We start from the raw sequence: 288,358 nt of genomic DNA, 5'->3' as shown, positions 1-288,358 counted from the left end.
TGGGAGTGAGAGGCACTTGCAGGGCCTCCAACATCTCGCTCTGCACTGCTGCCAGTGGCAGTAAGCTGCACTGGCACTTCTTCCAGTGTCTCCTGCACATCTGCAGTTCTACACTGCCTCCAGTGGCAGTGAGCCACACTGGCAAGTCCTCCAGCGTCTCTCACTGCACTGCCTCCAGTGGTGGCAACCTGCAAGGCACGTCTTCCAGTGTCTCCCACAGCATTGTCTCCATGTCATCACCAGGGAGTGGGGCTGTGGAGATTCTCACAGGTTGTTAGGTCCTCTGTTGTAATGACTTTTCTAATTGCCTTGGTGGCAACGTCTTCTGTGATGCATTTGTTGATAAAACGAGTATTGATTTCTGGTAGTGAGTGGGTCCAAGGTGCTGGCTTAGTACCTACCACCTCAGTCCTGGCACCTTGGTACTACTGTACTATTCTGCAGAGACAATGGCTGAGAATGAGCAAAGTTGATGGAAACTGGTCTGGAATGCAGAAGGTAAGGGTGTGTGTGTGGCTATGGGAAGTGGGGTAATAGCTCTGGCCAACTGTATCTCCAATTTACCTAGGTTCAAGAAGCTGCGAGGAATCCCTGGTGGTTCACCGTCAATAATTTTGCAGATGAAGAATATGCCTTTTGCATGGAGTATGGCAAGACTTGTTCCAAGTATTTTCTAGTTGGTACAGAAGTTGGGGAGAGCGGCACCCTCCATCTGCTGGGTTAGGCGTGAGAGGCTGAGTGCTCTCAAGAAGGTGTCTGGCTTTCGCAAGGCTCACTGTGAGTCTGCACACAGGACTGATGAGGGCAGTTAAAGGTTTTGTTCTAAGGATGGAGTATTGGAAGAATGCGGTGCGCCTCGTAACCCTGGGAAGAGGACAGACCTGGAGTCCACTGTGGAGCTGCTTGGTGAGAGTGCTGGTGATCTTCAGCGTCCAGCTAACGAGATGTCTGTCCTTTATTAAGTTGTGGGTGTAGTTTCTGTGACTTTGTCCTAACGGCTGGGCTTTCTGAGGAGTGGGATTTTTTACATCACTGTAATAGTTGGTCCCCAGGAGTGGGCAAGTGCCATTCTGCTGCTGAGAAGTGTGTCTCTAGCGGTTGAGGTATGTATTACAAGCCTATAGGTAAATGGTGGGGTGGTTACAGTGGTCAGCAGGCTGTTGTTCTTGATGATTTTTATGGGTGAATTCCATATGATGAGATGTTAGATCTTATTAGTAGGTATTCTCATTAAGTGCCCATAAAGAGTGCTTTTTCTGAGTTTAATAATAGATATATTTTAATTACTTCTAATAGCCCTTCTTGTACTTGGTATTCCAATGAGCAGTGTATTACTATGTTGCCTGCATTTTATCCGTGTATTGATGAGGATTTGGGGATGGAAAATGTTGGGAATGCTTCCACAAATGTACACTGGTACATCCAAATAATTATCAATAAAATTATATTTTTGACAACAAAATAGGAAGTATCCTCCTGTGATTCTTAGTTTAAACCAGGTGAGGGGGGCCTCTTTTGGTACTGGTAATGAGTACTATAATCCTTCCTAGGGAACATTATCAGATTCTACTGGGAACTTGGTCTTTGTTATCATGGAAGAATCAGGAGTGGACAGATTATTTGTCTCCTGTTTCATTTTCTATGAACATTTCCACAATATTTGGTTTCACGCCTCTACTATTGTGAAATCATCCCAAATTTGGCACCTGCTGGCCCTTCTATGCAAAGGGTATTTGAGCCAAGAAAAAAGCAGCTTCTGGATGACTGGGAGACTCTAGGATCAGAATGCTGTAGTAGGCAGTTACTGTGACCTTAGATTCTGAACCAGCTCCTGACACCCAGACTAAATAAATTTCAGATTTATAAACTTCAGATAGAAATTCTGTGTCCATGATGACAACCGAAGAATATGTGTAATCCCTAAACCTAACCCTAACCCCTAAATTTAACCCTAAAACTTAACGTGACCCTAAACCCCAAACTAGAACCCTAATAACCCACACCCGAACTCTGAACCCAAACCCTGAGTCCAAGCCCTGAACCATGAACCCAAACCCGAAACCAGGACGCAAACTTCAAATTTGACCCTGAACTTTAACCCCTATGCCGTAAGTCTTAAACCCTAAACCCTAAATCATAAGCCTAAGCCCTAAACTCTAACTCTAACCATTACCCTCACCCTGATCCTAAACCCAAACCCTGATCTAGAACTCTGACCCAAACCCCAGCCCAAACCCAAACCCTTAACCACACTTTGTTTATGCATTCACCATTGGTGGACATTTGCATGGTTTATACCTTTTGATTATTGTGAACATTGTTAGGGTTGGGGGTTAGGGTTAGGGTCTTCGATTGGGGTCAGGGCCAGGCTTGAAATCAAGTTCAGGTCAGAGTGTGGGTCTGCATCAGGATCAGGGCCAGGGTCATGTTCAGTGCCACTGTTTGGTCAGGGACTATTGTCATTCCATATTGTTTCCAATTAATTGTTCCTTAACTATTTTTGGAGAAGTTGGGGGATATTGGGCTCCATTCTGCTTGAACTTCCAAAATTAAATGGACTCAGCTGGACCCAGGGAGGGAGCAGGTGCTTCCACCTAGTCCTGCACTGCCTCCACGGCCTGTAGAGGGCGCAGGACCCCAGCTCCCGCCCAGAATCGGGCGTGCGCAGCCGCTGTGACAGGAGCCTGGCCACCTCAGGACCAGCTGTGGAGGCTTCGGGGGGAGGACGTGGGTCCGCGCCCACACCGACAGGACCCGCTGTGGAGGACATGGGGTCGTGTCCATGCTGACAGAAGTCCGGCCTCCTCAGGACCCGCTGTGGAGGACGTGGGGCCATGTCCACACCGACAGGAGCCCGGCCTCCTAGGGACCGTCCGTGGAGGGCGTGGGGAAGCGTCCTCGCGGACAGAAGCTCGGCCTCCCCAGGAACCGCTGTGGAGGAGGGGGGTGCGTGTCCATGCTGTCAGGACCCGCTGTGGAGGATGCGTTTCCGCGTCTACACCGACAGGACCCGCAATGGAGGACATGTTTCCCCTCCACACCGACGGGAGTCCTGCCTCCTCAGGACCCGCTGTGGAGGCTTCGAGGGGATGTTGGTCTGCGTCCACACAGACAGGACCCACAGTGGAGGACCTGTTTCCGCGTCCACACCGACAGGACCCGCCGTGGAGGACAGGTTTCCGCGTCCACGCCGACAGGACCCGCAGTGGAGGACATGGGTCCGGGTCCATACTGGCGGGACCCGCAGTGGAGGACGTGGCTGTACGTCCGCTCCGACAGGACCCAGGTCTCCTCAGGACCCGCCGCGGGGGGAGAAGGTGAGGAGAAGCCGCCTGAGCCGGGACTGCCGAGGGGTCCGTGCTCACAGGACCCCGCGGAGGAAGCGCGCGCTGTGTAGACGGTGGGGTTTCTGTGGCTTCGTGCGCGGTGACGCGGGGTCCCTGGCGGGGCTGTGCGCGGGGCTGTGGGGTCTCCCCTCTCTGGGCTCGGATCCGCTGGGCTGGTCCGCGGGTCTGTGTCTCCGCGCGCACGGGTCCGGTTCCCGGGGCTCCGCGGGCAGTCTCGTGCTCCGGCCTCGGCCCCGCAGGGTCCTCCCCGCGTCCGCACCCGGTCCGGGCTGTCGGTTCGGTGTCGGGAAGTTGGGTAGCACACGGCTGTGCGGAGAGCAGGTATTTTCACGGTTCTTCCCGTCTCCGAGTGTCTCCCGCGACGTCTGTCGTCGGTGTCTCAGGGGTGGCCGAGAACAGGGCTGGCCCCTGTTCAGTATTTCATGCAGGAGGAGGAAGTTGAGAGGGTTGTTTTAAAGGAAAGTCCCCTGGAGAGAAGCGGGGTTCGGGGTGATGGAGGGTTCTCACCCACTGAGCTGCAGGGGTGGTGATTTCTGGGAGGAGGTGAAACCCGCCCCCGCGTCCTCCCCTTTTTTTAGTTTCTTCTTAGTTAGGGAGTCAGGACCAGGGTCCCCAAGAAGAAAGTACGGAGTCAGGACAGTTAAAATAAAAGAGCGCTGACATCCTGTTCTGCGGCTTGGATGGGACCACACTGACATTCTGCTTTGCAGCCTTTTCAGGAATGACTTCTGCAAAATGTCCTAAAATAAGACAACCACAAAAGCATTTGTCAGTATCATGGGCAAGGGGCAGTTAAGACCTAAGCCCCCAGATGTCAGCAAAAAAAAATATATATATATATATATATTTGGGCAGTTGTGAGGACAAAATCGTAAGTGTTTTGTCAAACCTCCGGGTCATTCACAGATGAGACTAAGGTAGCTGGGGATTTGTGGGCAATTATTTGTCCACTGTCCAAAATAGGAAATGATAAAAGAGACAGATGAGGTCTCCTCTGGCATTGTCCTTGATCCTCATCCTCCCTGAGGATGATGGCCATCTCTGGACAGGTCAGTGGCAGGGACTCACTCACAGTGTGGGGCGTCTGTTCCGCAGAGGCGTCAGCCAGGGAAACACATTTGGTTCTCTGGACCAGCCCAGCCACAGCCGAGTGTCACAGCCCCCTCTCGTGGGCTCATAAGGGTCTCACTGTCACCAGGCAGGTCCTTGTATTTGGGAAGCCACTGTGAGAGTTTGCAATTGCCTTCATCTCCTACCTCCTAGAGGCAAAGCACAGGTCTCTGGTATCACATGAAGTCATGTGAAGTCATCGTAAGAAAGTGTCCTTCGGCTTCAGAAAAATATGGGTGGGGCTGCTGGGTGGCTCAGCCAGTTAAGCGTCTTCCTTTGGCTCACATCATGATCCCAGGGTTCTGGAATCGAGCTTTGCATTGGGCTCCTTGCTCAGCGTGGAAAGGAGGCAAGGAAATAGTTTAGAACCCACAGAGAAGGTAACTAAAGGGGAGTGAAATGGAACTCAGTCTGCCTGTTGCTTTAGGAACTAAATTGGAAGTTAGTTTCCTCTCGGTGGTGATTGTTCTTGAAACAGAAAAGCTGTATTGGTTTTTATAGATGGTCCATTGTCTAAAGGAACAGACAGTGGAAGTTCACCAAATACAAGAACGAAATTTAATTGTTCATGAGAGATGCCATCAAGTCATTCCCAGACATTTCATTCTACGGTGGTGCATTCATTATACCTGTGCAGGCCCACATTGGAAGTAATTTATGCATATATAGTGGTCATAAAATATGCTCCTCAGTAGTAGAATAATAGAGGATGCATATGTGTAAAATTATTAGACTACAACTTCCATGTTTTCCTTTTGGTTCCTTATTATCTATGAAATTGGACAATTTTTGTTCTCTAGGCTTAAAACTCAATGTCAGTATTTAGAGTTTTTCAATGCAGATTTTCTCCCGTATGAGTTACCAAAATAACTAAACTATGTATGAACTTTTAAAAATGCTATGTTGAAAATTACAACAGGAAAGTTCCATTTTGTGAATATTGTGTCAATGCGTCTCTGTTTTGACATTAGTGTTAATTAGAAACGATGACACTTCATGTGAGTACAAATATCAATTAGAAAAAGAAAAGGTAGGCAGAGTCCTGAATGTTTAAGTAATCGATGAATTAGACCAACGACAGGTTGTGTGTGTGTGTGTGTGTGTTTGATTGATTTTCGGGGAATGGTTCAGCTTTTTGTAGGGCCTCTGAGAGAACCCAGGTGAGCCTTTCAAGTAGTCGGTATCTGTTCTCAGAACTTGGGAATCTCTTAGTCCAACAGTCAATCCGGTAAACTTTGAGGTCTTGAAGAGTTTCAGTCCTCGGAGACCATGTCACAAACCCTTGTGAGTATAGGCATTCTAGGGTATGCTCAGAGCCCTCATTAGCTGGTACCTGCATGTGACGATTTCAGACAGCATTTCCCAAAGGAGTACCTCTTGGTTCTGTGTCCATGTCAGTTCCCTACACTTCCTTACACTAGTTATGTGACCAGTGGGTTTCAGGATAATCCCCACATGTGATTTCTGCTCTTTCCTACCATTCCTATCTGTTTCTGATCTTCTTCCTTTAAGGTAGGGGTTGGGAAGCAACCTGTGTGGTATAGGAAGGGGTGTGGTAGTTGTCTGCCTTCAGAGGACCGAATGATTCCTAGAAATTGTACTGTAGTTTGAGATCCTCAGCCCTAACTTAGGTCAATTATCCATCCAATGAGAGTCAGGAATTCCATCACTTGACTTGGATGCTCCTCTGTTCTCCAAGTTGTCCTCAGAAATAAGGATGTCATCCATATAGGGAATACTGGTTTATGTGTATGTTTTTGTCTTAGGAAAGGCCTGGATGTTCCTGAAAATAACACTGTGGAGCACCCTTTCCTGTGCTTGTTGGCCATCAGTAATCTTTTGTGAAATATTTGTTTTTAAATAGACAGTCTTTTTATGATTCATGAGTAGCAATTCTTTATTGACAAGTCTTTGTCAGTGTGCGTATTGCAAATCTTTACTTCCCAGTCTGCGGCTCACCTTTTCATTCTTAGTGGTCAAAAGATAGGGAGAGATGTCACATTTTTAAGGGGAGTGTGAGAGGGAGAAGCAGGCTTCCCACTGAGCAGGAAGCCCAATGTGGGGCTCCATCGCAGGACTCTGGGATCATGACCAGAGCCAAAGGCAGATGCTTCACAGCTGAGCCATGCAGGCGCCCCTCCCCCCCCACTGAATTCTTTTAAATGGTTAGCACACTCTATGGCCTACCCCAAGATCGACATGTTCTACATTTTCTTCCAGAAGCTGTCTAATGTGAAGCTACAATCCATCTCAAATTTCTCAATTCCATGTTTAATTCTAAGAGGGTATTTATGGACTCTTTTGGATTTTCTAGGTACACAATCCTATCTGTGAGTAGTCACAATTATCCTCTCAATTCTTACACTTTTGGTTTCTCTTGCCGTATAACACTGGGTAGATTCTCCAATGCAATGTTGAATAGAGTCTCATTGTTTGGAAATTTTAATATACCTTTCTCAGTATCTGATAGAAAAAGCAGACAAAAACATTGGTAACAAATGTGACCTATTTGACGTCTATGGGACATTCCATAATAAGTGCAGAATACATTATTTTCCAGTGGTCATAAACTATTTACCCAAAAAGATGATATGTTGCGCCATAAATCATGTCTATGTTTTAAAGTCCTGAAATTAGGGGCGCCTGGGTAGCTCAGTTGGTAAGCATCTTTCTTCAGCTCAGGGCATGATCTCGGCATTATGGGATCGAGCCCCACATCAGGCTCCTCTGCTGGGAGCCTGCTTCTTCCTCTCCCACTCCCCCTGCTTGTGTTCCGTCTCTCACTGGCTGTCTCTCTCTGTCAAATAAATAAATAAAATCTTTTAAAAAAATTAAAAAAATTAAATTCTGAAATTAACTAGATTATATTCTTAGGCCACCAAAGAATGGAGACCTAGTCCTAATGAAAAGAAAACCAGGAAGTCCCTCCATGTTTAAAAATTCAATGTAACTTTGCTGCATATCCTAAGGGTCAGAGAGGGAATCCAATGGCTATTTCCAACCTTTTCTACATCAGGGCTCACACACAATGGCCCTTTGTCTATGAAGAGCACTCCCTATCCTAAGGTAACTAGGAGTTAAGCCTCCTATCAGAGTTCTGCGTGTCCCAGCCACACCTGGCAGCCTTGGCCTGTGTTCCCCCCTCCCTCCAGCTGTCCTTTCTGGTGGCCCTGAGTTAAGGGGGTCAACATAGCCATATGGAGATGGGAAGCTCCCCCCCTCCTAGTGATGATGGTGCTATTGTCCCCACCAGTCTAACAACGTGATTTCTGAGAGAAATACGACACAATAGCAGCTTCTTGACCTTCCTTGAGGTTTGAAAATCATCTTATGAGTCATCTTTTAGAAAAATGGTTTCAGGGGCGCCTGGGTGGCACAGCAGTTAAGCGTCTGCCTTCGGCTCAGGGCGTGATCCTGGCATTCTGGGGTCGAGCCCCACATCAGGCTCCTCCGCTATGAGCCTGCTTCTTCCTCTCCCATTCCCCCTGCTTGTGTTCCCTCTCTCGCTGGCTGTCTCTGTCAAATAAATAAATAAAATCTTAAAAAAAAAAAAAAAAAAGAAAAGAAAAATGGTTTCAACATGTGTTCTTTTCTCTGGAAAAGAAATGGACCCAATGGTAATTATGGCTTCCTGAGCACCTGCTCTTGGGGGACACCATACTGGCTCTGTGTAGCGTTCTCCCTCTTAAACTTCTAAACTAGGATGTAGATAGAATGAGTCCCATTTTCCAGATGGTTAGACAAGGGCTCAGAGACTATATGAATTACAGAGGATTTTAGTGTCAGAAACCTAAGTGGGATCTCCAAACTGACTCCAAATCCCCGTTCTTTTCTTTCTTTTTTTTTTTTTTTAAGATCTTATTTATTTATTTGACAGAGATAGAGACAGCCAGCGAGAGAGGGAACACAAGCAGGGGGAGTGGGAGAGGAAGAAGCAGGCTCATAGCGGAGGAGCCTGCAAATCCCCGTTCTTCCATACAGGATACCATTTCCCTCTTACCTCTGGTCTTCTCGATCTGGAAACCTAGGAAGTATTAGGATTTTCTTGTTGTGTGGCCAACTGGAACGAAGTCGGCTGCCCTTTTCACCTCTGCCCATCATGATCATGAAGATAATTATCTCAGTGGAGGACCTTTGAGTAAGAGACTTAAAGATCCCTAGGAATAGAGATACTATAATATTTTTCTGATATTAAAGTGACTGAAGGAACTATCCTTTTTTAATTGATGGAGGCTCTGGTCTGTTCAGAGTGTGCTGTAAGGTCGGAAATAATATTTAAAAACACTCAGCCTCTTCTACAGAGTGAGACGATGCTTCTAAAGATGGCTAAAATATTCCCTTACCTCCAATTATTTACTTCCCAACCATCGTAGTGTTTCTGTGTTAGGATTATGATTTCCACGAGGCAAAAGCTGCAGAGGAAGAACTTAGTGTATCCAGGGGCACTTTTGTGTTGTGATAGCGAGCTATTCTGTTGTATTCTGTAGTCCAAGGAAATGGTGCCAGACATCTCTAAGATGTCTGAAATTCTGACTGTAAATGATCTCTATGCTTCAGAGATTTGGGCAGGACAAGGGGAGGAGTCCAGAGACTGTGAACGCCTCTGTTACCTGTGTTGACCATGGAGCAGGTAACCTTCTGTAGGGGTCCTTTGGATTTCTTTGTACTATGTGAAAGATGCTTTGTCTCAAGTTCCTCCATTTGGTAGTGATGATAAGGATAAGAGTAATTTTTATCTCATACCGTCTGTGGGCCCTGATCTTGGCCTCCCAGGGAAGCTATCCTTTAACATTACACAGCTCAAAATGACTGGGCAAAACCTCAAAGCATGGGCCCTATTTCTGCCCCCCAGCACATATTGTCCATCTGCTTCGAGAAGAAAAAGAGAACCAAAAAATGCCTTTGCCAACATCAAGGTAAGAACACAAAATAACCTCTCTGGCTCCCGTAAGATGAAAGTCATACTGACTTGTACATACTGAAAACATAAGAAAAAGTCTGTCACTTTCTGGAATCTTCTTCCTCATTGTGACTTGTAACTGTAGGTAACACAAAACAGAACAAATATATAACCCTGCCACAAATGTTCCTTCCCCGGAGCACTCCCTTCTTTGTGAAGATTGTGTCTCCCAGGCAGCTGTCCTGACTTGGGTTTGAATAAAACTCTCTTCCTTTCTCTCTAAAATGTTTTAAAAGGTTCATTCATTTAGTGTCGACAATAACACTATGTTTTCTTTTTTTTAAGTGAAAATAAATGTTCCTGGTTCACAACTGCAACAGCACAGAAGGCCAGCTGTCCTTCATCCTGGCCCCTTCCCTGCAGAACCAAGCATGTGTATATAGATTCCAACACAAATGGGTTCATCCTAGAAGGATGCTTTGAAGGTCTGAGAAGCACTATCCACTCCACAGGTGAGACAAGAAGGCGAAGCTATTCCTGCTTGGAGCATTCCTTTTTGGGCTTAAAATTGCCTTGGAAATGCATGAAAGCGTTGCGTTTCCTAAAGCCCAAGGCTGGAACAGTCTGAGAGCAGCTGACCTTGCCAGGAACCAGGCACACCCCTGCAGGGAGGGTTGGTGCAGAAGGGAAGGGGCAGGGCTCTGAGGGTGGTCTGCAGCTAGAGGGGTCCGCGGAAGGGGCCTGTGTGTGTGTGTGTGTGTGTGTGTCCCTGCCCACGATCCCACTCACGCCCGCGCAGGGCACTGCACCAAGGAGGCGCCCCCTGGACCTCCTGCGTTCCTAGTTTCCAGTCATGGGGGCAGGTTGCCCGGCATTCAAGGGGCTGGAAGCACCACATTCCCCAACCAATCACCGCGTGGGGGTGGAGCTATGTCTCTGTGGGCGGACCCAGAGCCGCCCAATGTCGCAGACCGGGAGTCAAAGAAGGGGAGCTCTGAGAGAGTCGACCTGTGGAGTTCCTGGCTGAGGGAGTGTGTGCTGTGTGCCGGGGCGGGGGTCCGGGAGTAGGGGGCACCCCGGGTGGGAGGCGGGGTTCTAGAAGGGCGTGTGGAGAGAGTTCATTGTGGAGACTCAGGTGAGGTTTCTTTTTCCCTTGCAAGTCTCTTCTGCCCAGTCTCCATCAACTGGCCTTATGCCCCAGACCCAGGAACTCCAGGGCGCCTGCTCAGCAGACCTTTTGCGGGATGGGTCGCAGACATTCCAGGGCTTCCCGTGTTCACCAGGAAGAGCGAGAGTAAGGACCGCACAGTCCCCAACTTCAGTGGGGTGCCCCCTGTCCCCCGACACAGTGCAGGTAATGGACCTTGAGCAGTACCCCGAGTTCAGCAGGGTGTTCCCTGTTCCCTCAGGCACAGGTGTGGCGGTAAGAAGCCCCAGAGCCATTTGGGGGCTTCAGCATTGTGCGCCCTGTCCCCGGGGGACGGTGGGAATGGGCTGTGAAGATAATTACTACTAAAAGACAAGTCTGTGTTTCCCCTTCTCCCAGAAACCGCAGCAGGTGTGCAGGCTTTAGGTCTGAGGAGCCGCCTTCTCCCCAGCTGACAGCACTTCTCTGCTCTGGCTCCGCGAGACCCGAGGTTTTGAACGTCTGCATCTGAGTCAGTGAGGCAGCTTGAAACGGGACGCCAGCATTCAGAGAAAGCAAGCGGCAGGTCCATTTGGCGAAATGTCATCTCCACGGCAGGACTGAAGGTAAAACCTCTCATTAACCCACCATCTCCTGGGCTTTTCTCTTTGCTCAAGTTGAGTCATGAAGTAAAACTTAAGTAGTACTTGTCAGCGTTCTGGATTTGGTGAAAGAGGTACTTAGTTTCTGAGCAGGGAGAGCTTTGCAGTGCATCCCATTTTCCCTGTTCCTTTATTGCTTATGAATGTATTTTGAACAGCTGTTTCCCAGAAACACTCTTTTATTAGAAACAGAAGGTAAGATTTACTCTTTGTGTATTTTTAAGATATACTTTGTTCCTCCATCTAACAGTGTTTATTCAGTTGGGCCTAAGATATGGTTGAGTGGCCACCATTTAGAGTTAGATGGCTTTTTGTTGTCAGATACAGACTTGGATGATGTCTTGTCATTTGTCAAAGGTGATGTTTCCTCACTGATTAGTCTTTTCATCCAAAGAGTTACAATTAGGGTCGAGGGAAAATTCAAAATTATTCAAAGCAGCCTTTTCCTGTTTAAAAGTTGAGCTTGACTATCTAGCTTTACTAGATGTATCATCTCGATATTTTGAGGTGCCATATTCTCTCTGTCGTTTCTTTGGTGGTGGAGTCAGAAGGAGAGTCTTTGGGAATTCCTTTGGATAGAGGCATGCTGGTGGCTTCAAGGGGCTTGGTGTCAGGAGCCCTGGGCTGAGTTCTGGAACTGCTTGCCTGATGCTGGGTGAGTTAGGTTATCCCACAGAGTTTCTGTTTCCTCCTTATGAGATTGCTGGAAGGTGAAATAAGTCAAGCAGAGAAAGGCAATTATCATACAGTTTCACTCATTTGTGGAACATAAGAAATAGCAGGGAGATCAGTAGGAGAAGGAAGGGAAGAATGAATGGGGGGGCTTAACAGAAGGGAGAATGAACCATGAAAGACCATGGATTCTGGGAAACAAACTGAGGGCTTCAGAGGGGAGAGGGGTGGTTGATTGGGATAGGCCGGTGAAGGGTATTAAGGAGGGCACGTATTGCATGGAGCCCTGGGTGTTATATGCAAACAATGAATCATGGAACACTACATCAAAAACTAATGATGTGGTGTATGGTGACTAACATAACATAATAAAAAATTAAAAAAAAAAAGAAATTGCTGGAAGGTCATCTCTATGGAAAGGCTTTTTACACAGAAACTGTTCTGCCTAATGAAGAGCAACTACAAACGAGGTGATTTGGGCTGTATTATTCTGTAAGTAATAATTTTAAAACTCCCTGTCCTAGGGATATGGTATGTTATTGCACAAGGAGGCCTGAGAAGGCTGCAATGAAAGTTTGAGATCTCAGAGAACGTTCATGTTCCATGGATACATCACTTAACAGTTTGCACATGTAGGAAGGTAAGTGGAAAGAAATATGACAGAAGGGAAAGAAGGTGTGAACCGTTCATTAGGTAGCCTTCTCCCCTTCTCAGGAAAGCCTTGAGCCAGTGTAATTTTGGAAGAAGAGGGGGAATCCTGGAGTTTTGCAGCAGACAGGGGAGTTCCAGGTCTGGGTAGAGGTGATGGGGGTCCCAGAGGAGAGCGGAGTGCATTCTGCAGCAGGGTGTGGGCAGGGCGGGCTCCAGGGGTGGCTGTGAGTCTCCCGTGTGACAGTTGTGACAGGTGAGGGCTGCGAGCAGGTTCCTGGCTGAGGACAGGTGAGGCACAGGTGGAGAGCTGGCTGATCCGCTTCTTCAGGGCCACCAGCCTCACCAAACACACACAGCCTTATTGTCTGTCCCTGTCACTCCAATTCAGACTGTCAGAGTTGCCAGGCCGAGATGTTTGGTGGTGCTTCTTTCCTTGCATGAGTGAGAAGTTTCAAACCTGAGGTGATGGACATGATGGGTCCTCAGAACATCTGTTACTCTTTTATTTCCTGCTCTACTTTCGATCAGTGAAGTGAATCGGACCTGCTAGTGGAAGGAGCTATCTGTGTGTTTTTATTTCCTGGTTTAATTAAACAATGGGAAAAGAGTCTTCTGAAATAGTAAAGGAATCCTTTCTGGGTGCTCATGTTTTTCTCTTCTGCAAGCCACATTCCAATATTAGAAATTATTTGTTAAAGTAAAACAGCCTCAGAGCTGTCACAGGGTTTGGTGGCCTTTGTGAGAGGGAGAAAGGGAGAAGGAGTGTAGGTTCTTTAGGAGCTTGGGGAGTGCCACATTGTGCTCCCAAAGGAAATGGAGCCTCCTGTCAGCCTTCCCAGGGCAGGGGCGGGGGCGGGGGGGGGGGGGTTTGCTGCTTACCTGGAGGCTCATCCTGGGCTCTGGAAGTTTGACTTGGTGAGTCACTTGCAACTTGAGCTGGGGAATAGATGAAGAAACAGAATGAATGCTGGGAGTTGCCTGTATCCTTTGGACTCAGACAACTCCATGTAGCAAAGGAACTCTTTACCCGTGAGGCGTGTCGGGATCCCTGAGGGTGTGGGGTTCGCTTCATGGGCTGAGGTTGTGTCTTCATCCTTATCTGGACCAGAGCCATGTTGTCTGGCTATGGAGATTCAGACCCTTAGGTGACCATGTCATCATCATCATTATCATTATTATTATTTATTATCACCATCATCATTATTATTATTTATAATTATTATTATTTTAACAAAGCAATAGAGACATTGACTTTGAGATAAAAATACTGAAAGGAACAACACAAGGTCAAATATATACGTGATAATTGAACTTGTGCTATCTCTCACTGGTGTGGGTCTTGTAGGGCTGCCCGAATGAGAAAGACCAAGGAATTCTATGTGGATAGAAGTGTGCTGTGCACAGGGAGTGTTTTATTCCATCAGTTGACGTCTCTCTCTGAAGGGAAAATAGAGTGGTGTCTGGAGCTTGGTTTCTGATTGGAAGGACTGGGAGGCCAGTGAATGGAAAGAGCAGTGTTCATGCTGACGTGGTGCTCAGTGCGTGAATGTTCGGAGCTTGGACTCGGAAGCGTTGGTGTTCAGGGAGGATGTTGTCCGAGTTTGCAGCACATTGAGTCACTTGGCTGGTCTGCCTAATCAGGCCAGTTTCTGCCTTTCTAAGGGCAGCTTGAAAGTGGCTTGCAACTCTAGGGCATTTGCGGAGTAGTCTGCATGGGACCCCTGTGTGGGCCAGTGTAGACACAACCCAGGGAATTCCAGAGCTAATGATGAGCACGTTTGTGAGGCTGAAGTTTGCTTCTCTGTGAGAAGAATTGAGCTGGAGTGGAAAGAAGTCTCTGGGTCTTAGGACTCACTGAGCGGGTCCGAGCCTGGCAGAGTGGTCGGATCAGATGTCTGTTTCCCAGAACCTTGGCCAGAGGGAGATTTGGACCCTGGGAAGCGTCTCTGCTCAGCTTTCTTAGATGAGCACCTCAGGCAAGGGGAGGAAGCGTGTGTGCTCACCTGTCATCGAGGAAGGTGTCTGGTTTCAGGTTTCGTGTGCAGGTGGATTCTTCGTATGGCTCCCTTTCCTGATGGTGTTCAGAGTGCAGGAGGTGGGTGGACCCCTTGTCCCAGGCATTCCGGCTGTGCAAGAGCCCTGGGGCACCTTTTCCCCTGGGGATTTGGAGCACGACATTGCAGGGGGGGGGGTTAGTGGTGAAGCCATCAGTTTATGCCTCAGTTTCTTCCCTGCTGAGATGGACTGGAGACTCTAAATGCTATGGAAATATAAAGCAGAAGACAGGGCTGGGGGTGCTGAAGGGGAGGTGGGGGTGGTGTTTGCTATTCACATAGGGGCCAGGTGGTACTTCACTAGGAGGGTGATACTTGAGTCAAGATCTAAAGAAGGTGAGTGATATCACATCAAGAGCATTGTAAACAGAAGGGAAAGCATGTGCAAAGGCCGCGGGCAGGAGCATACCAGATGTACGCAGGAGCAGCAAGAAGGCCCTGTGGCCACAGCAGACAGCATAGGACATGACCTCAGGGAGGTGACAGAGTGTGACAGCCATGGCAGGGCTGTGACCCCATGGGACCCTGTTTCACTGGGCCATCCTGGCTGCAGGGTTGAGAACAGATGACAGAGGGTTGAGGATGGGCAAGGGAGGTCAATGATGATGCTTTTCCAGGAACTCAGGCAAGAGATGGGCTCCAGTGTGGACCAGACAGGTGGCCTTGGAAGGAGTGGTTCTTCCTATTGTGGGTACGTATTGAAGATGGAGCTCACAGGATTTGCTGACAGCTTAGATATCGGGGATGGGAGAAAGGAGGAACTGGGGTAACTCCCAGCTGTTGTGGGTTGTCCTGAGCGAGGGGAAGGAGAAGGTTTCTGGGGGGTAGGAGGTAGTCTGTATTCCCCATGCTGTGGAAGGTGCCTTTCCCAGTGGATCTGCTGAGGTTTGTGTCTGGGAGAACCTTTCACATCTCCTCCCTCAGCAACGTTCAAGTACAAGTATCCCCCACTTTTTAAAAGTTCATGGGAAGACACTTGGCTTTTTGGAAAGATCTCCGTTATTACTGGTTTCACTAATGGGAAGAAACCGGAAGAGGATTTTCCTCTTATGAAAAAAGTTGAACAGTGAGCATCGTGTTCAGCATCTGTTTTGGGGAGAAGCACGACAGAGGCGGCTTGCACCCTAACCAGCTCCTCCCTGGGAACCGCTCTCCACATCCAGCCACCAGCGCTTTGAATTGTGTCTGTGAGCATCTGCTGTGTTTTATCTCCGTTTATTTTCGGCATCCATTAGGAGTTGTGTCCTGAGGCCTAAGAAAAGCCAAGGAGAAGTCATTTTTAGAGTCTGAGCATTCTCACTCATTTTTCCATATAAATTAATGGTCATTCCTTCTTTACACCATTTCTGCTGTGAAAGGTTTTCTAGGAGCACTGTACTTTCAAAGAGCGGGGGAACCTGTACCCCATCCTGCGGGGTTAGCTTTAGTCTCCATGCTGCACAGAACATTCCATGACTGTCGGATTTTCTCACTCAGACACTGCATCTTTGACCACTTTCACCTGTTCCCCCCACCCCGTTCCCCGAATCAGGCACCCACCCATCTGTTCTCCGTATCTATGCATTCAGTATTTGTTTATTCCACGTGGAATGTACATGAGAGCATCTGGTGTTTGTCTTTCTGTGTCTGAGTTACTTAGCATAAGGCTCCCAAGGTCTATGTTTCTTTGTCTGTTTATTGGTAATAATGCTGCAGTGAACATGGGAGTGCATCTGTCTTTCTGAGGTACTGTTTTTGTGCTCTACAAATCAATACTCAGTAGAGCCATTACTGGGTCGTGTGGTAGTTGTATTTATTTTTCAGGAACCTCCATACCGTTTGTCACAGTGGCTGCACCCATTTCCATTCCCACCAACAGTGCACAGGGTCCCGTCGTCTGCACACCCTTGACCACGCCTGGTGTCTGTCTCTGGGATGATTGCCGTTGCAACACATGTGAGGTGATAGCCGATTGTGGTTTTGACTTATGTCTCCCTGACGATGATTAGTGATGTTGAACAACTTTTTCTGTCTCTGTTGGCCACCTGTATACCATCTTTGGAAAGTATCTATGCACATATTCTCCCCATTTGTTATACAGTTTGTGTGTGTGTGTGTGTTGTTTTATTTTGTTTTGATTTGTATGAGTGTCTTGTGTATTTTGGATATTAGCCTCTTCTCACACATATGATTTACAGATATTTTTTCTCATTGGGTCCTCTGCCTTTTTAAGTTTTTGATGATTTCTTTGTGCGGAAGATTTCCGTTTGATGTCATTCCACTTGTTTATTTTTGCATCTGTTGCGTTTGCATTTGATGTCCAATCCAAAGACTCTTTACCAAGACCAAAGTTGAGAAATTTAGTACCTGTGTGTTCTTGGAGGTTTATGGATTCAGGTCCTATGTTCAAGTCGTTCATCCATTAACACATTTTGTGTGCGGTGAAGAAAGTGATCCAGTTCCATTCTTCTGCAGTTTTCCTGTTACCATTCACTGAAGAGACGGTCCTTTCCCCATGGCATATCTTCTGCTGCTCTTTCGTAAGTTAGGATCATCTAGGTGTGGGTTAGCTTCTGAGCTTTACTGTTCTGTTCCACTGATGTGTGTGTGTGTGTGTGTGTGTGTGTGTGTGTGTGTGTGTGTGTTTATGCCAGTACCATACTGCTTTGATGACTACGGCTTTGTAATCTAGCTTGAAATTTGGGAGTGTGGTGACCACAGCTTGCTTTCTCCAGATCGCTCTGGGTATTTGGGTCTTTTGTGATTCCATAGGAACTTTAGGCTGTCTTCTGTTTCTTTGAATAATGCCATTGGAATTCAGGTAGGGATTTCATCACATCTGTCCATTGATTGCTTTGGGTACGATGGACATGTTCACAGAATTAACTCTTCCAGTTAATGAGCATGGTGTATGTTCCATTGATTTGTGTCGCCTTCCAAATTTTTGACCCATACATCCCCCGCCCACACACGTTTTTCCTTTCTTTTCCGCCATGTGTTGAGTGTACCAGGTCTTTCTCATTCTTGGTTACTTTTATGCCTAGATTTTTTTTTTCTCGATGCAGTTGTAAATGGCATTGCTTTCTTAATTTCTCTTTGCGAAAGTGTGTCATCAGTATCTAGAAATGCAACAAGTTGGGGCACCTGGGTGGCTCCATCGGTGAAGCATCTGCCTTCAGCTCAGGTCATGGTCCCAGAGTGCTGGGATCGAGCCCCACACCAGGCTCCCTGCTTAGCGGGTAGTCTGCTTCTCCCTCTGCCTGCCACTCCTCCTGCTCCTGCTCTTTCTCTCGCTGTCAAATAAATCAATAAAATCTTAAATAAATAAATAAATAAATAAATAAATAAATAAATGCAACAGGTCTCTGTATGTTGACTTTCTATCCTGAAGCTATACTGAATTTGTTAATTCCAACAGTTTTTTGGTGGAATCTTGAGGGATTTCTATGTATAGCTTCATGTCATTTGCAAATAGTGACAGTTCTCCTGTATGGATTTCCTGTCTTTCTCTTTTTTTTTTTCAATGATGTTATGATAGTCACCCTACAGTACTTCATTAGTTTTTGTAGTGTTCCATGATTCATTGTTTGCATAGAACACCCAGTGCTCATCACAACACGTGCCCTCCTTAATACCCATCACCAGTATAACCCATCTCCCTACCCCCCTCCCTTTCTGCAACCATCAGTTTGTTTCCCGGAGTCCATAGTCTCTCATGGTTCATCTGCCCCTCTGATTCCCCCCCTTCCTTTTTCCCTTCTTTCTCCTCATGTCCTCCACGCTATTCCTTCCATTCCACATAGGAGTGAAACCATATGATAATTGTCTTTCTCTGCTTGACTTATGTCACTTAGCATAATCCCCTCCTGGTCCATCCACGTCCATGCAAATGGTGGGTATTCATCCTTTCTGATGGCTGAGTAATATTCCATTGTATATATGGACCACATCTTCTTTATCCACTCCTCTGTTGAAGGACATCTTGGCTCCTTCCAAGTTTGGCTGTTGTGGGCATTGCTGCTGTGAACATGGGGATACAGGTACCCCTTCTTTTCACTGTCTCTGGGTCAATGGGGTAGGTACCAAGTAGTGCAATTGCTGGGTCATAGAGTCACTCTGTGTTTAATGTTTTGAGGAACCTCCATATTGTTTTCCAGAGTTGCATTCTCACCAACAGTGCAAGGGGGTTCCCCTTTCTCTACATCCTCACCAACATTTGTGGTTCCCTGCCTTGTTTATTTTAGCCATTCTTTTTTTTTCTTTTATTTTTCCCCAATATATTCTGCTTTATTATAAAGCAATCTCTGGGATATATTATTTGTCTTTTTTATAATAATTTTCTATTATGTTATATTAGTCACCATACAGTACATCCGAAGTTTTTGATGTAAAGTTCCATGATTCATCACCATGCAATACGTGCCCTCCTTTTTAGCCATTCTGACTGGTGTCAGGTGGTGTCTCAATGTGGGTTTGATTTGTATTTCCTTGATGGCAAGTGATGTGGAGCATGTTTTCATGTGTCTGTTGTCCATTTGTATATCTTCTTGGGAGAAGCGTCTGTTCGTGTCTTCTGTGTATTTGTCGACTTGATTATTTGTGTTTTGGGTGTTGAGTTTGAGAAGTTCTTTATAGATCTTGGATACCAGCCATTTCTCTATAATGTCGTTTGCAAATATCTTCTTTGATTCTGTAGGTTTCCTTTTAGTATTGTCGATCGTTTCCTTTGCTGTGTGGAAACTTTATCTTGATGAAGTCCCAGGAGTTCATTTTTGCTTTTGTTTCCCTTGCCTTTAGAGACGTGTCTTGAAAGAAGTTGCTGTGTCCAGAGTGGAAGAGGTTCCTTCCTGTGTTCTTTTGATTTGGATGGGAGACAGGAATCCATTATCTTTCTTTCCTGATTGTATTTGAGCCCTTTCTCTTTCTCGGTGAGTCTAGCTATGTTTGTCCTTTTTGTTTATCTTTCCAAAAAAGGAAGCTCTTATTTTCATTGATTTTTTTTTGTGGACCTTTTAGTCTCCATTGGATTTATTTCCATATTCCTTTTTGTTATTTCCTTATGTCTACTTATTGGGGGCTTTGCTTTTTTCTCCCTACTTCTTTACCATTTAAAATTAGCTTGTCTATGGAGAGCTTTCTTGTGGATCGAGGAAGACATGAATTTCTGAGAACGTCCACCTTAGAGCCACTTTTGCTGCCTCCTGTAAGTTTTTGTAGGTTCTCTTTTTCATTTGTGTCAAGGTACTTGTAAAATTTCTTTTGATTTCTTCTCTGTTGGTTGTTCGGTAGCATGTTGTGAAATTGCCACCTATTTTTGACTGTCCCATTTTCTTCTTGAGATGGATTTCTAGTTTCATATCATTGTGGTTGGACGAGATTTGAAGCAGAAGGTGAAGGGAGCATTCAGATTAAAGGTTTGTTTTCCAGCCTTCTCAGGATGGACCTCTCAGAACCAAAACTAGGGTGAGGGGTTAGGCCTAGGAGAATGGGAGTTCCGATAGACTGGCTGTGTGGCTAATTACCTGAGGGGGGTGTTGATGGCATGGGTTGGGGTGAGTGTCAAGCATTGGGTTTGTGGCCTGGGGACCAGTGAATGTGGGGATCGTGGGGATTGACGCAGGTAGACATTCAGATTTCTCCTCCTCTGCATCTGTTCTGGAGTCCCAAATGATACGGTTTCCTTCTCTGTCAGCCTGAGTCCTTTGGTATTGCTAATGGATGCCCAGTCTCTGGATTTTATGGCCAGGCCTCTAGGAATGGAACCCTCACAACCCAACTTGGGGTAAGGTTAGGACCGAGGCCCAAGGGAGATCTGATCTGCCGGCTGGATACACACGAACCTGGATGCCTGAGTCGAGGTCACAGTTTGAGCGTCAGGCTCAGGGTTTTCGGCAAGTAGTGTGGCGAAAGCGGGGGTTCGCCGGGATTGGCTCAGGCGGGCATTCCGATTTCTCATGCTCCGGATTCTGTCTACAGCTCCCAAATGGCACAGTTTCCTTCTTGTGTCATGCTGATTCCCAGGTATGGCTCAGGTTTCCCCAAGCCCTCTGTCTTGGAGATAGGCCACTGGGAATGACCTCTGAGAACCCCACCTAGCATTTGGGTTAGGGCTAGGAGCATGGGAGGTCCGATCTATACCGGCTTTGTTCTGATCATCTCGGGGGCTGATTTGAGTCAGTGGGTTGTGGTGAATGTCAGCTCAGGATTTTTGTCCAAGGGTCCCCTGAATGTGGGAGTTGTCTGGGATCGACTCAGTGGGACATGCAGATTTCTCCTGCTCCAAATAGTTTCTGGAGTCCCAAACGGCATGGTTTCATTCTGTGTGGCATGCCGAGGGATCAGCTATGGCTCAGGGTTCCCTAATCCCTATGTCTTTGGATCCAGGCCTCTGGGGGTGGACCTCTGAAACCCAAACTATGGTTAGAGTCAGTGCCTAGGAGAATGGAAATTCTAACAGACCAGTCTGTGGGCAGTCTGGGGCTAAGTGGAGAGAATGAGTTGGGGTTAGTGTGGGTCTCAGGATTTTGGTCCAAGTGTCCCATGAATGTGGGAATTTGCTGGGATTGTTCAGTTGGACATACAGATTTCTCCAGCTCCTGATAGCTTCTGGAGTCACAGATGGTACACTTTCTTTTTTATTATTATTATGTTAGTCAACATACAGTACATCCTTAGTTTGTGATGTCGTGTTCCATGATTCATTGTTTGCATATAACACCCAGGGCTGCATGCAATACGTGCCCTCCTTAATACCCATCACCGGCCTATCCCAATCTCCCACCCCCCTCCCCTCTCAAACCCTCAGTTTGCTTCCCAGAGTCCATAGTCTCTCGTGGTTCATTCCCCTTTCTGTTTATCCCCGCTTCATTCTTCCCTTATTTCTCCTACCGATCTCCTTGCTATTCCTTACGTTCCATAAGTGAGTGAAACCACATGATCATTGTCTTTCTCTGCTTGACTTATTTCACTTAGCATAATCTCCTTCAGTCCCGTCCATGTTGCTACAAATGTTGGGTAATCATTCTCTCTGATGGCTAATATTCCATGGTATATATGGACCACATCTTCTTTATCCATTCGTCTGTTGAAGAGCATCTTAGCTCCTTCCAGAATTTAGCTGTTGTGGACAATGCTGCTATGAAGATCGGGGTGCCTATGGCCCTTCTCTTCATTACCTCTGTATCTTTGGGGGTAAATACCCAGCAGTGCAATTGCTGGGTCATAGGGTAGCTCTATTTTTAACTTTTGGAGGGACCTCAGACTGTTTGCTAAAGTGGCTATACCAACTTGCCCTCCCACCAACAGCATAAGGGGGTTCCCCTTGCTCCACATGCTCTCCAATATTCGTTGTTTCTTGCCTTGTCCATTTTCACCCCGGGCTTGGCACATGCCTGTCACGAGCGGGTCAGAATACTCCTATTGCTAACACCTATTGCTTGATTTCTCCAGAAACCAGTTCAAAAAAAAGAGTCTCTCCGAATCTATGATTTCATAATTGTATCTAATTCCAACACTCAGAAGTTTAATCCGCTGAGGAAAGAGCACTCCAGCATTTATAAAATTTAATTTCACCTCTATTGCTATGGTTAAAACTAGAGATGAATTAGATACAACATAAGTTCTCAAAATGGTGGTTTCCAATCAATAGTTAGACAGCAAGCCCGTCCTAGTGTTGACAGATGAAATAAGCCTAATTACTGCCACGTAGGCATCCTGAGCGGGTCACGTGCAAGGCAGGGGTGGTGCAGTTCCAGTCACATGCAGGTCACGTGGGTGGGGTCACACCGGAAGTGCCGTAAGGAGCACCCTCTAGGGCCGGGAGAGCTAATGAGGCTAATGAGCACCATCTGGGGTGGCTGGGGGTGGGTCTCGTAGGCGTCAGGGCAGGTCACCTGCTTCTCCTGGGCCGGTCACGTTCTCGCCCAACCGGAAGTGCCATAGGGAGCGCCCCCTAGTGCTGGTTGAGGTAATGAGCCTAATTAGCACCACCCACCTGGGTCGGCCTGGGGCCGGGTCACATGGGCAGTGGGGGGCGGGTCACGTGCTCGCCCAACTGGAATTGCCATAGCGAGCGCCCTGTCGTGCCAGGAGAGGTAATGAGTTGGCTGAGTGTCTGCGCTGGGCTCAGGTCATGATCCCGGGGTCCCGGGATGGAGCCCCACATCCGGCTCCCTGCCTAGCAGGGAGTCTGCTTTTCCCTTTCACTCTCCCTCTGTGTGTGTGTGAGTTCTCTCTCTCTCTCTCTCAAATAAATAAAATCTTAAGGAAAAAAAAGAATGTGAACTAGACAGAGAAGGGGATAGGACTACCCAGTCAGCTTTTAGCTTCCATGAGTGGGAGGTTAAGTGGATGGGGTAGCAAATAATGAAACAAATGTAGAGTCACTGGTTTTCAATTTTTTTAATTTAGATTTTATGAAGTAATTTCTACACCCAACATGGGGCTCATACTTACAATCCCAAGGTCAAGAGTCGCATACTCCACAGACTGAGCCAGCCAGGGACCCCTGATTTTTTATTTTATAACAAAATGTGCTACAAGTATCCTAAGCTATGAATTCAGAAGGAGAAAACTGTTGAAACAATAGTTACTTCTCAGAGATAACGTCACTGGGGATGAACAGTATACAAAATAAGGACATAAAACCAACAACATTTGCTAGCATTTACTGAAAAAGAGGCCCACAATGATGAATGCCCGAATCTCTTCCCAGAGGATCCCAGTGTGCAGCCAGGATTGAGAATGATTACCTTGCCTCCTTCCTCTCAATCCAGTCTTCCTACCGTGCACATCTCCACTTGCTATATGGTATATGGCATATAGGACCTGCCTGTGATTTATGTTATTTCTAGATAACCAAAAGGCACTTGGCCCTGTAGAAGGGATACTACACTCAAGGAAGCTTGACATGGTTTCTACAGAAGACAGCTGTTTGGAGATGGCGAAGCTGAGAATAGGGCATCTCATTCCCCCCATTTCATTCAGCCCATCACTGGTCACATATTTGCTACAGCGTTATTACCCATGACTGAACGTCAAAGTCATCACCTGGCCTTGGGACCAGCTGCATTTATAAAATGCTTAGCAAAGCTTTCAGAGAGACCTAGCTTTTTTTTGTTTATGAATAAGCTAGTCATTTCAGTCCCCACCAGAAGTGGCAAGCATTTGGAAGAGACTCCTTTCATTGTGATCAATGTACCACATGTGATTTTAAGATCTGGTTTTCGGCTACTTTGCCCTCCATTCTTTGACTCACATCTCAAGTCAATGAATAAAATACATTATGTTCCTGTTGGAGTCAGAGGTCTGTCTTTTAGAACAGTAGTTTAAAAGGTAGAGTGTTTTGAAGTCACCCCAGGGGATGTTTTGGAAATCCATGTGGGAGGGAAAATTACTTACCACAATATTTGGGTAGCATCGCTGGCATGGGACAGTTCTGTCAACTTTTGAATATCCCATCAGATATTTGTGTAAGAAAATCCAGCAACCCAACACCCTATTTTTATGATTATCTGAGCCCAGAACCCAACTCCATTTTACATATAAAGACAACATATCTTTTGTGTGGTTTTAATACACACTAGAATTCCATGAATGCGACTACAGTGTAAAAAGGGAAGATCATACTCATTTTGTTTGCTTTACTAAGAGTCACTTGCCATTTCAGAAAATCCTGTCACTGATTTGGGATCTTTTCCTTGCCAATATGAGACACCTGCATTAGCCTTATTTGTAGCTGCCATTTTCATGTGGGACTTTATGTCTACTTCATTATGTCTTCTCCTTTTGTGCCTTTGTATTATATTATTATTACTTTCCTTTTATTTCTCCTTTATATTTTAAAGTATTGTGTTCGTTTTTTTTTAAATTATGTGATAGGTAAATGATATTAACTATGAATGTGTTTTAGAATACTTAAGGAGATGTTACAAAATATTTCTTATAAAAAGTGAGTATGGGGTCTAATAGGGTTGAGAACTCTTCCTTTAGAAAGCAATGAAGCCTTGCTTTTTAGGGGCTGGATTCAGAGGAATCTTGAACCTCAACTCTGTATTTAATATAAGAACTTAACATAGGGGCGCCTGGGTGGCTCAGTCATTATGCGTCTGCCTTTGGCTCAGGGTGTGATTCTGGAGTTCTGGGATCGAGCCCCACATCAGGCTCCTCCGCTGGGAGCCTGCTTCTTCCTCTCCCACTCCTTCTGCCTGTGTTCCCTCTCTCGCTGGCTGTCTCTCTCTCTGTCAAATAAATAAATAAAATCTTTAAAAAAAAAAAACCATAAACTTCAAGGTATAAAATGTGCAAGTTGTTTTCCAAACAATATCTGCTATTAAGTACCAAGTTTCAGAAAGTTTCAAAATAAATATAATTACATCATATACTGCATGTTATGCAATATATAGTATGCATTGGATATGCATAATGTATATGTATGTTTATATATAAAATATCAAGACTAATGCATGCAATTTTATGAATATGAGCTAAGGTGTAACACTGTCCCTTTGAGTAACTGTTTGAAATAAGTATTGTACCTGCATTCCAATAGTTCTAACCCAAAAGGAAGGACATATATTTAAAATTTTTTCAGCTGAGTTAATACAGTGCAGGACTTCATCATGAAAATATCTTTGTCATACTGGCTTTTCTTCAGTGCCTGCTCACCAGGGCCTCCCTTCCCAGCCAGGCCCAAAAAGAGAGATCCACACCCATGACTGCAGCGCCTGGCTTTCTTGGGAGTTTTCCTTTCCCGACTTCGGTGGAAGCCTGATCTTGTTTGGTTGCAGTTGCTATAGGAGCAGCCCCTGTTGCAGGGGTGACTCCATCACTAAAACAAATACATGCAAAAATCTGAGAAGCAGATTTCAGCCTTCAAGACTTCAAACACGGAGGAATGAAAACAATATGTGCAATTTAAATAGAATAAATCCCAATGCCCCCAAGGGAAGTGGGTGTTTAGTTTTAGGCTGTAAGCACCACCAGCCAGGCTTTACTAATGACAGACTGACCATCCAGAGCTTCGTGTAAGTGCGCCTGTTGTACTGTGGGTTTATGGCCCCGAGCTGAGCCAGAGGAGGGGGAAAAACAAACCAGCACCGCGTAGGGCTTCCTTGCCAGCGGTCCAGCCCGCCTGCTCTGGAATCTTCCGAGTCACGACAGCCGTTCGCAGAGAGGGACTGACTGCAGAGCGGCTGGCTCAGCGTCCCAGCGGAGGCCGGGGCGTGGCTCCTGGCTGTAGGCAACGCGCAGGGCAGGTGCACCCAGCGTGTAGGTGGGGGATTGGGGGGGGAGGGGTGCGACCACGTGGCCACCGAGGGCAGCAACTGAGTAGAAGCTACCCATGGGGCCCCGCACCCTGGTGAAACCCAGACGGATTCCGGCGGTTAGGGCGCACAAGGCGAGCACTTGCCCAGGCTTCGCAGGCAGAGGAGGGCGCGCTATGCCCGCGCCAGCACAGCGCCAGGGAGAACCCGTCCCAAGACGGCTGGGCAAAGTAAATCAAGAAGAAAAGCATTCCCGAGCCTTCCCTTGTAAAACGTGCCTCAGAGGATCATAGTCCTGACTTGGTTTCAAAATGCTACTTTTTAATCGTGTTATTACTGGCCTTTATTATTACATATTGGAAGACAGAATTAAGTTATTAAAATTAAGTTCTTAAAAATTGTACCCATAGTTTTACAGAAAAAAAATGAGAAGAAAGTACAAAGAATTCTCATGTGCTCCCTCTTCCCTCCCAACGGTATCCCGATTATTAACATCTTGCATTAGGGTAGTACATTTGTTACAATTGACCAATCAATATAGATACATTATTATTAACTGGAGTTCATAGTTTACATTAGGGTTCACTCTTTGTTTTGTATTGTTCTATGGGTTTTGACAACTGCATATCATGTATTGATCATTATAGTATCATACAGAATAGTTCCACTGCCCTAAAAATCCCGTGTGCTTCCACGAAGTCATCCCTCCCTCCTTCTCCCCTCACCCCAACCCCTGGCAACCATTGATCTTTTTTACTGTGGCACTAGTTTTGCCTTTTCTGGAATGTCATAAAGTTGGAATTACATAGTATGTAGCCTTTTTAGATTGGCGTCTTTCATGTCTCCTCCATGCCTTTTCATGGCTTGATAGATTTTTTTAAAAATCACCAAATAATATTGGGGCACCTGGGTGGCTCACTTGGTTAAGCATCTGCTTTTGGCTCAGGTCATGATCCCAGGGTCCTGGGATAAAGCCCCGAGCTGGGCTCCCTGCTCAGGGGAGAGTCGGCTTCTCCCTCTCTCTCTGCCCCTCCTCACCGCCCCCACACGTATGTGCGCGCGCGCTCTCTCTCTCTCTCTCTGTCTCCCAAATAAATAAAATCTTAAAAAAAAAAAAAAGATTTGGGGCACCTGGGTGGCTCAGTCAGTTAAGCATCTACCTTCAGCTCATATCATGATCCCAAGGGTCCTGGGATCAGATCAAGCCCCGCATCAAGCTCCCTGCTCAGCAGGAAGTCTGCTTCTCCTGCTCCCTCTGGCCCTCCACCCTGCTTATGCTCTCTCTCTCTCTCAAATAAATAAATAAATAAAAAGATTTATCACTGAATAATATTCTATTGTATGGATGTCCTGCAAGTTTGTTTATCCATTCACCTATTGAAGGACATCTTGGTTGCTTCCAATTTTTGACAGTTACTGGCTTTTTTTATGTAACTGTAATTCAGAGATTACAAATCAAAAGTAATCTTGATACCAGTACTTATTAACCGAACATGATTATTAATGACTTTCTGCATGCAAACACACTTTGGCACTCTGTTGCTCGCCCATTGTTCTAATGCCTCTCCTGAACACTCTCCTTGTGCAGATCAGGTACACAGTGATATATTTGAAGTTTAATTATTATATAAATGATACCCACTTCAGATGAACATTTTCCAAACATGAAACCCACTTTCACACCAGTCCCCAGTCCCATTCCCACTGCTCAGAGGCAACCGCTCTTAACATTTTTATATGTATCCTACTAGCCATTTACTCTTCATATACAAGCATATGTGTATATTATCTTTCGGGGGGGGGGGGTAACAGAATATGCCTTTTGGAATATATGCCTGAAAATAATTTCTGAAGAAGGTGTCCTGCTTTTGCTTTAACAAAGTGCATTTGAAAATGAAGTCAAATGGAATACTTATTTTATTTTTTTATTTTTTATTTTTTTAAAGATTTTATTTATTTATTTGACAGAGAGAGAGACAGCCAGCGAGAGAGGGAACACAAGCAGGGGGAGAGGGAGAGGAAGAAGCAGGCTCCCAGGGGAGGAGCACTATGTGGGGCTCGATCCCAGAACGCCGGGATCACGCCCTAAGCCGAAAGCAGACGCGTAACGACTGAGCCACCCAGGCGCCCCTGGAACACTTATTTTAAATGCACTTTTTGGCATCTTCAAGAGAGAGACTTCTGGTTCCTTTTCTTCAAAATGTCACCCAGTTCCCTGGTTCCTAGAGCTACACCAAATGTGCAAGACATTATATCACTCCTGAGCAGTACAAGAGTTTGGAGGGTGACTTCATCCGTCTAACCTCCAGCTGAAAATTCTCAGATCAGCCATTATTCATATTCTCTTATTCTCCCTAGATTCTTGGTGATGACACTGCTACCCCAGGAAATGACTTGTCTCTTCCCTGGTCACCAAAGTTCCACTCAGCATTTCTCATATAGTTCTAGCAGAATAAACTCCTGGGGGGGGGTCCCCTTTAATTTTCCCAAGTATTCATACATAAAGGTGTTTTTTTAAAAAGCATAGCTCTTCCCTCAGATATCTGCCAAGCTCTTCCCTCAGTGTTCTGCCAAGCACATCTGAAATTCTTTGGAAAATGAGAGTAGGAAATAATACAAGTTCCTAAAACTCTGTTAGGGGAAATAATAACCATAGTAGAGGTTCAAAAGTTAACCAAATATTCATCATTTCCATCTAAAAGTCCCAGTCACAAAAACCACTCCCTCTTGCCTTTGCCTTTGTAGTGATCATTTACAATTGGAAAATCTTTTTATAGAAGAAAATATTAGTAATTTTACATTGGATCTTTGAACCTTTAGGAGGATATATTTTTTTCTTTTAGAGTGTCTTGAGGGGTACCTGGGTGGCTCAGTAGGTTAGTGTCTGCCTTCAGCTCAGGTCATGATCCCAGGATCCTGGGATTGAGCCCCATGTTGGGCTCCCTGCTCAGCGGGGAGTCTGATTTTCCGTCTCCTTCTGCTCCCTACCCCCCCCCCCGTGCTCACTCACTCTCATTCTCTCCTCAAATAAATAAATAAAAATCTTTAAAAAAAGAAAAGAAGTGTCTTGATTGCTCATTTTTGAATATCACTGTATTATTAGACTATGTTGGGAAAGGAAACTCGTCTCAATGTGTGCTGTAAGTGAATGAATGAGGACACTCATTGGCACTTGGGTTGATTCCATTGACAGACCCCTTTCACAGATGGGACTTTGCTCTTTCTAAGTTTGGTATATGAGCAAAACCATAGGTCACTAAGTACTGTAACTGAAATTTCTTTCAGTTCTTGTTAGTGTATTTCAGTAAGCTCTTGATATCAACCAAATAGAAAAGTAGAAATGAGTGGAAAGAAGCCAAACAATAGGCATCAAGAAATACAAATTATCCAGGGATTTAATAGGAAGAACCAAGTAACGGGTTTCATCCGATGCATCTGGAATATTAATATTTCATTTATCTAAGTTGTACAGATAAATGTGTGTAGACAGGAGAGATTAGGGGTAATTTATTTTTTGCTGTTATGTGGCACTGTTACTAGCAAATGGTTGCATTTGTTCTATTTCTGACCAGTAAATGTGTAATGTAAAGAAACTAGAGTGGGAGAAAATACTGAGATGGCTCATCTATCTGTAAAATCCCTAAACCTACATGTGCCACAAAGATTAGGGCATATGGAAGTGGTGGGGTGACAGAGGAGTAAAGCCAACCCAATACATAATCACATGATCTTCTTAGGGTCCTAAATTCCTAAAATCAGATAGGTTAGAGGGTACCATTTCCTGGCAAGAGGTCTTCCTTAGAGAAGTTGCTGAACACCAAGAATCACTTGGCTGAATGTTGTATCACTATTTAGATTATGCTTTGAAATAATAATTAAACAACTTGGTCGCTGAACAGCTTATTTATAAGTACATGCAGGCTATTCATTGGTATAGAAGACATTCTCTAGCCGTGAGAATCAATGATACTCTTGAGTTTTACCACGATTCCTCCTACTTGGTACAGGCTGTCTGAGAAGAACAATTAGCCAACTGGCTGACAGTGAGCTCAGAGTATCACAGTGATTCAGTCTAACAAGTATGAGTGACCTGAAGATTTGCTGCTACTTCTTACTTTGAAGTATCTTCAGGTTCAAGAACTCTGGCACTCCTGCATTCACACAAGGTCATAGAAACAAAATCAAACTCCTCCCCGTAGTTAAACAGGTCAATGGGCAGCTACAACCAAATGCACATTAAATGTTTTTGTGTCCATTGGAAGGACACAGACTAGTAGGTAGAGAAAATTTCTAATTTTGTTTAAATTGTTTTTAAATTTCATTTTTCCTAGCTTTTTTTTTTTTTTTTTTTTTTTTTTTTTTTTTTGTCAGGAGAGAAAATTGGTAAAAGGGATTTTGCTTTGGGGTTTTTCTTTTGCTATTTGTATCTGTCAAGCACACTTTGCCTACCTTGTTATGACAATAAGCTGTTATTCATAAAAAGTCATTTGTATTTTTTGTGTGGCTCTTTATTTATTTATTTTGGTATTTAACATTCCATTGGGCATCAGAGATGTGACACATACCATTCTAATTGAATTCAGATATCATTTCTGATGATCCTATTTCAACCACTTAATTGTTTTATCAAGCAATTTTAAAGACCCATTTGTTCACTTTAAGATTCTATACGCTAATCTGCTAATTTTCCTTTCAATTTGGCTAATAATACAGGAAGGGGTCAAGTAATTGGGAACAATTGGCGCTTTCACATTTGCACACTTTACATTTGCAGAGAGGGTAATAAAACCCTAAGTAATTACAGTCAAAGAGCCCTCCAGCTGTGCCATTCTGAGCATATAAATCACATCCTGTCAATATTCCATCAGTCAGATGGGCCAAATAGCAGTAATGTATTTATGAATTCTGTATAACTATTAATAGAATATGAACAAGCAAATCTGAAAGGGTTCTATCTAGAACAGGACCTATTTTCATAAAAGGAAGGGAGAATTCCTGCTTGAGATAAAATGAGTTTATTTCTTGCCGTCCACCCTGTAGATAGTAGAGAGGAGAGATTCATTTCTGTTTCCTTCTGAGTAGGAAGACACTCCCCCACTACCCCACCCCTGTGCTGCTGGTACCATATTTCCTTCTTTGGCTTAAGGAAGAGGGTTCATGGTTCATTCTTGGCAGAATCCGAGCCCGTGTCCAGTCGTCAGGGCACAGGCAAAGCAAGAGAACAGACCACCCACTACCAGGCTGGGAAGCTTTCATCAGGCCAGTTTTCATTGACTCAGCTATAAATTAAGCTGTATCATACCTGACGGTCCACAGGTATGATAAGGTCTATGGATGCAAGCAAGTTCCTGTTGGAATTAGTGTCCAACTCTGTTAACTTGTTAGTTCCAACCTACATGACTGTGAGCCTCCGTCTCCACAGCTAAAATTCTCCTAGTTGTCGACAGATGAAGGGATAAACAAAATGTGGCATATACATATAGGTGGAATGCTACTCAGCTTTAAAACAGAAGGAAATTCATGCTACCACATGGATGAACCTTCAAGATATTATGCTAAGTGAGCTAAGCCAAACATAGAAGGACAAATACTGTGTAATTGCATTTATGCGAGGTACCTAAAGTAGTCGAATCCATAGAGACAGAAAGTAGGGTTGAGGTTACCAGGGGCTAGGGGAGGGGAGGAATGGGGAGGTAGTGTTTAATAGTTTTAATGGGTACAGAGTTTCAATTTAGGATGATGAAAAAGTTCTGGAGATAGATGGTGGAGATGGTTGCTCCATAGCGTAAACATACTTAGTGCCACTGAACTGTCTACTTAAAAATGATAAAAATGTTAAGTTTTATATTACGTATGTTTTACATAGTAAAAAACAGTTGGCATTGAAAAAAATTTTAAAATAGGTAGTTCTGGGGGCGCCTGGGTAGCTCAGTCGGTTAAGCGTCTGCCTTTGGCTCAGGTCATGATCTCAGGGTCATGGGATCGAGCCCTGTTTTGGGCTCCCTGCTCATTGGAGAGCCTGCTTCTCCCTCTCCCTCTGCTGCTCCTCTCTCTCTCTGTCAAATTGTTCCTGAGACACCCCAGAATTGTCTCACTCAGAAGCAAAGTGGGTCTCATTCATCATTTTGGTTTTCTTATATAAGTCCTCTGCTTGGATGTTTTTGAGGAAGGGATCACTTATTCACTGCCACTGCTACCAGTGTCTCCTGAAAAAGAAAAAAAATATTTGCATATGCATCAGATGAAACCCTTCTTGCTACTTCCCTTCTTGCTAAATTGCCTCCACTACCCATCCTCTCACACCCTGCGTGGCACAGGTTTCCCTTTCAGTCCTCCCTGTTTCACAGATGAGCTGTGTTCCACAGAGAAATGGAGAAAGCACCCCTCTCCCTGGTGCTCTGAGCCACACCCTGGGCCCCAAGGCAAAATGTATGTGCCTTGAGGCTCCCCAATTCATTCTAGAACAGCTTCAGTCTCTAACCCATTTAACCACAGGGGCTCAAAACTGTCCCAAGAACTGGGAAAAGAACCATACCAGGCCAGCCCTTGGATCATCCTAACTTGTTCCCCTGGCTTCTGCACAAAAACACTGCCTAACTACTTACTTTAGCTAAAACTGAGAAGCAAACATGGCCACTTACTAGAATAGTAACCCCAAGTGAGGAAGGAGATGGCTAGGTCCTCACCCAAATCCTGCTTAGACTCAGAATGATCTGGTCACAATTCTAAAACCTGGTGTTCTTGTAGGGGGCTGTGGCTCTCACTAAGCATTCATAGTATTTTTTTTCTATCTGTTATACAAAGAACTGGTTGATCCAGTTACTGTTATTGATTAATACTCCTCTAAGTAGTCCAGAACAATTCATCAGAATGTGACAGACATCCCAGCAGTCAGGGAGTCAGCATGGGCTGGTGGGTTGGAGAGGAGTGGGACAGGGAGGGACTGGGTACTCATAGCAGAGCAGCTGCAGGAGGTACAAATGCTTCCTCTCCATCCCTCAGGGTTTTATAGATATAGATATCTCTCTCTCTCTATATATATATAGAGAGAGAGACAGACAGAGAGACAGTGTGAGAGACCTATACTGAGTTGAATTGTGTCCTCCAAAAGGATATGCACAAGATCTAACCCCTGATACATATGAACATGATCTTATTTGAAAATAGTATCTTTGCAGACGGAATCAAGTTAAGATGAGGTCATACTCGATCAGGGTGGGCCCTCAATCCAATAACTGGTATCTTTATAAAAGAAAAAAGAAGGAAATTTGGGTATAGAGACACAGACACACAGAGTAGGCCATGTGATGACAGGCAGAGAATTCTGAGTGATACAGCTACAAGGCAAGGATTGAGGGCAGCCACCAGAAGCTGGGAGAGAGGCATGCAGCTGATTCTCCTCAGAGTCCCCACAACGAACCATCTCTGCCAAGACCTTGATTTCATACTTCCATCCTCTTGAATTGTGGAAGAACACATTTTTATTGTTCTAAGTCCCCCAGTTTGTAGTAATCTTGTTACGGAAGCCCTAGGAAACTAATATAAGACCCATGGGAGAAGGTTTTCTTGGAGCAAGTTGTAGAGAAGGCTTTACTTTAGTTTGTCATTGTCTTACAAACAATGTGAGTTTACTAACTATTGAAGTTTTCCTTTCTGCTTGGGCTACCAGAAAGTTCTGCATAGACTTCATGACCCAACTATAGGATGTTATGGAATAAATTCGTGTGTGTTCATCTGTTTTCTCTTCCTCTGATTCTGAAATCTCAATGTATTTCTCTGTGTTATGTTATTGATTTATTTGGTACAAACTCTTTTTTTATTTTTTGGACTAAAAGTAGTAACTGGATAAACCTGTCTTTCTCCTCCTTCCCCAGGGAAAAGAGCTATTATTAGCCCAGATTATTATCTCCCAAAGAAGCTAGATTACTTTTGAACTGAAATGACCTCATTTTAGAGTTCAGAGTTCAACCTTCTCATTTCAGACCTGAGAAAATGGAAGCCTAAGGTTATATGAGTACATACTAGAATATGTTACCATCTGTGTCTTTGATTATTCAAAACACTTTACCAGTTGGGTATCAGGTGTCTGATAGGGAGACAGCAGTAACTGGACTTGCATACAGCGTTACAAACTAACGATGCCAACTGAAATTATTTATGTTGTTGAATATTAATAGTAAGCATTTTATCCTTTAGTAATATCAAGTGGCTACTCACCTACATTTTTACTGTTAGATTCTCAAAGCAAAAAAAAAAAAGGGATCTCTGAGTTATTCAACTTTTTGTTAATTACAAAATTAAAAACTTCTAGCAGAAGACATGTTTCTAGAAATGGAGGGCCGGATTATTTGGATCACCTTAAAACAATTGGGAAGTCGAAAAGCATTGACAAGTGGTGACTGGCTAGTTTTTTAAAAGGCTGTTTTCAGAATAATATATAAAATGGGGGAGGGGGATGGGAAAGGAGGGGCCATCAAAGCTGCATATGCCCTGAGGGTACTGAAGGCAACAACACCCAGTCGGCTAAATTGGTTTGCCCTGCGGGGTAAGGGGGACAGAAGTCCAAGTTCAACATAGTTCTAGAAGATTGTCGCTATAGCACTTAATTACAAAATGCAATACCCTCAGTGTAAGAGTTAAACAGAATTAGGGGCACCTGGCCGGCTCAATTAGAAGAGCATGAGACTCTTGATGTTGGGATTGTGAGTTCGAGCCCCACATTGGATGTAGAGATTACTTTTCAAAAATCTTTTTTTTAAAAAAAGAGTTAAACAGAATTAAACATTGCTCTTCTGCCTCACAACCACAAGAGACTAAAAAATGTTATCTTGGAGCTGAGCAGAACAGGAGAAAACAAAGAAAAGAAAAAATAGATCCCATGGAAAATTGGCCACAGATCAGTCCTCACATGCATTTTCATTCTGGGTACATATAGTCTGAGGGAGCCGCACATCTTAAATGCGATTTGAGGTTGTTCCCAAGTAGTAGTTGGTGAAGAGAACAAAGGCAAAAGAAATGTAGATAAAATTAAATTTCCTTACAACTTGCAGCCCAATGGCAAGTACTCGAAACTGGCACAATGACCTTCCTCAAGGAACTTGACTGCCTTAATGTTAATGCTTTGCTAGAGGCAAAAAGCAACCTTAGCTTAACATTAGCCTGACAACCAGGATCTGTAAATCTTTAACATATGAAAAATCCCTTTGGAAACTTCCTTTATCTCAACCCCCCTCCCCAAGATGTATGTTAGCGATCATCCTTCAAACATATGGCCCACTTATACACATCCAAAGGGTCTCATGACTAAGGTTTTACTAGACAGTAGTAAATAACCTTATCTTAACAGCAGCCAGCCCCTCAAGGTTCTGGAAGGCTTACTTCCGAATTCCTTAGAGATTTATGCTATCCCTAACCCCCACTAGCTAAAAAGTATATAATCAGCCACTCCTCACAATCCTAGTGCATCTCTTTGTGCCCAGGAGTCCTGCCCTGTGCTTTAATAAAACCACCCTTTTAGCACCAAAGACATCTCTCTCAAGAATTCTTTCTTGCTGTTTGCATCCGGACCTCACGTCACCCCAACATCACATCAGTAGTCTTTCTGCGACTCTGATGGCAGCAAATGCAAAGCCTCGCAGGAGGAGACATCCTCACCCTAGGTGTGAGGAGAACCTCACAAGCAGTTGTCAGGGGCAATGGCAAACACGCAGTTACAGGTAACCAGGTGCCCAAGAGAGCAAGACTACGTGAGAGAGAAGCAGCAGAAAAAGCAGCAGCAGAAAAGGGCTGCACAGACTTCAGGCATCAGAATTCTCAGACTCATTATAAAACTACTTCGCTTACGCAGTTTAAATAAATAAATGACAAAATTGAAAATATTTGCAAGAGACCAATAACATGGATTGGTTAAGGAAACAAACAATATACATATTATAAAATCTCTATGTATCTATTATAAATCATATACATAAATGTCTAGCTGAGCATCTTTGACAGTAGGTTGGATACAAGAGATTAGTGAACTGAAAGTAGCTCAGGATATATATCAATTTAGAATAGAAAGTCAAAAATATGAACAACAGGGGCGCCTGGGTGGCACAGTGGTTAAGCGTCTGCCTTCAGCTCAGGGCGTGATCCCAGCGTTCTGGGATCGAGTCCCACATCAGGCTCCTCCGCTGTGAGCCTGCTTCTTCCTCTCCCACTCCTCCTGCTTGTGTTCCCTCTCTTACTGGCTGTCTCTATCTCTGTCAAATAAATAAAAATAAAATCTTTAAAAAAAAAAAAATATGAACAACACAAAGCAGAGGAAAGAGACCTGGAAAAGACACAGAGAAGATCTAACACACATTTGAAAATTGCATGTCTTGGGGCGCCTGGTTGGCTCAATCGATTAAGACTCTGGCTCTTGATCTCGGCTCAGGTCTTGATCTCAGGGTCGTGAGTTCAAAACCCCTGCCCCCGCCCCCCCGTTGAACTCCATGCTAGGTGTGGAGACTACTTAGACCAAAAAAAAAAGTGTAAAAAAAAAAAATTGTATGTCTTCCCTTTCCTGAAGATGGCGCCGAAAGCAAAGAAAGCCCAGACCTTCCCAAAGCCTAAGCAAAAGCAGAAGCCTTGAAGACAAGAAAGTGATGCTGAATGGTGTCCACAGTCACAAAAATTAAAAAAAAGAAAAAGATCAGTACATCACCTCCCTTCCAAGAGCCCAAGATACTGTGTCTCCAAAGGCAGCCCAAATATCCTTGAAAAAGCGCCCCCAGGAGAAACAAGCTTGACCTCTATGCCATCACCAAGTTCCCCCGCCTACTGAGTCAGCCATGAAGAAAAAAGAAGACAACACACTTGTGTTCGTTGTCGACCTCAAGGCTAACAAGCACCAGATCAAACAGGCTGTGAAGAAGCTCAGTGACGTTGACGTAGCCAAGGTCAACACCTTGATCAGGCCCCATGGAGTGAAGTCATATGTTGGACTAGCTCCTGACTACGATGCTTTGGATGTTGCCAACAAAATTGGGCATCTAAACTGAGTTCAGCTGGCTATATCTAAGTATAAATTTTTTCACCAAAAAAATAATTGTATGTCTTTTAACCGTAAGGACTCTGAAAACAAAATAGCCACATCATTATTACACATAAAAACGTATAATAATTCCTTAATATTATCAAACATCTAGCGACCATACATTCGATCAAAATCCTAGGAAAGGAAAGAGAGAATAGGGAAGATGCCAATATTTAAAGAAACAGTGATTTAGACTTTTCCAGAGCTAATGAAAGACACTGTTTCCAGACTCACTAGTCCTGTTAATACCTAGAAGGATAATTTAAAAATCCCTAACTAGGGGCGCCTGAGTGGCTCGGCCGTTAAGCGTCAGCCTTCGGCTCAGGTCATGATCCCAGAGCCCTGGGATAGAGCCCCATGTCGGGCTCCCTGCTCGGTGGGAATCCTGCTTCTCCCTCTCATACTCCCCTTGCTTGTATTCCCTCTCTCGCTGTCTCTCTCTGTCAAATAAATAAATAAAATCGTTAAAAAATAAAATAAATGGGTATATATTAAAAAATAAAAATAAAATAAAAATCCCTACCTAAATATAGCAGAGCGAAATTGAAGAAAACTGAAGACAAAGTGGTGATTGGAGGAGAGGAGAATGGCCAGAGGAAATGTCAGATTACCTTTGTAGAAGTGCAGCTGGACTTTGAGTTGCTTTCTGAGCAGCCACAGTGGTAGCCAGAAACCAGTGATTTATTTTCAACACGCGAACAGAAAACGGCTGCCAACTGACGATCTTCCATCCATGACCTCCGAGATGCAGTCTGCCCATGCATTTTGTAATTCTGAAGTTTTATATTTTATAAAATCACCTACAAAATTATGCACAGATGCATGTAACTTGAATTGGTTTGATTTATATTAGGATCAACAGGACTAAGAATCAGGTTAAAAGAACCATTTGGCTAAAATGGTCCCATTTATACTTTCCCATCTATGTGCTTTGAAAAACAAAAAATGGTTAAATCTGTGTTTGCAAGTGTGTTGTGAAGGTATGATCTGAAAATTATTCATTGCTAGAGCCTTTTGGGAAAGCAATTTGGCAGCACGTATTGAGAACCTCAAGGTGCTCATTTCCTCTGGTCTGGTGATTCCACTTCCAGGGCATGTATCTGAGAGAGGATAGAATGCACGGTATACATACAGTGCACAGCAGCACCCTACGAAAGTATGCAAAAGATATGCATCAGAATATGTTTATAATAGTGAAAAGTTGGAAGTAATTTACAAGTCCAACCGTTTAGGGGACAGTTTAGGAGACAATTTCAAAGTTATGATTCAGGGGTGTCTGGGTGGCTCAGTCAGTTAAGCGTCTGCCTTCAGCTCAGATCATGATCCCAGAGACCTGGGATCGAGCCCCATGTTGGGCTCCCTCTTCAGTGGGGAGCCTACTTCTCCCTCTCCCTCTGTCCCCCTGCCCCATCCTGCTTCTACTTCTGCTCTCCTCTCTCTCTCAAATAAATAAATAAAATCTTTTTAAAAAAAAGCTAGAAAATTCATCAAAAAATAAAAGTAAGGGTTATGATTCATACAATGGAATAGTTTGCAGCTGTTAAAATAGATGTCTACAATAGTAGTAATAGAAAATACCTGTGATCTAATATTAAGAAGAAAAAGCAAGAAACAAAGTTGTTTCTATAATATGATTTTCTGCATAAAAATATTTGATGGAAGCACATAAAAATGCTATATTGGTTGCCCTTGGATAATATCATAGATGGGGGCGCCTGGGTGGCTCAGTCATTAAGCGTCTGCCTTTGGCTCAGGGCGTGATCCCAGGGTCCTGGGATCTAGCCCCGCATCGGGCTCCCTGCTCAACGGGAAGCCTGCTTCTCCCTCTCCCACTCCCCCTGCTTGTGTTCCCTCTCTCGCTGACTCTTCCTCTCTCTGTCAAATAAATAAACAAAATCTTTAAAAAAAGTAAAAATTAAAAAAATAATATCATAGATGATTTTTCTTCCTCTTCCTCATTCTTTCCTATACTTTCTGCAATATCTGCAACAAATATGTATTATTTTATATTCGGAAAATTAACTTTTGAATCTAATTGGCATTTCCTAAGTAAGATGAGGAGACTCCGATGTTCATTTTATCATTTATTTTTGTTCCTACATTTGTCTATTATATTGATGTGATGTAACAATGAACAAAAATATAAACAGATGACTAGTAAAGTTTTAACCATATATAATGTTACTTAGAAGTCAAGAATCAGGGGCGCCTGGGTGGCTCAGTCGTTAAGCATCTGCCTTCGGTTCAGGGCGTGATCCCGGTGTTCGGGGATCGAGCCCTATGTCAGGCTCCTTCGCTGGGAGCCTGCTTCTTCCTCTCCCACTCCCCCTGCTTGTGTTCCCTCTCTCACTGGCTGTCTCTATCTCTGTCAAATAAGTAAATAAATAAATCTTTAAAAAAAAAAACACTTTCATAGATTATAATTTCAATATTATTGCAATGATACACACACACAAACACACATATATACATGCATATACTTATCAAGAATTTCAGGGAGCCAAAAATATGAAAAATATAAAGCAGAGAGAACAGACCTGGAAGATACAGTGAGAAGATCTATATACATTTTTAAATAACATATATTATTTAAAATATATACATATGTATATACATATGTATTCTAACTTAGAATTTCATAAATTATATAATTTCAAAATTTTGCAAACGCGGCTTGAATGAATATGACAGTATGGATGTGACTTGAACGTTACCTGTCTAGGTGGTCCCAAAGAGGGTCAGGGGTGATTAATGAGATGGCTGTGGGAGAAAGATTTTATTAAAAGCCAATTCCTAGCCATGCGGGTGTCTTCTGTTTTATCCTCTCCACCCCACCTGCTTCTGCTCTGTGTTCTTTATCACTAAGAGCAACTCTAGTCTCTCTTTCATCTCCTCCTCCAATTACCATGTTCTGCTGATTTTACCTTATAAACATTTCTCCAAAATGTCCCCTCTGCCTTATCCTGCTCTCATTTGCCATTTTGAGGTCTCATACCCCACCTGGAATATTGCATGAGCCTCATGACTGGTTTCCCTCCCAGCTTCCACACCGCTGCCAAAAGTGATTTATATGACATACATATCTGATGGCATTATTGCCAAGCATTCATTCTGTTCCACAAATATTTATTTAGCGCTGCTTAGATACCAGGCACTATATTAGGTACTGAAGATATGTCAGTGAACAAGACAGATGAGGTTCCTATGCTCAAGGAACTTATATCCTAATAGTAATAAATAATTCAAAGACATGCTTGGATGCCCCTTCTAGGTCCTGATTGCCTATACCTTTCACTATCCTACCTGTATGTAGTTGACCCTTAAACACCACAGGTTTGAACTGTGCGTCTGCTTACATAGAGATTTTTTTCAATAAATACAGTATAGACTGTAAATGTATTTTCCCTTTCTTGTGATTTTCTTAATAACATTTCCTTTTCTGTAGCTCACTTTTTTTTCTGTAGCTTACTTTAAGAACACAGTATATCATACATCACACACTCCTAGTCCCTGTGAAAATTGTGGGAACAGGGAATGTGGATACTTTGATCTGATCATAGAGAAATTTAAGCCCTATGCAAGCAAGGATGAGGTGCTCCTGTCCAAATTTACATTTTTGTCTTACCTTGTGCTAATCTTTAAACTATCTGGCTGCTAGGTTCTTTAGTAAGTAATTAGGAAGCATTAAGTAATTAACCAGGAGCAGCAGAGTAACCAGTGGTAATTATCCCCAATCCTTAAATGGAGAGAAAATTGCAGTAAAAAAAAAATAAAAAGACTTATTTTAGTCACAAATGAATGAAGAAAATAGGCAGAGCACCTAACCATAATTGCTAGTTAGCTATTAGCCAAACAAGATCCACTCTCCTTAGGCTGGGTAACATTGAATTCCAGAAATAAACTGAATCAAATAAGCCACAACAGCACAACCAAAAAGCCACAGTGCCATCATACAATGGGGTGCAAGGTAGGATCTGTATCAGCTACCATGTTCTAAGCAGTCATAGAAAAACCCAACCTAAACATGTTTAATCAACAAAAAGGATTCATGGGATAATAAAACAGAAGATGTAGAGGTAAGGAAGTGAACCAATCAGGGAAGGTCTGCACTGTCTTTGATAACTTCAAAATTCTGGTGACTTAACTCAGTATAAATTTGTTTCTCCATGCAAGTGTTCAGTGTTCCTCAGCAAGCAATCATCGTGGGAAGCTATCTTCCAAGGGCTTACTCAGCCTCCTTCCATTGTTGTTCTCCGTTCAGTGAGAACGTTGGAAAAGAACATGGAAGATCACTCATGAGGAGTCAGGCTTGAAAGGTGAGATGTCAATCTGGCCACATTCCATTTGCTAGAACTCAGTCATATGGCCACACATGACCGCAAGGGAGCCGGGGAAATGTCACTGAGCTGTATGTCCAGCAAAATGGTAAATGTTTAACTAGTTTTTGCCTGCTGCAGTGGGAGTAAATGTTCTCTAGCGGTATCCAATGAGAAACAGAGCACCTCAGCCCCTGCCTTACAAGCAAGAGACTGAGATTCACCTTGATCAGATTGCTGAGTCACAGGCACATCCCTGGACAGATGAACTGACCAAAGGATTGCCATGGACCGGTGGTTTTCAGCCCATCTGTTGATCTGTGGGTGGGGTCCGCTTTCCTGGAATGTTAAGACTTCACAGGAAAGAGGAAATATCAGAAAGGCAATGTAAGTACTCTTAGAAAAAGAGAATAAGTTGGTGGTTCTACCAATGTCCACCAAGGGTCATCTTTCCAGAAAAACTGGGAATATCAAAAGGAGATGTCCAGATAGCTCAAGGATCTAGAGAAAGCTATGGGAGAGATGTGTGGTTATGAAATCTGTGCTTGACAGCCATGTGAGCACCGTAATTGAAGGAAGAGCCTTCTCCCGACAAAGCTGTGTAAAGCCGAGAAAGTAGAAAGGAGCAATAGGAACTGTCCTTTATGCTGAGTATATGTCCGTGGGTCCCTTAGATTCTCCTGAGCCTGGGGAAATGACTGAATCCATAGAAAAGAGTGATCCCAGTTTATATTAGAAGACCACATGGTGAAGCGCCTGGGTGGCTCAGTCGGTTAAGCGTCTGCCTTCAGCTCAGGTCATGATCCTGGGGTCCTGGGATGAGCCCTGAAGCGGACTCCCTGCTCAGTGGAGTGCCCCCCCCCCCCGGCTTGTGCTCTTTCTCTTGCACTCTCTTTCTGTCTGAAATAAATAGATAAATAAAAATCTTTAAAAAAAGAAGAAGAAGAAGACCACATGGCTGAAAGTAAGAGAAATTGATGGTGGAATGTATTCCACTCTCTTTCGTGAATCATGTAGGGACTTACGGAAATGGGCATACAAATTTCTTGCATTAAAAACACGAAAACTTTATGCATTATTTGGGGATGATAGATCTTAAACCTACTGTTTCTTCTGCTGATACCTTCAGTCTGCTTATTATTTCTAGAGAATGTCTCTAAAAACAAATGGACTGATTATGCCTTTTGACCCAGCTAAAGGCAACCTATTCATTATCCATTCTGTCACATAAAAATAGAAACCGAACCTTATTTTTAGAGCCCCATGCTCCTCAATCTTGTGAGATTTTTATTCACTTTTAATATTCTTTGTTTTTCAAATTCACCACAGCTTAATGTACTCAAGACCCTCAGATTGCCACTGTCTTTCAAGTTTTCGGTTTGGGACTTTGTTGTCCTTGTTTCAGAGAATGAATGTCCAGGAAACTTCCCCCTATAGAGTTAAAAGTGCTTGGAAACCTAGAGCATACTCCTGAAAAGACCAACAACTTGCGTTCTGGCCAAACCTGTTCAGTGAGGTTTGCCATCCTTCACTAAGAGCTAGGCTGGGTGTTGACAGCCAGGGGAAGTGGGAGGGAGGAAGGCTATACAGAAGAAGGACAGGGGAGGAACCGAAGAATGGGGCTTTGTTTTCTCTGTCACAACTCCAGCCAGGGTCAGCTTCAAAGTAGACATCACCATCTTTAACTCTGTCAAACCCGGAGACAACACAACTCAGAACAATGCACCATTTGACAAACATTTCTTTAGGGCTTATCATACTCTAGGCTCTGCTATATAAATCATCCCCCAGTGAGAGGAGCAAAGTGTGGAAATAATTTAAATATCATTCAGTAAGAATATAATGAAATATTGAGACAACCACAAAATTACTTTACAAGATGAACTAGAATCATATGTATTGACAGGGAAGGGTACCCAAGTTACATAGTTGAGTGGTGACAAGTTTACAGAAGAGTATGTATATTACGGTCCTTGTTTTTATTGTTTTTAAAAATATAAATAACGACCAGAGTTGGATTTACAGTGAAGCTAACAAAGTTTATGGCTCAGGAGCTCTTGCTTACATGAATCTCTTTCCAGACCCTGAAATTAATTTTGTATTTTTTGTAAAGAGGTTCTCCAAAACAGTGTAAGTGTGAGGTACAAAACCTGAATCATTCCTGATATTTATATATGACAAACATTATGGCCAACCATGGTTATTTTGGACTGTTGGGAGCGTGGAGACTTTATATTTTTCTATTATCCAAAAGACCCTACTAGTCCCTTGTAGCCATCCTTTCCCTCATCCATAACCAGGGCAACCCTCCCTGTGTATCTACACTTATTTTCTGACTGAGATCATTCATGGGCTTTGTAAACAGAAATCCACTATTCAAATGGTAGATTTTATGCGAGCCAGCCAATAGGACACACTCTATCATTATCTTCCTCCAAGTTCTACTTTTTTTCCCCCACTTTTCCTACTGACTGGTGTCATGATCTTCCACTTCTTTCCTTTTAGGTTGTATTCCCTTAGTCTCCATGCTCTGTTTCTTGCCTACTCTGCTCATTTTTCAACAACAAGCAAAGACAAGAAATGTGTGTTTCTAGGATGAGACTTTATTTCTTAGTAGTGATGAAAATTGTCTAGCACAATAAATGTGTCTAAAATCTGTTTAAAACTTAAATAAAAATAGCTCATAAAATCTGCAAAAGCAACAGTGATGCTTTCATCTTAAATAAATTCTGGTGCTTTTTTGCATATCTTTTCTTTAAAGAGTAATCTTTGGTGCCCAGAGAAGCTTAGGGCTATCAACTGCTATCTAAAATTGACTTTGGGTCAGCTACTCTTTCTTAAGCATCTTAACCTTTCTTAAATTTTTCTCTAGAAATCAAAATACAACATTCAGTCAGCAGTTCTGTACAATTAGTAGACAATAAATTATTTGATCATTACAGAATCAGGGCATTAATTACCTGTGATAAAATCTCATGTATATGAATTGAATATGAAAGAAGCGTAATCTGGGGTGCCTGGGTGGCGCAGCCTGTTAAGCATCCAACTCTTGGGTTTCAGTGTCCTGAGATCGAGCCTGCGTCAGGCTCCGTGCTCAGCGCAGAGTCTGCTTGAGATTCTCTCTCCTTCTCCCTCTGCCCCTCCCCCTCATGCTCTCTTTCTCTCTTTAAAATAAATAAATCTTTAAAAAAAGAGAGAAGCATAATTTAACTATATCTTGTATCAGTTCAAATTAGGTTCAGCTAGGGGCGCCTGGGTGGCATAGTTGGTTAAGTGTCTGACTCTTGATTTCAGCTCAGGTCATGATCTCAGGTTTGTGAGATCAAGCCCCATATCGGGCTCCATGCTGCCCCTCTCTCTCTCCCACCCCCTAAAAATGTTTTAAAAAATTAGGTTCAGCTAATATAACAGTTTATATTTAGCATATAACAGTTGGCCACTTTCTCTTGCAAAGGGATTTTACAGGTAGGCAGTTTGGGGTTGGTGAGATGAAGTACTCCAAATTCATGAAGGACTCAGTTTCCTTCTGGTTGTCGGGTCTACTATCTTTAAGGTGTGGCCCTGTACTAATGGTCTAAGAAAGTAACTGCTGCTCCAGCCATCTCATCCACATTCTAGGCTGGCAACAGATGAAGACAAATAAACACATAACATTTATTTATAAGGAGACTCTTACTTGCATCTCTACGGCAACCACCTAGTCATCTGACCCAGTCAACTGCAAATGAGACTAGAAAATATCATTTTTTAACTGGAACTCAATGCACCAACCTAAAACTTGGGATCTCTTACTGAAGGAAAAGGGGAGATTCAACGGGGGTAGGGAGAAGGAATTGATATTCTCTGCCATTTGTTAATATAAATAACATCATGATGATGTAAAGATGCTCTATCTCTTTTCATAATACTTTGACTTCTATTAAAAGTTAGAGCACATAAAAATGAAACAAAGAGTAAAACCTGTTTCAATCCATATAGTATACATAAGAGCTTAAATGGATTCAGTGTCAGCAGTGCACAGATGGGCTGTATTTGTGGAGAGGTTGCTTGGAAGGATGCAGAATCTTCAAGGGGCAACCACTGCTCCCTGTCTGAACCATTTTGTTTCCTGAGATCTGAAAAGTACATATCAGCTCTGTGTGTCTGACTGCAGAATTCGATGCCGGAGGACAGAAAGAACAGAAGGTTCTTGTCCCAAAAGTCATTTCCATTTGGCCTTAGAAATAAGTTAAACAGATCCTTCAACTTTTCATGTATTCACTATACAAAACTCTCTGTATAATGCTAGAAGACAATCCACAAGTCAGTGGGTGATTTTTTCCACAACCACTGGCATAGAACAGAAGAGCTGTAAGTGATTGCCTGTGGTTCTAGTTATAGGCAGCAAGAGCGCAACTAAAGGAAGAAAGGGTTTAAAAAAGAATAGGTGAGGAAATCCAGGTTGCAGATTGGGGAGTTAACATTTATCGAGTGCTGCTATGTGTCGGGCGCTTTACCGAGTGCTTCACATAAACTATAGGATAGATACTGCTATCCCATTTTCCGATGAGGAAGGTGGAGTTCAGATAAGTAATTTTCCATGGTTGAACAGGCAGCCATGGGAGGGAGCAGAAATTTGAATGCAGGTCTGTTCCAAAACCTATGTTCATTTCAGTACAGAATTCTCCAGGAAGGGTGGCATCAATGCGTTGTAATCCAAGCCTCGCCAGCTGGGAGGTTCTGGGTGAGGTCACATTGCTACATTCAGATCTCACTAGCTCTAAGTCCCTACTACTCATCTAAGAATTCTACCCAGTGAATCCGTCTGCACTGCTATCTTCGCTGGCCTCTTCCACCTGGGAAAACTCACCACCACTGACCTTGACAGCTCTCTGCAGACCCCCCTTTCCCCCACCACCATGATTCTCTCGATCCTCTTTCACTGTCCGAAGACTGCTCCCCTCTTTCTATATCATGCTCCGTTGGTCTGGGGCCATACATTTGGGAAGTGATTTGCTGGCGTCTCAGGATTGATTGGTATATGTGTTTCGTTAGCTCTAGTATCAATCGAGGGCCTCTGGAGAGGGAGAGGTGAGCACGAGCTATGAACCTGGCTCTTACAGAGACGGAGCTGTTGCTTTAGTGAGAGGAGGCAGACAATAAGCTTGATCATTGCTAATTGTGGCAAATGCTATTAAGAAAATAAACAGAGCACCGTGGTAGGAAATAATGACAAGTAATGGGAGAGGAGGTGGCAGGGATTTTTGCATCTGAAGTGTTAGAGCTTCTAATTAAGTAGCTATTTCTTTCCACAAACACAGCTTTTCTTTTCTTTTTTTTCTTTTCTTTTCTTTCCTTTTCTTTTCTTTTCTTTTCTTTTCTTTTTTCTTTTCTTTTCTCTTCTTTTCTTTTCTTTTCTTTTCTTTTCTTTTCTCTTCTATTGTTTTCTTTCTTTTTTTTAAGCTCCCCAGAGCAATCCCTCATATCAGGGTAGCTGGGCAGATATAAAATGGAGGAGCAGTCATGATGCCTTCCCTGACACCATTAGTCCCCTCTAATGGCCACACACTGCTGTGGAGTCCACTTTATCCTATTCACCTCTTTCATCCCTCCAGATCCGTGGCTCTGAAACCTACGTTATCAGAATCACTGGGAGATTTTAAGAATACTGATGCCTGGGCCCTGCCTCTAAGGACTAGTGTACGTTGACTTGGGATGGGTCTCAGTCATGGTTTTTAAGGTTCTCAGATGATTCTAGTATGGGGGCAGGGGTGCATATCACTGCTCTCAAGCAGTGGTTCTCAAACTTGAGCACGCACCAGAATCATCTAGAGGAATTTGTCATCTCTCTGCTGGCTGCTTCCCATTGCCTCACCCAAGTACGGGCATGGTTTGCTTCAGTCAACTCACTGTGGCTCCTGATTTTATTATCTGTGGTTCTCAAATGTAGGGCCATGCTGCTCGGACTTTCATGGGCATATGAATCACCTGGGGATCCTGTGAAAATGCAGATTCTGGTGGTTGCCAGAGGGAAATACGGAGATGTTGTTTTAATAGGTGTAGAGTTTTAGTTTTGCAAGAGGAAAAGAGGTCTGGAGATGGGTTGCATAACAATCTGAAGGCACTTAACACTACTGAAAGCCACAACTTAAAAATAGTGAAGGTGGTAAAAAAAAAATATATATATATATATATATATATATATATATATATATATATATAGTTAAGATGGTAAATTTTGTGCTTTGGGATTCAGTAGGTCTGGGGCAGGGCCTGAAGTTCTGCATTTCTTATAAGCTCCCGAGTAATGCTGATACTGTGGCCCAGGGACTGCACTGGAAGAAGCAAGGATTCAAGGTGCATCGGGATTACCTGGATGGATTCTTCATGCCCATTTCAGAGATGGTGATTCAACATGTCTGAGATGAGGCTCAGGGGTAGCTGCTCAGAATTCCCCACTTTAAGCAATAATTTGAGAGATAACCCTCCATGGGCTTCCCTTCTAAAAGGGAGAAGATTATTTACAGGTACAAAACTAATTCTGGTATTTTATTTCATATCCGAAATAAAAGTTTCTGTGTGTTTTACAGCTCTATAAAATGCAGCGGCCTTCCCTAGTTCAGAGAACTAGGCATGGAAAAGATTTTCCTCTTCAACTGGAAGAGGGAGTAGACCCCCCTAATCTAATCAGCCAGCACCCCTTTTGGCAGACTGGGTTGTCCTGGAGCTCTTGGAAAATGGCAGCCCTAGCAGATTACACGTCAGGATTCCATGTTGTGCCATACCTGACCGAGTAACCGCCCCTCCCCCCACCGGCCTCCTGTCCCATGCCCAAAACCACGCCCTAGCCTGCACCATCTCCAGCTCAGAGCCAGACCCAATAACCCACCAATCCACACCCACTCCCGGGAACTCTAAGGAGCTCTGGGAGCAGGCACACATATAATCGTTACTACTTCTATGCACCTGCTATATGACAACCTTCACCCCATCCTTTCATTTAATCCTCTTACCAATTTAGGAGGATTCTACTGCTGTTATCACCATTTTATGGGTGAGAAAATAGAAGCTCTAGAGTTAAACAACTTACCCAAAATCATAGAGCCAGTATGTGACAGAGCCAGGATTTAAACCGAGCTTTGTCTGGCAAGGACACCCAGGCTCTTTACTCTGTGGAGACCGGCTTTGCCTGGGCCAGGAATTTGGGCCAAGAGTGGTTTGCAGCTCAGGAGCACTAATTAGCATTGGAGCTGTGACTCGGATGCCAGGAAAAGAGCCTTCGCATTCAAAGTATGCTTCTCCGCTGTTCACCCTCCCCAGCACAGAGCTCTCTGCAGGAGGATTTTTATTTAGAGTAAATTGCACTTAGCCTTCTTAGCAAGTAATAAAGATTTTAAAGAGTCACTTGTTAACCTAATGGATCCATGGTTGATAGAAAGTACAAGAGAAATTCATGGATGGGGTGTTGGGTGGGGTGTTGAGGGACTTTCCTCTTAAATAAGGTTTTTGAAACTGAAAGGGATTCTGGGTCATCTGGTCCCATTTTACAAATATGGTTTAATATAAATTCCCCCCTGTCAGTTTGCAACATTTGGGGGGGGGGTCATTTAAACTCCTCCCCCCCACCTTGTTCTAAACAGGAATTGAAGATGAGGTTATTGAAACACAGGTCTAAATATGTATTCAGCATTTATTGAGCACCCCTTTACCTGATTCGGTGCTCAAAATATAAAAACCAAAACAAAATGCATGACCCCAAGAATCTCACAGTGCCCTGTGTGTATATTATTTTCTTGGGTTGCTGAGGCAGCTCTGAGGAGGAAGCAGTCCAATGCCTGAAGAGACGTTTTAGCTGCATCTTGAAGGATGGCAGGTGTACGCATTTATATGCCAACAAACAAGGCGAGAACCTTCTAGGCAGAGAGAGCCAGGGAAGGTCAACTGGCAGCCCATGGCAAATCATCTTCCAGGGGCTAAGGGCTGTGGGGAGAAACGGCAGGATATACACCGAGAGCAGCAGGCAGGGTCAGAGAGGTTTTAGGGATGGAGGGGCTTTAGCAGAGGTGTGCAGACCAGTCTATAGGGCCAGACACGGCCCAGGGCTGGCATGCGGCGGGGGGGCGGGCTGCTGCAGAGGAACAGGGGCTGGAAGGGAAGGCCTGCTCAGGAGGCCTGGCGCTTGCTTTCACTGGGCTCTCACAACAGCACTTTGTAGGAGATGACCCACCAGCCTGGGTCTCAGGTTCAGGCACAACTCCGCGACTCAGGAGAAATGGGAGGGAAGACCTAAATAAACAACCACCAGAATTTGAATCTGAAAGGAATCTTAATACCTTAACAACACATTGAAGTTTTGCACTTAATTTTTTTTAAGTTTTAATGAACCTGAAGCGAAGCTCGCATAAGTTAAAGGGATTTTTCCCCTCTCTTGGCAATGCTACTGGCTCATGAAGGGATTTCTGAAAGTGCTCATAACGACAATAAGGCAGGTGTTAATTGGGCGCTTAGTCCGCGGGCCACACCCTCGCCCCTGCACAGCATCACCTCTCTGCCCCACTCCTTCCAGCTTCCTCTTGGCTCTGCCAAACCTGCTGTCTCAGCAGCACTGGGCAGACTTTGCAGGCTTCCTGGCAGTCTCTGTGGGACCACGAGGTCAGGGTGGGCTGATTCCTGTTTGCCCAAACACAGAAGAGCGTAGTGTTTTTTTCAATCCGTTTTTCAACTGCTGATACGTAGAGAAGTGGGAAATCTCTTCTCACCCACCCCTCCACCCACATCTACACCTGCACAAATGCAATGCACTAGCAGTAACACGACGTTTAGAAGACTTTTCTTAGTTATTTGGCCCCCAAAAGATTGTGTCAGGGGAAAGCCCTTTGCTCCATAGGGAACCACGGAATGTTTGTTAGATTCAACTTTGCAGGTGAAGAAACTAAAGCTCAAACAGGTTAAGTTAACTTAGATCTGGTCATACAGCTAGTTAGTGGCAACGCTAAAACCATAAATCAATTCCAACTCTTAGCCAGTACTTATCTACTATACCGCTTCTTAACTACCTCTCAAGTCATTTAAAAAAAGAAGTATCCGGAGAAACAAAATGAGCCCCGGAGAGCTAATTATTTAATGATCAATCACATTGGCCCCTTAATTAACGATATAAGTATTCCCCTGCAACATCTCAGAGGGAAAGTTTTTACTGAACCATATTAGTTTCTCAGATATTTCTTCTTTGACTCTTGCAGCCATCCCTAAAGAAATGGACCAGAGGAAAGCAGAATTTCAGTTCAAAAAAGAATCTTGTAGTCAGAGAGAACTCTTGCCAATCTGAGAATTTCAGCTTCCAAAAATGGTATTAGATAATAGAGAGTAAAAGCATTTATATTCAGGAGTCTAGAAATCTGCATATACTTTATAAATATTAAGATAATATTTCCAGAAAATTGGGAGAGAACATGAAGAATGGATTTTCATATTTTATATATGTGCAACACAGAATTCATCTCCCCAACTTTAACCTAAAATCTGTGTAGCAAATCATCCTTTACCAAAATTACTTTGCTCTGAATCTAAATCAACTGAAAAAAAAAAAAAAAGGTGCCTGAAGCCTTGATGGGAAGAAATTTATCCTCTAAAAACGAGGTCTCTTGTAAACAGAGGCTGCTAAAACTGGACAAGAAGGTTACCAGGTCACGGTCTTGGCATTTTATGCTCTATCCTGCCACATTCCAAAAAGGATTTTTAGCCATTGAAAGAGTTGTTCCAGGATTGAAGGAAATTTAATTATTTGAAAATTATGCTGATGTGGTTTTATGTGTGCTGAGTTGGTATCATCGCCAGGATTAGATTTCGTTTTATAATTCATCTGAATCGCGGTGCATCATCAACTTGTTTTTGGGTTTTGAAGTGTTGTTTTTTTTTTCTGGACTAAGAAGACATACATCATTTAAAGAAGAATGTTCCAACTAGTTGGACCCAGTGATTCCACTTCCAGGAATTCATCCTAAGGAAATATTTCAGAAGGGAAAAATGCTAATCATGCAGAGATGTTTATAATCAACTTTATTTATGATGGCCAAGAAGCAAGAATGAGTAACAACTGGACAACGGTTAAATAAACTATGACAGTAATTCAGTTAGAATAATATGTGACCATTAAAACTAATATATAGAAAAGCGTATAAGAAGCAGTCACATGTGAGTATTATACCTTGTAATTGTATATTCAGAGTTTACAAATTGTGTTAATGTTACATTACCTCATTTATTCTTCACAATAACCTTGCGAAACAGAAGCACTTCTCTCCATTTGTTGATAAGAAAACAGATGAGTGAAACTGAAGTGGTTTGTCTGAGGTCACTTATGAAATATTCAACACACTGACAACAAAGGTTTAAAAACTATATGTACATAGATCAAGATTGGAAAGACCATAACAAGTTGCAAATAGTTGCTCTCTTCAAAGTGTTTTTCTCCGTGGATATGCGTGTGTGTGTGTGTGTGTGTGTGTGTAAAACTTCTTTAAACACTGAATACTTCTAGAATTATTTATCCTAATCATTGAAGCTATGATCTTCAGCTTCCTTATTAAATATCATAATCTTGAGATTACCTATGACATAGGGTCTCTTTACTTTTTGCAGATATACGCAAACCATATTAATGTCCCACATTCTCATACAGATAGGAAGATTATCTGGGGTGGCCAAACAAGTGGCTTTCACATCTACTTGCCTACTATTCTTCCTATTTCTTTCTTTTTAAGTAGGCTCCAGCATGGAGCCCCACACAGGGCTCGAACTCATAACCCCGATGTCAAGACCTGAGCTGAGATCAAGAGTCGGGCACTTAACCAACAGAGCCACGCAGGCACCTCATATTCCCCCTCTTTCAACACTGCTGTGGCCACATGGGAGCCTATCCCAACTCAGTCTAGCTTGAAGCATTACTTATATACCCTCTCTGCAAACTAAAGCCACAAGTCCTTCATGTCGGGAAGTTTTCAGAGCTGCTTTGAAGAGAGGTGTCTTCTAGCAGCCAGAGCGATTTGATAGATATATGTGCTAAGCTTTCAGTTTGTGCTGCTTCTTCAATAGGACAAATATCTCATCCCCAATATTTTGTTCCCTCTGTTTCTCTTTGTTCTCTTTGAGTCTCAGTGTCTTTTCTAGAACGTTCATTCCGATTCAAATATCTCCAAAGCTGGAACAAACAGCGTAAGACAGGATCCTGATCCTCCTTGTCAACGCAGAAATGGATGTGCGCTCTAATGGACATCAACCCTTCTCTCATCCGGCACGAACCATTTCTGTTCAAAATGTATCTTTAAAGGGTTCCTGCCTGGCTGCAATTTGATTATAAACACAAATATCACCAGAAGAACTGAAATCTGAAACGGTTTTCATTTATAAGTGGGCATCTAGCAGATACAGTGTGCATGTGTTAATACTCGCGGGTCTTATGCACCAAGAATACTTTCAGCGATCTCAGTTTGAAAAGCATTGCTCTAACCCCATAACCGTTTAGCTACAGCCCTCATTTTATCCTCCCCTTCGGAATCAAGCTTTTTGAAAGAATTGTCCACACATATTATCTCCCCTTCTTTCTCTGAAGCATTCTGGCTTCGACCCCTGCCACTCCACTGAGACCGACCGTCCTTCCAGCAACTTCTCTGGAGAAATCAGCGGGCAGGGTTCAGTACCTACAACCACACTGTGCAGCTTTTTGACTCTTTTGACCTTTCCTTGCTCTTCTCTGGTCTGGATGACCCAATAGATAGTGCTCCTCCTAAAACCCCACAGACCTTGCATCGTCACTTACACTATGCCTGGACCAGTCTTCTGTCAATGACAGATGGGAACTGGTGATAAAGACTTTAACTTCCCACCCCTCAAGTGGGACAGCTCTCAGGTGCATATGCTTCTTCACTGTTGCTAAGATTTCTCCCAACAGATTAAACCTCATTTGTCTGTAAGGGTGACTTCTTTTTTAAAAAAGATTTTATTTATTTATTTGACACAGAGAGAGAGACAGGCAGTGAGAGAGGGACACAAGCAGGGGGAGTGGGAGAGGAAGAAGCAGGCTTCCAGCAGAGGAGCCTGATGTGGGGCTGGATCCCAGAACGCTGGGATCACGCCCTGAGCTGAAGGCAGACGCTTAAGGACTGCGCCACCCAGGCGCCCTCTGTAAGGGTGACTTCTTGATGATACACCCTTTGGTTTGTTTTCTGCTCTTCCAAGTTTCTCCCTCTCCCTTCCATGCCCCTGTTTCTTGGGATCACCTCCCAGATAAACTACTTGCATTCAAGTCCTTGTTTCAAGATTTGCTTTTGGAAGAACCCCCAAAAAGACACCGTATTTCTTCTGGGAAGTAGTTATTTCTTTAGGACTCTGGAGATGTGGGGCTGCTAGTCCTTGCATTGGCTGAACACACCCGGTAGGCAGAAAATCTAGATGACACAGTACAGGGGGCCTCTAAGAGATTAGAGAAGCACAAAGAAGGTTGGGGGATGCATCTGTCAGAAATGGGGTGTAGCAAATGGAACAGAATCAGCACAGCGCTGTCAGAGGTGACATGCTAGTTGGCTATGCTTCTTTGATAGAATCCCATGTAGCCATTGGACTATATGGGGGCCTAGGGGCCCCCATATTATTAGGCCTACATGTATTTCCTGATTTTCTATAATAGATATGCTTTGCTTTTGCAACAAGGAAAAATTAAGAACATGTATAGCAAAAAATAAAATTATGCTTTTAAATGAAATAAGTCTTCTTTATAAAAAATACTCATTGTAAGTTTGTGACTCAGAAGAGCCTAAAAGTCTAATTTGGTCTTTATTTGGGGTCAATCATGATTAACCCATGACACTATAATTAAAATAGCAGTATCTCTATATAACAGTGACCGCTGGTCTCAGTTTAGGGCACAGATGAGAAAACAAGCAAAATCTAGTATTAGACTTACACCGCTGAACAGGGTTACTTATAAAAGCTATTTGTATGGTTTACAAAAGTTATGCTTAGGGGAAGGCATAACGAAATGTAATTTCAAGTCTTGCTGGCTTTTGAATGTATTTTATTTAGTTCTTCAGGATAGACAAATTTAAGAAAGGTCTGGCCATAGAAGGAAAAAGGCCAACAAGAAACAACACAATGGATCTTTGTTAAGATATATATTGCCAGCCCCTTCTTCCCTCAGAACAGTCATTCTTTCACTTAAAAAAAAAAAAAAAAAAAAAAGAATTTGGTTCAACTGCTGTTAGAATTTCTAGCAAGAATCAGGGCAGGATTTTGCTCTTTTGATAACATGGTTAATTCTTCTGTGGGTAGACGCACATTACATAGTACCCAGAGCCGATTTTTCTCCCCTATCATTATGTCCCATTAGGACACTGGTGCACAAGGAAAAATCAGAGCAGTGTTAATATTTGGCCTGAATGTATTTGATTTTTTTTATCCTGATAAAATATACATAACTGAAATGGACTCTTTAAAAGCTCTACAGTTGGGGCGCCTGGGTGGTGCAGTCGTTAAGCGTCTGCCTTCGGCTCAGGGCGTGATCCCTGCGTTCTGGGATCGAGCCCTGCATCAGGCTCCTCCGCTGGGAGCCTGCTTCTTCCTCTCCCACTCCCCCTGCTTGTGTTCCCTCTCTCGCTGGCTGTCTCTCTCTCTCTGTCAAATAAATAAATAAAATCTAAAAAAAAGTAAAAGCTCTACAGTTGATCAGCATTAACTACATTTACAGTGATGTGCGACCATCACCACAATCCATCTCCAGAAATTTTTCGTCTTCCAAAACCGAAACTGTGTACCCATTGAATAATAATTCCTCATTCCCCACTCCCCTGGCCCCTGAAAACCTCCATTCTACTTTCTGTTTCTACAGATTTGACTACACTAGGTATTTCATATAAGTGAAATCATACAATATCTGTCCTTTTGTGTTTGTGGCTTATTTCACTTAGTATAATGTCTTCAAGGTTTATCCATGTTGGAGTATGCATCAGAATTTCATTCCTTCTTAAGGCTGGGTACTATTCTATTTTTTATATATGCCACATTTGTTTACCCATCATCTGTTAATGGGTACCTGGGTTGTTCCACCTCTTGGTTATCGTGAATAATGCTACTATGAACATTGGTATACAAATATCTATTTGAGTCCCTGTGAATGATTTATTTTTTAAAAAATAATTAATCTATTTATTTGAGAGAGAGAGAGAGGAAGGGAGAGAGTACATGTGAGCAGGGGGAGGAGAAGAGGGAGAGGGAGAGGAAAGAATCTTAAACAGATTTCCATGCTGAGCATGGAGCCCTGTGTGGGGCTTGATCCCATGACCACCTAAGTACCCCAAATTTTATTTTTAATAGAAATTTCATTTCCAGCCCATATAGCAGGTGTGATATGTATTTAAACCCTATTGAGAGGCTTTCCTTTTGAGAAGTTAGAGCCCCAAAGACTTCACAAAGTAATCATACAGGTGAAACATTTTTACAATTTTAAAATATAGATAGAAAATAAGTATAAACAAGGAGAGAGGCTTAACACAAAGGAAATAAAGGTGCAGCTTAATGATAGAACATAAATATCAAACATCACAACCCCTATAATACACCCTGCGTTTCTCTTTTTATAGGTATTTGTCTTAGTTTCCTGGAACTGAACATAAACAGATGAAAACCTGTGAAGCTAGATTAGAGTGTTCTTAGAATGATACTTAACAAAATTTTTTTCATTTAATACTGATTTCAACTCTTCAGCCTTATTCTGTGAGTTTAAGGAAACTTAATTTTCTTACTTAAATGTGGACTTTTTTTTAAAAGATTTTATTTATTTATTTATTCGACAGAGATAGAGACAGCCAGCGAGAGAGGGAACACAAGCAGGGGGAGTGGGAGAGGAAGAAGCAGGCTCATAGCGGAGGAGCCTGATGTGGGGCTCGATCCCATAACGCCGGGATCACGCCCTGAGCCGAAGGCAGACGCTAAACCGCTGTGCCACCCAGGCGCCCCAAATGTGGACTTTTTTTTAGTTAAATCTGTGTCTTCACAGAGCTGCCATCCTTGGCATCTAGGAATTTTAAAAGAGATTTTGTTATGGCTTCAAATGCTGTCAGATGTTATTCATACTATTCATATACCATGAGTAGTTTTCTATAAGCACAGCGAGCACATTCACCTGTCCTGTCAGAAGGTGAGACAGGACAAATGAAACAGATGGTCAGTTGTGCATCAGCCCACATAACCCCAGAAGCTGAATCTTATTTTGAAAACCACGCAGACACGATGTTCAGTGGGGCAAGTTTGTAGCTCAGGTAAGCTTTTCCACTCGACACCACTGGCACTACCCTTGTAGCTATTGGCTCCAGCTGTTGCTAGGTAACCATTTTGAAATGGACACCTAGGGACTCTTCACTGCCATCTTCCTTTTCTGCTCCATCCTTCTTTGAACAGACTTATAATTCCCAAATCTGGTGGAACGTCAAAGTCCAGGAGGGAGGGGAGAGAGCGATCTTAGACTTTTACTACCTAACCTTTATATTTTTAAAGGTTACACTTCTTGGCATTTCTCCCCAAATTCAGTAGTATGTACTTTTGATATAAACGAAACAAAAGCTAAATGTATACTGTGTGGCCATTTAAATAACTCTTTTGTGAGGATGATGAGTTCATACAAATTATGCTCCTGACAACCATTATTATTCACAGTCTTTTTGTGAGCAAAAGTCACTTTATGCATCCCTTTCGTTGGCTGGAGTAGGTGCTCAAGGATACTGCAGAACGACTTACGAGGGAGTTATATCATGAAAAGTTATGCACCCTCAGTTTTTTTGAGGGATCCAGGAATTGAAGAGTTAAAAGGCAGGGAGGAAAAGGTACAAGTAAAATCTATATTCGTTGGGGTCAGATTCATCTGTGATGGGAAATTCAAATTAAGAGTGAATTAAACAAGGCGGAAGTTTCTTTTTCATTCTATGTAAATTCAGTTGGCTTCATGGCTCCATAATCATGAAAAAAGATAGGCTTCTTCTATCTTCTTGTCCCCATCCTCCTCAACCCTTGTCTTCCACCTCATGTCCAAGACGGGTGTTCCACCTGGGCAAGGAGGAAAGAAAAAAAGTGAGGAGAAAGGCACCCCTCCCTCATTTTTAGGATGCTTACGGGAAGTTTCACATTCCCCTTCCAACTAGAGCACAGTGGGAATGTACGCTTCCTTTTGCCTGCGGTCTGACACACTCCACACATTTCCAAAGTGACTGAGGTTGACACTTTTCCCCCTCACCTCCCACCCCAGGTGCGAGGTTGTTTCATACAAGTGTGAGACAGACAGTTTTGTCACATTCTGCATTCCGTCCTGGGATCCCTCGAGTTCCTGAAGGATTTGTAGATTTGCATGCATTAAGGTTCTCTCTTTGTGCTATAAAATTTCACAGGTTTCGTCACGTTTCTTTTTAACTATTAATCAAATATACCATTTTGATATTATTTTAAGGAATTATATTTAATATTTTATTATCAATTTAATATAAATGGCAGCAAATGATTTACCTAGGGTTGCACAGCTATTCAGTGGCAGAGCTAGGATTCAAACCCAGATGAGTGAATCTCCAAAGCCCCTTTCCTACCGTGCCATTTTCTTTTTTCAAGAATCTTAGTCTCTGAATCTTCTCATGTGGTAGGGAAAACTTTAGATTTCCCTGTGTAGAGTTGCTTGTTCTTTCCCATATATTGGCATAACAGTCCCTAGATATCAAGTCAGGTTTGGAGAATGGGTATGGGAGGGTTTGCTTTTAGAATTGTTGACTGCCACTGGATGAAAATAGCACGTTGACTAGATGTGATATGATAATAGATCAACAAAGGGTCATGGATTAGTCGAAGTTGTGGATGGGGCCTCACTGATGGTCATTTGGAAAAGCCATCCCATCATCTATGTTTCTTTCTCCCAGTCATATTAGTATCTTGGGTCAGTCTGCACCCATTTGCAATCTCTGCTACCTTGGCCACCGAACAGCCAGTGGATACTTCCATTTTTCCGTCCCTCACCACTTCATTGCCCTGCTGTGCCCTCTCAGGTCTCAGTTTATAATGTGCTTAATAGGGTTGCTCCCCTTACTGCTGTTAGTGATGGCTGAGGGCTGTGGAAGCTGAAAGAAGATGGACCTGGTGCTGTGGTCAAGGAAGGAAATGAGCATTGTGTCAAAAGTTTGCAGTCTGAGAAAGAAAACAACTGACTTCCTCATAGAAACTCAGCTAAAATTCAAAATAAGGCCACTGGATTTTTCTCTTTTGTGACCTGTCACTTCAGTGCCTTCTGTGGTGGAGACCATTAATTGTGTTCCCTTATTGACTCTCCCCTTCTTCCTTAGTAACAGAATTGTTGTATGATACCAGGCCCATGGCCATCCAGAAAAATGTCTTCCAGACTCTCTGGAAAACCAGTTGATAAAGTTGCCTCCCACAGGGGTAACAACAATTTGGGTACTGCTATATATGAATACTGAAATTGAACGATTAAATACATGGATGATGGGTGGTAGGAGCCCCGTATCTCACTGTTGGAGCAAAGGGAGGAGATTAGAATGATCCCTGTGGTAATGGGTTGAAGTTGGAGACATCTGTATGCACTCATGTTTGGCTTACTATGGATACAAATAGTTACATGTAGAAATGTTCATGCATATGTGCAAATATCTGGTTTAGTATATGCACATACAGTCCCTTTCCCTTTCAGCTGAGAAGCAAAGACAGTGGAGCAACAATAATCATATCTACCATCCAGATCTTGAGTTCTAATACCATTCTCCAATAAAAGGAACCAGCGTTCCTTAAAGAAATAGCTGGTTCTAGGACTGGGATATAAAATATATAAGATGAACCTGGATCATCTTGTAGACTCAGAAATTAAGGGAGTGCTTCAAAAGACACATACACACTACACCACACACACACACATTGAAGGAGCATGTTAAACGGGCAAGAAGCCAAATAAAAGAGCTCCCCATGGCCAAAGCTGAAAAAATTTGAGCAAGAAAATAAACAAGGATTTGGGGGATTATAACTCAAAGTATTATTTTAAAAATCCTTGAATCCATACTGATATAAATAAATGACTGAATTAATAGGAAGTTTAAACAATTTATGCAGATACTCTGCCCTCAAAGAGGTGAACTATTACTTTCTATTCTTCAAGTATAAGTTGTTTATAGTGACTTCTTTCAGAAGAATACAGAATGAAAAGGGCGAAAAAGAGGACAAATTTACTCTAAAGGCATGGTAGAGAAATCTGACAAATACTACCTCAGCCAGGTGATCAAAGTTAGCATCAACAGGGGTGCCTGGGTAGCTCAGTCGGTTAAGTGTCAGTCTTCAGCTCAGGTCACGATCCCAGGGTCCCAGGATCGAGCGCCATGTCTGGCTCCCTGCTCAGGAGGGAGCCTGCTTCTCCCTCTCCCCCCATTTCTCTCTCTCTCTTTCTCTCTCAAATACATAAATAATCTTAAAAAACAAAACCTTAAAAAACAAAAACAAAGTTAGCATCAACAATGGTAAGTCATGTTGATAGTTTACACCCTTGACATTATGTGTTGAAAATGGCATTCTACCTCTGTGGTCTTCCTCCTGAAAACATTTAACCCTGGTCTGATGAGAAAAAGATTAGACAAATCACAATTAAGGGATATTCTGCAAAATACCTGACCAGTAATCCTCAAAACTGTTAAGTTCAATTAAAAAAAAAAAAAAGAATCTGCCACAGTCAAGAAGAGCCTGAGAAGATGTAATAATTAAATATAATGTTGAATTTGGGATGGGACTTGGAACAGAAAAGGGGCATTGGTAAAAACTAAGGAAATATGAATAAAGCATAAATATTAGTTAATAATAATGTATCAGTTGATGAATCATTGATACATTATTATATTGTAACAAATATACTTACGTAAGATGCTAATAATAGGGAAGACTAGGTATGGGACATATGGAAATTCTACTTTTTGTAATTTTTCTGTAAACTGCAATTTTTCTAGAACTTCTCTAAAATAAACCTTATTTTAAAACGATATGTGAAAAGGGCTTTGCACATGGTAAATATTCATTAATGTGTGCCTTGACCTGAACTAGTTGTATTATCAGTACAATTTACCAAAATGAGGGAACAAATGGCTTCCCTCCCCTGGAAATTCTGTGTGGTGAGCTAGCGCTCTGGGAATTTCTCCAAATTCCTGTGGAGTTAGTTCCACTCCCAAGAGAGAGTATAGAACATGTTTTAAGAATGAAAACAAATAAGGTTTGTGTGTGTGTGTGTGTGTGTGTGTGTGTGTGTGTGTTTATAAACATCTTGAGTCTGGAACAAATATAGACTTGAACATTAGAGAGTAAGGGGTGACATAGGAGCGCAAAGCTGATGTTGAAACTGACTCACTTCACAGAAGATAGAGATGCAGTGAACTGACTCATTAGTCACACCATCCTGCTCTAATTGTGATTACAAAAGCCAAGCTTTTTATGGGCAACACCCAGTGAGCCAGACTAAACAGGAGGAATTAAGAAAGTGTTTAAATAGGAGTGCTGAATGATAACACCAGCCACATTGCTTCAGAGAACCTTCACCAAATGCAAGCCCAACAGCCTGGAGCAAAGTAGGGAAAAACAACTCTTTCAAAGAGCTTCAGTAACGATAGAAAACCAAGCCCCACAGCCTGTGAAGGGAGGGAGGGACTCAAGGGAACAGGGTTCTAGGAGCACCCAACAAGATGCCAACCATGAGCCACTGATCAAGGCAGGGTTTCTAGTTCTTGTTCTTACATAGCTGAGTTCATGAGCCTTTTCCTGCTGATGTTTTGCCTTTATTTTTTTTTTAAGTAGGCTCCACACCCAGCATGGAGCCCAGCGTGGGGCTTGAACTCACGACCCTAAGATCAAGACCTGAGCCGGGACCAAAGTCGGATGCTTAATCCACTGACCTGCCCAGGCACCCCTCTTGCTAATTTTTAAAAAAGCATTTCTTTTTCAGTAATTCTTTCCTCATTTGTTGCTATTTTTCTATGTTGCCTTTGTTACCATTCACAATTAAGCAAGCAAACCAAAGAAGTTCAAGTGTGAGAACTTGATAGAAAACAAATGAAAACCATGTATGGGTCTGACTCTTCCTAATGGTTTTGTTGTGGAGGCATCTGAATTGGTTACTGTAAACTAGTGGGTTACAGTAGAGTTCTATTTTCCTTTAAGCCATAGGTAGTAGAATTGGTAGAACTTTCAGGCGGGCATGAAAAACTAAATTCACTGTCTTGCAAGTGAGAGTAACTGATGATGAATGTACAAAGTCTCTCAAATAAATGTGGACATATTTTGAGTGAATTTTATTTATTACTGAGAAGTATTTTGAAGGCACTTTATAAAATACACATTTATAATATACAAATGGCCTTTGGTTCCGTAAGGCTCATGCAGTGTGTCAACATTTGGAAGAACATTAATTGTATCTCACATTTGTATAGCTTGCTACATTTTAAGGAGTGTTTTTGATACACTTTATCCCAGTTGTTGTCATCTTGACGTCCTTGTCATCTTAGCCCAAGTTGACTTAAATCCTAGTTGGGGTGCCAGGGTGGTGCAGTCAGTTAAGTGAGCGACTCTTGATCATGACCAGCTCAGGTCACGATCTCAGGGTTGTGTGACTGAGGCCCACGTGGGGCTCCGTGCTCAGTGTGGAGTTTGCTTGAAATTCTCTCTCCCTCTCCCCCAGCCCCTCCCACTCATTTGCTCTCTCATGTGCACTCTCTCTCTCTAAAATACATAAATCTTTTAAAAAAAATCTTAGATAGTAAAACCAGATCCTTCCAAGAAATAACCCCAAAGTGAAGAATGCAATAAGATACTGAAGATACTGAAACAGTTTAAAAGATCTGGAATTACATCGGGCGCCTGGGTGGCTCAGAGGGTTGGGCATCTGCCTTGGGCTTGGGTCCTCGTGATCTCCAGGTCTTCAAATCAAGTCCCGTCTGGGGCTCCCAGCTCAGCAGGGAGTCTGCTTCTCCCTCTCCCTTTGCCTGCCTCTCCCCTTGCTTGTGTGCTCTCTGACTCTCTCTCTCTCACTAATGAATAAGTAAAGTCTTAAAAAAATATATCTGGAATTACAGAGAAATCTAGAAACCATTATATCCACCGTCCTCTAATTTTGCTTCTTTCCTGGATTTCATTCTTGGGTCATGTCAGGAAATCCACAAAAAGTCTCCATCTTGGCTACACTTCAGAAGCTTTTAAGAATCATAATGCCCAGACCACACTCCAGATTGAACAAATCAGTATCTCGGGGGGGGGGGGGGGGGAATCCAGGTATCAGTATTTATTAATTTTTCAGCTGATTTCAAAATGCAATCAAATTTGGGAACCACTTTCCCTATTTAAAAAGGGACTTCTCAATAAAAAATAAAGTCGTGTGACCCTTCTGGCATATTGAATTTGGGGTCAAATCATCTATATTAATGTTTGAAGAGTCAAAAGTAAAATCAGACTTGAGAGAATCTTTTACAGATACCACAAAAAGGATTTCCCTCATGTTTGCAAGAGATTGGGGTGGTAGAATTCATTTAAAATTAAATGGGAGATAAGCATAATGAAACTAATTGGTAAATTACTTACAAACTACATATTTCTGTTAAGACAGCAACTTATTTTGTGAATTACTGGATATGGATTAAAGAACAAGTTCTTGAAAGAACATTTACAGTAACTGAGTCACCTGCTGTCAAAACAAATCAGCTTCTTACCTGAGAGACTTTCAAATTCAGGAATAGTAAATGCTTTTAAATGAATCATAACAAGCACAAGCTATAGTTAAATGACGTTGGGAGTCAGTTGTTCAAGACTAAATATCTAAAATTCTCTAAATCTAGCTCTAAGATTGACTTATGCATTGATCTTTAGGGATTTAGGTTTTCTGTGCTTTAGTCTTCCCATCTGTAAAATGGAGTATTCACATCTATTTCATGGAGGAATTAAAAGAATTAACTCTTTATAATCCATGTGGAAGATGAAAGATATGTGTGATTAAATTCCATGAGAGTTCCTATGGAGGTTGCTGAAGATATGACTGAAGTTCATTGTTCTAGCTAGAAGTTAGTTTCCTTAACCATATGTTCATTTCCAACTCTTTGTCCATTCATTTATTGAACAAAGAGTCAATTGTGACCTACTATGTGTCACTGCCTAGGTGGTAAAAAAATTCCCTGTCCTCATGAAATTATAGTCTTTTATGGGAAAGAGGCAACAAACACACAAACACACAAACATATACCAGGTAGTTATAAGTGCTTAGGGAATGGAGGAGGAGATAGGTAGAGGGATAGAGAGAGAAGCAGAGTGGTAGTGGGGATCCAATATAATGGGGGTGATTATACAGGGTCTCTAGGAAATATTACAAGGAAAAGGGGAGAAGTTGTTCATGCAAACATCTTAGGAGATTTCTTTTTCTTTTTTTTCCTTCCTTCCTTCCTTCCTTCCTTCCTTCCTTCCTTCCTTCCCTTCCCTTCCCTTCCCTTCCCTTCCCTTCCTCCCTCCCTCTCTCCTTTCCTCCCTCCTTCCCTCCTTCCCTCCTTCCTTTCCTTCTTTTTAGGAGAGAGATTTCTAAACAGAGGGAACTGTAAGTGGAATGTGCTCAGGATCTTCAAAAATAATACAAAGGCTATTGTATCTAGGTCAGAATGAGTGAGGAGGGTATTTTAAATTAATATATTAATATTAACCCATGCATCATAAAACCAAAGTACCTAGATAAGATCAAAGTACCTACTGTTCCAAGTAGATGGTGATGGTTTATAGGTCAGCACAGGAATTCCAAAAAGGGTGCCTTGGGCATTCTTAGTCAAATATTTATTAGTACCCATTATAATCTAGATTTTAAAAACCTGCGAATGTTGTTCTCTGGAAGTACATATTTTTGAGAATATATACATAAGTTCACCCTCAGTTTCGATGAGCAAACTCAACTACATTAATATTAAGTTCGTGTTAGGGTTTAGGCAGATTCTATGGTGATGCTACACCATTTATTTTTAACCTAGCAAAGTTGCAAAGAAAAAAATGACTCCTAAAAAGTAATAACACTGGAATGAGACTCCAAATGAATAATCTGTATTTTCTCTGTTCTCTCAAACACGTCACTAGATTTATTGATTAAGCTGAAAGATCATTCAAAGTAACACAGTGAATTCTTTCTAGAAGCTTATTTCTTACAGACTCTAGTACTGAAAAAGGAAAACATATTAAGATATTTACAATCAAAATAGGAAGGAAAGTTTTAAAAAATATTAAATGGAAGGCAAACCAAAAAGTACAGAAAATAATATAGTGGATAATGCGTTTTGCTAAAAAATAGAAGCTATATTTTTATTTCATTCAGCAGGTTAACAGCAATACCTGCTTAGAGCTTTGCTCTTTTCTCTCTCTTTAAATTTAATCAATGCATGGCCAAAATTGTTTCTTCTATGCCCAAATGATGTCATACTATTTTATCTGTAAATATTTTATTATGTATCTTTAAAAGGTGTCTTAAAAAAATACTTCCTTTATGCAGTCAAGGTTTAAATATATAAAACATAAAATTTGCCATATTAATTGTTTTCAAGTGGACAGCTCAGTGGCACATTCACATTGTAGTGCAACCATCTCCAGAACTTTCTCATCTTCCCAAACGGAAATTTCATACTTATTAAACAAAACCCCCAATTCCCGCCGCTGTTCTTCCCCAGGAGTATGACAACCCCCATTCTACTTCTGCCTCTGTGAATGTGACTACTCTAGACACCTCCTAGAAGTAGGATCGTGCAATAGCTGTCTTTCGTGACTGCTTTGTTTCACTTAGATGTCTTCCAGGTTCATCCATATTGTCGCATGTGTCAGAATTTCTTGCCTTTTGAAGGCTGAACAATATTTCATCATACGTATATACCATATTCTGTGTATTCAGTTGTCTCATATTTCGGTCTCTATTTGGAAATTCACTGAATTCTTTAGGGACAGAGCTGCACATAAAACATGTGGTAGTGGTATTTTTCAAAACCCAAAGAGACAAGGAATCTAAGAATCAAATGACAGAATTTAAACCTTTATAAGACCTTCATAAGTGGGGTGCCTGGGTGGCTCAGTCGGTTGGGCGATCTGCCTTTGGCTCAGGTCATGGTCCCAGAGTCCTGGGATTGAGCCCCGCAGCATTGGGCTCTCTGCTTGGTGTGGTGCCTGTTTTCTCCCTCTCTTTCTCCCTGCTGCCCCCCCTGCGGTGCTCTCTCTTTCTCTCTCTGTCAAATAAATAAATAAAATCTTAAAAAAAAAAAGCTTCATAGGAGTTCTGAAAATCCAAAGGTAACTACTTTCAAAATAAAAACAAACTGCTTTCCACAGTTTGTGCAGCCAGGCTGTTCTTTGTTTAGTGGCTATGGTTTCTGTCACATGATGAGAGCAGAGAGTCCACAACCAGCAAGGCTGGCTCTGTCTGCCCAGTTTGGCTGGTCGGGAAAGAGAACTGTGCTCTGGCATGTTGATTCAGCACCCCTGGCAAAGACAGAGCCTGTGTTCAATCCCAGACAGCATTTCCCAATACAGCTGCAAGGCAGCTTGCAGAGCAGCAAGAGGCCATGCACCTGCATCATCCTCAAGCCGCAAAGAATAGGGAAGATCACGTAGACTGATGGGAATAGATATTTTGCATTATTGATGTCAAGCAGGAAATGAAAATCTAAAGATCTGAATTCATTAAAGTTAACTATATATTGATGGGCTTAGGGTCTTAGAAATACAGTTCTATGACTTCTCCCAACTTTTTTTCCAACCTATCCTTTAAAACTATTACATGAAGGTTAACATCAGGATTATATAGAGATAATACAGTGTAAAATTGCTCTTAATATATATTAATTTTAAAATATTTTAATTAAACTAAATTAGCAAATTGTGTCCAATTTCACATAATTGCAAAGTTTCCATCATTGATGTGAAATAGAATTGGTTAACTGTTTTAATAAGATTGTAGCATTTTGTAGCTCTGTGTACATAAACCTCTCCTATAGCAAACCTCCATGTAAACAAGAGAGGAGATAATAGTATTTACTTCACATTTCAATATTATTGTTGGAAGACAGAATAATATTCACCAACTTGAAGTGCGAGTAAACTGAACATAGTGTAAAATAGAGCTCTCTAATCACTAGTTAGTTCTCTAATACCACTAAGTAAAAGTGCTATCCAAAATATGCGTAAATGGAGAATCATAGAATATTAATGTTGAATGGAATTTAAAGATTTTATAACTCAGGGGGCCATAATCTCTTTGGATTCATGAATTGAGAATCTGAAAAAATTCTGTATCTGCTCTCTCAAAAAAAATGCAGATAACTTTGCTTATAATTTCATATGTTCCTAGACCATCTGATGCCCTAATTAAGCCTCTGAGTAACTCAACTCCTTCTTTTTATGGTTAATGGAATTGAGAGTAATTGTGGCTATGTGGCCCACCCACAGCTACAGAGTGAGGTAAGGTACAGTTCACTCTAGTTACAAAGTGATTTTTGCTGTCACTTGGTTTTGAAATGTCTAAGCAAGAGTTCATCTAAATTTAAGCGATTGATAGGAGAGGCCCCATTGGCCTAAATGCCCTGACCTAGCTTCTGACAGTGCCTCAAATTCTCACACGTGGGGTCTTCAGGTAGCATATTTGCATTACTGTGGACAAGACATTAAGCACTGTCCTCTGTTCAAATGCTGGCTGAAGGCAAATCTGATATGAGTCACTAGCCCAGACTCTCTTCCTCTCAGGCTGAATTCATGCTTTGAGACTCCTGGCTTCCTTACCTGCTGTTGACCTTGCGTCTTTACACATTTGTCTACTTCTCTGCAGAACAAGGAGGAGGGGCTAGAGAATGTGGTGTCAGAAAAGGGGGTAGGACAGAAAACTTTCTTTACCAGGATTAAAGCAAAGGCAGCATTTTCAGAGCTTCACGTGCTTCAAATATTTTTTTGTAGCTGGAAGTGAGAGTTCTGGACGTGTTTTGTTTTATACTACTAGGCAACCATAGTCCCGATATTGTTGAAAGGCATTTAAAAAGGCCCAGTTTTAAGAGTCGCATGCAATCAACTTGGAGAAACTGCACATGTTGGGTAACGGTTGTGTTAAGGCCAAGAAGGAAGCTTGGGTTGATAATTTCAGGTCAGAGAGGGATTTCCTTGTGCACATACCTGCTCTCAAACAAATCATAAATCAAGAGATGGAAATATAATATAAACCCACAAGTGCTTTTTCTGATTGCTTGAACAAAATATATGTACTTTTTTTTGCGTGACTTTCTTTTCTTTTTCTTTTTTTTTAACGATTTTATTTATTTATATGAGAGAGAGAGAGAGAGAGAGCGCCCAGGGTAGGGGGTGGGGAGGAGCAGCGGTAGAGGGACAACCAGACTCCCTACTGAATGGAGAGTCTGCCAGGTTGACTCCAGGACCCCTGAGATTGTGACCTGAGCCAAAGTCAGATGCCTAATGGACTGGGCCACCCAGGCGCCCCTGCTTGACTTTCTTTTAAAGTATAACTTGATCTAATGCTACAGATAATAAATATAATAGAAAATTTGGAAAACAGAAAGAGGAAGAAAATAAAATTGTTTTGATTCCAGCAGGCAGAGATAACAGCTACTGACAATTTGAGGCGTGTATTTTCAGGCCTGTATCTGTTAATGTATATTTACACACACATGTGCATGTACATACAGGAATGTACATATCTGTTTACATCAAAGTCAGGTCATGCTTTATATGAAGAGCTGTATCTTGATATTTTCTTTTTTTTTTTTTTAAGGTTTTATTTATTTGAGAGAGTGTGTGTGTGTGCTCAAGAGAGGGAAAGCATGAGCAGGGGGAGGGACAGAGGAGAGAGGGAGCAGGCTCCCCGTTGAGCAGGCAGCCAGATTTGATTGATTTGATTGGGGACTCAATCCCAGGATCCTGGGATCATGACCTGAGCCGAAGGCAGACGCTTAACCCACTGAGTCACCCCAGCGCCCTGTATCTTGATATTTTCAACAAATGTAACAAAGTAGGTAATTTTTTTTTTAGATTTTATTTATTTATTTGACAGAGAGAGACAGTGAGAGAGGGAACACAAGCAAGGGGAGTGGGAGAGGGAGAAGCAGGCTTCCCAAAGAGCAGGGAGCCCGATGTGGGGCTCGGTCCCAGGACCCTGGGATCATGACCTGAGCCGAAGGCAGACGCTTAACGGCTGAGCCACCCAGGCGCCCCGAAAGTAGGTAATTTTTGAAGTTGTTACCTTTTCTTGGAAAACAATTTATTTCTTATTTATTTATTTAGAGAGTGCTGGAGGGAGGGGAAGAGGCAGAGAGCTAGGGAGAGAGAGAATCTTAAGCAGGCTCCATGCGCAGGGCAGAGCCCCACAGGAGGCTTGATCTCAAGACCCTGAGATCATGACCTGAGCCAAAACCAAGAGTTAGCTGCTAAACCAACTGAGCCACCCAGGTGCCCCTTGGAAAACAATTTCTTTCTTTTTTTTTTTTTTTTAAGATTTTTTAAATTTATTTATTCGACAGAGACAGCCAGCGAGAGAGGGAACACAAGCAGGGGGAGTGGGAGAGGAAGAAGCAGGCTCATAGCGGAGGAGCCTGATGTGGGGCTCGATCCCATACGCCGGAATCACGCCCTGAGCCGAAGGCAGACGCTTAACCGCTGTGCCACCCAGGCACCCCTGGAAAACAATTTCTAATGGCTACATAGATTCTATCATATAGATGTGCCAACATTTACTTAATCACTTATTCTATTAAGGGAAATCCAGGCTGTTTTCAATTTTCCTCACTGAATATTGTTATATGTGGGTCTTTGGAGGCATCTCCATTTCTTTAGAACAAGTCCTGGGAGTAGAATATTCTTTAGGATTTTGCCGCATACTATTAAACACCCTACACAAAGTTGTACCAATACACTCTGAGCTGTAATTCAACCCAAGGATGCTCTTTTTCCTTATTCTTCTATTTACATTGTTAAATATTTTTTCTTTTTTTTGCTTTTTCTTTTTATTGTATTTGTATGAGATGATGGATATTAACTAAACTTACAGTGGCAATCATTTTATAATTTACGTAAATCAAACCATTATGCTGTATACTTTAAGCTTATACAGTGATGTCTATAAATTATATCTCTAAAATATTGGGGAAAAAATAAAGTTCAGTATATACATAAAAAATCTATGGCAATTTGATAGGCTAAATATGATCTATTTTAATTTTATTACTTTGATTACAAGAGAAATTAAACCATTTTCCATATATTTGTTATCTATTTGTATTTCTTCTAATATAAGCTGTTTTCTTTGCACGTTTTATTACGATAGTCATCATTTGCAAACTGATTTGTAGATTTATAGGAATTCCCGATATATCTTGAATATAAACCTTATGTTATGTGTATTGAAAATATTTCCCGTTTCTCATTTTCTTTAGCTTATGATGGCACTTCCTTCCTCTAATGTATCATGAAATGGCACCCGTATCTCCAGATTTATTTGAGCTGAACTACTTTACAGTGGGGATAAATACAGTGTATTTATCTGAGAGGATGAATGGAGGGGACACACGGAGGGTTTGGGGAGTTAAAGCTGAAGTTTTGGAAGTCTTCAGCACCTCTGGTTTCTCATGGATGTTTCCATTCTAATTGCTGAGAAGATATATTTTCTTGATAAACCCACCAATTTTAATTTCAAAAGCAGTCATAACACAGAATCTGGTTGTATTGATCCATACGTTGTCTTCGTAAATGCTGTTCAGGCTGACTTTGAGCGGTCTGAGATGGCTGGCTAGTCAGAAGGCCTTCGGGTTCAGAATTGTATTCTTACTCTGCTTTCCTCCGGGCAGCCCTGGCCCAGAGCCTATCTCCTTCTTGCTCTCATTGCACTTCCTTGAAAGGCTGCAAGAACCGAACACACTTTAGCATATTTTCCTTTGTTTCCAGGACTATTCACTTCTCCCCGCTTCTGCTTTGACATGACGATTTTCTTCAATGGTCCAGATACGAATGTCTAGGCTTAGATTCTGCTGGTTTCAAAGAGAAACCAATTCAAGTTGCTCTAGCGAAAGCAGGGGATTTAGTGTAAGTCTTAAGGGCAGGGAATGTAGCTAAGACTCACGAATACCAGGGACGAAACCAAAATGTTGTTGGAAATTCAAGAAATTATGTTCTCGCTTTTATCTGCTATGATTTCATGTCTGCCTTTTTCTTTCTTGGTGGACTGGCTTTTTTCTCCTTCCAATTCCTTCCGATAGTCTAGGGATAGCTGCTCATGGTTTCCAGTTTAACATCTGGGCCCATAAAAAGACTGGCTTTCTTACTCTCAGTCCTGAAGGGTAGCAGAATATACTGCCCCAGAATATGCCACTTGAGCACAAGGATTATTTTGAGTTGAAGGCAACTGAGAAACAGACACAAGAAAAGCTTGTGTCTTCCCCCATTTGCCTAAAAAGCAGGACATACATTTACAAAGGTATCCCTCTCTACCAGGCTAGATAAAGGTGAATCCCTGGGGACAACTTTAGACTCTCAACAATAGAGAAGGTGCTGATTTAAACGTGCGTATCAATCCCGCTGCCCCTCGCTGGCCTGCCCCCACATCTTTCTTTGTCTTCAGCTGAAGATGTTGAATAAGCCATAGTTCTAAGCCACCCCTTTGCACGACTCATTTTCCGCTTGGGTATCTCCCATTTATACAGGAGGTATAGATTTTATTGACCTTCTGTTAGTTTTTCTCTTGTCAATCTATCTTTTTTTACAGAGACCTCAGCCAAGAACTCAGAAGGTTACAGGGAAAATTATTTTTCCTTCCTTACAAACTTAAACTCCTAGAATAAAGCTCCTAAAATTTTTCCAGTTAATCTTGAGGCATATTTTTATTTGATTTGTACATCATGTTAAACTTGTTCTTAAAAGGCTTATTTTAGAAAGCTAATGTAAAAAAGAAAAAAGAAAGAAAAAAGAATAATCCATTTAACATTCTGTGCTAGAACAAAAGCCAAACTCCTAATACATAAACTTCATACTCTTAGTTTTGAAAATGTAAATTAAATGTCAATATAATTGTAGTCAAGAATCACAAAGACCATGGAACAGTATTATCTTACAGAGGAAGGGAAAAGCTTCCTCAAATTGTTCTTTAACATCTGAAGAGTGACTGCAGTTTGGGAACAAAGGAACAAAACTTAACGGTCCCCTAGACTTCCCTCAAATCTGCTCTGAGTTTTGAAAAGGACACTAGCTTGTTAACTTATCAGAGGACTATACTTTGGAAGACTGTCTTGATCAACAGTAGACAATATTTTTCCACCTTGATGAAGACAAGAGGGACAGAAGCTTTCTTAAGTTATCTTGTATTCAGACACCTTGTAGAGAGCCTCATGGAAATATTTGTTGGATGAATAATGAAGCCACGACCAACTGCTTATATTTCGACACACCAAGGTTCCTTATATTTACATGGCATTATTCCAAGACATTTCACCATTTCATAGGATGAGGTAGGGCTGGTAGGGAATCAGGTTTTATTGTTCTGTTTTTTCGGAAGAGGAAACAGAAACTCCTTTTTGCTGCAGGAGTAATAAAATTTCAGGAAGAGCATAAATGGTAAATTTGGCTTCCCTGTTTTTTTAATAAATACATGGTTTTATTATAATAATAATAATAGTCAAAACTGTAGTTCTTTGGGAAGACTTCCCCTTTTTGATGGTATGCTGTCTTTATGATATGTCTTCTACTGAGCCATTGTAGATGTCACCGTAGACCGTATTTATTTTAGAAATAGAATGTTTCACAAGGAGGATGCAATATTCCCATGTCATTTATTGAAAAGCTAGCAGTTCAGTAAATTTGCTTTTAAAAAATGAAAAATATTTTTCAAAACAATGCAGACAGAGGCAAAGTCTCAAACCATTTGTCTCACGGTCGCCAAATCCCATGAAGAAACTTCCTGCATTTCAGACTAGTAACTGAAACTCCACTGCCAAGGCTGTGCGCACCACCCTTGGAGGGAGGGCCAGAAGCTGAAACCATCTGTCACTCACCATGCCAGGGAGCTGCTAGGTCTGCTGGAGCGGTGCCTTGTTCTACCATTCACAAAGGCACCCTTAGGCACCTTTCACAAAGCTGCACCGTGTAGTGGCTCCCTGTTCATGGCTTAACCTTCAGCACTAGGCACAAAAGGGGTGGGGGACATCCTTTCTTCTCCACATGCTCCCTATTCCCTCCTCCTGGACATGCTTCGTCTCCAAGTGCCAAGTGTGCTATAGTTAGTGCCATTTGTCAGGACTATTTCACAGATGTTTTTCATTTATCTTTTTCTGGAATGATTTTCCTTCTTTTTGTCTGAACGAGGATGTTTGCAACAGGATTGGGATTGAGAATGATGGGGGGGGTGAGGGGTTCAGGGGCACTGCTACCTATAGACCCCCCAGGGCAAGTTCTAGAATTGCAGGTGACATTGTGGCCAATCCTTTGGCCTTCAGTGAAATAGTCTGGATCCTGCAGAATATCTTCAGCTGAAAGTTCTTCCAACGGTTGCTAAAAATACATTGCAGTTTATTTTCCTCAGTAGGGAGCGTATGTGTTCCCGCTTGACCTGGAAACACAAGAGAGAGCCAATGCTAAATTGAATGCTGCCCATTCCAAGATAAATTTGTTTTCTGTAGTGCAGGGGAAAGAAAAAACAACAGACATATTGGTACAATTTTGCCTTTGCTCTCTGGGGGAGTCAGGGTCTTGAACACATTTTTTATGCTCTGTTAGTAGTTAAGTGACCACTCAGCCTTCTTAGCCAATGCTGATATAAACTGGCTTGCATTCAAATCAGATGGTGAGTCCAAAGATGGATAAGGAAAACTTCAGTTTTTTGGTTGGTTGATTGGCTGGTTTTTTTACCTGAACAAAAGACGAAAGATGACAGATTCTTTGTACCTAATCTTAGGTTGATAATTTAGTTTTTTACCATTTTCTTTTTTTTTTTTATGCTTAATGCTCTTCCCAAAAGACAGACTCTGAAATGCCGTCTATTTGAAGTGTAGGTTCTGTGGACGCTTATATTAAATCTTTTCTCTCCAAATAGACAGACAAATCAATAACAACTTATCTATAAACGGCAGAGAAATTCTGTTTCCTGCTGTAACATTTAACAACAGATGTTAAACCCATTTCTTGTAGTTTGGAGATACCGTTTGTTTCAAGTGTTCAGTTGTCCAATATGACATTCTTCAATATATTTTTTTTAAGATTTTATTTATTTATTTGACAGAGAGAGAGAGACAGCCAGCTAGAGAGGGAACACAAGCAGGGGGAGTGGGAGAGGAAGAAGCAGGCTCCCAGCGTAGGAGCCTAACGTGGGGCTCGATCCCAGAATGCCGGGATCATGCCCTGAGCCAAAGGCAGACGCTTAACGACTGAGCCACCCAGGCGCCCCGACATTCTTCAATATTTTAAGAGCAAAGTTCAATTTCTCCAGCTGGTACCACTTCTCTATAGCTTAAAATACACAGTCTGCTGACAGTGAACAAGACCCATTCCCCTCCCCAAGAAATAGCACAGTGATTAAAACATGAGCTTTGGAGTCTGGATTGCACCACTCAATAGCTCTGTCTTCATTTTTCTCCATCTGTAAAATGAGGAGAAAAATGGAACCCGCTGTTCAAGGCTATTGTGAAGATCAAATGAAAGCCTGCATGAAAAGCCGACAGCACAGTGCCCGAGCACACAGACAACCTTTAATACACATTAGCTCCTGATACGGGTGATTATTCTTCGATAGCTTGGTTTGTCATGCCCGGTAGCAAAGAGATGACATGACTTCCAAGATCCTCTGTGGCTAAACTGTTCTATGTCAATTCTCAAGGCTTTATTTCTAATCTTCTTCTTCAGGACCAGCCTAAAACCTTCTTTGCTTCTTTCTGTTTTTCCCTTGATTTCCTCCACTTCTATCTCCAACAAAACCAAGTGAAGAGGAATATGGCGTGATTAAAATCATGGAGGTGAGATTTTTTCTTACATACGTTTATCCAGGCACAAAGGTGCATTTTTGTTGTTATTGGTTTTTTTTTTTTAAGATTTTATTTATTTATTCGACAGAGATAGAGACAGCCAGCGAGAGAGGGAACACAAGCAGGGGGAGTGGGAGAGGAAGAAGCAGGCTCCCAGCAGAGGAGCCTGATGTGGGGCTCGATATCATAACGCCGGGATCACGCCCTGAGCCGAAGGCAGATGCTTAACCGCTGTGCCACCCAGGCGCCCCTGTTATTGGTTTTTTAAAGCAAAACATTAGCTGGATCTAAAATTATAAGAAGGGGGAATGTGGGAAGCCCTTCCCTCTTTTCAGGATAAAGGCAGTGTATACCGGCCTGTCCAGACTTCAAGGAGAGAATGAAGTAAACGCTGTAACCTACTTTTCTAGGTCTCATTTGTGCGGAAGCTTAAGGGAGCGCCAAATTTCAAGACTAGACAGGTAGCTTCCCGACTCCAAAGTTAGTTAGAACCTCAAGCTCATGACCATCTTCTCCGATAAGTTAGTAAGCATTTATTTACTAAGTAAATCAGAACTGTTTTGAAAGCTAAAGCCTCTGAAGCAAGTAAAATTCTGCATTTCTGGAAAGCTGTCATTTTTAAACTCCTGAAAGTTAAAGAGAAAGCAAGAAGGACTCTTTTGAAAGACCAAATAGTTAACTAATTGTGCTAGTTTCCTAGGATTGTCCTGGATTTAGGTGCAGAATGTCTCCTACCCTTGGAAACCCCTCAGTCTTGGACACACTGGGACATTTGTTTCCCCTTAAGACTTGATTAAGCTGTAGTCGATAAAACTAAAATTCAGTGGAAAAGAGTACTTACATATTTTTCCAAATTAAGCATTTTTATTATAATCATATAAATACAAACAGGAAGAACATCATGACTAAATGTTTTCATAAGAAGCTGTCCATGTCTCAGCAAGTCCTAACAGGTTTGTCCACGGAGTTGTCGCAGTGGTTCATTTCATAGCATTTATTCTAATTGCAAACTTGATTCCTACTAGGAAATAATTAGCCTTTATAAGGCTCTTTTTGAAAACCCCAAACTTAAGGTGACACCAAATATCCTATGGGCCAAGAAGGGAGAAAGTTTCCAAAGGGAGGTGCTCACCATTTTTCACAAGGTCAAGAAAGGAGAAACGGTGAATTCACCTTTAGGGGGCAATGCTGCTGGTGCCCTAGGGATGGAAGCCAGATTATGGGGCCCAAGGAGGGAACCAGTGGAGAGGAGCCTGACCACTGGCTCCAGACCACTTATGTAAGATATTTGACCGGGCAAAGAAGTAAAGCAATGAGACAATAGCTAGGGGGTTAGCAAGGGCAAGAGAAAAATCCATCAAGATGGAGGTAAGTTGAGTATGTTGAAGACAGAATGAAAGAAACCAGAATTTACTTGGAGCTTGTTGCTAGGCTTAGCAGGGGGGAAGAGCGGGGTATCACTGCCCCCAGGGCCATTTAGACCATTATTGATAGATATTTAAGTAGAAGACTCTTGCTTGAGTGCTCAGGATCCTCTCCTCTAGCCAGCCACCTCTTTAAGGCCTCACATAAGACCCAGACTCCTCAAGTGTGCTCGCCTGTTCCCCGAAATGACTGAAATGACTGGCGCCCAAGCAGAGTCTACACTCTGGGAGGAAGCCCATCTACATGGAATGTTATTACAATCACAGCAGCAGATCTCAGAGTAAGAAAAATGGGTCAATGAAAAGATTTGCAAAGTTTATAGACTAGGTCCATGACATTAAACATCGAAAGCAAGAAAATTTTGAATAATCAGAATCCCTCTTCTCCAAACTGAGATGATTGCCTTTTGCTTTTAGGAAAACCCTAAGGTGCAGGGCCATCCCTAACTTTTGCAGGGCCTGGGGCAAGCGGTCCATATAACATATGCCGAAATATCTAAATATGCTACATTAGGCTCACAAGTATGGCACACCCACGCCCCCTCTCATCCTAACCTGGGCCCCATCCAGCACAGGGAGGAAACTGTGGCATGCAGGGATGGCCATCCACACTCCAGAGGTTAGGGACATACAGGTCAGCAACTCCTGAATGACTGTGAAAGACAGCCCCCGCCTTCCCCAGCAGGCTTGAGGCTGTTTGCACCAGGAATTTAGGGTCCTTTGTAACAAGTATTCTAGAAGGTTGAGGGGGCATGTCCATCATTCTCCTTGACCCATAAGGAACTTGTCCACAAGGGGTGGGGTGTGGCAAGAGGAGGACCAGATGTAACAAGGTGGGATGCCCAGAGCAGGAGTTTTCTTGCCTGGATTTAAGAACCATACTGGACACAATTTATTTTCCTGGAGTTTTATTTTATCATTGCATTCTCCTGACTTGACTTTCTAGATTTTAGCATACTGACTTTCAAAGAACTCTTGGACCAGACTTTTTACAAGGCTTCCTACATTACTGACTGCAACAACACATAGCAGGCAGAGGGGCTCAGAAAGAAGTGTTCCTGTTCATACCAGGCTCTAGTGTTCCAGTGAGGGCTGAGAGGTCCTGAATGGGGCACTCTCTAGTTCTATCCAGCTCTTGTGTTTTGTTTTTGTTTGTTTGTTTGTTTGTTTTTAAAGATTTTATTATTTGACAGAGAGAGCACAAGCAGGGGTAGCAGCAGGTAGAGGGAGAAGCAGACTCCCTGCTGAGCAAGGAGCCTGACATGGGGCTTGATCCCAGGACTCTGGGATTATGACCTGAGTCAAAGGCAGATATTTAACCAACTGAGCCACTCAGTCACCACCCCCCATCCAGCTCCTGTTATCAGATAAAGAAAATCACAGATTATCTCCTGACAAAGGAAGAGCACAATTTTCAAAGACATTTAAAATGGAAGTATAATTTTCTTTCTCTCTTTCTCTCTTTCTTTCTTTTTCTTTTTCTCTTTCTTTCTTTCTCTTTCTCTTCCGTCCTTTTTTAAGAGAGAGAGCACGTGCTTGCCAGCTGGTGGGAAGGGTGGAGGAGGGCCAGAGGTCAAGGGAGAGAGAGACTCTCAAGCAGACCCCCTGCTGAGTGCAGAGCCCCATGTAGGGCTCTATCTGAGGATCCTGAGATCATAACCTGAGCTGAAATCAAGAATCAGTTGTCAGATGCTCAACTGACTGAGCCACCAAGGCACCCCTGGAAGTATAATTTTCTGATAGCTTCTAAAGGGGACCAGTTCAGCATAGGCCATTTAGATCTAATCCAAACCACTTTAGGACTTCAGTTTAGCCACTGAAAGTGGGGGAGGGAGCTGACACCTTCTCCAGTCTCTTTCCTCAGGCTGAGGTTCACATTTGGGTTGGAAGGAGCTAAAGGTGGAAAATTTAGGGTCTGACTTGAGAACACCATGAAGGTGATGCACTCAGAGGAATAACCCACATGGGGAGTTAGCACACCTGGGTCTGCCCTTCACCTGGCTGGCTGGCTGAAAAGTTACTTATTTGGGGCCTGTTTACTCTGTGAAAACAAAGTCAGCATCAGTAATCTAGAACTTTTCTTGGGGTGGAAGGCTGGGGGAATCCTTGAGCAATTTGATCTCCCAAGAAGTTCCTTCAGGACACAGCTCAGCTCTCCCTGTTAACTACCCACATTTCACCTGTGGTGTGAGAGCTTCTGGGACCAGCCTGGCCCTGGGAGCATCCTCCAGTTACAAGGTGTAGGACCAAGGCTTGATAACCATCCCTGGAGCAGATTTCCAGACCAAGATGTACAGTAGCTCTCTTTGAAGAGACAAACTATTACTACTGAAACAACTGCACCAAATATGGGTCCCTGAATGACAACAACCTCACCTGAAGGGAGAGCAGTAGTGTGCCCCGTGGTGCATGTAACCAATCACATTTAGTCTTGTGTCTCTGAAAACTATTTGCTTCATTATTAACCAATTTACAAGCAGTGATGGAGGTGACATCCAGGCACCTAATAGGTTTCCAGGTTCTGGTAAATTCTGAAGAAATCATTTAGTATAGATGTGATCTCAAGGAAACATCCTCACAGAGGAAAAAGAAACCTTAAAATTGAGCACTGGACTGTGAATTTTGCCTGAAACAACTACCAGTTTCTTCAACTAAGAGTAAAAGAACTGTACAATGGGGATATGGGATTTGTTTCACGGGGTTATTGTGAGGATAAATGGGATACCCCACATCAAAAGCCCTTGCAGTGCGTGACCCCACTCCCAACCCCCACAGTGAAGGCCCCAAGAAGCCAGCTCAAGGAGCTGAGAACGCCTGTCTTGGCGTTGCCAGTTGGTCTGGCACAAAATAGGGCCTCAATAAATATTTACCGAATGAATGAATGGTTGCCTGCTTTAGTTCCTCTTTTGTTGAGTCACACTCTCCTCCTAAGCTCCTGCAATGAAAGTTAGGCCCCCGAAATTCTGCCCGTTCCATTACGGTGTGGATGTAGGGTCCGTGGAACCAGAAGGGCCCTAAAGAAGGAGGAGGGGAAGCCCGCGGATCCGACCCAGGAGGGAAGAAAAAGAAATCCTTAGAGGCGGAGGACCAACAAAGAGCCAGATGCAGGCGAACGCCAACGGGAGCACGCCAGAGCTCCGCTCAGCAGCCGCCACCGGCTGCCCGCGCGCGTCCCGCCAAGCGCAGTCCGCGCTCCGGGCCCGCACCCGCCGGCGGCGCCCTCAGCGCCGCAGCCGGAGCTCGCCGGCGGCTCCCGCCCCCGGGGCGGTGCCGGGAACACGCGGCGCCTCCGCAGGTCACGTGGGGGCCGCTCCGCCGGGCGGCGCTGCGGCTTCCCGATCGCGCCCTCCCAGTGCCGGGGACGCGGAGCTCGCGCTCCCGCCGGAGCCCGGGGAAGCGGAGACAAGGAGGCGCCGCCGCCCTCTCCTCCCGGCTGCGCCCCGGCCCTACGCCCGCAACATGCCGGCAGCCGAGCCGAGCGCCGCCCCTCTCCGGGGGCTCACGGAGGCGACGACGCTGCCGGCCGCCGGGCCGCGACTGCGAGGGTAGCGGGGCCGGAGTCGGCAGCGAGGCGCCGCCGCGAGGCGGGCAGAGCGGGAGGAGGAGCAGCAGGCATCCTCCGCGGCGCGGCGGGCGGCGGCCCTGCTGCCCCGGCGCGCCCATGGCCCGGGAGCGAGGAGAATGCGAGCTGCCCTGCCCGCCGGCCGCCGCCGCCTCCCCCCGCGCCGCGCGCTCGGCGCCCCCCGGAGCTGCTCGCGTCGCCGCCGCCGCCCCCCAGCTGCGGGCGCCCGGCCGCTGGCTGCGCTAGGACTCTCAGCCGCCGGTCGCCGCGGGCTGGTGGGAAGGGAGGAGCGAGAGGGCCCGGGAGCCTGGCGCCCGCCCGGGCGCAGCGCGGCATGTAGCTGCGGGCGCCCGCGTGAGGGTGTCGGCCCGGGGCCCCGCCATGGCTGGGAAGGACAGTGGGAACCTGAAGACGGTGAGGCTGTGGCGGGACGCCGCCCTGCGCGCCAGGAAGCTGCGGAGCAACCTGCGCCAGCTCACGCTCAGCGCGGCCGGGGGCTGCCCGGGGGCCGGCGCTGAGCAGCTGGATTCCCCTGACGCCCCCCAGCTCGTGCTGCCAGCCAACATCGGGGACATTGAGGTGCTGAACCTGGGCAACAACGGCCTGGAGGAGGTGCCTGACGGGCTGGGCTCGGCGCTGGACAGCCTGCGCGTCCTGGTCCTGCGCAGGAACCGCTTCGCCCGGCTGCCCCTGGCCGTGGCCGAGTTGGGCCACCACCTCACCGAGCTGGACGTGAGCCACAACCGGCTGACCGCCCTGGGCGCCGAGGTGGTGAGTGCCCTGCGGGAGCTTCGCAAGCTCAACCTCAGCCACAACCAGCTGCCCGCCCTGCCCGCCCAGCTGGGTGCGCTGGCCCACCTGGAGGAGCTGGACGTCAGCTTTAACCGGCTGGCACACCTGCCGGACTCCCTCTCCTGCCTCTTCCGCCTGCGCACCCTCGACGTGGACCACAACCAGCTCACTGCTTTCCCCCGGCAGCTGCTGCAGCTGGCGGCCCTGGAGGAGCTGGACGTGTCCAGCAACCGGCTGCGGGGCCTACCTGAGGATATCAGTAACCTGCGCGCCCTCAAGATCCTCTGGCTGAGCGGGGCCGAGCTTGGCACCCTGCCCAGCGGCTTCTGCGAGCTGGCCAGCCTCGAGAGCCTCATGCTAGACAACAACGGGCTGCAGGCTCTGCCCGCCCAGTTCAGCGGCTTGCAGCGACTCAAAATGCTCAACCTCTCCTCCAACCTATTTGAGGAGTTCCCTGCCGCGCTGCTGCCCCTGGCTGGTCTGGAGGAGCTCTACCTTAGTCGCAACCAGCTCACCTCCGTGCCATCCCTGATCTCGGGCCTGGGCCGGCTGCTCACCCTCTGGCTGGATAATAATCGCATCCGCTACCTGCCTGACTCCATTGTGGAGCTGACAGGCCTGGAGGAGCTGGTGCTGCAAGGGAACCAGATCGCCGTGCTGCCGGACAACTTCGGCCAACTCTCCAGGGTGGGCCTGTGGAAGATCAAGGACAACCCGCTGATCCAGCCCCCCTACGAAGTCTGCATGAAGGGGATCCCTTACATCGCTGCCTACCAGAAGGAGCTGGCTCATTCACAGCCAGCGGTGCAGCCCCGCCTCAAGCTGCTCCTGATGGGCCACAAGGCTGCAGGGAAGACCTTGCTCCGTCACTGCCTCACTGAGGGGAGAGTGGAGGGAAACCAAGGAGGAGGGGACAAGGAAAAGAGCTACTCCCCTGCCGCTCCTTCTGGGAGCAAAGGCATCGAGGTGACCAGCTGGACAGCTGATGCTTCCCGGGGACTGCGGTTCATTGTGTATGATTTAGCTGGTGATGAAAGTTACGAGGTGATCCAGCCCTTCTTCCTTTCCCCAGGAGCTCTTTACGTGCTGGTGGTGAACCTGGCCACCTACGAGCCCCACCGCTTTCCCACTGCCGTGGGCTCCTTCTTGCATCGGGTGGGGGCCCGGGTGCCCCATGCCGTGGTGTGCATCGTGGGCACGCATGCAGACTTGTGCGGGGAGCGGGAGCTGGAGGAGAAGTGCCTGGACATTCACCGCCAGATCGCCGTGCAGGAGAAGCATGATGCAGAGGGGCTCAGCCGGTTGGCCCAGGTGGTGGATGAGGCCCTAGCCCGGGACTTTGAGCTGCGCTCCGCCAGCCCCCATGCAGCCTATTATGGGGTTTCAGACAAGAACCTTCGGCGGCGCAAGGCCCATTTTCAGTACTTGCTCAACCACCGGCTGCAGATCCTCTCCCCGGTGTTGCCTGTTAGCTGTAGGGACCCTCGCCAGTTACAGCGCCTTCGGGACAAACTGCTCTCGGTAGCTGAGCACAGGGAGATCTTCCCCAATTTACACCGAGTACTGCCTCGATCGTGGCAGGTGCTGGAGGAACTGCATTTCCAGCCACCTCAGGCACAGCGACTGTGGCTCAGCTGGTGGGACTCGGCGCGCCTGGGCCTGCAGGCTGGTCTGACCGAGGACCGGCTGCAGAGTGCCCTTTCTTACCTGCACGAGAGCGGCAAGCTGCTCTACTTTGAGGACAGCCCAGCCCTCAAGGAGCACGTCTTCCACAACCTCACCCGCCTCATCGACATCCTCAATGTCTTTTTCCAGAGGGATCCTTCCTTGCTGCTGCACAAGCTGCTCCTAGGGACCAGCGGTGAGGGTGAGGGCGAGGACGAAAGCTCCCCACTGATGGCGATGCCCACCCCGGGCCAGGAACTGCTCCGGGCCACCCAGCTCCATCATTATGTGGAGGGCTTTCTGCTTCACGGGCTCTTGCCAGCGCATGTCATTCGGCTGCTGCTGAAGCCTCACGTCCAGGCCCAGCAGGACTTGCAGCTGCTGCTGGAGCTGCTGGAGAAGATGGGACTCTGTTACTGCCTCAATAAACCCAAGGGCAAGCCTTTGAATGGGTCCACGGCTTGGTACAAGTTCCCATGCTATGTGCAGAACGAGGTGCCCCATGCAGAGGCCTGGATTAATGGGACCAACCTGGCCGGGCAGTCTTTTGTGGCTGAGCAGTTGCAGATTGAATATAGTTTTCCCTTTACCTTTCCACCTGGCTTGTTTGCACGCTACAGCGTCCAGATCAACAGCCACGTGGTGCACAGATCGGATGGGAAACTTCAGATCTTTGCATATCGAGGGAAGGTTCCCGTGGTGGTCAGTTACAGACCTGCCAAGGGGGTCCTGCAGCCAGACACTCTGTCCATTGCCAGCCATGCATCATTACCAAATATATGGACGGCATGGCAAGCCATAACCCCCTTGGTGGAGGAACTGAATGTCCTACTTCAGGAATGGCCTGGACTGCACTACACCGTGCACATTCTCTGTTCTAAGTGCCTTAAGAGAGGGTCGCCCAATCCACACGCTTTCCCGGGTAAGTGGAGAGAGGGTCGGGGCTCTTCCATGGCAATGGTTTAAAATGCATTTTTTGAAGATACTTGTTTTTCATTTATTTGATTATTTTCTTAACGTCACAGGTTCTCCAGGAAAAATTTTCAGGGTAAATACAAGGCAGGTGAGGGGATAAGCAAAAGACAGTAAATACCTGAGTGAAATGCAATAATCCCCAGTATCATCCTCTCCTAATAGAAAGACCCAGACTTCAAAAGTGGTTTCCAGTCCCACTTTTGGATTTTGGATCTCCTTTTCCCTTTTCCCAGTTGAGCCTGCCTTTCATGGAAGGAATTTCATCCGGTTGAACAGAAGATGGGTCGTGTCTGAATTAGCCTCGTGTTGAGCACTGGGTTATTGGCGCATCTTAGACACATCTCCAAGGGGTGCTCTCAGCTTAAGATGTCATTGTCACCATCTTTTGTTTGAATTCAGTATAATCATAACGTAAAAATTATTGCTTATTTTTCTTAGGAAATTCTAGAGAAGAATGTTTTGTAATCAGGGTGAATGATGGATTAGTAAAGACAAAAATTTCAGTCTGAAATGCATGACTAAGTGCTGGGATCTCTGTTACCCAGCACACTGGAAGGCAGGGAGGATGCATTACTGAAATCTCTGAGGGGAGTTTCCTGGGTATTTCCTGCCAATTTCGTGCTTTCTAGAGGTATAAAGGTTCGCTTTTTGCTAAGTGTTAAGAGAGTGGAGCTTTTTGGTAATACTTTGTAAGAAATGGAAAGAACAAAAAGCTGACAAGAGTTTTGTGTATGTGTGTGTGTTTGTATGTGTGTGTGTTTTCCTTTTTCTCTTTCGGGGAATGTTTTGCAACAGGCTTTTTTTCTGTTTTACTTTTTTAAACCGTTATAGGTGAGTGGGAGAATTCCAGGGCTCGTGGTCTGGGATTTTCTCAGCGTGGTTAATTGATATTGTGAGTCTTTAGTTGGGCATGTGTCCATTTTTCACACTGGAGCATTCTTCAAAACAACACTGATTGTGGGGGTGCAGGCATGGTTGACAACATTCCAACTGACCTAAGGACAAGCCCCCATGACAGCATCATGGCCCATTTCTCCCCTCCGTCCCCACCCCTGGGGCTCATTGAGCAGTGCTAAAATGAAAGTCTGCCAGCCACGCTGATCTTTGTCCTAGTCTGAATGCAACTCGTAATGGTATCAGGAAGCAACTGGACACCAGTATTTCCAGGGGTAACATCTTCCTGTTGCCCTAGATCTAGACTGAGTTTAATTCTCCGGCTTGAAAAAAGCCTCCATATTCAGTTACCAGGCAATTGAGCTGTCCATTGTGAATGATTATCTGGTGTCTTGTCATTGTCCGTGACTTGGTAGACCCTTTAGTTTGTTTTATATTTGCCTTTGTACCTCAGTCACAAAAGCAAATACTTCTTTATTGTGTTACTAGATTGAATAAAGTGGTTGAGAGTTACATAGTCACGGAGTCGCTTAGTGAAGGAGCTGCCTCCCGCTGATTCATCCTCTAAAGATGGAGCATTAATGTATCTGTTATTATCAACAAAGGGAAGGACCCAGATTATTGGACAAGTGAAGATCTGTGGGGGGGAATTCCAAGAACTTGGAGGAGTAAACCATGAGGCTGGAATTTTTTTTTTTTCCTAACCTCAGCTCTTTATTTTTTATTTTCAATAGTCGTGAATTCCACCAACAAGCATGTGCCACACTATAGACACCAAGAGCCCATTCTCTTGCTATTGTTTTGCCTGTTTGTCTTTCAAAGGAGGGACACCTGGTTTGCAATCTTGGCTGTAAGGAAAAGATGATTTGCTTACTGTAAAAAAACAAATAAGTGGTTGAAAATTATCGAATTATCTTATCTATCGAGTAGGCATAAGTCGCTAGTTGTTTTTGTAATAGAGATGGTGTGTTTCTGTCTTATTTATGGTCAGAGAACTAAGTTATCTTTTTTGGTTCGTTTAGGAGTATATTTCTTTCAAAAGTAGCAAAGGGCACAGAGTAGCGGAAAACCATGGTTATGGTACATTCATGACATTAAGAGGACAGGGATATAACTGTATGGTGACAGATGTGAACTAGACAGCGTCGAAATCATTTTGCAATGTACACAGATACTGAATCCTTATGTTATTTATCTGAAACTAATATGTTAAATACACCTCAATAAAACAAATAGGTAAAAGAAGATAGGAAAAAACACATTTTTCTCTTCCAGATTTTTCTGTAACAGCCATCATTTGATAGTATTTATCCCAATTCTGAAAGATGTGGGAAAAGCTAAAATGATAAACAACTAGAAGGCAACGTAGGAACAGAGTTATAATGTTGGGTGTTCAGTTAGTTAGGGCATATGTTTAAAAATATGTTTGAGTCCCTAGGTTATTAAAATATATTTTCAGTCAGCAGAAAGCTTGGAATCTATTGGTAGCCTTTCTGTCTTTTTAAAAAATCATTTTGTATTTTAGAGACATTGAAAGAATTTGTTATGTGGTTTTACATTCAATTAACTTGTCAAGTTCCCTTGAAAACTATAGATTGTATTTATTTATTTGAGAGAGAGAGAGCATGAGTGAGGTGGATGGGCAGAGGGAGAGGGAGAAGCAGACACCCCGCCAAGTGGGGAGCCCAATGCGGGACTCGATCCTAGGACCCTGAGGTCACAACCTGAGATGAAGTCAGATGCTTAACTGACTGAGCCACCCAGGTGCCCGTCCCCTGTAAACTCTTAACAATTTTAGATAGGATGGCGTGAAAGTGAGGGAGAATGTTTTGTGGACCATTTGCTTTGTGTGTGTGTGTGTGTGTGTGTGTGTGTGTGTGTGTGTGGCAATTTTAAGTTATTAGTTTTTAAAATCGGTACTTTTTCATAGAAATGAGCAGAAAACTGGCAGAGAAATTTGAGACCCATTAAAATAAAGTTTAATGGGGAAAAATTCATTTATTTTTTTCAGTGGTGACAAGGTAGATTTTTAATTTTTTCAACTTCAGGACATTAAAATAAGAATAAATAGCAAATTACTGTCTCCCTTAATTTTATACAGAAGAAATGTAAAGTTGCATTACTATCTTTTAAAGTTTATTGGGGGGTTGGGTATGAGGAGCCTGATTGGTCCTGTTCAATGTCAAAAGGACCCTGCATTTTCTGGCCTGAGCTGCACTCATGCAGTTGGCCTAGAGAGAGAGAATGCTGGATTTCTCTTTTCTGATTCTGGTTTGCAAAAGAAATGTGATGTTTTGGAAACTCCTCAGCCAACGACCACTTGGTTTTAAAAGTTCTAGTGAGGGGTGGCGGGGTGGCTCTGTCGGGGAAGCGTCTGCCTTCGACTCAGGTCCTGATCCCAGGATCCTGGGATCGAGCCCCGAGTAGGGCTCCCTGCTCAGCGGGAAGTCCGCTTCTCCCTCTCTCTCTGCCCCTTCCCCCTGCTCCTGCGCTCTCTCGCTCAAAGAAAGAAAGAAAGAAAGAAAAATCTTAAAAAAAAAAAAGTTCTAGTGAAAAAAGATCTCCTCATGTTGTTAGAGAGATTACCTATTTATCTTATTTAAGCTGAAGGGTTGTGTGACAAAGAGATGCTTTTGGAAACTCAAAGGAGGTTAGACAGAGCCTGAGCGCCAGCTGTGTGTTTGCCCGCTTTCTCCAGGTACTGACCTCCTGGCAGCTTTTGCCAGCCAGGCGTCCTCCTTGTTTCTTGGTGGGATGTTCTTGTCCTAGGGGAAGTTTCTTCCAGTGGACTATTTATTTATGCTTTTGTTGTTTTCTACCAACAGAGCATCTAAACCAGAAGAGCTGAATACTCTGGAGGTTGGATGATGTGTGGCGTATTGAGTCAGGTGCGGAAGCTAGGATACAGGTCCAAGTGAGACGCCAGTCCTCCGATAGTCCATTCAAGGGGGTGGAATGAAGGACACGTGTTTTTAAATTGGAAGAGTGGGTCTTAGGGAGTCGAACTTGGCTTGCATGTGATTTTTCACTAAATATCCTACTCTCCAAATCACTAAAGGTCATTTTTAGAAATAATTAGGAAGCAACCCAAAGCAGTAGACAGAGAATTAGCATAGGGTCACCATTACATTTGGTCTCTTTCATTCACTCAGTGACTCGATGCCTTTCTCCGTCTCCTGAGTGCCTTTTGCCCTTGTTCCATTTCTCGTACCCTGTGTACGTCTGGGGCATTCAGCATATTCAGCCTCGCTCTGTTGGTGTTTCTGGATGTCATACTATCGCTTTGATTCGGTTCGCTCGCTTCCTCTGAGCAGGAGACCCGCCTGAGGCTTTGTGGCTTTTGTAAGAGCTCAGATGTTTGCCGAATGATTGTTTGGTCTTTTGTGAGAAATACCTTTTTATTTTTCTTGTTATTCACATGCTCTGTCAAATACCCAGGTGGCCTAGTAGTGATCATCTTGTTTTGCCCTGTGTCCCAACTTCCCTCTTCCACCCGGCAAGTGTCCCTCTGGTGTTTCCATTGTGTTTGTATTACTGGGCTTTCCCCTGAATGGGCCCTTCATTTTGACCACTGAAGCAAAGGAGGATTCTTGCCTTATTATAGCTCAGTTTTAGAGTTACTGGAATTTGAGCATGACCTAGTTGTTTGGATTGAATTAGTCATTGTTTTTAATTTCACAGAGGTTATTAAATATCTTTTTTAGTTTAGCTTTATTAACATTGATGCCTCTTGGTTTTTATTTTGTGAGCAGTCCTCTTTGAACTCTCGTGGGCTTTGTTTCATATAAAAATCAAAACCTTAATCATGCAGGGAGAGAAAGAAATACCATGCATGACAGAAATCAAAGACTTGGGGGCGCCTGGGTGGCTCAGTCATTAAGCGTCTGCCTTCGGCTCAGGGCGTGATCCCGGCGTTCCGGGATCGAGCCCCACATCAGGCTTCTCCACTAGGAGCCTGCTTCTTCCTCTCCCACTCCCCCTGCTTGTGTTCCCTGTCTCGCTGGCTGTCTCTCTCTGTCTAATAAATAAATAAATAAATAAATAAATAAATAAATAAGTAAATCTTAAAAAAAAAAAAGAAATCAAAGACTTGAAAGGCCTTTGGAATATTTAAATTATTTTAAGTATTAGGTGCCTCTTCTTTAAACTCTAGAATAGAATCTCAAGCCCATCTCTGCACAAGTAGTTTAGAATTGCCTTCGAGAAAGTATTTCTTATTCGTTAGCAGATGTTTTATGTCATGCTCTGCTGCGTGCTTATCTTACTCCCCTGTAAACCTCCCTTGTTCTTTTTCTTAATCATTTACTTCATTTTACCACCTCAAATATTGTTTGGGGGATTAGGTAAGAAAATGTGTTGAGGACAAGTTGTTTTCTGTGTCTCTGAAGAAGTGAGGGGGTGTGGGGCTTCTGCTCTATAATACAGGAGAGGGGTGCAGGCTGGTGTTGGGGTGAACATTTCTGGTTGCTTTCTCCATTCACCCATTAACTTGCTTCTCTCCTTGGGAGCCTGTTTTGATTAAGGACCTGGTCATTCATCTATTAGGGTGCTTTAAAAAAAAAAAAAATGCCAGGGCAGGTGCTGACCTCCTGTCTTACCCTCACTTGGCTCCTGCAGTTTTGCACTCCTGTGCCTGGGGGTGGAGAGGAAAGTTGCTTTGTGTTTCCAGGCTCTGTGGAAAGGACATCGGGTAGGGTCCGCTCGGGGCAGGCCCAGCCAGGTTTCTGCTCTCCCTGGTTCAGCCGCTCTGATTGCAAAACCAGTGGCTGCGTGGCTGTCGGGCTTACACTCTTCTGGGGGTTGGCTACCTTTGCTTTAGTGGGTTGGAGGGACGAGGCCCCATTTTGGCCTGCATTCCCCAGTTCTGCTCTTGAATTAAAGAAGCTGCTCTCTGATCCCCGATGGGCTTCTCATGTCTGCACAGCGTGTAGAACCCAGAGTGATCTGTGGGCATGTCAGACAGCCCCAGCACACGTACGAGCTCATTTTCCACAAAGACTGTCTCCCGTGGAAGGTATGGCGGTATGACTCTGTGGTTACATCCCTTCCTCCGAGGTCTGATGTTCCCTGTGAGGGCCCAGCATTCCTGGACAGTGCCTGGCACAGGGCCGAGAAGGTTGAAGGTGGGCGGGGGGTGGGGGGGTGGGGGGTGGTGGTGGGGAGTGGGAGTGTTTCAGTAGAGATCGGTTATTTTTAAAGAACTCAAGAAATTCTAGTGTTTCGTGATCTATTCCTTGGCAAGGTGCTTTTTTGGGTTGTTTACGATGTTCTTTACCTCCAAGTGTGATTTTTAAGGTAAACGTATATAATTTGCCCATGCGATTTTTCTGGTACCTCTGTTCCTGCCTCCTATATATGTCCCCTAGCTCAGACAGAAATGGCAGAGGGGTGGCCAAAGGAGCAGCTCCCTGGGAAGTCAAGGTGAATGAAGTGCAGAAGCTGGGTTCAGAAAGCCCTCTTCCCCCTGATCTCACATTTGCTCTGCTCCTCCAGTCAGTGAGCCCTGCCACCGCCCCCCACCCCCCTACCGTTCCGTAGCTTGCTCCTTCTAACTCATCCCCGACCCTGCCTTGACCTTGTCCTCTAGACATGCGTAGTGTAGGTGAGGAGAGTGAACGTGTGTGTGGGGGGGGGTGGTCCAGGGAAGAGGTTTTCCATGGTTTGTACCAGCTATTTGCCTCCTTCCCCATGCTGCTGCTTTCCAGAAGCTCTGCAAGGAGGTCGGGTTGCGGGTTGGAGTTCACAGAAGCCTGGAAGAGTTGCGGGCTGTCCTGAATGCAGATGTGTTTCTGTGTGTGCTCTGTGCTACGGGTAACAACTCCCAGACACCGCGGCCAGCAGGCCTGACTTATTTGTGGAGAGGGAGGAGGAACATTTTTTTAGTTATTTTTATTTTTGGCACTGGAAGCCTGAAAACATTTTCTCATTTTTCCTTTCTCATGATAATCTCTTAGCTGACAATTCTGGTGCTTGGTTTCTTAAGGAGTTAAGTTAGTGAAAAACCACCAACAAACTTTTTTTCCCCTTTAGCTTTATAATTTACAGAAGGCAAAGAACACAAAAGGAGAAAGAAAGTGGGAGTGGGAGAGAATGAGCAGGAGGGAGGTCGTGGGGCACTGCTGGGCACTGGCCGAGGCTTCCAGAGGGCCTTGTGAGCCTGGAGGCTGTTTCACTCCCTTTAGGGAGGAACTTCTTGCTCTGGACAGGCAGCCCCGGGCACCCAGGCTGTTCCAGCTGTTTCCGTTGCTTTGCAGCTCTGCGCACAAGGGCACTTGGGAGAAGCGCAAGGAGGAGAAGAAAGCTGGGCTTGTGTCAGACGGCTCTTTGGAGGTTCCTGTTTCATGTGGGTCTTTCTGCCTTTTGAGTGGCGTGGCTTACTGCTCCTTCTTTCTCCTCTACTTCTTCCTCCTTTTTTTTTTTAAATCAAAATCCATATAACATGAAATTAAGTCTTTTTAAGTAAACGGTTCCTTTTTTTTTTCTTCAAGATTTTTATTTATTTGACAGAGAGTGGGACAGAGAGCGAGAGAAAGCAGCAGAGGAGAGGGAGAGGCAGACTCCCCGCTGAGCAGAGAGCCTGATGCTGATGCGGGGCTCCATCCCAGGACCCCGGGATCATGACCTGAGCTGAAGGCAGATGCCAAACCGACTGAGCTACCCAGGCGTCCTCAAGTAAACAATTCCACGGCATTTAATGCGTTCACATTGTCGTGGCCCTCACACCTTAAGTCAAGTGCTTCTTGAAGCAAGGAGCAGGGGACGCTGATGGCTTCCTTTCTGGGCCAGATAGACTAGAAAATTCTCTCACCGGGCTCTTTGTGGCAACTTTCCTTCTGAGGCATGTCTTGAGAAGAGTAGGGCTTTTTACGCTGTGCCTTGGGATGCCATGTTGATGAACATCTTTTCATACGGCCTCAGTGAGAATCCTCTTACTCGGTGTTGATGAGAGGATAGAAAGTAGCTCGTGGGCCTTCCAGTCTGTTCTGTGGCATTTGTGATTTAATGGGGGGCTGACAGTAAAGAACACATAGAGGAGAAGCATATATAAGTACTGTGTAATCAGTTGTCTTCTGTGCAGTGCTGGGTTTTTGGTTTTGTTTTTTAGCATTGTATTTATTTGAGAGAGAGAGCAGAGAGAGCATGGGGGTGGGGTGGGCAGAGGGAGAGAGAGAAGCCGGCTCCCCGCTGAGCAGGGAGCCTGATGCAGGGCTCAATCCCAGGACCCTGGGATCATGACCTGAGAGGAAGGCAGACACTTCACTGACTGAGCCACCCAGGTGCTCCACGGTGCTGTTTTTCTATAAAAATTTTGAGTAGAGCTCTGGAATGATTGGCAAGACCATAGGCAGTAGAGTTAAGGGGAGGGACTTGCACTGAAATGAAATTAGGTTATTACCAGATTAGACAGACGTGTACCGTAAGTTTATTAGCCAGATTCTGTCATTAATCACTCGAAATGCCTGCTGTATACAGAAGTCTGTACTGAACTAGGAGTTGGAGGAGAATAAAATAAAATAAATATATGGCCTAGGGAGCTGAGTTGGGATTTTGGTTGATTTAATTTTTGATTCTTGTATATATGGAGTCTGACAACATATGGAGAAATTCATTTGCAAGTTTGTATAATTACTGAAAAAGAAAACCTGGCTTTTGATTTTTCCTGAAAAAAATGAGATTGTACTGAGAAAAGTCGGCTACCACTTTGAATTTGCTTGACACAGAGGAGTAGGTGGGAAGTGATGCCCAAGCCATTCTCTTCCGTTGATTTTTAGTTTGGATCATTTGTTTGCAAGAAATCTCAGGCAGATCTTGGAGAGCGCTCATGAAGCCCACGCACTGTAGGTGAGGCTTTCTAAAAACTTTGAAAACACATCCGCTTTTCTGAGGGGGAAGAGTGCCTTCTGTTCAGGAGCCTTCACATTGCTCAGAACCACTTATGGATTTGCTTCTTTTTGAGAGGGATTGAAGCGATCAGTCATTTCTGACACCCAAGATTATGAACACCGCCTCCAAAGACGGTACAAATTAAATTGGATACTGTTGTAATAAAAATATATGGTTGCTGCTTACAGGTTTCTTTGTTGAAGGAAGCTTTGTGGAGGTGGCTTTCTGTTCTTAGCATGTTAAATGGTGAGAGAATTAAAGAGTTAATTTTCTTAGATCCTCCCCACCCTGAAAATGAAGTGTTTCTATTAGTGCTGTATTACAATGGTCGTGAATTCGGGTGTAGCAAAACAAGCCTCTTTCTGTACTTTCTTTCTTTTTTTTTTGGAAAAGAGAGTTTAAAAAAAAAGTAGTGGAGAGAGAATATAATAAAATCAGAAAAAATGATATTTTCCCAGGGACTGTTGTTTGACTTAGCAACTTTTTTGTTGTTTCAGTCAGATTTTTATTTTTCATGCCATAAAGGTTATTATTGTATTAATCATCACACCAGGCTTTCCAAGGGTGTAGTCTTGGGAAGACTGTGGGAGTCAGGGGCACTGTCGAGTTCCCAGCATGGTGGAGAGACAGTGCTAAGTGCCTCTTATTGGATGATCTCATTTAATCCTCCCAGCAATGCTGGAGGCTAGGCATGATCACTGTCCTCACGTGCAGGTGCAGAAATCGAGGTTTAGAAAGTGAAGGGACTGCCCCAGAATGCGAGCGCTCCGGGATTTCAGCCCTGCCCCTCTGCTCCTACCCATTGCCCTGCTCTGCCCCTCAGGGTTAGGCTGCCCACTGCTGCTTCCTACATGCACCAGCTCCCCTCTCCGCTTCCCCTTTTCCCTCCATGTCCGTTCTGTAGCCCTGAGCACTGGGCCTATGGGGTCTGCTAATGAATAGGATCTGCCCATGTGAAGATCAGGGGGGTCACAGTCAGGTGCTGGGGAGAAATAGGGTCTCAGAGAGGTTCCTGGAGGACCACAGTGCAGCTGAGTATTAAAGGGTGATTTCCAGTTAACTACATGAAGGAGGTGGGGAGGGTATTTCAAATTAGAGTGGGATTTAAAAAGTCAGGGGTTGGAGAGTGAGACAGATGGGTCAGTGTGCCATGCCTGGGGGTGGGCGTGTGCATGAAAGCATTTAGCTATCGTATTAAGGAAGAGGTTTCTTCATTTAAGTTACCCTTATGAACTGATAAAAGTTTGCCAGAGACCATTGTCGGTCCACACCCTAGAGTTGGAATCATCGTCCTAGCCCATTCCTATTCCATCAGACAGCGCCGTGTTGAGACCATGGAAGAGATTTATGGCTGGGAGAATGGAAGGGCAGTTTCCAGTGATTTGCTCAGACTTATAATCAAGTTGTTCCTGGGCTGACAGAACACCTGTCCCATAGATCCATGTCTGAGCCCGCCACTGGCCACTTTCTCCACATCTGAGAACGGGGTGAAAAGGAGAGTTGGTTATTCTAACAGCCAGATGGCCACATGCCTCCATAATCCCTGGGAATGTATCCGAGAACATCGATTTTCCTCCCTCTAAATCTTACCATAACAGATCTTGCAGTAGAGGCGAATTTGGCCATAACACAATTAGCATGTGATTGTGGACTAAATTTCAGCGTCTTCTCTTTGTGCTTTTTGTGACATCACTGACTGAAAATACTGTTTTCTTTTTAATTAATTTTGCAGTAATGGAATACCATATTTTGTGCATATCATTTGTTTGGACACCGCTTCCCACACCCTGACAGCGTTTGCTCACGTTGTTAGTTGCAGTGTGCTACTTTGTCCTTCCTTGACTCGTAATTGATCAAAATATACTCAATTACATTTTAATTGAAATCCTAGGAAGTGGAAGATATTTTAAATGTTTATTTTATTTTATTATTTTATTTTTTTTAAAGATTTTATTTATTAATTTGACAGAGAGAGACAGCCAGAGAGAGAGGGAACACAAGCAGGGGGAGTGGGAGAGGAAGAAGCAGGCTCCCAGTGGAGGAGCCTGATGGGGGGCTCGATGCCATAACGCCGGGATCACGCCCTGAGCCGAAGGCAGACGCTTAATGACTGAGCCACCCAGGCGCCCCTAAATGTTTATTTTATATTTTGTTCATCTTTACTTTATATTTTGAGTTGAAACACTTGGAATTTTGTGTGGCATTTTAAAATGGAAGCATTATAATATGGTGGTTACATGCAGGGGCTCTTGAGTGGAGGGCTGGGTTGGATTCCCTGTTAGTGGTGTGACTTGGGGGATCATAATAGTTTCTGTGTCATAGGGTGGTCCTGAGGCCCGGGTTCATGCATATAAAATGCTTAGTACAGGGGCGCCTGGGTAGCGCAGTCGTTAAAGCGTCTGCCTTCGGCTCAGGGCGTGATCCTGGCGTTATGGGATCGAGCCCCACATCAGGCTCTTCCGCTATGAGCCTGCTTCTTCCTCTCCCACTCCCCCTGCTGTGTTCCCTCTCTCGCTGGCTGTCTCTCTGTCATATAAATAAATAAAATCTTTAAAAATAAATAAATAAATAAAGAAAATGCTTAGTACAATGCTTGACATACTGCAGGAGCTCAATAGATGTTAGCTGCTGCTGCTCTTACTACGGTTATTCTGAAAGCGCAAGTCTAAACATATATTTGGAAATCTGATAAGCTTATGGATAAAACTCCCCCTTTTTTGTGGAAGGAGTGTGATCTCTCCTCATGAACACCTTAGGCTCTTTTGAAAATGGTTTTTTTCCCCTTTATTATAACATACATAAATTTGAAGGGCAACGGGAAAAAAATTACTCATGACTGATATCTAATGTCGTTAATTAACACAAGTTACTCAATTTTTTAAGTTTTTTCCCCCTTAATCTTAAATTTATTAAAACAGGTAGCTGTAATCCCATTGTATAAATAATTTAAATAGGTTTTTTTTTTAACCTAAGTGAATGACCATGAATATGGTTTCACGTTATCGGTATTTACACAATAATTATAAATGCTTGCATAACAAGGGGATTTTTACCTTTATATAACCACTGGACTCTTAAGCTGTTTCAAGTTTTTGTTGTTATGCGTAATTCTCTGATGGCTTTATTTCTTTATAAAAGCTCTTTCTTATTTGGGCAATAATTCCAAAGTGGAATCATTGAGTGAAAGGCAAGGATGTCTAAGGCCCAACACATGCCTCCACTGCTCTCCATGATGGGTCACAATTCATAGTCACACCTGCTGAGGACACGAGATTGATTTCATTGTACTTCCTCAGTATTGGGTATCATCTCAAAAATGCACTAACATTTGATGGAAAACAATAATACCTCACTGATGGTTAAAACTTTTAATTAATGAAACTGAGTGTTTTCCTCTATGAATGTTGCCTAATTTTGTTGCTTCTTTTGTGAATTGCTTAATAATATCTTTCAGCATCATCTTCCTGGTACTTTTCTTTTCTGTTTTTAATCACAGTGATTTCGTATTTCTTACAACCACAGACTTCAATTTATATTAACTCTTTGCTAGTATTCAAGATAATGACCTTTTGTCTCTTGAACATAAGGTATTTATTTTCTAGTGTACTTCCCTTCCAAGGTTAAAAAACTTTTGATGTCTTGATGTTTTAAATTTTATCCAATACAATCTATTGATCATTTCCTCATGATCCAATGAAATACATTATTCTTTTTCTAAATACAGAGAAGTAACAGAAGGACTCATAGCGAACCATAATCTCTCCACCCATACAACCTCCACCGATAACAAAAAACTAATATCTGTATGTGGATGGTATGTTCGAAAGCAAAATCCCATCTCTTATAACCCTTACCCTGAGTTTTCTTTCTCCTCTGTGAAATGTTTCTTGTGATTTCTTCCCAGGAAAAGAAAGCATATATTTGCATATATTTTAAACTGAAAGAGATAATGTTACACTCGTTTTGCACCTTGCAGTGGGTGACTTAAAACTGTATTTTGGAGATGCTCTGGTATGAGTAGTTACAGATGTATTGTATGTCTGTATATCAATTATATTCTACCAGTGGTTGTCCTGTTTGGTTGGTTGTATACTGAAAAACCTTTGATTCTCTCAAGGTTGTTTTATAAATTTTATACTAAGTAAATTCTCTGGTTTCCAGAATTTTGAGAAATACTCAAAAATTTTTTTTAAAAGATTTTATTTATTTATTTGACAGAGACAGCCAGCGAGAGAGGGAACACAAGCAGGGGGAGTGGGAGAGGAAGAAGCAGGCTTCCAGCGGAGGAGCCTGATGTGGGGTTCAATCCCATAACACCGGGATCACGCCCTGAGCCGAAGGCAGACGCTTAACGACTGCGCTACCCAGGCGCCCCGAGAAATACTCAAATTTAAAAAAAAAGATTTATTTATTTATATGAGAGAGAGAGAGCTGGGGGAGGGGCAGAGGGAGAGGGCGAGAGAGAATCCTCAAGCTGACTCCCCACTGAGTGCAGAGCCCAATGAGGGGCTCTATCCCAGGACCTTGAGATCATGACCAGAGCTGAAACTGTGAGTCCAACACAACTAACCAAGCCACCCAGGTGTCCCAAGAAATACTCAGTTTTATTTCCTTCAGGGTTAGTAATCCAGGTTAGTGCTCAGAACAGTGTTGAGATGGCAGTTAGAAAAAGACAAATAATCTGAGTCAAAATGGTGGGACTTAAAAAGGGGCCTGGGAGTTATAAAAGTTTACCTTTGTCACTTAAAATAAGGATAGTCTTTTAAATTGGCTTTTGTGATGCCTACTGGAATACCATTGTTTTCAGCATGATTATGCCTTTCACAGCCTAATTCATTCATTTTGTTATTTTTTTTTAAGATTTTATTTTTTAAGCAATCTCTCCACGTAGCATGGGGCTCAAACTTACAACCACAAGATCAAGAGTCACGTGCTCTACCAACTGGGCCAGCCAGGTGCCCCTAATTCATCCATTTTCATGTGATGTCATGTTTAGACATAGCAATACTGACAAAAATACTGACATATATAAATATATGTGTATATATTGGCTGCACGTTGGCCTGGCATTGCCGTAGTGTTTTTCATTAGGGGGGCTTGTTGCATAGGGGAGAACTGAAAAGAGAGATACGAATTTTCCAGAAGAACACTGTAATGCTCAAACAGCTCACTGGTCTGCTGAGAGCTGGGCTATTTTGTGCCCAGGGCACAGTAACAAAAAATGGGATGCAGAGCCCCTGTGGGATGCATCTGTCCCTGTCGCTGATATTGCTCACCCCCAGCTGGCTGGTGAGTGGCCCAACCCTCTCCAGATGAAGGCAGGTGTTCTTTTGAGTTTCTTTCTTTTATCAAGCCTCTGCTACTATGTATGCCTTTTCCCTTCCTCAAGAAAAACATACGCATGCCCTCTGGTTACCACGTACTGTGCATTCTCCCTGATTACTACCTTGTTTCCCTCTCTTTTTCCTTGGCATAGAGAAAAGGAAAATTCACTTGTTTTCTGCTTGGTCATTTCAGGAATTTGCCTTGGAGGCTGTGGGGCCAGGCTTTGCTGCAGGCAGACAGAGCTTATCAGATCTGTTAGCCTCTCTGCTACTTCTGGAAAACTGTTCATGCCTCTGAGGCTGGTCTGGGTGACTTAGTGCAGACTTAAAAGCTTACCCGAAGAGCAGGGATGATTGCAGCGTGTTGATGACCAGAGCTATTAAAATTCTCTCCCTGAGTCAAATGAATGAACAACAAACAAAACAACAACCGGGTGACTGTTGCCTGTGCAGATAAATTGCTGGATACCGGCCCCAGGTAGCCCACGTGCAGATTGGAATACTCAGGCCATCCCTATTCACGGTCCATGAATCTTCTGATTTATCGTGCCCTTTGTGATTCGAGACACGTTTATTCATGGGGGGATTTCCATTGAATCAGAGCCCACTGTAAACTAGGAGCAAGAATCAGGAATCAGAATGGCTCACATTGTTCTTTGTTAGAAAAGAATCCTGGTCCTTCAGTTGTAGACAAATATTTGCTTTTGAAGAATCCAGTGGTGTGTCGGTGGCTTTGTTCACATCCAGGCATAAACACACGCTCTCTCGCCTTCCAAGGAGGGCGGCGCGCGCGTCGCACAGATAATATTATAATGCTCGGAATCTCGGGGCCTGCTACTTTGAGTGTGACTAGCTTCTCACTTCTTTCACCTCCCTCTCCTCCTCCAACGTAGCATGTTTCCATAATGGGACAGGTCTTCACCCCAGGGAGTCTCTCTAGTGTCTTGTGGAGGGTGACATAGGACACGCGTCCCATTAACTCTAGCGATGAACACTGCCACGCAGCTTCCTAGCATTATGCTAAGGCAGCATCAGAGAGAGAGGCCTGACATCTTTTATCTTTCAAAGCCAGCGGATTAAGGAGTAAAGAAGCCTGCACCTCTGGGGAGCTGCCCTGAGCCTCAGTTTCCTCCTGGCTACATGAGGAGAAATCACTCTAACCTTTCCTTTGCGCTTGTTCGTGCTCTCACAGCCTCCTTAGATGTTGTGAGGATGAAATGAATAATGGATGCCAAGTATCCAGAGAAGTTTTGAACCATACAGGAAGTGCTTAATACATGTTGGCTCCTGATCCCGCTTTCTGGGCAAGGAACACCGAGGTGTAGGTTGGCTGAGTCACTTAGCCAGGTGCACACAGTAGGTGCCAGGGCCCAGACTCCCCTTCTCCAGAGTATATGCCCTCTGTCACCACCGTGCACTGTCTTTCAGGAAAATGCTAGCTTTCCACCTGTCCAACATGGGCGGTTGGTTGAAGGAAACATGGAATAACGTGTGGGAAAAGCATGAGCACCTGAGTCTGTAGTGCTGGCCCAGAAACAGTAGCTGGCCATCAGCAATGTGGGGGCATCGGGCAGGTGATGGGGAGTCAGAGGCGAAGAAGGCCCCGGTCCCGGAAGCTGCGGTCTCTGCAGGCAAAGCAGGCAGTGAACGTAAATGGGGGTGCTGTGTAGTGAGGGCCAAGATGAACGCATCTCCTGGGGCCAGGAGGCCGGCTGAGGACCGGACCTGTCTGGAGCCGGTGGGTGGGGTTGGATGCCCGAGGACAGGTCTCCTGCTGAGCAGAGGTGGTGCTAGGGGACTTTCTGCCAACCACCAGGGCCACTGAAGTGTCATAGAGTCGGGGTGAGGGGAAGAAGGTGGGACAGATGCTCGGGCGTCAGCTCTCTTACTGCATAGTGGACATGCCGCGTACGTATTCTGTAGCCTGTCTACCTGATTAGCTGAGATCCGTGGCAGAGTTCTTGGCAGCTCAAGATAAAGCTAAAGTATTTTGATTTGATTTGATTATTCCCTCCCCCTCCCCCCCAGGGTGAGAGGGCAATGTTGAAGGGCCAAACAGGGAAGTGTCACGTTCACCTTTTGTAAGACTGGTCAGGGCAGCGTGGAAGATGGGCTTGCATGGAGTTAGTGAGGAGTCGGGGCGGCGGGTGGGGGGGGGTGCTCTGAGGTAAATCCCGCAGTAAGTGATACAGGTGTTGGGGAGCTACGGGAACTGTCCAGGATGTTAAGGAGGTGGTGTCCTAGGCCTCTCTGCCGGGCCCTGAGGGCTCAGGTATGTCAAGTGACCTTTCCTGTCTGTGAGGTGTACAGCATCTCTCTTTGATTTGGGTGAATGGGGTGGGCTGAATTGGAACCACACTGGGTGTGTGTGTGTAAAACAGAGAGCAGAAGTGATTGGAGAAGATGAATTTCAACAGGACTGATACATGTTGCTTGCTGACTTAATTGGTTTATTAGGGTTGTTTCCCCCCCCTTCCGTGGTGGATACCAAGTGAATCCTCGAAGATTTATAGTCTTCAGTTCATAAGTAATGACATTTGCAGAAAAAGAAAGTTCCGCATTTGTTCATGAATTTCGAAGGGTCTTGCAGAAGTCAGAGACTTTATAAATATCTGGTAACCTCTCACCACTGTAAAATATCGAAAGGATCAGTGATGCTGATGGCAGCTTGCTCTGTGTCATGAATTATGTATGCCGCGTGCCCTGGAGTTCTTCATGGCCTCGCATAACGAGTCCTCTTTTGTTCTAGCTTATTTTCAGCGGTGGTGCTTTTGCAAAAGAAGAGGTCAAAGCAAATGCATTACAGAGATCTGTTTGGTGCAGGATGATCGCCTTTTGCCATCCTCTTCTGTTCGTTGCTTTTGTTTGTGCTTTGTTTATTCTTTCGAGAATGGGTGTGCAGTGGGGTGGGATTTGGGGAGAGTGGGAGGACAAGCCCCCCGTGTTGACAGCTGTAGGTCTGGCTAATGGCAGAGCACAGCTCGGGCACACCTCTTCTTGTCTCCCTGCGCTTCTAAAGCGGTTCTCTTCTTGCCCCCTTCTTCCTCCACGCTGTGCCCCCTTTAACTTTGTCAGAGCAGTGAGTCCCACCAAGATCTTTATGCTCTGTCTAAGAGCAGATTGGGCCTTAACTACTTCTGAGCCTAATAATTAATAAAATAAAATGGAATAAATTATTAAGAACATGCCTGTGATCTGTCCTCCCACTAATTTTCTCCAGACTCTTGGAATTAGAGAGGATTAAAAACCATGAAACCCAGCACATAATTGGATTGTGCTTTTTCTCCCCTTCCACCCCTCCTCCAGCAAAGATTTCTTTGGGATCTGAGAAAGATATCAAAGGTGCTGTTTAAATTTCATGCGTGAAGTCATGATGACTAAACACAGAAGCCAGTTGTAACATTGCTTCTTTTAGTCATTCATCACTTCTTTCTGTAGTGAAAGCGGCTCCCGACTTTATGAGGGTGGAGCCTCTCAGACACAGGTGTCACACCTGGCTCACCTGGAATTCATTAGAAAGGCCCACCCTTGTATTTCGTTGTGGGTTGGTGAGCTGTCTCCTCTTCCCTAAGATGATCACTCATGGGGATGATACAAGGCAAACGTCTGAATGGTTGGGAGTGGCTCCACATCGAGGCCTGTGGCCACCCCTTGAAGTTCACGTCTACTGAGGGCTGCTACCGATGTATTAGTCACTTCTAATTTACTGTCAGTTGAAAAAGGTTGGGACTGGTCATCTCCATGGTTAATTATGGTTTTAGCTCATACTAAATTAAAAAAAATCTTTCCAAGAGATATCATTTTTTTAAAAGATTTTATCTATTTATATGACAGAGAGAGAGAGAGCACAAGCAGGGGGAGCAGGAGGCAGAGGGAGAGGGAGAAGCAGGCTCCCCACTGAGCAGAGAGCCCAATGTGGGGCTCGATCCCAGGACCCCCCTGGGATCATGACCCAGCTGAAGACAGATGCTTAACTGACTGAGCCACCCAGGTGCCCCTCCAAGAAAAATCATGGAACTGTTCATCTATATTATTAACCAAAAGCTACAACGCCATGCTCATGCAATAGAGAGAGATGAGATAACATCTAGAGTTAACATGTAGGTAGACATTTGTCAGGATATTTGTTCGCTTAACCCCGTATTCACTCAGCAGAAATTCACTGTGGCCTTCCAGCAATGTGGGGGCACGGGGAAGATCTAGCAGGAATCGCACTAAGAGACGTCCTTCGGGACCTTGATCTGGAAAGGGAGATGAGGCTCGTGTACACCTTAGTGGTGAGAAAGGTGTGTTGTGAATAAAGAAGTTAACACATGGTCTTTTTTCTTCTACAGAGATCATCAGATCCCTGGGCTTTAATTCGTAATTTTTGAATGACTATTAGCTCATTCTCACATAATCATAGTTTGCATTGCTTTTAAAATCCTGGGGTTAAATTAATAATAAAAGAGGAGAAACATGGGTTATTTAAACATTTTTTTCTATGTGATACATGTAAGGTACATCTGTACCTCCTTTTCTTTTTATGTCATTTTAGGAAACTCTGATTTTTTTTTTTTTTTTTTTTGCTATCTTGGGAACAGCTAAAGGCATACCTTCAGTAGTGTGAGATTGATTTTTAATTTGTGCCGTAAAAATGTAACGAAGTTTATATGGTGAAGAATTTAGTGGGTCTACCTACACTATTAACCGTTGTGATTTTTAATAAAACCATAGCCTTTAACGATAGCCTTTGTTTAATAAAACCATAGCCTTTGTTTTTCTCTGCTAGTACAGATTTGAAGAGCTCAAACCATCTGCTTTATTATTTTGTTTCCTTCAATCTGAAGTCCTGTTTTGTCCCCCCTTCTCTATTATAGTAATGCATCTTAGCAATATAGAACATTGTGTGACTATATTACGTGTAGCTGAACTGTATGCGTCCTCTCTGTCTTTTTCCGTGCCACCTTCTAAATTTTTAGTTATTTGCAAGGGATGGGATTATACTTTTAAACTTGTCTGGTGTCAGATAAATACCTCCCCATTCTCTACAGAAGGCTAATTATGAAAGTAAACTCTTATCAAATTTCATATCATGTTTTTAGTTTAGGATTCCTCAAGGTAGTTGCTTAGTAGGATAGACCAGAGACATCCTAGTAGTAACATGAACATTTTCTATCACATTCAGGCAGTTCTGTCTTCTGCAGAAAACAAATGAAGCAGTTACGGTGTGTGAGACCGTGCAGGACATTGGAGAAGGAGAAGAGAATCAGTGGCCCTTTGTATCACCGATCCTTCTCACCAGCTCTGATTGTGGTCTTTACTAGGTAACCATACATAGACTCCTCTTCTAAGTCCCCATTTAAACGTCGGCGTTTTATCTTCTGCAAGAACAGTCGTCAGTTTGGGAGAGCACTTGGGGCAGGTCAAGTGGCTAGGTAGGGGCAGGTAAGTGCAGGTAAAGAGGCTGGTACTCAGTGGGTAAGCTTTCCCAGAATTGCCCAGCCAAATCCCGAGAGACCCGGCCTTGGAGCCCCGTTGTCATCACCTCCTTTTGAGATTGGTTTGGTGCTTTTGTGTGCCTGCATTATCAGGAGAGCGGCCTGAGCAAAGAGCTAGGAGCAGTGTAGCTGGAGGACCTCTGTTCTGCAGCAGGAAGAATTCCTGTGCTCGTTCTGTCTTCCCAAGTGAAATAATAGGACAGCCAGCTGTTTTATACAAACCAGGCTTCTGACCTTTTTGGACTCTGAGAATTAAATGCTTCTGAGATACCGAATGTCCAATTTGGGACCGAAAAGTAGCGGGGATAAGGGGCTGTATGGTTTAATATCGGCAAGTCGATTTTTATAATAATCACTAGCAATTCCAGAGAAGTTCTAGGCCGCTCACCCTGAGTAGCCTAAGATTTGACAGTTGAATGATACAAAATTGTACTCCTCAGCCACATTCTGAAATGGAGAGAAGTGATCCAGAGAGAAATGAATGTCATGTGTCATGTGCTGTTTTTCAGCATGAACCCCCCCCCCCGCTCCCCCCCCCCCCTTTACAGGGCTTTTCTGGGCTGGGTTTGGGGAGTTAGTATGCCACCTGAGTTTGGATAACTCAGAATCTCCCTCTCTGTCTTCCTACCTGTTTTTACCCATTGTACCCAGGAGCCTTCCAGCTTTGCCTTCGGAGTTCTGTTTCTTAAACAAACGGGGCTAGGTTTTTATGAGGAAACAGTCTCTAATCTTCTCATTTTGAGGGTGAAACTTTTTTTTTAACCTTAGGTGGACCCCTCATGGATTAGTGTGGAAACTAGGTATCCTTTTGTAGTAGCAAATCTGTGATTTATATACAAGCCAAAAGAAATCTCAGGTAATCTTTAGGATGAGAAAACTTCAGTGCTATGTTATATAACTTTCTATCTCACTTTCCACTTTTCTCTTTCTTTTCCTTCTTTCCTTCATTCTGTCTGTCTATCTGCCTGTCTCTGTTTTTTTAAGCAGTACCTAGAGCGTATAGGTGAATTTAAAGGTAAAATGACTGCCAAGTGACTCCACATTCTATGGTTTTTATTCTGGGATGCAGCTGGGAAAATTCATCTTACATGATAAAGAAAATAAATTTCAAAACCATCTGATAGAGAGCTGGTGTAAATCACAGGAAGGGAATAGCTAATTTCATGCTTATTGAGGTTCTTATGAGATAATGTAAATATATATTTGAGTATTTCAGGAAAAAGAGATTTGAAAGTGATTTACCAAACCAGTTATTTGAACGGTTCCGCATGTTGACCTGCCCGAAACACATCAAAGTTAACATGAGAGTATTTAGGATATGAATTTGGCCCAAGGAACATTAAATCTATTTTTACTTGGCAGTTTTTAATATGAAGACATTATATCTACTAATATGTGAGTGGGGGTGGGGAGCAGAGGTGGCAGAGGGGGGTCAGGGCCATTTTGTTGCACAATTCCATTGCCTCAGTGGAAACCGTGCACCTGGAGTTGAGCAGTGAACAGCCCTCAGGGCCATTAGCAGCAGGCCTGTTGGGAATGCAAGTGGAAGGACTTTGTTCATTGATTTATTCATCTGTAGTTACGGTTGGTTACGGGTAAAGTCCAAATTCAGAGTGAACCAGGTCACAGTCTAGATTTAGGACAGCCCCCAGGGAAATGAGTCTCTGAGATAGGCCAAAGGTGTAGGAAACAGATGATCAAGATGGAGGCTAGGAATGTAGTAATGTGGTCTGGAAAAATCTAAGGAGTAGAAACCTAGAGTCCAGGAGGTCATAGTCAGTGGAACAAGGAAAGAGCTTTAGCAGTAACGTATAGGTGAGAGCCCATTCTTGGTAAGGTCAACTGGGTGGGAATTTTTTATGCCCCGTCTAAGTAGGAAGTAGATGAAGGGCTTTGAAGCCCCACTGATGTGAATGGAAGGAACCGCTGTTAATTTAAAAAAATGAGGGTGTTGGTGGTGATGGGAAGACCAATAGCATCAGTTAGAGGTCTTAGGATATGTCCATTGGGAGCGAACTATTGTAGGGGGAATTAGTCACAAGTTATTAAAGTCTTTAAAAATAGGTATTCTAAGATGAAGGATTTACACTACCTGATTTCAAGACTTCCTTTGAAGCTAGTAATCAAGACAGTGTGGTATTAGTGTAAGGGTAGACAAATTTATGGAACACAGTAGACCTATGTATATGGTTAATTGATTTTTGATTGACAAAAGTACAAAGGGGGGGAAGGATAATATTTTCAACAAATGGCGCTGAAACAGTTAGACATCTATATTCATAAAAATAAACCTTGACCCATGCCTCACACCATGCACACAAATTAACTTGAAATAAATCATAGATGTAAATGTAAGGGCTAAAATGATAAAATCTTACAAGGAAAACAGGAGAAATTCTATGTAACCTTTGGATAGGCTAAGATTTTTTTTTTTTTAGCACAAAAACTATGTAAGAAAAATTTTGATGTATCAGACTTAAAATGAAAAACTTTTGGTCTTCAGAAGAACTGTTAAGAAAATGAAGAGGCAATCCATACTTCGGGAGCAAATATTTGCAAAACATGTGTCTGATTCAAAACAAAACTCTTACAACACAGTAATAGTAATAAAATCCAATTGAAAACGGAGGAAAAGATTTGAATATACACTCTCCAAAATAGGATATATGAATGACAAATAAGCAGATTAAAAGATAACAATAGTATTAGTTATTAGGGAAATACAAATTAAAACCACTAGGACATACCACTATATACCCCCTAGGATGACTAAGATTAAAAAGATGGACTATACCAAGTGTTGGTGAGAATGTGTAACAGCGCAGGGTCTCCTGTGTTGCTGTTGGGAAGGCAAAATGGTATAATCACTTTGTGAAAGTGTGTTGTTTCTTAAAAAGCTAAATGTCCATTTACCCGTACAACACAGCAATTTCATACCTGTGTATTCGCTCTAAGGGAACTGGAAACAACTCGTTTGGTGAGTGAATAAACAAATTGTGGGGTATTACTTAGCAATAAAAAGAAATGAACTAGGAAAACCATGTAGGTGAATCTCAAAAGCTTTGTGCTCAGGGAAGGGAGCCAAACACAGAAGATCACAGACTGGGGCACGTGGGTGGTTCAGTCAGTTAAGCATCTGACTCTTGGTTTCGGCTGGGGTCATGATCTCGGGGTCATGGGGTAGGGCTCCACGCTCAGCAGGGAGACAGTCCGCCACCTCCCCCCCCCCCGTCATGTGTATACTCTCTCTCAAATAAATAAAATGTTAAAAAAAAAAAGCACATACTGTATGAGTCCATTTATAGGAAATCGTAGAAAAGGCAGAATGCTACAGTGACAGAAAGCTAGTGGTGTGGGGAGGGATGTGCTACAAGGGAACCTTTGTCGGGTGATAGAGGTATTCCACACCATGATTGTGGTGAAGATCACAAGAGTGGATTTGTCAAAACACATAAAATTCTACACTTAAAATCAACAAATTTTATTATATGGAAATTAGAGCTCATTAAAGCTACTTAAAAAAATAAGTTCTGATTAAAATAATTTCTTTGGATCTCCAGAAACATGCCCTTTTTTTCACATGAATGCAGATATATGCCTTGTGATTATATCCTTTATATATGAATATTCGGTAAGTGAAACATGTTACTGAAGATATATCCAGATTTTCTACCTTAGCTTGTGTGGTTAATACTTTATTAGGTTGAACCACAGGAAATCGTTGATATCTGTAATTTTTGACCTACAAAAAAGCAGCGGTTTCCTATGTTTCAACTAAGAGAAGACATTTTGTTTGCTTTCCGATTCATTGGAAAGACTTTTCACAATGGTTATAGTTCACGACTATGTGCGTGATTAAATTCCAAGGGTTTTGTAAGACAAGAAGCCTCAATTTTTCGTTCTGAGTTATGCATTTTATTTTACCTCATTGTGCTTTAATTCAGTTCAGTAGATACTTTCTGTATCTCTGCCACTTTCAGGGCCTTTTGCTTGGAATTACAGTGGATGGATATACAGATGAATTTGTTGCTCCTGGCCAGAGGAATTTGGGTGATGAGATTAAAAGTCAGGTGTAGACTTTGTCATAGTGACAGACAAGAGACTGAAATACAGCTCTTAGTTGTCATTGTCTCCATTGTAGCAATTCTAAGAAGGTATTTGGGTTTTCTTACTGAAGAAATAAGGGGTTGTGGGCTTGTATACATAAACATATATACATATGAGCCTGAAGAAAAAATGGAAACAAGACGAACAATTCAGTTTGCTTGAAAACTAGAGCACTCTGCGAAGAGCAAGCCTCTCTTAACCGTTTTCAAGGGGAGTCAGTATAGTTTGCCCTTATTTAGTGGATGACCTCTACTGACTCATTAGTTACTGGTTGAATGTATTGAGCCATTGTCCTAAGTGAGATGATGAGTGCTTAAGGAGACTTGCTTCTGGGTGTCTTCGTGGTCTTTCATTTGCAGTGCAGAAGATGTGGACAAGTGGCTGTCACTTCATTCCCTGACTAACTTCATTGTTTGCTAAGATGGTGACAGGGACCACACTCAGCATCCATGAAGAACCCTGGGAAACTCCTAAAGACATATTCTAGAGAACTCAATACAGCAGTGACCAGTGTCTGGTCAGCTCGATGTCCTTTTTCTTAGGTTTCTAAGTGGAGACCCATTCAAGCAAAATGGAAAAGAAGAGCAGAATGTGTGCTTTACATTTCCTAACTATGGTATATTTTCTCCTCTTTCTAATAATTGGGTGCAGAGGACAGGGAGGGCAGGTGGTTCTTCGTTTTATGTGGAATGGAGTTGTCCTTGCAATTAGAGATGAGATTGTTGACACATAGCACATAGGCTGTTGTTTTTGGACATCTGCCACAGAAGAGAGTGTACCCAAGAAACGATGTTATGGAAGTGGGATGGGTTTCCATGTTTTGTTCTGTGCTCTCTTTATGGAATCTCAGGTCTCTGTGTGTGAGTGTTCCCTCCTACAATAGCCTTTTGATCAAGGATTCGCAGCTACGAGAAGGGGCAGGCATATCCAAGTGAAGTACTTCACTACTGAAGTAGTTTTTTTGGTGGTATTGGGGAACAGTAGAAGAGAGTACAGGCTTCGGAGCCAGCCAGATATGGTTTCAAATCCTATACCCTCCATGTAAAGTGTTTTAATTCCGAGCAAGTTATTTAATTTCAAGCTGCCATTTTTCTTATCTGAAAACTGGGATTACTATCAGATGTCACTTAAAATTGTTGAAAAATAGGCACCAAGTGCTAATATTCTCTTTTAAATATTCTTTTTCTTGGGGCACCTGGGTGGCACAGCGGTTAAGTGCCTGCCTTCGGCTCAGGGCGTGATCCCTGCATTGTGGGATCGAGCCCCACATCAGGCTCCTCCGCTATGAGCCCGCTTCTTCCTCTCCCACTCCCCCTGCTTGTGTTCCCTCTCTCGCTGGCTGTCTCTCTCTCTGTCAAATAAATAAATAAAATCTTTAAAAAAATATTCTTTTTCTTTTTATAAAAGAGAGAAAGAGGGAGAGAGAGCGCTTGAGTAGGGGGAGGGGCAGAGGGAGAGAGAGAATCTCAAGCAGACCCTATGCTGAGCGCAGAGCTGGACACTGGGCTTGATCTCTTAACCGTGAGTTCATGACCTGAGCTGAACGAAGAGTTGGACACTCAACCAACTGCACCACCCAAGCACCCCATTAAGTATTCTTTTTAAAATTATTATACAGTACAATTAACTCTTCTGGGTATACAGTTGTGTGAATTATAACTCATGTATAGATTCATATAATCACCACAACCATCAAGATACAGAAACATTCCATCACTCCCCAGAAAACGTCTCCTGCTGCCCCTTTGTAATCATGCCCTCCCTCTGTCACAAAGGCTTCTTGAAAAGGGTCTTGGGGTACAAATTATGCTTAATTTATGTTTTATATCACCCCAAATTTAGGAAAATCTTCAGCTTATAGTAAAAAAATACATCTGTATATTAGGAATTACCTTTCTGGGTGGTGGCAGGAGTGTGGGTGGGCAATATGGAATTTTTTCTTTCCTATTTCTTCTCTCTTTTCTCCTTTCTCGGGATGTACCTACATATTCCTGCGCATTGGAGACGCTAAACTGCAGAAAGTCTAGTTCCAAAACTACTTCCCTTTGCTTTGAGAGATTCTTTCTAATGTAATCATACATTGACATGAAATTTAACAGAACTGTGTTTTATACCACATTTAACATAACCAAATTTGTAAATATGTACTTTGCGTATAAAATCCCTCCATCTTTGGAGGCAATCAGAGTTCTTTGAAAACGGATATCTGCCCTTAGGTTACACTTGCATTCTCATTTAAGAGACCAAACTAAGACAAGCCTTGCTGTCTGTTCTGGCTTAAATTGTGCCCCCTCCCCCCACGATATGTTGGCATTAACCCCAATACCTCAGAACGTGACCTTATTTGGAGATAGGGTCATTACAGAGGGAAATAAGTCAAAATGAGAAGATTAAGGTCGGTCCTAATCCAATGTGACGCGTGTGCCTGTAAAAAGGGGCCATGTAGAGTCAGACATGCGCACAGGGAGGACGCTGTGTGGATGGAAAGGCAGGTATCAGTCTGACAGGTGCAGCAGAAACCAGGGCACACCCAGGATTGCAGCAACCCCCAGAAGCTTGGGGGGGCCTGGGTCAGCCCTCAGAGCTGGGACCGCCCTGCCAGCACCTGGGTCTCAGCCTTCCAGTCCCCAGAAAGAAGACAATACATTTGTGTTGTGTAAGCCGCCCAGTTTATGGTATTTTGTAGGGCCGCCTTAGGAAACTAACACACTATCCCAATAGAAATGATTTCTTAAGATGACAGTTAGTGTATTGGAAGAAGGGGCAGCTGGTGTTTGATGAATTTGGAGCCCCGGTGCTGATGACTTCTCCGTGTATGACCTGTGGCTGTTTTCCGCTTGCTGATACCACTGTGGGTAGAACTCATTGCTTTTATTCCTTTTTTTTTTTAAGGGGTTTTAATCATTACTGTCCCCATTTCCTCTCTTCCTTCTTTCTCACCTCATCTCCCTCCCTTTCTCCTCCAGATTCTTCTCTCTATCCCATGTGAGCCACATCTGCTTCCTCCCCAGAGCCTGCTCCCTTCCTCCCACTTCACCTCGCTCCCATGTCTCGTCACTCGTGGCTTCACAGAGAAGATGTGAAGTGAATGATATTGTACCTTCATAGAGTCCTCTCCCCTGACAGGAGAAAATGATTGATTGGTAGGTGCTTAGGGGTGACCGCTTCTCAAGATATTATATTTTTGTTCGAGAAAACTCCCACCAGATCCCAGCTTGAATTCTGGACAAGACTCGGGTTTTAAAACAAATGTAATATTTGAAGACCTACATTTGTAGGGCATATCTGGTTAGTTAGTTACATAATCTACTTAAAAATTCTTTGATTCCCCCTGGACTTGCAGAGTGTGTGGACCTTAGCGCCTTGACACTGTCTTCCACTTCCTCACCCCACCTGTTCACCTCCGTTCCCTCAGGCTTCCTTCCTTGTCACACGATCATTTTGGTGTTCAGTATTTGAACGCAGCTGAAGGCAAACAACCACGCTGCACGGTTTCCCCTTAAATGTACGACGTCATCTCTCTCAAGTGTCCCCTGAGAACGTGAAATGGCCCTGCTACCCAACCCTCGTCGGTTTACCTTCTCCTTCTCTGGGGTGACAGTTTCTTGTTTCTCCTCTCCAGGAGTGTCCAGCAATCTTTGTCCCCTGCCTGCTGATGTCTTTGTTTCTTACTTTATTGGGAAAAACGGAGTAGGACGAGAACGTCTTCATCTTCCTGACACTGTATCTGTCAGTGTATCCATCCCCATAGCCTGTCTTCGCCTTGCCTGTCCCATAGACAAGCCAGCCCTGTCCTACCCACTTACTCAGGGCCACCTACGCTTGTCTCTTCTGAAGCGTTCAGTTCTTACAGTGTGTGCTCCCTGCTCACTTTCCCCCCTACCTGATCATTCCTGGCCACCCGTAATCCTCCTTTCTTGAACACCAAAGCATGTTTTTTACCTGCTGGTCCTCTCTTGCTGTCTCCACCCTGTTTATAGTGAAGTTCCTTAGAAACATTGTTCATCCTCCACATTTACTTCCTTGCTTCCCATTTTTTCTCTGAAGCCCCCCCTTTTTTTGAAGGATTGTATTTATTTATTTGAGAGAGAGAGAGCGTACACGAAAGCAACAGAGCACAAGCAAGGGGAGCAGCAGAAGCAGAGGGAGAAGCAGGTTCCCCGTTGAGCAGGACCCCCAACGTGGGCCTTGATCCCAGGACCCTGGGTTCATGACCTGAGCCAAAGGCAGACGCTTCACCGACGGAGCCACCCAGGTGTCCCTCTCTGAAGCTCTTTCAGTCCGACTTTGTCCCCACCATTTCTCCAGAGCTGCTCTTGTCTTGGTCTGCAGGGATGCCCATGTGGTCAGTGGCCTCGTCCTCTTCCCACTGGACCCCTCTTTTAGTTCCCTCCATCCTTCTGGAGACGCTGCCTTGCCCTGGCTTCCAGTTTCTTTGCTGCTTCCGGAACATCCAAGGCACAGGGTGGTTTTGCCTCACTGCCTGCTTTGCCCAGTCGCCTTTGCTTCCTCATCCCAGCGTCCTTGTGTTGCAGGCCACCAGTGATATGTCTCCGCTTAGGCTTCTCCTCTCTCTCTGGGAAATCAAACTTCCCTGGAAGGGCCACATAATAAATCTTTTGTGCTTTGCAGACCATCCCGTCTGGTTGCAGCTACTCAACTCGGATGCCATAGCACAAAAGCAGCCGTCGGCGGTCCATAACTTTGAGTGAGTGTCGCTGTGTTCCAGGGAAACTGTTATGGACTCTCCTATTTTAATTGCAGATAGTTTTGATGTGTTGAAATATTTTTAAATTTTTGAACCATTTCAAAAATGTCTAAACCACTCTCAGCTCACAGATCATACAGAAGAAGAGGTAGCCTGTTTGGCCGTAGTTTGCGGACAAGTGCCCTGTCTCATGAAGTGATGTCATCCACTCCTTGGTCTTCATACACCATACATATTCAGATGAACGAGAAGCTTGGATCTCCAGCTCCAACTACTCCTTGAATTTCAGGCTACCATATTTAGCTTTCTGTTTTGTTCCTCTACTAATAGGCATCTAATAGGCATCTCGTGTCTAAAATAGAGCTCTTGATTCCGCCCCGCCCAAGACTCCTTCTTTCCCTGCTGAGTGAATTAAACTTCGGTACAAGTGCGGGGATGATGCAGCCATCCCAGATTTAGAACTGGAGTGTGGTGGAGAGGAAGGGTGGGGACTCTGGAGCCACACTTGGATTCACGTCCCAACATTGGGCTGCTTGCTAGCTGTGTGACCTTGGGAAAGTTACCTGACCCACCCCCCTCTCTTTAAATATGAAAAATACTGACTTTAATGGGATGTGAGGAGGATGAATAATGTGCCCGACGTAGGGTGGGCCCAGTAGGTCATTAACAGAAACCGTAGTAAAAGCTACCCTTTCGTTGATATCAGATGAGGGAAATATTTTTTATAGTCTATTTCTGTAACAGAATAAAGGTAGCTTACGGAACCGGAGTATCAGTGAGAGCATCGGAGAATACAGAAGGATGTTCAATCTGGCAGGTTACAACTTCCATAGGTAGGGTGTATCTATAAACTGGAAGTCTCACGAATCTCTTGCCACTCGAGCACTATATTGAAGGGTGTTATGGGTTGCATTGTGTCCCCTCAGATTCCTATGTCGAAGTCCTAAGTCCTGGAACCTCAGAATATGACCTTATTTGGAGACCATCTTGAAAGAGGTAATCAAGTTCAAATGAATTCATTGGAGGGGTCAATCCACCATGGCTGGGGTCCTCATAAAAAGTGGGAACTTGGAGACAGACAAGCACACAGGGAGAACACAGCCATCTACAAGCCAAGGAGAGAGAGAGGCTTGGGACAGGTTTGCCCTAACAGCCCCCAGAGGGAACCAGCCTTGCACACACTTGGATTTGGGCTTCTGGCTTCCAGAATCGTGAGACGGTACATTCCCGTTGAAATGCGTGCTCCTTTGTTACAGCAGCCCTAGTGCACTAATTTAGAAGGGATCAGCAGGACTTCTGCACAGGACGTGACTTAGGGATCTCTGCTCACACCCTCCTTGTTCTCTGTGGCCTCCGAGTTGTGCTCACTGTCCTCTGTGGCTGTGGAGGAAGAGGGGATTCGTGAGCGGGCCAGAGCTTCAGTTACGCTTGGGGCTGAGATCCGAGAAGCCCAGCCTCACTGCTGTCTAAACTCTCAGCCAGTCCAGACCCTATGAGCCTGTGAATTAGAGCAGCGTTTCCCAAAGTGCATTGTGTGGATTAGCAATCCCAGCAGATCCTCTGAAAAAAAGGTTTCGGGTCAGATTAGTTTCAGAAAACCTATGTTTTTACAGAACTGTTTTTGAAAAGCACCAAGTATCTCAGCATACGAGAAAGGCTCCGAGAAGTTCCACAGTTAAGCATGGTAAGCCTTGTTTAGCCAAGCATTTCTCAAACGTAGGTGACCCCAGAACCTGTGTGTGTGTGTGTGTGTGTGTGTGTGTGTGTGTAACACTTGTTAACGTCCCTTAGAGCTGGTGTTATATAGGATATACTTTGAGAAATACTTTGCTCGTATTCATTGTATAGCTTTTTTGACTCAGAATACCTTATCAGATATAGATATTTTCACTTTCCTTATATCTGTTTAGCTCTGATCCGTGGCATAAACTTTCTTTTTACAGTTTTATTGCAGTGCAATTGACCTACAATAAACTGCACATATTTCAAGTGTGCAATTTGATAAGTTCTTTTTTTTTTTTTTTAAGTAATTTCTATACTCAGCGTGGGGCTTGAACTTAACAACACCAAGATCAGGAAGACTCTCATACTCTACCAACTGAGCCAGCCAGGTGCCCCAGTATGATATGTTTTGATGTATGTGCATACCCATGAAACCATCACCGCAGTCAAGATAACGAACATATTTATCACCCCAAAAGGCATAATCATTTTATTATTTTATTTTTATTTTTTTTTAAAGATTTTGTTTATTTGAGAGAGAGAGAGCTCGAAAGCAAGGAGAGGGGCAGAGGGAGAGGGAGAAGCAGGCTCCCCGCTGAGCAGAGAGCCCAATATGGGGCTTGATCCCTGGACCCTGGGATCATAACCTGAGCTGAAGGCAGACGCTTAACCGACTGAGCCACCCAGGCGCCCCAGGCATGATCATTTTAATATGGTAATTGTGGTATCACATAATCATTTTAAGTAGCATAGACCTAATCTATAGCTCTAGGTCCCAGTAAGCAGTTCAGTATTGAATCCTTCTTAGTCTCCAAAACTAGGGGGTCATTTAGAATTTTCTTATATATCAAAGGGTAATAAAAAGAGGGGTGAAGAAAAGCACTTTGATTTAGTTATGTTTAAATGACATGCGGACATCTGAGCCTGTTTCCTTCAGTATACAGAAGCTAAATCTATTTCATAGAGCTGTTGTAAAGAGTAAATAAGAGAATGTGTGCAAAAGTGCATGACAATGCCTGGCACCTTGTAGGCACTTACTAAACCATTTCCTTCTTTTCCTTCCTGGTTCCTTAGTCACCCCCTGACCCCCTTCCAGTTTGTGTCCAGGTATTAGACAGATGGCTATTGCTCTGGGCCGAGTCAAAAGTTGTCGGGCTTGGAGGGAGGGAATTGACCCAGAGTAGTGTACGTTGGTCATGGTGTCAGAGCATTTTGCTTGGTGCAGCTCAGGTATTTGAATCATCTTGGTCTTTCTCAGTCTGTTTAAAAATGTCTTACCAAAAGTTGGTGTTGATAGATTATTGGTAACACTGTGTACATATCAATAAGTGGGGCAGATGACTGGATGGTACTGGCTAATGAGAGACGAAAACTTGCCTTAGGTTTTAGGCAGCTTTTAAAATTAGTTTGTAAATGTCACCTTTTGTTAGGTTAACAGAAAGTTAAAAGTCATATATATTTATCGAGTTCATGAAACAGAAGACGGATTAATTTTGAACTCATTTTTTAAAAAGATTTTATTTTTAAATAATCTCTACCCCCAGTGTGGGACTCGAACTCACAACCGTGAGAGCCAGAGTCGCGTGCTCCACCAACTGAGCCAGCCGGGTGCCCCTGAACTCATTTTTAATTAAAATTATTCTTAGAATTAATTTCATTATTTTAATTAATTTCACTTGACAGTTATTTGTACTCACTTTTGTTTTTAATATATGCATATTACATATATGTTATATATACACTACTTATGTTATATATTATATACAAACATGTATGTTTTTATTTGTACATTACGTATTGAATGTGATTGAGATGACTAGATTATTTGTAGCTAAATAAGAGGAAGAAGAAAATGCCTAGGCCCAGAAAGTTCAAATGTTTATTCCAAGTCAGAAAAAGTTAGCATATTTTGGCTCGCAAGAATCTCATTATGAAGTCAGAGATCCGAAAGGGATATTAAATTAGAAGTAAACCTATCCTAACCAATGAAAGTTAGGTTGACTGTTTAATTGTTAACTAGTGGGGCCACATCTGGAATTAAATCTTTCACAAGCTTTCTGTTTAAGTCTTTATTGCCTTGAATTGATGTAGCTTTCCCCTCCCACTTTGTTTAATGGCCTGAATTTGTTTTTGGCTTTTTACTTTTTTTTTTTTTTTAGAATTTGGCAGTACTTTCCAAAATGTTTCCTTTTGCACTGCCTCCAAAACAAAATTATAAACAGGTTGACTTTTTTTTTTTTGGATGCATTATGAAATCATGTTTTTACTTTTCTGACTTGTAAAAGTGTCTGGTTTTGAGTAAGTTCTGAAGTCGGGCCTTGAAAGATGAGAACTTGAATATCCTTATTTCTCTTCTTCACCTAGAGAATGGTGTTGGCTGTTAGGAAAGTGTATCAGCAGCACCGTGGAGCTGCAGAGTCCCCTGCGTGCGATACCCAGTGAGTGCCCATGATAGGGACCCTGGCTGCTAGGATTGAAACCTCACGGGCACCATCCATGAACTCGTCAGTTTATCAGACATCACGGCATATGTGCCATGCGCCGTGATATGCCAAGTGCTGGGGATACACAGATGAATGGGCTGGGAATAAAAGGTTAATTTTATTTTTTGACGTGTTGGTATTTTTAATACCGAGATATGAGACCTTGTGAGCAAACTAATATTAAGCTATAATTACCCAATTTTAAGTCTTTGAACTATTGTCTTTGATATGAGATATGTTCTGGGCTTTCCACCAGTGGACCCCAAAGCCTTACCTGATGCACCTGGCAGTCATCATGTCCTCTTTTCCATAGTCTAAGGCAATTCCTGCTGGAACTAGGTACATAACACCTATTTCTTAGCTTTTTTGGCTTCTTTTTCTTTTTACCTTCCTTTTGCTTTTTCTCTTGTGATCTGGTTATCAAGGGGAAATGAAGAAGCCCTTCATAAGAAGGTTCAGGTGACTTGTAGGCTGGAGGCATGTCTGTGCCAGGCTGTGCAGATGACACCTGCCAGACCACCATCAAGAGAGAATCACGTGGGACTGGGGCAGGTCACTCTAGCACTGTCCTTGCTTGACCCCATCTGACCTGTCCACTCTGTGCCTTGCCCAACTCCCTTGGCTGCTGGCACACACACACACACACACACACACACACACACACACATACACACATACACACAAAAGACCTCAAGATATAAAAGGGAGAATTAGTTTTCCAAATATGGGCCCAAATCTTACTTTCAGAGCTGTGTACATGAGTAGTATGTGGGCCATCCCTCATTTCAACAGAAATGGTGAAGACCATCCTCTAAATTGTGTCTGAAACAGGCAAACTCTCAAACCGTGCTAACTCTCAAAGCATACGAGTCATGAAGATTATTTGGCATTGTGAACAGCTCAGTTTATTTTCTCATCTGTCTTTTCAAATCTGTTTTATGGCCAGTATTCTCGAACTCCTTTAGATTACCTCGACACTACCTGCTTCAGATGCAAGGAATGGCAGAAAGCATAATGAATGTTCTTCACAATTGTTGAGGTTTTTGGTTTACACATGAAGATGGTGCGGCATTGGTAGAGTTCAGTTTCCTTATCCAGATGGCCCTTACTGAGCACCTGCTGTACGCAAGCCATTGCTCTGTGCTTTCATGTGGGTTCCTTTGGAGTTATCGACACAGCTCTCAGAGTTAAGCAACCCCTGGAAGTTTCTGAAACTTCAGCCAGTTTGGGATTACTTCTTAACTTTGGAGATAATACTCCTGAAGGAAGAATAGTGGGTGATGTCTCACTGGTGGGGAAGAACACTTGGAACACGTGGCAAGTGTATGAAGCAGGATTATAGAATCTGTAGAATATAGAGAATTCTAGAATAAAAAATTCCATAGTACTTTTTATTATGAAGGGTAGAGAATTTATTGATGTGCTAAATTAGGATTTAGTAGCTCCTTTGCCTGGGTTTTTCAGAGTACCTGGTAAGGGCCTGTAATCCTGCATTGTTGCCTGTGTTGTTCTTGTTAAGGTCTGGTTCTCAGCAGACAGTGAGCTCCTGGGGGTCGGATACCGTATCTTACTCATCTTTGTTCTCCAGGGTCTAGTGCAATGTTAGGGCTGCCAGACAGGGTACAGGATGCTGAGTTCAATTTGAATTTCAGATAAACAGCAACTAGTTTTATTTTAAGTATGTCCCAGATATACATATATTGATAAACTTGAGTTTTATATAAACAACAAATAATTTTTTAAGATAAATATGTCCCATGCCATATTCAGATTTAATTGGTAATCCTGTATTTTTATCTCCTACATCTGGCAACCCTCTATAATGTCCATTACTTAGGAACTGTTTAAAAAATATATATTTTTTAAATTTATTTGAGACACAGAGAGAGAGAGAGTGAGCACAAGCAGGGGGAGAGGCAGAGGGAGATGGAGAAGCAGACTCTCTGCTGAGCAGGGAGCCTGACGTGGGACTCGATCCCAGGACCCTGAGATCATGACCTGAGCCGAAGATAGACGCTTAACCGACTGAGCCACCCAGGTGCCCCAGAAACTATTTTTTGGAACCGAAACGGTATAATTCTACCATAGCCACAACTAAGGCAAATCAAGGGGTTTGGGGGGCTTAGTCTTGTCCATGAAATGTAGGATGGAAATTGCAAATAGGAGTAATTATCCTCCTTCACAAGTAGTGTTAGTGAAGATGGACCATTTCACCTGCAACAACTAGATGGCCTTTATTATAGAAATATGTAGCGAGGACCTGAATTAATGGGTTTGCTAGTGTTTCTTGTTTTCTGTGAGCCAGGCACTCCTAATCCAAGTTTTTTAATGTCCCTAAGCTGCCATCTTGGGAGATCGTGCATATTGCCAAATGAAATAGTTGTCTGGGATTATGAAACTGTGATCGAGTCAGGTACTGGCCCCCTTCTCCCTTTCTGCTTTTCTGTTCCTCTCATTGCAGCTCTCCAGCACTCTGCTTCCTTCCTGAGAGGTGAGCAGGGACAAGCAGGAACGGAGATTGTCATCTGTTGAGCTAGTGGCAATCAGAGCAGGGTATGACAATGCTGGGTATTTTAAACGTCCAGATTTTTGCAGGCTGTGTATGTACACGTGGATCAGTGTATAGACAGAGTATAATAACTACATAAGCATGAGTGAATGGTAATCTACCCGTTTTCCTGGTAGGAGAAATGAAATCAGGGGCTTCGGAGCAGAGACACAGGCTGGTTCAGGCAGGGGTCGCTGCTGAGAATAGAATCAGGAGCTCCTGCCTCCTTTGGGTAATATTGGTTTTTTAGGCCATCTTCCCATCCACAAAGTAAAACTCTGAAATAGGTCTGGGTATAAATGTTTTTGTGGAAACGTAAACAGTCCTGACCTTAAGTATTTGGAAGTGAGGACTCATGCCCTTCTCCCAGAATATAAATTTGACTCAGTAGGGCTAAAAACAATTACAGCCTAATATAAGAAACTGTTTAACAGACTTTGTTCAGATGTCAGCCAAATTAGAGCTTTGCGTGGTGGGGTGTGTTCTGTTGGCTGTACTCTATTAGGGAAAGCAAAAATAGAAAGCTTTTTCTCTAGACTTGAGAACCAAATCAATGTATGGTCATTAAGAGCATCAGTGGCAAATGGCCACGGAAGTTGGAATCTGAGCCTTAATGAGGGTGTGCTGATGTCCTGAGAACACAGAATTCTCAAAGAAGCGAAATGCTCCCATTCGTTCTGAAGCCACCGAAGCAGCAGACGCTAGATATAAAACCTCGTGTAGTATGTTTTAGGGGGGTGGCTTGCATGGTGCTGGAGCTGCCACCCTGGGGAGGAAGCTGGCACCCCACCCCCACTTTCTGCACCCCTAAACCTGGGCTCCGCAGGAGGGTTTCTGAGGAGCATTCAGCCCTTTGTAGGGATGCACTTGGTGACCAGGAATTTATATTCCAGTTTCAACTGTGCCCAGAGAAAATATTTATTCTCTGTCTCCAAGGCCTTACTGAGAATGGAGGACACGGTGATTGTTCTTGAAGTCGCCAATGCCAGAAAACCTTGTTCGCGGGAGGCATCGAAACTTCCTATTTTCCATGTACCTTAGTTTAACATTATTGCTAGTGTTTTGCCCCGATGAACTTCCCGTGTTTGTTTGTATTTTAAGTCCATTCTTTAAAGTGTTACTTAGTGAATGGAAGGAGAAAAATAAAGCAAGGGGAGGGGGTATAATATGGAAGAAAAGAGTTTTGTTTCTAGTCCCATTTTGCAGCAGTAGATAAGTGCTTTCAGCCTGTTGTTCCCTGGCGGTTGAACGACACCCAAACTCCACGTTAGCGTACTGCGTGGTGTATTGAATTTGGTTAAACGGCCAGGCAAATCCGTCATCTTGTCTAGGCTGCAACTCCACGTGCAGAGTTTGAGAGGCTGTTTCATGGCCTCCAGACCTCACTTCTACGAGCCGTCTGCACTGATCTGTGAATTCACGGAGCAGGAGTTTTGCTGACTGTCCATTGTGGGTCTGTCTGAGGCCCAGCATCCTCCTCACCTGCCAGTGTACTTCTCATTTAAATGACAGAGATTTTGCAAATATTAAGGACCAGAAATGTTAAGGGCACAAAGCATCAGTATTTGGGAGCAGACAATAAATCTAGTTCCTATGAATCAGACACCCAAATCTAAATCATAGCGCGGGTGCAAAGGGCAGCTTCTTCCTGAGAGAGTTGGAAATCCTGAAAACAAGCAAAGCTTAACAAAAAAGGAAAACGAACTTTGTACTGGTAATTTTTGTAATTCACCTGGCTTTGGAATTTTTCTCCTAAGCCGTTGAGGCAAATTTCTGTTCATAGCCCTAGGTAAGATTCTGGATTATGAAGCGGAGGAAGTTTACTCACTGATGGGCTGTAGGTGATAAGTTCCCAGAGCAGTAAGACCGTCCACGGAGCCTGTTGGAGTGGATCTGGGACTTGCTAGAAGAGGGAGTGGCAAGGGGGGAGATGGGGCAAAGAAAAGTTCTGCTGGGGGGCGCCTGGGTGGTGCAGTGGGTTAATCACCTGACTCTTGATTTCGGCTCAGGTCATGATCTCAGGGCCATGAGATCGAGCCCCATGCTGTGTCGGGCTCCGCGCTCAGTGGAGAGTCTGCTTGAGATTCTGTCTCCCTCTGCCCCTCCCACTCATGCTTGCGTGCTCGCTCTCCCTCTCTCTCAAATGAATAAATAAATCTTTAAAAAAATAATAAAAAAAGAAAAGTTCTGTTGAGATGACACCAGTGGTGAAGGGTTAGGTGGGTTGACAGATAGTGTGGTAGCCGGGGAATTCAGGGTCTTCAGGTATTATTTCTACACATAAACTCTGTGACTTTGGACATTACAGCTCTCTGGTCCTGCCAGCTAATCTTTAAAACGAGATGCTGGATTAAGTGACTTCTAAAGTCTCTTCCAGTTTAAAATTCTGCTCTCATTTGGAAATACGCTGTCAGGAAAATATCAGTGCCAAAGTCTCTAATATGGGAGGTATTTTCAGGTTCGGTCTCAGTGAGAGTTACTTTTGCTATTAACATTTTATAAAAGTTACTGTTGCTATTAACATTTTATAAAAAGTGGGAAATTGTTAGTGTGTGTTGTTAAAGTTGTTTGCGTTTCAGTTAATGAAAGAGAACTTTAAGTGACTATTAATATTTACCAAGGGGCGTGGCTGAGAGTTGAAAGTTTATAAGGGCACACTAGTTTAATAATGAGTAATTGCCACTGGATTGAGACGTTTACAATTTGATTTTTCATGTTTGTAGCCTCAAACCTGGTCAAAAATGGATGATTCATATAAAATTATCTTCATTAGAACAGGCATAGTATTAGCCTTCAGTGTGGCTCAGGGTAAAGATTTCAAAGTGTTAGGTTTACGTATTTTAATTTCCTTTGATTTTCTAAAAGTTTCTACCTAATCCTGAGAAAGTTTAGTGGCTTTGTTGGAGACCTGACTGCTTTCTGTCTCAGAGTATTTAAGGAAAGTACATTTTCTCAAAAATGGAATTTTCCCTGGGTCATACCAGGCAACTAGGGCTTGGAGCCATAAATTATCTCCCAGGGTTTGGTTCCATTTGAGAGAAAGGGAAAGGAGATGACTTGTGCTCTTGCTAGAAAGTAAAGCTTATCTACCCCTACTTATTTGCAATTTAAAGAAAGAACTAGTGTATTTATACAAAAGCGTAGGTCCCTTGACCACAGTAAAGCAGCTACTTAGGCTGCCCATTTTGTGTCCAGGAGACAGAATGTATTTTCAGGCCACAGGAGGCTGTTTTGGGGCCAGACTCAGGCTGAGTTCTGAGGGAAGGTACAAATGCACAACTGAGTAAATACCTTATAATAACCCCATGTTCTTCTCACTGACACAGTATGTGTGTGTGTATGTATGTGTATATATATGTATGTATATATCACATATACATATATATGTATACATAATATACATATTAACAAACATATATACACAATATGTATATTGCTAATATATAATAATACATAATATATATTATGTTACTATGTAGTTATGTATGTTACTATGTATTATATTGCTATTTAGTAACATATCTTACTATTTTTGTATTACTTTGTCTTTTTTTTTTTTAAGATTTTTTATTTATTCATTTGAGAGAGAGAGAGAGAGAGCACAAGCAGGGGGAGAGGCAGAGGGAGAGGGAGAAGCAGACTCCCCGCTGAGCTGGGAGCCTGACATGGGGCTCAGTCCCAGGACCCTGAGATCATGACCTGAGCCAAAGGCAGATGCTTAACCATCTGAGCCACCCAGGTGCCCCCATATTACTTTGCCATTATAGTAATGTATATTACCAACATAGACTATATCTCCACATCGGTGTGTATAGATACTTACCTCCACACATACACACGTGGCTGGGTAGGTGAAGGAATGAAAGTTAGTGACCTATTCACTTTCAGAATTGCTTCAGAATGATCTACTTTATTATGTACTTTTACCCATGATATGTGGGGTGAAATGGTAAGTGTAATAAGCAATTTAAGAGGAAAATAGGTTTAATGGATGTTTGGAATCAGAGGTAAACCTCCTTCCCACCTTCAGGGAAAAAAAAGAAGTTGTTTGATTTCACCACTTTTTTCCAAACCAGTCTTGCGTGTGGAAGCCCACATCACACCACGTTTGACAAAAGGAGCTGTGTGGACATTTCATTCTTTGTGTTAAGTACCCTGTGGGCTAGTGGCTTGCTATAGTAGTGATGAGGTGGTGGGATATTGGTGAGGTTCAGTGGGGTGGAGTCCGGAGCCGACGACCAAGAAAGAATTATTGAGACATCTCTGGTGCAAAATGGTGGTTTATTAAAGCACCGGGACAGGACCTGTGGGCAGAAAGAGCTGCACCGAGGTCATGAGGAATGGCCCATTTTATACCCTCAAGTTGGGAGGGGGTTAGAGATAGCCTAAGTCTCTAAGCAATTTTGGAAGCAAGGTTTCCAGGACCTTGAGGGGGCTAGCTGTTGTTGGGAAAAGGTCATTTATTACCGTCTAATAAAACCTGAGTCATGACACCCTTCAGATGTTTATCGGTGGGCCACATGCTTAGGGGATGATTGCCAACACGTATCTTGGGGGAGATTTAGAGAGAAAGGAAGTTTCCAAAGGAATTTTTATATGTTAAAGTAGACTTACAGGATCTTGCGGGGGTGGGGGGGGGAGCTCAGGCTAGGACTGCCTTTTGTCCTTAGCAAAGTATTAACATCGAGGCAGTTGAGTCCCTAGAGGAATGTCACTCTGCCTGTTTCCAGGGCTTGAAAATGGGCTGTAGGTGGTAAGGAAATTTCATAATTTTTCTTCTGCCTTTGTTTCCCACGTCAGTAGTCTGTGTTTTTCAATTGTTTGGGGTTTTGTTGTTATTGTTGTTTACCTAAAAAAAGTCTTAATGTAAGGGCAGAAAGCCTTTTCAGTTTTCTCCTGAGTGTTTTACTTATTGCTTAAAAATGGTTATCCAGCTGCCCTGCTAGTCAGACAGCTGGCCTTGATCTCATGAAGTATTTTAATATTTCAGTTTCAAGTTTAATGATGAGGGGATTTTGAGTTCCCCATGAGTTCTGTTTGCTGATATATTTGTGTCTCTTTGTAGTAACAGTGTTCCCTTTTATCCTTTGCTTGAGATAGAGAAGGAAACGAAATTGAATGACTCTTATTTTTAAGCCTGACTGGCTCTTTAGAAAATGAGAGGCGAGTCACTCCCTCGAAATGGCTAACATATTCAGCTGTGTGTAAATTGGGGTCATAATCCTTTCTTTGAAGAATAGGAGGAATGCTGTTATGATAAGTGTGCTGGAAATCATTAAAGATGAGAGTACAGTGGGACACAAGTGGCCATCCCAACCCATTTGCTGTCGGGTGGGACACCCTCCGCGTCCCATGGAAAGACAGAAGCAAAGGGATTAGCCATGGCCACGCTGGGCACCTGAGCGTGAAACAGCAGACTTGGGTGAGTTTCCAAGCGCTGCAGTTACATTGGTATCTAGCTGGTGCTTTGTCTTTTCTTGTCTCTTATCACAGGTAGGAGGAAGACGGGCCAAAATCAGAGGGGATATTTGTGTACCTCTTTGTGCCTACTTATGCCATAACCAAATATACTCCCCCTCACAACGTCTGCAGATTTTTTTCTTAAGCATGAATGTGGTGGGAAATTGAGGGTTATTCAGCCATATGGGCTGTACCAAGTGTCGGTTATGCTAAGCCGAATAATTTGACTTTAGATGACTGCTATTAGAAGTGGTTGAGAACGGAAATATTCCTTTCACCATTTATGATAAGGCAGAATGTTGGTCAATTCATGTTTTCTGAAGGTCTGGAATGTGCAGGGAATTTACTGCAAAATTGTCTTACACACATGCAATGAGATGTCTTCATTCGGGTAGTTAATACATGACAATTTTAAATGTGGGTTGTTTTTATTTCTTAGTATATAACCACTTGCTTTCTTATCAACGAGAAATTTATATTTTATTTCATATGTCTACATTTTAAGTAAATCCTTTCTACTTCTAAGAATCTTCATCTCTCAAGACTTTTCTAACCAGTTTATTGGAAACAGAAACTAAAAATCCTGTGGCTGTCCCTTCTAGGGACAATAAAATATGTTTATTTTCCATGCATTAAAGTAGGAAGGAGAAAATAAAAGACACTTACAATAATCTCACCAACTCCATGAGAGTTGAAAGGCCAATGGCAGGTTTTGAGGTAAGAAAAATGTTAAATTAAATATTTTTAGAAGACCCCAGAAATTGTAAGGAGACAGGCAAGGGTAAATGCAAGGAGATGAGGTAGGACCTTGACAGTAGTCCAGGCAAGAAATGGTGGTACCTTGGTCTATACTAGCTGAGGCGCTGGTAAGATGTGGTCATATTCTAGCTCTATTTGGAAGATAGAGCGAAAGGGTTTGTTGATGGTTTGGCTTTGGGTTATGAGAGAAAGCAGTAAAGAGAGACAGGTTTTTGGCCTGAGCAACTAGAATGACGGAGATAAATGGAGTTGCCCTTTATCAAGATGGGAGAGACAGGGAGAAGAGGAAATTCTGAGGGGAAACAATAAGAAGTTGGGTGGAGAGCTTGTTTAGTTTTTTTATTATGATTGCTCTTAAGAGCTCTTGTTGGCTCATTTAATCTTCCCAATGCTTTTCCATAGGCATAAGTGTGCTTTTAATAATAAATCTCAGGGCAACACTAAGCTTAGGCTTTGTAAAACACTGAATCAAGGAAAGAAACATGTAGGATAAAGATCAGAGAAGACCAGTTAGGAGAAAGCACCCCCAGGAGCCTGATATGAGCCCCAGCAAGAGAGTCTTATAACAACACTGTAGGCTTCTAATTGAGAAGGAAAAGGAAAGGTTTTACGTCTGGCTCTAACTGGGTGTGCACCACGTTGGACTTTGCTACCCGATGTGCTGTGTGATGGGGCTAATACTACTAAAAGGAATATGGATCAAGTGCAGTCTTGCAGTGTTGGTTTTCACTGTGAAAATAGCTCTGTTCTTTTCTTTCTTTCTTCCTTTCTTCCTCTCTCTCTTCCTCCCTCTCTCCCTTCCTTCCTTCTCTCCTTCCTTCCGGAACTGTTTCTGACTTTTATGCAAACTAACCTAGAAAACTCCAGTATTTGTTTAGCTGATTGTACCTGACAAAGAATCACAATATTGAAGTAGAGTGTAAAAAAAAAAATCCACTTTATTGTCTTTGCACATGGATGAAAGCAGGCCAGTTGAAGTCTCTGTCCCTAGCTTTAAGGGAAAGAGAACATATCTGCATTTAAAATACCGAAGGAGGTTATAGCTTAGTCCATTTCGAATGTCCTCGTATTCCTCCTCTTATGGCAACTGAAATGAGTTCTCACATTCTTCCTTTTTCATCTTTTGTCGTTGTTCATGACTTCATCCAAGAGTTGCTTTGTGATGCTGACAATATTTGGGCCTTCTTTAAAAAAGAAAGGAACAGCCGAAGTGACCAGTCTTAGAACTTAAATTTGCTGATTTAGCAGTGTTACGGAGCACCCTTATGTGCTAGGCACTGTTTGATGGCTGGGGCAGACTGGGGAAATCTAGTTGGGGATGGGGGAGCAGTAGTCCAGTATGCAAATACGTGACTTTGTTCGGAGAGCCAGGGCACAGAGAGTGGCGGCAGTGCATGGGATGATCTGAGAAGGGAGCATCTGAAACCAAGATCTGACCTTGCCTAGCCTCCTTGCTTATGGCTGGCGGGTAGATGGAAGCCAGCCCTGCCTCTGCAAAACTCAAGCATCTTAATTGTGTAGTTTGAGATCTTTTCAGATAAGAAACTAGTACAAGAGTCATGCTAATTTTAAACAATGACAGGAGTGATGTATGTGCCCATGCATTTTTTATTTGTTTTTTTGTAAAGAAACCTGCTTCAGTGTGAATAGAGTTGCATTTTGAAGAAGGCTTTACTGTTTTCCAAAGTGAACAAATAACACATTTGAAGCCTGCATCTGGTGAGAACATCTGTGGGTTGTTTTTACCATTTTTACGAGACATAGTAATGTCGGGACCATGATTATATGACTTAGAATCTTACTGGTTTTAGGGCTGAAATGGAGGAACTTTTGGGGACTGTGTAGTGTGATTTCTCCCATTTCTTGGAATGTCTAAACTGATGGCAGACCGACCCTCTGCCCGAGGCTCTCCCCCTCATGAGTGGACGGGCTGAGACTGCAGGGAAGGCTCTCCTCCTCTCCATCTATCATGCTCTTTAAGTGATTAGAATTTGTGTCTCCATGTCTTTCAGTGTTGACACCCATACAGACAGAGTCCCAGAGAAGAGCAGATTTTTACTTCTATTAAATTGATCCTACAATCATTCATAAAATAGGTTTCTGCAACAATTGTTGGAGAGGATGTGGAGAAAGGGGATCCCTCCTACATTGTTGGTGGGAATGCAAGTTGGTACAGCCACTCTGGAAAACAGTGTGGAGGTCCCTTAAAAAGTTAAAAATTGAGCTACCCTATGATCCAGCCATTGCACTACTGGGTATTTACCCCAAAGATACAGACGTAGTGAAGAGAAGGGCCATATGCACCCCAATGTTCATAGCAGCAATGTCCACAATAGCTAAATCGTGGAAGGAGCCGAGATGCCCTTCAACAGATGACTGGATTAAGAAGTTGTGGTCCATATATACAATGGAATATTACTCAGCTATCAGAAAGAATGAGTTCTCAACATTTGCTACAACATGGACGGCACTGGAGGAGATAATGCTAAGTGAAATAAGTCAAGCAGAGAAAGACAACTATCATATGATTTCTCTCATCTATGGAACATAAGAACTAGGATGATCAGTAGGGGAAGAAAGGGATAAAGAAAGGGGGGGTAATCAGAAGGGGGAATGAAACATGAGAGACTATGGACTATGAGAAACAAACTGAGGACTTCAGAGGGGAGGGGGGTGGGGGAATGGGATAGACCGGTGATGGGTAGTAAGGAGGGCACGTATTGCATGGTGCACTGGGTGTTATACACAACTAATGAATCATCGAGCCTTACATCGGAAACCGGGGATGTACTGTATGGTGACTAACATAATATAATAAAAAATCATTAAAAAAAAATAAATAAAAAAAAAATAAAATAAAATAGGTTTCTGCTATTTATAGTTTGTCCTTTTAGGCAGGTAATTCTGCCCCACATAGTGATAAAAAGAGAGAGGATTCTTCAGTTTCTGTCATTCCATTTTTGGTTTGTTATCACTGACATTAGGGTAAAAGCTAAATCTAAGATTAATACCAGTCTTTTGTTTCTAGCCTGTAAGATGTGGCTGAATTTCCTGGTGTTTGTGGGGAGGGGGCACACGGTGAAGTGCAGGGCAGAAATAATCACACTTGTGCCCTCCCTTCTCTCCTCTTCCTCTTCCTGGCCTTGGGCATCCACCCTGAACCTATCTGCCTTTTGCTCTCTTTCTTTCTCTCTCTCACATTGATCCCTCTCTTCCTCTCTCATTTTCTTGCATGCAAACCAGATGCCTCCTTTCTTGTTTGCTATTGGCTAACAGCAGACCAGTTTACAAATCAAAATTGCCAGAACATAAGAGAGGAAACGAAGAGATAATATGGAATGTCATGAGAATCCTTATGTCTTAACGTGCCCTTGGGAAGAAATTCAAGGTAGCCTCCTGGGACTTCTTTGGGGCAGTGCAGATGGTTACCAGGATTAAGGCAGTGCTTCTCAAACTTGAACGTGCACACAAGTCACCTGAGCACCTCATTCAAATGGATGATGGTGATCCAGGAGGTCTGGGGCAAGGCTGGAGGTTCCGCATTCCTAACCAGCCCCCAGGTGCTGCAGGTGCTGCTGGGCCAGACCACACTTGTCAGCATGCTGTCGGGGATGGACTTCTTAGCCGTGTTTATACGTTCCTTGCAAATCCTTTAAAATTTGAGTGATATACTGTATACTGAGGTAGCGTTATGTCTAAATTAGTTCTCTGAAGTTACGGTCTCTCAAAAACGTGTGGAGGAGTGGACGTGCTTCTTCCTGGGGTTCCTTTAAAATTTACATCAGGAAGTCGATGACTTCGATCAGGTTATTACAAAGGAAAAGCCTGTTGACACTCCACCTCTCACGTGGCTTGCTTTCATGGTGGAGTCAGGCCCTGATTATTTTTAACCGCATGCCTTGCTGAGACTGAGGAGGCATTTTTATTTCTAGTACCAAGACGGAACACATACCCCTCTTTCTTTAAATTCAGAAACTCTTACATAAAGTTGCCAAAGTAGGACGGCGTATTTCCCCAAATTATGCAGCAACATAAGGGGTGACATATTCTGGGGTTGGAGTAGTAAGCTCAAGGCTTTTGTGTGATCAGCACATAACAAATACAGAGCGGTGTGGTGTCATTGGGGTCAGGGAGACTTTGTAGAGCAGCGAAGAGCAGGGACTGGCGGGCTTCTTCTTCCTGTTCCATCTCTATAACCTAGAGTGAGCTCCTGAAGACCCTACGGGCCTTCATGTTGCCGTCTCTAAAATAAGGATCCTCTACTTGACTACTGACAAGGTCTTGGCGAGCTCATACTGCCTCTTGCATTAAATGTGCTTGCTTACAGGGAGCTGGTGTTTTGTGTGTGTTGGTTTCATTCCCATAAGACAACAAAAAGAAGTATCTTTGTATAGTCTGCCATCGGTATTTTTAGCAAGTATCCTTTTTTTTTTTTTTTAAAGATTTCATTTCTTGAGAGAGAGTGAGTGTGTGTGTGTGCGTGCATGCGTGTGCACAAGTGGGGGTAGGGACAGAGGCAGAGGGAGAGAGAATCTCAAGCCGACTTTGTTCTGAGCATGAAGACCGATATGGGATTTGATCCCAGGACCCTGAGATCATGACCTGAGCCAAAATCAAGAGTTAGACACTTAACCCACTGAGCCACCAGGTGCCCCTTTGCAAGTATCCTTAAGGAGATGTTGCATATGTAGCTTGATGATTTTTACTAGAGAGCTTTGCTTTGTAATTGCCCTTCATTTTATTATTTTCTTTAGTTATTTAGAGTTAAATGAATATTTTAAAAATATTACATACAAGTAAGCTTTTAATGCCTAGGTTTACACACAATGTTACTTTGCTTAAAACCAACCCAATGGGAGAATATACTTTTGTATAAGAAGTGGATTAGTTTACAAAAGGATTTATAATAGATATGATATGTATTATTGGTAAGTTCCTTTAAGAATTTTTTAAGTGTTTCATACCATCATTTTTGGAGCACACTTATAACGCAAAGCAAAGCATATCACTAAGTTAGACTTCCAGGCAGATAGGATTACAGTAGACACACAGTGATGTGGGATTTGGGGAGCAGGGATTCTCAGTATCAGTAGCATCCAACTAATGGAATAGTCCCTACAGGAAAGTTTAGGAAATGATCATCCATTCAAAAAGACTGTGCCTTAAAACGAGTGGAGGACACTTTGCTCGCATATGTGGTATGGTATGTTCAGTGGTGGTCTTGTGACCAGTGATTTTGTGGCTTCCCATCCCTTGAGATTTGGACAGGGCAGTGCAGATGGTAATGAGCCATCTTGTTACATCCTTGGAGCCTTCCTGATAACAAGGGAATTGGGACAGTTGGGGCTTAGATATATGTTTTGATGAGTACCATTCCTTTAAAAATGTTCAATTACAATGCACAAATATGTAAGTTCTTTTTTCCATATACTAGAACTATCATATACTAGAAGGCATCCAGGCACTCATTTTGAGTTGATATCAAAATTCTGGAAATACTCATCTGGAACAGATCAGGTCCAGACATTGAAGGTACTGGATCTTCTACCATCATTTTAAATGAATTTAGATGATTTTTATTTCTTAGAAACAGTTGGATTCAACCAGGTGATTGTTACTCCTAGGGCTTATGTTCTAAGTGTATCATGAGACTATTCCATTGGTATGTGTAATCAATAATATGTTAAATTGGGCTACCTGGGTGGCTCAGTCAGTTAAGTGGCTGCCTTTGGCTCAGGTCATGATCCCAGGGTGCTGGGATCGAGCCCCGCATCAGGCTTCTTGCTCAATGGGGAGCCTGCTTCTCCCTCTGCCTACCACTACCCCTACTTGTACTCTCTCTCTGACAAGTAAATAAATAAAATCTTTAAAAAAAATGTGTTAAATTTGTCTGAACTAAACTGATAAGAATAAATAATATTGCCTTTGATTGAGAGTCTTGATGGTCTTAAGAGTTTGTTCATATGCAGTCATCAGATTTGCAGAGCAATCTTGTTATGTGAGGAGGGTATAGATTGGGTCAGCATAAGAAAATTGAGGCTAAAGGCAAGTAGTTATTTGCCCCAGGTCACTTAGCTCATAATCAGTAGAGTTGGGACCAGAACTAGGATACCTAATTTTTAGTTCGGTGTTCTCTCTGATACCACGTGTGATGGTTAATTTTATGTGTCAACTTGACCACGCCAGGGGATACCCAGATTACCAGATTCAACATAATTTCTGGGTGTATTCCTGAGGGTGTTTCTCAAAGAGATTAGCATTTGAATTGGTGAACCGAGTAAAGCAAATGGCCCTCCCTAATGTGGATGGGTATAATCCCTTCCATTGACATCGCAAATAGAACAAAGAGGTGGGGGAAGGGGCAGTTTGTTCTCTGATTGCTGAGCTGGGCCATCAGTCTCCTTCTGCTGTGGGTACTCCTCATTCTCAGGCCTTCAGACGTGGACTAGAATCTACACCATTGTCGGCTCTCAGGCCTTTGAACTGCATCACTGGCTTTCCTGGGTCCCCATCTTGCAGACAGCGTGGGAATTCTCAGCCTCCATAATTTAAATCCCATTTATACATACACACACACACACACACACAATTTTTTATTTTATTTTTTTTATATATATAATGTTCCTCCCCTCCCATTATTGGTCCTGTTTCTTTGGAGAACCTGACTACCACACCATACTAAAGAGGACATTCTGGCTCGTTTATGATGGTAGCTTTCAAATGCGTAGCACTTCACAGTTTTACAAGGCTTTTTCTTTTCTTCACAAGTTGAATGATAATGTTATCTTTAAATTATTTAATGTCTGTTGAGGCTTGAGAAGAAACCGTTTTATTTCGTTTTCTCTTTCTCAGTTAATTTTTGCATAAAATCTTCCAAACTTAAAATCCTTCTTTCTTTTTATTCTCTCTTTCCCCAGGCGTGATTTTCTTGAAAAGGGAAGTTGTAGCAGTAATTAGTATCCAGAACAAATAGTTCCTGTAGGAAATATGCTTATTGATCTCAGAAAATTTAGTGCTCTAGTTTGTCAATATTATTCTCATTTCTTAATAGCATTTATCTTTTAAAGTAGCAACTTGTGACTGAAGTTAAAGTCTCTCTTTAACATCCATAGAGTTAAGCATCAAACAAGTCCTGGGTGTACCATCATGCATTCCTTTGCTTAATTTTCATTGTGTTAGACCAAAGAAAGAGAAAGTCGTCTAAAATAATGACATGATGGGTACTCAGGAGGAGGGAAAGAGAAAGTTGAGGATATTATGTGGATTTTGTGTGTGAGACTTACTAAAAAGACTAGTGTATGGAGGGAAGAAGGACAGGCTTTTTGCTTTGCTTTTTAAAATTTTTTGATTTGAAAGTCCTACAGGATATCTTTAAAAAAAAAAACTATTGATGTGTAATTTACATAAAATAAAATGCACCATTTTAAATTTACGATTCCGTGAGTTGTGGCAAACTTATACACGCGTATCATCACCGCTACACTCAAGATTACATAAACTCCTAAACATTCCGTTCTGTCCCTTTCCAGTCAATTCTTTCTTGTTCCAGTCTCACCGACCACCAGTGTGCTTTTTGTTACCGTAAATTAGGTTTGCATTTTCTAGAGTCTCATATAAATGGAATCATAAAGGATTATCTTTCGTCTGGCTTTTTACTTAGTGTAATGTTTCTGAGATTCACCCATGTTGTTGCGTATATCAGTAGTTGGTCCTTTTTATTGCTGCGTGCATTCCATTTAGGACTATACTACAGTGTGTTTATTCATTCATCTGCTGATAGACGTTTAGGTTGTTCTCAGGTTTGCATTATTATAGATAAAGTTGTTATGAGCATTCATGTGCAAGTCTGTGTGTGTCAGACATATGTTTTCACTTCTCTTGGGTAAACATCTAGGAGTGGACTCGCTAGGCCACATAGTAAGTATATATTTAACTTATTATGAAACTGTCAAACTTTTTTCCAAGGGGGTTGCACAATTTTATTTTCCCACTAGTACTCTGTGAGTGTGCTAGGTACAGTGGGGTATTATCTTTATTTTAAGCCATTCTCGTGATATGTGATTTTAATTTGCATTTTCTTGACTGACAATGTTGAGCATCTTTTCATGTGTATTGGCTGTTCGCATGTCTTGTTCTGTGAAGTGTCCATTAAAACCTTATGCGTTTTCCTATTGGGTAGTTTGTGTTCTTATTGAGTTCTAAGGGTTCTTTATATATTATGGATGCAAGTCCTTGCATTACTTTTTCCCCCTTTTTTTATTGTGGTTAAATACACATATTTATAAATTTAGCCATTTTTTAAAAGATTTTATTTATCAGAGAGAGAGAGCGCTCACACACAAGCAGTGGGAGCAGCAGGTAGAGGAAGAAGCAGGCTCCCTGCTGAGCAGGGAGCCCAACACGGGACTGGATTCCCAGGACCCTGGGATCATGCCCTGAGCCACCCAGGTGCCCCAAATTTAGCCATCTTTAAGTTTACAGTTCAGTGGTAGTAAGTACATTCATATTATTGTGCAAACATCACCACCATCTGTCTCCAGAACTTCATCTCGCAAAACTGAAACCCTGTACCCATTAAATAACAACTCCCCATTCTTCCTGCTCCCCAGGCCCTGGCAACCACCATTCTACTTTCTGTCTGTATTTAACTTCTCAAGGTCCCTCATATAAAGGGAATCATACAGTATTTACCTGATATATTTCACTTAGTATAAGGTCCTCAAGGTTCATGCACGAGGTAGCATGTGTCAGATTTTCCTTTCTTTCTAAGGCTGAATACTATTCCATTGTGTGTGTATGCCACATTTTATTAATTATTCAGTTAGTGGACACTTGGGTTGCTTCCATGTTTTAGCCGATGTAATACTACTATGAATGTGGGTATAGAAATATCATTTTGAGACCCTGCTTTCAATTCTTTTGGGCATTTTGGGTATATTGCTGAATCATATAGTAGTAATTCTATCTTTAATTTTTTAAGGAACAGTGTACTATTTTTTACAGCAGCTGCACTGTTGTGCATTCCCACCAACAGTGCACAAGGCTTCCGATCTCTCTACATCCTCCTTAATACTTATTGTTTTCTAGGTTTGGTTGGTTTGGTTTGGTTGATAGTAGCCATCCCAGTGGGTATGAAGTGGTATCTCATGGAGGTTTTGATTTGCATACCTCTAATGATTACTGATGTTGAACATCTTTTCATGTGCTTATTGGCTATTTATATATCTTCTTTGGAGAAAATCAAGCATTGCCTCATTGCTTTTAAAAAAATCTTTTGTTCTAAAAGCCTAGCAAGATACCTTATTCAGCCATCTGTTTTAAGAAGAACTTGTCCACCTTAGTAGAACATTTGTATCATCATTTAAAAACTACAGTGATATCAACATTTAGTTGCTGATTACATATGATAATAGTTCATGTTTCAAATGCTAAATGAATATTTTTAGACATGGAACATAGTTATGTTTTGTCAAAGTCACAGGGTCACTATTCCCCCATTGCTTTCCCTAACACACTTCAACTTTTATAAAAATACCTCAAGTTTTTTTTGTTTGTTGTTTTGGTTTGGTTTGGTTTTTTTTTTACCTAAGATGTTTTTACATGGAACTATGTTTTAGTCCCTACATTAAGAGATAAAATGAGATTCAGACACATGTAAAGAGTCCATTTAAATGAACAACAAGATAACTACTAGTGTGGATAGAAAAGAGGAAAGAAGAAAAGTTGGTTCACTTACAGAAAAATGATGAAATTCGAAGAGGAAAAAAAGAATCAGATTTTTCAGACCCATGTATGTTGAAGGGGGACAAAAGAAAGCCATCTCCACTTCATTGTTCTCTCCTGAAATAATACTGCGCGTAAGACCTTGAGTTCATGGACATATGGATCCATCACCCAGGAAGTGTTTAAAATGGAAAGCGGGTGCTTTTTCTAAAAAGTTTAGAGCCTGAAATTTGCATTTGAAATAACAAACTTCTCTCCTCAATGACAACCTCCGTGTCATCTTTCATTTCTGTGTTGGCTTTTCTCCTGTCTTGCATATAATGTTTTAAGTTAGGTACATCCCAGATGAGGCTCAGCAAACTTTTTATGTAAAGGGTAGATAGAATATCTTTAACTTTGTAGGCCATAGGGTCTCTGGCAACTACCCAATTCTGCTGTTGTAGCAGACTTGAAGAGCAGAGTTTTACCATCTTGGAAAGAAGCCCTGGATATTATGTAAAGGACTGGCAATAAAACTTTATTTATAAGAGCAGGCAGCAGGCCTTCCTTTGCCAATACCTGTTCTCTCAGGGGGCCATGCAAAGTTTAATCTCAACACGTGGTTAATGAGAGCTGTCTGTTAATATTGAGCTTCTACCTGATATTATTGGGGTCCCAGAAGTTCTCAGAGTGTTAAATGAATTTTTAAAATTTTAATTTGAAGCTTTATTCAGAGACTCGAATCCAGAGGGAGTAAGAGAGAAAAGCTTTATAAATATTTATAAATGCTAAAAATTAAATTGCTGAAATAAAAATTGGTTCTCATAAAAAGATAATTATATAGCAAGTTTGGAATTCAGCGGTTTCATTTCCTTGTGGAAACATCTTCATTGTGTGGAAAATTAGGAAATTAATGAACAAATGTTTTCCCAAGTGAAGAGTGATGCTTGACCGGGCTCTGAGGATGGCTACCAGGGTGCCTGTCGCACAGGTCCTGCTCTGGAGACACTTACCAGCTTGGAAAGATAATCAAGGCCCATGAGAGAGAATATTTTTGTAAATGTGTGTGTTTTAACTTTTGGAGGGCATTTTCCTTGAAAATGAACATTTTGAGGTGTACTTTGCATGGAGTACAAAGTAGCTTTTTTAAGCGTATGACAAGTTCCATGAGTTTTGACATGCCACCACCATCTCCATCACGATAGGGAAGATTCCCATCTACTTAAAGGTGTGTCAGCCTTCTCCCTCAGCAAACCCCAGACCACCATTGATCTGCCTTCCCTCACCATAGATTAGGGTTTCCTGTTTTAGAGTTCGTATAGTATATACTCTCTTGTACCTGGCTCAGGGATTACTAAACTTTCTTGGTTCATAATACCCTTTCTTGGTTCAGAGTCAGTAATTTTTTTCATGGTAAACCAAAAGCAGTACCTAACAGTTCCAGTAGGTCCGGAGAACTCAGTTGAAGTACTTTGCATGGTACTCAGTCGTTGCTATGTTTCCCTCATAAATTTGGAATAGCCTGTAGTCACCTGTGAGTCCTCTTTGGTGCCCTGGGTTGACTTCAGTGCACAGTTTGGCACAGATCTAGCTTCTTTTACTCAGCATCATGTTTCTGGGATTCACTCATGTTGTTAGATATGTTAGTAGTTCATTCCTTTTTTTTTTTTTTTTCTTTCCCTCTGAGTACTATTCCATTTCTGGAAATATCACAGTATATCCATTCACTTGATGAGGGGCATTTGGGTTGTTTTCATTTTTTGGCTCTCATGAAAAGGCCATATAAGCATTCATATGTAAGTCATTGCGTAGGCCATATATTCTCATTTCTCTAAGATTAGAATTATTAGCTCATATAATAACCCATGACTGAGTTCATAAGAAACTGCCAGACTTTTCTGAAGTGATCATACCATTATACTTCTACCAACAGTGTATGAAAATTCTAGTTGCTTCAATTCTCGCCAATACTTGGCATTGTCAGCTTTTAAAATTTTAGCCGCTCTACGACTGGGTATTTTGTATATCTTAGTATGGTTTCAGTTTGCGATTCCCTGATGAATAATGTTGAGCATCTTCGCGTATGCTTATTATGCCTCTGTGTGTGTGTGTGTGTGTGTCTGTCTGTCAAGTGTCTGTTCAAATCTTTTGCCCATTTTTTAATTGGGTTGCTTATCTTCTTATTATTGAGTTATAAGAGTTTTTATATACTTTGGATGCAAGCCTTTTGCCAGATGTATGTGTAAAAGGTTGGCGACTTGCTTTTTCATTTCCTTAACCTCTTTGAAGAACAATAGTTGAAAATTTCACCTTACCAGATTTTTTTTTCCGTTTAATACTTTGTTTTGTTTTTGCTCTCTCAAGATTAAGAAAATCTTCCCCTAGATTTTCCTCTAGAAGGAAATATCATGTTTTAATGTTATAATGTTGACTTTTACATTTGGGTACAGGTTCCATTTCAAGCTATTTTTGTGTATACCGTGAGATCAGGGTTGAGATTTTTTTTCCCATCCAGATATCCAGTTTGTTTGGGTACCATTTGCTGAAAAACCTGTGCTTTCCCTTCTGAATTAACTAGACCCTTTGTCAATAATTGATTGACCATGGATGTGTTTGTCTATTTCTGATCTCTGTTCTGTCCCGTTGGTCTGTCCGTCTGTTCACATTACCTTGACCATTGTAGCTTTATGATCAATTTTGAAGTCAGGCAGTATGATGGAGAAGGGTATATTTTTACCTTTGATTTCTTTTATACGACTATTTTTTCAAATCTATTATTCAGTAACTTTACCTCTGAAAACTGAAATAAGCATATTTCTTTTCAGACTTGGATATTAAACTGCCTTTAGGGGTGCCTGGGTGGCTCAGTCGTTAAGCGTCTGCCTTTGGCTCAGGGCGTGATCCTGGCATTCTGGGATCGAGCCCCACATCAGGCTCCTCTGCTGGGAGCCTGCTTCTTCCTCTCCCACTCCCCCTGCTTGTGTTCCCTTTCTCGCTGGCTGTCTTTCTGTCGAATAAATAAATAAAATCTTTAAAAAAATAAATAAATAAACTGCCTTTAAAGGCAGAGAAATTATACTGAGCATAAAGGACAATGGTATTGCTTCAGTGTCAGCTTCAATGACCTTGGGCCTCAGTTTCCTTGCCCGTGAAAAGAGTCTAGAGGACTCTAGAATAGTGCTCACTGAGGTGCCATTTGAGTCTAACTAACTTGTAATTTTATATGGATCAGAAACAATTTTCTCTTCAATTTGTACACTATGCTATGATTCGAGTTTTAAAATAGCCAAGCAAAAACAATACTGAAAACCAAAGAGTTTAATGAAAACAGTGGCTGACAGTTAATAATAACTTTGTATCCTTTTAGTGGAAATGCTTCAGGAAATCTTGATGCACAACTGGACTCTTTCTTTTAGGAGCTTTTATAGTTTTTCCTTCCTTTGGCCTAAATTTTAGCTTGGTGTTTCTAACACCTAACTCTTAAGTTAACTTAGTTAATGGCTCCACAGACCAGAGGCTGTGGGGCCGGCTACCTCTCATATCAGGGTCTGTGAATAAACCTCAGGATTGGAGAAAAGCAGAGGTCATCTAGCCCCCTGTTCTTCAAGGTGTTCCTTGGACCAGCAGCTTTGGCATCACCTGGGAACTCGTTAGAAATGCAGAATTGCAGGCCACACCCCAAACCTACTGGGTCAGGTGTTCACAGGTGTGTATTAAAGGTTGAGAAGCACTGTTCAAGTTGGACAGTAAGAATCTTCTCCTTGGCCTTCCCACCAGACCATCTGGCCCCCAGACATCTCTGAGGGTAACCCCATAGAGATAGTCTCTTCCATTTGTGAAAAGTTCTATCCATGTTCCTTTTTTTTTTAATTGATTGAATTAATTGAAATCTACGTTCCTGTGCCTTGTACTCGCAGGCATCCTTCAGTGCTGCCAATGTGCCAGGCACTGAGAACACAGAGATAAATAAGACACAGTCTCATTTTTCAAAGACTCCATCTAGTATAGAAGCAGGAATGTCCATGAATGGCCTGTAGTGCCGTGTAATAACCTCCGTGAAGCTCATGGATGGGGTGCTGAGATAGCACGAAGGAGGGGGTGGTTGATTCTGTCAGAATCAGGGTGTTGGGCAAGGCCTCCAGGTGCAGGGTTGAGTTAGAGTGTGCTGGCCACAGGGAAGGGGTTCCGGAGGGAGTCAAAGGTGGGATATTTCGGACAGAGAAGGGAGTTTTGCAGAGGCCATGGAGAGATGTCAGGTGCCGGGGGGGACACAGAGAAGTTTGATATTGCTTACGTCAGGGGACTAGAGACGTGGACAGTGGCACGTTACGACGGACGGGCCCATCCATGCAGTGCCCTAGGCGTTAACTTCAATCTAGGATGTTGGGGAAAATAGACTTGTATTTTAGGAAGGTAAGTACCTGAGGGCGGTGAGATGGAGGCAGGGAGCACCTCAACCTGTCATTGACAGTCCAAAGGAAAGACAGTGATGGACCGATCTGGGGGTGACAGCTAGGGCCATGATGGATCGGTCTCAGAAAACCAAAGAACAAATCCTTGCCCCTACATTCTTCACTTTTGCTCAGTAGCTAGTTACTACAGGCCAGTTATTTCCAGAGACTTTGCTCGGGTTGGGAGATACATAAATAAAGAAGGCATGGGCCTTGTCCTCCACCCCAGAGTTTCACTGTCGAGTGAGGCACGGGACATCTCAAGTTGTTCCTTCTTCATGTGATATTGTTTTAAATGCCTTTCCTTATTGTTTACTTTCTTCCTCATGGAAATGATCTAATCAATATTCTCCTTAAAGGGTGGTGTCCAGAACAGAATTAAGTGCTTCAGGGAGTGTAGAGTACCTGGGCAGTGTATTACCTCCTTTCTATTAAAATAGCCTAAGATACGGACCTGCTTCTTTTAAGGTCATGTATCATCACTTTAACTTTTTAACAACCATACATCAAAGCTACTCACAAAATTCCAAAGAACACTTGGCATGTCTTTGCTTCCATGTTACTTCCCATTCTGTATTGGATTCTTTTCATTGCACTGCATCTAACTGTAGGCTCTAACTATATTCCTATTAGACATTATCTTGTTATACGTTTCCTGTTGCTCCAGGCTTTTGTTGTTGTTGTTGTTGTTGTTTTAAATCTCTGGTTTTATCCTGTTAATTCATTCTCTTGGTTCTAAGCTAACTGAATGATTTATGAGCTGCCTTGTGTATTTTCACCAGCATCTTTGAGATGCCCGTGAGGTTAGGACCTGAATCTGAGTCGTGCCAGATGTAGCCTTCTTTGCACTGTGCGCTTAGGTGTGAACAACGTGGCATTTCTAATCAGTGGGGGAAGCAAACTCATCACTGCATGGTGTTTAGGACAGCTGGATACCTGTTGGAAAAAGAGAAAGCTGGAGCCCGTACTCATTCTTTAGATAAGTATATAAAAATAAATTATAGATGGCTCTAAAATTTAAACTTTAATAACAAAGTCCCAAAGACTATTAGAAGAAACATGAGTAAATTTTAAATATATCTTGAAGTAGAGAGAGAAGGCTTCTTTTCCCCCTAAACATGTCCTAGAACATGGAAGCTATAAAGGAAAAGACGAACTTTCCAAAAAAGGAACATTTCTTATGAAAATTAAAAGGTTCTGTTCGGCAAAAATTCCATATATGAAGTCAAATGACAAAGAATGTACTTGGAAAAATGATTGTGGCATGTATGTCAGAGGGCCAATTCTTTTCATATAGAAAGAATTCTTAAAAATCAGTAAGAACAAAGATGAACAATGAAGAGGTTGAACTGATATTGACAGAAATAAGCATATTAAAACACCCTAATCTTTACTTTGTTTAGAAGTTCAATTTAAAACAAGATCTCACTTCTCTACCTATGCAGTGACCATGATGAAGTTTGGTAATACCCATTATTATTGATCATACAAAGAAACAGGAGACATATATGGTTGAGGAATGTTTTTGAAGGTCACTTGTACAGTATCTGTCAGAATTTAAAAGGTCATTATCCTCAGACTCAGGAGTTCTACTGACCCTGTAAATATTTTCCAGCAAGTATGCAAAAATAGCTACATAGATATTTGTTCTAACAGTGTTTGTAATAGGAAAAAAATGAAAGCAAATCATGTCAGTAGGCACACAGTGGAATGCTGTGTGATGATTAATAATGTTGCAATTCTCTGGGGCGCCTGGCTGACTCAGTAGGTGGAGCGTGCAACTCTTGATCTCAGGGTTGTAGGTTCGAGCCCCGTGTTGGGTGTAGAGATTACTCAAAAATATAAAAAAATGTTTTTTAAATTAAAAAAGTTGCAATTCTTAATGTCCTGATTATGAATCAAGATATTAAATGAAAAAGCACATTGGTGTGTATAGTCTGATATCATAAGTGTTTTATAAAAAAGATTTGTATAGGTCAAGAAGGTATTAGCTATAGATAATAAAAAGCCCCAGTGGGTGTATTTATCTTATGCAACAAGAAATCTGCATGTGTTGGCAGTGCAGGGTTGGTACAGGAACCCAAGTATGCCATCTGTGCCTCAGGCATGCTCTGTCTTTGATATCTACGTTCCTAATTGTGTGGGCCTCTGTCCTTACATTTTTTTTCCCTTCGTCACAGCAAGATGGCTGTGCTCTACCAAGCCTCATATCTGGGTTTCCAGGTGGGAAAAACATATAAGGAGAAAAGTAGGAGGAAGGAAAGGCATCTGTATCACAAAAGCCGGAATGTTTCCAGAAATCCTCAGCAGACTTCTGCTTACATTGTGTTGGTTAGAACTGTCCCATGGCTCTCTAGATCTTTCAGGGAATCTGCGAAGGTAAGAATTTTAATTAGGCACATGTTTTTTCCTCACATGTAATCCAGAGTTCTGTGATTATGGGAAAAGAAAAGGAATATTAGGCAAGCAGCTAGAAGTGTTGCACTCTCTCTGTCTCTCTCTCTCTCTCTCTCTCTCACACACACACACACACACACAATCTGTTTGCATACAGTATTTCTGGAAGGCACTTGAGAAATGAATAACAGTACGATCTTCCTCGACTTACAATGGGGTTATGTCCTGATAAATCCATCATAGGTCCTGATAAACCATATCATACGTTGAAAATGCATTCAATACACCTGACCTCCCAACATCATAGCTTAGCCTTAGCTGACCTGAAACTCGCTCAGACGTCTTCCATTAGCCTGCAGTTGGGCGGAATCTCACACAATGCCTATTTTACAAGAAAGTGTTAGATACCTCGTGTAATTGATTGACAACTGAAAGTGGAAAGCAGAGTGCAGGTGTGGGTGCTGAATGGTTGTTCGGGTGTACCGGTTGTTCACCTCGTGGTCACGGGCTGACTGGGAGCCACGGCACACTACCACTGCTTAGCTTCACGCAAGAGGATCGCAGCGCACGTCACCAGCCCGTGGAAAGATCCAAATTCAAAATTCAAAGTATGGTTTCCACCAGATGCATATTGCTTTCGCACCATTGTAAGCCCTGGGTCATCTGTAGTTACCTCCATGGAATCAGCAAAACCGGCAGTCGGGAGAAAGAGGGACATTTATTTTTCACTTTATATTGTTAATTCCCACTGAGATTTTTTTTGGGGGGGGAGGTTTCCTTGAGTTCTTTCTTGACATTAGTATGAAATGGTTCCCATGAAGAAGGGACATAAGCCCTTCCTCATGAGCATGGTCCGATGGGGGGTGGGCAGGGCAGAGGGGGCCTGGGTGGGCGCCCTTTTGAGGGACAGGCAGGGGACTTAGATGTGCAAGCAGCAGAGGGTGGGCAGGAGGCTGCCTGGGCTGGCGGCTGACAGTGCCGGGCCAGGCAGGCTGGGGAGGGGTCGGGAGCTGCCCCGAATCCTCTCCATGTAGCTGTGCGGCTCCCCAGGGTCCTTCAGTCCTGTGCCTCCTCGCCTGCCACCGGGATGCACTGCATGGCTGGGGCCCCACGGGCTCCTCGGACAGCTGGGCTGGGGGGCGGCTGGCATCAACATCACAAACCCTGCGCACTTCCGCTGCCTCCGGCTTCCTTCCGGGCCAGGGTGCTCGAGCTGCTGGGGTGCCCCCAGCAGGTGCCCCCAGGGTCAAGGCCTGGGATTTTTTTTGTTTTTTTTTAACACAATGAGTATGTGTTAAATGTAAAGGAAGGAAGTTGATAGGAAGTTGACATCAGTGCATTATCAGAACCCCTTGGGTACAGCTGTCCAGCCAGTTGATATCTTGGACTCCTTCTAGGTCTGAGCCTCATGTTATTCAAGTTATAATTTATACATTCTCCAGGAACCAATGAAGAGGATTAAGAGTCAGCCTCTTTGGTCACAAAAGAAACTTAGCATTTTCAAGACACTCTTATTTAGTTTTTGTTATGGGCTGAATGTGACCCCCCCCAAAAAAATTCATATGTTGAAGTCATAGCACCCTAGAATGTGACTCTATGTGGAGATAGGGTCTTTTTTTAAAAAGATTTATTTATTTATTTATTTGTTTATTTAGACTGAATGTGGAGCTCAGTGCGGGTCTCGATCTTACCACATTGAGATCACGACCTGAGCAGAAATCAAAGAGTTGGTCACTTAACTGACTAAGCCATCCAGGCATCCCGGAGATAGGGTCTTTAAAAAGGAGATTAAAATTGAATGAGGTCATGAGGGAGGGCCCTAACCCAATATGACTGGTGTCCTTATAAGAAGATGAGATTAGGGGCGCCTGGGTGGCTGTCAGTTAAGCATCTTCCTTCTGTTCAGGTCATGATCCCGGGGTCCTGGGATCAAGCCCCCTATCGGGCTCCCCACTCAGCAGGGTGCTTCTCTCTACCCCGCCCCCCGCCTCTGCACGCTCTCCCTCTTGCTCTCTCTGTCTCTCAAATAAATAAATAAAGTCTTAAAAAAAAAAGAGATTAGGACCCAGAAAAAGACAGAGGGAAGAACACATGAGGGCACAGGGAGAGCAGGGAAAGGACAAGATGGCCGTCTGTGAGCCCAGGAGAGAAGCTTCAGAAGAAACCAACCCTGTTGATACTTCCGACTCAGACTTCTAGCCCCCAGCACTGTGAGAAAACCACTTTCTGTTCCTTAAGCTGCCTGGGCTATGATGCTTTGGTATGGCAGCCCTAGCAAACGAATACATTCTTCTATGCTTTTAGACTTTGGTGCGGATAGTTCGGTGTTTTAGAGAATCTCAGGAGAGTTGAGATTACCCTAGGCTTGGCTACTCCCTGTCTTCTTTTCCACGGTGAAAGCTGGCCCCCAGAGAGTCTAGCCTGGGAACCTAGAAATACTGTATGTGCGCTGGGACAGATCTCTGACAGGCCTTTCTAAAGGGCCTCCTTGCTGCGCGCGCCTCATTCCCGGCTTCCTTGGAGCCCTGCCTCCAGCTTGCTTGCCTGGTCTCGGATCCGTTTCCTTTCCTTGACTTCAGGACCGATGGATGCTCTCCCTCACTCTGGTCTCTGGTGGCTAACTCCATCTCGATCACAGATAATTTTGCCTCTTACAGATGATCTGCATCCCTGTGGTTGGTGAGATCTGGGAGTGGGATCCTGTGTTATATGAGTTGCTTTATAATACATACTGGCAAGAATTATATTCTGCTTCTGGTGGAGCAGGAATGGGTGTGTTTGTGCATGCGTGCGTGCATGCGTGTGTGAAAGATAGAGAAAGAGAACCTTTGTCCTTGAAAGGTCAGCTTTTGGGGTCTACACACCTCCAGCTTAGCGCTCTGCCTGGGCCGGGGCCTTAGCCTCCACCAGGGCTAGAGGACTCTGAAATGGCCTGCAGTGGTCCAATTTAAGGGAGATTTGAACTTCTGGGGGGCTAAACAGGGGGGCCCATTTTCCCTGTCCCAGTAGACAATGACTGCAGGGACACCCATGCTCTGGGTTAGGAGGGAGCCAAGCCTACATTTCCAGCAGTTGTCAGTTGACTGAAGGTGAGCACATCAGCAGACCACTCTGGTCTCTGCTGAGCCCCCAGAGAGGGAGGCCTCATCTGTGAGGTTTGTCCCTCTGCTTACCAGTCTTGCTTCTCAGGGAGTGTGTAGCATGGGTGGGATGGGGCCGCCTTGTCGGTCAGCAGGTTTGCCTTGTGGACAGGCCAGTGTCAGAGCACAGAGCTGCGCAGATAGAAATATTTAGGTCTGGCTAAATGTGCGTAACTGTGAGCTCCTGGAAGCTACTGGTTTTTACTAAGTGGGGAATGAAAAGCACTTTTATTTATATAGAAAATTAAATCTTGCTCTTTTTGTACAGTTTAGCATTGTTTTTTTCACTCCAGGGAAATTTACCGTGATAGAGAGAGTAACAGATCTTTTATGTGAGCATTCAAACTCCTTATATATACACAGCGTGGCTGAGTTCTTTGAAGCCTAGGGAGACAGACGAATCTCTGAGAAGAGGGCTTTACTGGCTGTATTGTTTCTTTTCTCGGGGCCCTGACTGTTCTCTGTGCTGTGAGACTGAGCTGCAGATAACATCCTTCTGGGTACCAGTGGGATGCGGTCCCTTGTATCGAAGCATGAGGGGGGTAAAGTAGGGAAGCAATGAGAGGGTGGCTGGGGAGAGCCCAGGCCCTGTTTGTTTGGCCTATTTAAGAGATTGTTCTACTTCATGCTAAATTTGCGAGGAGTCTAACTTGAGAAACCTAGAAAATTCAGTAGAAAATACATTTTCGCAGTATTTCAAGCTGGAACAGATTATTTTAAGCTGAACAGACCCTGAAGATAAACCAGTTCAGCTTCTTCCTTTTGAAGCTGAAGGACTGGGGCCCAGAAGAGTCAGGGGTTGTCCGGAACTTGCGGGAGTCCGTGCAGCCCGGGGAGTAGAACCCAGGTCTCTATGGCATCCTTGCTCTCTCCTTTCCAGCAGCGGTGCTCACTGGGCTTGCGCAAAGCATCTTCCTGGATACAGAGAAATACCTTGTTGCTCATACAGCCAAAGACTCAAAAGTTGTTTTTATAATAACTTATGAGAGCTTTGTAATTAGTTGCAAATAATACCTTGTAGCTAATGAAAAAAAGGTAATTCTCAATAAAAGCCGTTTATTAATTATGATGTTCTAGTCAGTGCTTGCGAGTTAATTTAAGGGAAGAAAAGCAGGATATTATGTCAAGAGTAGAGCGATCCTCAGAATCCAAGGAAAGGAAACAAGTCCAAGCTTTCCTTAGTGTGATTTAGAACTTGGGACTGGTTTCTGTCCCTCTGTCCCTCTGCCCCAGTCTCTGAGTCCCCCATCCCACATCCCCTGTCTGATGGGCCCTCATGTCCTGTCATTCAATTTGTCAGTCAGCCGACTCCCATCTCGAGCCCCCTGACTTGATCCCCTATCCCCTCCTGGGTCCCCTGTCTCCCAGCTTGGTTTCCCTCTCACACTCTGGCCCTCTGTCTCTCCCCAAGGACTTGCCCCCATTTTTTCCTCCCCTCAGACCAGCTGGCATGTGATGCAGATGACTGCCCCAGCCTCTCTCTGCTTCACGCACTAATTCTGGCTCTCACCCCAATTTCCAGTTCCCCACGGAGCCATCTGACCCACCTGTTTCACCTTTTCTCCCCAGACTGCAAGTTGCTGCCGCACTTCAGAATGGGCTGCCTATGGCAAGGTGGCCAGCCCTGGGCGGAGGCCAGGGACCCCGGGAGTGTCAGGAGCCCTGGGAAAGGCAGCCGGCCTCCAGCTAGGCATCTGTGTGTATGAGCTCATTCAGTCCTCACGACAGGCCTACGTGGCTTGCAGTGTCGTCTCTCGGTGGGGGCGGGGGGGGGGGGGCGTGGACACCTGAGCTTAGTGCCCTTAAAGCCATTTGCTCAGGGACCCACTGCCGGGAGGTGGTGCAGCCGGGAGCCAGCCCCTGAGGTCAGCGCTGCACCTTCCCCCTCCTCATGCTGGGTTCTTCTGAAGCGAACCCCTGCATTCCCGAGAAGCCCCAGTGCTCTGATGCTCTTAGACCCAGCCGTCTTCTGCACATGTTTAGAAGTTACTGTTAAGGCCCCGGGCTGTCAATAGACTTGAGATCAGTAGGATTTTATGAAAACCTTGCTTGAGACCCTGCCTGCTATCTACTAACATCTTCACACACTGGGGATCCGAGGAGGATTTCTCTGATCTAGGTCAAGTCCTTGTAGGAATGCCGTAGTGAGATTTCAACATCACGAGCTGGTTGTCAGGATTTGAAAAGCCACCCGCCCCATCTCTTTTAAAGAAAATGCGAAGCTCTGGCATAAATCAAATTTTGCTTAATCAGTGGAGATTGATGTGTATTTTTGTAGTCCCTGGACGTACATGGACAGAAGACCTGTAAGCATATTCGGGAGGGAGGTGCTGATTTGCCCGCCATCCTCCCTGCTGAACAAAGAGTGTCAAGTACTTCCTTGCATTCTGTGAAATTTGCTTCGATGAAATCTAAGAACCGAGAAGTGGGGGGTGGAAATGGGCTTAGTAGTAAGTGACCGTCCCTTTCCACTCCCTCCCCCTCCTTCTTCGACCTCCTGCCCAAGGGGCCTCGGAGGCACTGCGAACTGGGCACAGAAGCCGCTAAAGCCACTAATCCCCAGCCTTTCCTTCTAGTTCCAACAGCTCTGTCCGGCAGCTGCTCCCTCCCACCCCACGGCCAGGCAGGGAGCCACTCAGACCCAGATACCTTCCTCTTCCAACTCCCGTGCTCTCTCACCTCTGTTGGCTTGTAAAGGAAGAGGTGTAAGGCCGGGTGCGGAAACTAGAAGCCTCTGCTTGCTGGAGGAGCTTTTTTCGTCACTTGTGCTATTTTTTTTCTTAAATGTGTGATCTGGGTTTGTGAAAAGCTTCCAGTGGCTTCTCCTTTTAGAAAGTTTAATTCCATGATGCAAATGGCATCTCCGCTGAGTCTGGACTCACACTCCGTCCGAACTTGGCCAGAGCCCCTGCTTTACTGCCTGGCCAACTGGCTGCAGTTTGCCCCAGGGTACCCCTGACTCTAAGATGCCCCCGGAGCAGGAGCTGGGAGGGCTCCCTGGGGAGGCCCGCAGGGTGGGGATGTGGGTGTGCAAATTCACTCTCCAAGGGCACAGGAGACTGTTCAGGAAATGGGTGGGGGGTGGTGGTGGCAAAAGGGCCCCATTAAAAAATGATTGTGTGACATGAGTCTGTGTAAAATTGTGTGAGCTTGGGCTGGGGAGGGAAGAAAAGGACATTCCATGAAGGAAGAAGTGGCAAACAAATACAGTTGTCACTCTGACAACACTGTCGGGTAGTACACAGTCAGAAGAAAGAAAAGAATGTTGCACTAATGCTTATGGTATGCTTCTGCCTGAAAGAAAAGAAATCAACCCAAAACTCCCTGCTGTGTAGGTGAGCATTCAGTATGTCTGAGCTGAGCAAGGAGAGAGGCAAGGAAGGGGAACTGGATACTTGGGAAGGGGGAAAGAGAGGAAAGTGATTCTCACCTTTCCTTTACACATTTTATGTTAATTGTTAAAAGCAGCACGTGTTAACTTTTTTATAATTAAAATAATAAATATAGGGCGCCTGGGTGGCTCAGTTGGTTAAGCCTCTGCCTTTGGCTCCGTCCTGATCCCAAGGTCCTGGGATCCAGGCCCACGTAGGGCTCCTGCTCAGTGGGGAGGCTGCTTCTCCCTCTCCCTCCACTCCCCCGCACTTGTGCTCTGGCTGTCTCTCATGCTCTGTCTCTCAAAAAAGAAAGAAAGAAAGAAATATAAAGAAATCTTTAAAAAACAAAGCTATTCTAAAGAGAAAAAAGGAAAAAATTAAACTAGGGTAGATTATTTGAAGTTTTATCTTTATTTTTTTATTTTAAATATTCTATTTTTTTAAGTCGTCTCTGTGCCTGACATGGGGCCCAAACTCACAACCCCAAGATCAAGAGTCGCACGCTCCACTGACTGAGCCAGCCAGGCTCGACTGAAGTTTCATGTTTAATAGGTAGTCTGTGTAAGTGGTGTGTACCTTTCAAAAGGCACAAAGGGCTCTATGGGGGAAAGTCTTCTCTCTTGTCCATGGCCATCCATTTCCCCCACTGGAGACAGCCAGGATTCCTGGGTATCCTTGCAGAGATGCTCTGTGTTTTTACAAATATATATCTGCATGTATAAATAGGGGAAGAGGGAGGTCCCCCCCAAAAAATTGTAGCAAAATAGAAACACTGCTTTGAGCCTTTTTTTTTTTTAATTAAAAATACACTCTGGATGTACTGATACATATAGAGCTATCTGGTTCTTTCTTTTTCCTTTTTTTTTTTTTTTTTTTTCTTTCTTTCTTTCTTTCTTTCTTTCTTTCTTTCTTTCTTTCTTTCTTTCTTTCTTTCTTTCTTTCTTTCTTTCTCTTTCTTTTGTTGTTGTATGATATTCCATTATCTAAGCTGTTTTTATTTAACCAGGCTTCTATCAATGAGCATTTGAGTTGTTTTCAGTCTTTTACTTTAGAAACCATACTGAAGACATACTTGGGACTATGTCCTTTGACATTTGTGGGTATATCTGTAGAATAAATACCTCGAAATGGAATGCCAAATTTCTCTCCAAAGAAGAGGTACACATTGACTCTTCCTCCAGAAATGCACAAAAGTGCTAGATGTTCTTCAGAGGACATGTGCTGCCTTGGAGGTGGGATATACTATAATGGTAGCAACAGGGATTTGGGGGAAGGCGATAGGAGAGTCAGGCCTTTTGAGTTGCTCCTCTGATAGGCCCATCTCTTTCCAGAAGTTACTTTTGCATAAACCTTGGTTTCAGAGGACAAGGATATGAGGACGAAATGAACATTTAGTGAGCCTCTACTCTGTGCCAGGCAGAGGGTTAGGTCGGTTTCATTCTTGTAGCACTCCTCTGAGGTGTATGTTTGGCATTTCTCATCCACACTTCACCGATGAGAACAGTGAGGCTCAGAGAGGCTAGATAACTTCCCCAAGGTCACACAGTGGGTAAGTGGCAAAGCCACTGTTCAGACTTTGTCAGTGCACTCACGCTCATGTTGGTCCTTCTCCCCCATCTCTTGGAAAATTAGAAATCTCTGTAGCTCTTGTGTTGCAGAAAATCTGGGGATGCACTGGAGCGAGGAGCTAGTTCTAGAAGACCGATGTCACCTATGGTTGACCTATGGATGTGTGATACCGCTCGTGCCTCAGAAATCCCTTTTCAGAGGTCTGTGGGGTGGAAGGACAGTTTGTTGTTGGATTATGTGGATTGTCCTTAACCTACAAAGGGCTGTGTTCCAAAAATTCTTTTTTGTCCTACCAACTCTAAAGGGGAAGACACAGCCCCGAAGCAGCAATGCTCTAAATGCTGGTTTGGCTTCCAGGCTGAACCGCGAAGCCCGTATAACCTACAGAGTTGTGAAAGAGTACTTGTGGCCATATGTCTTGGCACTGTCAGTCCATAGCGGAATGTGTGGGTGCGGACGTACGGAAAGATAAGGGCTGGGGCCCACAGTGAGGACGAAGATGCGAAAGGCCAGAGCTCCCACATCTGAGGGCGGGGCTGGGCTTCAGGGGCACGGCCGGGCTGCAGCGAGGCTGGGGCTGTGACCAAGGATACAGGGTGATAGAAGGCTTGCTTTTTGAAATTGTGAAAAGCATCACTGTGATGAGGAACGGGGCCACTTATTATTTTCCAAAGTCAAACGTTTATAGGTTGGTGATTGCCCATACTTTTTTGTTTCAAATGGCTTTATTAGACTAGTAACCTCTGATGCAAATTTGGCTTCAGTTAGAGAGGTTGGTTGTAATTTGGCATACTTTCTCAGCTCAAGAAATAAAGGAGATTTTCCCTCCCTTAAAAAGCACAGCAAATGTTCTCATAGATGATAGAGATTATTATGGTCGCTTTTTCTGGTGTAATTTCCAGCCTAAGTGGAGAGACAGCAGTGCTCTTTTGAGCTGCTTTTATGAGTCAGCCACTGTGCTTCAACACTGAAAGGAGCCAGCGTCTTTACCCTTAGCCTTGTCTTCTAGAAGTTTGGTGGAATAGCGTTGGTTGGACCGAAGCATATGTCTCTCTTCTGTGTGATAATACCCTTAACCTTATAATTGGCAGAGAGTAATTTCCTGACGTGGAAGAGGAAGAGGAGGAGAAAGAAGCCAAGCTTCCTCCACGTCTCTAGGGGATTAGAGATGCATGGGCATCTGACCCCCCGACTGACCTCGTATGTCCGCTCTTGCATGTTTGTCCTGTAGAAGCCGTCTTTGGTTGTTCCGTATTACTGCTCCTTCTCAGACGTTTACAACCATCAATTATCTTTAACTACTTTGACCTACTAATTTAATAACCACTGGTAGGTAGCATCACCTACCAATTATTATTAGATATTAGATAGTATGCTGTATTTTTTAAAGAAGACTTTGAGAGCGAGAGAGCGAGAGCACACAAGCAGGGGGCAGGGGAGAGGCAGAGGGAGAAGTAGGCTCCCCGCTGAGCAGGGAGCCCAGTGTTGGGGACCCTGGGATCATGACCTGAGCTGATGTAGTATTTTTAATATTTGAACTTTGTACAGAATTGAGTAGAGCTTCAGCTTGAATTCATCTGACAGAACGTACTTGTTTCTTTTTACAAATATCACAGTGAGGCACAAATGAAATAATCGTAAACACAAGCTGAAAAAAGAATCTCGCCCAGAAGATACAGGCATATATGGCCCTTCTGTCTTCTGTGCTTTTGGTCTGTGAGGTCTTTGATTCTTTAGCGGGGAGCTCGTGGGATATGGTAAAGGAAATTTGTCCTGCCTGGAATCTGTCAAGCATTTCATTTCCTTGAGAAGGGCGATCGTGCCCTCACACCAATTGGTGTTTCTTAGTGATGGTTCAGGTTTTTGGTTAATTATAAGGTGTGCTTTATTTTTGTTTGTTTTTAATTGAGTTGTAGTTGGGATATAATTGGCATAGAGTAAAATGTACAGTTTGCAAGTGTACCATTTGGTTAAGTTTTGCCATGTATTATATACCTATAAAATCATCCCCACAAATAAGATACAAACACATCTATTTCCCTCAGACGTCTCCTCTTTCCTCTTGCTTCCCCCCTGTCTCTCTGTTCCCCACCTCACCCCAGACAACCACTGATCTGCTTTCTGTCTCTCTAGATCAGCTTGCATTTTCTAGAGTTTTGTTTCATGGAGTCATAAAATATGTGCTCCTGTTTGGTCTGGCTTCATGGACTCCACAGTTCTCTTCGGATCATCTGTGTTGTATGTATGTATCCATGGGGTCGTTACTTTTTGTTGCTGACTAGTATTCCATTGTATGGATGTACCACAATTTCTTATCTGCTCACCTCGCCACGGACGTGCATGTCGCTTCTAGCTTATGGCTACTTCAGATGAAGCTGCTCTGAACATTGATGGACAAGCCTTTGTATGGATTTGTGCTTTTTTTAATCTCGGGCAAATATCTAGGAGTGAATAGCTGGATTACGTGGTAGGTGAGTGTTTCGACTTTTCCAGAAATGCTACCAGCTGTGGATGAGAGTACCAGTCCCTCCACACCCTCACCAACACTTGGTGTGGTCAGCCTTTGTCGACATCCTAACAGGTGTTCAGTGGTCTCTCCTTGGGGTTTGCATTTCCCTAATGACTAATGACTTTGAGCATCTTTTCATACCCTTATTTTCCCTTGTTATACCTTCTTTGGTGAAATGTGTGTTCAAACTTTTGCCCATTCTTTATTTAATTTATTTTTCTTTTTTAAAGATTTTGTTTAGATTTTTTTTAGCAGTGAAGGAGAGATCATGAGCAGGCGGGAGGGGGAGGAGCAGACTCCCCGCTGAGCAGGGAGCCTGACCTGAGCTAAAGGCAGAGGCTTAACTGACTGAGCCACCCAGGCACCCCTATCTGGTTTAATTTATTTATTTATTGCCCATTTTTAAAATTGGGTTATTTTCTTACTGAGTTTTGAAAGTTCTTTATATATTCTAGATACGAGTCCTTTATCAGATAGATCCTTTGCAAATACTTTCTCCCCATCTGTGACTTGTCTTTTGAGTCAGTGTCTTTAGAAGCATTGACGTTTTTAACTGTCTTGACAGGCTAACCATTTGGAAAGAAACGATTTCATTCAGAACATAGAAAGTACTTCAAGTCCAGTAGCCACACTTCCACTTTCAGCTAGGATAGAGTAACAGAGACTGTATTTACCCTCGTACCTGAAAAAAGCAAGACAAACCAGCAACATATATAAAATGATGATTTTCAAGACCCTGAGCATCAGGCAACAAAGGACAATGACCCTGAGAGATGGGGAACAAATGAAGTGAGCCCCGTAACTGCCCCAGCTTAACACCCTGGGCTGCGGGACGGGGAGGGCACGGAGGCATCCTGGCAGGCTGCCTGAGGGAAGGAGCCCAAGGGAACTAGAGCTTTAGAGTTAGCAGGACTGAGGACTGGGGAAGAGAGGGAAGATCTGCTGACCGGCCCCTGGAGAACCCAGCAGGGGGCTGCTCAGAGCCTGTGTGAGAGGAAACGATGTGACTGGGAAAAGAAGGGGGGGCTAAGAACTTATTTCAGCTGCAGTCTCCTCTCCCTCACATCCAGAGCACTAACTAATTTGTGGTACCTCTGCTCCCCCTGCCCCCCGCCGTCTCCCCCGCTCACCCCTACTACTCTCAAAATAACCCATTTGCAGCTACAGTTGAGAAGAGGGCATTTTTAGCTACACTTACAGGTTTCCCTAAAGAGACTCTGAACTATGTCATCCTTAACATTTAGAAAATATTTTAAGATATTGGCATTAGAATCTCCCCAAGTGGATTTTGACTTTGTCATGGCTTTCTTTTCAGTTTGAAAAGATGGCAGAATCAAGTAAGACAGAAAAGCAGGGTGAGTTCCCGGAGCCCTTCTGGTTGTCGCCCCTGTCTGTGGTGCGTGGAGGAGGCAGTGTGTGCGGGGATGTTTGGAAACCGGCCCTGGCTGGGCATCTGTCTACCCTTTGGAAGAAAAGGCTGTAGACTTTGGCCCTAAGGGCTTGACTGTGCACTGACCGATGTCAGATCTGGAACCACAGACCCGAGGGAACTTGAGAGGCTGCTTTGTATGTGCCCTAAATCTGTGGATTCAGCCACTGATTGATTCAGGTTTTCCCCATGTCCTGAGGGCCTACTATGTGCCAGGCACTGTTCTGGATGCTTGGGATCCAACAGTGAGCAAGGGAGATCTCCACGCTTGCGGGGCTTACATTCTATAACAAGAGACACACCATCAACCCACCTATGTCAGGTGGACAGAAGTACTGTGAAGAAAAATAAATCAGAAAATGGAATGTGGAGGGACCGGGAGGTGAGGATGCCATTTTATGCAAGGTGGTTAGGAGAGATTTGTTTTCTTTCTAGGTGGTGATAGTTGAGCAGACACCTGAATGAAGTGTGGGGGGGGGACAAGGGGAGGGTGGGGAGCAAAGTGATCAGGACAGGGAGCACGATGAAGAAGGCTCAAGGGCAGGAAGTAGACAGGAGCAGATCACATGGGACCTCGTAGACCTTTGTGAGGACTTGGGCTTTGTTCCCAGTGACACAGGAGGTTTTGGAGGCTTCTAAGCTGAGTGACATGACCTGATGTACATTCTAAGAGAACCCATCTGGCTTCAGCGGGGAAATGGACCGTGGAGGCCAGAGGTGGGCTGGAAGAGCACCACAGTAGTCCGGGTTGATGGTGGTGTGGGCAAGGGAGCTGATGAAGTGGTCAGATAGCTTGGGTGGGCTTGAAGTGAAACAGCGGGATGTGCTGATGCTGTGGGATGTGGGGTGGGCTGTGAGGGAGAAGGAGGGTCAGGGGTGGCTCTACATTTTTTTGTCCAAAGTAGCTAGAGGAACGGAGTGGACATTTACGGACATGGGGAAGCTTTGAAAAGGAGTAACTTACAAGAGTTGGATTTTGGACATGTCAGTAGCCCAGTGACCATGTTTAATAGGTAGTCAGATCTTGGTCCGATCTTGGTCTTCAGTGAAGAGCTCAAGACCAGGTAAATGGAGGCCCAGACAAGGCAAAGAGCCTACTTGAGTGGTGGGCTCTACACAGACCGAACTGCTTCGAGAACTGGCTCCTCCTCGGCACGACCCTTTCCCCAGGCGAAGCTAAGCCCATTTGGGCGGTCCCATACTTTCTAATTGGCTTTGATGCTTTCATGATTATGTTTTCTTTGTCTGTATTTAGCCTTCAGTCTGGAAGCCAGCTGTATCTGCTTCAAGATGAGGTGCCATTGAAATATAAAGAATTCTTTCTTGTTGGTAATTGCAACTTGTGAGAGGTTAGAGAGGCCAAGGAGTTCGGGGTTTCCACTGTTAGTGCAATTTAATACTTTCAGATCATCATGGATGCTTGTTGTTTGTTTATAATGGCCCCAAGTCTAGTCTGGATCATCTGGGAATGAAACTTGGGTGGGGGGGTAGGTAAAGGAAAGCTCATGTTGCGGGAGGACCGCCCCCCCCCCCCCGCCCCCGCTGTAGGTTTTCCTGTCGTGTTTGTTTATGTGTGCGGGAGATATCAGCCATGTGCAAAATAAGCAAGCTGGACCATCTCAGGGCTCCTTCCAGCCTTAGGTTTGTGGGTTTCTCTGGTCTCCCAGGCGCCTACAGGGGCTCCTTGGCTTCCCCCCACCCAGCCTGACGTTCACTCCTTTTCCCTCCAAGAAAAAATGAATTCGTAGAAATCTTGTCATCTTCCCTGTTAGGAGACAAGCAAATCTATGGCTTCGGATCGTCCTAGCTCTTCCAAATCAGGTCAATTTTGATAAGGCTGTTGGGCCAGTGTTTCAGATTTCCGTTCAAGTCATACAAGTTCCTCCCATTTTCAGCTGAAAGGAAAGCTATGGTTGGAGAGAGACAGTTTTAGTCGGAATGCTTTCGTGCTGTCTGCGTTCCCTTCTCTGAGTCTGGAAGCGTTTCCAGTAAGAAGTAGGTGACAGGCTATCCAAATAAAGAGTAACCACTGGGAAGCACTTCAGTCCAGCAGTGTGGGCTTTTTATAATCCTCACTTGCCTTTTGAGAGAGGGAAGGCCGAGTTGGGTTTGGGCTCTGCTTCCCCCCGCCACCTTCCCCCATACACACTTTGATCTGTGAAGCATGTCTAATCCTTAGCCAAGTCTGTTGGAACTTTATCCAGAGCAGGAAAAAAGGGAAATATTTTTCCTTTCTTGGGTGGATTTGTATTTATATAAACCCTTAGCAGTGAAAATGGAGCCAAGCGGCAGGCACATGTGTGTGAGGAAAGGCAAGTTGAGTCGGTGATGGAGGAGGCAGGGGCAGTCTGTCCTTCGGCCCCGGGCCAGCTCTGATTTGGGTCAGACCCTGGCAGACCTTCCCAGGGTCAGTGAGGACAGGGTGGTGCAAGTCCTCGTGGGCAGTTTCTGAGGGATGTGTGTCTACGGCCATTTCCGAACAGCGTGGCTGAGCCAGCAGCTGACTGGTTAACTTCAGATCACAGCTCTGGTGGGATATGTGTGTGTATGGAACGGATTCATTCACTTCGTGTTTGTTGTTGCTGCTAAGACAGGAGTGTTGTAGGGGGCCCTCGCCATCCTCTGTACCTTCAGCTCTGGAAGCTTTACCTTCTCACGGTGTGTCCGTTATCGATTTACTTGCGTGAATTTGTCAACACTTTCTAGACAAGCACTTGGCACTTCCTGTGGGTAGTGAGTTTTTAAAATGTGCTTGCCATGGTACGAATGTTTTCCTGTCAGAAAACCACCTCCTCTAAGCTTCAAGCGGTGCCTCATGGTTCTGCCTTTCTAGGATGCATGGTGCTTTATTTTTAGACATTCTAGAGAAATCTTGTATATAATCTAAAGATAGGATATCTTGTTTTCGTGTTATTGCAATTTGTATATTATCTGGGCTTATCTGGGACTGTGAAAGGCTCTGAGACCAGAAAGTGTAAAGAACTTTGATATAATCTTTTATTTTGCTCGTGTTCACTCTTGTAGATCCGAAGGCAAAGCCCTTCCTAGTAGGCTCCTGAACTTCCCGCAACTTCCCTGGAGTCATTTCTCCTCCATGTAATAAATGCCACCACAGCCAGGTTCACGGGCTGTCCTGGGTGTTTATTCTGGTCCCCGGGAATATTTATCATGTGTCTGCTGAAACCTCACACTTAAAAGTGGAAGCTCACGAAGTTTCTCCCTGGTGTCTCGTCCCAGTGCCGCGTGGAGCACTTGGGGAAGGAGACAGTAGATGGAGAGAGCCTGAGGCTCTTCAGCAGCTGGGGGGTGTGGGCAGAACAGCAGCCTGGAGCGGGCCGGGAGGCCATGGAAATAGGGGGCTGTAGGAAAGGCAATTTCAGCGAGCTGAGCATGAGGAAGTGGTAGGAAAGAAAGGTACAGAGGGTTGGATGTGTGTGAATAAAACAACAAAAAAGGAAAACAGACTTGAGGGCAAGGAAGCATAAGCTTGTAATGTGAAGGAAGTGACAAAACTCAGCAGAGATTTGAAAAGAATCGGTGTTAGCAGTTTTTTTCCCCCCTTTTCGAACTCTGGTCAAATGCTTTGGAAGGCGTGCTGTGATCTCAGATCACCACTCTTTTGATCCAGAAGAGACGGAATACTTCTCCATGAGGGAGGGGCTGAATGCAGCTGTTCTTGGTGTAGCCGGCTAGTTACCTCCTTCTGCCCCTCAAACAAACAAGCAAACAAACAAACAAACCAAACGAAGCTTCATGTCCTTAGTAAACAGACATTACTATCGGGGCACTCATCTCTTAGGCTAAAGAAGGAAAAGCTGAGCTGTTCACTCCAGACAGACCACCTTCCATAAAAGGGAAAACGAAAGGTCTCAGTCATCTGTGCCCAGGATGGGGCTCCTGCTTGGCTTGGCTGCTGTTACTCATTGTGAGAGTCTGAGGACTTTGCAGGTTAGAATCATTGTGTGAGTCCTAGAAGTAATCAAGAGTGTGATCTCTGTTTCTCCTTCTGCCAGTAACTGTCACCACTGCCGCCATCTTGGAGGATGTTGGGGCAAAGTTGAAGCAAAGTGTTGAAATTTAGTTTGTTAGTGCAGTCGACGAGCAGGCCCAGAAAACTCGCTGAACGTAAGGATCGAGTTGCACTTTAGTTCAAGGGCATGTCCAAGAACCCCAGTGCACCTGCTTCGGCTTGGCTTGGAGAGTGTACTCTTACTGGTGAGACTTCAGAAATTGTCCCCAAAGCATCAAGGCGTAGGAGGGCATTTGAATTTTTTTCTTTTTTTTTTAAGAAATCCCAGCTTTCGGAATCAAAACTGGTCTTGAGAATTCCAACAAGTGGCTGGAGGCAGAAATGTCTTCACATTGTTAAATTGCCCAGAACTCGGTAGATTCCTACATTTTGAAGAATCGCAGGGCTACATGGTGAAAGTGAACACACAATTTTATGAGAAGTTCATAATTTCTGATGGTGTGAGTTTTTGCAGCTGCCTTTGGAATTCATCCCTTAGGATGTATCCAGTTATTAAGTGGTCCTATCATTGACTCATTTCCAAGAGGAACTAATTGAGCCAAAAGCCAACTCTGCTCACAGGAAGAATGCGGCATCCCTGCAGCTTTGGGGACCCTTCTCAGAGTCCCAGAACTCTCTAAAAGTACATGTAGCCAAGTGCAGGAAGATTCCCGCTGAATCTCTGGCTACCCCAGCCGGTTTCCTGGCAAGCTCAATGGGTAGCTTCCGGGGAATTTTGAGGGTGTCCCAGCTGGCTTTCCCATGAATTCAGCGATAGCCATGGAGGTAGCTTTCCAAGGACTCCATCCGGTGCCCCCCAGCTTCCTAGTGAGCTTGACAGCATGCTCCCCCCCCTCCCCCTGCACACAGCTTCCCAGGGAATTTTGTCAGCACCCAGAGGACAGGTGCCTGCCTGTTGGCTTTGGCCAGCTGACTGGGGACTCGTCGGGTCTGGCGCATCCCAGCAGGCTTCTCCACGACCAGGGGGCCACCCCATACCCTGTCCTCAAAAAGATGACTATGAGAAAGATGACTGCCAGAGATGGGCACAGTTCTGGGCTCCAAAACAGAAGACCCGGATCTGTTTCTGCTTTTGCAAAGACTCGCTACACTCCTTCCTGCACATCACTTTCTCTTCCCCCCAAAAAGTTAGAATTCATCATCAGAGGGCTGAGACCAAAGCTGCTTAACAAAATGGAATTTCTTTTGAAGACTACCAAAACACACCACCTGGTCTATTTATTTTATCTCTTCTGAGCAGCGGCCAGTCAGGAGCCGCCCAGCTCTGGTCCTGAGGGAGGCGCCGTGGTGGGAGGGGGTGCTGGCATGAGGGGGGCCTCCTCTGAAATGGCAGCCACGTCTACAAATGGTTGGTTATGCTGGAACCAGCAGGCACTGGGAGATCTCTTCTGCCTTTTCTCACACTCTGAAGTGTGCATGATGGCATGTTTTTAAATTGAACGTTTTCATGTTGAATGTTTACTTCTCCTGTGTCTATACTCTTCGGGCTTGATTTAGTCTGAAGACAAGGTGTCCTGTTACCTCTCTCTGGCTCTCGTCTTCCATATAAAGTGACCGTGGAGTTCTCCGGTCTTTGCTGTCTCTGATAACGGGGTGCACTTGCCGAGTGGGAACACCGGCTCACCGGTTTCAGACGATGCTGCCTTTGCTCTGAGGAGACGTGGGAAACGTGCATTCACGTATCTGACGGCAGCTACTGGAGAGCCACACTTAATTTAAATGCAGCCATAGACTTGGAGGGGCGAGGGGTAGAACTTTTAGAACAGTAGAGCTGAAGACCCCCCTAGGACATCCAGATAATTCCTTACTTAATACTATCATTGTTTTAATCTCTAAGACCACTTTGGCTGTTTTGAGGGATGTTCATACCTTAGATTTTTATCCCGGATCAGGAAGTGGGTTTCATTTGCACTGAGAAGAAATGTTTGGGGCATTTAATATTGTGATTTGAGTCATTAGTGTGATCAGTTTGTAGTCTTTTGACTCATGTGCCCAACATTTGAGCATTCTGATGCTTAAAAAAAGTTCCACTTATCTTCTGGTGATTTTTTTTTTTTTTAAATCATAGTAAAACTTAGTGTTCCGTTCCTCCACAGGGGGGGAAACAGTTGATGTGGTAGCTTTTTGATGCCAGAAATCTTGCGCCGGAGTAATTGAGAACGGTTTTTCATAACTTCGTGGCCTAAGACAGCGTCAGTGAATGCAGTGTTCTGTGCATCCGGCCAAATCCCTGCTCCTTCAGGAAGACTGATGGCCTTGTGTCCTTACTTCACAGGAACAGACAATCTCCGACACAAGAGGAAGCATTAGCATTTCAAGCTGGCCTTTTCCTTCGGTTGGGAAACATGCTTTCGTCTTGTTTTACTATTGACTCAAACATAAAAATAAATAACCTCAGGACCATTTCATCTTGAATGACCCAGTTCACTCCAGACTCATTTGTGCTCTTTGTCAGTTGATGTTTCCCATTTAGAATGTACTTTTGACACTGCCACCCAGAAACATCAGTCTCATAATTTTTAATGACTGCAGAGAGTCCCGTCTTATTAGTACGTCATAGTTTTTCATCATGTCCCCGTCGTCCGACACTTGAGAGGGTTACCAAGTTTTCAGTGTGTTATAAATACTGTGGCTATGAGCCATCATTGTATAATTTTTGTTAGAGAGAAAGGCCTTGAAGCAAGTTTCTGAAAATGGAAATATACCAGGTCACATGTATATCTGTCCTCACTTTACTGCTAACATATTTTCTGTAAATGTACCTTTTTTTTTTTTTTACAACTCCCACCAACTTTGGAATTTATTTCTTATTTGCTTTTGCTAGTGATGACAGATGTGTAATAAATCTAATTTTTTTTTCATTTGAAGTTTTCAAATCTCTGGTGACATGGTGTTTTGCAGGCAGATAATTTATGGTCTAATCCTTGCGTATTGCTTTACTATAGAGAATCTGGTTACTGATCATATATTTCCAAATGAATTCTTTATATAGTTGGAAAAGTAAGCGTTTCAAAAAAAAGATGACATCACTATAGTAATAGTGTCAGGAACTTACTGGATGCCAGACATAACATTTAGTACTTCTTAGTTATCTAATTTAATCACCACGATCTCCCTACCCCAACAGTAGGGTGTGGCCGTTAAGAGTTGAGTCAGATAGTCCTGGGTCCAAATTTTGGCCCTGCTACCGCTTCCTTGTGAATGTTGGTGGTACTTAACCCCTCTGAGCCTCACTCTCCTGATGATAAAAATTGTACCTCTTTCATAGGGTTGTCATGAGAACTAAGTGACATAACACATTTACAGCATAAGCACATAATAAATGCTCGATAAATGTTAGCTGCTACTTTGATTATCGTCTTTTCTTCTGGGGTAAATGTGTGTCCTTCACCTTGACATATATAACAGCATGATGATAAGGTAGATTGCATGGTAATGAATGTTACTGGGTCTTCTGATATCATACCCTCCACTCTTTGAGGTCTTTTCCTGTCCTGCAAATCAACATTAGTCTGTCCTTCTCATTGCTCCTCTAACATTTTATAACTTTCCTTGGGGGCCCCTATCACACGGGACTGTAGTTCTTTTTATGCACGTTTGACTTTCTCGGATGCTGGGACCCTCCGTATCAGAGGCCTTGCCTTAGACTCCTCATCCCCTGCACCTCCTCATACACACAGTAAAATCTCCCTATTTAGATACTCAGTGAATTTTAGTTCGGTAGTTTCAGTATTTTAGTTTAGGTTGTTTTTTTTTTTTTTTAAAGATTTTATTTATTCATTTGAGACAGAGACAGAGCATGAGCACGGGGGGACAGGCAAAGGGAGAGGGAGAAGCAGGCTCCCCGCTGAGCCAGGCACCCGATGGCGGGTGGGGGGAGTGGGGGGGTGGGGCGGGGTGTTGATCCCGGGGTCCCGAGATCACAACCTGCGCCAAAGGTGTGGCGCCCCTTTGGTTTGAAAATCAAGTTTGTGTTAAAGAAGTTTGAGACAATGAGTTTCTCTTTTAGTAGACAACACTAGTTATGAGCCACTTTTCGTATTTGTGGTACATTTTTTGCAAAGAAAAAGCTACTTTTCTTGTTTCCTCAGTCCAGCAACAGAAATCTTAGCCAAATCTTCTATCCTAGGAATACCGGCAGCACGCGTTAGCCCGTGGGAGCGCATGGCCGTGCTGGAGATTGTGAACCTTGCAGCCCACTGCTCCGGTTTCTGGAGCATCGAGTGAAGTTTTCACATGCGGGAGACCTCTGGGTGTTGCCAGCTTTCATGCCGCTGCTGTGGCTGGCAGCGCTGCTGGGTGTAGGACCTGAACAAAACCGGTTCCCTGGTTCTGTATGATACTAGGAATCTGGGGTGGAGGGCACTCAAGCTGTCGGTTTAATAAAAACTGATAACGGATGCTTAGTAGTCTACTACAGATCGTTTCAGCTCTGGCAAACTGGTCCGCTCACAGAAATCTGCAGCGGGGCCAGCACGGGAGCCGGCTGGGCCGGGGTGGGTGCCCGAGCGGAGGGCTTGCCACGTGCAGCCAGATCCTGGGCACTCAGGCAGCTGAGAGGGGCCTGTGTGAACTTCCAACCAGGAGAACGTTCTCAGGGGAAACCAGAGAAGCCGAGTCTGTGTTCAGGCCTTGGGGGGGATCTTGGGACAGGAAGTACACACTGAAAATACCCTGTGAGGAGCCAGGGAGAATGGTCCAGGGCCAGGGTGTTAACAGGCCTGGGGTGTTCAGAGCACTGTCTTGCAGTCCTAGTCACGTGGTGGCTGGGTTGGTTCAAAGATGCTCAGCTCTTGGTGGGACTTGGAGCAAATCCGTTAAACTCAGAGAGTTTCTGACTTAGAACATGGTGTCTGGGCCAGATGACTTCCAGCTTTGCATCCAGCTCCAACGTGCTGTTATTTTGGTTTGTTTTATTGCTTTGATAGCATTTAGTGTTTACAGTTTTAACTTGCATTTTTATAGTTTGGAATCTTTTCCTAGCTGGTGTCAGGGTATAGCTCTGATACCCACGTATCCGTGATATAAGCTAATCGCGCTAAATTAACTTTTGCAGTAATTGGGTGTTGACAGTAGTTTGGTTAAGGAACTTCAGATAATATTCAGTTCATATCGTCCAAAGCCATATAAAAATACTCAAAGCGGGAAACAAAGGTCTTATCATAAAAGTACAAATATGTCAATGCTTAGTTCATGATTTAAAAATAGTGTTTTAAAATTGCTCCTCTAGGAGACGTGTTCTGGCATCAAGATGCAGTTCCCACTCTGGGAGGTCTCAGAGGGTGGTGGCAAAGAGTAAGCTTCCCAGAGACTTCCCAAGGTCACATCCCGAGTCTGCCACTTGCTAGCGCTTGACTCAGGGTACGCCACATAACGTCCCTGACCGTCAGCCTCCACATTGGTAAAATGAGGGCAGCCCTTACAGAGACGTCACACAGATGAAATGAGATGTACGTTTCAAGCTCTCAGTTCAGGGGCGGGCACGTGGCCATGCTTTATCACTGTGAGTTCGGCTGAAGGTAGGGCATTTAGAAATAGGGTATTTTAAGGCAAAGGATTTTTTTTATTATCCTTTGTTGGCTTAACTTCAGGGTCGCTAGAATTTCAGATCCGTCATACAAGTGATGGCCGCCAAAGAGTCGATATTTTATTTTTAGTAGTGTCTTTCTCTAGTTGGCATACGTTTAGTGTCCTTGGTTTGGTTTATTTAACTTCTAGGTTTAAGTAGGGGGATTTAGGCAGTAATAAGTTGCATCCTCAGCTAGAAGCTAGTTACTGCATTTTCTCTGAGCGAGAGCACCATGCTGGCCATGAGAAGAGAGAGAGGGCAGGGTGCTGACCGTAAGTAGACAAGGTGGAGGGGAAACTAAGGAATGGAACCCACCACTGCTCTTAGGGACTTAATGATCTAGTTGGAGAGAGATTATATCTGGGGCATGCAGAGCGCACAGGTTTCCTTTGGGTATTGTGGTAATCCATTAAGTTAATTGTCTGTTTTTACTAGACCCCATTACTCATAAAACAGTATTATGCTGGCACTTTCAAATCCCCACGCATACCTACCTAGGAAATCCTCTTGCCAGGGTGAAGTTGGGCTGTTTACCTTGATGACACCTTTAGTCGGCTGCATTTCCAGATCATTTCTGCAGGGCTTTTTTGAAAGACTGCTGTGGTCTGCCCAAATCCCATCTGCCCCGAATGCTAATTACAGATACCTCCTTGGCAGCCCTTGCTTCTCTGGGCTCTAGGGATCCTGGCTCAATTCGCCACGACATCTAGATAAAGATCTCCCGAGTCAGTCTGTGGAAAGGAAGGTGAGGAAAATGCTGGCGGAGGCTGTCTTTGTCTGGAACGATGGCCTTTACACCATAGCCACAAGAATGTTCTCCGTGGTGACACAGATGAGAATTTAGGCAGTGGAGTGGGAGCAGGGCCAGTCTTGTGATTCTGAGTGTGTATTTGTTCTCGTCCATCATCTAGAGACCCTTTGCTTCCTCATGACCTGCCGTCCTCCCTGCTGCTCCCCCATCCCCGTCCCTAAGCGTTGTATTACTCCGTGAAACGGTCCCATTTGTAAGGTGCATATCATGAATGCATTTTCTCTCTCTTCCTGCAGGGGAGTTGCTGAGTCAGCCCAGACCAGAAGGAGTGGCAGAGATCATTTGCCCTAAGAACGGCAGCGAACGAGTGAATGTTGCCTTGGTTTACCCACCTACACCGACTGTGATCAGCCCCTGTTCTAAGTGAGTTCCAGACGTGGTACCCCTGTCCCTCACTCCCCATTGTGCCTCAGTAGTTGTGACAGCAAGAAGCCAAGTTAAAGTACCTTTCAGCAGACCTTGAAGACTCTCCCAGGGCAGACCCGGATACCTAGGTGACGTAGACACCATGGCTTATGTAGCAAAGTAGGAATTTTCTTTTGTTCCTTGTGATTTTTTTTTTTTTTTTTTTGCTTTGCTGATAAAAGAGGATTTAACAGCTTTATTGACATAGAATACAGTTCACTCATTTAAAGTATGTAATTAATTGACTTTTAGTGTATTTGCAGGTATATGCCTCCAAAAAGAGCATTTTTTAATGGATAGTGAGAACAGTGAGGGCCCATTAAATAAGAAAAGCCTACAGAGAATCTATAATACCTTATTTTTCTCTGTAGATGTCTGATTCTCAGTCCTTCATAATCAGCGGCTGTGCAGAAGGAAGCTCCCACCTTCCCCAGACAGACTTACACACACAGAGTGTATGTGAGCTGACTTGCACACAGTGTCAGCTTAGTATTTATTATACATCACACTCCTCCTGGGTTGGGCGTTTGTAGTATTAGGAACCAAACAGGCCATTCCTAAACAGAGATGAAATACCTGTTCTCAATACTCTTGAGAAGTGGCGGCCATGGTCTTGGAGCAGATCTCGTTATCTGGGGGATGGCGGCGACGTGACTTGTACAGAAAAGTATTCTGGCAGCAGACTTTCATTTTTCTCTCTAGTTGACCACATAGAATTTTTTCCCCATATATATAAGCTTTTTATAGAGTGCTTCTGAAATTTGGCTTTGAAAATGATGACCTGTCCTCCCCATCTTGAGCAACTTGCCATGCGGCTGCGTTCCAGAGAGCCCTGTGCGGAATGGGGCTCATGCCTCTGCCCCAAAGTGTCCCTTTTCCTGACTTTGGTGTGTTGTCTGCAGCGCAAGGGGTTCAGTGGGCCCTCATTCCTTCGCATTTGTGGAAGAGGGCCGCCCCTGTCTCCAAACCGGGTGACTCACTAGGACATCCTTAATTCATCTTTGCTGGCAAAGATCCCTGAATGCCCAAGGGGAACACTGATCTCAGGCTGGATATGCAGAATGCTGTTTTAGCAAATCTGCTGCACACGGTCTAATTCATCATTCATGTGACCCTAAGACATCGTGACATCGCGAAGCTCTTCTTAGGATTACGTAGTACACTTCATATTAACCAGAGCATCCCGTCCCGAACATATCAAACGACAGAAATGTTACCGTTCTTTGGTATACATGGGTCCCTTTCTTTCAGACACACGTAGGGAAAGGCTAAGGGGATTCACAGAAGTCGCAGCTGTGACATGGAGGGAAACGGTTTGCAATACGCTTTGCACTGGCATAGATTTTCCTGAGCCGGCAACAGTCGTTAACCTCTTGTTTTGCCACAGCCACGTGGCATTTAAGAAGCGAGATAGAGGTAGAAGTTAACATATCCATTTGCACGAGAAACCACAGTGGCCCCGAGCCAGCTGTATCGGTGTTTTCCCAGGGGCTTCTCACTGTACTGCCACAGAAAGCCATTTATACCAGCCTGCAGAAAACTCTCTCAGCCCCTCCTTCTCTCACACTTTATTATAACTAAATGCATAAGCAGCTCTAAGCTCTTGGGTAATCAGAGCCACGTAGCCTCCAATGTCTAGATGCTGGAGAGAATACCTTTAGGGATTGAACTACTTTTGACCTAGCTATGTGAGTAGTTTTATTTCAAAATGGATTTTTTTTTTTTTTAAAGTCTCATACGATGGACAGAAAACAAACCCACGTGCAGGCCTGGCCGTGCCCAGCAGAGGTCTGATTTACACGCCGAGGACAGCGTATTGAAAGCAGGAGTTTTGGGGGACTGAGGAGGGACGCTGTCACAGGAGGGGTTATCCTATGGTCACACAGTTAGACGTGGGGCTGCCAGCAGGCAGGAGAAGTTGGGAGTCTGGGGTATTACTGCACTGGCTTTGCAACCCCCGCCAAGTTAACTTCAGCAAGTCATGGTGGGCGGATCTTTTACTTCTCCATCATCCCATAAAATGCAGGTAGATAGGTGGAGATCTGTCTTTCTGAATCAGGCAGATACATCAGAATTTCCAGGACGAAGGGCCAGGCACTGGTCTGAAAAACTAGTCCCTCTGCTGATTCTAAAGTGTGTATGCTGGGACTTCCTGATTGCCAGGGTCCCTCCCTGAGTCTAAGGATGGGCTCCCTTGCCAGTGCACTTTATCTTTGGCTACAGAGCCTCTGTGTGGTCAATAACCAGTCGTCAGCACCAAGGCAACGCTGATCCATGCTACATCGATCGGTATTTTATTGCTCAAATCAAGAAAGGGTTGAGGGTGACAGGAGCGCTCTTCATAATTATGCCAGGACAACAGGCCTCAGCCAGAAAACTCTTCCAGGCCTACCAGAATCATCACCCTCTACTCCTACGTCAATGATCTAGATCTCATGGTGGTTTTTGAAAAGACAATCCAAGCTCTTTAACCAGCTTACTCCTCTCCTTTACAGGTCAAATCAGAGACTTGTCATTTAACTTGAAGCCTGCCTCTGACCATGTATAAAATAATGGTGCTGCCATACGCTTTATAAAGAAAAACCATCGGAACTATTACTTGATTGGATCTTCCTTATAAATTCCAAGCTTTTCTGTTTCTCATTTTAAAATCTGTCTGTGTTTTATTTCCCTGTGGGGAGAGACAGAGAATAAAGAGCAGGTAGTGATTTTTTTTTCCCATCATCTGTTTTGGTGATTGGCAGTTAGGGTCGCCCCCAGCTTTCCATTGGGAAGAGGTCACACGAATGAGATACCTCTCCTCTGCCTCACCCTCCAGGGGGGACCCTGAGGAGCTGAGTGGCTTCTTGTCCTCCGTGCTGATTACCAGATAGAAATGGGAGTCACCTTCATACTTTGGCTCTCCGGGGCTGATTTTCAAGGGTATTTGCTTTTGAGATGGGGTGAAAGTTCACCTCGCAGCACATTTGCTAGGTTGCTCTGAAAAATTCTGACCTCCTTAAGGATATGTGGATTCTGTCTGGTTCATGTTTTAAAGGATGCGGGGATTACTGCCATATTATCATGTGGTACACAGCCGTCACCACGGTCTAATTGTAGGACGTTCTCGTCACTCCCAAAGGAAACGTGTGCCCGTTTGCAGCCACTTCTGTGTAACGCAACACCAGGTTCCGTGCAGTCAAGACATTGGCTCGTGTCACTTTCAGGAATGGTTTTGCCGCCTCGTGTGTTGGTATTAAGCAGATTTATGAGTTTCAAAGAAATTCTTATAAAGTGTTCTTCTTGGCCTAATTCAGTCTAAAGGCAGTGACTTGCTTGCCCTCCCCCCGCTGCTCGCCCACCGTTTTTTGGACAGTAGAGGTGAAGCTGCTTGCGGGGACATCAGCCTTCTTCAGACCTTCCTTTCTTTTTCCTTTTGTCGTATCGGTGGCATTTTTTCAAACCATAAACTTTATTTTGTAGAGCAGTTTTAGGTGCCCAACAAAATTAAGCAGAAGGTACAGAGAGATCCCCTGTCCCCCCCCCTCCCCCACGCACGGCGGCTTACCCCACATCGACGTCCCCCAGCAGAGTGGCACATTTGTAACAGATGAGCCCACACTGACACGCCGTCGTCACCCAAAGCCCACACTTTACTTCAGGGGCCACACTTGGTGCTGTCCGTTCCACGGGTTTGTGTATCCACCATGATTGTATCAAAACCACTATGTCCATTGCCCAGAAAGTCATCCACACTCCATCTATCATGCCTCCCTTCCTCTTCCCTTCCTCAACCCATGGCATGCACTGATCTTTTTTTTTTTTTTTTTTTAGCTTTAGTAAAAGTGTAATTGCCAAATAAAATTGTAAGATATTTAAAACTTTCATCCTGGTGACTTGATCCATGGTACACTGTGAAAGGGTTCTCGCCATTTAATCCCCCCACCCAACACCTCGCATACTCATCCTTCAGAAATTCTGAATGGTCAGCCTGACTCCTAGACATGGAAAGGGTACTGAGTCTTGGACATGATAAGTCATAAGAGGCGAAAATATCCTTTCAGGGAAGTAAGGAGAAACTAGATTCATTTTTTTCAAGTTTATTTTTAAAAATTTTGGTTGTGAATTCCTGCCTTCATCCTGCCTGCCCTGTGTGTTGAGACACTTAAAATTCCAGTCAGTGCAGAAGTAAACGTGAACTTCTTTAGGCAAATGGCAGGTCACTGTTTGCTTTTTATTTTTAGATACCCTGTAGAATGTTCCTCTCTCTCATTTCCAGAGAGGTTTAGACCAACCCCAAGTAAATATACCAAGTAAAATATAGACTCCGATAAACTGCCCGATGACCCAGGTTATCTCCTGATTTTCATCTAAGAGACAGAATCCAATAGGTTAGCATATAAAAATGTTTTTACCTTAAGGCATACTGAAATGCAATCCACATTCTTCCGTGTGGTTTCTTAATGGACTGACCCTTAAACATACAGGAAATGAGACTATATCATTTTTATCTCCTGCCAGCTGCCATTTCCCCGGTGGTGGTCCCACGTCTGTGTGCACTCCACCTGGAGCGGTGGACACGACCGTGGAACTTCATCCGGATCGGGGCAGTTCATGTGTTACTGAATTGGAAAACACGGGCTGGTTGGAACATTTTTGAGCTAATAAGCTTTCTCCTTTTCCAGAAAGTACGACTAAGGATGAAGGGCAGGGCCAAGACATTGCCTTTCAGAACTACCTTTTAAACTTGGGTCATTGCGTACATACTGTAGTGTTCCCATTCAAGCAAGACCCCAGTAAATTCTAGCTTCTTACTGTTTATAAGTCGTCCCAAAGATATAGTGATGACTTCGCAAAGGAATTTTGGCAGTTCCATTGTTATGACATAGGGATATTTAAGACCAATGGAAACAGCCCTTTTATAAAAAGTAGGATGAAGGCTCTGTGGCCTTTATCTCATCAGATAAACAGGCAAAGTATGTTAGACTGCAGTCAGATTAGTTAGTATGGACTTGGTCCTTTTTCTTTCTTTCTTTCTTTCTTTCTTTCTTTCTTTCTTTCTTTCTTTCTTTCTTTCTTTCCTTCCTTCCTTCCTTCCTTCCTTCCTTCCTTCCTTCCTTCCTTCCTTCTTTCTTTTTTTATGAAAGCAATGGAGCAACACGAATTTGGCTTTATAATGATGGAGAATCTTTCACTGACCTCAGAGTTGTAAACCACGACTGGGTGGGGATGGTATTTCAGAAGAAAGGGAGCTAAATGTGGAGGTGGCCTATGGAGTGTATCACATGGCTTTGCTGTGTTTTTTGTAAGCAGTGAGACAGCGCATTGCCTCACTGCGTTCACAGGCCAGGAGAAATAGTGTCTCTTGGATTATGTAGTGCCCCGTCAGCCACACTGATACTAGAATTTGTTCCCTCTCTGCTTAGGTCTCTCCATACTTTCTTGGAAAATTAAATGGAAAAGATAGTGCTTCTTTCCCCTATGTCATCATTCTTACTGTACCCAATCTGTGACTTTAGGAGCGCCAATTTTTAAGGGTAAGTCTCTGGGAAGCAGAGAGGGTTTCTTAAATCGATAAGGGCTTCCTAGGGACTCGAGAGTTTAGGGGGGAAAACAGGGGTGGGGTGGGGTTTGGGATGAAGAGAGCCTATATAGCAGTGCATCTCAAGATTATAATTCCTTTGCTTCTCCAGAATCCAGAAGCCTTTGGGGATTAAGAATAAGGAAACTGCTTGATTCTTTTGCCTAAACTTACTATGATATTGCATGCCTTCGTCATCCTAGTTCCTTGCTGGAAAAAAGAAGTCATTTAAAAATATTTATTATGCACGGATGTCACATCAGGAAAACCTCGAGTGGACCAACACAGCAAATAACTTTTTAAAAGTAGTGTTCGCATTTATTTTCTCAAGACAGTTCGGGCCCTGGAGTTACGCCACCTGAGTTTGAATCTGCGATTTGTTGGTGCTGTGACTATAGGCCTCTGTCAGCTGCGGTTCCAGAAGTGGTTGTCTGGTGGGGTTGTTGTGAGCATTTAGGGAGAGACCACTGCGAGGGGAGCGGTGAGCACGATGCCTTCCAGAGTGCACAGCACTCCGTAAACTCGGTCGCTGTTTTTTCTACCAGGACTGGTAGTGGTGTGTGCTGTGGGTGGCATATCAAGGTAATCCTAAAAAACAGAATTTCAGAAATGCAAATCTAGATCCTAGAATGAAATGTGCTCGCTGACTTGCCTAGCCACGTTTAGTTTATTCGCTGAGGTGCCAGCCCACAGAAGGTAAACGTGTGTGCTGGATGGGTAGGGAAGAAGTGGGCTTCCCTTCCCCTTCACCCCGCCAGGATCTGTATATAAGGCCCCCTGAAGTGTCCTAACCCCATCTTCCTGGGAGAAAAAGGAGACGAGTGGTATCGTTTCTTTCATATCATGATCACAAATGCCTGAGGTGCCTGATGAACCCCTCAGAGCAAAGCCCTCTAACTCATTGGCTTCTAACAACCCCGTAGGCCACACAGGGCCGGGAGCTCTGGGCTCCAGACCGAGCCGCGTTCTGACAATCGCAGTTACTGAGCGGCGCGGCTGGGCCTAAAACCCACATCGTGGCTCCCAGGTTTGGCGCTGTCTTCACACCAAGTTCTTACTTACACGTTTGTTTTAAAATGTAGTGTCATAACGGAACATTGAGGGTATCGTAAGGCCAAGAGATCAGGAATTGAGTGCCATTGAAAGGGTAGCTTATGGGGGACAGTGCCCAGGAGGAGGGCGCGTGCCAGGCCCCGGGGACTCCCTGGGGAAGTGCCAGGGTCGGGCATGAGCCTGTATCGTGTTTTCCCTGGGAAGGTGCTGGCTGGGCATGGCCAGTCTGAGTAGTTTCAGTGGGCTGTGGGGCGCAGGGGCAGTCGCTGGGTGTCTGATCCGTGGCCCCGGAGTGAGGAGGGCAGATAGTGGCCTGCGCGGTCGGAGCCTGATAAAGGAGGTGGTTGCAGGGTGTGGGCTCTGCAGAGTCGGTGTGCACTGAGAGGCACACTCACACTGCAGTTGTTTGCTATCTCTGGGAACTGCCTATCGCTGGCAGGGCAGTCCCTCCAGGGGCAGCCAGGGCCCAGACGAAAACAGCATCAGAAAACAGGAAATGAAAGACCTGGTTCGTGCAACATGGGATAGCTTCAGTTTCAGCCTATCTTCTCACTACCTTGAAGAATTGTGCTGTGCTCCAGGAAGAGTAGGTTCAGTAACCCAAGGGAGTGCTGGGTCTGAGCCTCCACGCTGACCGGTCTTGCCGGCAGCCTGCTGCAAGTCCCCGGATGGCCCGTGGCTTTTGTAGGTGTGAATTACAGCCTTCCCTCTCCGTGTTCTCCGTCAGTGGAGTGGTATTGCTTTGCACCCCTCTGCCAACCTAGAAGCCTGCCGGCTGCAGTGGTTCCCTCTCCCACTCCCCCGCCCCATGCAGCCTTCTGCAGACGCCTGTTCTCCCATCTTTTCAGTGTGCCTTGACATGAGTACGTTGGGCCAGACCGCTTTCTCTTTGGACCTGTGCTTTCCTCTAGATGCACCTGTCCCTACCGAGATACCTGTATTTGAGTCTCAGCTGGCCTCCGTCTCTCTAATCTTTTTGTCCTTCAAACCAATATTATCTTTCAACGTGGGACCCTGCCACTTCTCTATTTAAACGCCTGAAATGGCTTCCTGGTGATTATAGACTCGAGTTTAAACCCCTGGGCATGACTCACAGTCCCCAGCCCCCCTGCTGACACGTGCGACACTCCCTTACTGTGGGAGGGGTCCATCATACCGCGCGGCTGACTGGCTCTCAGCCCCTGGCTAGCTGCCACCCCTCCTCTCTGACCTGGGGAAGGCCCACTGTCCCTAAGGCCAAGGCCCATGTCCCTCAGCTTCTCTGAGATGCTGTCTTCAACCCTTCTACCTGTAATCAGTCACTCTTTGCCTCACTTCTCACACACTGCCATGACAGTAATGGTCTCGTAGTATCTTGGCTGTTTTTCACCTGTGACTTTCTCATCACATCTTATTCATTATTCATTCAGGGCTTTGTTGAGGATTTACCCTCTAGGCATCGTGCCAGGTGCTAAGGCTGCAGAAATGGCCAGACAGACCCTGCCCTCACGAATCTGATAGTTTCTTTGGGGAGAATAGGAATCAGAGACATAACCGAACAAACATGTGAGTGTCTAATTACAATTACAATGTGATCCCTGCCGCAGTGGGTGTGTCAACAAAGTCCCGTGGGCACCGAGAGGAGGGAACTCTACCAGGAAGGATGGAGAAGAGTTCCAGGAAGTAGCATTTGAGGTGGATCTTTGAGGATGGAGAAGCAGTGTGAGGTGGGGAAGGTTGGTGATTTGATGGCTCTTTCCTTCCCTTAAGAGCCTAAACATGAAAAGCAGTATCAGTGTGGAAATATACTCAAACTGGTTTCCTTTTTTTCTCTCTTGAACAGTGGACTATTCCCTCTTGGTGCCCTTGCTTAGAAATTCTTGTGTTTCTGTCCTACGTGTGGCTCAGGGGAACAGACAGCCAGACACAACCGTCTGCATTTCCAAAGGCTCGTTAGAGTCAGTGAGAACGACATTGGCACAGCACACCCCCCTCGCAAAGCCAGAGCTCACACCGCCAAAGGTAACCGCTGGTGGAGACGTGAGTTTTCACACTGCCATCCTCTTTACAGTTAGATTTATCATATTATCACTTGAATTTGAGGCAGTTTTCACAACTTTCTCTACTGGGAAGTTTACTATAATAACCGGCCTTCAAAAAGTCCTCAGGCCCGAGTGCCAGAGAAACATGAAACTATCCCTAGGGCTCCGAACGTCCCAACCTTGCTTTTTTCCGTGCAGCGTGCTTGGGAGTCAAATAACCCTTCTTGAAGGCTGGCCCTGCCGCACACTGGTGTGTCCCCGCAGGTGCGTTCTTTACCCTCTTGGAACCTTCTTTTCCCTCTTGGTGGTTGCAGAGTAGGGTGGGCTCACCTCATGGGCACGTTACGAATTGAGGACTAATCGAATAATGCACTGCGGCTAGTGGTGCAATTGCTGGCGTGTAAGAAGTAGCTGGTAAGTGGGAGGTGCGCAGTTTTGGTGACGTTGCTAATATTACAGTCAGTCTCCATGCAGTCAAGCAGCACTGCGAGAGATGGAGGGTGGAGGCTCGGGGTGTCGTTATAGGAAAGCCATTTAAGGGATGGGGACCTTTGACATTTTTCCCTCTAACCGTTTTGTCAGAATTGAATGCCCCTCTGTTTAATTAGGTGGTGATGCAGGAATTGCTTCATTTTCTATTCATATGACTCCAGCTTTTCGTTTGGTAGCCTTGCCTCTAACATTTTAAGGGAAATCATGCTGTTTAGGCCAGGTACACCTCCTAAACTAGAAATTCTCACTTTTCAGTATAGATTGCTACTCCTAGAGGGTTATTTAGCTTGTATGTGCATGTGTGTGCGTGTGTGCGTGCGTGTGTGTGTGTGGGTGCGCGCTCGCGTGTCCGTGGATGTTTCTTAAAAGGACCCAGGGCTGTGGTTAGAGTTTGGGGTTCTTGATTAGAAATGTAGTTCAGCTGTGAAATTACAATGGCCTAGGTGGTGATTCCCAAGTATAGATCCTCTTTATGTCTGGACTTCATGTCATGAACAGAAGCGTTTGCCCAGCTTTCTAGTGAGAAGATGCTTTCCTTTGAAGGATCATGAGTTGCCTGATGTTTACATTTTTATAAGGAATTCCAGAAGTAGAAATTAGAATCCGCAAAAAACCGATCCCTCTTACTGCTTCCGGTTCTTATCCTTGAGAATTTCATCCCCTTTCCCCTTTTGTCATTGCTCTGCTTTCTTCTCGTCTACCCATATAGGAAGAACGTTGGTGAAAAGCACAGAAACCAATGACTTCTATGGCTCTGGAATTTCCGTGGAGAAGAGAGCATCCGAACTCACCTGGACCATCTTTCATACCTGGCAGACCCTCCACACTCCCACACGTGTTCCGTGCACTTGAGCGAATAGACGTTCAGGGTCCTTGCTGCGGAGGGCGAGCACCTGGCCTCCGGCAGAAGTGGGGGGGGGCGGGGGGAGGCTGGGGGAGAACATGGAGCAAATGTTTTACAACCTGAACCTCAGAACTGTGATCCTCCGAGGAGAGCGCTACTTGAAGAAAAGGAAAAAAAAAAAAAGTCAAATGGCTTCTCAGGGATTTTGTTTTCTGTGCACATAAAAGCCATAGTTCCAGTACAGGTGGCCGTGTTTTGAGCACTCAGATTTCAGTTCTGTTAAATGTGAAAGAGGGATCGACTGACCGTTCATTGCTGTTCCGTAACTAGTGTAAAATATGTATATGTTTATCTTTATTTTTATAATATGCAAATACATTTAAATTTATACAGTTTGATGCTTCTAGCGTTAGTTCACACTGGGTGCAATATTCTGCATGAGAACTGTGCCAAGATGGGGCTGATTTCTTATTTTAGCTTAAGACCATTTTGTTCATTCTTTATTCTTTAATCCTTCTGAGATTAAAAAAAAAATCTCTCTGCCCACGGATTAAGTGTTGGGGTCATAGAGGTTGCCGATAATCAGCAAGGACCTTAAAGGCGTATGTCAGGCAGTGTCTCCTCCCCGTCTTTGAAATAAAGGTCCCTGCCTGTCAGCCTGTTTGTTGGGCAGGCTGGTAGGATTCCTGTCTCACTCTGCCCACCCATCCACGAGCGCCGGGCCAAGTGGTCCTTGCCCCGGGAGGGGTTTCGTTTTCACAGTGCGTGGTCACTGTGTGATGTTCCGAGGGAGGCCTGGTGCTGGGATTCTTCAGGGGAGGGGGACAGAGGGGTCAACGCGTCCATGGAGAACCTGAGTCTTTCACTAGCTAAAGATAATCGGGAGTCAGTTGTGAATGGTGCAGAGCTCACGAGCTTTCTCTCTCTCTCTGCAGCAGAGTCTGTGAAATTTAGCAGAGCACTCTGACAGCTTCCCGCATCAGGCTGTCAGACCTTACGATAGGGAGTTGCCTCGCTGGAGGGCATGATCCCACGTTGGTTATTTAGAAATACAGAGCCCCCGATTGGATGGTCACCTGCCAAGAACTAGCAAAACCATTGTCGTTCAGGGTCCACAAAGTAAACCGTGAAAAGCAAAGCAAATTGCTCTCTCATCCACTCCGAATCGAGGCCAAACGTATCTGCTGAGTAGTAACACATTCTCTGAAGAATGTAAAGGACTCTGTTTACAGCTGCCTCCTCTGTGTGTTGATGGAAAAATGTGCAAAACAGTTTCTCACCAGCGTAAGGCATGAAAAGTGAGTCAGCTGGTATTATTCTTTTCCTTCTTTTATCCAGTATTGACTCTTGCAATGCCAGTGTACAAGGTCTCGACGTATTTTTAAAAGGAATAACAAACTAGCAAGCGGCTGCATTGTGAAAAATCCCAGGGTGATTTTTGTAGATTTTGTGCCCCAGGCGTTGACTTCACTAACTCCAGACCCTCAGTTAAATGAGTATGATTTCTCACGGCCATAAAATCAAATGGAATCAGACTCTTTCTGCATTTTTGGATACTTGAATGTAACACCTCAATTTTGAGATTTCATTTCTCTTTAAAACAGTCACAAGATCACCTGCTTAATCCTTTTGTCACAGTTCTTGTGTGAGCGTGCGCGTGCATGCGTGTGTGCGTGTGTGTGCGTGTGAGCCTAATGGTAACATTTAATTTCTTTATGGACCATCGAATTGTTGGGCATAGGAGTTTTGTAGTTGGCATGAGACGGTTCCTAAACTGTCCCGTTTCCCGACGTGGACCAGTCTTCCGCAAAGACTTTTCAGGATGTGACTTCAGGCTATCTCCCCAGGGGACCATATTAAATGAAAAAAAAAAATGCTCCTTTGGGTGACATACCCTGCAAAATGTTTGTTATTCTTATGAACATAAATGCCCACATTATTAATATCTGCTATTTTTTGACAAGTGACGTTTTGTGCTGTCATCTGAACCCTAGAGAAGCGGTATAAGAAGAAATGTTGGTGTCACGTGTGTTTTAGCAAAGAGGTCTTCGTGCCTGAGGGTCACATGACCAGAAGAAGCTCCAGGAAAGCTCGAGACCTTGCTTCAGGGTGGGGGGAGGGTTGGAGATACAGAAAACACTCTGCTCTACAGGAATGTCCCGTGTCTATGCAGGCAGTTGCGCACCTGGGAAGGCACAGCCGGCCGAGGCTGACAGGCAGTTCACTAAAGCACAAGGGGGGGGTCTCTCGAGACCCAGTTGTCCCTTTGCCTTGCAAACAAGCGCCCTTCAAGTTTGTTATGGTTTCTATTCCTGCAACTTGTGGTATCAAAACCACTTCCTGGAATTGTACGAGTGCTGCCAGAATTAATGTTTTTTCCCCCTTCCAAGAAAAAAAATGACAGTGCTCATAGGTGACATTTGCGCATTGGACTCTTTTGAATGAATAAAAAGGAAAGGGTTTGGTACAATTCCTGGTGGGGTGTGTGTGTGTTCTTTTTCATGCCACAGTTTGTAAATTGTAATTGTGGTTTCCCCTTGAATTGTCTTGACTGGGCAGAAATTTAAAAAAAAAAGAATTCAAAAAAGTTCAATAAAAATACGAAGAAATGGTTAAGCAATTATATTTGCAGAGTTTAGTTGTTTTTGTTTCTCGGTTTCTTTCGTTTCAGTTCTAGGAATAACTTTTATATTTTTAAGTTGCTTTTGAGCTAATGGGAGATGGATGGTGGCAGCCCTCTTGGAGGGGTGGAGTCCCCACAAGGAAAACTGAAGGGTCCCTGTTTACAGTGCTGCCTCTGGGGCGCCTGGGTGGCCCAGCTGTTAAGCGTCTGCCTTCGGCTCAGGTCATGATCCCAGGGTCCTGGGATGGAGCCCCGCATCAGGCTCCCTGCTCAGCGGGAAGCCTGCTTCTCCCTCTCCCCCTGCTTGTGTTCCCTCTCTTGATGTCTCTCTCTGTGTCAAATAAGTAAAATCTCAATAAATACACACATAAAACGCTGCCTCTTTTCTCTTCAAACTTAGAAATCTACCACATGTTTCCAACTTCCCTTTCTAGAGCTTGCTTGCTTTCAAGAGCTCTTAGCAGGCCTTGCCATCTCCTTGAATATTGTCCGGGGCGTGGGGAGGGGCCTGTATTCACCGGACCTGCTGGTACTGGGTCAGAGGCAAGGAAAAGCGGCTGCCTCTGCAGGAGCCCGGCCTCCAGGGAGGACTGAGAGCAGTAAGCCCTGTCTGGGCCTCGCGGCCTGAGCGCTTCCGCGTGGGCCTCCTGAGAGGGCAGGTGGAGCCTCCGGGGGCCGTGGACCCAAACCCACCTCTACCAGCCCGAAAGGTGGCACCTGAGTGTGGCCCTGTTCCCCCTCTAGCTGTCTCTCTCTGTCAAATAGATAAATAAAATCTTGGGGAAAAAATTGGTTTTCAAAATGCTAGGGAAGCCCGTTGGGGCAGGCGAGACCTCCGTCCTGCTGCTGCCCCTCCCGCTGAAAAGAGTAGTACAGGGAACATTACTCATCATTTGGGGCCTCGTTTTTGGTTTTTTTTTTTTATTTTTTATTTATTTTTATTTATTTTTTTTTTAAGATTTTATTTATTTATTTGCCAGAGATAGAGACAGCCAGTGAGAGAGGGAACACAAGCAGGGGGAGTGGGAGAGGAAGAAGCAGGCTCCCAGCAGAGGAGCCTGATGTGGGGCTCGATCCCAGAACGCCGGGATCACGCCCTGAGCCGAAGGCAGACGCTTAATGACTGAGCCATCCAGGCGCCCCATTTTGGTTTTTTTTTTTAAACCAAGAAACTCGGAGTTCTTTAAACCTGCCGAGCACGTCCTAGATAAGGAGGTATCAGTGGCCACAGCTACAGTGAGTGATTTATCACCTGTCATTCCCTCTCCAGGCTGCTTCTCTTGCCTGATGGTGAGCTTTTTGAAGCTGCCCAGGTTTGCTTTGAATATACTATGTTCCAGATGTGGGGGCCGCTCAGGCGTTGAGTTCAAAAGCCCAGGGGTTCCCTCGCCCAGGCCTCCGGCACACAGTGGTGGTGGGAATGAGGAAGGCCCTCCCCCCTAGAACTAGGCACTCTTGCACTGACAAGAACGGTTGCTGGAAGAGGTTTTTATTAAGCAGATGATCGTTTACGTTATCTGCGTTTGAAGGCATGAGAAAATTCACCTGGCAATGGAAACCCTATTTGAATATTTAAGCTCAAGTAAGAAGTGTCTTTTTCATCTTTATATGCAAGAAATCTTTGGATGAAATGAAGTCGTCCTAAACACTGAGACTAATTCAGTGTTACTCAAACTGCTTCAGGAAACGTTATCTCCTGAGACACTAATGCGTATTCCTCTGCAGAGGAGTGCCGAGATGGACTATGTTTGAGAAATGCTGCATGAAATAACCCGTTGTCGCTGCAGGCCTCTGAGGTGCAGACAGAGACTGTGAGCGGCCGAGCTCCGGGCGGCATTTCCCCATGTACGAGTGTGGAATGAAGCCTTTCCAGAGTCGTCTGCAGATCCCCTCCAAGAGCAGGTTTTCCAGGGTCTGGGGCTGCCCCGCTAGGGCTACACAGGCACTTGTGGGCCAGGTGGACAGCATCCGGTGATAACCACTGCTCTGGAGGCCTTTTGTGTTAGCAGGAGTGACGAAGAGCGCTCACTCCAGACCGCCCCTGTTTGAATCCTGGCTCTGACATCTATGCTCCTCACGTGCAGAATGGGGGAAACAATCTACCTCATACAGTTGTTATAAATGTCCGATGAGATTCTATGTGGAAAGGGCTTAGGACAGTGCCCAGCACCAGCGAGCACTGATCAAATGCAGCTAAGCTCATTCTCTTTACTTGCATGGTGCCCCTTTTTACCAAGAAAGCAGGCCTCAAGCCTGAGTCTTTAAAGGTACCTGCCTAGGGGAAAAAAAAAGAAAAGAAAGAAAGGGAAAGAAAGAAAGAAAAAGAAGAGGAAAGAAAGGAAGAGTACCTACCTAGAATTTTAAATAATTTTTGGTTTTATCATATTTACTAATTGGTCATTTGCCCTAGTGATAAAATGTTTGCTTTAAAAATGAATGCATTTAGGGGCTCCTGGGGGGCACAGTGGTTAAGCGTCTGCCTTCGGCTCAGAGCGTGATCCCGGCATTCTGGGATCGAGCCCCACATCAGGCTCCTCCACTATGAGCCTGCTTCTTCCTCTCCCACTCCCCTTGCTTGTGTTCCCTCTCTCGCTGGCTGTCTCTCTCTCTGTCAAATAAATAAATAAATAATCTTTAAAAAAAATAAATAAAAATGAATGCATTTAGAAATAAATATTTTAAAATATGTTGTAAAGATCAGACACCTGGGTGGCCCAGTTGGTTAAGTATCTGTCTTCAGCTCAGGTCATGATCCTGGGGTCCTGGGATCGAGCCCCACATCAGGCTCCCTGCTCAGTGGGGAGTCTGCTTCTCCATCTGCCTCTCCATCTGTGATCTCTCTTGCTCTCACTCAAATAAATAAATAAATAAATAAATAAATAAATAAATATCTTTAGAGAAACACACACACACACACACACACATGCAAAGCCATGGTCATTTCAAATCTCCAGAAACTGTCTTAAGGACATACAGCAAATGGACAAATGTTCACTCAAGAAAATCCACTAAATACAAAATTGACCAGGGTCTGTGACTTTTGAGGTATGGCCTCCCTAACCCCTCCTCCCCCACAGCTCCATGTTCCAGAAGGGGTACCCTGGGCCCTCTACTTTGGACAGATGTGGCCGAGAAGATGGAGATGCTCTCTCCCGACTCCCTGTCCGGGGCTGCGGTTGCATTTCTCCTCCTCCCCAGCCCTTTGTTGCAGAAGCTCTGTTCCAGGCAAGAGTAGCTGAGAGGACCAGGGCCTCCTGCTTGCGGGCGGTGCTCTAGGGTGGTCAGGGCAGGAAAGAATCGTCCCTGCCCTTCCCCAGCCCGGGAGAGGCAAGCCCGAAGACCAGGGGCGACCACTTCCTCCTCCCTCAGTGCCCGCTTGTAGAGTAGAGGCGCACTGTCAGAAAAAGCGGGTCCCCACCCTCAGTTGCAGTGCAGAGACACAGGGGTCTGTTCCAGAGGAAAGGCAGGCCATAAGGATGCATATCATCACAGCTCTGCCCGAGAAGACTGACTCTAGTTGGAACCGAGCCTGCAGAACGGCATGCCTAAGGATGTTGTCAAAACAGTGCATACCTCGGTGGAGAGCAGTAAAGGCGGCTGGGGAGCTCCATGACACACATGAGACAGCAGAGCAGCCAGAAGTTTAATAGAACCAGGGAAAGAGCCAGGAGAGCTCCCGGGATCACGATCAATTCTGGACGTGCTCTAGGCCGCTGCCACTCAGGAGTAATCAGAGCAGAACGTGGAGCAGACTTCAGAGCATCCCCAAGCCACACTTAGTCCCATCATCACAGAGCAGAAGCCTCCCTGGCACAAGGGGCTCTAACACAACCTCTGAGCAAACACCGACAGAACAATAAGCTACTCCCACGAAGGGGCTACTCCTAGGAAGGCAGACTTGCAGCAAAAATCACTCTCATTCCTGGGAGCCTAGAAGATTGTGCATGTCCAAGACTGAGCTGTCTCAGGAGTGATCAGAGAGGAACTCATGCTACTAGTCTCCGGCTGAATGTGGAACCAAAAAATGTAAATTCCCCGAAACGTGATAGCCGCCTACAAGCTACACACATCCAACAAGTAGAAGGTAAAAATCCAACTGCTGACTTAAGCGCAACTTTTGACCAGTAAGTGACTTACGCAGAACCAGGAGCAACCCCTAGGTTGCGGGGCTACAAGATAAAAATAAGGGGGAAAGTCTGAGCAGGGGCATCAAAGAGCCCCAGTGGAGGAGACTATGGAGGAGATGATAAAAATTGTATGATTGCACGTGTCTTCTTTCTTCTCTTAACTGATTTAGAACAATCAGACAAAATAATCCATATATAACAGAATAGACACAAACATAATATATATTTGACAACATGAGCACAAAGGAAGCAAGCGGAACCACGCGGCGATGGAGTAAGGAAATGACAGCAGATGGTAACTGAAATCCAAAGGAAGAAATGAATGAGCCAAAAGGGTAAATAAGAAAACTATTATACCAAATGTTACAGTATACTTCCTCTTCTCCTTCTCTCAGCATCTTTAGAAGATGTTATATAAAGCAATAATTATAACAATGTATTGTTTTTTGTAAGATGTGGATGTAATGCAAATTAACAATAACAGCACAAAAAGCGTGGGAGAAATGGAGCTAATGTAGGAATAAAGTTTCTGTATTTCCTTGAAACTAAGCCGGTATAAATCTGAAGCCAATTCTGGTAAGATGTATATTGTAAGATTTAGAATACCCCTTAAGAAAATAACTAAAAAAGGGAAGCCTGCGTGGCTCAGTCAGTTGGGTGTCTGCTTTGGTTTCGGGTCATGATCACAGAGTCCTGGGATCAAGTCCCACGTCGTGCTCCTTGCTCGGTGGGGAGCCTGCCTCTCCTTCTGCCTGCAGCTCCCCCTGCTTGTGTGCTCTCTCTCTTTCTCTCTCTCTGCCAAATAAATAAATAAAATCTTAAAAAAAAAAAAAAGAAAAGAAAAGAATTCAAAAACATATTTAGGAAGTTAATGGAATTAAAATGTTACATTAGAAAATACCCAGTTAATGCAAAAGTACACAGTAAAGGAGGAATAGAGGAACAAAATGAGATCTACAGAAGACAAAAACCAGTATGGCAGATGGCAATCTAACCATATCATTAATAACCATATCATTAACATCAGGAGACTTTTTAAAGATTATTTATTAGAAAGAGAGAGAGAAAGAGAGAAATCGAGTGAGCAGGGTGGAGGGGCAGGAGAGGCAGAGAATCCTGGAGCAGACACCTTGCGGAACACGGAGCCCAAGGCAGGGCTTGATCCCAGGACCCTGAGATCATGACCTGAGCCAAAATCAGGAGTCGGCTGCTTAACCAGTTGAGCCACCCATGAGCCCTAATGAGATTAAACAACTTAATTAAAAGACAAAGATTGCCTCTTTGGATTAAAAAATTATGTTCTGCACAGGAGGCGGATTTTAATGTAAAGATACAAATAGGTGGAAAGTAACAGGATGGAAAAAATATGCCAGGCAAAGAACAGCCATGGCAAAGCTGAAGCAGCTATGCCAATATCAGATGCAATAGCCGTTAAAGCGCGTGCACGTACAAAACTGTTACTAGACACAAAAAGGGATGTGAAATATCCAGTATAGGCCTATGCAGTGGTTGGTTGGGACTGCAGGGAGGAGTGGTAGGGACTGACTACTAATGGAGTAATGGGTTTCTTTTAGGCAGGGTACACCGGAGAAACAGAATCAATAACCTACACTGGAAAGAACTCGGTGAGAAGGAACTGGCTCACACGATTACGGAAACTGGCAGATCCAAAATCTGTAGAGCTGGTGTCTCAGTTTGAGGCCATCTGGTGGGAGAATTCTCTCTTACTCAGGGGAGGGTTGGCCTTTTGCTCTGTTCAGGCCTTCAACGGATTAGACGAGGCCCACTGGGCGGGGGGGACACTCTGCCGAAGACACAGGCTTCTGTGAGAAAGACTCGGAGAACAAAGGGAGTGATGGAGCCAAATTGAGAATGGAATGATAAGGTTTGCAAGTGAAGACACAAAACTGAAATAAAGGAAAATACAGGATAATGAGTTGTTAGACTGCTGGCCCGCAGCTTGCAGAAAGTCTGAGGATACGAAAGGATGTGGAGCCGGCAGGCTCTGCCCTGATAAAAGCCTTGGACAACACGGTGCCTACTGAACACGATTCAGATTCCTTGGTCAATTGGCATAACCCTAACTCAACTCTATTTCCCCTGCGGCTGTACTTGAGGTTCTCAGGGCAACCACACCCCAATTCTAAGGGAGACGCCTTTGCCCGCAGCTCCTGCTGGCCCTGTGCCAGTCCAGCATTGCCGGTTGAAGTAGGTAGGGGCATCTGGTGGCCTGGTATGCCAGCAAGTGTCCTGCTCCCAGCACTAGACATGGGAGAGACCGAGCCAACCAACAGCAGGAGCGCGGGGAATGCTGGGACATGGAGAGAGGGGTCAGGGTGGCGCCTGGAGCCACGTCCATACGGAGACCTGGAGACCCGGCTGAAGCAGAGGAAGCTGGGGGAAGGGAGGAGTGCCGACCAAAGCAGAAAAGCATTCCAGAGAGCACACCTGCTGTGAGTGCATCGGGAGACAGTGGGGGGAGGATCCCTGGAGTTGCCTCCAATGTTCCAGTCCCAATATATTATTCAAATGAACCATCTATTGCCGGAGGTGACTTGCATGGCTCTCTGCTTCTGCACCAAAAATACCCCGCTGGAGCAGCACCCCTTTCCCAGGAATTCCTTCCCTCTGTTACCGGGCAGTCGTTCCACACTTATGTGCTGTTCGGCCCTCGGGAGAGTCAGCACTGGTGAAGCACACTGGGCCTCGGCAGAGACCAGGTCCCCTTGAGGTCAGAGGTGATGATGTTCACTACTCACACCGAATTCCGTAGCCCCCAGCCCCGTGCCCTGCACTTGCACCCCCCCGGCCGCGTGCCGTCGCTGTTCACAGTGGTTCCTCTTCATAGAAGTCCCTTCACCTGCTAAATGCTACCTCTTCCGTGTAGCCTTCCAGAGTCTCTCAAGCACAATTAATTTCCCTCTTTGTCGTGCTACGTATGGCTTCCATAGCCGCCACAACACTCCAGCCATTCTGCCTCGAGTGAGACTTATTTATATGCCCATCTCTCCTTCAGGAATTTGGCCTCCTTGATAACAGGAAATGGGCCTGATTCCTCCTCCCCCAACGGCCTATCGCGGAACCTTCCACCCCGACCCCTTCAATGCATATTGGTTCAACAGAATTAAATTCAACTTCTGAGGAACAAGGGAGGGAGAAAGCAAGGAGGACACTCACCCTTTTCCCTTATTCCCAGCTTCCACACCCACGCAGATGGCCACAAAATGGTCGCGTGTATCTGAAGACTTGTCCAGCGCCTTCCTACAAACCCAAATCATCACTAGCTGGGACGAGCTTGTTTGTTTGTTTGTTTGTTTGTTTGTTTGTTTGTTTCTTTCTTTCTTTCTTTCTTTCTTTCTTTCTTTCTTTCTTTTTAAGCCTTGGCATGTGGTCAGTATGGCCTAGCTATGAAGAAAGCATAATGAAATACTTCCAGGTCCTGTGAACTGGCAAACCTGTGTTTACACAATTACATGACAACGAGCTAATGGGATGGCCTTGCTGAGGTTTAATGATGTCGAGAGCGGGAAATTACAGTCCCCTGCCTACGTTTCACTGCAGATTGGTTTGCATCTCATCAGAAATTCGCTTAGAAGGGGTTTGCTATAAATAAGGGGTGAGAGAACCGAATTCCTTATTTTTTTTAAAGATTTTATTTGTTTATTTGAGAAAGAGTGAAAGAGAGCACAAGGACGGGGTAAGAGGCAGAGGGAGAAGCAGACCCCCACTGAGCAGGGAGGCCGATGTGGGGCTCCATCCCAGGACTCCGGGATCATGACCCGAGCCAAAGGCAGTCACTTTACCGGCTGAGGCACCCAGGCATCCAAGAACTGAATTCTTAAGTGCATTTTATTTCTTCCTGAGAGATGCATATGAGAATAAGTGGATGACTGTCAGCTTCTGGGCTGCAGCAGAAAATTCCACTAACTATTTACAGGTGGCAGCAACATAAATAATAAGGGAGGTCTTCTCACGAGTCCAGGCTTCTCTCTCAACCCACTCTGCCAAGCTCCAGTGACATTGCCAAGGCTCCATGGACATGGGCCAGAGAGGGAGCAAGTGCACTTAGCTTACAATCAGAAGACTCAGTTAAAGACCCAGAGAGCAACTAACTAGCCATGGGATCTTTGGCGTGTCTCTGACTAATTGCTCAGGGCCCTTCCACAGTTTGAGTTACATCTGTGCGAGTTCATTAGACTGTTGTCTCACATCTACGAAATTACTGATACGCCAACTCATCAACATTTGGGTCATTTTTCTAGTTGTCGTGAACCACACACAGGTTCTGGCCTGGTTCTCCGTGTGACTAACTCCACATCTGTCACATAGTGGCCTCAGGTAATGGGATTTGGTTGGGCCATGACACTTTTCCTCTTACCTATACACGGTCTGAAGGAACCAGCCTCTAGGACTCATGCCTTCTCAGCAGCAGAGTCTAACACCAAATGAACCAACACATGCGGCCACTGGCCTTCAAGGATTTTATCATAGTGTCATTTTTAAACTCAAGCGAAAAGAACTAAATGTTCAAGTTCTTAGGTGGACAGGTTGGATGAGTGATACGTTTTCTGTGCAAGGGTGATGTCTTGTAAAAAATCAACACAGTTAAAGGAAAACAGTAACTCTAGCTTCCTCAGAAGTATTTACACCCAGGGGACACTTCTAGAATGTTGTGCTTGAAACCCGTGTTTTCAAAACATGGGCTGACCAGACTATAATGTGAGCCATTTTGAAGCCAAACGCCCAGATGGAATCTAAAAGTGACTTGTGTTGCATTGTTAGGATTGTAGAATGTAGATGCCAAGAGGGACCATGTCCGTAAACCCACCTGAGTTTTGGCATCTTGTGCCAGCTAGTGCTGTGAAGATTCCGAACAGTGCACCTTTCACATGTGCTTCTTTTGCACTCATATGCTGAGGCCATGACTGTGGAAGTTGGACCATTCTGGAAAGCAATTAGGAATAGCTATCAAAACCATCAACGTGTCCAAATTTTATCCCACTCTGAGGAATCTACCCCAGCTTTGCAGAAATATGGTCAAAGCTACATATGTAAGAATATTGAGCAAAAACTTAAAGCAACAGGCATCCAAATTGGTAAGGAAGGAGTAAAACTTCCACTATTTGCAGATGACATGATACTATATCCAGAAAACCCAAGACTCCACCAAAAAACTTCTAGAACTGATAAACAAATTCAGTAAAATTGCAAGATACAAAATCAATCTACAGAAATCTGCTGCATTTCTATACACCAATAATGAGGCAGCAAAAAGAGAAATTAAGAAAACAATCCCATTTACAATTGTCCCAAAATAATGAGATATCTAGGAATAAATGTAACCGAAGAGGTGAAAGACCTGTACTCTGAAAACTATAAAACACTGATGGAAGAAATTGAAGATGACACAACGAAATGGAAAGACATTCCATGTTCATGGATTGGAAGAAAAAATGTTAAAATGTCTATATTATCCAAAGCAATTTACAGATTTAAGGTAATCCCTATCAAAATACCAACAGCATTTTTCACAGAGCTAGAACAAACAATCCTAAAATTTGTATGGAACCATAAAAGACCCCCGAATAGCCAAAACAGTCTTGAAAAAGAAAGCAAAGCTGGAGGCTTCACAATTCCAGACTTCAAGTTATATTACAAAGCTGTAGTGATCAGCACAGTTTGGTACTGGCTCAAAAATAGACACATAGATCAATAGAACAGAATAGAAAATCCATAAATAAACCCACAATTACATGGTCAATTAATCTTTGACGAAGCAGAAAGAATATCCAATGGGGGGAAAGATACTCTCTTCAACAAATGGTGTTGGGAAAACTGGACAACAACATGCAAAAGAATGAAACTGGATCACTTTCTTACACCATATACAAAAAAAAAAAAAAAAAATCAGAATGGAATAAAGACCTAAATGTGAGACCTGAAACCATCAAAATCCTAGAAGAGAGCACAGGCAGTAACTTCTCGGACATTGGCTATCACAACTTCTTTCTAGATATGTCTTTCCAGGCAAGGGAAACAAAAGCAAAAATAAAGTAGTGGGACGCCATCAAAATAAGAAGCTTCTGCACAGCAGAGGAAACAACCAACAAAAGTAATAGGCAACGTACAGAATGAGAGAAGATACTTGCAAATGACATATCTGATAAAGGGTTAATATCCAAATATATAAAGAGCTTATAAAACTCAGCAGTCAAAAACCAAATAACCCAATTAAAAGATGGGCAGAAGACATGAACAGATACTTCCCCAAAGAAGACATCCAGATGGCCAGCAGACACATGAATAGATGCTCAACATCACTGGTCATCAGGGAAACGCAAATCAAAACTACGGTGAGATACCACCTCACACCTGTCAGAATGGCTAGTATCAAAAACACAAGAAACAACAGGTGTTGGGGAGCATGTGGAGAAAAAGGAACACCCGTGCACTGTTGATGGGAATGCAAACTGGTGTAACCACTGTGGAAAACAATATGGAGGCTCCTCAAAAAGTTAAAAATATTACTACCCTATGGGGCGCCTGGGTGGCTTAGTTGGTTGAGTGTCCAGCTCTTGGTTTCTGCTCAGGTCATGATCTCAAGGGTTGTGGGATCGAGTCGCACATAGGCTTCATGCTAAGCACAGAGTCTGCTTGAGATTCTCTCTCTCCTTTTCCCTCTCGCCCTTCCCCCACCCCACTCATGCACATGTGTGTTCTTTCAAATAAATAAAAAATAAATCTTTAAAAAAATTACTACCCTGTGATCCAGCAATCACACTACTGGGTATTTACCCAAAGAATACAAAAACACGAATTCAAGGAGATATATGCACCCCTATGTTTATGGCAGCATTATTTACAGTAGCCAAGATATGGAAGTGGCCCAAGTGCCCGTCGATTGATGAATGGATAAAGAAGATATGCTACATGTATATACAATGGAATATTATTCAGCCATAAAAAAGAATGCAACCTTGCCATTTGCAATGATATGGATAGAGTTAGACAGTATAATGCTAAGTGAAATAAGTCAGTCAGAGAAAGTCAAATACCACATGATTTCACTCATCTGTGGAATCCAGAAAACAAAACAAACGAGCAAAGGGGAAAATAGAGGGACAAATCAAGAAACAGACTTTCAACCATAGAGAACGAACTGATGGCTACTGGAGGTGGGTGGGGGATGGATGAAATAGGTGATGGGGATTAAGGAGGACACTTGTGTGATGAGCACTGGGTGATTAAAATAAAAACTCAAAAAAAAAAACTTAAAGCAGGACGCCTGGACGGCTCAGTCGGTTGAGCATCTGACTTTGACTCAGGTCATGATCTTGGGGTCCTGGGATCGAGCCCTGCATCAGGCTTCTCGCTCAGCGGGTAGTCTGTTTGTCCCTCTGCCTCCACTCCCACTCATGCTCGTGCTCCCTCTCTCTCTTTCAAGTGAATAAATAAAAATCTTTATTAAAAAATTCAAAGTGATGGTAGGGAAAGAATTTCGGAAAGTATATTATGGGAAATGGCATTAAAATTATGCTTCCGAATGTTTCATAATAATACACAAAATTTTTGCTACCATTTTCGGTGAAAAAATGAGGTTGCAAGTTTTAGATACAATATTTTTTCAATGCTCATGAAGATAAAATCACAGACAAAAACCTCAAAGACAAAATGCTAATGGGATTTCTTTAGATTTGGGAAGACAGGTGATTATTTTCCCTCGTCCTTTACACTTCACTCCGTTTTCCAAACTGCCTACAATAAGCTTGACCTTGAAATTACAATGTCATTAGAAAAAGCCAGTGAGTGTCCAACCCTTATCTGAGATTGCCTTGTCTCCCCATTCATCACCACCATCCCTTTCTCCCCACAGATACACTGGAAACGAGAAAATCAGAGGCACAAAATTCACTTCTGCTGGTGAGGGTTACAAATGTCACAGCCCAGGAAGACAGGTTTAGCGGTGAGTTCCAGGATGGGTGGGTGAGGGCAATGCCTATCTGTTTCCCAGTGACTACCTTGAAGACAATAGGAAGCAACCCAGTAAGACGCCCATCTGAGGATGACTGCTCGTTCCTGAAATCCTAAGCATCAGCCCAGGGCCAGAAGACAGCGGGCGGAAGTCAGCGCAGCTCCTCCTTCAGGAAGGCCCGCTGAGCTTCGTCCTTTTTCTCGGAATGTAATAGGCTTCTCATTCAGTGAAAGCACGAGACTTAAGAAGTTTCCAGCATTTTGCCCATTAAATTAACTCATCCTTTAAGAAGTCAGGGTGGTGCTAAGGGAAATCAGAGAGCAGATTCAAGCCGAGGGCTTCTGGGCCACACCCAGCATATGGGTTTTCCTGAAAGTTCGTTGGGAGTGTGCTTTGTACTTTACACAGCGCAGGAGGAAGTCACATATGAAATGCTGGGACTGGGGGTGGAATCACAGAGGAGGAGGTGTAGAACATAGCCAGGTTTCAAAAAACACACAAAGACGCACAGTCTGGAGGGAGACCCTCCAGGGTATTTTAACATTCTGAATGATGGAATTATTGGTGATGTTATTGTCCCTGTAATGCTGTTCTGTATTTTCCAAACTTTCTGAGCATGTGTTGCATTTCAGTATAAAAAAAGGATTTATTTTTATTTTAAACATCACAATGGAGGGATATGTATAGAAGTACATAGACAAGACTCAGAAGGTGGTGGAGTAAGAGATACATTTTTATTTTCTTTTTTATATTTTCTTTGCCTCTTCTAATTGTTCTACGATGAAACTGCATCCCATTTCCCATCGGGAAAAAAAATTCATTTACTTAAATGAGTCCTAAATGGATTCTGGAGAAATGTTGGTTTTCACAGCTAGATGTTTTTTATTTCCAGGGTAGGGGAGGGATTTTTCTCAGCAACTCATTGGCTCTGGTTCCTTAGCGATTCACCTTGAGTCTGATGCTGTCAAAAGTATTTATCGAGCATTTATTAAACAGTTAAGACTGTGCAGGAATTCATTTGCTTCATTCGTTCATTCACCAAACATTTTTGCTATTCTGTACTTTAAAGGCGATAAAAACATTTGTGCCCTAAGACACTGTCTTGAGAGTAGAGACAAGTTAACATGCAATTACAGAACAGCAGCGATTCTTACAATTTAGCATGCTCAGAATCACCCGAAGGCCTTCTTATACATAGACTGCTGGGTTCCACCCCAAGACTTTCTGATTCGGTCCGGGTATCCCACGTGCTGCTGGTGCTGCTGGCCTGGGTGGCACCTTCGGAACGCCCTTGTATTATAAATGCCGGAGAGAGAGAGGGGGCCCTCGGGGCCCTGAGCTGTCTCCGTCAGATGGCGTACTCCTGCTGAAAGATAGGAAAGTGGGGGTGGGGGGGATAGGCCCACAAGGCAGGATTTGCAATCAGTCCTTAGAATCCTTGAAGCCTTACTAGGTAGATCTCTGGGTCACCACACCTCCTCTTTCAGGATCTCGCAACAGCCATGAACTCTTTCCCCGCCACTCTCTAGGACAGAGTTCTCCCAGTGCCCCTTCTCTTCTATGTCCTGCCAAAACTTTTCTCAACGCGCTAAAGAAAGCTGAGTTTCCACCCTCTCCAAAAAGGGAGGCCCCCACCCGGTAGGTGGCTAAGAATTGGCCTCAAGGTAAAAAGGAGTCCACAGCATTGTGCTGTTCCGAGGCTACGCTACAGACTGAATGTCAGTCCCCACCTCCCAAATTCATACGTTGAAACCTAACCCCCATGTGATGGTATTAGGTGGGGGGGCCTTTGGGAGGTGATTAGGTCATGAGGGTAGAGCCTCATGTCTGGGATTAGTGCCCTTGTTAAAGAGACTTCAGAGAGCCCCTTGCCCCTCTGCCGTAGGAGGGCCCAGCAGGGGGCCCAGCAAGATCACCATCCGTGGACCAGGAAGCGGGCCTTCACCGGACAAGGAAGCTCCCAGCACGCTGATCTGGGACTTCTAAGCCTCCGGTCTCTGGTATTTTGTTACAGCGAATCCAGCAGAGTTAGACATACCAGTAGACACACGAGGAGCATGACCCCACCCCTGGGGACACAGACCACCTAAAATACAAGCCCTTCAAGAAGAAGCCTTTACCAATAATATTAGCACAGGCTCTGCCTCTAGAGATTCTTGCAAATGTTCGTGTATGTTTCCCCGGGAAGGAAGAAAAGAACCAATATCCACAAGGCTGGAAATGCTAATAAGGCTGACCATGTTTGGCAGAATCTTTGCTAAGGATGCAATGTTCCTATTTAGTGACTGTTCTAGAAGTGCATAATGTAACCAATGGTTTATCCAAGCCTGTGATCATAAAATGTTATAAAGGGTTCCTATATTATTAAAATAGTGAGGCCACTTATAATATACTTTCTGGATGAAGGTCAAAAAGATGATTACAGTGTTTCCCGGGTAGGAGTTCAGCTATATATAGACTAAAAGCCAAACAGAAATGGCATGAGCTTTATTTTCTCCATCCATGAACATTGTATTTTGTCAGTTCGGTCCGAGTTTAAGTGTACTGGGATAGCTAGCTCTTTAAAAGCATTCATAGAGTTGATAATTTTGGAGTAGCAAATTTACCCTCAAATTTACATTTTATATAAATTTGAAGTTTCGCATATTAGGTGCTGGGAGTTACATCTGCAATATTTAAAAAGTCTGTAAAGGTGAGAGTCAATACATTTTTTTTCTTATATATATAGGAACAGCATATAGAGGGAAAACTCTGGAGTCAAATTCATGCAGGTGAAATTGCTTGTAGATTCTCTTTTAAGCAGGTGAATTTCACTATCCAATCCTCTTTCCCTCTCCTTGTCTTGCAGTTGATCTGATTTACTTCCCTTTATGTCTGATGAGTGGTCCGTAGAAGGGTTGGAAAAAGAGAAAAACAAGAGGCTTAGGGATAACATTGAGAATGTCATCAGTGAGCACATTTGGGCCAAAGTGCTTCATTTTAGCTCTGGATGGGTTTTAGCTGTAATTGATTCAAGCCCTTGTTGGTGCATTAATTCAGGGCATCAGGGGATCATAGCCTCTTCTCAAAATGCTTATGTGAGTGTAAGAAGTAGCCAGCCTGGTTCAGCATAAGCTAATATTTCCTATGTGTGTGCACAGCGATGGGGTGGAAATTACTGTAACTGCTTTACACATAGGACAGCTAGGACAGTAGAACTACAAATCCTTGGGGTTTTTTTTAAATGGGCATTTATTCTTTATAAATATCACCAAAATGATCCTCAGAAATAGGTTTTACTACTTGTGGGGGATAAAAAGTTAGATTTTTTTTTTCTTAGCATACACCTGAGTAAATTCCACAGGGCAATAGGAGATGAAGCGTAAAAATCGAAATGAAACAAACATTAGGAAAATAGAGTGAATTGATTTCAGAATGTGGTTGGATTTTCTAACAAGAGCCATAAAGAAAATCACTACAATTGATTGTATGCATCTTTTAAAAGTCCTGTATATCTGGGGTACCTGGGTGGGTCAGTCGGTGAGGCATCTGCCTTTGGCTCAGGTCATGATCCCAGGGTTCTGGGATTGAGCCCCAAATTGGGCTCCTTGCTCAGCAGGGAGCTTGCTTCTCCCTCTCCCTCTGCCTGCCATTCTGCCTACTTGTGATCTCTCTCTCTCTCTCTCTCTGCCAAATAAATAAATAAAATCTTTAAAAAAAATTTCTGTCCATCTAAAAATGTCATAGACAACATAAGAAAGCAAAAGACAAATTTATTGTTTATTTTTTTTGCAAAAGACAAGAAAAAGACAAAATTAAATATTAGCAACGTACAGGAATGAAGGTATGATATGTTATAAAAAGAAACCTTAAAAATCAATGAAAATTCAGCAAAATGGTCAAGCTCTACCATTCACAGAAGAAGAAATATAAGTTGCAGGTATATATATGAAAATATTGGGCTGCATTTTTAATGAAATACACCTTAGAACAATCTTAGATTGTTTTGATATTTGTTTGTAAAAAACAAAGATTTTTGAAGATGCCAAATTGTTGCTAATAACTATGGAGAAGTGGTTATACACATAGACTCTATAAAGCATAAGACAGCTGGGCACTGGCGGTAAGTACTAAGGCCTTTTGAAATGCCTGTTATCTGTTTTCTCCTGGTCCACTTGGCCTGATATCTTTTTTATTTACAATTTTAATGAAGTATAATGGGCATACAATGAACTGCACGTATTTAAAGGGTATAATTTGATACGTTTGACATACACACACGCCCCCATGAAACTGTCATCAATCAAGAAAATGCCCCCCACATGTTTCTATGTAATATCCATTCCCTTTGTAATCTATTCGAATCTATTCCTTTATAATCTAGTGCTGTTTTCACCTCCATCCACAAGAAACCACCACTGTACTTGCTGTCACTACAGATCAGTTGACGTCTTTAAGAATTTTATATAACCTACATCATACATTACATCCTCCTTTTCTTCTCTTTTGGTCTCTATTTTTTTCACTTAACATAATGATTGTGAGATTTATCTATGTGGTTTCAATGCATCTGATTTTTTCTTTTTCATTGCTGTGTAGTATTCCATGGTGTGGGCGTACCAGGGCTTATTGATGGATTCACCTGCCTATTGGCATAAAATTGTCCATTTTATTTTTATAGACATTTATTCTAAGGAAACAATCATAGACTTGTTCAAAGATTTATGTATAAGTGTATATATATCCATATATATAAGGATAGACATATATATATATCCTTATATATCCATATATATATATCCTAATACATATATATTTCAGTGTTACTTAGATTATCAAAAAAAGTAGAAGCTACCAATATGTCCAACAATAACAGATAAGTCAAGCCATTATAATCAATCCCACTCAAAGAAAATGGAGCATTTAAAAATCATATCTTCTGATAATGTTTACCAACACAAGAAAGTCTTCATAAGTAATGTTAACTTTGTAAAAAGGGGTTCAACATCCATTATCTGAATTTTTAAAGAATGAAATCGTAAGCACTAGAAGAAAGCAGGAGTGAAATCTATTATTACATGTATGTGAGGAAAGGTTTTCTAAGACTCAAAGGCCAGAAGCAAAAACAAAAACAAAAAAAAATAAAGAAAAAATTTAAAAAGATGATAAAAATCTTTTGATTAAACTAAAATCTTTTGCCAAAAAAGTGAACAAAAAAATATATACCTGATAAACTGTGAAGAGGTATTTGCAACATTTATCACAGATTAAGGGATAATGTGCCCAATATATTAAGAACTGTTTAAAATTAAGGGAAAGGAGACCAAAACTAATAAAGAAAAGAAATAAAAGATCATTTACACGCAAAAAAGATCCAAAGCTAGCCTAAGCACGGGAAAAATATTCACGTCCCCAAAAGAAAAAATTCAACCCCACCCATAATTAGGGAAATACAAATGACAACTTCACTGAAATGCCAGTTCTCACCTATCAGATTGGCGAAAATTAAAAAGTATGACAATATACTCGACTTGAGAAATTATGGGAAGTACGCAGGCTCGTGCTTTGCTGGTGGGAATGGAAACCGGTACAGTGCCTTGGAGGGGATTCTGGCAATATCTAATGACCACATTATCTACTTAAAACTGCCTCTTGGGGCCCCTGGGTGGCTCAGTTGGTTAAACATCTGACTCCTGGTCTCAGCTCAGGTCGTGATCTCGGGATTGCAATCAAGCCCCAAGGCGGGCTCCCCATTCAGCAGGGAGTCTGCTTGAGATTCTCTCCCTCTGCTCCTCCCTCTGCTTGTGCATGTGCTCTCTCTCTCTCTCTCTCTCAAATAAATAAATCTTTAAAAAACTAACAACACAAAAACCCAAAAAAATCCACTACATTTTGACCCAGTAATTACACTTCTAAGAATTTATCCTGCATATAAACACCAGCAAAATGAAAACAGATATGCACGAGGTTATGCCCTGTAGCATTGTTTAAAATATTGGAAAGGGCCTGTATGCAAAAGGGGTTGAATAAACCACTATATATAGCCACACAACGGAGTACTCTGCAGCTGTGAAAGAATGAAGATCTCACAATGGACTGATACAGAATAATTTTCAAGACATACCGTTACGTGAAAAAGCCGTGTGCAAAGGGGTCTCTATTTTTTACTACCTTTTGTGTAACAAAGAAATGGGAAATAAGAAAATACTCATATATCTGTTAATTTGTGTCAAAAGAATCATAGGAAGGATAGCCCAGAAATAAATGACATTGGTCACCTTCAGGGAAGTGGATGACATGGGGTAGAAAGGATGAGGGGAGTCACACTCTTCTGAGTAAGCTTTTTGTATCGTTTTGACTCTTAGAACCATGTTTATTCTTCACACACTCAAAGAATGAATAAACACATTAGTAAATAGAAGCAATTGGGATATGGGAGGAAAACTGCAAACAGAACATGAGCAGAAACAAATAATCCTAATGGTATTTAAGACAAACGGCAACCATACAGAAAGGGAACATAGGGAATCAATTAAGTAATTTTTGAATGCAGTAATTTGATTTTATACCCTCAGGCTAAAGACAAAAACTATTGAAATTATTGTAGCTGGGAGGGGTTCGGGTTGCCCCCCCCCCCCCCCGCAGCGGTGTATGTCAGCAATTCTGAAACTGTATGTGGAGACTCTTAGATTGAGCAAAGGATGGGATCCAGGTTTTTCACCATCAGAGAATAAAATTACAAATACAAGAAAGGAGAAGTCTAGAATGTACCCTGTGGGGTTGTATTGGAATTGGAGGTGTTAGTGTAAACACAGTTACGAAATACATAGATCAGAAATGAACATGACGTTCAGGACACAAACGTACACTGTTTGCTGAGAACGTCTGTAACGACGGCGCCCCAGGAGCAATGAACGGGCTTAGTGCCCATATCTGGTTTTTAAATGTCATTCGCCACGAAAAGGACCTGGAGTACTTGGGGGACTGGCTGATTCCGGGGCGAGAACTTCTTACTGTGCTGATACGTAAGGATGTCCGTGAAGGTCGTTGGGCACATCTCAAAAAGACATTGGAGCCAGATCGAAGGGGCGCCCACCAACCAAGTCTGAACCAATGTGAGCATCAGAATAGAGACTAAAATGAGAATCCGTGAGTACTGATATTGAATAAATGAGTGAATAAATTAATAAACAACTAGGCAGGAAAGGATTTAATGTAAGCTAATAAATGAGGAAGGATGGAATTAGAGAATTATCAACATTTATAGCCACCATAATGATGATCGATTCAGGCCAAAATCAGCCAGGATGGTAAAAATAGTAGGTAAAAGTAATGCAAGAGTTATAATATATTTACATAGTATTAAAGTTCTCTCCACATGATAGTTTTTAATGACAAAGGGCAAAATAGTATCATTTACAGTAATGCGTCAACACCCTAGCATGTGGCCCGATCTGATGTCCCGAGGACAAATCAGCCTCACTTCTGTGCCCTTCCGCTGAAGACATATGTCTGTGGATCTAATTAGCAGGAAACAGCAACAAACTTCAAACCCTCTTACAAGATAACTGGCTTGTACTTTTCAAAAATGTCCCACAAGAAAATCTTTAAGAGCACCAAGAAAGGCTAAAGAACCATCCACATTAGACCCCAAAAAGACTAAATTCTGTTAAGTCATGTTGGACTGGGTCCCGGGCCGGATTTTTTTTTTTTTTTCGTCTGGGAAAAGAGCAATGAGACAATGGGTGAAATTCAGTGGTGGAATTCTATAGATTATTTAATACGGTGGTATCGCTGTTAGTTTTTCAATGTTGTTGAGTCCGTGTGGGTATGTGTAACACTGGTCTTGCTTTTAGGAAATACACACAGGAGTAGTAAGAAGCCAGTTTGCAATTTTCCATCAGATGGCTGGGAAAAATATATAACACATATGGGGGGAGGGGAGATACAGAAGGCAAATATGATAAAATGTTAATATTTAGGGAATCTGGGTGAAGAGAATACTGGAATTCTTGACACTACTTTTGCAAATTTTCTGTAAGCCTGAAACCATTTCAAAATAAATGGTAGAGCTAGTGAGGGGAAAAAAGAAAAAATGTCTTTCTCCTTCAGTCCCTCCCTTCTTCCCTCTCTTCCTCTCACTCCCCCCCCGACAAACACACAGGAACATGTCTGAAAAAAATGTTGCAAAAGTGTAAATAGTGTTTGTATCTAGATGGTGGGACATTACATTCGAAATTAATTTTCTTGCAAGGGAAGCAGAAGTGAAAATAAACTAATGGGACTACATCAATCTAAAAACTTCCGCATAGAAAAGGAAACCGTCAACAAAATGAAAAGGCAACCTACGGAATGGGAGAAAATATTTGCAAATGATATTTCTGATGGGGGTTAGTATCCAAAATATACGAAGAACTCATACAACTCAATAGAGGAAAAAAAAAAGCAGTCTGATTTAAAAATGGGCAGAGGGGGTGCCTGGGTGGCACAGCTGTTAAGCGTCTGCCTTCGGCTCAGGGCGTGATCCCGGCGTTATGGGATCGAACCCCACATCAGGCTCCTGTGCTGGGAGCCTGCTTCTTCCTCTCCCACTCCCCCTGCTTGTGTTCCCTCTCTCACTGGCTGTCTCTATCTCTGTCAAATAAATAAATAAAATCTTTAAAAAAAATAAAAAATAAAAATAAAAATGGGCAGAGAATCTGAATAGACATTTTTCCAAAGAAGACAGACAGATGGCCAACAAGAACCTGAAAAGATAACCAACCTCATTCATCATCAGGGAAATGCAAATCCAAACCACAAAGAGAGACCACCTCGCATCTGTTAGAGTGGGTAGTACCAAAAAAGACAAGAAATAACAAGTGTTGGTGAGGATGGGGAGAAAGGGCAAGCCTTGTGCACTGTTGGTGGGAATGTGAACTGATGCAGCCCCTATAAAAAAAACAGCATGGGGATTCCTCAAAACTTTAAAAACAGAACTGCCATACAATCTAGCAATTCCACTTTTGGGTATTTATCCAAAGGGAGTAAAAACACCAACTCAACACGATATCTGCCCATGTTCATTGCAGTATGTTTTACAATAGCCAAGACACAGAAGCAATCTAAGTGTCCGCTGATAGATGAATGGGTAGAAAAACTGTGGCGTATAAGCACGAAAGGATATTATGTCACCTTAAAGAGGAAGGAAATCCTGCCATTCGTGATGACATGGATGGACCTCGAGGCCATTATGCCAAGTGAAATAAGCCAGACAGAGAAAGGCAAATACTGTATGTTCTCATTAGATGTGGAATCTGAAAAAACACAGAACTTAGAGAAACAGCAGAATCGCGGTTGCCAGGGGGTGGGGGAAATGGGGCCCTGTTGGTCAGACGGTACAAGCTTCTGGTTGTAAGGTAAGTTCTGGCGATCTAGCGTATAGCCCGGCAGCTGCAGTTAGTAACACTCTATATTGTGTCTCCAAAAGTGGCTAAGAGAGTAGATCTGTGTTCTCGCCATAACAGCAACCACAGAAAAGGTAATTACGTGAGATGAAGGATGTGCTAACAAACCCGCCTGGGGTAAACATTTTACAGTCCGTACTTGCGTCAAATCATCATGTTGTACAGCTTACATTATGTTGTCTGTCAACTCTATCTCTGTAAAGCTGGGGCAAAAGAAAAGAAAATTCATCTTCTTTATGCTTTTATACATTTTATACATATGCAACCTTGGGCATGTATCTGTTTTTCTAACACACACATATGCTTAAAATTTTCAAAAGCACCATCAAGGGCTTGATGTCATGATGGCACCTTGTCAGTCGGTTCAGCTGTCTTGTCCGTATCACTACTCTCCGCAAGCGTGGTTACACCCATCTGGGCCCCCCAGCAGCGGCGGCGGGGCCAAAATAGTTCTGAATGGGATCGTGACAGTAAGACAGCTGTAGTCTCAAATGACTTCGAGGGTCACATGTTTGTCCCCTGAGGCCATGAGTATATCATATAACATAAGGAATCCTAAGAATGTGCATGTCTGGTGCAGAAACATCCTGGCATCTTCTGGGAGCCTATGAGGTCCAGAGTGGTGAACTTGGACTTGTCCGCATTGTTGAAGTGTCATTGGTTTCTTTTTCGAGCGAAATTATTATTTATTACAAATTTATGGAACCTGCCCTCTTCCTCTTTGCATGTCTTGGAAAAGTGTTCTTTTTCCTTTAGTGATAGTTTTAGAAAATAAGTTTTAATACAGCGCTTCTCACAATTGGGGCATAAATCATAGAGAGGGATTAAATACTAGTTCGAGTAGCTAACTGAAAAATGAATCAAAAAAGGATGAGGGACTGGCGTGAGTAGAACGCTCTGCAGTCCGAGCTTTAAGGTCTGAATGAATGGAACGGATTTGATGGTCTCTGACCCGTGTAGTGAACAGCTTTCCCGTGTCCGCTCGTTGGAGGTGACTGGTGGGTCACTGAGTTTTCCTCTGGCTTCAAGCAGCAAACCGTTAAGACTTTGGGATCTCAGAGGATAAGGCAGTACTCTGACATTCTCCAAAACTTCCAGAAAGGGCTTTCACAACTATGTGCAAACAGACACCCTGAATTTTATATCACACAAAAGTCAGTCCTAAATGATCAAGGTCCTCACATCACAAAGCTGGGTGTTTCATTTAATGTGTGATTTTGGAAAGAGAATCACACTTCTAATCATTCTAAATTCTTCTCATTCCTTTCTGTCACTATGAGAGATCAGTCCCTAAATTTATTCTCAAAGGCTGCCGCCTTTCAGAGATGGAAGAGAATTCCCAATCCCTCATTAGAGGCATTGGACATGGAGTTTCTATGACCCCAATTTCTGAGCATCCTCTCTGTTTGAGTCCGACAACTTAAAATACACTCTGGGGTTAAATGGCATGCTCTTTGGGAAAACCCAACTGATTTTCTGATGTTTATGAAATATTTAGGAAATCAGGATACAAGCCTTTAGGACTAAACCCTGTACATTTAAATGTATTTCCCAAATGTTAAAAAGGGAATGTATGACAGTAAACATATTATTCTGTACCGAAATTTGATATTGTGTTTAGTCTCTTTCCAGAAAATGAATTTAAATCATGCCGTGAAATTAAACATAAAAATGGAGCAAGGTTGAGAGATGGCCTTAGGGCTTTAGAATCCAAGTGTGTTTCTGCTCTTTGCGTCATCATTACTTTCGTCTTGGGCGTTAATAATTCATAACCTTCTAGCAACAGCAATAGGCAACACATGTAGCTGTTTCAGTTGACTTATATATGTAGGAATTCACTGAATCTTTACAATGACCTTATGATGGGGGTGGGGCTGCACTACCATATCCTTTTTACAGCTTAATAGGCACCAAGAGTCAGTAGCTGCAGGTGCAGAGCTAACAGGTGGCAGAGCGCAATCCTTACCCCAGAGTACAAGTCTTGAGCTGCGGCATTTTGCGTGTCTGTGTTATTATCAGAGGCACACCGGGTGCCCCACCCCTTTCCCTCTGCCTCCAGGCACTGTTTCCGTGTAGTTTCCCCTCTTCCTCGCCCGCTGGTGTTTGCTGAATGTTTAACAGCCAGCCCTCTGGCGCTGATCTGGAGCATTTGCCAATTTCCGGGGCCAATTTCAAATGACCAACTTGATGTTACTGAACGTGGAGTTGGGAAAAGATGGGCAACAGCACTCCCCATTATATAGTCTTTATATCATGTAGACGTGTACCCTATTTTACAGTGTTTGTACCCTTTAGCTACCATAGCCGTATATAACCTCAAAATGGTGACATGTAATAAAAGAGGACACAATACATTTTGGGTGTTTATTACCTGTGTTTTAAATATAATCTAGTTAATTTCAATTTATATAATCTAATTTTAATTTTAAAATTTAGCGATCGGCTCTCGAGTCAGTTCTACCAGATAATATATTTTCTGGAAGGACTAATTAGTGTAAAACTGGGAGAAGGATGAAATTAAGGTGTTACGTTACAGTCTCAGTGGTGTCTGACTCTGAGCCGTCCTCCAATTTCCGTTTCCAAACCTTTTCTTTGAGAAGAACAGCCAAAGGACGCGTTTGCCCTGTACTGCGGAGAGTTTGGCGTTCTGCTGCGCCACCTGGTGGTTACAATGAGCAATTGCTAGATTCTCTTGCGCGGTCTTGAGCTCATCCTTCAGGGCTCTGCTCACTAACGTTCCTCACCCACCAGCATTTTCAGCCTTCAATTAGGCTTCTGTGGGTAACTTGACTCTTTTAGTTTACAATCTCCTATATGAAGGCCCTGAAGATAAATTCTCAGATGTCAGGCCGAAAAGCACTTGACTGACAAATTAACAGGTTTTTTGTCCTTCTCTGGGATTACCACCCCCTATTCCAGAGCAGTAGAGAGCATCTCCAGACTTGGCTTACAAATATTACCCAGAACAGTGAATGTCCTGAGAAGCATCCCAAAGTTCTTGTCACTATTTTCTAAGAGGATTACAGGGTCCTCGGTAAGTAGGTGTTCACGCATTCCATTTTGATAGCCCACAGTTCCAAAAACTACAGGCGTGACCCTATCGTCCATCCCATTATCCTGCCTTTTCCACCAAGGACCCTATCGTCCATCCCATTATCCTGCCTTTTCCACCACGGACCCTATCTCAGCACAAATTTTAAGATAATAGAAAATAGATGTCATCAGACAGAGCTGATCCAGAGGTTACCTTTTGATTGTGAAAATCCCATCACGGATCTCTTTAGTGTATACAATTAAGCACTAACCTTATATGGTGGGGGTGGGCAGGGTCCTCAACTATTTTTTCCATCTTCTTCATTTTGTATTTCCCACTTAGTATAAATTCATTGATACAATAACTACCTCTTGAGCGTAAGGATGTGCCGGCCCCTTGGCCAGGAGATGTGGATATAAAGAAGAAGGCATAGATCCTGCCCAGGGTTGTGGTAGAGGAAAAGGATTTGGAAGCGTTAGGCAAAGCGGGATTCTGTGGGTGCTAATGACAAGAGCAACTGACTCCAAGCAGAAGGGGGGGCTTCTCGGAGGAGCATGAACGGATAGCGAAGTCTGCGTGGGATTTGGACGGAGGGAGACCATAGGGCCAGGCGATTCAAGGGGCGAGATGCCAAACTGGGAGAATTTTCAGCAGAACCAGTCGTGCACTTAGGCTGGAGTCAGAACAGCATGTTCACGAGGCACAAGTGAGGAGCGACAGCACTAGACACCAGACTGGGGACAGATCGTGCTGGTCTTGATGACGGTGCAGGAAACGTGGACTTCATCCAGGTAGTAATAAAGCATGAACCTTTCAACGTTTTTAAGCAAAGAAGTAGGAGAGTAAGATCTATGATTAAAGAAGTTATCTGTCCAAGCTTTGTCGGTCACACAGGCCAAATGGGGGCTTCTTCTCCTCCTAGGGACACAGGGCATTCAAGCTCCTTGCTTAATAAAGATAAGGACTTGGATTTTTAACAAGAGAAAGAATAGGGCTCACTACTCTAGCCACTTCTGGAAAGCTCTGTTTCATGGTATGAACACCTATTCACTCATTAAAAGACGAAGAAAAGCCACTTTGAGCAAAGGGAAAACAAAATACTAAAAAGAAAGCATCCCAATTAAAAAGGAGAAGGAGGAGGCCATAGGGCAGAGGAAGAGGGGCAGGAGGAGAGGGGAGGAGGAACAGGAAGAGAAGAATCAGAGATGGACCACTGGGTGGGGAGGGCTCCCGACAGCCCAGGTAAGAGATGGTAGGACTTGACCTAGGGCCGCAGGAGTGGATAAAAGAAATTCGTGGAAGGAGAACTGAGGGGTTTTATTGCTATGGAGTTTGGGGAACTAGAGAATTAAATAAGTTTCAGAGAGCATTTCTGGAAAGTGAATTGGCACAGCAAAAGACTTACATGGTCCTATCCGCTGATCTAGTGATTTTACTTCTAGAAATCTATCTCAAATGATCACAGGTGAGCATAAAACTTGTGTGTATCATATGCTTATCACTGTACTGGTAGAGCAGAAGATAACTAGAAGCAACCAGAGGAGATCTATATATTTTGATATATCCAGAAGAAGGGATACATGGGTTCAAGAATATTTAATGACGGGGCGCCTGGGTGGCACAGCGGTTAAGCGTCTGCCTTCGGCTCAGGGCGTGATCCCGGTATTACGGGATCGAGTACCACATCAGGCTCTTCCGCTATGAGCCTGCTTCTTCCTCTCCCACTCCCCCTGCTTGTGTTCCCTCTCTCGCTGGCTGTCTCTCTCTGTCAAATAAATAAATAAAATCTTAAAAAGAAAAAAGAATATTTAATGACATGGTTAAATGCTTTTGTGGATATAATCATGTTAAATTTTAAAAAGTCCGAATTCACAGCATATAGTATGATTCCAATTTTGTAACAACAACAACAACAAAACCCAGAACCCTAAAAACTCTCCATATATACAGAAAAGGAAGAAAAGAAAAGCAAGAAAATGCTGTGACTATCTCCAAATGGTAAGATTGTGGATCGATTCTTCTTTATACTTTTATCAGGCTTTCTAAAATTGTATATAATTAACTTATATTTTTCTAATAAACAAAAAATAATAACTGACACAAAATACAAAAAAGGAAATAACTAAACCTTCTGGCTTAAGTTCCTTGCAGAAAGTCCTGTCAAATATTTAGATTTGAGGGGCGCCTGGCTGGCTCAGTCAGAAGACCTAGGGACTCTTGATCTCGGGATTGTGAGTTTGAGCCATATGCGGGGTGTAGAGATGGCTTAAATACATAAAACTTAAAAAAAATTTATATTTGAACATAGTTTATTACAAAAGCACAATGACTTTTTAAAAAAATGACGTAAAAATTCAGGAGCAATAAAAAAGAACATCCATTTTTTAATTATGAAGTTCAGCATAGTTGGTGTGATTAAACTTTAACTTATGAGCTTCAGGCAGTTAGGGCAAAAAAAGAAAAAACAGGGTCAGCACATTTTCATTACAATGTATTACATCTCATGCCAGACCAGCAAGGGATATACTATATTTCTGAGCTCTGCTTTCTAAATTAAATTCCTTAATGAGGCTTGTAATGCAGGAGACTGAGTGATAGAGACATCGATGTGCTCTGTAACAATGCAATAAACTGATGTGACAGCATCGTACGTATATATGTTTGTAACTTTTACAACATCTTTGGACATAAGATGAAAGTCAGTAAAGGCAGCAGCGGGCAAAAGATACAGCTAAGTATACACCCTCTGGTGTTCCGGCTAGATCCAAACAACAGAAACTAGATGGCCAAGAGAATATTCTCCAACTTTACTGTGCCTACGAAACACAAGGCTTGCTCGTTTGAAGAAAAACAGCTTCCTAGGTATCTCTTCCTAGATTCCAGGTCAGTTGGCCAGGGGCGGAGTGTATTTTATTTTAAACATATTATTTTAAACATATTAAATAAACATCCAAGTCATATTGGATGCAGGTGATCCGGAAGTCCATTCGGGGAAATACGGACCTTACAGAAGTGGATCGTTGCCAAGTCCCTTCTGCATCTTGCCTAGCTAGCGCTTCTCTTAGCAGGCTGTACTCGTAGCAAGATCCTGTAGTCCTGGAGCTCCGAATCAGTAGTTTTCGAACCCCTGCATAGCCCTGAGCTGGCACGGAAACTTTACAAGGGTTTCTTGCAAGGTGGCTTTCGGACATGTGTTTACAGGTGAATCGCTTTCCTTTGTACTCGTCTAAAATCTTTCTGCATTGAAGGTGCGGCGCCACGAGGGGGCGTCTCTCCCCAAAACGCCCTTTTCGTCGTCCCCACCCTCTCAATCCCCACTCCTCGCCCGCCCCCAAGCCTATTCATTGCCCTGGAGTGCAAAAATCTCCGCGGTAACTGGCAGGAGAACAGGTTTATGTATTGGTGAATGATGGACTCTAACGTCCGGGGTAACAAATGCTTTTGCAAGTCAGGAGCAAAATGAAAGGAGAGATTTGCCCGCTGACAGATAACTGGCAATGACCACATAATAGATCGTGGTGTAGCTCTCCCAGTATCATTACAGAGGAATTCAAAGACGCGGGTAACACTTTGGTAACAACATACCTGCCATTTCCACTTATTTATTTATGTGAATGACCTTTCTCTTTGCTTAAGTCGCTTTTGTTTTTAAAGATTTTATTTTTGAGTGATCTTTACACCCAACATGGGACTCTGACTCACCACCCCAGGTTCAAGAGTCTATCCCTACACGGACTGAGACAGCCAGGCGCCCCTTGATTAAGTCTTTAATAAGGAAAAATAGGAAGAGATTGGATGTGTTCGAACTAATTTTGATCTATGGATACACGAAGTTAGCAGTAAAAGAGCAACATTCATTTAATTAAATGCCGGACTTCCAATGCGTCTTCACTTCTTATGTTGAATATTTATCACAATTTGAAAGATACCGATGTTGCTTTGGTTAAAATTATTGTACTGCTAGTTGTAAAGATAATCCAAGAGAAAAACATTGTAGCGCTTAGAATTCTATGATAGGCAACAAAAAAATGCAAATTTCTATTTAGATACATATATTTTGATGGCCAAGAAATATGAAGCATGGTTGAAAAAAGATTTGCAAGCTTAAAAAAGTGCTGCCAAAGGCTACAATTCTGGAAGAAATGAAATGGAGTCGAGGAGGAAAAGAAATAATGTCAAATGTCTTACTTTGAAAGGAGCTCATGCATATTTAAAATGAACCGTGGTGGTTATTAAATCTCTAGAGTGCTTGGATTCTATTGAATATATTAGAAGACTGAAAGTTTTATTTCTAAATGTCAGCATTTACAAATACATCAGAAATGACATCTTTTGTAGCAATTTAAATGGGATGAGGAAATCTTTGTATCAGCTTAATCACGTGCAAGGAAGTGCGCAGTTTTTACCAAATTCTGTTCCAGGAGTGAAAAAGTTTGAGGTAATTCTTTGAGTGGTGCCCAGCCCTGGAGTCTCTCTCTGGGACGCTTGGCTACAGCACGAGCCCGGGTGAGTGGGGGATGTGCGGCTGGAAAGCTGCAGTTATTTGCCTAAGAATTTTGTTTTTATTTTGCAGAGTACAGATCACCAAAAAAAGCATCAACTGTCCATATCCTAAGGCTAGCATTAATAATTTTGTTACAGAATTGGGTGGGGACCGGAAGTTGATTAAGGAGAGGCACTATGGGAATTTTTCTCATGAGGTTTCTATTGATTTATTCCACCAAATGAGCATATGCCTGTTGGGGCTCGCGGCCTTCTCACTATAACGTGTGAGACATAGTTGTTGCTGAAACATTTCTCACGTGTCCATACCAGGGGCTCACCTCCTGGAATGACCTCAGTCACGCTCCGTAGACCAGCTGATCTGCAGCAGGAGCCAGGAGCTAGAAAAGGGGCCTCCGCAATCACCAAGCAAGTTAATGCCCCCTATGGTTATTCGACAGATGCTCATTGGTTATCGAGAATTCTGCGGGGTGTTGGAACCGGGTGGTTGGAATGTGAGGACGTTGTGGCAGGAGATTGCAACTGGTTGACGGGGAGGTGAGAGTTGGTGCCGGGGGATGTCTTATGGTCTCCAAATCATTCGTCTGCACTTCCGCCTCCCCCCAAAACAGAAAATGGAAATTCATTTAAAAGTCTGGTTTTAAATAGTTCGTTGGGATTTCGATTCTTCTTGCGCTCTTTCCTCTGCTTTTTGAAGACCATGTCCTCATTTTCTCGATTTCTGAATTCCTTTTGGTTTCACACCTGTAGCCAAGAGGGCAGTGCCTACCAGCAGAGGGGATGCCCTGCACCCCACCCCCCACACCCCCACCCTCCCCAGTTCTCAGAATTATGCCTCACCATCAGATGTGAGGCACGTTGGATTTTACTGGAACATGATGTTGGCTGTGTGGTACCAGAAGTTCTTGGGAAAAACTTTTATTTCTCCCTTCCTGTGTGCCTGTCACGACTCACATGGAATGCTTCCCTTCTGACACTTCTGGTAACCGAATGTGTGGGTTCCTTCCCCCCACCGAACAATGTTCTACCCGGAAATAATGTCAGATCCCACAGGCTCCTGCTACTGCCCCCTCCCTCGGATGCCAATCACGAACAGTAGGACCCCAGCTTACCCACGACGCCTGTGTGATTTGGCTACACATTGGAGGTTCCATGACCCCCGTCTCAGGTTCGAATCATTTGCCAAAGCGGCTCACAGAGCCCAGGGAAACGCTGACTTGTGCTGACCAGTGTATTATGATAGGACGCAGAGGGACACCCTGAAGAGATGCATAGGGTGGGTTCTGGAAGCGTTCTGGGCACAGGGGCTCCTGCCTCTGTGCAGTTGGGGTGACCCACCCGGTCTCTGGATGTTCCTTGCAACTCATGCTTTTGAGATTTTGACGGAAGCTTTAGCACGGAAGCATGGTTAATCATTAACTCCATTTTCAGTCCCTCTCCTCTCTCCGGAGAATGGAGGGCGGGGCCAGAAATTCCAAGCATTTAATCCTGGGGGGAGCTTTCTGGTGACCAGCCCCCATCCAGTCTCCTCCTTAGAACCAAGGCACTCTTGTCACCCGGGAAATCACAAGGGTTGCAGGACCTTTGTGCCAGAAACCAGGGGCAGAGGCCAATATGTTTTTTTATTATCTCACAGGGACTTACAGTCCTAACTGCCCAGAACTCTACCGAAACAAGTATGCCCATGATATTTGGCAAGATAGTCAACATCTCTGCCCGCACATTTTGAGCTATTTTAGCTTATTGTTGACAGTAAAAGTAATGATAACAGGGGAAATGATTTCTTTTTTTTTTTTTTTTAAGATTATTTATTTATTTGAGAGATGGAGAGCAGAAGCAGGGGGCAGAGAAGCAGAGGGAGAGGGAAAAGCAGACTCCCTGCTGACTGAGCAGGGAGCTTGGATGAGCGGGCAGGGCTCGATCCCAGGACCCTGAGATCAGGACCTGAGCCGAAGGCAGACTCTTCCGGACTGAGCCACCCAGGCGCCCCAGGCAAATGATTTCTGGTTGTACCCAGCAGCGTGAGTCACTGTGCGAAGCGCTTCCCCTGCTCTGGCCAATGCCTGCGGGCTGCAGGACCTTCAGCAAGTACTGAAAAAGCGTTCGAGCCAAATCAGAACAACACAAAATAAAGGAACAACAACAAGAAACTCCTATTTGTAATCCCACCACTCAAAGGCAGCTACTATGAATATTTCATCATATTTTCTTCTAGTCCCGTTCATGCGCGGCTTTGAATATTTGAGATGGTGGATTATATGGCTTTGTGATAGTGGCCTCAAGCCAACCCAGTGTGAGCATGCGCCGGGGAGCAGGGGATGGAATGAGCGTGGGAGTGGATGGTGGGGACAGGCTTCCTGGGACAGTGGAGAGAGCAGAGCAGAGAGATAGGACTCAGGGCCCTCGAGGTACAGCCTTCACCTGCTACCTGGAAGAGCACGCAGCCTCGGGGCTGTGGAATCAGGTTCAAGGGCAAGGAAAGATCGATGTTCAGAAGTATTTCTTCTGTGCTTCAGATGGAAGCACATAGATGATGGGTGCTATATTATGGTGGGTTGCTGATGCTAACCTCAGCACGAGAGGGTAGTGACCCTGCAAAGATTTAGCTATTTTCTCAACCCTGACAGGGTCACCTGGACAGAGAGTGACACCGGCTTCTTCAGCTGGAAGCCAAAGGCGGGGACAAATCTCTCAAGTCTCTCCCCTGCTCCCTCAGGGAGCAACTGCATTCTGCTCATTTCTCTTTTGGGAATTAAATTGGGAAATATAGCAGGTTGCATGGGTGTGTGTGGGGGGGGGATGTCACTTCCCACAGACCTGTAACTCTCCCTCAACACCCCAGAATTATAGCCTGAACACTCTGCCAGGCCAAATAAATACATAGTATTCTATCTGATGGCTATGCCATCCTTTATTTTTTTCTAATGCAGTATTATATATATTAAGTTTCTAAATTGTCATTATTATATAAAGTGCCCCATGCTTCAACATTTAGAAAGTCTTTCTACAGGGGGCACCTGGGTAGCGCAGGCGTTAAGCGTCTGCCTTCGGCTCAGGGCGTGATCCCGGCGTTCCGGGATCGAGTCCCACATCGGGCACCTCGGCTAGGAGCCTGCTTCTTCCTCTCCCACTCCCCCTGCTTGTGTTCCCTCTCTCGCTGGCTGTCTCTCTGTCACATAAATAAAAAAAAATCTTTAAAAAAAAAAAAAAAAAGAAAGTCTTTCTACAAATCTTACTAATTTGTTCTTTATTGATGCCTACTGTGTGTACGTCACTGACCTGGGCGACTAGACAATCCAAAGAGGATTAGACACTGCCCCAGAATTTATGACTTGCAGGGAAGTTAGTCCTCCATGGACGGAGCCGTGTTTGATTTCACGGCTTAGCAAGGACCCCGTGAGATGGGCAAGGCAGGTGTTACCCCTCCATTTAGGGGGGAACACTGGAAGTGCAGAGAGGTTATGACCCCTGCCTGAGGTAACACAGAACGTGTCTTTAGCCTCAAACTTGATCCTTTGGCTCGGTCTGGATTTCTGGGGTGGAAGAATCACTTTGATTTAGGATTTTATTTTTTAATTTTTGAAGATTTTATTTATTATTTATTTATTTATTTATTTATTTTTAAAGATTTTATTTATTTATTTGACAGAGAGAGAGACAGCCAGCGAGAGAGGGAGTACAAGCAGGGGGAGTGGGAGAGGAAGAAGCAGGCTCCCAGAGGAGGAGCCAGATGTGGGGCTCGATCCCAGGACTCTGGGATCACGCCCTGAGCCAAAGGCAGACGCTTAACGACTGAGCCACCCAGGCGCCCCTCAATATGGAGACTTTCACTTCTATTTTCTGATCTGGTGGCTCATGCTGTCCATCGGAGGGCTTTTGATAATCGTCTCTCAAGACACCTGTGGCTGTTCTTAGGGTTTCTTGATAACTTATTCAGATACCAATCTAAGCCTGTCTTCATTCTGGTCATTCTTCTTGCACTCTTGTTACTTGTAATATATGTGAGCGTCAGAGGGGAAGCCGAGGATTCCTTGGCCATGTATCAGGGAGCTCTTACGGCTCAATTCATAGTTACCCTCTGAGCTACAGTTATTTTAGTTATTATATATAAGTAAGAAAAAAATCAATAAAAGGAACATCTTACCAACAACTGCTCAAACACTGGTCAGTATAAACTGCCAACAGTGATTATTCGTGTAACGGATGACATTGAAAGTCTCACATCACAAGAAAGACACATTTGTTCAGACACCTTTTTCGGTGACACCACGTCAAGCACCGGCAGATACAACCAGCTTAGCGTCTCTGGGCTACTGAAACGGAAGTTGGACGAGACGCCACCACTCACGGCTGACTGACTCTTCAAAGCACGGGTTCCAGCGCGGCAGTGGATTTTATAGAGGCAATAAGACCAGTTTCGTTTTATTTTGTTCAGCTTCCTGAAACAAAGGCTCAGAAAGGGAAAATAATTTGATGAGCCCCCCAGTGAAATCCTGCATACTTTTTATAATGAAAAGTCTTTATTAAGTTGGGTATTTCGGCAGCAATTATACCAAGCCTTCGGTGTCTCTAGTATCAGCCTTCGTTTGTATGGTGCAATGAGATACCTTTCCTCAAATACTTGCTAAAGCAGAGAATTCATTTGACGGAAGATAAGGGTTTGCATTCCACAATAAAAGAGAAAGCTTGAAGAGCAGGATTCCGGAGCTGTGGTCTGCTCCTTCATCCTCCGTCCTCATGACCAAAGCCCTTCAATGAGCTCCCTACTGACTGTTCCAGAAAGCCCAACGTCTTAAAACCGGGTCTGCAGGCAGACCGGCCTTGAGTGGATGGTCTAGAGTCCGGGTCCACACTTGCTCCGAAGGTCACGTCGGTCTGAGTGCTCATTCTCTGAATTTAAGCCGGGCCATGTCTATTTCCTATCGGTCCCCCACTCTGACTTCTTCATGAAGCCACCTAGGTCCTTTTTGGCCCTCAGTGACTGTGGGGTCAGGACCCTTATTTAGTAGACACACAGAGATAGGATTCTGCGTGCAAGGGATTACCTGGGGGTCCGCTGTGAAGGATGAAACGGGAGAGCCAGGACGGGCCAGAGCCTGTGGACCAGAGAGAGGGGGGCAGGAGGGAGGGCTGGGGGGAAGGTGCAGCTCTAAGGACTCCAGGGCTGAAGTGGGGTCAGAGGAGCCCCAGTCCTCGGCCTTGGCCCAGGAGTAGTCCTGAGAGGAGATGCAAGGGCACCCAATCAGCTGGCTTCCTGCAGGAGGAGGTCCAGGGGCCATGCACCTGCAGGGCCCCCACACTTGGGCACCTTTGTCATTCAGTACTTTCTCGCTCTGCCTCCCTGAATTGTTAGCCTGTACTGTATGAATGATCATCAGTAACATTGACGGGGCACGTATGGCTGCCAGCGGCTCTGCTAAGTGCTTTATTTGCAAAAGAGAAACAGATTGCTCAGCTCTCAAACACAAGCCCTTCACGTGAACTTTATCAGTTATTTCTTGTATCTGCATTCATAGTTGGGGCCCACATTCCACCAAGAGTAGGAATGTTATCTTAGCCAATTCAAGTTTTCTGCTGTGAATTCCGGGGTTCTCATTGTTTTCTCAAATAGCTTTTAAAGATTTTAGAAAGAAAGGATCCAGTAAATATTTATTCTGTAAAACGGATTTAGATGAAGCTGGAGAGCTGTTACTTAGATGTAAGAAAATATTCTATCTGCCCTAAAAGACGAAACACAGACATGTTTGTCCACCTGCCTGGGCTCATCACTAAGCCTTTGATCAGGAAGACCTTTAAGAGGAGAATAATCTGAGGTGGAGGCTTTGCCTCTCACTTGCCACAGGCAGGGGTTGAGCAGGTGGGTTCTGGAACCTTCCAGCTGCAAGAGTGCACAGATGCTGAGCAGGTGAAAAATAACAGCCACACAATAGCTTTGCACACTTTATGGGTACACACAGAAAGAAGTTTTTTCTTGGCTTTTCTCCCCCCAAAGGTGTGGGGGTTTATATGTCCACATGTGAATATATAAACATGGAGGAAAAAATGTAATATTTGCAATATGTGTTATCCTGCTAAGTGGGGACTATCCTGAGGAACGTGGGGGAGGGAGAAGATAGAGTGAAGCCAAGCCCAGCAAAAGGCGGAAAACTGCATGAAAGTGGAAAAAATTAAGAAAATGTAAGCTCTGAAACCCATAGCAGTAAAAAGAAAGGTTTGCAACATTCTCTGTAGCTTGAGGAAGGTATCAGACAGTTTTCACGAAGAAGGCATCTGAAGAAGGAAACACTGTAATTGACTCGAGATGAATGCTGACAGATGACAGTGTGTCACCCTGCGCCCCGTGGGCCCCACACGCCCCTGTTGGTGCCACCACTGCATTGTACCCGGTAGGTTTCCGTGGCCAACGTGGCTCCAGGAACCTGTTGACATGAATGAATGGGGGAGGGAAGGAAGGAAGGTAGGAAGGAAGGGACAGAGGGAGAGAGGGAGGAAGGGAAGGAGGGAGGGAGGAAGAGAGGAATGACAACCTGTTTCACCAGATGGACAGCTCACTGAAGCTAGTGTGGTCGCCTAATATGGCCATTTTACTAATTTGACTTCTCAAGAACTTAGCAATTTCATGCTTCCAGTTACTCTTGGCTTTTTATTTTTTAAGATTTATTTATTTATATGATGGGGAAGGGGCAGAGGGAGAGACTCTTCAAGCAGACTCCCCACTGATCGAGGAGCCCCTGGGGGGATTGATCTCAGGACTCCTGAGATCATGACCCGAGCTGAAACCAAGAGTCAGATGCTTAACCAACCGGGCCACCCAGGATCCCTGCTCTAGGTTATTTGAATGGGACATTTCTCTATAGATACTATGAGGAAAATAAGATATGGAAAAGCCTCATGGTGAAATAACATTTTATCTTTCTTGGGGAGAGGTTGTCTCAGTTGCTCAGCCATGGGGGTGATCTTCCCATGTACTTGAGCGAATCAAGAATGTCATACTGTAAGGAGCTGTTGACTTTGAACCGCAAGATTTGGGTTTGAACCTGGGGCTTATCATTTACTGGTTGCATTATTTTTTTGGACAAGGACCTTGATTTTTCTGAACCTTGGTTTGTTTCCTTGTTTGTAAAAAAGGGGATAAGAGTAACTATCTGATTGTACCGTGAAGAATAAATGGGATCAGGCACAGTCAAGATGCTTGCACAGAGGAAGCATGAAATAAATGCTGGTGTTTCTTGTGAATATCATCATTCTTATTTCCACTGGAAGGCTGGGGTGGGCAGGGTGAGGCTGACTCAGGAGGGGAGGAGCAGGGGTGAGTGTGGAGTAAGCGGGATTTCCAGGCTGAGAATGTGAGACCTTGGGATTCTGCACTCGGGGCAACTCAGGGCCTGGCAAGGGAAGATGTTCCTGGTAGGAATGAATTGTGTCATTTTCTCTCTGGCGCGTAGACGTATGTCTGTAGGTGCTGGATGCACACCATGTTCATTGTGCAAGGTGCAGCACATTCGACGTTTAAGGGACCTTTTGGCAACTGTGAAAAATAGCGCTAAGGGCAAAGTGCTATGCCCAGACCGGACTGTAGGTGGCAGCAGAAACTCAGGCATGGACAAAGAAGCCAGTGCATAAAGCCTTCCCGGAACTGCCCTGTAGGGGGTCTGCTACTTGCCTTTAGTAATTTGGAAGAAAGATCTGGAAGTTTTTAGCATCCATAACTTTGTAGATTTGACATACTATTTGAAGCTTTCTTATCTATTGTTCAGCATGAATGAAGACATCTGAGATCATGCATTTGTGGTTCTTCATGTTAAAAAGAAAATCAGGATGTCTTTAGCAATAGGGCATTATTAGGTTAAGTTCAACATTTAATGAGAGATAGCTTTCAAATTATGGCCTGTGACAGTCATCATTCATGTTATTCACGGTGGGACAAGTTCTCCCTTAAAAAAAAAAAAGATTTATTTTTTATTATTGAGAGGGGGAGGGGCAGAGGGACAGGGAGAGGAACTCAGGCAGACTCCTTGCTGAGCGCAGAGCCTGACGCAGGGCTTGAGCTCACGAAACTGAGATCAGACCTGAGTGGAAACCAAGACCCGGCCACTTAACCAACTGAGCCCCCCAGGCGCCCCCCAGGTTCTCCCTTGTGGAAATAATGCAGACCCGGTAGGCAGAAGATGGGGAGGTCTAAAATGATTTCTCATCGCTTGTAAACCCATGTGGCTCTCCTACAGGTAATCTCAAAATGATCGCCTTGGAATTTCCTTTCATCTGCTATTATCTGGTCTGCATATGCCTGATTTATATTTACCTATCCCTTAATTTTCAAATTTTCTGTGAAAAATGTAGAGTATGTGTCTCACAGAGAGCATAGAGCTCCATATTGTATCTTCACCCAGTCCGAGAGTCCCTATCATCAGATCCCCCCATCACCCCATTCCCATCTCTTGTGGCAGTTTGATTTCCTGCCTTCCTTCTTACTTTATCTTTACCATTTACTGTATTTATTGTTGTTCATGCTTTTCCCCTTTCACATTTCTTCCAGATTAATCGGGACATTCATTTTTCAAATTCTTTTGCCTGTTGTCCTTCCTGTCGGGCAACACACCTGCTCTTACGTTTACCTCATCCTTCAAGCTGGAAGTCCCCGTCAGTGTGCTGGAATCGCAGTGTCCCCTGGACCCTCTAAAGACTTAACATCGTCCTTGTCTTCCCCACCAACCATTCCTAACCTCTATATTTTGTTCATTAAATTAAATTCGTAGTTGTGGATCGTTTTTTCTAACTTTTTTTGAAAACAATTTTACGATCAGAAAAACAAAACCAGGGTCACCTGGCTGGCTCAGTCGGTGGAATGTGTGACTCTTGATCTCAGGGTTGTGAGTTCAAGCCCCATGTTGTGTATAGAGATTACTTAAAAATCAAATCTTAAAAAAAGAAAAGACAAAGAAAGCTAGTACAAAGAACACCTACATTGCCCTTTGTTAGATTTACCTATTAACAGTTTACCCCAATATCCTCTATTATTTACTTCCCTGTACAGACACACAGCTATAATTATTTTTTGAGGGTAAGTTACATATATAACCTTTTTTTTTTTTTTAAAGATTTTATTTATTTATTTGACAGAGAGAGACAGCCAGCGACAGAGGGAACACAAGCAGGGGGAGTGGGAGAGGAAGAAGCAGGCTCATAGCAGAGGAGCCTGATGTGGGGCTCGATCCCAGAATGCCGGGATCACACCCTGAGCCGAAGGCAGACGCTTAACCGCTGTGCCACCCAGGCGCCCCTACATATATAACCTTATATCTACTCTTATCCCTAACATTTTGTGTGTTCTTCCAAAGAAGAGTGATATTCTTTTATAATTTCCATCATATAATTATCAGTTTCATACATTTTGTTGTAATATCTTAACTTAATCTATGGTTAACATTCGTGTTTTGTCAGTTGACCTAACAATGTTTTTTATAGCAATCCCCACCCCCCACCAGTGCAGGCCTTGTCTAGGGTTAAGCATCACATTCGATTGTGCCTCTTTAGCCTCTTTTAGTCTGGAAATTTCTTTTTTTTTTTTTAAAGATTTTATTTATTTATTCGACAGAGAGAGAGACAGCCAGCGAGAGAGGGAACACAAGCAGGGGGAGTGGGAGAGGAAGAAGCAGGCTCATAGCGGAGGAGCCTGATGTGGGGCTCGATCCCATAACGCCGGGATCACGCCCTGAGCCGAAGGCAGACGCTTAACCGCTGTGCCACCCAGGCGCCCCATAGTCTGGAAATTTCTATAGCCTTTCTTGGTATTTTATGACATCCACATTTTTTAAATTGAAGGGTAACTAACAGACAGGGTTATGTCAGGATTCAGGTGTACAATATACTGATTCAGCAACTCTATACATTACTCAGTGCTCATCAGCGTTAAGCGTGCTCTTAATCCCCTTCACCTATTTCACCGCCCCCACCCTCCCACCCCGACCCCGGCCACCACCAGTTTGTTCTCTGTATTTGAGTCCATTTTATTGTTTCTTTGTTTATCTCTTTTTTTCTTCGTTCATTTGTTTTGTTTCTTAAATTCCACGTATGTGTGAAATTATATGATATCTGTCTTTCTCTGTCTGACTTATTTCGCTTAACATTATACTCTCGAGGTCTATCCATGTTGTTGGAAATGGTAAGATTTCATTCTTTTTATGTCTGAGTAGTATTCCATTGTATATACATATATTTACCACCTCTTCTTATCCATTATTTATAGATGGGCACTTTGGTTGCTTCCAAATCTTGGCTATTATGAATAATGCGGCAATAAACATAGGGGTGCATGTCTCTCTTGGAATTAGTGTTTTCATTTTATTTGGGTGAATACCCAGTAGTGGAATTACTGGATCATAGGGTAGTTCTATTTTTAATTTTTTGAGGAATCTCCATACTGTTTTCTACAGTGGCTGCACCGGTTTGCATTCCCACCAACAGTGTATGAGGGCTCTTTTTTCTCCACATCCTTGCCAACAACTGTTGTTTCTTATGTTGTTGATTTTGGCCATTCTGACAGGTGTGAGGTGGCAGCTCATTATGGTTTTCATTTGCGTTTCCCTGATAATGAGCGATGGTGAGCATCTTTCCACGTGTCTGTTGGCCATCTGGATGTCTTCTTTGGAAAATGTTCACATTTTATAAGAGCAGAGTTTCCCTTGACATTTAAAAAATATAAGGTTGTTTATTTTGTGCTTGTCTGACTCTTCCATCATGATTAATTCAGATTATGCACCCTCATCTCGCTCTCATCGAGTGAGCTCCTGTCTCCCTGAGTTTATCTCCTCTGCCCTCACACAATACCTGCCTGCCCTCCCCTGCTGGTGTGAACTTCGACCACCTGTGCAGACTGTTATCTTATTCCCTGTTCTGTCATTATGGTTTGCTTTTTCTCCCTTGCCGAGCAGTCCAGAGTGATAGGCCTCATTGCCATGCATCTATCCGTCTCCTTATCAAAATCCCCCCCCCCGATTTATCACCCACTGATGATTCTTGCCTGATCCAGTCATTACTTACGATGTTTGCAAAGTAGCGATTTTTCCAGCTCTGTCACTTCCTGCACATTTACCAATCAGCTCTTGGCATTCTTTTGTAACCAAGAGCTCTTATTTTATCTATCTATCTATCTATCTATCTATCTATCTATCTATCTATCTACCTATTGATCTAATCTATTGGCATGAAACGATTAATCCCTATATTTTCAATGGTCTGTAATTCAGTCCTGTACTTAACTATTCTGGCACTCAAACTGTGTCACATATGGCAGCAGGAGTCATGTTTGTGTGTCCTTCTTCTGCAGTGAGGACTTGGCTCCCAACGATCAGCACGTGTCATCATTTGTTCACTCCTTTAATCCAGCTAAAACAGTTTCAGAATTACTTTGTCCATGCTGCTAAAGTAAGCAAGTCACTAAAAAGAGTTCAAGATTCATTTCCAATTCTCCACCTCAATGGCCCGAAATGAGGCAATGTAGGCAAATACTGTGTTGGCAAGGTACTTGGATTCTTTCCTTCTTGGTTCTTGGTCTGTTCTTTCTTCCTTTCTTTTTCTTTCTTTCTTTCTTTTTTTCTTTCTTTCCCTTCCTTCCTTTCTTCCTTCCTCCCTTCCTCCCTTTCCCTTCCTTCCTAACTTTCTTTTCCTTCTTCCCTTCCTTCCTTCCTTCCTTCCCTCCCCTCCCTACTTCCTGCCCTCACTTCCTTCTTTCCTTCCTTCCTCCCTCCTTCCCTTCCTTCTTTCCTATACACAAATACACAAGAACAATTTGAGCAAAGAGATGTTTAAGAGGTAGTATTGGATTATAATGGAAAGCATAAAGTAAAAATCACTCAGTTCATGTTGATATAAATACAAGCTTGAAGAAAAAAGGAAGGAAGGAAGGAAGGAGGGAAGAGGGAGAAATGGCAGAACTACATATAGTTTGTGCTCATTTGCATTAAGCCTTATCAATTTAAATTTATGCATTTTATAAGTGTATATACACTTGTCACAATTTTTTTTTTGTATTCTCACTTTTTTTGTCATTCGGTCTTGGAATTAAATTAATTTTTCTTGTTTTTTTGGAGCATTGTGTGATTTCCTTGGTAAAGGAACAAGGGTGATACATTCCTGAATTCTTCAATGTCTACAAATCCCCTTCCTCTGCCCTCACCTCTGAATGGCATGTTTCTGTCCACAGCTCCCAGATCACAGCCTTTGTCTACCGGAAGTCTGCCCATGAGACGTTTGCTGCTAGCCCAGATTCTCATTACGCAAGTACAGTGTTCCTTGTCTGAAACATTGTATTTTCTCCATTCTCAGGGTTCAGAAATTTCAGTGATGTATGGCCAGACAGAATTCTGTTCTCATTAAGTTTGCCTGGGAATTGGCAAGCACCTTCTGACAGAAAACAGTTTCTCTTCAGCTTAGGGAAATTTTCTTCTATATTTATATAAGCATTAATTTCTCCCCATCTAGTGCTTTTTCTCCCTCAGAAACTCTATTATTCACATAATAAATCTCCAGGCGAGGCCCATTCTTAGCTCTTCCTTCATATTTTCTATTTGTTTGTATTTTGTTCAGTGGGCTCAGCTCTTTTTTTCCACTTCTCCCAAAATCCCAGTTCGGCTCTCAGCAGTGACCACGGTACTTCTCATGTCTGCTGACGTTCTAAATTCGCAAATCGTGTTTTGAACTTCTGAAAGTCTTCTATTTGCTCCAATGATATCTCCAAAGAGTTATTTTTATGTATTTATTAAAATGTCCTCCTGTCTTGTGTGCCGATTCTACCTCAGCGGAAGCCCCCTGTTCTCAACCAGCCTGCCCACCCTTCCTCACTCGCCGCCTGCTTGTGGGCTGGGGGGGGGGGGGGTCCCTCAGCCCCCACCGAAGTCGGGCTGTGGAAAATACTTCTCAGCACAGACACTGAGCACAAGCCGCTGAGAAGAGCATCTGAGAGGCACCTCAGGGGCCAGAGCTGGGCTGCGGCCAAGGGGCGCGAGATGGGGGGGGGGTGATGTGAGAGGGAGAAGCACATAGAATAGGAGGAATTATTTGACGTGATGAATACCTGATTGAACCAACAAGGCAACTGTTAGAAGCCTATAGAGGAAATTCACTAACAAATGCTTTTCTTTAAGATTTTATGTATTTGAGAGAGAGAGAGAGAGCACAAGAGAGCACGACCGGGGGTGGGGTGGAGGGTAGAGAGGAAGAAGCACACTCCTGCTGAGTAAGGAGCCCAATTTGGAGCTCCATCCCAGGACCCCAGGATCATGACTGAGCGGAAGGCAGATGCTTAACCGACTGAGCCACCCAGGTGCCCACAAATGCTTTTCTTCTTAGAAAATTAATATGTACACAGAACACATTGGCACAGACACAGTCCCCAAACATTCAGCTGCAGCTCTGAGGTCTTCCTATATCTGTACCTTTCGTGGTCCCTGCTTGTGATGATTCCATGCTGACATTTGCCACTATTTTTAAGATAAAGGCTAATAACTCTATAACTGAAATGCCAGTACGGGACTTACTATTTTTTCCTGCTCTATAACTTCAAGATCTTCTACTCTCTCTGTTCAGGTTGAGTGGCCCGGGGGCATACTCTTTGGAGAAGCACAGCAAAAGGAGTTAAGATGACTATTTTAACCGTGACAACATTTGAATGACTCTTTAGAAATGGAAAGTGCGACCTTTTAAACTGAAATAATCCAATGACACCAATTGGGGCCAGGAGTGAAGTCAAATGGATCCATGGGATGGAGACCCCTCCAGGAAACATGGTTAAAGTCATTGGCGGTGAAGCAGGTCGCAGTTTTCAAAATGTCTCACGTCACACCAGATTATATTAGCAATCTGTTAATCAGATGGGCCCAGATGGACACCCGCAAGGGAGGCTGGGAAAAGGTGATTCTCTGGTATTTATGTTCTGACAGATGGGTGCTTCCAACGTGGCTCAGGTTGCCATTGCTGCCAAATCCACAGCTAGGGAAATTAACACAGATCTGACTTGCTACGTAAATGATTCTCTGAAGCATGTTTCTCTTTTCTTTCAACTGGCTGCTTAAATTTCATCTCTTTCATGAAATCTTTCCAGGCTGATATCTCTTGGCACGTCATCATTCAACATTTATTCCTTTTGGCTGTTTGAGACTTAGTGGACACCCACGCGGTTCTCCACTACCCAGCTTGGCAGAGTATAAGGTCTTGGTGAATCAGCTCACTGACGCAGATTCGTGATGCTTAAACATATACAAATTAGCAAATCCCACAGTTAGAAGATAAACACATGGAACACAAATGAATAGTTTCAGTGTCAGTCATTAGTATAAAGCTTTGTAGCAATTTATCCCATCATTTTATTATTAATTGCAATCATAATAAGAATCGCAAGGGCCGACCACAGTATTGGTTGGGAAATGTCTGTGGGTGCTGCGGGGAGTAGTGGCGCCCAGGTGAGCGCCCCAGGCACTCCTATGTGACAGGCTGAGGCCAGCCCAAAACATTGGTTTAACATTTGCAAATAGATCAATATAATAATATATCATATTAGTAGAAAATAGGATAAAAACCTCATTATCATCTCAAGAGACTCAAAAAAAGCACTTGACAAAACCTAACTCCTTTCATGATAAAAATACTGAACAAACCAGGAATAGAAGGAACGTTCTCAACCTGTTAAACGGTGTCTATAAAAAAAACCCATAGTGAACATCTTATGTAATGGAGAAAGCCTGAGTGCTTTCCCTCAAGATTGGGAGTGTTGTTAGCTTGAAATTCAAAGTCCCAGGGGAGATTAATCAGCCACGTTTGGGTTATGTGTCTGCTCCTTTACCCTTCAGGGAAGGACAGAGAAAGAATCTGACTCTGGGCATTAGTGGGAGGCAGGGGCTGGGCTCCCAGCAAGATGCCCCCACAGCAGGGAGGAGGTAATTCCACAAAGCTATTCAGGCACTCTTAAGAAGGGGCCCAGATCCCAAGTGGCCAAAAAATCAACAAAGTGTTGCTGTTTGGTAATATTCAGGTCTACTCGCTCCAAGTTCTTTGCCATGTCACCACATTGCAGTATGTCTTTGATAATTCAAAAGATTTTTTGATATCCTAATTATGAACATCAATGTTATTAAAGAATCTGGCCAATGGATTTTGAAATAAAGGTTGTCCATCCTTGTCTCCAGACCATTCCTTTCCTGACAGAGTCCCTGTCTGGTGACTCTACTCTTCTCCTGGGTCCAGGGAGAGGGAAGCCAGCAGTAGGTGTCTGGTTTCTTACTTTCAGTTGCTGTAACATGGCTCCATCTGGTTAAAACTTCTAGAACGGCTATGCCAGCAACCCCTTTACTGCTAACCACCCTCCCCACTGGATCTCCTCTTTTCCTCTTGAAAGGCTCAACCTGGGTCTAGTCTGAACCTTTGTCCTCTGTTAAACTTTCTTCAGCTTAGCTCACCAGGCACCTCATGCTTGGGGATTTGCTTGTCTGTCCAGCTTGCTCGCCTGTTACCACCTCTTGAGAACCCTTCACTCCAGCAATTCTGAAGTCATGGGAATTTCTTAGAAAATACCTCGGTGCCTTCATATATTCTACTCTGTCTGCCTAGTATGCTCTTTACACAGATAACACATCTTTCAAAAGTTAGCTCAACGTCATGACCTCTCTGAAACCTGCCCTGATTGTGCCTCTCAAAGGCCAACCTCTGTCTCCTCTTTGCATCCATGACATATCTGTGTGTTCCTGCTGTTACATCTATCCTACTGTATTGCAGCTATTGGTGTGCTGGTCTGTTACCAGTGCTATAAATCGTAGGACACATATCTTAAATTATTTTGAATCTTTAGTGCTTGCTGCTCCATAAAATTCTTTAAGTGCTTACTGCATGGAATTCAGAGTTTCACTTCCTGACTTTTTTCTTTAAATCAACCAGAGCTGAGAGGGAGGGCAGTTTTATTAATAATAATCAACTAAATGCATAAAGCACTTTAGTTTTCATAAAACAAGCTGTATTTTCTAGATCAGATCAGAAGGCTGAGGCATTAAATTAAAAAGTCAAAAAAAAAAAAAAAACCACAGCAGAACAATCATTAACAGCAGTTCAACTTGGTTCAACATTTATCAGGTATGTCCTACAGGCAGGACACTTGTCACTATGCTATCGGTTTATTTTCACTAGACAGTGAACTTCAGAAAAAAGGTAAAAATATAAAGTTTCAGAATACCTGCATGATAGATCCCAGTTGTGAGAGTTCAGCATTGCGGATTACATTACATAATTCTTCTGTCTTGTTTCCCTTATATGGGTTGCAATTTTGGGGCATAACCATAAATGCAAATCTCCTGTTAAGATATGGATAAAAATAGGAGAACTAATATAAGATTTTTCTAGACAGAATCTTGAACATGCCAAAAATTACCTAATAGAACTCTAGAGGCCCAGGGGCTGAAGTCTAGATTTTGGTTTTATATGTGGTTCAAATTTAGGATGACATCCAGTCATTTCATGACACTGATGGATTAGTCAGGGTTCTCCAAAGAGACAGAACCAATAGGGTATATAAATAGAGACATTGATATAGATATATAGATAAGAGGAGATTTATTATGGGAATTGGCTCACATGATTATGGGGGTCTATATATACCACAATATGCCATCTGAAAGCTGGAGAGCCGGGAAGCCTGGAGGGCTGCTTGTATAAGTCCTGGAGTCCAAAGACTGGAGAACCAGGAGTTCTGATGTTGGAGCGCAGGAGAAGATGGAGGTCCCAGCTCAAGATGAAAGGGAGAATTCACAACTTCCTCCCTGTTTTTGTTCTTATCGGGGCCCTCAATGGATTGGATGATGCCAGCCCACATTGGTGAGGGTAGATCTTTACCCAGTGTACCAATTCAAATAATCTCTTCCAGAAACATCCTCACAGAAATGCCCAGAAATAATGTTTTACCAGCTACCTGGGCATCGCTTAGCATCTCAAGTTGACACATAAAATTAACCATCACAACCAGTTCAGGTAGCCCTAGCAGATGTTTGCAAGATGTGTCTTGCTGGACCACATCTAAAGTCAGTTAAGCATTTGACCACCAGGCTCTGGAGCACTGTTGTACAAGGACTCTGTCCTCGGCAGCGAACAGAATGGTTGGGTCCTTTCCTCTAGATGTTATTCACCCATAACTACTAACACTACAGTCATAAATTCTTCGCTTATACTAAAAATGTGCTAGATGGTGGAGCTCAAAGATGTTTAAGAAAAAGTTCTTACCAGGGCACCTGGGTGGCTCAGTCTGTTAAGCCTTTGGCTCAGGTCATGATTCCTGGGTCCTAGAATCGAGTTGGACTTCCTGCTCGGCAGCGAGCTTGCTTCTCCCTGTCTGCCTGCCCTTCCGCATCAAGTATGTGCACTCGCGCTCTCTCTCTCTCAAAATGAATAAATAAATAAACCTTAAAAAAAAGAGAAAAGTTTCTTACCTTGAATTTAAAATCTCAAGGGTGTTGGGGAACAGAAGTGTAAAGAGATAATTAGAGTAAAATGTTGTGTAATAATATGAAAAATAGTGATTAGCATGACCCTGTAAAAACTGCCTGCCTGTTTAAGAAAGTCTTTCTATATTTTGAGTAGTTTGCTGTTCAGGTAAATAAAAAAAACATTTATTGAAATTAAGGTCTTTTTATCTAGAAGCATATATATCTTTTTATTAATAATATACTATTTTAATATTAATAGAAATATTATAATAGTATAATATGTAACATTATATTTACCATATATTGTATTTAATATTAATAAAATCTGGTAAGTTTTTATAATTTCAATCTATGTCCACTATCTTTTTTATTCAAAGTATCTTATAGATTTTGTTTTTATTTTTTTTAATTTCCATTTCCACTGCTTCTTTGCTTTCAGAGAAGATGCTGTTATTTTGTTTCCACTTATGTTAGCAAATTCTCTTACTAATTTTAGTTTAACTTCGGGTTTATTAAGTTTTCTGGATATAGCGGCATTGGTAAATAAAATATTTTCTTTCTTTTATAATACCTTTTATTATACTGCCTATTTTGTTTCCCTATCTTGTAGGAATGACTGCTGAATTTCATCGAAGGTTTTGAGCATATATTTACAAATCATATGAATAATATAACATTAATCCTTTAATTTTTGAGGTAAGTAATTGAAGATTTCCTAATGATAAATGAACTTTGCCTTACCGAGATAAACCATACTTGTTATTCAGTATTATGCTTTTTAAACTACTTGATGCAATTTGCTTTATTGTGCTTAGACGTTTTGCCTCCATTTTATATGTAATATGTCAGTTATGAAGTATTAAAATTATATTAATTTCATAAGATAAAGTGGAGTTACTTCCAAAATTTTCTCTGATTAGTAATAGTTTTAATAGTTTCCAAATTATCTTTCCTTTAAAAGTGAACTAGATCTCAGGCAAAAAAACACAAAAAACAAACAAACAAACAAACAAAAACTCACCTGAGCCTAACACTTAAAAAGAAAAAAAAAGCATCTATTGAACTACAGTTTATGAAAAAATGCCCTCATTTTAAGGGGATAGTCTAATGACATTTAGCAAATGAACGCATCTGGGCAACCACCATCCCATGCCCGATCATCTCCTAAGGTTTCCTTTTATACCTTTTCAGTCCGTCACCAGCCCCAGGCAACCACTCGTCTGAATTCCATTCTATTGCTTAGTTTTGCCTGTTCTAGAGTTTCATATGAATGGAATCATACAATATGTACTCTTCTGTGTTTGTCTTTTTTACTTAACACGATGGTTTTGAGAATTATCCAAGTTGTTCCAAGTTGTTGGACCTATCAGTAGTTTGTCCTTTTTTATTGCTGAACAGTATTCTGTTGTATGGCTATACCTCGGACACTTTGATCCACTGTTGATAAATATCTGCATTAGTACAATTTGGGGCTAGAGAGAACTGCTATAAAATTCATGTAAAATTCTCTGCTATAAAATTCATGTAAAATTCTCTTTATGAACACATGCTTTCATTTCTCTTCGTTAAACAGCTGGGAGAGGGATCACTGGGTCATATATTAAGTAGATGTTTAATTTTATAAGAAACTTGCCAAACTGTTTTTCTAAACTGGTCATTTTGTTTCACATACTTACCGGCAATGGATGAGAGTTCCAGTTGCTCCACAACACTTAATATTGTCAAGTTGTTGCTTTTTAAATTTTAGCTTATCAAAGTGCTTGTAAAGCTGTGTCTACCTAACTTGTTCTAATTTGTGTTTCTCTAACAATTACAAGTATAGAAATCTCTTTATGGATTCTTGGCCATTTATATATCTACTTTTGTGAAGGGGCTGTTCAAATCTTGGTTAACCAGGTAAAAATTTTGGTCATTTAGCTTTTTAAAAAAAAAATAAGCTCTGGCCAGTTTTATTAAAGAAAACTTATGTGATTTGCTTTTCATCTGTCTGTACTGGCATGCTTCTAATAATATCAGAATCACTGGATCGATGAGAGACAGTGCTCATACCCTGCAGTATCTCCCATATGCGGGGCCCAATTCCATATTATTGCCACTGTGGGTGGTGGACACCGGCTCTGGCCAACGTGGCGTAGTATTCGACCTCAGATTTCCTCAAGGTTGGGCAGTTGTTGGCAAGGACAACCAGTTTTGCTTTGCCATGCCTGATCATTTTCAGAGTCTGCTCGTACCCCAGCACGTACTTTCCACTTCTTATAATGAGTTGGAGCCTAGAGTCGATTGAATTCAGAGACTTTTGTTTTCTTTGTGGCCATCTTCCTGCCTTAGGTACGGGAGAGCTCCAACCAAGAGCAGCTGCCAAGGTGGCTGGGAGCAAGAAAGGAGTCAGCTGGCTTCTTATTATTGAGTTGTAAGAGTTTTTTATATATGGTGGCTATGAGACCTCTCTGAGATAGGGGTGGGTCTGAGATACCTGTGGGTCTGCAAGGTCAAAACGATTTCCAAAATAATATTTGCCTGTTTTGTTATGTTGACATTTGAACTGATGGTAAACAAACAAACAAACAAACAAAAACTAACGGTGGGCAAAACTCCTACCTCCTTACCATGAATCAAGGTGGTGGCACCAAGCTGGACCAGTGGTCAGTATACTCTCCACGGCCACACCCTTGTAGTTTTAAAATATGCCTTTTTTTTTTTAACTTAAGAATGTACTTCATGCAGTAAAAAAGATTAATTTTATTAAATTTTAGCCTGGTAGTATATAGCTTTTTAATATTCTCTGTTACTAAATGGGGAGCTTGCATGAAGCCCTTCTGCTGCGTACCAGAGTTGGAGGAGGAAGCCGCCTGTGCCACCATCTGAGTTGCAAGCATAATGAGCCCCACGTCTCACAGAATACCATTTTTCCAGGAAAGAATGACTGATAGACATCTGGTTATTCAGACTCGGGTACTTGGCAGACACGATTCTCAAAAATGAATGGTGCATATGTGTCACTTCAAGGAAAACAACTGGCAGTATTTGTTGCCAATGATATAATTTGAGCTTTCGAAGGAAAATTATAATTTTTGGAAACTGGAGTCTACCATCATGAGCTTACTAGCTTCCCAGCAGTCCAAACCTTTTCTGATGATATCAGTAGGGATGTTCACAAGGGTGACTTTAAAGATATTGTAGGATAGAAGGTGTCAATATTTGGAATAGCAGCATAAGTTAGTGAACCCCTATTTTCCAAATGACCAATGCATGATGTTACAAAGTCATGTATGGGTGAAAGATCCACTCGAAGTACAAAATAGGCTGATGGATTTTATTTTATTTTACATATTTTATTTACTATTTGAGAGACAGAGAGCATGAGCCAGGGGAGGGGCAGAGGGAGAGGGAGAAGCAAACTCCCCGTCGAGCAGGGAGCCTAATGCGGAACTTGATCCCAGGAACCCGGGGATCAGCACCCAAGCCAAAGGCAGACCCCCTAACCGACTGAAGCACCCAGGTGCCCTTCGGGTGATGGATTTTAATAAGAGCAGTATGAAATGCTCATTGATGTGGTTTCAGATTCCACACTGCAGTTAACCTTTAAGAAATGACCACTTCTTAAATTTTGGTCTTAGTATCTACACTAATTTCATAGGGAGGACATAACAAACTACCAGCAACTTGGTGGCTTAGAAGAACAGAAATGTATTGCCTCACAGTTCTGGAGGGCAGAAGTCTGGAACCAAGGTGCCCATGTCCTCTCTGAAAGCTCTAGCAGAAAGATCCTCCTGGCCTCTTCCCTCTTCTGGGAGCTTTAGATGCTTCTTGGCTTATAGAAGCATAATTCCTATTTCCGCCTCCACCTTCACATGGCCTTCTCCCTGGGTCTCTTCACACTATTTTCCTTCTATATATATCTGTGTCCATATTTCTTTTTTATAAGGACACCAGTCATATTGGATTAGGGCCACTCTAATGCCCTCACCTGAACTCCAGCAAATCTGCATAGATCCTCTTCCAAATAAGGTCACATTCCGAGGTACTGGGAGTTAGGACATTGACATATTTTTTGGGAGGCAGAAAATCAAACGAAGAGCAGCATCAAAGAATATCTACACTTAATTGGAAAGGCTGTTACTTCTTCTGAAGCCCACACTTATCTCTGTGAGGCCAGATTTTCTTCATATCCTGCAACCAAAACAACAATAAATCACAATTTACAGCCTCTGGGGATTAGAATGTTACCTTTTTCAGGTAATGGTGGGACATTATTCTTCTCACCACAGGCTGACAGAGCTGATTGAAAAGGTGAAATGTGGGGACAGACCTAGGAGAGGACAACGCATGTCATTAAGAACAAGTTAGGATATAAGGATTTAAAGACAAATATAAATGTTACTGAAATTCTTATGTCACTCATGGATGTGGCTTTTTTCAGCTGGTGTGGGTTATTAAGAGCCAACACTGGCTGTTCATAACAATATAGCTGCCATTGGTATCCACATATCACTTCATTTAGCTGAGACTGACCCCAGGTCCTCACACTTCGAGTCCAGGTACTCACCTCTAGCTTCAGTTCCTTCCTGGGAGGAAAATTAGTCTATATTCTTAAAACTCTGAGTTGCTCTATTGTGTCCCTCAAGACCATGAAGCATCTGAGATAATCTGGTTCTAAAACAACATTTCAGCAGAAATCAGTATGATACACTAGGAGATTTTTGTGAAAAGTGGAGGGGTCCTTTTAAGTGGCTTATGCAATCAGAGCATACAACAAATTTAAAGAAAACTTCAGAGCATATGGCATTCTGATATCTTCAAAGTGTGGTTTGATGGGACCAGCAGTGAACATGAAGAGGAGGTATGATTTTAAAGAAAGCTGTTGGAGTACTGTGTTGCAAATAAAATCTAAGCAGGCACTTTGCAATTCAGTTTTCTGTTTCTATTTTTTTTTTCCCCTGGTGTTTTATTGCTGCCTTGCACTCCCAAACACTATAAATGTTCCTTGCCAGTTTTACATTCTAAAATTCTAACTTGGTCATGTTCTCTCCAAGAATCTGACATTCATTTCTCCCGGTGTACTGGAAAGAAGGAATGCCACAGCTTATCTAAATAAGGGGATGGGACGGTAGTCTATGTCTTTGGTAATGTGTCACCAACTCTCATTTTTATCCATCATCTTCTTCCCGGAATGGCAGCATTTGGATAAAATGACCTTCAAATACTTCCAGTCCTATAAGTCTGCGACCCTCCAGGGCTTATGTTTGACTCCGGTTTCAACCCACCAAATCCGATCACGGTCGGGGTCCCATTGTTTATGAGAGCATTCCACTCCCGCAGGGACACCGACTGAAAGAGGAATGATGTCTTTCAGGGTTTTCTACTGTTACTCTTTGTATTTACAGTCTACTGACCGCCAGCCAAAGAGAACAGACGCCTCAGTCATCAGCACAGACCCAGGTCAGGAAGGCCTGCTTCTGCCAAGGTGCGCTGGGAAGACAGGAGGCAGAGCGGGAGACCTGGGGTCACAGTGCTGCCCTAGTCTGGAAGCTATTAAGCTCTGGCGTTTCAGTGGGAGGTCTGAGGACCAGCAACAAAGACCTCACCTGACGACGATTTTGTTAGAGACTCTCATGCCCCGCTCCAGACCGGCAGGATCAGAGTCTGCCTAATGAGAGTTCCAGGTGATTCTTGTGCTCGTAAAAGTTTGGGAATGCTTTGGTTAAGCATGGCTGAGCGCTCCTACTTTTCCCCGCCGCGTGGCAGTGGCCAGGCCCCGAGTTAGACGAGCGTCTGCTATCCCACGGCAGGAGGGGTGACCTGCGGAGAGGCGGGCGCGGTGCTCCGGGCAGCCTGGCTGAGTCCCCGGCAGCGCGACCCCGGGAGTGGGCGGTGCCGATGCTCCTCAAGCCCCGCCCACGGCCCCAGCCAGCCCCAATGAGCGGCGCGAGCGGAGGAAAGCCCGCCCCCGGCACCGCCCGCGCTCCTCCCGCCCGCGGTCTCCTCCCGTGAGTGCGACGCCCTCCCCGAGGCGCCCAGTCGGTTCCCCGCCATGGGGCGCCGGGCGCTCCTTCTGCTCCTGCCGCCGGTGCTGGCCGCGCTGGGCGGCCTCGTGGGCTCCGGGACCGGTGAGTGGGGCCGCGGGCGGGGCGCCGTGGAAGGGGCCGCAGCCGAGGGGGTGGCGGGCTGGGCGGCGCTGCAAGGGGCGGGAGGAGAGCTTGGGGCACCCTCGCTGTTGTGCGCGACGCCCCCCACCCTCTGTTCTGCAGTGACCTTCCATAGAGGAGGGTGACTTCGGGCCTTCTGGGGGGCTGCCCGGGGAGTCGCGTGGCCCCTTGCTTCTCTGCCCCAGACGCCTTCCCACCCTGCCCAGTGGGTGGAAGGGTAGGTGGGCTCAGCGGACCCACGCGGTGGCTTTCCTTCATCCCTCCCCAAGCGTGTGGGAGAGAGCTGTCTGCACACCTGAGCGCAGGGCGCACCCTCTTCCTTCCCCCAGCGTCGTGGCCCAGTGGGATTCGCTGTCTAGCCCTGGCGGTCTCCGAGGGGACCTGCCGCTCAGCGTTCACCGGGGAGCAGATTTGGCCTGGGTGGAGGCCCGGGGCCTTGGGAAGACATAACCTTGCTCCAGAAGCAGCGCGGGGAAATGGGGCTTGGGTCTGAGGTGCAGTTAGGACGCAACTTTCTGTGGCACTTGTTGATTCCACTCAGGTTTAGGCAGATCCCCAGGGCAGAGGAGAGCTGAGTCTATGTCCCAGGGTGACCGAGACACCCACAGTTGCCAAGGGGTGGTGGCCGGTTGGTGGCTTAGCCACGTGTAGGAGGTGCCTAGCGTTTGTCAAACCGTCTGGCCTGCGGAGCTCTCTGGACAGGTGCTCTCAATGGCCCTCATAGATTGAGGGCTGGTTTTAAATCATTTTAACTTACACAGACTCTTGGTCAAGGGGGTGTTAACTAGTTCGGTGGAGGTGCCACTTTTAACTGAGTTGTCTTCCAGGAGCGATTCTAACCCACAGGGTTTGTGCCGAGCCTGGTGGGGCATCTATGCAGTGATGAGAAGCCCTTGTTCTGTGTGGTCTTTTTGCACCACTCCTGAAGCACCCTTACAGTTACTTGCATTTTTTACTAAGCGGTCGTTCCCAAAGCCTTCTGGCATGTAGCCCTCTTTAGGATGTCTGTTCTAGAATAGCATGTGATCACCCTACTTGGCATATTAACAGACTATGAGACTATACTTAACATACAAGTAAATATATTAATACATCTCTTATTTATTCACAGCAAGCATCTACATAAGTGAAAAGTAATGTTTTGAGGCCCATCTGCAGGTGTGTAGAATCTATATTCACACTTGGTCTCCAGACTGAGAAGCACCAGGGCAAAATATTATTCAAGGTGTGACTCACCTGGAAGTGTAAGTCTTTGAGGGCTGAGTGGACCCCTAATTGGGATCCTTCTGGAAGGACCTGCTGGAAGTGGTAGCAAAAGAGTTAAAGCGTTATGAAGATTTATATGGTGGGTATATGGCACCAAGTGGCTTTGTGGCCATTTAATCTATGAATCTTTCTCTTCTTATCACTTATTTAGTATTCTCATTTTATAGACAGAAAACTGTGATCCAGAGAGAGAATGTAACTCTCCCAAGGTCATATTGTTAGTAAGTGGTCTCACTAAAAGGTCAGCCTATGTAGCCAGAGAGCTAAGTCTGTGCTCCCATATTAGTGGCTGGTAACATCACCTGCTCTCAGTGGTTTTGGTCAAGCTAAGTGAGATTGCCTGGATGGTATGTGAGTAGATGGCAGAGTTGTTAGCTACCAACTAGTAACCAATACTTTCTGAATATTTTATTTAAAATGTTTTTTTATAAGCCAGCCTTAAACAAACAAACAAAAAACCTTGAGTAGCTAAGCTGAAAGTACTATCTTAGAGGGATTCAAGTAAGACTGAGAAATGGTCCCTTACCCTGGAAGGTGTGGTCTACACAATGGCCTTCCATTGTCAACTTCCATTACACAACTTTGCGTACCACTTTCCATTCCATGTACAAATTGTTCCTGGGAGTAAGACCATGGGGGGGGGGTCTTCACTGCATCTTACAGAGACTTCTAGTATAGGCCATGTGGTTTATCTTTTCCAGGAACTAAAGATTGGCTTTTTCTCTTTGAAGGTTAGGACAGTATAGTAAATTCAGTATAGTTAGCCCTTCCTGGTGCTTCCTTCTGAGGACCACATTCCATAACAGGCTTATTTTTGAGCATTAATCATTCAAGGTTGATAAACACAAGTTCGTGACTTGAATAAAATAGTGTAAATCAGTCTCACACAAATAACTGGAAACTTAAATATTTATAACCAACCTATCAGAGGCATTTTTATGAAGATAGTATGTAGGACCCCAAATCCTAATCTAATTTTTAGATGTGTCTGCACATGCTTAAAAGTGAACTGGAGTCTAGACTTTGAGCTTAGACTTCTAAACATGCAACTGTTCATACAGAGTCTTTAAGATCAAACCAGAGCTGAAGACGTTGCTGGGTCTCTTTGAGCACAGTGCAAGTCAGCCCCATTCGAATGGGAAAACAGAGGCGAATGGCAGTTTCCCAACTGCACGCCACCAGAAAGAACAGTTTCCATGGATCATTACTGCAGAAGTCCTATGGATTTTTATGGTACTGAATCCCCCTAGTGTTTTCCTGGGTGTTTGTTGAAGGACCTTCCTCTGAATGACCTTTTCACTGCAGCTTCTTCTGAAAAGGTGCTCTCTTGGACCCGAGGAAGCCAGGAACTCGCATGGATTTGCTTTTCATTCATCCAATGCAGATGAAGTAAGGTGTACCATGACGCAGCAAGCTGCATGTGGGGAAAGGTGCATTCCTGTGGCCTGGCTCTGCAATGGACAGCAAGAGTGCCCTGATGGGACCGATGAGCAGTGTGGTGAGTACTCCTCGCTGTATCGTGTTCTCATCCATTAATGGTCCTCAGTGCTGCGTGCCTGGCTCTACGGTGTCGGGTCTTAGGGTCTTCCCTCTTAGGGGGTATTCGGAAATATGCGGTGTTCTGGGTTGTTGCAGGCTTTCAGCAGGTAAGTCTAGGGATGTACACGTTGGTAGCATTGTTATCAAGACAAGTGTGGAGGGCTAGTTGGGATAGAAAATCCAGTACAAGTCTGGCTCTTACCTTCAATTCTAGCTTCAACATGTGGCAGGTACTGAAACTGGAATGCCACAGATTGCCTTATGGGAAACCCTCACCGGCCCCAGTGCCCCAGTGCACACACTTACTTGTAAATATATACAATCAACTACTTCAGCTTTGCTTAGAGCTTTTGGACAATGAGAAGATGATTTTTTAAATTGAGGACAAAGAAAACTACGAAACCAATAGAAGCCAAGTTAGCCGTGTGGTAAATGTCTTCCTGAAATTCAGCTCAAACACCTCTGTGCTAAGAGTGCTCCCAGCCCCAGAAGGGACACCTGAGCCCCTGTAGATGAGGAAAGCCTCTTAACAGATACCTCACATCCTCGAGCGGTGAATATGGAAGGAGAAAATTCCTGATTAAAAGAGGGAACCCCCCCCCCCCCGCCCGCCAAAGAACTTGGGAAGTGATCCATTCCTTTTCTCTGCCCCACATGCACATTCCTGGGCTGGCCACTTACTGTAACTAATTTAATGTGAAACCTTTGATATTAAAACCTGTACTATTACAGGTTCGAATTAAATTTTGTACTTGCAGAAATGCCTTGTGCTCTGCTCCCCGGTACATTTCCACCCCCAGGTGTCAAGGTTTACTTGCATCTGTCAGGAGGCACACTTAGGTGGCAATATTCGAAGGTCCCATTGGACCCCAGACTGACAGTTTCCAGGTTATCTTCGATCTTAATATGGTCTCAAACACCAAAGGGATTCCAAGAAGTGAAGCTTTAAAGCTATACTGGCCAATACCACATGTGAAGACTTACATGTATTGAAATGATAAATATAGTTCTTTTATCCTACTAACCACACTTCAGATGCTCAATAGCCACACGTGGCTAGTGATGGCCACTTTGGACAGCGTGGGTACAAAACACTTCCATCATTGCCGAAGTTTTTGTTGGACGACAGTGTTCTAGAAGCATGATGGGAAGCGTAAGCATTACTGGGCTGCTAGGTGATTGTCCCTAAGCCAGGGGTATGGTGTGTTGCTAAGGGTGACATGGAAAGGACAGGCAAATTTAGGATGGCCTCCGTGGCAGATCAGGACTTAATTGTTCTTTTTGCTACTGAAAATACTTCATATGAAACCCCAGTCGAAAAGCTGTCAGTGCCCTGACAAACACCTCTTCTTCTCTGCCTCTCGAACAACGCCACCGGTCCGCAGAGGAAGTGTGTCGTGGACATCCACAGGCCTGGCAGTGTGACGACGGAAAGTGTATTCCTATTAGCTGGCTTTGTGACGGTGCCGGGGACTGCCTGGACGGCTCCGATGAGGGGAACTGTGGTAGGTACAATTTATTTTCTCTTCGGACATGTTCTCTCTGTGTTAGCCTCATTGATGACCTCCACGGTATTAGGCGACACCAGCAAGTCACTAGATAGCCTTCTGCTGGACAGGGGCGAAATCCACATGTTCACTTGTTGCCAGGATGACATGTGACCTTTTATCCACTTCTGCATGTTGCAAACTTACCTAAAAGATTCTTGCCTCTGTTGGCTTTTTAAACTCCTTTGGGTGAAACTTCCGCGTACAGAGTTGGGGCCACATGTCCAGTGGCTAGCATCCCGTTCAGTTCTTGGTTTTCTGGAGACCAAATCCATGAGCAAACCATGAATACCCAAATACACAAGCCTGCAGGTCAGCCGTTCCACCTCACTAAGCCGACACCCGCCTTTTACAGAGAACTCCACGGCGTGCCCTGGCCAGAAAATCCAGTGTCCGGGACATTCTCAGTGTCACGAGGCTTGGGAACTCTGTGATGTCCATAGGGACTGTGAAGATGGTCTCGATGAAGCACGCTGCTCCCCGAACCGCTGCCTGGTGGGCCAGTGGCAGTGCAGGAACAAGGTGTGTGTCTCGGATAGCTGGAGGTGCAATGGGGTCAATGACTGTGGGGACTCCTCGGACGAGGATGCCTGTGGTGAGTGCCCCTCCCCCTCTGTCCTTCCCCCAACAACCCCCCCCACCGCCCCGTCCTTTAAAGAGGAAGGTTGTACCATGTGAGCTGCTTTCTGCAAGTTGCATTTTAATTCCTATGACTGAGACTTCCATCCTATATCTAAAAACAGGATGTTTCCTAGCAATAACCAAGATGTAGTTATCCATGGAAACACTGATCAGTGCTGGACACTCTAGGCAATATGGCCACGGCACAGAACGCAGGAGCGCCCATATCTGAAGGAGGTCTCCTAACAGACGCCTCATGGCCTTGTGTAGTCACTATGACAGGGGGAAATTTCTTATTAAAGGAGGACCCCCCCACCCCCCAACCCCTGCAAAGAACTTCATGAGTACCACATTCCTTTTCTTTACCCCACATACACAATGCAGTAGAACCTCCAACTTCTTAGTAAACCACAATCCCACTTGATCTTTCTAGAAATAAATCTGCAATATTGAATATATTCAGATTCTAACATTTTTATCATGTATAAACTGGTTTCTTAAGAGGGTCTTCCTTTAGGGCTCATGTTGACAGAATTTAACACCATTTCAATTAGAACTACTTAATACTAATTCAATTCGAATTCATTATTATTTCAATGTAGTGCCCAAGTGGCTTCCCTTGACTTTGTCTTTATCAAGTCTTAAGTCCTAATTCCCTGACAATTCTGCTTAAAATGATAAGACTTTCTTTCCTACCTAGACTTGCCTTGGGTTCTAGAAATACTGCCACCTTACTGTAATTAATAATTGTCTGTTTTGACTCCCCCTTCCCCCACGTGCTGTTGGAAAAGGCGGCTTTCCTTCCTACACAGCTTCCTGTCCAGAAGGCATGGTTCGATGTGATGAAGGGAAATGCATCCTGGAATCCCTGATGTGTGATGGGGAAGCAGACTGCACAGATGGTGCTGATGAACCCGTTACATGTGGTGAGGACCCAATTGTCGGGTGTCACGTGGGGGTGGGGAGAATCCGATCACGTCAGCCGATGCCTTAGTTATCATGGGGGTCCACGCTCTCAAGAGAGTGATTGGACCAAACTCCTATGTCAGCAATCATCCTTTGTGATGGGTCCCCCACATTTTACAAGTTCCAGGCCTTGGCTCTGGTCTCCTGTGGATGCGCAAAGCTTATCTGAGCTGTAAAAGTTTTTGAGTTCTCCTCACGTTATGGCTCTAGGGAAATAGACTAAACACCTCAAACCACATTGCTCCAAAAATTCTGGAATAAAGAACATAGACTTTGCCACTGAGAAGCAGATCACGTGTTCAAGACCATATGGTGAATTCTGTAAGGATTTAACTGAGGAAGGACTGAGGAAGACTATCTCCTGGTGAGGAGGGAGGTTCCTGAGCAAGCATCTCAAGTTTTATTTATTTTTATTTTTTTAAAAGATTTTATTAATTTATTTGACAGAGAGAGAGGCAGTGAGAGAGGAAACACAAGCAGGGGGAGTGGGAGAGGGAGAAGCAGGCTTCCCGCTGAGCAGGGAGCCCGATGCGGGGCTCGATCCCAGGACCCTGGGATCATGACCTGAGCCGAAGGCAGACGCTTAACAACTAAGCCACCCAGGTGCCCCTGCATCTCAAGCTTTAAAACCTTGTGATTCTCACTATAAAAATCACTGTTGGTTCAAGTTGGGTGGGAGGGGGAGAGGGCACCTGTCCCCAGGTCACGTTGTCATCTGTCTCATTTCCTCCTTAAATCTGGGCTTAGATGCATGTGATGAGACCCCTGTAGTGCTGCTGAGGGCTGAGAAAGCTGCTTTCTACTAAAGGAACACATAAGACACTGAAAGCATGAACAGTGGGACAAAGCACAGGTTTCCGGTGCTGTAGAGATAAATCACTGAGGTTAAGAAGTTACTGTATCTCCTCCTGAGGTGAGGGTCCTGGCCACTCATATTTTCTAGAGAAAATAGGGAAGAGGTTGCTGGCCCTTCCGTGGGTGAGCAATACACCAGCATTTGAAATTGTTCAGACTGTCTGCCTAGAAAAGTCCTTTTTCCTGCTCCATGATTCCTCACTTTCCCTGTTCTATGGTCTTTCCCCAAAGCCTCCACATTCCTAGGTCAGAGGGCAGGGTCAAAGGTTATTCTTTAGAGGTCCTCTGTAGCCCTCACACCATGTAGGGGGTTGTAACACCATGGTTTAGAAAACGTTTGCTCTGTACCATGTTCAACTCTCCTGACCGCTGCCCTGTCTCTACCAGGGAAAAACTGCTCCCTGGCCAACGGGGGCTGTGAGGGGCAGTGCAGTGACACCACCTGGGGAGTCCAGTGTTCGTGTGGAGCTGGGTGGCAGTTACAGCCGGACGGGCAGAGCTGTGCAGGTCAGAGTTCATCTGGCTCATCCTCCGAAGTTTTTATGGCCGTGGGATATACATGCCATGCAACTTACCATCTGAATCATTTTAAGGGTATAATTCAGTGGCCTCCACCACATTCACAACACGTGTAAACATCAGCCCCATCCATCTCCAGAACTTTCTCATCCTCCCCAACAGAAACTCTGTCCCCAGTCCCTGGGAAACTCCATCAACTTTCTGTCTCTCTGAATTTGCCTGTTCTCGTCCTGCATGTAAGTGCAGTCATGTGGCATCTGTCCTTTTGTGTCTGGCTCATTCCACTTAGCCTGTCATTAAGGTTCATCCATGTCATAGCAGGTGACAGACTCTCCTTCCCTTCCTAAGGCCAAATGCCTCATTGTATGTATGTGCCCCATTTTGTGTATCCGTCTGTTGACGGGCATTTGGGAGGTTTCCACCTTTTGGCTGTCGTGGACAATGCCATGAACATTGGCGTACACATGTCTGAATCCCAGCTTTCCATACTCCAGGGTATACACCAGAAGTGGGATTATGGTATCCTGCAGTAACTTCTACGTTTAACTTGAGAAACCTTCAAACTGTTTTCCATGGGGGCTACCCCGCTTGCCATTCCCCCCAGCAGCACACAAGTGTTTCCGTTTCTCCACGTCTTACCATTCATTCTGAATCAGCAACGCCCCCAAGAGTGTTGCTAGGGTAACCTCCATCTGGATTCTGTACCAGCCACACACCCGGGGGCTCTACACTGACGTTCCGGCTGAATTACACTTACTCGTATGGCAGCTCCATAGAGCCAGGGACTGTCTGTCCCAGCACCCAGCACAGGGATTTCCACATAATACATGTCCAGTGAGCATCTGAAAGGGGGCCCAATGGCCCCCAAATGCTCAAGAGATTACTCCATGGTCGCCTCTGACTTTGACTCTCTATCATCAGATATAGATGAGTGCTCCAAGGCCTACGGTCCCTGTGGCCAGCTATGCCATAACGTCCCAGGCTCCTACTCCTGTGCGTGTGTTCAAGGTCACCAGCTCTACAATGGTACCAGTTGTCGAGTTACAGGTGAGTTTCGAGACCCTACGCAAAGCCTAGCCCTTGCTCTGTCCTTAGTGGTAAGTATAGATAGAAGTGCTATCGATTCACTTTAGGGTCTAGTATTAGGGGTGACTTTATTCTTTCCATAAAGAAGCTGCTATTGCAGCATTCCTTGGCCAAATCAAGTGTCCGTTGCTATTACGTGTCTTTATTTTTCTTTCATTTTATTTCTTCAAGTAATCTCTACACCCAACATGGGGCTCGATCTTACGACCCCAAGATCAGGAGTTGCATACTCTGCTGACTGAGCCAGCCAGGTGCCCCTATTAAGGATCTTTAAGATGACTGAGCTGTTCTGTGGGCTATACACATAAGTGCTCCAGAGACCCCGCTGATGTAATGTCTACTTGGCCTGTGCTGCTTTAATCATGGGACAGTGAATTCCATTTGGCTGCTATGTCCGAGGCAGGGAGAGTACTTCTGTCTAGGGTTGGGGGAAGGGCTGCATCTGAAATCAAATAGGTCCAAAGTTCCAAAGATGAGTTGGAATGTGTTGGAGTTCAGAGGAGGAATTGTGACTTAGGGTGCTGAGCAAGATCTCCTCTAGACACACCTGAGTCCAGACTTGAGGGATAAGTGGATTTCAGCACGGCGGATGGGGCAGGATCTTTGGTGAAAGAGAACAGCGTGAAAGAAAGTTCAAAGGAATGTGTCACTATTCCTTTTCCACCTTCTATTGCAGATGCTGCTGTAAAAATTCTCATAGCGGCAGACACAGAACTTGGGGTCCTGGACCGAAGAACAGGCATCTATGAGCCTCTGATACCTATAAAATCGAGGCCTACTTCTGTTGCCTATGATCGTGAGAGAAGCATGTACTTTTGGGTGGATGAAGTCTTACATGTGTTCATCCTTGGGAAGCCAAACGCAGTTCCTCTCTATCCAGGTATATTTCTTGATGTTAAGAGCCTAGTTTCTTAAAGCTACTTCAGCAGAGTATAAGCAGCCTATGTATTCATCTGGACATCGTCTGTGACTCACTTGTCGTGAATCATGAGAGTGTATACATACAATCCCGATTTGAGATAAGACCACGTGATTTGGCTCAACAGGAGCTTTGGTAGAGCATAACCAGAGAATGGATCGCTCTAAAGACGTACAGAAAGTCTGGGGACGTGGGCTCAGGCCAAGGTTAGTCTCAGCTTCATCCCTAGGTATGCGACTTTGAGCAAGTTGTTAACTCCTTTGAACCATACTCAGTAAGACGAACGCGATAGCCCTTGTCTCATTGGGTAAGAGGGGGGGCTTCAAGTAGAATGGCACATGGGATGAACAACTCCTAGCAATTCCCCTGAGACTTCTGTAATAGATGTTGCCCCAAACTGAGGTTGTTGCATTCGCTGGATTTCTTGGTTCTGCTTCTGCTAAGGTCCTTCTCTTGCCCTACTGCCCACTGTAGATCGCACATAGCATGTCTCTGGTCTTCCTTCCCTGTGTCCCATTTGCCACCTCATACAGCTTGAAACCAGATGTAGAAAAGTTTAGTCTGAATCTTTCTTTCAAGGTAAGAAGAAGGTAGAAGAATACAGGAGCATAATACTGTCTCGTTATCCCCAGAACTTAAAACCATAGACAGTATCTCTTTGGACTGGCTCACGGGGCAGTTGTACTGGGCTAGCAGCTTCGCGAGCGTCATCTGTGCTGGTCTGAGTGATGGCAGAGGCTATGTCAAAATCTTGGAAAAGGATCTGGTGCCAGAGCAGCTAATCGTGTTTCCCACAAAGAAGTAAGTAGTGTTTCTCTGAGAATATATCCTAAATCATTGGTTATCTTTGATGTTTAAATTGATAAGATAGCCCTTCAACGTTTTCAGTGTAGGTCTCATTTGCTCCAGAAATGTCTTCATTTTAAGTCTAAATTGAATCCTAGGGAGAGCAATTTTTCAGCCCACTGAGTCTAAGGGCAGAAATCTCCGCATTCTTAGCCGCACAACGGCCTGGGCCTGAACAAGAGTGCTAAGGGAGCCTGGCTGTTTAGGACGGCGCATGTGCAGTGTGGTGGATGGGGGCGGGGTGGGGTGGGGGGAGGACTGGGCTGTTCAGGACAGCGCATGTGCAGCGCGGGGGGTGGGGGAACTGTTAACACTTTGCGCTTCTGCGTTCCTCAGGTCCTTGTATTGGGTAAATCGTGGCGAGAAAGGCGCGAGAACTATCGAAGCTGCAGGGATGGACGGCTCAGATCGGAAGGTGCTTGCAGCTGTCCACATGGAGGAGCCTGTGGGGCTGACGCTTGACTATGTGGCCGGCCGGCTGTACTGGATCAGTGAATATAAAAAGGTACTGGAGAGAGGTCAGGAAGAAAAACGTTTTAGTCAGGGCTTGGTAGGACAGTGGGTAACCGCAAAGTTCTCCGAAGTCTCGCATGGGCACTGCAAGGTGCCTTCTGGCCATGAAGAGTGAGAAAAGCAAGCTATGATGGCACAGTATCTTTAGTAGAGCTCGACCGGATCAACATGGGTGGGGAGACGCAGTGTGACTTTCTCGAACACTGCGGTCAAACTTAGCACTGGAATTTCCTGGTAGCATAGGTCATATTATATGTTGTACCCAGGATATAAAACCTTTTAAGATGGCAGATCACCTCCTTAAGTACCTCTTAGTACTTACTTGCATTCCTATTTCTAGGTCTTAATATTACTGTTGATTTTATCTTATTTTGGAAGCATCAAACTGACAGACCAATATGACATGGTGGCTAAAAGCATAGGCTTGGGAGTCACAGGTTTTTTTCTAAGACTTTAGTTTTTTTGTTTTGTTCTGTTTTTGTTTTTAAGATCTTATTTATTAGAGCGCTGGCGAGCTTGCGGGGGAGGGACAGAGGGAGAGGGAGAGACAGACTCCCCGATGAGTAGGGAGCTGTACTCGATCCCGTGGTCCTGGGATCATGACCTGAGCTGAAGGCAGATGCTTAACCGACTGAGCCACATAGGTGCCCCATTTTTTTAAAGTGATCTCTACACCCAGGGTGGGGCTGGAATTCATAACCCTGAGATCGGGAGTTGCATACTCTACCAACAGCCCCCCAGGGACCCTGGGAATCGTATTTTTAAGTCTGTTACTTCAGTCGTGACTTTGGCCATTTATGGCACCTGTTTGAGCTCCCATTGCCCTCTCTGAAAAGAGAGAATGTTTACCTCGGAAAGCAGTTGGAGAACATAGGGAAAGGACTTGGTACAATGTCTGGATACAGACAGTGAGATATAGTAGCTATTTGTACAGGGTACCTGTGACCCCAGTTCGTGCAAGAAGCAGTCCAGCCACTGGCTTTGGCATTAGCCTCCATGAATTCTAAGATGCTTTCATCTTTATCAAGTTGATAGCACGTGAAGATGGTAAATCGGTGTCCACCAAGAGGCGCACTGACGTTGGCATCTCTTGCTAATGCTCACCGGCTCTCATGACTCTACCCTTCAGTCCATAGAGACGGTAAACGTGGATGGCAGTGGGAGGCACACCTTTCCTGAGATCTTCTTGGAAGATGACAACCCAATAGGACTAGCTGTATTCGAGAACTCTTTCTTCTGGGCAAATAAAATACGGCTGTTTCACACTTCACCCCACACCCCAAAGGAGAGAGTGATATTGCTCAATGCTTCCATATCTGCTTTCTCGGTGCTCCACAAATCCCAACAGCCCAAGGGTATGTCATTGACACGTTAAGTGTTAATTATTGTTGACTGAAAGTTTTCTGTTCTTGACAGCAAATTGAAGAAAGCCCAGCATCCTGTTTATTGGAGGAAGTCAAATATTCATTGACTAGGAGTTAAAAGTTTTTGTTAATCAGAAATTATATGTCAGATTCAACTCAGATAATGCTTCTTAAGTGGGTCTGAGAGACTCACTGAAGTAGAGAGCCGAGACCACTATTTACTTCTAAAGGAGTCTTTCTATCCGGAAGCCAGGCAGTCCTTTTGTCTTAACTCTAGGGCAAAAGACTTGGTTGTTCATTGAAGCCTTATATTGGCCTGAGGTTAATATGGTTAAGTAATTGCCACTATCCAAAAGGGATTACGGGAGTTTAAAGGTCAGCATGCCTAACCTAGAAGGTAACAAGTGTACTAGGATTCCTCTTAAGGCAAAACTAATTTAACTCCCCTTGAGTATTAAGTTTTGAACTAGTATGGAGAATTCTGAAATCGTATCTAACCTATTTCTCTTTGAAAATAGGCAGGTACCCAGCATGTGCTCCAGGCTCGTGCAGCCACCTCTGTCTCCTGTCCCCTGTCCATTCCAAGGGCTATAAGTGTGTTTGTCCAGAGGGAATGTTCCTTTTACCTTCTGGTATATGTAGTGGTAAGTATGCTGGGTGAAATGGGCTTGGCTCAAGGAGACACATTGCATGGTAGGCCTGGAAATAACATAGCTTCCGTTTGGGGATCACTTTTACACTGACAACTTTACTCTGATAAGTTTTGTTATCCAAAGATCTTGACTAGGGGTGCCTGGGTGGTGCAGCGGTTGGGCGTCTGCCTTCGGCTCAGGGCGTGGTCCCGGCGTTGTGGGATCGAGCCCCACATCGGGCTGTTCCACTATGAGCCTGCTTCTTCCTCTCCCACTTCCCCTGCTTGTGTTCCCTCTCTCGCTGGCTGTCTCTATCTCTGTTAAATAAATAAAAATCTTAAAAAAAAAAAAAAAAAAAAAAAAACCCAAAGATCTTGATTAGGTTTTTTTCATTGCGTTAAAAATATAACTGTTTTAACGACTTTCAAGTGTATAGTGGTATCAGGTGCGTTCACATTCTTGTGCAACTCTCACTACCATCCATCTGCAGAACTTTTTCTGTTTTTTAAAGATTTATTTATTTTAGAGAGGGCATGAGCAGGAGGGAGGGGCAGAGAGAGAGGGAGAACACCCAAGCAGACTCCCTGCTGCGCGCAGAGCCTGACGCAGGGCTTGATCTCATGACCCTGAGATCACGCCCTGAGCCGAGATCAAGACTTGGACGTCTGACTGAGTCACTCAAGCGCCCCCCTCCAGAACTTTTTCATCTTCCTAAACTGACATTTTATACTCATTAAACAATAACTCCCCATTCGTCTCCCCCCAGCCCCACCCCTAGACCACCATTCTGCTTTCTGTATGAATGTGACTACTCTAGGAACCTCATGTAAGTGGAATCCTACAGTATTTGTCCTTTTATTGCTGCCTTATTTTACTTAGCATAATATCTTTACGGTTCATACGTGTTGTAATATGTGTCAGAATTTCCTTTCTTTTTAAGGCTGAATAATCATTTTATTTGTATTATATTTGGTTTCTCCATTAATCCATCAATGAATATTTGGGTTTGTTTGATTATAAAACAGGAAAAACAGATTACACCACTCAGTTTTACCCCAAATTAAGTTGGTATAAGAAAGAAATCCTCCATAGTCTTATGACCGTTGTGTACTCTGACTTAGGTTTGTAAGCAGGGTCTACTTCAATATTGTTAACATAAATTCTTCATGTTGTTTTGTCTTTGAAATATTGATGCTTACAAGCTCCTTTGAACATCTCTATCCAAATTACTTTTTTGGGGAAAGATTTTATTTAGAGAGAAAGAGTGCATGGGCGGGGAGGGGGCAGAAGGAGAGAGACAGAGAATCTCAAGCAGACCCCTGCTGAGTGTGGAGCCCAGTGCAGGGCTTGATCTCACAATCCTGGGATTGTGACCTGAGCTGAAACTTTGAGTCCGACACTTAACCAACCAAGCCACCCAGGTGCCCCCCAGATTACTTTTTTTGCTAAAGAACACTCAGGTTTTAAGAAGGATAAATGATGTAAATATGTTCATGCCCTAACTACCTTTAAAGAACACAATTCTCAGGGGAAGCCACTGAACGTGATCACGGTATGTAATACGCTGTTGTGCCAAACTCAGCACTTCAGTTTAAATTGTATCTTGAGGGACACCTGGATGGCTCAATTGGTTAAGTGTCTGCCTTCAGCTCAGGTCATGATCCCAGGGTCTAGGATTGGTCCTGCATCAGGCTCCCTGCTCAGTGAGGAGTTTGCTTCTCCCTCTACCCTCCCCAGCTGCTCATGATCTCTCTCTCTTTCAAATAAATAAAAAAATGTTTTAAAAATTTTAAAAATTGCACCTTGAACATTATATATACAGGAGAGCAGAGCAATTCTTCATTTGCCCAAATGACTCCTTTCTCTTAGGAAGCTAGGGCATTCGTGTTGTTTCTGTGCCTCAGAAGCGAACTTGCTAAGACCCCTTTCAAGGTGTACCTCAGCTGGAGAGATTGCTCACTATGGAAGCATGGGGCTTATCTGACAAATGGCCAAATCTCCTTTTTCTTGGTAGAGTTAAAGCTAGTGTTCTCTTCTGGCACACGTCTCTACTTGTTGAAAGTTGGTTTTATGGGAACTGCTATAGAGAGAACCCTAGTCCAAGAGCATCCTAGCAACATCTATTTACTGGATATTGACTGGAAAAGAAACCTCATCTACTGGACAAATGCCCAGGGACAGCTGTTCTGCTCAACTGGCTATTCAGGAGAAAAGCAAGAGATTTGGACAGAGCATACAGGTAAGCTGGATGGCTTTTTTGGATTTTCCCCTTTATTTTCTGGCTCTAATATTCACTAGAACCAAAAAAAAAAAAAAAAAAAAAAAAAGTACCTGTTCCTGATCTGAATCAACGTTAATGCCAAAGAGTGGTTTTAAACTAATTTAAATATGAACTGTGACTTACCCTTGTACTTACAAGAGGTGTGCAGGCTGTTAAAAGGCTACCATGATTCAGGAAATCCTAAGGTCAGTGGTAAGTTTTTTGAAATTCTATTTTTCTGGCCTTAAGTTTGGGTAAGATAGAAATAGACCTTAAATATTTCAATTTTGCATTGCAGATTTTTCTTGCACTAATTTAGAAGTGATTTGCAATGCAGATTTCTGAGAGAACTAGCAAGATATCTTCTTAACGTGGTAATATATGCTTTCTCTCCTCTCCCACACTGTTGAATGGCACAGCCCGTCCTTAGCGCCTTGTACTCCACCTAAAGGCAAACATCTACTTTATAAAAGAGAACTGGGGCTAGAGCTCTAGGGTGAGTAATTTGATTTCTGAATGTCTGCGCCCTGGGTACTCTAAGTACCAGTGATACGCTTTACTACAAGAAGCGCCATATTGAAATGCATGTTCCTGAGACATCCTTCAGAGCGGTAGACTCTACCGAGTCCTGTGGGCAAGCACAATGCCTGACACCTAAGAACTTCCAGTACCTGCCCCAGAGAACTTTCAGGAAAAAGTGAAATGGGCAGCATTCTGATGGCTGTTTGAGGAATCATGATCTTGAATTTCTTCCCATATCTTCCCACCAGTTAAAATGCCACCTTCGCTCCACTGGCTAATATTAGCTAATAGGTTTCTGTGTTACAGTGATCACATTTGTAAGGGACTGGCAACTTCATTCGAGCTGGCTTCTAGGGTGGAACATTGAGTCCCTGTGGTAGATGGCTCTGAAATAATAGAAAATCTGTAGGTCTCTGTCCCTGGTTACTGGCACAGAGTTCCTAAGACCTTTGCAACGTCCTGAGTCATAGCATCGGACACAGAGTTCCCCTAAGTCCTTTGAAATTTTCTAGGTGATTGCAAGAGTTTAGTTTGAATGAGGCAAATTTAGTGGGGTCTGCAGTGTAATGCAAAATTGAATTTAAGATCCATTTCTACATTACCCAGACTTAAGGCCAGAAAAAAATTAAAAACCTTACCACTGACCCTGGGAGGGTATTTACCAGAAAGACCAAGCCATGACTAGAAGCTTAGAACTTGCAGCCCCACTCCCTGTCCTCTGGAGAGGGGGGAGGGGCTGGAAATGGAATCAGTCATCAATCATGCCTGTGTGATGAAGCCTCTATGAAATCCCCAAAGTAGGGGCTCCAGTGAGCTTCTGGGTTGGTGAGCACATCCCTGTGCTGGCAGGGCGGTATACCCCATCACCATGGGAACAGAAGCTCCTACTCGTGGGCCCTTTGGGTGTTGCCCTGTGGATCTCTTTGGCTGGCTGTTCATTTGTATCGCTTATGAAATAAACCAGTAAATGTGTTTCCCTCAGTTCTGTGAGCAGCAAATTATCAAACTCGAGGGGGTTGTAAATCCACTGATTTACAGCCAGTGGATCAGCGTGCACGTGACAACCCGGACTTGTGACTGGCATCAGAAGTGGGGGCAGTCTTGGGATGGAGCCCTTAACCTGTGGGATCTGATGCCTGTCTAGGAGGACAGGGTCAGAACTGAATTGTAAGACATTCGGCTAGTGTTGCAGAATTGCTTGGTATGGCGACCCCCCCCCCCATACCCCCACATCTGGTGTCAGAAGTGTTGGCGGAGTAAAGGAGCCACAGCGGTGTGTTTTTTCTTGTACAGTGCCTGAAAGCTTGACAAAGCCAGGCAGGCCCTTCACAGCAGGGATCAATCAGGCTGGTCACTACCTCTCAGGACCTATTTGCAGATCTCAGGGCCTCCTTACAGCCCTTGTGAGCATGCAGCTTTCAGCTTCTTACATCAGAGGGTGCTAATATCAGCGGTTTCTCTTTTTCTAAAAAAAAAAAAAAATGATTGATTTGAGAGAGAGAGCACATGGTGGGGAGGGGCAGAGGGAGAGAGATACTTAAGCAGATTTGTACTGAGTGTGGAGCCCAATGGGGGGCTCAGTCTCTTGACCCCGAGATCACGACCTGAGCTGAAACAAAGAGTTGGACGCTTAACCAACTCTGCCACCCAGGTGCCCCGGTGTTTTCTCTTGAATGAGTTAATCTTGTCCTCATTGACAAGTGTAGGCTGGGAAATACAGAGGAGATTGCTAATAAAAAAAAATAGGAGGGCTTCAAAAATACATTTTAGGCAAGAGTGCATGTCTTTAAGAACCTGTGTAGAATCTCTCAAAGAACATTCCGTGGCCCTGGCAACTGGGCATTCAACCTTGAATCTGCACAGCACCAGTAAAATCTAATGCCAGAGAGAGAGCATCTTCTGTGCAGATGGCGGAGCCCAAAGGAGCAGAGAGAAGCTGCACCGGGTGTGGCTGGTCTGTTCTTAACTGGCTGACCTCGAGCCCTTCTTTCCTGGAGCGACTTAAGGAACGTGGGGGACAACTCTGTGTGAGTTCCTCCACATGAAAATGTGAGGAATAGTAGGACCTCTCCCCCTAACACCCAGGAAGTGGGGAGAACTAGAACACAGGAGTCCTGTGTGTACAGGCTTGTCCATTCTGCCAGCCACGCCCCAGCTTCCCGCCTCGTCTGTTGGTCAGCCTCCCCCTTAGTTAACATTGGAGTTCTGAAATATATCCCAGCACACCACAGGGTATTCTATTAAGACCCAGCTCTCTGGGGTTGGGGGATGTGTGCATAGATACATTATATATGTTTGTAATAAAGCTTACTGATACAAAGGTTGTAACACAATTTACAAATAACAAAGTATACAGTGCTCTTTGTTGTAAACTTCTTGTAGCTACATGATTTTCAGATTGGCTACAGATCCAAGAATTCAGAATAAAAAAGCAGTTTATAGTTGCAGTTCAGTCAAACTTTAACAAAATCCAACTATGAATAAATGCTTGATTGCGATCTGATTTGGCAAAGAGTCGCTGCCATCCCTGAGTGAATATAGTCCTGTAACGTTATGTGACACTTGTTTCCATAAACAAGCAAGAAGTGCAGCAGTGAAGACCAATTAGAATAAGTTTATTGAACTAAAGGAGTTATTTATGGATTTGGATAATTGTTTTCAAATTCTAGGAAAATGGTTTCCCAACTTTTGTGGTCTTTAAAATGTCATGGCCATAGGTGTGACACACATGAATTTAATGTGCAGTATTAACATTTTCCTCTACCACTTAAGTCCAGGCCAGGGGTTGTCAGCCTCTTTCTATAAAAGACCAGACAATAAGTATTTCAGGCTGGTCGGGCACTCTGCCATTGTATCTGCAGAGGAGCCGAGGACCATATGTGCACGATTGACCGTGGTGTGTTCCCCCGGAATTTACAAAAACACACTGCAGGCTGGAATTGGCCCAAGGGCCATTGTTTGTCAGTCCCTGGTCTAGAAAACAAAACCGAAAACAAATCAAGCCCTGATATGGAGTGTTTGCCAATGTCTCTGGTTAAAAATATTCCCACAGTGCCAGGTTTCAAGCTCCCAGTGTAATGTCACTTAACGTAGGGTTAGGAAGGGGTGTGTAGTAGCAAAATGCAGGAAAGTGAGGACTGGAGTATTTTCGTTTCGAATTCAATTAAGTTGATGTAATTTAGTTTTAATAACGACTATTCTGGACAGCAAGCTTGCAGCATTCCTGAATTTAACAACCAGCCATTTCGATCTTGTGCAAACGAGCTCCAGCACACCGCTCTGAAATAACGGGTGCTCACCTAAGCTTTTCGTAGGTACGCACTCTAATCCTCAAACCTGAGAGAAGCCCTGTCCCTATCACGCGTTTGCAGAAACTACAGCACAGTAATTACCTGACATCTTATTTTGAAATGTGCTTCCAAAATGGCAGTCTGACTTGCTAGCCTCATCCTGCTCTTAGCTTTTATGCTATCCTGCACCCCAGAGTACGTACTACCTAGCTGAGACTTGTGCGGCTCTAGTGGGCCGGATGGGAGTAGGGAGTGCTTGGTGGCTTGGTGCCCATGTCTGTTACACTTGAAAGCTACCACCTTGTGGCTTCTATATACTCGGTCCCTATGCTATCTCTGTCTTCTAGCTCTAGGTCTCCTCACTATCCATGCTACTGGTGACCTTTCACACCACTGTTGTGGTGACACTTGACCCAGTCTCTGCTTTCCCATAGCGATTTCAGTCCTAGGCACTTGGCATGTAATTGATTGATTTTCATACTTAACCGACGAAGAGGGAGGTGAATCCAAAGTTGCAGGTCTGCGTTCAAATGCAAGCGTTGCCACTTAGATCTCTAACTTCTAAAAGGTGGTGGGTATCTCCCTTACCAGCTGGTCGTGAGGATCACATGAGCTCGTATGACAGATGGGTGCGGGAACCAGAGTGGGCATGATGGGACTCCCCGTGTAAATGAGGCATGCGGGCTTGTTAGGGACCAGCCTTTGCACCCCTCCAAGTGTCTCCCTTCCATCCTTGACCCAAAACGGTAAGACCAAGCACGAGTGTATTTGAATGTCCTTTCTACTGGGAGTTCCTTTCCCCCCCTCACAGTCTGCTCAGCGAATGTGGACATATCCACGGGGAACTTGTACTGGCTGCCGTGTGACCGAAGTGCCATCCAGAAAACTAGCATCCCTGGCCCGGACACATGGACCCTCTACAGAACAGGCAGCCTTATACTGCATCTTCTTCTCGACTGGCCAAAGAGAGTGCTCTACTGGGTAGAAAGTGGGAAACACTTGCAAAGTATGACCCTCGCTGGCAAAAACAGACAGCAAGTCTGGACGGGCACCTGGACGGCGGACACCCACATGGCCTTAGACCTTGGCTCGTCTAGCATCTTCTGGACGACCAAAGGGTCAGGTAAGGGCTACCCAGAGCGACGCGGTTGGAAGAAGCTGGGGAGTGGTGATGGTAAGTCTCGTTTCGGCATGAGGATCGCGGTCATTCCTAGAACTAGCTAGATCTAGGCTCAGATTCTGGTTTTCATAGTTACAGCCTGGGCACACGTCCCTCGGCTCAAACCCGGTTTCCTTTGTAAGTCTAGATTTCTGACATGAAAGGTAGAAAACTGCAGAGCTAACATACTTAGTCGCAGTTTGTTCAGAATGTGTTTCTGTCTCCATGAGTAGAAGTAGCAGACCCGAACTTGCATTGCAAATGAAGCAGAGGTGTGCTTTAGGTCCACTGGGTCGCAGATGTGACTCCTGCCTTGCCGCTGCCGCTGACCGTCTTCTCGGGTGGCTGGTGGCTGCGCGCAGGCGACCGAGTGTGTTAGCACACTGCCTGAAAGAGGTAAAGCATGCCTGATGCTTCCACGAGGCCCATCTCGCGTTCCTGGAGCTTTAAACACTTCCCAGGGCTATCCTTAACTACAAAACTCAGTAGGAAGAATCTGTGCTTATTTTCAGTGGGGCTCATTGAACCTCAATAGAGGGCTACCCATGCCCCCCTCCCCCCCACTGTCATGGGCTCCTTGTTCTCTGCCAGCTTGTAAGCACCTGACTCTTCCTTAGGGTTGCAAAGTCTGAGTCTCCTCAAAAATAGAACATACACTTTGAACAAGACCTGGAGTGACGGCATTATAGCGGCTCACGAGCCCTACCTGGTGACCGTGCACGGGGGAGCCCTCCTGCTGTGGGACAGGAGGACACCGGAGCCCTTCGCAGTGTCAAGAGAGCCGTATGTGAGGACAATGATCATCCTGGCAGAGAATCAGCAAGTTTCAGGCGAGTCTTCCTTTGTGGGTTTCTTCTTTGAAATCCACTTTCTCTGCCTCTCATCAGTGTGTTTTCTGAGGATAAAATCCTGGGTATCTTTGTATTGGCAGTTGCCCCAGCCCACAGTGCAGCGGACCTTCTCCCTAACTTGGCCTTATCTGGAAGAGTAAGAATCGGACACGTTTCTCAAAGTTGCTTAATGACACAAGACCCCAGGCAAAACTCCCAGAACTTTGCCCCCCATAACCCCTTTGGGGAGTCCTCTTGCATGTTAGCACCTTAAACCTCTTCACCTGGCGGTATAGAGATCCATTTAATTGGTTCTAAAGCACTTGCCCCAACAGATTTCACCGAGGAACCCCCTTTTCCTCCAGCAGCAACATCTCACCGAGGATCCTTTGCAAAGCCGTTTTGGGGCTGCGGATACCAGGACATGCAGTTCCTTCTGCTGTTGAAGCTGCACGGGTAGTCCAGATCACCCTGCTTACGCTGCTTTTTTTCTCTTCACACGAGCCTTTGGCCTGGAGACAAAAAATCAGACTCTGGCTCATGAGGCAGAAAAAGCAGAAATCCTATTACAGGATCCGGGGGACTTTGTCATAGGCTAGGAAGCCAGACAGAACAAGTCCCTGCTTACAGAACCTTTATTTTTCTTGTCCGTCCTTCCTTCCTTCCTTCCTTCCTTCCTTCCTTCCTTCCTTCCTTCCTTCCTTCCTTCCTTTTTAAAGATTTTATTTATTTGACAGCGAGAGAGGGAACACAAGCAGGGGAAGTGGGAGAGGAAGAAGCAGATTCCCCGCCGAGCAGGGAGTCTGATGCAGGGCTTGATCCCAGGGCCCTGGGATCATGACCTGAGCCAAAGGCAGATGCTTAATGACTGAGCCACCCAGGCGCCCGAAACTTTATTTTTCCTTCCTAGCAGATAGCATCAGGCAGTGAGAAGTTATTAGGTTTGGAAGGAGAAAACAATCTGCCCAAATTTGAAGCCATGAGATGATAGGCCGATGGACAGCATCTCACCTAAGGATCTAGGCTTTGAGGCCATCTCACGTTTTTTTCTTCCTACGAGGTAGACACATGTAGCTGCCGAGCCCCGACATGGTTTTTGGAGGAGGGGGACAACAGAAGTACGTCTCTGGTGCCAAGACCCCAGGGCCTGCCTTGCTGAAGCCACTGTTTCTTACAGATCCTGAGCTTGAAGAGGCGGCCGCAGGCGGTCCTCCCCTCGCACTTCCTCTAGCACCCCCACTGCTTTGCACCCCATCCTCTGTCCCCTGTCGGAACGGGGAGGGATGCGTTTCTCCGGAGAACCTCTGCGATGGCAAGCCGGACTGTCAGGATGGCTCAGATGAAGGGGACTGTTCCCGGTTCTGCAACGGACCAGGTCTGTCTCTGCGTCAGGAATGCCGATGCGGCTTTGGGCTGGTGGTGTGAATGCCCAGCGTTCATCACAATCACCCTTGCTTCCTCTGGGTAACTTGTTGTAGCTGAAGGTCCTGGTCTGTCAGAATACGCACTCTGCCAGTATCCGTGTTATCGCAGTTAAGTCAGATGTTTTACCAGGTGTAATTTTTAACTATTGCTTCCTTGCCTCCTCAAATTTGCTTAACTGTTCCAATATTTGCCTTTATAAAGGCTGAGCCATAAGCTGACCTGAATGGACCGCTTAGAACAGATTTGGCGGTGTTTTTCAGTAAGTCGTTAAAGTAACCAAACCACTATGAGCGTTTGGTACTTAAACAGCCTCCTTCAGCTTGCTAGTGTAATTGACCTGAGCACTTTAGTAAGGCTTGCTTCTGGATTAGATGAACTGTCGAGCTCGAACAAATAGGGTGCAGTCTACTTACCCCTCAAACTCCGGGAAGAGGGTGAGTTCATCTAATTTTAAGCCTTCAGTAGGACTGAGTAGATGGTGCGAGCCCTTGGTCCTTTCCATTTTAGGGGTCTTCCAGTGTCTGAACAGAAACCAGTGCATTGAGGAGAAATACCACTGTGATGGGGCTCAGCAGTGCTCCGACGGGTCTGACGAGCTGGGCTGCTGGAAGCCCACTGAAGAGTGCTCTTTACGTTGTGACAACAAGACCCGCTGTATCCCTAAGAGCTGGCTGTGCGATGGCAACGCAGACTGTTCTGACCAGAGCGATGAGCAAGGATGCAGTAAGTACCGTGCAGCTCATTCGTGGTAGGTTACGTTCTCCGAAGTTGCCACCAACCCTGAGTGAACAGATAGCACATCATTGCTCGTAGAAAAAATACAGGGTGAGGTTTCTGAGAATCTGTCGTGACAATATTTTTGTCAACGAATCAACATATAACCTTGTTTTAGGTGTATTGCTGTTTAAAGACCATGTGATACACACATTGTTGTCTCATTAACATCGAAGTCACAGCCAACAGCATTGGAACTCCTGCCCAAACAAAGCCTAACACATGTATTTGCTCTGTAAGGCAGCTACAGACTTCTCGCCCTAGGAACACCAGACAGCATTTCCGCACTACCCCTGGGGGCCCTTTTCAACAGCAGAATCCCCCCAGAGTACAAAAATGTGGGAAGTATGGCTCTAGATTGACCACAGAAAGGACTCTTGTTTAGAGTGTGAGGACTGAAACGAGAAGGCAGAGCGTCACCTTGTCCCATCTCAAGTGGACGCATGCGCTAGGCAACACAAGAGTTCTGCTGTGTGTATGCCTGTCTTCAAATGACCATGAAAGCATGGGAGCATGGATTCCAGGGCGGCTGACGAATTTTGGCAAGTAGGGGAATGTGCAGATAATGAATCTGCAGATAATGGAGATGGACTGTACTTACCACAAAGTTAACAGACTGGGGTGAAAGGGTCTGAGTCGGAGGGATGTTGGTGATATAACACTTCCCCTCCGTGACGAGATTCCCATCAGTGGAAAAACCAGTTTACTTGACACAATGTTTCTTGAGCTTGAATCGACCATCTTGAAGATTTGAATTTTGATCCTAGGTCTTCTCATGTGGTGGGTCCTTATCTTTACGTGTGATTGCTTTCCCCTCTTTTCGATGGGAATCTTTCTTTTAAGTCTTCTCAATGACCTGTTTCAAGGACCTTAATCACATTATGGGAATAGGGTAGAAGAGAGAACTTGGAGAATTGAAGTGGGAAGAAGAGGAGGCTGGGTGAGGTACCATGATAGATTCGAATGCAGAGGCCACTGGGTAGCCAGGCAATATCAGTGCACTCGGGCTTATGAGAAGAACATCAGGAGGAGAGGCAGGAAGGAACCCCAGGTATAATTTACTTTTCAATGCATATGTATGGTTTTTGCCTAGGACCTGAGTTTTCTTGAGCGAAGTCAAGCAACTTCTGTCTTTATGAACTGAGCCCAAGAACGTAACGTGTAGGGTGTGTTGGACGTCATGAGAGACTTTCTCTCTTCATGGATGACGTTAAGGTCCTGGAGAAGAGTCCTACTCCTCAGCCTATCCCAGTGTCCGTCTACGTGTGTCCCATGCCTGTCCCCCAGCCCTCATTCTCCGAGACAGGGTTTTTCTGGGCTAGCTTAGTAGCCTTTTCTGGCCTAACACTATTCAAACCACCATCGAGGGCTGGGGTTTGGTTCCCCAGGTGAGAGCAGAAGACTGGGGAGTCTTCAGACCGCTTCATGTGCCTTCAAATGGCTTCCACATCTGGCTGAGTTCTTACCTAAAGCTTTGTTTTCCAGTTCGTGCAAAATGCAGTGCCCCTGAATTTCAGTGCGAGAACGGCCAGTGCATCTCAAACTCTCTGCGTTGCGATGGGAACCGAGACTGCCGGGACCACTCCGACGAGGACGGCTGTTCTGTGGCCTGGCCACTGCGGTGCTCGTCAGGGGAGGTGAAGTGCCAGGGGAGCGGAGAGTGTGTGTCCACGGAGTGGCTGTGTGACCGTGACTTCGACTGCGAAGATGGGACTGACGAGAAGGTAGGACACCCTTCTTCAGAAAACTGGATTTCTCCTCACAGCCAGAATGCATGCCCTCCTTATAGAAAACATGAGAAAACCCAAAAACAGTGAAGGCTCTCATCCCTACTGTCCAAAAAGCCACTCGTCATGACATCAGAGTGTCCAGAGAAGATCTCTTGTCAAAAGACAAATGTTTAAGAGGCTTTTATTGTAGGTTTGCAAGTGTTCGGTCTTCATGGCCATGGTGTAAATGTCGCCCAGGAGATCTGCTCCGAAGCTCTGCCTCCGCATCACTGAGAAGTGCCCTGACCCTGCCACCTTGTGGGACATGCAGCCTGGCTTGAATCCTGCTGCTTGCATTTGACCTGAAGGAAGTACTTACTCCCCTCAGGTTCTACTTCCTCCTCTGTCAAATGGGTAGGAGATGGGCCTTGTGGTGCCTGAGGGGGTGAGAATGCCTCCGAAGGTTCGGGGCTATTAGCAGAGGCACAGGTGTCCCCTCCCCTCCTCTAGTACATCCTGCCCCAGAGCCTAGCGTCCGAGTCAGGGCAGGTGCAAAGGGTGCCCTAGTGTTTACTGTGCTGGGATGGTTTTGAAATGGCAAAGGGATTCTGAAGAAAAGCTTCTAGAGCACATTCTCCTGCCTAGGTTTTTAAATGGAGATATCCTGATTTGATAAAACAGACCTTTTCACTTCACAGCCAGGTTCGCTTTACCCAGACCTCCTCACCTCAACTCTGGCTGCTGAAAACGTTTTTCTGAGTCTTGGGGCTTTCTCTGGCCTTGTTGCAGAAGGGACTCGAGCGTTGTCTTGTAAGCCAGGCTCGTTCTTCCGCCGAGACCCCCATCCTGGGCTCTGAGTGCAGGTGTCACTGACGGAGTCACTGTCCCCTCAGGACTGTGACCCCGAGGAGCTTCTCTGTGGCTCCTGGCAGTGGTCCTGTGCCGGCGGAGACCAGTGCGTGCCTGACATGTGGCGCTGTGACGGCCAGAGAGACTGTGAGGACGGCAGCGACGAGGCTGGGTGTAAGCGCGGGCGCTCCCCCGGAGGGGAGGGCACTTCCAGGGGCCCCGGCTGCTCGCTTCCTCTTGGCCTGAAGCCGGCTCAGCCGGCAAGTGCCACTGGCCCTGACGTCCACTCCCTGACCAGGATGGAGGTGTCATGATTGTACATCCTTGCTGCGGGAGGGATGTTCGGGACGGTGGGGAGCAAACTATAAAAGTAACAAGTCATTCTCTGTAGGCCCCCCCGAGAAGTGCCAGAGCTCTGAGTTCCAGTGCCGCTCCCATGGCTGCCTCGACCTCCACCTGGTGTGTGACGGGAAGGAGGACTGTGCCGACGGCTCCGACGAAGGGGGAAGGTGCTTGTCGTCAGCATGCAGCCACGCGCAGTGTTCCCACGCCTGCTACCAGTCCCCGCACGGGCCTGTGAGTTCATTCAGCTACTGCTCACCAGCAGCTGTAAACTTGGTTTAGTGACGGGGGGGCAACCTCATCAGTCTGGCCCTGACTGGTCACGAAGCCCCGAGCCTTACATGGCTGAGCTGCCCTGATCCGTCCTCTCATGTCCGCCGAGCCCTCGCTGGCTCCTGCGGAGGCCTGTCAGCTTCCTTCCCTGTGTCGTGTCTCCTGGAACTTTATCACCCAACTTCCAGAAACTGCTACTGTGAGCTCAGGGTGACACTTGGGACTAAGCCAGACGTTTTTATGGACGTCTCTTCCATAGCTGTATTTGGAATGGACCCGCCCTTAAATCGAGGACTGCCCGTGTTCTGGTCTAGCATTATTAGCGGGCTGAACATCGTGAACTTGGCTCTGATGGGCAAGTAAAGAAAACAGTGTTCTGACGTCTGATCACGGTAACCTCTCTAGTGGCGGGCAGCCAGTTCAGCTCAGTCTCCATGCGTCTTACTGGTTCTGCTGGGCTTCCAGGTGTCCTGGGCTGAACTTGGACCCCTTTGTTAACTCAGGACCCACGGTGGTGGCAAGGGTGTGAGGTGTGTGGCAGCATCGATAAGACTGAGAGAATGATTGAATTTAAGATGAAGTTGGTTCTAAGAACTTTTTCGTGTTGAGCTGCTGAAATTGAGTGCATCGCCATGTGCTTTTAAGAACAAGGTCAGGCCTTTTCATCAAGGTTATGTCTCAGTGTCTTCAGGAAGTCTTAATGTTTCTGAATCCCATTCAGGTATGTGCTTGTGCACAAGGCTTCGAGCTGGGGAGCAGTCGCCATGTCTGCAAGGACGTGGATGAGTGCCAGAAGCCGGGCGGTCAGCCTTGCAGTCAGACCTGTGTCAATACCCAGGGCTCCTACAGCTGCACCTGTCACCCTGGCTACTTGCTGGAGCCCGATGGCCACACCTGTAAAGCAACAGGTAAGCTGGAACCGGGATGTCTCTGGAGCCACAGGTCAGGAACTTCGAAGCCCTGAATCTCCCAGGACTACAAATGCAAACCTTCTTTCTTGAGTCTTAAATGCTCCTGCCTGCTTTCTGTCTGCCGAGCAAGCCTAGCACATTCTCCAGATCCCCTTTTTAAATATAGCGGTTCGATGGAATAGAGTCTGAAGGTGTCGACAGATAAGCCATCATGATAGCAGAACCACAACTCTGGCCCCTGTAGCTACAGGTCAGCCTTACCTCAAGTTAGAACAAGAGTCAAAAGTCTTGCCAAGCCCTTCGTAGAAGTGCTAGATTCCACCTACACCTAAATACTTAGTTGGAAATGTTTTTTTTCCCCCAATTTATGCCAATCATGCCTTTATTCTAAGTATCTTTAAATTGTATTAGCACAAGCATGACATCTAGGGGAGAACTGCTGAGACACCAGCCAGCTGGTGTCCCAGCCCTGGCAGTGAGAAGGCAAAGGCTACTTTGTTCTCTAATTCCTTAGCCAGTGTTGAGGTTAGTTTCAAGCTCCGTAAGGCCCTGTGCTGAACACAGTTCTTATCTGGCAGGTACCGAACCGATCCTGCTGGTGGCCATTCAGTTCGGCCTCCTCCTCTATGGCTTGAGGAGCTTGAAGGAAGATATTCTGACAACTGTAGACAAGAACGTGATGATTATCTCTATTGACTATGACTTAGTGGGCCAGAAAGTCTTCTGGGCGGATCTCAGTGCAGAAAGCATTAAGTGGATGAGTATGGACGCAAAGAAGAGAGGGACCATGGTGAAGGGTATGTCCCCTGTGTGGGCTTTGTCCTGCCTTTATGAATGATGCATAACATGAAAAGTAAAATGGCCATTAACGTTCTAGACATTGATTTAATGAAATCTTAACTCAAAGTGACCAAGGCCTGCTAGTGGGCTAGAAATGAGAAGGCTGCCTTGTCACCTCAGTAGACCACAGGAGCCCGGCAGACTGTCAGCCAGTGGCCGTTATCTCTCACGGTCATCTTCCTCTACAAATAGAACCTTGGAGGAATTTGAAGATTGCTCTGATGGAGACGCATATACCAGTTGTAAAATGAGTTAACACGGTACTCAAGTCCGATGCCTCTGAGCTGAAACCTAGGAAAAGCCATAATTTAACCTAGATTCACACCTTGAGTGGTTTCCGCTCTCTCTTCAGGGGTAAAGTCGGACTGTGTCACGGTCGACTGGATTGGGAGGAATCTCTACTGGGTGGATGGGACAGCTGGCCAGATTTCGGCAGTTCCGCTGACCGCTGTGTGGAGAGGAAAATCTGAGCACACGATTGTCCTGGATGACGACGTGACTCAACCACGGTCTTTGGCTTTAGATCCCCTAAGTGGGTGAGTCCAGGGGTCAGAATGCCACTAAGTCCTCTAAGTTGTTTATTCCTCTTTAGTTCTACTTTGGTTGTGTTCACTTAACACAGAATGAGTAAAAAACCTATCTGACTTGACTTCAGATCTTACGGTGATGTGTGTCAACCATATGTATAGTAATTTTTTTTTTTAAAGATTTTATTTATTTATTTGACAGAGATAGAGACAGCCAGCGAGAGAGGGAACACAAGCAGGGGGAGTGGGAGAGGAAGAAGCAGGCTCACAGCAGAAGATCCTGATGTGGGGCTCGATCCCATAACGCCGGGATCACGCCCTGAGCTGAAGGCAGACGCTTAACCGCTGTGCCATCCAGGCGCCCCCATATGTATAGTAATCTTAAAAGCTTCTGAAAAAAGGGTCTTTATTTCAGCAAAGTGAGATATAGATGTTCTCACTTGGTGGCCCACCTGTACTTTCTTCTGCTAAAATAATTCTCCATTCAGAGGTATATTTGTTTATGGCTTTAAATGGCAAGAGGAAGGAGAATGAAACTAGGGATAGTATTTATTTTTTTAAGATTTATTTATTTGAGAGAGAGAGTGCAAGCAGGGGGAGGGGCAGAGAGAGAATCTCAGGCAGGCTCCCCACAGAGTGCAGAGCTCGATGCGGGGCTCCATCCCAGGACCCTGGGATCGTGACCTGAGCTGAAATCAAGAGTCAGGTGCTTAACCGACTGAGCCACCCAGGCACCCCAGGATAGTGTTTAATTTACACTAATGTGCTTGGTGGTAGTGGTGGAAATAATTATGTGTTGAGGTTGAATCTAGGTTCTTGCATCCAGAGTCCTTTCTTTCTGGAAAAGGCCAGGAACTTAGACACAACATTTCCCAGCTGTCAGAACCCAAGCCCTCATTGGGATGGCCATCCAATGTACGAACAAGATAGAGCAAAACTTAGGACTGAAAGGTGACCCAGATTGGGTACCGTTTATCTGCTTTTCTCACCTTTTCAATACCTTCAACCGGGAATCAGTTACCATGGTCCTCAGGAAATTGGCAGTAGTTTCCGAGGCATCTAATGGCTTTGACTGTGACCAAGAATAAGGTCTGAGGTGCACATCTTCCCATAGAACCAACCTGCTCTCTAGCCCAGGAAAGATTGGCGGGATCCCTGGCTACTTTCCAGGTCCAGGAACTCCTGTGGTCCTTGGCTGCTTATAGCTATCAGGATATTTTATCCCCAAGTGATGACTAAACAAGCACCATTAGATTTCAAGGGAGACTCTCTTTTACTTCACAATTTCACTTAAGGAATAGACCACGTTTGAGGAGGAAATAATTGGGCTAGACATCAGTATCATAAGGAATGAATCAATATTTTCTGGGAGGTAATACTTGAAAGCTGACTTTTATCGGTACAGGTTAATGTACTGGTCTGAAATCGGAGGAGAACCTCAAATAGAACAAGCAGGGATGGATGGTAGCAGCAGAAAAGTCCTCATCAGTCAAGGTCTTGGCTGGCCAACCAGCATAGCTCTCGACCGGTTGAGCTGGAAGATATTCTGGTCGGATGACAAATTTCACTGCATTGGCTCTGCTAACCTAGACGGTACTGGTGTTAGCGTAAGTATTCCTTGGTTATTAGGCTGCAGGAGATGTCTTATAAGCCTGTATAAAATTCACCCAGAAACCACATCATCCCCGTTTTAGATGTTGCAGCTAACACAAATCAAGAGCCCCTTTTCGGTCGCCGTGTTTGAGGATGAGGTCTTCTGGTCTGAGATGAAGATGAGAACAGTACAGCGCATGAGGAAGACGACAGGCAAGAACAGGGCGGTCCTCATCAAGCGTTCCCAACAGCCTTATGGACTCAAGGTCTACGGTGTACTCTTCAAAATATCCCCCTACTTCTCCCTGAAAAGGCTACGTGTATGAGCTTCCCAAGTACAAGCTGTAGTGACCTCCTTCTCATGATTAAAAAGCAAGATTTCTTCATGTGCTCTTTGTAAGGATTCAATCATGCGTGGTGACATCCAGCTCCTCTCTTGCAGATAATGCATGAAGTGCTCCAGCCCAAGTCACCTAATGCTTGTCTGGACGCTGGCTGTTCTCACTTGTGCCTTCTGAGCCCACGATCCAAGGGAAGCTGTCACTGCCCACTTGGACTCCTGCTCGCAGATGACGGCATCACCTGTGTTCCGCTCCAGGAGTCCGCATTTCTGTTCCTCGCGTTGCCCACAGTTATCACGCAGGTACTGTTCTGCAGCCTTACTCACATGTCTGTGCCTGGGCTGATCTGTTACAGACTGAGTAATTCGAGTTCTCTAGGCACAATTATACATAGTAGGGGCCATGGCCCTTGGAGTATTCTTTTTTTTTTTTTTTTCACTTTTTAATTTTTTAAGTAATCTCTACACCCAACGTGGGTCTCAAACTCACAGCCCCAAGATCAAGAATTGCATGCTCTACTGACCGAGCCAGCCAGATGCTCCCCACTGCCCCGGAATAGTCTTCAAAAACAACTTAAATTTTCGTGTTCACTGTGTTCTGGGAGCTATCGTGACCAAAAACGAAGGGGCTATGAGACGAAGACTGCAGCTTGAGAACTAGTACGTCAGAGCACAGGTTAGGGATCTGAGAGTGCGGCTCACCTAGTGCAGCTGTCCAAGCATCTCACTGATGATACAGAGTAATTCTGAATCCGAGCAGCTCGGCTGGGTTCTAGCCTGGTGAGGGGGAGGTACATTTTATGAGGAAACTTTTCTTAAGTCATAGGAGGTACCAACAAACAAGTTACTTCTGTCTTCTACCATATAGAGTATTTATCAGCTTGGGCACTTTAAAATGGCAAATGCTGGGGTAGAGGATTGACTTGAGTTTCAGTAAGATATTAGTAGCGTCTCATTTAAAGGGGGAGGGCCTTTCATATATAAATGTATCCAAGCAACACATTGAACACCTTAAACTTAGACAAATGTTATATGTCAATTATAGCTCAATATTTACAAAATAAAGGGGAGGGCATTTAACAAAGGAGTCAATCTTTGAAACACGTGGATTCAAGGACTTTTAAGTGCTTAAAGCTCCAGGAAGCGAGAGAAATAACGGCTACCTGTTTTTAGATGATGAATTCAGATTTTCATATATTCTAAGTATTGTAACACTAATGCAAAATCAAGATGAAGAATTACACTTGATTCAGCTGGTGCCATCCACCTAATTTTTCTCCCATAGATTTATCTGAAAAATCTAGAAGCTTTACTAGGACAACCAGCTTTACCCGAACATAGGATACTTCCCTTTACCAGTGTGAACCAGCTGGCATCCCTGGACTACATAGTCCAGGAAAAGGCTCTCTACCTTTCAGAGTTGGATAACGGTGATATCAGGCTACTGAGGCTCAAAGAATCCGGAAGACTCTCTTGGAGGAAAATCGTATCTGTGGAGGGAACAGTGATCGACCTTGCTGTGGACTGGTTGAGTGGAAACATATATTGGATTGACAGTGAGAATCCTCACATCAATGTAGCTTCCTCAGAAGGCCAGTATCCCACCGTCCTGGTCAGCGGCAATCTCTACCGCCCGACCTCTGTTGTGCTCCACCCACCCTCTGCAGTCATGTGCTTTGTGGACCTGGGCCCCCAGGACGATGGTGGGCGTGGGTCCAGCATTGAATGTGCCTGCATGGACGGCAGCAGGAGGAAGGTGCTGTGGCAGAAAGCCCAGGTCCCTGAGGGCCTGACCTTTTCAGATTCGGGAACCCGAGTTTACTGGGCTGATACTGGTAAGCAATTAGAACACACCCTAAACGTGAGTCGGAAGGACTTTGGCCAGAGTGAAATGGTGACGTTCTGCTTTCTGGTCTTCAGCCGTGACTTCAAACAGCTTTTAGGTCTGAGTTTACATACTCTGCACCACCTTCTGAACAAACCCAGTGATTCCCCATTCTGAGTAGAATGTCATGGCCCACAGAGCCGTGCAGTTGTCCTTTCGTGAAGGCATAAAATCGGGAACTTAACAAATATGCATGTGCAAATCTTGGCGTATCACTGTTAGAGTAGAGTGAGTAAAGAACTGTCCTTCAGAAAGCTCAGAGTAGACAAAGGCCTCCTGGAGGGGAGACGAGACAAGACACAGCTACAGGGTAGAGTAGAGCTGTAGGCCGAGTGAATTCACTGAGCCTCTCTTTCCAGGGACAGGACTCCTAGAGAGTATTCAACAAGATGGCTCTAGCTACAGAGTAGACCGCAGAGGAATTGAGGGCCTCACCCTCTTTACATTCGGCCAAGGCATGATGTTCTGGACGACAGTTGATGATGGTAAGTCTCATTCAGCGTCTGATTGTCTTTGCGATCTGAATTTACTCCTGGGTCTCTTAAGCGAATCTGCTAATGCCTAGCACTGATCTTTGGCAGGGTCTTTCTTCGGGACGAATAATTAAGCAACTTCCCTAATCTAACATGTATGTGTAACAGGGATTCTATGACTTGGGGAAGCTTTGACTTATTTGGTCATTCTTTATATATGAATGTGCTTAATCCTGTTCTGCCTGAGATTTCTGGCTTTCATCTCAGGCTCTCTGCTGTCAAGGACAATGTGATCCGGTACAGAGAGAGCTGGGCCAGGAATTGGAGCCAGGTAGCATAACTGCTCCGTCAGTTAGTAGCTGTAACACCTTACCTGTAAAAGGAAGACAGTACCTGTCTCACTTGACTCAGTACACATAAAAGTACTAGGTGAACTACGGAATATTCTGTACTTGCAGGGTATCACTAGTATTTAAAGAGATTTGCCTAAACAACAGTGTCCTGGTACATTGTTTATGCCTAGAGTCTAGATTTGGTTAAACTGGAAAATGCTATTTAAATCTATCTCTAATAGTTCCAAATGCTGGTCCATTGACCAGTTGGGCTGGCCACATCACAATTGCAAAAACGAGTTGTCTGATCCTACCCGAGAGGTGCTATCTTATTAGATGTGGGCTGAGACTTTGGTATCTGTTTTAAGATCCCCTGGTAACACTTATTACAGAAAGCCATTTTCAGGTATTTTCTAGAACAATGTTTAAAATCATTACCCATCATTTGCATGAACTGCATTTAAGTGTCTCAGATCCTAATTATCTATCTTTGTATATCTGGACATATATGAATGCTCATAACTTATACTTGACTTTATTTTGGAGGAAGGCATAGAACAATTTTGATTTGTCTTGAAATTTCTTCCCAGAAAAAAAAAAATTAGAAAAACACATGTCTCTTCTGTAAAAACGCTTGTTCTTCAACTGGCGTTTACGCACACGGGTGACGGTTTTCAAAGTGAGCAATTTTCTTGGCACAGGAAATTGTCTTAAAATTAAAATGTGCTTTTCTTAAAAAAATTTAAATTTTGCTTTTCTTAATGATTTTTCACTGGCTTTTGTTTCAGCCCAGATCACTAAAGTTTGGTACAGCAAGGCAGAACTTTCAGAAAACCAGTGGTTCCAAATTGACCAGAAGATTGTGGATTTAAAAGTTTATAGTAAACTTAGTCAACAGGGTAAGCAACTTTGTAATGATTATGACAACATTGAAGCCTGCTGAATTTCCCCGTGAAGGGGATCCTCTGTCTCCCGCAAGATCTCCTTGAAATGGCTTTCTGTTTCCCACTAAATTATTTCTCTGGCAAATTCTTACAGATCTGCATAACTCTCTTGTCTTTATGCAGTTACATGGATTATACTTCTGGTATATAACTAGCGCTGTTACTTTTCTAGGAGACAAAGTAGTGGTAAATACGTTGGGCTGGAGTTTTATATAATTTTAAGTTCTGTTGTAGGTGGAATTACAACCGTGGTATACTCGAAATCGTCTTTTAGCTCTGCAGTGGAAACTAGTCTTTATTCTACTTATTGCTACTTGTATCTACTTGCGATGTTAACTAATTCTTGAAATTCCAACTTGGGCATGCTCGGATGTTTTTCTCCAGTGTTTGAGTAGAGTAATGATGGGCTTAGTTAAAGTAGTAATAGATATAATCTTTTCCTAGTCGAGGGGAACACCAACAATGTGAGCGCAAATGTTAACCACATCTACCACTACCAGGGATGTTGAGTATACTGGTCTTAAGCGAATGCTGCTCCATTGCCTTGTTTTGGAAAGCTAAACTTTGTAAGCTAGTGTTAGTCAAGCTTAAACTTCTGAAGTCTTGGCCTTGTGGAGAGAACCTTCTTAGAATTCTTCAGTGTGATTTATGGTCATCCAAGTGAAATGAAAATCTGTGGCTTAGTTCTGAGAAGCAGAAGGAGGGTCCTTGCCGCTCCTGAGGTAGGTTTTATCTGCACTCCATACATACCTGTTCCATAAGTCCTGGAATATCTCAAAATAAGACCTTACTAGAAGTTAAAGCTTGAGATATGAGCCTTGCTGAGCTATGGTCAGCTATAAATAGCTGACTCACTACTCGGATTCTTAGGGATAATAGACACCGCAGCCTTCATGTTTTCATCTAAAGAGAGCGTTATTTCTAAGACCCCCTAGTTTTGATGTTGGTGTGAGGGGAAAGGAGAACTCACAAGGGGTCTTGGGTGGGCCAGAGCTCAGCTCAGTTTTTATTAAGCTGGTCCCTTGTCTGAACTCCCAGCTTTCTAAAGCCATCCTTACCCGTGAAGAAGAATCAACAATCACTTGGTACCTGGTTGACCAAAAGGATGAAACTGAAAAGCTATCCACCGGAAAGGACATCTGGGTTCTGTAACTCTGACAGTGTATTTGTAGAGCACTGTCTACAGAAGACCCTTCCGAAACCATTAAATCAATGGGGGTTTTTTTTTGGGGGGGGGGATCCACAGGTAGTAACAGCTGCTCAAAAGACAACGGAGGCTGCAGCCATATGTGTTTACCAAACCCTGAAGGACTGACTTGTAAGTGTCCCAGTGGGCACTCCTTGGCTAACCTAAGCAAATGTGTGGAAGCCGCCCCGTGCTCTGAGCCGTCCCAGGCCTGTAAGGATGGTCAGAAGTGCGTCTCCGTGGAGCAAGTTTGTGATGGTCATGCTGACTGTCTGGATGGATCTGATGAGCTGAGCTGTGAGTAACTCCTAGCCAGGAGCCAACTGTTCATCACCATACATGACATACTTCGAATATTTTATAATATAATCCTTGGTATCACAATCTAATTCTTAATATCTAATTCTGCAGTATCCCTGAAGCTTTTATCCTCTCAATCATGCCTTTTATTACTGGCACTTCTAAACTGAACAAGGTAAAACTTCTAACTATGGGCAATTGGGTATAGATTACGCGGACGCCTTCTGGAAAGCTAGCGTGCCCTCTGATTCAGTTTTAGAATGGGCGATATGAGAGCTCCAAAGGGTTTGACAGTTTGTGTGTTGTCTGAAAGAGCACTTATTTAACTAGATTTGATTCTGTCCATTTAAATTGATCACATAGTGAGGGTGGCCCAGGAGGAGGAGGTGGGGTAAATGATTTAACTTGTCTTGGTTCGGTTTCCCTTTTTAATGGGGCAGTAGCGCTTTCTATCTCAAACAGTTCCAGAATACAAGAGTGTGTGAATAAAGCGGCCATGTTAGTACTTACCGTTGTCAGGTTACTTCCTAAATGCTGGCTAGTAGACGGTTGTTACAGAGCAATTCTGTGGTGGTCACTCTCCTCAAATTCTACACCACTCCAGTGGTAGCCAAGTCACGTAAGCCGTGGCATCGAGGACACAGTGGGCTCCACACTGAAACTTGTCATAACTAGTGAGAAAACAAACTGGAGAAGGAATCTTACAGTGAAGAGTCCTTACTGACTTCTCAATTTAAATCCTCATCTTCCTCAAAGCTGACGAGTTGGAATACCAGTTGTTCCCCCAATGACTTCATCTTAAATAGGAAAGTTAATAGATTTTGATTCCCAGAGTTGATTCTATGGTCTTTCGAATGAGGGCAGTTTTCTCAAAAGCCTCACGTTACAGTGACTCTAGGAGGCAGGTCAGTGCGTGAGAAATGGATCGCCTTCCCTGTCTGGTTTTAGACCTAAACCGGAAGCCTGACCTACCCTCACTTGCTCCCCCATCCTGATGACCACGAGTTGGCTCTATTCAATAAGTATTTCCCACTGACTTGTACCTGAAACTTTTTCGGAGGGGATGGTGGTGGGCATGTAAAGCTAGACTGCCTTCCTCTGGGTATACCCAACTGTCAGGGACCCCAGACTGCCCAGGAGTGGAAACATTCCTGTGACACCAGCTCGAGGCAGAGGCAGCAACCGGTTTTGTCACTAACACTGCTGCCTTCCCTCCCCATAGTTTGGTCTTTGGTATTTACGTATGCAACGATGCTTGTGCCAACGATGATGGAGGATAGGGTGAAATGTCTTACACACAGACCTAACTTTCAATTCGTTGGTTAGAAGCAGCCTGTTGCCTCCTCCCTCCTGCCCATGACTGCCACCAAATCTGGTCCAAGATTTGCAGCTTGTACATCTTATGAAACCAACAGTCAACTTGGACTAAAAAAATCCATATTTACAGATAAACATACATCTTAAAAATCTTTCTAGATATTTACCACTTAGATCTACCATACTATTCTTTATAGAATAAAATATTTTTGTAGCTGAGGGAATCTGCCATGGCTAAAACTGGGCATACCATTGTTTAAAAGTAGATTGGTATGATAGACTGGTCTCAAAACCAAACATTTTAAGTGCCTTAGGATATGCAGTTTTTTATATGTTTTCAATACTTTTTTGGTTGGCCAAAAGTAATGGTAATGATTTGATGATTTCATAAATTCAAACTTATCTGGTTAAATCTTCTAGAATTCTTATTCTCCTAAAATCCTTCATAACTGACAAATATGTGTATATACCCACGCTCGTACCTGTTTTTGTAGGTACCTATCCAGATAAAACCCATTCAACACCAACATCTAAAAATGCAGAGGCTGGAAAAAGGTTGACTCCAAAAGCTGCCCGGCCTCCTCTCCAAGCTACCAAGTCCACCAAGGCTAGATACCCGGGTCCAGAAGGGATGAGTTATCCTCTCAGAAAAACATTAATTCCTCCAATTCCTGCTAGAGAAAGCAAGACTTCAGAAGCCAAGGAAAAAGGCGAGCTCGTTCAGCCCAAGGACTCACAGGGGGCAGCACATCTGCCCTGCAGCACGGATTTCTGCAATGGGAGAGGGATCTGTACAGTGGTGGGCGAGCTGAGGAAGTGCCGCTGTCTGATGGAATATGGCGGACAGTTCTGTGAGGAGCCAGCGCGTGGACCTGCCCCTGGCTACATCGTCCTCAGCTTCACTGTTGTCCTGCCAGTGGTGCTAGTCGCTCTGGGAGCGTTTGTCTATTTCAGAAGAGAACACAAATTTAAAAGGTGAGCAGCTCTTAATGTCGTCATGGGAGAGTTCAAGCCCAAGAAGCCTTCTAGGATTAGTGGGGTTGGAGGTATGACTCTTCCCCTAAGACCTTGTCCGCTGGGGAAGGATTTAGGTGACGAAGCAGCCATCACTTGTTAGATGACCCGGAGAAACAAGAGAGGCCACGTCTTTGAGACCCGGGGCAAATGATCTTGTAAGGAATAGGAGGCATTCGTGCAGGTAAAATTTGCCTCAGCGGCAGTCTGCACAATCTCAGGGATGAAGTGATGAGATTCTTTACCAACGAGGCAGAGTTGGTGCCAACGACAGGAGGAAGAATCGAGAGGTGCGTTAGTTTGCCGGGGCTGCTGTAACAGATACCACAGACTGCGTGTCTTACACAAAAGGTTTATTTTCTTCGTCCTGGAGGCTGGAAGTCTGAGATCAGTGCGTCTGTGGGACTGGTTTCTCCTTGGATTATAGATGCAGACTTCTCCCTGTGTCTTCGCATGGTCTTCCCTCTGTACTTGTCTGTGTCCTGATCTCTTCTTATAAGGACACCAGTCATATTGGAGTAGGGCCCAAACTGATGAGCTCATTTTAACATAATTACTTCTTTAAAGACTCTATCTCCAAAAACAGTTACACGCTGAGGTACTAGGGATTAGGACTTCAACATACTAATTTGGAGGGGATACAACTCAGCCCATAGCAGGAGGTGAAATGAACTCGGGAAAGATTAAAAGCAAACACGTTAAGTTTTGCCCAAGAGCAAGAGAGATTAAAGAAACAAACGATAATACAATGCTGGCTTAGAGTAGGGATGATGACAGAATTGGCTTTAGTATGGGAAGTTGTAGTAACGGAAAACGCTGTTGAGGTTACACATGCTGAGGAGGGACATTAAGCAGCCTATGTCTCAAGAAATAGATGAGGAAAGTTGGAAAAGTTACGTTTCTGTCCCGCACTCACAGACTGAAGAAAAGGCCAGAAGAAATGGTGCGTCTTTGCCCAAGGTAACACTGGTTGATAGATTACTAACATTAAGACTGACTGAATGCTACCCCTGGGGTTTTGATGGTCACCTCAGGTCTTTCTACCACATTAATCGCCACCTACTTGTCCTTGGATTCTGTTCTGCTTGACCCCAATTAGTAGTGTGCCCCAACTGAGAAGGTGTATTGTTTTGGAAGTTAAGTGAATGCCTAGTAACAAATCATAATTGACTCAAGTATCACCCATTCTAGGTCATTGGATTCATTCAGAAGACAAAACAGAACATAATTCCCATAACAATAGCCTTTGATAGGGGATGAGTTGGCCCTTTCCAACCATAGACCCATCCTGGCTTCAACCTCAAGGAACAACTCTTTTGACTCTGTTTTTTTGTTTTGTTTTGTTCTTTTGATTCTTAGAAATCGTGCAGCAACATCAAGAAATTCGACCTGCCATAAAGAAAACGGCCAAGAAGAGGAGAACCTAATGAATAGTGAGACCTTTGTCAACGAAGCCTGTGATGAGCAGGTACGCCTGGGAAGTGTCATTGAGGAGAGCAGATGGTGAGAGACAGCTGAAGGAGGCCCCTTCTGAAAAATCCGAGCTGGGTGAAAGCAGGCAGTGTTACCTTAGAGAGCTTTCTGTAATGGGTGAATGACGCTGTTAGGTGAATCAAACGAACGTTCAGTAACTTGTTTAGACTCTGTTCAATCTCTAGTTCAAACCAAAGTGAAATGTGCATGAAATCGTAACTAAGACGTTCAGCTTTTGCTGAACCTCCACAAGGGGCTCAGTCCTGGGGTGGGGTGTTATTAGGGTTAGTTGGATTTACCCCTAAAACTGTGTCCCCCTGTGATCTCTCCTAACCTCTCCGTCACTCAACCACCTCTGCGTTTGCCGTGTTTTAACGTCGTGTGCATTCAGGCGCACCTGGCTGGCTCAGTCAGTGGAGCAGGTGACTCCTGGTCTCAGGGTCACGAGTTCAAGCCCCACACTGGGCATGGAGCTTACAGTTAAAAAAATCAGTCAATCAGTCAATATTAAGGGGTGTCTGGCTGGCTCAGTCAGTGGAGCAGGTGACTCTTGATGTAGAGTTTGGGAGCTCATGCCCCATGTCGGGTGTAGAGATTACTGAAAAGTAATCTTTAAAAACAAAACCAAAAAAACTATCATAGTACGCACTCTCTAACTTCACGTCTCTTTTCCTACAGGAACTGCTAACTTTACAAAGTGACTAACTTGATAAAAAAGGAGCTGAAACATCTCAATGAAAATTGTTTATACGTTGCATTGTGTACTGTTTTAACGTCTGTAACTTATTGTAACTATATGCTAAAATGGTGATTTATTAAAATAACTGCTTTTTAAATTGGAAGAGGTCGTCTGGTTTTGTTGGTGGGTGTTGGAGGACTGCACGGTCACAGGCGGGGGCCGATTTCAGTACAAGCTCCATGTGGTTTCGGTTAGAGTTCATCTGCAGAAACTGTCAGTCCCAGCGTGCCCGGCCCAGTGCTAGTCAGAGGTTCCGGGTTTGAATCTTGGCTCTGTCACTAACTTGGAGGTGTACTTAATTGCTCTGAACTGGCTTCCTCGTCTTACAAAAGGGAATGAGGTGAAGGTCAAGTTTTTGCAGTGTAGTGAGTGTTCAAGTATTCTTTATCACTCCCTCTCAGATACGTGTTACTGCAAAGTTAGTACTCACTTTTGCTGAAAATTTGTAAAAACAGTGCTCTTCTTATGCTGTCATTTGATTCTAAAACTAAGTCCACCTGACCCTTGAACAGCACAGGTTTGAACTGTGTGGGCCCACTCACATTCAGGTTGTTTCAGTCAGCACGTGCAACAGTGTGACTGTATCTTCTCATGATTTTCTTAGTAATATTTTCTTTTCTCTAGCTTACTTTATTGTCAGAATACAGCATAGAGGGGGGCGCCTGGGTGGCTCAGTTGTTAAGGGTCTGCCTTCAGCTCAGGGCGTGATCCCGGGGTTCTGGGATCAAGCCCCGCATCAGGCTTCCTGCTCCACTGGGAGCCTGTTTCTTCCTCTCCCACTCCCCCTGCTTGTGTTCCCTCTCTCGCTCGCTGTCTCTCTCTCTCTCTGTCAAATAAATAAATAAAAAATCTTAAAAAAAAAAAAAGAATACAGCATAGAATACATGTAAGATACAAAATATGCGTTAATCGACTGTTATGGGTAAGGCTTCTGGTCTACAGTAGGCTGTTAAGTTTTGGGGGAGTCAAGTTATATGTGGATTTTCTACTGCAGTCGGTGGGCGCCCCAACCCCTGAATGCCCAAACATCAACTGTACAGGTGAATCTACTTTACAGATGTAGAAACTCAGACGAGTGATTTGTCTAAGACTTCAAGTGGGTAGACACTGGGGGCCTCGGCATGGTGTTCCAGGTGTGGGCCAGAGTTCATCTTAATGAGCTCTTGCCTGCTGGGGGAACTCGCGGGTGCTGCTTACATCCCAGACTGCCTTTAACCCTCCAGATGACCTCTTCCTTCACACTCCTATGTGAGGAATTAAGGGCACTGAATCTCTGATGGGAGACGGGTCATAGGAGTGTTGGCTAAAATTCAGTAGCAACGTTGGGCAAATCACTTAATCATGGAACTGTTTCCCCAATGATAACAAGAGGATTAACAGAACCCTACATCAGGCCAATGGATCATCGCATGAAAATACACAAATGCCTGTACACTGCTCAGTGCATAGTACCAGAGGCTGAGAACCTAAGTCCAAATTATAGTCATGAATTGGAAGTCTTTTCTTGCTTGGATTTTTTTCTAGACTATTCATATTTAGTTTCTTGCAGAACGCATTTGTATAGGCTACCAGGCGTAAAGAGAAGTTCTAGACTTATTACTGGGGGTACGGTACATAAAATCGACTGTGCTTTGCAGTCAAGTATAAAAATTCCCAAGTACAGATCAACTTGGCTGGAAAAACAATGCTGGGGGCTCCGCCCTTCCTGGGGCTGAGAGATACAGGGAGCAGCATTCGGTTTCCTCAGGCACTTAGCTGTATTCGAGAGGAACCGGTTCAGCACCAAAGCGCCCGAGACCCTGTCCGCCACGGAGTGACTCTTTGCTTTCTCTTGCCACCTCTCCCAAGAGCATCCCCCTGCTGGCCCTTGGCAAGGCTCTGCCTGTCTGTGGCAGAGTGAGTAAAAAAGACAGCTTTACCACTTTGGTTAACACTTCAGCTGTTGCCTTCACCTCCTTCAGACCCTAAGCGGCCACTAGACATCCAAGGCTTGTGTTCTGGCCAGCTCCGACTGTTTCCGACTTCCCAAGGCTGTGCGCTGGAACGGGACTCGTGGCCCCACCTTCCACTCTGCAAGGTCCACCTTCTGGTGAGACCCCTGACACATCCACCGTTTCTCTCCCGGGAGGAAAGGGTGGCTGACTGCAGTCAAATCTGTGTGTCACGTAGGCCCCCCTTCCCTCTACGCCCTGCCCCAGCTTAGTTACACCTTTTCCTACCTTCGGTCTCCGATGAATGCGTGCCTAAGTATTATCCGTGCCTAAGTATTATCCCGCTTGAAGCTAGTTTAATGCACCTTGCTCTGCTTCCCCAATTCAAGAATTTACAAGACACGTCTGAACATCGTCTTCACCGGAAAGACAGGTATAAGTGTTAAGTACCCACTCGAAGATTAACAATCCTTAACCATCCCTGCCCCCCAAATTGGCTTTCATAGGTCAGTTTCATAATCTTATCTGTTTGGAGTGAAGGCATGTTAACTGTGAAGAGCCTTCTTTTGTGATGATCTCTATATTGTTAATTTCTTAATTTCTCTCCACCTATATAGATGAGGCAGTGAACTCCGTAGCAGATGTAAAATTTGAATTTTCTTATAGGAACTCAACATCTGTAACCAGGTGGTTGGTTTGGGTTTTCTTCTAGGGACAAGGAACGTAAGAAAAGTTCATTGGTTCATGCTTAAGGTTCAAAGAGCCCAATGCAAAACTTGACCTTTTAGGTCTCTAGCTAGCAATTTGGTTAAACACTCGATACTCTTTTTAGGAAACAAATAGGGGAGAGATCCTTGATGATGGGAGGAGTGCACCACGTTCCTACTATTTTAACTATTGGAAGGCTTGTGAAATTCAGAGAAACCAGGAACTAGAACTTGGAGCTTATTACCATCAGACCAGTTACTAAATTTACAGGTCAGTCGGCAACCCCAGCCTTCACTCCCCACATACGCTTCTCTCCTCTCGGCCTCACCTAATTCTTAAGCTTCACTCTCAAGATATTAAATTTAGAAAGGCTCTGTGATCACATCTAACCCAGTCTTCCTACTTGTACAGAGGAGAAAACGGAAATCCTTCAAAGGCAGGGCTTACGCTGTTAGGAAGCCTATGTCCCCCAAACTAGAATGCAGTGGCCCTCAGCCCTGTGATGAGTGGCAGCTCTTGGGGAGGCAACCGTGGTGGCTGGGAAGAGCAGGGGCGGGGCGTTTGCCACGTGACTAGTGCCCGTGAGTGCACCTGCCATCTCGGGCTCCCCGCCTGGTCCTCCACCCCAAAAGCCTTGTCCGTATTTTCCTTGATTCGGACAAAGGTCCTTGTTTTCCTGTGTTCAGTCCTGTGTAATGGAGAGTTGCTGGAGGGGGTCATTTAACCGCGTGCAGTGAGGGAAGAGAGGAATGTGTGTGGAGGGCACTGGGAAGACTGGATGAGAATTGCATACAAGTTTGTTTTTCCCCTCCTTGGCCCCTCCCACAAATTTTTATTTGACGTTGTGACGCTGTCTCTTATTTTGTTCCCCGTACATGGAAAAAATCTCATCCATGATGTGCTGAGACCAGAGGAGGCACCAGTTGCTTTGGACTGGTCTTGGCAAGCCGATCATAACCCAATTCACAAAGTTGCTCCTGCAGCCCGTTCCTCCCCCCCCACCCATGTCCATGCGCCTCCACCGCTGTAGGCCCGTGGCCTCAGGCCACAGAGGACTCTGTACAAGGCAAGTCGTGTATAAGGCAAGGAGGCACTTAGGGTACAGAAACAGATTTTAGAAGTAACATTAACTTATTAAATTTCTAACGGGCCCTGAACAAGTGTTAATACCCATTCTGGAACTACAAACATACATAGAAACCATCGTACCCTTACCTTCAATTTAGAGGTAAAACAGGAAAGTACATCAAGAAAATGACACACTTGAACATGTGAGTGATACGTTCCAATATGACCCTTCGAAGCTGAGGAGGGAAAGTAACCATTTAGGGTGTGTGTGTGTGTGGGGGGGGTGATCACGGAGGCCTTGGCCAAGCCATGAATGAAATTCAAGCAGAGAGTGGATGACATGTAAGGAAGTTCTTGAGGCTTTTAAAGACGTGATCGACAGGCCTTCACTTTAAGAAGGTGGGACTGAAGCTATGAGGTGGGTATGGGGGCAAGATCCGCATCTGGGGATGTGACAAGGCCTGGAGATTCGAATTTCCTTCTCTGCTACGGCACCGTGGGCTGTCTGTACGTTGACAGAGTGTGAGGTTCCTTACGAGGTAGTCACAGATCGACTCATTTATATTTGATTCCGAAAACATTCTATGAAAGACTGCGTTTGTGCCAGACTGCATTCCCTCCTCAAGAAGCTCTTAGCTTGACAAAGCGGAGAGGACAAGATTGCCCCCGCCTCACTCAGAGACACCGCCAGCTTCCTCCTGTCCTTAGCAGCCAGTTCTAGAGCCAAGCAGAAGAAAACATGCTGCCCCCAGGCCTGCTGCACCATCACTGTGCTCTGGGCCTGGAATGCACTCCTCTCCCTTCTCGCCATTCTCTGTTCAAGCATCACCTCCCTCCTGACCACCTTTCTCAAAATACTACCCGTTTTCCCTCCAGCTCTTGTCCCTGGTCTGTTACTCGTCATTTTCCTTGTACACAGCTCTCACGCTATGCTTGAGCATGTTAAGTTCCCCCAAAGGCAGAGCCTGGAATGCTCGTTTTCCAAGGTGTCCACAAATGTGCTGACAGAACGACAGGTGTCCCCACACCTACTGGTTGGATGACCTATGCAATGAAGAGGAGAGTGGTCGAGAAGCATCACTGGCAGCACCTTTACAGCCGCCGCAAAGGCTCAGCAGCCTGTGTGCTAAGAACTTCAGCCCTCCTTAGTGAGGGCACGGTTCTAGATCAGAGCCAGACTGGCAAGCAGGCAGAGCAGGAACCCTGTGAACGCGGTGTCTGCTCTACTTTCACACGTTCCTCGGTCCCTGTAGGCACAATCTGAGTGATCTTGAGAAGGCTTCGCCCATGAATTGGGGACACATACTTTGTGATTGGGATCATTAAGAACAGGTTGTGATGGTGCAAGGGGGCGAGGGAGGGTTTGAGGCAAGGTGGCAGGGCTGTTCCCCATCCGTGTCTTCCCTGTGGGGAGGTTGCCTGGCTAGTTGGTATTCGGTTTAGGAGAAGTTGACGCCCACAACAGCCTCCTACCTGGGCCAGTGTCCTCAGTGTCTAAGCCATTGTCTCTCTGTGCTGCTGTGGCACAGAATGACCCGTGTGCCCAAAACAGAACCCAGCCTGACGCAGGAGTGCCTCTCTATGCTGTCTTGACTATTTTTATAGCAAAAACCAGTTTGCATTTTTTAAGGGAGTTTTGGTTTCATTTCTGTTGCTTGGACAAAAACGGAGCTCTCACTTGACAACAAATCCTTAATCACCAGAGGGGGAGTGTTTTGAATATAAGCCACAGGAGAATAATTGGGCAGGGAGGAAAATAAAAACATACAAAACACTAGTGTTGTTTTTACCCAGGCCTCCCTGAGAAATATTTGGAATGATTAAGCAGGCAAGATTCATTAAATTCAGTACTTGCTAGGAACTCAGTATCTTTGTTACCGGCTAGGTCCCGACTTCCCAGACCCTTCATCCCTGCCTTTGGAGGTGTTAACTGAGAAAGCAGTGTCGCCTTTTCTCCATCTGGCTCTCTTCCCTGGAGCAAGTGCCCTAGCTCGTGGAGGCCGCAAGCTCTCCAAGGTCTCATTCTCTGCCTCCAGTTGGGATTGCACTTTGAATGAGGCAGGGTCCCAAGGAAAGCCTTGCAGCCCCAAATGGGGGCCACCAACCGTCAGCTCTGGCTCACTCCTGGGGGCTGATCAGGAAATCACTTTTGGGCCTCACTCCAGACCCACTCAATGAGAATTTGCATTTGAAAGAGATCACCGGGTGATATGCCTGCATTTGCAGGTCTGTTTGCAGAAGGGTATAAAATATATCTGTACTGTCCCTTCTGCTGTAATGAGTGGCGTGTGCTGTTTAGTTAGTTCTGCTCTAGCTCTCTGTTATCAGTGCTTACTGAACGTTCCTACCGCTGATGGCTGCCAATGGCAGGTTTTTAAAGATGAAATTCAACTCCGTGAAAGGCTCCCTTAAATCAACCCCTTGAAATTAGAGCGGGCCCTGCCTGAGATTTAGTCCCCTTCCTGGAACACAGCCGCCTACCTGTGATTTTAGGCACCACAGTTTACAAGAGGAAAAGATTTCTAGTCTCACTTCATGTTGGAAACTGGTGCTTCTAGTTTTTTCAACAATAGACTTGGCTTTGCCCAGAAAATAGCACGAACTTGAAAATAAAGCAATCAGGGATTTAAGTGGGGCCCATTGGCTCCTTTTAGTAATCTTAAGCTAAGAGGGGCAAAGATCTGAGAGCTAGATTTCAGAAACAGTGCCCAAGCAGCCAGGAAATTGTTAGTAATGAATGAGTAAACTCCCAAAGTTTGTACTGGAGACAAAAAAAGCTTGTGTGTATACTGAAACTCTCCTGTTCAGCTTTTATTTATAAATAAGAGATATATGCCCTTGTTCTTTAACGTAATGTGATTAACAGGTTCCATTCTGTAACAAATATTTAATTTATGGTCCTCAACGTCCAGTGTGAGGTACGCAAGGAATACAGTAGTAGAGTTAGTCTGGTAATTCCACCTGGCTTCTAGGAGAGAAACTGCAGTGACCTCAATGTTCACACCAAAAATAAGTAACAAAGATAAATCCTATATATACTTGAAGAAATGTAAATACGAGTTAATCAAGTTATTCCATAAAAGCCACAAAAGCTGGTGTTTGCATGGCTCTATCTTTATTTTAAGAGCTTCAATCAAACATAGCCAGTTTATTGGTCCCTTGAGAGTCTGCAGGAGAATAAATTATACAACGGAAAAACATTATATTGATATAAACGTCACTGGCATATCCGGATACTGTTTCGAGGTGTTAAAATGGTTTCTGAGCCTCTATTTGCTGATTTCGCCTTGTTGTCGTAGTCCCGTGTCAACACGATGCAAAGGCGCCCTTTCTAGATCTTCAGCTTCAAGTATGAAAAGCCTCGTCAGTCTGTAAGAGGAGCCTCATCCCTCTGGGGAGGAAAACTAAATTCTACAGAAAGAAAACCAACCCGACCAGATCTAACCGTCCAAGGAGTCTAGTTTAGCCACCAGAAAGGAAGAGCACCCTCCAAACCAGTCACAGGAACGCGTCCGTGGTTCAGACTCCGAGGCAGGGGTTTGCAGCCGCACAGTAACAGGCAAGTTCAAGGCTGGGCGTGGTGGGGCGAGGCCTTCGTCCGCGCAGCACCGGCCCACGGCCCACGGCGGCCAGGGGGCGGGGGGTTTGCCGGCTACAGGTCGGAGTCGCAGGGCAGCGAGGCGTGGCAGGACCCGGCGCTGCCCGCGGAGTCGCGGGCGGAGTGGGCCTCCTCCCCGCGCAGCACGTCCATCTGGTTGGTGTAGGCGCGGGGCTGCGGCCGCGGCAGGGGGAAGCCGGCCTTGGGCTTGCCGGCGTTGGCGACGTCGTGGGGCCGCGGCCGGTGCCGGCCGTCGCTGTAGTACTTGATGGCGGGCGGCAGCGCGGGCTCGGGCCAGTCCACGTGCACCGTGCTGACGCTGCTGCGGCGCGGGCTGCGGGGGGGCTCCTTGCGGCGGCGGCGGCAGCGCTCCTCGCACCAGGGCGCGAAGCTGAGCGCCAGCGAGAAGCCGCCCAGCAGCAGCAGGCAGCTGCCCAGGTAGCCCAGCACCAGGCTGTAGCTGACGTGCACCGTGACCGGGCTGGCGTCGGCGGGCAGGACGCTGCGGTCCGCCAGAAAGTGGTTGTACCAGGAGACCGGGATGAGGCTGAGGAGGCCGGCCGCGAAGAGCACCGCGCCCGACAGGCCGGCCAGCGCGAAGCGCGGCTCCTCCTGCCAGCAGCGCACGCCGAGCGACGCCAGCAGCAGCCCCAGCGCCGTGACGGCCAGCGACGTGACCATGAGTCCCCGCGCCACGCGCACGGGCTCGGCCTCGAAGTAGCCCCACACGTCCTGCTGGCCGCACTGGCGCTCGCGGCTGCTCTGCTCGCGGCACATGTCCCACAGGCCCTGGTACAGCTCCACGTCCACCGGCTGGTTGAGGAAGCCCTTCACCAGCCGCCAGCCGGGCGCCAGCGTGGCCGTCAGGTTGAGCAGCAGCCCGCAGGGCGCGAGCACCATGCCCAGCGTCATCACCACCGGCGTCCGCATCCCGGGGTCCGCGCCGCGCTCGCGTCACCCCGCGCACCCGCCGCCCGCGCCGAAGTCGCCGCGGGACCGTCCTCCCTCCGCCGCTCGCCTCGGCGTCCCTCCGCGCGTCCCCGCCCCTCCGGCCTCCCGCCCGGCCGCCGTCCTCAATCGAAACCAGCTCGCGGGCGGGTCTGACCGAAACCGCGGGCCGAGGTGCGAGCGCCCGGAGGGGCCGGCGCGGCCCAGCCCGTGGAGTGGGAGGGGCGGGGGGTGTGCGAGCAGAGGGCGGCGGGGAGGCTCGCGCGCGGCGGGCTCCGGGCGGCGTCCACACCCCGCCGGACTCTCCGGGACCGAGCAAAGGTCGCCCCGCCCCTGCTCCTCGCGCGGCTCCGCGGCCGGGCCGGCCCTGGGCGGGGGGAGGGGAGAGGCGGCACCGCCCGGACGGCCGCACCCGGCTCGGGGGCCGCACCGCTGCCCGGCTTCGCGGCGGATCTGGGTCTGCCGGAGTCTCCCGCGTCCCCGCCCGTCGGCCCGGCGCAGGCAGCCTCTGCCGGCTCCACTCGCTGCGGGTCCGATGTCAGCTCGAAGTTTGCGCTGTTGACTTTGAGCCACTCGCGGCCGAGGGGCGGTGCCAGCGCTCCTCCCTGCGCGGCAGGGGAGGCGCGGGGCGGGTGGGCCGCGAGGGTCCCTGTCCCGGATGCGGCGCTTAGGCTCTTAGCAAGCCGTGTTTAGCGTGCTTAGTAAAAGCTCCCTACTCCAGTTTCCGTTCCACTCAAAAGAATCAAAAGGAGTGCTTTTCTGGGATGAGGAGTTCCAGAGGATTTTATTATTTTTTTTTTTTTTAAAGATTTTATTTATTTGACAGAGATAGAGACAGCCAGCGAGAGAGGGAACGCAAGCAGGAGGAGTGGGAGAGGAAGAAGCAGGCTCATAGCGGAAGAGCCTGATGTGGGGCTCGATCCCATAACGCCGGGATCACGCCCTGAGCCGAAGGCAGACGCTTAACCGCTGTGCCACCCAGGCGCCCCGTATTATTATAATTATTATTATTGGACCCATGGAAAATTTTGAAGAGGCCAAAAAAGGGGAGAGTGTTACTGGGTGTCCTGTGTGGCACACTTTTCAGTTGTATCAACCATATAGGGTCCAGGGTCCGTTTATTGTGTTTGAGCTACTGCATCCCTCTGTAAATGGTAGAAAGCCTAGAATACCGCCAGTGACGTCTGTTCATAGAAATGCAGATGACGGGCGCCTGGGTGGTTTGCGGGGTGGTTCCGTGGGTTGGGCCTCTGACTCTTGATTCCCGTTGGGGTGGTGCTCTCCCGGTGTGGGACCCAGCCCAGCCTGGGGCTCTGCTCAGCCAGGTGTCTGCTTGGCACTCTCTCTCCCTCTCCCTCTGCCACTACCGGTTGCATCCCCCCTCCCTTAATAAGCAAACGAACAAGCAAACAAATTAAAATGAGCTTGAGTCAGTAGAACCTAAATGATTAGTGCCCAACAGATACTGACCAATTTGACACTGATTTGTAAATTTTTTAGCCATTTATCTGTAAATGTGTGCTCTGCATTCTTCTTTGAACTGGTTGTAACATCATACTTATTAATGAGTTAAATAAAATCTTTGACAGGTGTTCAGTTTATATTTGTGTGGAAGTCATGATTTTACATTTTTTAAGGAAAGATTTTATTTGTTTATTTGACGGAGAGAGACAGCCAGCGAGAGCGGGAACACAGGCAGGAGGAGTGGGAGAGGAAGAAGCAGGCTTCTAGCGGGGCAGGAAGTCCGATATGGGACTGGATCCCAGGACCCTCGGATCACGCCCTGGGCCGAAGGCAGACACTTAATGACTGAGCCACCCAGGCGCCCCTACATTTTTCTAAAAATCATTAATGATGTTTTTCTCACTTCTCCATATTTCTTACAATGGAGGTATATTACCTTTATAATTGGTTAAAATAAAAACTTTCTAAAAATCAAAGTGTTGATTTGAAATAATTTTAAACATTCTAGAGTGGATAATAACCTTTGTCTTTAAAAACTTTTTTTTTTTGTTCTTAACTGTGGTAAAATACACATGGCGTGGAATTTACTTCTTAACCATTTTTAAGTATACAGCCCATTGTCGTGAAGCACATTCATACTGTTGTGCTACCGTCACCACCATCCGTGTCTCGAACTTTTGTATCTTCCCAAACTGAAACTCTACCCATTGACCAACAACTCCCCATTCCGCCACCACTCCTCATGCTTCCAGCCCCTGGCAATCACCATCCCACTTTCTGTCTCTGTGAACTTGAGTCCTCGAGATACTTCATACAGTATTTGTGAGGCTTATTTCACTTAGATAATGTCCTCAAGGTTCAACCATGTAGTCGCATGTCTCAGAATGTCGTTCCGTGGTTTATCCATTCATCCTTTGATGCACACTTTGCTTCCACCTTCTGAGTTACTGTCTGGCCGATTAGATGACATTTCAGGGCCTTGCATCAAAACGTCACGCTCCGGAAGCAGTATCTACAGGCTTCAGCCATGTTCGTCTCCAATCAGTACCAGAAACTTCGATCATGTGCCCAATACCTGTTACTAATGCTCTTTCACTGGCAAAGTCATTCCTGTCTTGGATTTGTGGGTTGGCTAGAAATACCAGCGAAGCATTCTTGGCCCTCCAGGAACAACGTGTTAGAATCTCGACACCCAATACCTGCGAGAATACTGCCCCAGCCTTGATTTATACATTACCCCGTGTTTAGAGGCTGCCTCAGAGAAGTCACCTCTCTGGACCCCAGCCAGACGGTTAGCCGATCCTGCTGCTGGGATATTGCCTCCAGTGAACTTCCCTGACGGATGCTCGTGGAGCGCCTCGATGGACAGAGAGAACTGAGACTTCGTCAGATTTATGGAACAGATCGAAAGACTGTTTTTGCACCTGCTTGCTAATACATTGTTGGTGAATGTGGTCCGAAATTTGATCTAAGACACTCCGAGACTGAGTATTGGAAGTTACTGACCTATGTATTTTTAATGAGGTAGAAATGACGTACCATACAGTGCACACATTAAATTTTCTAAGTTCTGATATATATATAACGCCCGCGGAACGATCACCGTAATCAGTGTGGTAGATACATCCATGACCCACAGAACTTTCTTTCTGCCCTGGGTAATCCGCCCTCTCATCTCCCCTGCCACCCTTATCCCCAGGCACCCACTGATCTGCTTTCTGTCAGTATAGATTGGTTTACATTTTCTAGAATTTTGTATGAGTGGATCACATGCAGAAGACTACCAGCAAGTCTCCCCGGGTCCAGCAGCCCCCTAACGCGTCCGCGCTCAGGATGACCTGGGGCCATCACTAAGGGAAAACACAGATTCCCACCGAATGGGATTCCCCAGGGCAGTGTGATGGAATTTGTGGGTTTACAAGCCCCCGGGGGATTCTTAGGTTTAGGGAAGTGCGGGACACAAAGCCAGTGTAGCCAAAAACAACTGAAATCCCCTTCAGCTCTGAGAGGACATTTTTGCTTTTGAATGCATTTCACAGCTTATCTCTTACTGTTGTTTAGAACATCGAGAGACTTCCCAAGACTCCATGGGATCTGCATCCTCTTCCCAGGTAGATTCCTGCGTGGAATGAATGAAGCCCAGGCAGTGTGACCTGGGAGGAGGGCGGGAATCGCTCTGTTCTGCCTCCTAAACCTGTCTCCTGCCCTTGCGCTTCTCCTTGCCTTTGCCTCTTCCTCAGCCCCTGACATTCTGCCGTCTTCCCCTTAAACTGGCCTCTAACTGGTTTCCTACACCCACACTTCCTCTCTCCCCTTCTCTTAGCCCACAGGCCCTCAGAACTGACATTATAAAACTGAAACTGAATCTTGTGCCTATATTAGCACCCACCTTTAAAAAAAGATTATTATTATTATTATTTTTGAGAGAGAGTGAGAGAGAGAGAGAGAGAGAGAACGTGCGGGCGCAGGGCAGAGGGAGAGAGAGAGAATCTTAAGCAGGCCCCACACCCAGTGTGGATCCTGACTTGGGACTCGATCTCACGACGCTGCCCTATTTCGTCAGATGCTTAACCGACTGAGTCACCCAGGCACTCCTACATTAACCTCTTTTAAGGCTGTCCACAGCCCAGCCCCAGCTACCCACTCCTGCCCACCTCCCCTTCCCCCCTAGCTCTTTTTCACACCTTTACCCCCAAAACCTGAATTTTTTTTTCTCATTTTTTTCCCAAGTGTTGTGCTCTGTTTTGTTCTCCCCAAAGATCTTGGCATATGCTGTTTCCTTTCTTGGAGTCCTGCCTGCCCTTTCCAGACCCCAAGGCACCCTTCAGATCTTTGCTTTAAATACTATTTTCTCTGGGAGGGCTTCTCAGTCTCCTGGATTGAGTTAGCTTTTCCTGTTGGGTCCGGCCACACACTCTCCTGCCACAGCACCTGCCGCAGGTCCTCATGACACGAGCCACCTGGTTGGCTAGCGAGGCCGTAAACTCTTGAGGGCGGGGGTCATGTTTGTCCATCTTGGGGCCTGGCCACGTACCACTCAACGACCCAGTCGCAGCTCCTTCTGCCCTGCATTCTCCCAGATAGCAGCCATGTCACAGATGACCTCTGGCCAAAACAGGTCGTTACCACATTTCAGTAAACGATACAACTTATTTGTTGTATGAGCGCTTACTTTTCCTCAGCGCAGAAAACAAGGACATGGAGGCTAGCTCCAGAGATTTCTGACAAAGGAGGGTAGCCCCGTGGGGGTAACTTTTATGGGAGTAAGAGAAAGAAGAGATGGCAGTAAGGGTAGCCTCTGATTGCAGACCTGCATCAGCCGATCTCTTTGTTCCGTGGGCTTCCAAGTTCATCGTAAGGCGGGGTGAGAAAGCACGAATCACGGTGCGGCAGGAATGAACTACCGCTCAGATTCGTAGCTGTCAGTGTAAGCCGATCCCCAGGCCCTAGAACAGCTTTGTTTTCTGAAGACCGGTCCTATGGTAAGACACGAATCTATGTACAATGCCCTAGGATTCCAGATGAATAGTGAGCTCCCAGCCACTAATTCTAAAGGGACGAAGGCTAGGTCCCTTGTTATCCCTCACCGGCTGGGTCACAGATGACACCTAGCTCGCAGTGCCAATCTTCTGCAGGGACTTGATCTTGGAAGTCACGTGACAAACTTCGGGGGGCCCACAGCCGCCCCCGGCCGTGCGCTCTTACGAGGTGTCCCCAGAGCCCCTCTGCAAGGTCCTTACCTTTCACTCTCCACAGACAAAGGCCTTAAACACTGTCGCTAGTTTTTCAACGGCAAATTCAGTAGGTTATAGAATAAAAAATAAATTTAAAAAATTAAACTATAATCATTCTTTATTTTGTTTTTGTCATTCTCTATTTTAAAACAGCATTAAAACAGCTAGAATTGAACAAAGTCCCTTCAATATAACATTCGCTTTCCTTGTTGGCAAACACCCCGACTGCTCTTTTGCTAGCCTTTGTGCCTCTTACTGTAAAACAAAATAACTTTTGATATCTAATTTAAAATAGCACCCAGTCGGCTCAGTATCACATCACCCTAATTTATTTTCTTTATGGAACTTAACACTACCAAAATTTTTTGGGGGGCGCCTGGGTAGCGCAGTCATTAGGCGTCTGCCTTCGGCTCAGGGCGTGATCCCGGCGTTCCGGGATCGAGCCCCACATCAGGCTCTTCCGCTATGAGCCTGCTTCTTCCTCTCCCACTCCCCCTGCCTGTGTTCCCTCTCTCGCTGGCTGTCTCTCTCTGTCAAATAAATAAATAAAAAATCTTAAAAAAATTTTTTAAAAAATTAATTATGTATTGACTTACTTATAGTCTGTTTCTCCCACTGCATTGTAACATTCCAAACACTAGGGACCTTGCTGGTCTTGTTTGTGGCTGTATTTTGGCACCTAGAATATTCCTAGCTAGTAGGTACTCAATCGTTTGAATATGTAAATATGTACTACATTGATGAAAGAAGTTTTATAAAATTTCCACACAATATCACATAAGGAAGTTACAGCATACATCGCTTTATTTTTAAAAAGATATATCTATTTTTTTTCGAGGGCGGAGGAGCAGAGGGAAAGAGAGAGAGAGACTCCCCACTGAGTGTGGAGCCCGATGCGGGGCTCGATCCCACCACCCGGAGATCATGACCTGAGTGGAAATCAAGAGTCAGACGACACTTGACCGACTGAGCCACCCAGGCGCCCCACAGCATACAACACTTTAAAAAAAATCTGTGAATTTGACTACTCTATGCAACTTATATCAGTGGAATTTTACACTCTTTGTCTTTTCATGCCTGACTTCTCTTAGCATAATGTCCTCAAGGTTCATCCGTGTTGTAGCATGTCAGAATTTTCTTCCTTTTTAAAGCTGAATAATATTTCTTTGCATGTGTGTACCACATTTTGCTTATCTGGTCATCTGTCGATGGTCTCTTGGGTTGTTTCCACCTTTTGGCTTTTGTGCATAATGCTTCCCTGATGGCATATCACTTCCAATTTGTTCCATTTCATTCTGTATGGTGATTGCCTATCTAAAGCAAGAACCTATTTGCCATCCCTCTCGTACATATCGGAAGGTATCATGCCACTTCAAAACAAAACAAAATGAAGTTGCTTAAGTTTTATCTTCAAAAGGCTTTGAGCTTGGGTGCCTGCGTGGCTCAGTTAGTTAAATGTCTGCCTTTGGCTCAGGTCATGATCCCAGGGTCCTGGGATCGAGCCCCGCATCGGGCTCCCTGCTCAGTGGGGAGTCTGCCTCTCCCTCTGGCTCATTCTCTCTCTCAAATAAACAAAGAAAGCCCTTTTTAAAAAAAATAAAGGCTTCAAACCCTTCTTGCCTTAGCATCAGGCTGCTGCTGTGCAAAAATGGGGCAGCAAGGTGTGGGTGGCGTGCTCTGGGGGAGCAGTGGCTCGGGCGGCCGTACATGGCCTGCTTCTCTGCAGCCCTGTCCGTTCCTGTCCGCTCCTGTCTACCGCGGAGCAAAAATATTTGCCAGGCCACGGACTAGATGCCTGTAGGTCTTTGAGATAGTTTTCAGTTTGAGAATGGTATTTTTTTATTTGCAAGTGTTTGTGTGGGTGTGCGTGCGTGTGCGTGTGTGTGTGTGCGTGTGCCAAAATCTACACTCCATTGCAGCCGTGGCAAACTGCTAAATGGAGAAACCTGGTACTGTAATGCTAGGGATGCTTTCCCAGTTAACAGAAAGATTCGATGCCATTCCAATAAAAAGTCATGCTAGGATTGAATAGGTAATTTCAAAGTTCAATTGGAAAAATAAGTGAATGAAATACGCTAAGAAATCTCTGGAGACAGCAGAAATGAAAAGGGTATCACCCTCTGGCTGTTGAATGTGCTACAAAGCTGTAATTAATAATTCAATAGTGTGAACTTAGCACTAGAATGGGAAGGTGGAGAAATAAAACATAGTCAAGGCCAAAAAGGGGGCCCTAGTTATGCACAAACTTATAAATACGATAAAGTGGGATTTCAGCTCGTAGAGAAAGGCACGAAAATTCAACAGTGTTGTGGCAACTGCTGAGCTTCGGGGGAAGAAAAAGCATAAGTCCTTGCATCACAAAATATGTAAAAAACGAAGGGAAAAATGTCTACGTGGATGGCAGAGTTACATGTAGAAAGGAATCCTGAGAGAAGAGGAAGGAAGGAGAGGGGGAGGTGAATAAATGGGCTGTGGAAAGGCTTTCTTTTTTCTTTTCTTTTTTTTTTAAAGATTTTATTTATTTATTTGACAGAGATAGAGACAGCCAGCGAGAGAGGGAACACAAGCAGGGGGAGTGGGAGAGGAAGAAGCAGGCTCCTAGCGGAGGAGCCTGATGTGGGGCTCGATCCCAGAACGCCAGGATCACGCCCTGAGCCCAAGGCAGACGCTTAACTGCTGTGCCACCCAGGCGCCCCTGGAAAGGCTTTCTAAGCAAAACACCAAAGATGACAATTATAGAGAAAAAGCTCGATAGACTTAATGATATGGAAACGTACCATTTTTAATTAAATAATTTCTCAAAATTTGGACGAATCTTTTTAGTTTTTGTGGCGGAAAAGCAGTTGATATTTCATATCTGCGTGGCAAATCCACAGGAATAGTGAAGAGCAGAGTGAAAAACGGGCAAAGAAAATGCACAATCACAGAGGAAAATAAACATCGAATAAGCCTTGTTCGAAGGCGATCAATTAAGTGACTCTTTTATTCACACGCATCCAAAACCAAACATGGGGGAACCAGTTTTCTTAAACAGGAAATGTTAAGGGGGAGAAATGCTACCCAGTTTTGGCTAGAGTTGGGGAAAAAGTCATTACCGGAGGGAAAGTAAATAGTGTATTTATTGTAGAGGTGATGTTATAGTTTGCTTTTTAAAGCCTTAGAGATGTGCTGTCTCTTTGATTTATCAATTAATGTTCTAGGTATTTGCTTCAAGGAAATAAACTGAGGATGTGGAAAGACTTTAGCTATAAGGCTATTCGGTGTAGTATGCTTTATAATAAACAGATTATAAAATAGTATTGCAGCATGAGACCAATTAGGTTAAAAAGATGTATGTGTGTTTTGGAAGACACTAGAAAGAGATATACTAAAATGTTAGCTATTCTTGAAGTGATGTGATTTATGATTACTTTTCATTTTCTTTGAGCTTGTCTAAATTTTCAAATTTTCCTTCCCGTAGACTTTTGTAAATTTGAAAAACACAACTTCTGAAAGTTCATCGTCAGTTAAGTTCCTCCATTTTTCTGACTTTGAAAGTCAAGTTCCATATTCTTACGACACTAATATCTCTTTCACAATTGTGAATGCACCATCTTTTCTGGCCGCAAGTAAGCCTAGTCCTAAGTGAAAAGTAAAAGAGCTGAATTCTCTTGTGACGTAGCATTGACTTGCTCTCAGAAATGCACGCACAAGGGGCGCCTGGGTGGCTCAGTTGGTTAAGCGGCTGCTTTTGGCTCAGGTCACGATCCCAGGGTCCTGGAATCGAGCCCCACATCAGGCTCCCTGCTCAGCGGGAGTCTGCTTCTCCCTCTCCCTCTGCCTGCTGCTCCCCCCGCTTGTGCTCTCTCCCTAGCTCTCTGTCAAATAAATAAAATCTTAAAAAAAAAAAAAAAAGAAAGAAATGCAGACACAAGAAATGATATGCACTTATTTTGGAAAGAAGATTGGGTGCTGTTTTTTATATTTCCAAGTATTTTTCATGCTTCTACATGATCTAGAAACACTCTTTACATAGCAACAAATCGATCATCTATACCCTACAATGAAGATGGAACCTGTAAGGCTCAAGGGCGTAGCAGAGAGTAGTGTGTTCGTGTTGGTGATGTGGGAGTGACTTGGAATAAAAGGCAGTATCCTCAGCAGTCAGAATGTGCTGAGTCCTGCTAAACTGGGCTTTGGTCGCATCATCTGTCTACCGATTAGGTTAATGTCAACATGCAGATGCTCTTTTTGTTTTTCTGACAGCGGGCGGCGGGCTTGTGCTGTAACTGGCCCCTGCCTGTGATAGTGACAAATGCCTTGTGGTTAGTGGCCTTATTGTAGGACGTTTTGCAGAAGTCACCTCGGCAACGGCAGCAGAGCGGAATGCTAGCGCGGTCCTGTCTAAGGTGCAAAACAGGACGTCAGTGCTGTTTTTTCTTAGCTGTCCTGACTCCATACGTTCTTGTTGGGGACCCTGGTCCTGACTACCCAACTGTCCAACTCATTCCTAACAGAATGACCACACACCCCACTTTCTCGTTTTTATGTTATTTCTTCTTTGGAAGGGCATTTTTAATAATACCATGTTCATAATTGTGGTGAATGTGCATACTTAAGAATATTAAGAAACATATTCTCTCTTTTTCTTCCTGGAACTCTGAATACACTTCTTGTGGTTGCTAAGCAGATAATACTCTGCTGTGAAGGACCCAGTGTTGTGTTTACCATGTTATGCTATGTCTGAATACGTGTGGGAAATGCATTGAACCCAGTAATGGGCAGGAACCGTATACTGCTAGTCCATAGGCTTCAATTACGAAGTTTCAATTAGATTGAAGGGGAAGTTTAGACCTAAAGATATCAAAACTATAGTGCCTTTAAAAGAAACTATTGCCCCATCCCAAAGGGTTTAATTTATCAGGACAAAGTAAAAGTTAATAAATGTAGCAAGCCGTTGTTTTGCCTGATGGATCCTTTGGACTCAGTAACAAAAAAGGAGTAGAGGAAAACCTGTCTCCCTCCTTAATTTCAGAGCAAAGATAATCCCCCTTGTCTGGACAGTTGCACATTTTCGATCTCTGCTCCTCAGTGCTAAGAGGAGAATGCAGTGTAGACTGTGCTGGGAAGTTCTTTGTCTTGTCCTGCTCCCGTTCACAGTTACGTTTCACATCAACAGACAGAGATGGGGAGAGGGGGGAATTTCACCGAAACAACTTGAGTATGAGAAACAGAAGGGTTTTATATCCCTGACCTCTGGATACTGATTTCACAAGCACATCACGGAGAAACCTGCAGAAATGTGTTATTACTCCCTTTCCGGTTGGTGTGGCATTTGGTGAGTCTGGTACCTGGCAAATGAATGCCACGCCACAGTGCCATTTCTCTGCCGGCACTTTTGAGAAAGACCCCTTTCTGGCCAGCCCCGCGTGCTTCTCCACCTCTCTGTTGTAGAAGCAATTCCAAAAGGAACCTGTTAAACTTGTAAAACTTGTCAGTTGTTTGTGAAGTTTGATGCCATCTGCCAGGCATTTTCTCAGTGTTTCGGTTCCCCTGGATCAGGAAACCCCACAGAATGTTAACGACTGGTCAGGCGCACTCAGTTCCTGACCCTGTTTCCCATCAGAAACACCCAGATGAAACCCAGCAGCAGAGAACGGGCAAGCCTACCAGGTGTGTCCAAGGAAACACATGCTGGGGCTGGCAGGACCATGAGAAGGTGGGCTCCAGCCTCTCCACGTCCCCGATGTGAAGTCAGAGGCGCGGAGAGGAGAGGGGGCTTTCAGACCTATGGAGCGAAGGTATTTGGCGCCTGCTTTGACGCTGAACAGATGTGGGTGTAAGTCCGGCTCTGCCATGCTTTGTTTGCCTTTGGGCAAGTTCACGTCCCAGAATCTCAACTTCCTTCAAATATAAATGGAGCACTTAGTTCCTACGTAACCAGATTGTTATAAAGATGAATGAGTCAGGAGCCTCGGTGTCTCAGTCGGTTGAGTGTCTGACTCTTGATCTTAGCTCAGGTCTTGATCTCAGGGTCGTGAGTTCGAGCCCGGTATTGGGCTCCATGCTTGGCATGGAGTCTACTTAAAAAAAAAAAAAAAAGATGAATGAGTTAACCTTTATAATGTTTCCAAAATATAATAAAGATGGGAACCTGTAAGTTTCAAGGGCGTAGCAGAGGGTAGTGTGTTCGTGTTGATGATGTGGGAGTGACTTGGAATAAAAGGCAAAGTTTAGGTGTATCTAGTTTTCTATAGCTATGGGACGTAAGACGAAGAGCCGACACGTGCTGGTGGGGAATCAAAACCAGTGTGTCCAGTCTACAAACC

General features: G+C 44.4%; 3 protein-coding genes and 1 pseudogene across 9 annotated transcripts; 2 read left to right on the top strand and 2 right to left on the bottom strand.

The window, feature by feature from the left end:
- Positions 1-79,405: 79,405 nt before the first annotated feature.
- MFHAS1 (multifunctional ROCO family signaling regulator 1) lies at positions 79,406-188,056 on the top strand. Of its 6 annotated transcripts, XR_003318656.4 has the most exons (5): positions 79,408-82,552; positions 163,192-163,318; positions 168,766-168,876; positions 171,796-171,974; positions 173,196-173,284. XR_003318656.4 is itself a non-coding variant. In XM_057303396.1 (3 exons), the coding sequence occupies exons 1-2, from the start codon at positions 79,555-79,557 to the stop codon at positions 111,991-111,993; spliced, it is 3,063 nt and encodes a 1,020-aa protein (XP_057159379.1). In that variant the 5' UTR covers positions 79,406-79,554; the 3' UTR covers positions 111,994-111,998; positions 112,616-112,873. The 6 variants fall into 6 exon arrangements, 4 of the variants coding, with proteins under 4 accessions (XP_057159379.1, XP_057159380.1, XP_057159378.1 ...); XR_008955967.1 differs by lacking the exon at positions 171,796-171,974 and having other exon boundaries at positions 173,196-173,283; XM_057303396.1 differs by lacking the exons at positions 163,192-163,318; positions 168,766-168,876; positions 171,796-171,974; positions 173,196-173,284 and adding exons at positions 111,929-111,998; positions 112,616-112,873 and having other exon boundaries at positions 79,406-82,552.
- A 36,380-nt stretch (positions 188,057-224,436) lies between these two features.
- Positions 224,437-225,349, bottom strand: LOC113262006 (60S ribosomal protein L30-like; annotated as a pseudogene).
- Positions 225,350-228,482: 3,133 nt separating this feature from the next.
- LOC113262005 (prolow-density lipoprotein receptor-related protein 1-like) lies at positions 228,483-268,696 on the top strand. 2 transcript variants are annotated; one of them, XM_057303504.1, is made up of 33 exons: positions 228,483-228,580; positions 231,270-231,383; positions 232,810-232,929; positions 233,327-233,566; positions 234,405-234,518; positions 235,801-235,920; positions 236,854-236,979; positions 237,695-237,898; positions 238,570-238,738; positions 239,120-239,288; positions 240,426-240,651; positions 241,179-241,304; positions 243,307-243,531; positions 248,176-248,487; positions 249,141-249,353; positions 250,531-250,728; positions 251,286-251,501; positions 253,038-253,276; positions 254,155-254,284; positions 254,502-254,686; positions 255,447-255,633; positions 256,215-256,433; positions 256,829-257,012; positions 258,409-258,610; positions 258,698-258,862; positions 259,039-259,239; positions 260,222-260,771; positions 261,181-261,306; positions 262,415-262,525; positions 263,817-264,053; positions 265,868-266,348; positions 267,747-267,855; positions 268,539-268,696. In XM_057303504.1, exons 1-33 carry the CDS (start codon positions 228,505-228,507, stop codon positions 268,563-268,565), a joined length of 6,321 nt encoding a protein of 2,106 aa, XP_057159487.1. In that variant the 5' UTR covers positions 228,483-228,504; the 3' UTR covers positions 268,566-268,696. The 2 variants fall into 2 exon arrangements, with proteins under 2 accessions (XP_057159487.1, XP_048082326.2); XM_048226369.2 differs by lacking the exon at positions 228,483-228,580 and having other exon boundaries at positions 228,686-231,383.
- Positions 268,697-275,146: 6,450 nt separating this feature from the next.
- Positions 275,147-277,235, bottom strand: CLDN23 (claudin 23). The gene has a single exon (XM_026508484.4). The coding sequence runs from the start codon at positions 276,832-276,834 to the stop codon at positions 275,959-275,961; it is 876 nt and encodes a 291-aa protein (XP_026364269.2). The 5' UTR covers positions 276,835-277,235; the 3' UTR covers positions 275,147-275,958.
- Positions 277,236-288,358: the final 11,123 nt, after the last annotated feature.

Source organism: Ursus arctos, unplaced genomic scaffold (genome assembly GCF_023065955.2).
Source record: "Ursus arctos isolate Adak ecotype North America unplaced genomic scaffold, UrsArc2.0 scaffold_27, whole genome shotgun sequence".
NCBI classification, from domain to species: Eukaryota; Metazoa; Chordata; class Mammalia; order Carnivora; family Ursidae; genus Ursus; species Ursus arctos.
This window is presented reverse-complemented; position numbering and strand designations above follow the sequence as displayed.

Coding starts and splice junctions, on each gene's coding strand:
- MFHAS1 (XM_057303395.1), top strand. CDS start 79,555: ATGGCTGGGAAGGACAGTGGGAACCTGAAGACGGTGAGGCTGTGGCGG. Junction 82,553..163,191: donor CAATCCACACGCTTTCCCGG/GTAAGTGGAGAG, acceptor CTCTTCCTGCAG/GGGAGTTGCTGAGTCAGCCC. Junction 163,319..187,953: donor GTGATCAGCCCCTGTTCTAA/GTGAGTTCCAGA, acceptor TTCTCCCCACAG/ATACACTGGAAACGAGAAAA.
- LOC113262005 (XM_048226369.2), top strand. CDS start 231,173: ATGACCTTTTCACTGCAGCTTCTTCTGAAAAGGTGCTCTCTTGGACCC. Junction 234,519..235,800: donor TGATGAACCCGTTACATGTG/GTGAGGACCCAA, acceptor TGTCTCTACCAG/GGAAAAACTGCTCCCTGGCC. Junction 254,687..255,446: donor ACCAGTCCCCGCACGGGCCT/GTGAGTTCATTC, acceptor AATCCCATTCAG/GTATGTGCTTGTGCACAAGG.
- CLDN23 (XM_026508484.4), bottom strand. CDS start 276,834: ATGCGGACGCCGGTGGTGATGACGCTGGGCATGGTGCTCGCGCCCTGC.